Here is a 228,657-nt window from a genome sequence, read left to right as displayed (position 1 = left end):
ATACAATATAAGGAAAACCGAAAATTTTGTTTAGTTATCACCCTAAGAACGTATATATACCCTACAATAATTGAATAATAACTTTTGTTATTCTTCCCAATATTCATTATTAATTTAATATGAAATTATATAATTTGTTTTAATTGATGAAATAAGGATTTTAAATCATTTTTCTTTAATTAAAAAGTTTGCCTTTTAGATTCTTAAAACCCGTTTGGACCCCTTTTAAAAGTTTTTATATTTACTATTTTATGATATTAGAAAAAAGTAGTTTGCATTGTAATGGGATTGGCTTTGAGAAAATAAAAGTTAAATTTAATGTTTGGTAATAATAATTAAAAATCACTTTTGCTAGAATAAGTTCCTCTTTAACAACTTTTTAAAATCGATTTTATCCAAATATCATTATAATAATTACTTAAACCCATAACTATCCTTGTTCGACTTAGAAACGAAATCAATATTTCAATAAATTATCATTGTGTTTTTTTTTTCTTTTATTCATGTAATCTTCTGCCCTATTTCTTCTTCATATTTTCCATTCCATAAAAAAATTCTCTCTCTTACAACAACCATGGAGGTAAGATCACCAACAATATATGTGTTTCATTACCTTTTGATAAATTTTATGTATATTCAATGCAATTGATGGGGAAATTTTTAACAGTGGGTTCGAAGTTGTAGTTTAAGTTACAGCACCTTAGTACTAAACAAAATCTTAAAATAACATTGGAGAGGTGTCTATGGTCCAACTCTTAAAAAAAAATAGTTGAGAAAATAATAAAAGAAAATGGCACAATAACAATTTCTTTGGGCCCTGGCCCATATGGAGGTGTTCATACACATTTTGGAATCCAGTTCTGGTGAATGCAAATGGCTTCCCTTCGAGCGCAAAAGCATATTTCCAGCCCATAATACAAATTTATTTCCTTTCCTGGATTGGGCCAGCGATACATAGGTGTGACGAATTTACAAGTGCTCAAGTCATCAAATCCAAAGTGTTTTTCTTTTTTATTTATTTATACCACCCCCCCCCCCCCCCACCCCCCAAAAAAAAAAAAAGAAGAAAGAAAAGGGGTCAAACAAGTACGTGGTGTGATCAAATTATTGAAAAGAATACCCATGTGCACAAACATTCGCGTCTGACCAAGTTCAATGACAATTGTCAGTGTCACAACTCACATGGGTTTCAGCGATAGGTTTGTTGGCATTTAAGGATTTGGTTTTCTTGTCTGGTGTTCATTTGGGCTTATTTCAAGACATGCCTTGAGAATAAATGGTAAAAATTCTCTTTTATAAATCTCGACTGTAACAAACACACACACACACACACATATATATATATATAAAAGTAATCGTACTCGTGTTATTAGGAGCACCTACGAGGATGAAGATTAACGGTGTGCATGTTGCTTTTGGTTGCTCGATCTGAAAAGCACCTACCATTGATTTGACACTGTGCATTACATTTGACCTCATACTCGACTTACATGGTACAACTCTCTCTTCGTCTCATTTCATAACAATGGCCACAAAGCCACACTCACACGGGTTGATATATATATATATATACTTAATACCAACAGAAATAATCTATATATAAAACTCACCCTAAAAAATTGGCTAGTGATTTGGAAAAAAAAAAAAGAAAAAAAGAAAATTGCCCATGAACATATGTGAGTAAGGAGACAACAGATTAGTTTAAAAGTGATGATCAATTTGTTGGGAAAATATGCTCTTTAAAAGCATATGTGTTTATTTAATTGTAATAAATAATTTTTCTGATTAACAAAATAAATGAGGTATTTTATTTAAATATCTTAATTGCATTAATATTTTTATTAAAGTCCATTTAATCATATTATATGTATTTATGTGATCACCATGTGAATTCATAGAATACATAAATACAAGTTATCTCATGATTAAATAAATTTAGTTCACAGTTGATAAATAAAGTTGAGCACTTTATTTAGGTATAGACTGTAATAAATTCATTGAATGATTTGTCTTAATCATGTATGAATTTACTGATGTAGTACGACTATATTGAACAGGATCACATATGAGATTTAATTAACTTTGTAATAACTGTCAGACTTATTAAATCTCATAGGCATTGATTTTATTGTAATCTTAATCTTGAGTTAATTATGATTCCATGATTGTAATTGTTATTCCATTTGAGTTACCAATGGGCACGACACATACTTGTGGTCAAGATTACCCAGTATCTTGGTGGGAGCAATTATGAGTATTAGAGTTATGGATTAATAATATAGAATTTGTACAACACATCTCTTGATGGGTTTTCGGCACTTGATCATAGAATTCTCTGGCCAGAGTGTGTCAACATATTTAGTATGTTGAAAATGATCATTAGAGAAAACCAATAAGTATCAATGAACAATATGTAATTAAATTGATTGGACAGTTGAGATATCGATTTAATTAATGATGTGGTACAAATGATTGTGCAGTAAAGAAATCAATGTAGCTTGAGACGAATTATTATTCGAGCATACAATTATGGAAGTCAATTCCAATCTTTTAGTGGAGTAGATTTGGAATTAAATAAGTAGGCTAGTTTAATTACAGACCTAATTGTTATAGCTACTATTGTATGTTCCCAAATGATCCCTGGGTTAGCTCATTTAATTGACTACACCATTACTGGATTAATAAGCAAGATAACTAGTTATTTAGGTCAAAAGCCTAAATATATCATTTAGTGGGAGGCTCCATTTAATTAGTTTGTGTGTAAGGGGCCTTATGTTATTTTACAATGTGGGTCCCCTATAGAAAAAGTAAGTAACGTGAGTTTTGTTTTTCATTATTTGGAGCATAAGGTTTTCACTAAAGGGAGATATAAAAAGGCTTATTTTCTCTGAAGAAAAATAGAGCAGTCGGTTTATACAAATCAGAGAAAAAGATTTTTCTCTCTATTGTTGAGAAAAAAAAATGTTCTAGTGCTAGTTACTTTGGTAGTGATAAAGGCGCCCACATGTCAAGTACAGATCAAACCTGAGTCATAACCTGAAAGATCATCGGTGACAGTTCGTGATCTAACAGGCGTGGTGGTGACGGATCGTGATTTAGGAGCCTAAGTCACTTCAGCGGAAAAATCTAAATCAAATTTTTAAGGTACGATTTACAGATTACAAATTCTTATATATTATACGAGAGCGATCTTAAAAAGGTTTTATAAAAAATTTAAAAAACTGATCTTTCCCCAACACAACTATCGACCACGATAGAAGAATATCTTGTTTAATTAATGTATCAAAAGTATGATCGATCCAATCAAATAATTAATTAGCTTAATATTGTTGCCTTTGACTTGTAAATTAACCTTTTGTGAGCCAACAGATAATGCGTAAAAACCAAAAACCATGGCCCATGCTTGCCCGTGTGGCGAAAAAAGACCTGAAAAGCACAATTGAAGAAGCAAGCCACAAGCTTTCATCATCTTGGAAGTAATTGCACTTGTCACTTGCATGAACAAAATTCAGAAACAGTCAACGTTGTAACGTTGGGTACGTGAGGTCAAAATCAAATGGCACATGGGGATCATTGTGGGGGGTTGTGTGGGTCCCATTACAACCGGAATCGGACGCGTTGACGAATGAAGGGCCACAAAACTGATCGATGAGGATGAGGTGTAGGATGCCCCCACGTCAGGTGAAGAAGTGAAAATCCATGGCCTGGGGTTCTGATTTGGGCCCACTTTTTCGAAAATTGAATGACCAGTGTTGGCACTGGCCGATGTTGAGGCCCATCATTCCTACCACTTGGCCCACTTCGCGTCTTTTTTGGGTCTTGGTCACGGACACGTTTCTTTCTTATTTATATTTTCCTTTCTGATAGTGACTATGCTTTTCGGTCTTGATTGCTCAGGAGAAACAGGACAAATATGGCAAAATAATTCAGTATCATTTTCTTCCCATGGGGTCTTTACATAATATATTATTTACCAATATACATACATAATAGATGGTTAAAAATTTGATGAGATCAAGTTAAATTCACATCGTTACCACTTATGTTTTAGCCTAGATATTTGAACACGATAAATTAAAATGAGTCGAATCACCTCTCTTCTCCAAGTATAGTTGGCTCTTGAATGAAATGATATAGTTAGTTTATGATTTCTATTCAAGTATGTGGCTGCTCTAATGGTAACAAAAGACAGATTTATGATATGAAATATATGACGCACACTAAATTAATTTGTAAATTATTACCCAATTAATACTGTTTAACTATTTACTTATGAAAGAATAATTTCCAAACAATATAAATAATTGACATCGTATTGTTTCGTGGTCCTGGATTCTATGTTGATGTGACCTTATACCGGATAAAATACAAGAACACGATTAGAAGTTATTGAATAAAAATATAAAAATAAATAAATTTTAATCATACACTACTATAATGTACACATGACACAAAATCATAAGTTTAGAATGCAAAACTTTCAAAAGTTTTTATGAAATCATTAATCATTATTGCTAATGATTTACAATGTTAGCCATTTACAGGTACATAGTTTTATATGACATTATTAGTTGGGAGAAAGGGGATATAATCTAATCCACGCTTGATGTATAATTATGTCCACATTAATTTTTAAATGAAAGAAAACGACCGTTATATAAAGGAAGACACTAAACACTAAACAGACGACTCTATCATATGTTACTGTTATTATCTTGAATTTTACAATATGAGACTAACTTAATTAAGCATTTGTTTAACTTATATACTTGCTGTTTATTATTATTACGCGTTATCTAACTTCAATATTGAGAACAATGAAATGATAGGATAATGCTTGTTCGGAGTATCATAAACAAGCACACATAAATTACACAAATCACTCTCAAATTACATTATGGATATTTTCTCACCTCATATTAGGTAAAATTGATCTCGTTTGCATCAAATATTTGTAGGTAAAGTTGGTCCATTTTGAGATCAAATATTTAGACTACAACATCGTAAGATATCCCAAAAATATCCCGAGTTTTTTTTTTTTTTTTTGAGGATAACCCCTGCCGAAACAAGGAAAATAAGATTAATAAAAATTAAAATTCTCAGTGTAAATATGAATTAGTTAGAATGTAATTCAAGGTTACATAATTACATAAATATCAAATTAAAGTAGATGAAATGAGTACATATTTTGATATGGCAGTTCTTTACCGTTTATATTTTAATTATTTTGATGAATACTAAGATATTTTACAATGAATGAGCAAAGTAACAGGTTGACTTAAAAAAAAACAACATGAATGGAGCAGAATTATTGCAATCTAGCTAATACCATAGTCCATGTTTACCAACTTGTTAGTGGACCAGAAAGTTGGTTGCTGCTCCTTGGGTTGAAGGTTAAGATTCACACTATATTTTAGGGAATATTTCCGTAAAATAAAAGGTGGGGAGTAATTGCGCTGTGGCAATACAACTGCCCCAAACGCATGCTCAAACACTATATTTCCATAAATTTGTGCTGCTATTATTTCATGACTCAAAATCATGCCGGATGAACTAGATTTTTTCTTGTTTGAGATTGAGGTTGAAACCCAACAAATTACTTATTTCATAATTTTTGTCAAAAAAAATGTTATGTAAATTTTCTAAAAACGACTTATTTCATAAATTTCTTCATTTTAACCGTAAATTTTAAAAGTAAATGGGGGTTGCTTTTTATAAACGGCTTATTATACAAGTCACCATACGATTTTTAAAGTTGCTATTATAATCTTAGTATTTTAACAAAAGGACAATTATATCTTACCTTCTCATAAACCCTAATATATAAACTATTACATATCATATCTGTAGTAATCAAATTACAATCACAACTATTGTATGCTCTCATTAGTATCAAAATTTTGATGTAATAAGTTCATATTTTGAACTTATATCTATTTTAGTTATTATATAATAAAACAACAGTTTTGTAATAAAATTTATTAAATACATGTGCTCTACATTTTAAACTCATAGTAATCTCAGCAACACAATTTATTAAATACTACGTTATTTTTTACTCGATAATTTATTTCACCTATACAATAAAAACGACTTATCAATACATCCAAATTTACAAAACTTATAATCACAAGTAACAGAAAGAATAGAGAATGCAAAAAGTTTTCAGGAATCCTCAGTGATGATAATTTGGGAAATTTACACTCGTCCACCTGTTTGTTTTGCCTTTTTCAAAAATACACAAACACTTTTTTTTTTTTCAGCGCGCCACCTGAAGTTCACTTTTTGTTGCATTTTTCCACTTCCGTCTAATTTCCGTTAGTAGATTTAACGGAATGTTAACGAAATGACCTTTTTACCCCTCAAAATTACAATTTAACCCAAAATAAATGGAAATTGGAGATAAATTGGATGTATTTAAATTTTTTCAAAGGTGGATGCTAGAAATTGGAGGAAAATAGTGTTTGTTGCTTGCTAAATTTAGAAAATTTGTATTTATTTTTTTGAAAGAGAAAAAATAAATACAAATTTTCTAAATCTAGCAAGTAATAAACACTATTTTCCCCCAAAAAAATAAATACAAATTTTCTAAATTTAGCAAGCAACAAACATTATTTTCCTCCAATTTCTAGCATCCACCTTTGAAAAAAAATTAAATCCATCCAATTTATCTCCAATTTCTATTTATTTTGGGTTAAATTGTAATTTTGAGGGGTAAAAAGGTCATTCCGTTAAATTTGCTAACGGAAATTAGACGGAAGTGGAAGAATGCAACAAAAAGTGAACTTCAGGTGGCGCGCTGAAAAAAAATAAAGTGTTTGTGTATTTTTGAAAAAGACAAAACAAACAGGTGGACGGTTGTAAATTTCCCTGATAATTTTTGAAGCTAATAATGGCATGGTACAGGTCAGATTAAGCAGTGCAATAATTCAAAGTACCCCCACAGAAAAAGAAAGGGAAAGCTGTTTACATATATTTTTTTTTAAAAAAAAAACAGTAATAAATCCACCACCCACGTGAACCTCAATTATAGCTAGCATGCATATTATGTTAGTGGCTGTTATAAGAAAAAATGTGAGAGATATTTAAAGAAAGTTGTCAGTGCTGCAATAAATTTGCAGCGGACTCATTGTATTTTTCTTTCTTACTTTTGCATGGAAATAGGTTTAGAATGTGAAGCGTGAGGGTGTGGCTTTTGTAGGGGACAGAAGCAATCATGTTTACGAGCTGCAAAGCTTTTGACGTTAATAAAAATTTGCCGTGAATCGCGGTTCTTGCTTGCTTGAAGGGGGTTCTTGTTTAAGTTTTCTACTCAAATGTTTCATCATTTTGTGTAGCTGGGGATCCTTTAATTTCGGCTGGCGTACGAGCCATTAAGATTATTAGTTTAAATCCCCCACTAATGGGGCTTAGGGCGCTTATCGTGTGCTTATATTAACTTGTTTTCTCCTTCTCTTGTTTAGAAGTTAAAAGGAGCTGGATATTGATGAGATAATGATTGATAGGTCATTTTAGCCTTTCTAAGAGCACTATGGTCAAGTTCTTTTTTAGTCCCTAGAGGCTAGAGTTGGCATCAATTTGCAGCTCATTATTGCAACTTTTATTTTTGTTAGTAACTCATCCAGCGTTGATTACCATAATACCATTTATTAACAGTCAACTCTTTAATTTATTTCAGAATTATTAGTATTTAAGTCTATTTATTTTTCAGTAATTAGATTTATCCATTACACCCAAAAAAAAAATAAAAAATGCTATACATCATATACGTAGCTAGCCTTCCAAGCTTCTATATGTATTGGCCATGTGCATGATTAATTTTAAGCTAACTCTAAAGGTACGATTAAATGCTAATTGAAAATCAAAATTGATCTTACACACGCACATACAGAGATATGGTGGCAGCAATGCATCTAATCCTCTATATATCGTGCAAATTGGAGAAGGTGAAGTTGATTGATTGAGCCCCACCTTTTTCATAGTGCAGTAATATGCCTAGCTGAAATGGACCCACGAGAGGAAAATAAAATTGTGTTTTGTGGCTATTGATTTCTAAGTGGATAATGCAATTAAATAACTTTCAAAATCCTTTTGAGAGATATAGTTGAATCACCTGGATTGAGACATTAGTGGCCTCATTATCGTTATATCATATCGATATGTATCAACATATAAATATTTCTTTCTGGGAAAAAAGAAAAAAAAAAGAAGAAAAAACTTGAATTTATTTTCCTCTCTGTCTCTCTCTCGTGTTCTGTAGAAGAAACCCTTGTTAGGTGCCTGCTCTAGCTTCTTCCAATAGCCAAAATAAATATATCTCATGGTTGCGTGAAGCAGCTCCCATTATCCAGCCTGGTGTCTAAGCAAACAACTAGCTAGCTGCTTGCATTATTGTACTGTCACATTCATTAGGGTTAAGTTTCTTTAATGACGGTCTCCGACAAATTTCAAAATCAATGCGATATGAGTCATCAGGATGTAGAATCTGTATGTATTTTTGAACAAATGTTAATGGAGGTCAATAAAATGTTATCTGCATTCACAAATTTACAAAACCCTAATAAATTTATATATTATTTGAGCCGTTAGTAGCGTAGGGACCATGACTCGTGTTAAACGGTGGGTAGATCCATAATGGAGATATGTCACGTCATTGTCTTGAAATGTACTAACATCTCATGCATAAAAATTCCTTCGAAGTTGAAGCCATTAATTAAAAACCTTGATGCTGTTTATTAGTGGGGAATAACCCCATCATTAGCTTAAACAGCACCCGCAGCACTTCATTAAATGACGACAAGACCCAAATTGAAAAGCAAATAACTCTTAATTAATTGAGTGTGTGTCTCATTTTCTCAGCACGTTTATTCATTAAGCCATGTGCGCACACATGACACAAGCAAATCAATTAATGAGAATCAGATCCATGGATACATAACACATATATCATTCTATTAATTGGCATGTCGAGTGGCACGGGCAACGGCAATTTCAGAAACCGAATCATTCTGTTTATTATCGATTAGTTCTTAATGATATAATTAGTATTGCTCTGATCAAATGACTCATGATGGCATAGAATATGTATGGATGATCGCATGGTGCGGTACATGGCGGACACTCTTTCCATGCGTTAATTAACTTTTACAAACTCTTATTTCTTAGTGCTAAGAGCAAAATTAAAGTTGTATGTCCCATATGACACACGCATATAATTATTGTGTAACAAATCAATGGCGTTATTTTTAATTAAATCATAATTCATCACATGACTCAGCGTTAGTTGTGTCTTGTCCTGTCTCCTTGTTATCGCCCTTGGTACGTAGTGTTTTGGTAAATGTTTGTATCATGAAGAACTAATGAACTCTTATCTACCAGTACATACACGTGTACATATGTGCGTCTGTGTGTGTCAGCAAAGTCAATTCATGAATATGGGGATCCTAGTTAATATGGTTTCAGGAAATTAATGTGTAATGATGATCTATCCTGAGACTGATCGAGTATATTTTATGTTTTCTTTAGGAAGGGAAAAAAAAATGGAGTATATAGGGTATCGCATTGACAAGGGCACATGTGTGGGTGATATTAAAATTAAAAAAAAAAAATTAAAATTAAAGAGAAAAAAGGATGGGGAGTCCGTACAATTATGTTGAAGAGAGAATAGAGAGCAAGGAGGGTTGGCGAATGACGAATAGAGGAGAAAAGATATGAGCCATACGATTGAAAAATGAATGAGAAGGCAGGAAGCCCACTATCACAAAGTGGTCGGAGTGCTTGGAGGTTGTTGGCCAGACAAGAGCTGCAACACCTCACATGCATGCTCAATGCTAGCTTAATCGGCCGCCTTTTCCTTTCACTGTGGCTCTCTCTGCTTCGCTGCCCTTTATTTGATCACAATTAGACGCCTGTTCTCTCTTTTATGTTATACGAGCGCTGACCGGCCACATATTTAGCTCTTATTAGAAGTGTTGCAGGTTCTATTGCACAACTCTTTCGATGAGGTTGGGCATGTGATATGAGCCATACGATTGAAAAATGAATGAAGATGGGCATATGGATTCTCGCTCACCAAAAAGATGGGCATATAGATTGTCGCTCGCTATAAGGATGTGAGTGACAATTCCCTCTATATCCATTCTCTCATATTATATATATAATTAATGTAACTTACAGCTTATAAAACTAATTTAGTTTAACTTGTGACTCATTTGTTACTTTTTTTAATAAATTATTTCTCAACTGTTAGATTTTGATCATGAAATTGTTGATTATAAGTTACATTAAAAGTAACTTGGGAATTACTTATACATACATACATACATGTATGTGTGTATAAATGAGAGTACATAAATATAGTATTGGTCTAGAAACAACCACCTTGCTTGTTTGTTTGAGATTGAAAAGTTGAATCTTGGCGATATGAGAACCAGTTAAATAACTTGAACATAGATATGAAGAAGGATGGAGGTAAATATTTTTGGATAATAATTTATACTAACTCCAAATGAAACTCAACATGTTTTATGTTTGGCAGAATGTTTGAACAAGCAAGTACATGTGAAAAAAAAAAGGAGAAAAAAAATGGTGAAGGCATCAATTTTTTTTAAAAAACTTTTCTTCATAAAAGTAATCACAATTTTCATTTTTCACAAATCATTTCCCTAAACTTCCCTTTGACAATCTTGCAAACATGCATGCATTTGACATTCTCCTTAAAAAAAGAAAATAGTGGTTGAAAAACCGTACATCAAATGAGTCCAGCTATGTTACCACAGTGGTAACGTACTCCATTTTTTAATTGAATTTCATATAGCTATTGATTCTTTTTTTTTTTTTGACCTTTTCACAATTTATATCAACAAATAAAAATTTTAGGTGTTCCTGAACCACTCATACCATAATAACATGGTACGTAGTTTTACAGGTATATATATATATATATATATATATATATATATATTATTACACACACACATAAACCAAAAAGAAAAAGAAAATTACAAACTTAATTAAGTTAATTTTTAAAGAGTTGAATCAAACTAAAGCCGATGAATTTACGAACTTTTGAATAAAATTACTACCCTTTTTTTGTCATTTGATTGATCAGCTGGAGCAAAATACTCACCCCTACCCTTCCCTCCCTCAAAGTTTTGAAACCAACCGGCGGTTTGCGAAGAAAGAACAAAATAAAGAGTCTGCTTCTGGGCATTAATTTGTACTGGCTTCTCTTTGGCGAATTTTTCTTGTTAATTTGCATACAATGTTTAGAAGCAAATAATCATTCCACCAAATATTATTTTGTTATGTGATCGGTCACCTTTAATTTATACTTATTGCCGCATGCATCGCATAAAAGGTGGCTAAAGCAATTGAGATTTCAATCATGTCATTGCCTCTTAATCACCTTGTTTATTAAGTGCTCCTTTGAGTTGTTACCCCAGGGGGGTCCATCAAAAAGATAGTTAACATGGACTAAATTTCGAAATTAAGAATTTAAAAAAAAAAGTTTTTGTATTTTTCATTCCTTTTAAAAAGCCCCGAGTTTTTTTTTTCTTTATTTATTCAACACCTTGGATGGATGATTTAATATCAAAAGGTAAATAAAAACTATATATAAAAATAATTAAGAATTTAAATAATCAATTACCTTTATTTTATTTTATTTTATTTTATTTGGCGGTGATATAAGTGATCAATTAAAGTGAAAGGAATATGATGCAAGTAATCAAAGTTAGAGAGGTCCTACAGAATCATGCGATGCTCAATTTCAGGATCCCTCCGCATAGCTATATATATATATATATATATATATATATTGTAAAGGTACCTCAACTACCGCATAGATTAATTAACACCGAGAAGTTTGTAATTAATTAATTAATTAATTAACTAATCCCGTTTTAACTTTAATTGAAGTATAATGATGTCCGAAGTCGGATCCTTGAAGCTTGTGGCATGTGAAGATCTCCTGCTTTTGCGGCTAGTGGCCATTGTTCTTTCTGTATAAAATTATTTCTTGCCACTCTCTTTCAGTCAAGATTCAATAATCTATTTTTATATATATCTTTTTATTTTTTGTTTTTATTTTTACAATTGAAAAAGACGGTGATCTTTTCTTTCTTTGTATTTTCAGTTGCTTTACAATTTGCTTTCTCACCGCCATTACCCCTTTCATTTCATTTACAAAGATAACTACATGCACACTATTGTTTAACAAAATATTAAAAATTTGGAATCAACTTTGAAGGGTGACATTTTGGGCTTATTTTAGATTCAACGTAACAACAACTTACATTTGATCTTATTAAATATGGCCAGGTGTTGAAGAAGCTGTTTATTGAAGATGGAATTATACAGATAATCTTATCTGATCGGTGTTAAGTTTACTTAGAAAGCTATAATGTATTCTACAATTTCTCAGAAATGAGAGGTAATTTATACATGTAGGTGGAAACTAAGCTTAATACCAATAGAACTTACAATTTCCAAGTACAAATTTATTAGGATAAGAACTAAGCTTTAAGCATCAAATAAGAACTCGTTTTTGTAAAGAAATGAAAGTTAATTTGATATACTTATTTTTTAATATATTAATAAATAAAAAAAACAAATTACAATATAATACAAACACAAAAAAAAAATTATTGAAAAATAGAATAAAAGAATAAAGCTCAACAGTCAAACATCAAAGTGGTGTACTACCGTCAGCAGTCACAACAATAATTTCCAAATGAAGATCACAAATTCCAACTAAACATTACCCAAAAGAGTGAAAACAATGAAAGAAAAAAAAAAAGCATCCAACGGTCATTATCCAAAGAGAGGAGGAAAATCAACGCATGGTCCTTAAATAGACCCCGGCAAAGTCAGTTTTTATTTTCTTACACGAAATGTGAATCTGGTAAGAATGTCAAATGTGAGACTGTGGGGGTGAATTTGAGACGAATTTAATGACGCTCATAATAGCATTATTGTCCGCTAATAGCAAGCAAATACCACTAACACAACACTATGATGAACTAATTTATTATTATTACTGTCTTTTATTTTATGTTCTTAATTGAGACAGTCACAGTAGCAGTAACCTCTCTCTATCTTTTTTTAACAAAAAAATTATTAATTAATTCTTTTAACTCAGGCCTTGTTGCCAGAGTCTTATTATATGTCGGCTGGTTCACATAAAAAGGCTGTCTTTTTTCTTTTGCTTTTGTTCTTCTGATTCCCCGGCGACAAGTTAGTTTCTTTTCTTCATTCACCTTGATCCCAGTGTCATTTGAAACGCAACCACCCACCAAAAGGAAAAAAAAAAAAAAAAAACCAATTTGATGATTTGCTGTTTTGGGCACACATATGTCATTACCAAGTTCCTGTTTTGTCTAATCTGATTGAGTTTTGGTCTAAAGGAGGAAACTTTTTTTTTTTCTTCTTTTTGGGATTTTGGGTTTGAGCTTGATGGAGGTGTTTGTTGTTCGAGACTTAGTATTGGGTTTTGGTGAAAGAAGGCAAGTATTAGAAGCTGAGCTTGAGTTTGTGTTGGGGTTGTTGGATTAAATGTCAGTTTGAAAAAGTTGATTTTTTAAGGATGCTGCAACAGCTGACTTCGTTATTAAGGTGATAAAAGCGGGGAAAATTTTATTAAAAAAAAAAAGGGAGAAGGAAAGTTTGTATCTTTACTTTGCAATAAAGCGGGTGATTGGATTTGCTAAAGGCTTTTATCATTTCATCTATTGATAAGCATGAAGCCTCCAGCAAATGGGTTTCTGCCAAGTTCTGCGGAAGGTGTGTCAAGTGTTTTTAATTCTATTCAATTCATTAACTTTGGGCTGTTATTTGCTTATCTATTTGTTTGATTCTCTGTGAGCGCTTGCGCTTCAGATTACTCTTGCAATTATTTGTGAAGATTTAGTTCTTTTTCATGCTAAACAGAGCTCTTGGCTTCTAATGCTGACAGAAACTGGATTGTGTAAACTCCAGTTTTATGATTTATTTTTTGTTTTTGGTTCTGTGTTAATTAATTATTTTTCTTCCTCTTCTGTGCTGAAAATGTAAGCTTTCTGATATATCAAGTTGTTTGTCGTCCATACTTTAGAAGTAGATGCAAGAAGTGTATGGGTTTATTTATGTATACATTTGTATAGATTGTTTATAAAGTTATTTTGCAGATAAAAAGTTTATGTCTGGGTTGATCTATCAATTTTAATGGATGTTTCCCAGTTGCTGAATTGAGCAGATGGTGAATTGTCTTAACAGAAGTTTTCTCTACATGTACATGCAATCAACCTCCTTGATACTGGCATATGATGCTTATACTGATTTATATATGTCTATTTCTAATTTTAATGAAAGAGTTCCCCACTTAAGTAAGTTACAATGATTTGAACAATTATCTAAATGTAGTTGTGGCCAACTTGATGTGTTTTTAATTTCTGTGCTTGATGTTTGGGGATCACAAACTGTAAACACCGAAGAACTTTGTTTCAGTTCCAGCAGTCATATAGTCGTATACATACACGGTTATTGTCACTCTGAACTAACTTCTTTATTCTTCTCTATATATTCATTGTAACGCTGTGCTAAGGAGATATATAGATAAGTAACATTATCAACAGTCTTGTGTAGCTGAATAGTGACCTTTTTCACTTCAAAAGGTATGGCTTTAGTCATCTGGAATAGGGAAAAGGAAGCATTAACTAAAACAGATCAATAAAAGTCATGATTCCAGGTAGGATACATTTTATCTCGGTTTGTGTTTGGCTATGAAATTTGTTCAGTTTGTCACAATTTGGGTGACTGACATGCATCTGTATGCATATTTATCTCTAGAACTATAATCAATCAGGTGTTTTAATGGTAGACTTGCAACTTGTATTTATTTTTGCCTTCTAACACTTTAAGACCCTTAAGAGTATATGTTTAGGCCCATTTTTCTTAATAATTTTCTCTTCATTTGTTTCACATGACAAAAGAATTTGTTATTGGTCGTGGTGCCTCTAATCTATGTTTTTGGTGTTTCACAACATAAAACTGCTACTTAAACCCTGACCCTGGTAATAGTCTGTTTGTGAGTTTTTTTTTGCTATTCCAATCCTTAGTATATCTTTTTGGTTAGTACAGATTTTAAGATTGTTTGTAATATGTTACTTCTGCCCTTCAAATTTTGTTATCCTTAAAGAATTTGTAAAAGATCAAATAGTAGTATGAATTCAGTTGGTAGAGTATTCCATTATTTGTGTCTTTTAATCCATTCTGGTTGGTTCTGAACAGGGGAGAGGAAGACCATTAATTCTGAGTTATGGCATGCTTGTGCCGGGCCACTGGTTTCTTTGCCTCCAGTTGGAAGCCTGGTTGTTTACTTCCCTCAAGGCCACAGCGAGCAAGTATACTCTCTGTTCCATTAGTTTTTAGACAAGCAACTCTGTCTGGATTTGGGTTTCTGAAGGAATTTTCTGATGATTACTACATCTACAGGTTGCAGCATCAATGCAGAAGGAGAATGACTTCATACCCAACTACCCTAACCTACCTTCCAAGTTGATTTGCATGCTTCATAGTGTGACATTGCATGTATGAAATCCTCTAATGTTCCATTGCCTTTACTTTTCCTCCTCCGAAGCAAAATGTTGTTTTTGAATGAAATATAATTACATCTGTTTATTGTACATGACTCAACGGTTGAGTCTCAGTGTTGGATTGTCCTCATCCTTATCATATGAGTGGGTTTTCATTAGATTAATGCTGAGTTATACTGGTTTGGACAATTGGTATGAGCCTTTATTTCTTGGTAAATGTTTTTACGTGTTTGTGGTGTGCAATCTGGGAAGTTGTGGGGCGTTAGGTGTGAAAACGTAACTTTTATGATCAGAAAGTGAAATAGTAAATAAGGAAAAGATTCTGTTATTCTGTTTGAAGCAGTACATTTATTCGATTATTCCCTTTATGAAATCAGGCTGATCCTGAAACTGATGAGGTCTATGCTCAGATGACACTTCAACCCGTAAACAAAGTAGGTCAGCTGTTCAATTTGATAGTATGCAGCATTTTTTTTCCCCTTGAGAATCATGTTACTTATATGTACCAATTGTAAACATTGCTTGAAATCTGTTCCACAGTATGAAAAGGAAGCAATTTTGGCATCTGATATGGGCCTTAAGCAAAACAGACAACCGACTGAATTTTTCTGCAAAACTCTTACAGCAAGCGACACAAGCACTCACGGTGGATTTTCTGTTCCTCGTCGGGCAGCAGAGAAGATCTTTCCTCCTCTAGTGTGTAGACTATTTTCATGTTTTAAATATTGATCATAAAACTTGAATTCTATATGGTTCTGCATCTACCATTCTGGCACTTACTGTGGGAGGTACTTGATAGGATTACTCGATGCAACCACCTGCTCAGGAGATAGTCGCTAGAGATTTACATGACACTACTTGGACATTCAGACATATTTATCGAGGTATTGTCCAGAAAGTTAAATTCACACCATCTGGCATCACCTGACATATGTCCGGAAAATTGCTAGATTGATTGTTACTTTCGTTGGAACTGAGTAGAACAATATAATAAATCAGCATTATCCCTTGCAGGCCAACCCAAGAGGCACTTGCTGACTACAGGTTGGAGTGTCTTTGTTAGCACTAAAAGACTGTTTGCAGGGGATTCCGTTCTTTTTATAAGGTATGAGTTAGATTTGCAATTATGAGTCTTTCAGCTAAATTATCATTTTCCCTGCCACTGAAATGAAAGTATTTGGTTATTTGCAGAGATGAAAAGTCACAGCTTCTCCTGGGAATAAGGCGTGCTAATAGACAGCAGCCAGCCCTGTCTTCATCGGTCATATCCAGCGATAGCATGCATATAGGAATTCTTGCTGCTGCAGCTCATGCTGCTGCAAATAACAGCCCATTTACTATTTTCTATAATCCAAGGTTCTGCTATGACAATTTTAGCTTCAGCACAGTGCCGTAATTTAATAATGTCAGTGACTAATTTAAAATTTTATTGATAGGGCGAGCCCTTCGGAGTTTGTGATTCCCTTAGCCAAGTATAACAAAGCAATGTATACCCAAGTTTCACTTGGCATGCGATTTAGAATGATGTTTGAGACTGAGGAGTCAGGAGTGCGCAGATACATGGGTACAATTACCAGTATCAGTGATTTAGACCCTTTGAGATGGAAAAATTCACAGTGGCGCAACCTTCAGGTATTACCAAGCTGTTGTATTTATGCTAGTGAATTTAGATTGCGGAAATCTTAGGTGATGTTTTCAAGTCAAAAGTTGTGTCAACGTAAGTTAATGACATTCTCTATCAGCTTATCTTTCTATGATTTTCTCTTTTAATAGGTTGGATGGGATGAATCAACTGCTGGAGAACGGCCTAGCCGAGTTTCACTTTGGGAAACTGAGCCAGTTGTAACTCCTTTCTACATATGCCCTCCCCCTTTTTTCAGACCCAAGTTTCCCAAACAACCAGGGATGCCAGGTATATGATGTTCACCAAATCTAAAACTTTCTTAATGTACAAGATAGCCCCACTCTCTATAACACATTTTCTTCTTCTTTCAAAAAGGAAATAATCATAAATATGTCTTCTAATGCAAAAGCTAGTTTTTTGGATGACAGCATCTACGGACGTTATGAAAAATAATGTCAGTCAGAGTCTGATTCTTTTCCTCAAGATTCCGTTTGATGTGAAATTTTCATTTTCTTCTGGTATTCGAGTAAATTCAATTCAATCAACCAGAATCTCATATCAAGTCAAGAGTTTTAGAATAAAGGAACCTAAGCCATTTTGGGTGTTTACCGAAGATGGAATAAACCAATCCATTTATACCTCCACATGAATTTTATGTTTGCACTATATGACGTGCTAAATTTTGTCTCGTTGATGATCTCTAGGATTATGTTTGCAGATGATGAGTCCGACATAGAGAATGCTTTTAAGCGAGCAATGCCCTGGCTTGGAGATGACTTCGGTATGAAGGATGCCACAAGCTCAATATTCCCTGGCTTAAGTTTAGTTCAGTGGATGAGCATGCAACAGAACAATCAATTTCCAGCTGCTCAATCAGGATTCTTTCCTTCCATGGTTTCTTCCACTGGCCTGCATAGTAACTTTGGTACTGATGATCCATCTAAATTGCTGAATTTTCAAGCTTCTGCATTAGCTGCACCAAATCTCCAGTTTAGCAAAGCAAATCCACAAAACCAAGTCAACCAGTTGCCTCAGTCACCTATTGCGTGGACCCAACAGCAGCAGCTGCAGCATTTATTGCAGAACCCTCTAAACCAACAGCAGCAGCAGCACCCTCAACTGCATCAGCAGCGGCAGCATCAGCAGCAGCTTCTCCATCCGCAACAGTCACAGCAACAGCAACAGCAGCAGCAGCAAAATCACCATCACCACAATCAGCAACCACCACCACCACCACAACTGCAACCATCTCCAACTCCACCCCACTCACAATCACAGTCTCAATCACCAGTACCCCAACGACCACAGCAGCCGCCTCAACAGCAGCAACAGCAGCCACAACAACAAATATTCCTTCCAACTCATGTAAATAATGGTGTACTTGTCCCTAACGCAAATCAGAATGTGCAGCAGCCAACAGTTTACTCTCAGCTTCAGCAGCCACAATTGCTGACAAGCAATACCCAGGCCCCCCAAGGTATCCTCTCCAATAATAAGAATTCATACCTGTTGACATCCTTACCACAAGACTCACAGTTTCAGCAACAAATGGAGCAATCAACTGGCCCTTTACAGAGGCAGCAGCAACAGTCACAATTGCAACAATCTTCACTGCAGTTCTTGCAACAAAGCCTCGCTCAGAGAGCACAGCAGCAGCCACAAGTTCAGCAATTAGCACAGCAGAGCATGTCAGATCAACAGCTTCAGTCCCAGTTGCAACAGAAATTGCAGCAACAGCAACAGCAGCAATTACTCTCCCCAGCTGGCTCACTTTTGCAGCCTCAGCTGCTACAACAACAGCTGGCCCATCAACAAAACCAGCAATTGTCTCAGCTGCCCCCATCCCAGAATCACCAGCAGCAGCTCAGCAACAACTTGTCAGCATCAGTGCTTGTGCAACCTCAACAGTTGCCCATGAACCAGCCTCAGAACCAGAACAGACCACTTACAGGAACCAGAGCTCATTCTAATCATACAGATGGAGATGCTCCATCATGTTCAACCTCCCCTTCTTCTAATAATTGTCAAATATCCCCATCAAACTTCCTAAATAGAAACCAGCAAGGGCCAGCCATGCTCATGGGAGATTCAATGGTTGAGCCTTCAAGTAATTTGGTCCAAGAGATTCACAGCAAGTCTGATGCCAGGATCAAACATGAACCGCCTATCTCGAAAGGACCAGAACATCTCAAGTACAACGGTAGCATGACCGATCAAGTGGAAGCTTCCTCTTCTGGAACATCATATTGCCTTGATCCTGGCAACATCCAGCAGAATTTCTCACTCCCTACCTACTGTTTGGATGGTGATACCCAGTCACATCCGCGGAACAGCCTTCCATTTGTTGCTAATATCGATGGAATGGCACCTGATACTTTGCTGTCGAGGGGATATGACTCTCAAAAGGATCTCCACAATTTGCTGTCTAACTATGGCGGCACTCCTAGAGACATTGAAACAGAGTTGTCCACTGCTGCAATAAGTTCTCAGTCATTTGCAGTGCCAAATATACCTTTCAAGCCTGCTTGTTCGAATGAGGTTGGCATTAATGAAGCTGGGGTTCTGGGCAATGGATTGTGGGCCAATCAAACTCAGCGTATGAGGACATTTACTAAGGTTTGTTATGCAATTTATTCTCTTTAATTCAGAATTCCTTCTCAATTTCAAGACAACTTGTTATTTTTTTAGCACTTGGTGATATTGCTGGTCTTTTTGTCAATCCATTCTTTTAGGGTATAATTGCTTTAGTTTTATTTTTACCCTTAATCCCAACTCTTACACATATCTTTCTAATTCTTGAAGGTTCAAAAGCGTGGGTCTGTAGGAAGATCTATTGATGTTACCCGTTACAAAGGTTATGATGAGCTCAGGCATGATCTGGCCCGCATGTTTGGAATTGAAGGGCAACTGGAAGATCCGCAAAGTTCTGATTGGAAGCTAGTTTATGTGGACCATGAAAATGACATATTACTCGTTGGTGATGATCCGTGGGAGTAAGTCAAGTTCCCCATTGCTCAGTTGTTACCTGTAGCCTTCTGATTTGTGTTTTTTTCTTAACTTCTCATTGTGTAAATTCTTGCAGTGAGTTTGTAAGCTGTGTTCAGAGCATAAAGATACTTTCATCAGCTGAGGTGCAGCAGATGAGCTTAGATGGAGATTTGGGTAATCTACCGGTTCCCAATCAAGCTTGTAGTGGGTCCGACAGTGGGAATGCATGGAGACACTATGATGATAACTCAGCTGCCTCATTTAATCGATAATAGTTGTGCAATTGAGAGAGAATATGAACTGTTTATGCCTTCTGATAGTGCCTTTAAAGGAGCATGGTCAATCTAGTTCATGCCTGCAACTCCTCTGAAAACATTAGCCCTCAGCCAGTTACTAGTGGGAGGTAAGTCCTTCCAAAAGAGTGCTGCCGTAGGTGCTGATGGCTTAGAGCAAAGGTCAATTCTCACCAATACTGACATCTGCTATGCGGCTGTTGGTTGTTGCTGGCAGAAACTTAGAGATGTACAGCAAACACTAAGAGCACAGGGTAGAAGGGTGTATAATTAAATTTTACCTTAACTGAAAGCTGATCTGACTTCAGATTTTCTCTGTACATGTTGTGAGTAGGGTAAGGATGAACATGAACATCTTGCGACTGCAGGATGTTTACCTCGACAAGATAATTAGCATAATATTTGTTCATGTTTCAATTTGTTTCATCTTCTTTAACAGAGGCACTGAATTGATGATAGATCGGAAAGATTTTTTCAGAAATACGGTTGACACTGTAAAGTAAATGAGCGAATGGTAATTGCCTAGCAATTACCGGCAGCCACACCCTGCTCTTGAAAAATCACCTTCACGTCATGGTGATATCCAGTCAGTCCGAGAAGCATAACCGCTCTTAAACGGAGGTTTTTGCGGATGCAAATCATACATTTTCGAATCCATCTATTTTCAAATTTTGTTATTTTAATTCCCCATATTGGCATAATCAACTTTAAATTAGCAGTCCCAATAGGCAAAAAACTCGTAAGCAAAAAACAAGCAGCAATTCGATTGATCAAGCTGCAATTCTTTATGTTCAAATAAGATTACATTCAAAATCCGTATGCCTTGAGGCAACTCAACCATAAAATTCAATTCACTAATACATATAAAGCCTCGCTCAAGTAAACACAGACAACTAAGAGAGCACAGCCATCACTTCAGAAGCTCTTAAAGCAATGTAGTTGGTACCATCACTGCCCTTGAAGTCATTCCCTGCATACTTGGAATACATCACCGTGTTCCCTGGAGCAATGGATAGAGGTTTCCTATTACCTTCCTCATCTAGAGGACCGGGTCCAACAGCAATGACCTATACTCACAAGAGGCTTTATATTATTAATCTCACATCATGTTGTTTGTAATGCAAGTATTAGGAAACGCAGCAAAAAGTATTGGTCCACCAAATTTGCAAAAATTGACAACTCTTACCATTCCAATGGAAGGTTTCTCCTTGCTTGCCTCCGTCAACAACAAACCTCCAGCAGTTGTCTCCTCAGCCTCAGCAACCTGCACCCGTCATTTGAATAGACAAACCAGCCCATAATATGAGAATCTGATTATATCTACACAAGAAAAGGATGGAATTTTTTAAGGACACCAACCTTGATGAAAACTCTGTCATTAAGGGGCTTAAGATCCTTGATTTCATCTGTTTCAAGAATGCCAACTACGTCATCCTCCCTCAATATGAGATGATTTGCGCCATTGAACTCCAACTCAGTCCCTGCATACTTCGAATAGATGACCTGGGTCCCAGGCTACACAAACAAAGCAACAAGTAAATGAGTGAAAGTTGTAGATAAAAAGCACAGAAACAAGAAAACTTAATCCAATCTTGAAGACTACCTTCACAGATATGTCCAGTTTAGTCTTCCCAACTGTCTTCCCCTCGCCAACAGCTACCACCTCACCTGCTTGAGGCTTTGTTTGAGCTGTAGATGGCAGAAAAATACCACCATCAGTTTTCTCCTCTACAGTCTTGATTTTCACCAGCACTCTATCACCCAAAGGTTTAATTGAAGTGTACTGCACAGCCATAAAATCAAAATAATTGAATGACAAGCAAACAAGCCCAAATAATCTGATCATTTACTAACATTAACAGAAGAGATAGATGTGCAACATTCACACGGAATTGAAAATATAACACGCACAGTGAGAACAAAAATATAATGCACACTATCAGACTAAAGAAACAAATGCAAGACTCATTTAAAGTGAAATACAAACCAATTTATCAATGACTCAATTTGTCAGTGGGTTTTAGAGCCAAATTAGTCATGGAAGTGCCTTCAGTTAAAAACAAATCAAAATGCATTAAAAAATCATCTCCCAAAAATTCATGAAAAATCGATAATGCATCAATTCATCAAGCACTAAAAACATGAGGCCAGACATTCGAAAAAATAAGTAAATTTTAGAATTATCAATGCTGCTTTTATTAAAGGATAAAATTACCTTGGGAGCCACGACTGCAGCGGCTTTAACGACCAAGCGACGGAAAGAGCGTTGGCTGGGAGCACCTCCGACGGAAGCGAACTTGACGGAAGACGGTCTGAGACCATCGAATGAAGTCAAGCTCCTTGCTGGAACCTTAATTGATGACGCTGTTAGCTGAGCTGTCGCCATCTGCTGTTCGTTTCAATTCAACACACAGCACAGTCTCAGAGTTGACTTTTCAGTCATTTAAAAATAAAATAACCCATGGAAAAGAAACTGTACCTTGCAGATGCAGAGAGAGCGAGAGAGATTCTGATTGGAAATGATAAGCGAGAAGCGAGCGAGTAGTTTGATAAGGTTTCTAGTTGAAATTTGAAGAAGAGTCGAGAAGATAAAACCCTAGACACTTCTGTTTAAGTAGTAGAGAGGGTTTTTTAAGAGATAATAAGATGATTCTAGAATTTCGGCCGTTGAGCGATTGCCACTCACGCGCCTTTCACTCTCCGAGCCAAACAGTATTAGTTAAAACTTACCTTTTAAAACAGCAGGGGTTCGATTCTTATTGGACTACATGAAAGAGGGCCGAAGCCCAAATTAACTTGCATGATATTATTTTGCACAAGCAAATGAGGAGAATTTCCCGACATCAAGCGATTTAAATTCCTTCAACTCGCCGGTCAACACCAAAGCCAGAGCCAAATAGCCAATTGTGGTGACTGGTGAATTTATGGGAAAAAGATAGAAAGTTTGGAAGTAGATATTTGAATTGTGCTCGAGTTAGGACGTCCCAAAAATTTATAATCGCTCTTTTTACACAAAAAAAAAAGTGAAACCAATACGATATTTATTATTTGTTGTATTTTTTCTTTTAATATTAATGGTGCGTTTACTTCGCGAATTAGGAAATTGAAATATGAGATTATAATTATTGACGGTGTTTACCTCACAAAATGAAGACATGAATCTGAATCAAAATTATAGGGCCCACCCAAATTTAAGGATAAGGGATGGGAGATTGATTCCCGAGGGGGTGGTGGGAATCAATCTCCCACTCCCATAATTGACCATTTTATCCCCTCATAAAATAAAAATTACCTATTTTGTCTTCAATTAAATATTATTATAATTAATTAATTAATATTAGTTGTTGTTATTATTAATGATAAAAATTATTATAATTAATTAATATATTATTGTTTTTATTATTATTATTATTATTAGTGATAGATTTTAACAATTAATTAATGTATTAATATATTATTAACAATAATTATTAATAATAACAAATTTTTAATAAATTATCACTTTAATAAATTATCACAGTAATTAAAATAAAAATAATAATTATGACAATAGTTCCTTAAATACATTTTAGTAATTTATTATAATTTAAATCATTTTGATTTCGATTCTAAGATAAAGTAAACTGATTAATAGCAATTTAGTTCATTTCGATTTTGATTCTTATAGTTCAAGTAAACAACTTATTCTGATTTTCATTCTCCATTTCCATTCGAGGTTGTTCTCATTTTAAGTCATTTTCATTCCAGTCAATTCTTATTTCAATCCATTCTGATTTTAGTTTGGTAAATGGATCATAAAAGCCAGCATTGGAAGTTGAAATCACTAGAAGAAACGGGATCAAGAGAATTCGTTGAATGGCTGGTGAAGGTTATATGGACGATGGATTGGGGCCATTTTAATGGAAAAGGACCAGGAGGCCTTTTGTTTGTATCTTCGGCCCAGAATGTCCCAAAACAGTAAGGCCACAAGTCACAGCTCTAGTCATCACTTAAAATGAGGACATTCCCTTTCGCATAATTTAAATTGACACTTGTCGAATAATTAGAAGCAGGAATAATAATAATTCACCAAAAGTATGGTACCTTAGCTAAAGTATTGGCACCAATAAAAATTTAAAATTGGGTACGAGGATTCTTGCGGTAAGGGCCATTTGGTTAAGAATTTCTTAAGCGATCCTAAAATTGTTCCCAAATTAATACCAAATCAAGTTACTGGATGATGGAATAGTTGACTCATCAAAACTTTAGAGTCATTACTGTGTGGCTGACACATCTTCTCATTCTAGTCAAAAGAAGACAACCGTAATTTGTCAATGTTGGAAAAAAAATAATATTTAAAAAATGAAAGGTACCACAAAAATGTTATCCCCTTCTTAATTTTTTTTTTCTTTTTAGTTTAGTGAAAATGGAGATTTGCGGCATAGTAGTAATTTTTTCCCCGCTTAATATAAATTGCATGTACGAAAGAGGAAAAAATTCAAGTCCTGCGTGGCCTAATCTTAATTGAAGGTTGTTGAAAAATTTTCGTCAAAATTTTTTACTAGAAAAGTGAAAAAAAAAAAAACATGATTTTACCTCCTTGTATTTGTACAGCAACGAAATCCATGTTGATGAAACTGGGGCCAACCGAAATTGACAGTAGTAATACATAATAGTGAGTGACGGGGCCAATCGAAATTGACATTAGTAAACTAGTAATAGATATTAGATAATACTGAGTGAAGTGAGTCCCACAAGAACAGTTTATAATTCTAGAAGTGTAATAAAGCTGACGGAAGTCAGGGGACGCGTTACTTTGAATCCCGTTTTGAGCTGGGTTTGGGGTGGGTGACGATGGAGCGTGGCATGGGCCTTCCTTTGCGTTGCGTTCTTCAATTTTGTTTGAGGTGACGGCTAAGTGATAGCAACAATGGAGCTTTCCTCTCGTCCCTCTGGACTCTGGTCCGGTCATTTTTGTTTATGACATCAGCCCCCGGTCTTCTGTCCGTGTCTGCTCTATTTCTCTTTTTTTTTTTCCTAAAAAAAAAAACTCGGGTATGGATAAAATTTAAATTAATTTTGTCGTTTTATGTTTTTTTAAGATTTAAACTTGGATGATCATCTAAAAGAAACTGTTTGAATATCTCTCTTTTTTTTTTAAATAAAAAAAAACGAAACATTAAGAGAATATATTCAAAAAAATTCCTAACACTTTATTTGAAAGAAAAAGTTAGTCCTTAAAGTAAAATCAATGTTCGCATATTATTATTATAACAAAAGTAGTAATAATAGAATAATAATTTTTTTTTTTACAAATTAGTATAAATAAAAATACTACATAACCTACATGGTTATTTTTTAATCAATGAGTAATATTATCATAAGGGTCCGATTATATTGAAATCGTTCTAAAATAGATGACCCTTTCATACGATTAAAATTATAATTAATTTTTTATTATTTATTACTTTACGTGTGTGATTGTGATTCGTGCTCCACCTTAAATAAATTTCAACGTTATCATTTCACTGTCCCACAAATGGCACCCATTTCATAACCTCAGCCTTATCATAACTACATCTATTTAGACAAACAAATGTTGTAATCTTAAAAAAAATGATTTAATAAAAAGTTGGTGGCACAAAATAATGGAATTGGGCTGGAAATGGGGGCCATTTGTGGGACAGTGATTCATGGGACAGGGTTTTAAAATTTGAACTCTATGCGTTCTTTCATAGTGGAATTTTATTTACAGAATAAATTTAATTATAAAAATGTGTGCACGAGGAACAAAAGCCAAACGTGCTTGAAATCCAACACCCTCCCCCGCGTAATCCAGAAACAATCTTGTCCTACAGGCCACGTGTCCGCTGATTTACACTTTGCGGCATTCAAATCAACGCGCACTTTGAGTTTTGACCCTCGCGGTCAGAGTCTGAGACCTCCTTCACTTAACCAAGAGAGCTCACTCTCCAAGTCTCCCACGCATGCTCCTTATATATACATATGCCGAGCCGCCATAAAAATGAAAACATCTTCAGCAAAATAAAAGCAAACAGGAATACAAGAATCATCATCCAAATCACACTCAAAAGTTCCGAGTCAACTCGATACAGCACCACTCGTCTAAATCAAGAATACCCATAACCTGAAACCCTTTAAAAATGGTGAAGCACGTAGTCGAAAAGCCTGCTGAGAGAAGTGACTCTCGTTACAAGGGTGTCCGAAAGCGAAAGTGGGGGAAATATGTGTCTGAAATCAGACTACCCAACAGCCGTGCCCGTATCTGGCTGGGCTCCTACGACACAGCAGAAAAAGCAGCGCGTGCTTTCGACGCTGCTTTGTTTTGCTTACGTGGCCGATCAGCCAAGTTTAATTTCCCGGACAACCCACCCGACATATCAGGCGGGCGCTCACTTAAGCCATCTGAGATTCAAGCTGTGGCGGCTCAGTTCGCGAATTCGGAGCCGCTGAGGAGTCAATCGCCAGAACAGTCGGTGTCCGAATTGCAAACGGAGTACTTATCGCCGTCGATTTCTGAGGCAACGGTTCAGTTGGACAGCGATGGGGTTTTTGACGGGTCTTTATTGGATCTTTTAACGGCATCGAGTTCCAGTAACTACCCTTCCGAATATGGGATATTTCCTGGGTTTGATGACCTGTCTAATGACATTTTTGCTCCGCAACTCCCAGCTGTTGATTTTGCAGACGAGAATTTTGATGGGCTATTGTTGAATCAAGATTCGTTTCTTTGGAATTTTTAAATTAGTAATGTGAGGTCAGAATTCTGGACAGTTTTAGATTCCGGAGTATCTGATAATTTGGGTTTGGATAGACCATTTTTTGTACGGTCATCCTTCATTAGCAATCGAGTACAAGTAAACATATCATTCGATTGGAAAAAAAATTACGAAGTTGTAAATTTTTTGATTGATCGGAGAAAAATGAATTGTATTAGATTTTATTTCAAATAAATGAATAAATCATTTTTAAAAGTTAATCGCATGTTGTGAGTTTATTTTTATTATTAATTCGACATTTTATTATCTTTGTGCCACGCGTCCTTCCTCCGCCCACGTCACCCATCCAACAATTCCATCAATTTGACAAAACATATACAAACCGGAAGAAATTAAAAAAAAAATCCAGAAACACCAAACCCTAACTACTGCGTCAGCCATCATCCACGGCCGCCTGAGCGACATTCCGTCGTCGTTTCCATTAATTGACAACCCAGCCTGAAGCCGCCAACCATTTCCCACATATTTCCGCCACCGATAAGCCGTCGCGATCCACGAAAACCAGCAGCCAAACTCCCGCACACTGCCCTTCGATTCACCGTATTCCGCCACAGATTACCAGCAACCGCCACCGCCAGACTCTTCCTCATCATCCTTTCTATCCTTCTGGACCATCTCCTACAACAGCCAACGCCGTTCACCGAAATCGAAGTCAAACCTCCAACCACTTCTTTCTCTAGACTATTCCGTCCAATCCACGACGATCCGAGACAACGGCTGCCACCATCACACTTAACACCATCAAATCTTCCAGATCCCCATTCCTTACCCGATTTCCAATCACCATCGCCATACAACTATTGAAGTTTCAAAGAAGGTATTGGATACAATTAAACGTTCAAATTAATGCATTAAGCGTTTGGGGTGACATAATAAAACTTTTAAACTGTACTTACTGAAGTAAAAATCATAGTAGTAAAAGTGGAAAAAATGATCGTTGTCCGTTAAACTGTCAAAATCCAACTGTAAAGTATTACCAAATATCTTGATAGTTGGACTGCCACACATCACTCTTAAACGCACTCTAAAAAGGTCAATAAGAGAAATAAATAGAAAAATTACAATAAATATTTTAGAACTTCGCATCAAACAAGAAAATACATACAAGTAGGAGAAAATTATCGAAGACGCATCTAAACTTGCTAAAGATGAGATAATGTTTCATCTTAATTTGAGCATTAAATCGAATACTACAGTTGTAATTCTTCAATAACTCAAGTCGAGGAGGCCTCAATTGTTATGAAAGATAATATAATTGATATTTCACCAATACAAATTGATGATGAGGGAATTATCCATAATTGATATGATTTTGCCAATTGAAGTTATAGCTAATCTAATTGTTCTTCAAGACCACGAGATAATTAACATGGTTATGCGTATTTTTATCGAAAACAATAAATTAGTTCTTGAAGAAGATTAAGCTGAAAAAACAAAATTAAATGGAAAATGAATTGAGCAAAATAAAAAAAATGATAAATATTATTTTTAACGTTGCTCGTTCTTGGAAGTCTTTATCTTTTCAAAGTGTTACTAACAAATTTAAAAAGTAGATGGAGTATAGCTATTATTGAGTTTTAAGAAAAGTTGATGCAAGATGCTTTGTGTTTGTGATGGAAGATAATGTATTCCCTCACAAGTTTCATCCTCCAAATAGTCTTTTGTTTTCAGCAAAGTTCGAGAACAAGTTTTTCTCGAAGAGAAGAAGAGTGATGTGGGAAGTATAAGGTAGAATAAATTATAATTTCTAGAATGGAGTCAATTTTATCTTTAGTGTTTCATAATATTTTATCTTATTTTAGTATGCTTATTTTAGTCATATTTATAATTCTAGATAGTTAAGATTTAAGATTATTTGTCTTATTTAAAAAGAATTATGATTTAATCGCCACTAATATAAATAGGCTTGCTATCTTAATTTATTATCATACTTTTCAAAAACTACCAATAATAATATTATATGCTATTCCCTAGTGGATTTATCCTTTTCTCTCCTTGAGAGTTTTTTTTTTTTTCTTGTTATTCATGAAGGTACACTATAACGACATCTAATATTGCTTCTATGTTTCTCTAAGTTTTTTTTTTTTTTTTTACACTCTTTTTTAAGTTAGAGAATATCACACAAGTCATTTGAAGTAAGAGAGAAATATTAAGTTTTGATTAATAAATCTGGAGCTGTAATTTTAATAAAAAGGCAATATGCTAATCTCCTCGCTCTTCATATATGTAGTTTAAGGATATCTGTGTAAAACTATAAGAATTGCTTAAACGGCTTTAGTCAAATTCAAGCAATGGATGAGTTTTAATTTTTTTTAATTAATAATTCAAGCACTTATTAGAGCTCGAACCTAAGACCAAAACTTTAGGAAGACTGCTCAATTTATAGATAATTAATTACAATGTGATTTGAATATTTCTAATTTAGTGGTTATTTTAAGACAATCAGTAGATAAACAAGTTTAACACTAGTCAACACTAGTCATGACTGATAAACAAGTTGGACTGTATTCATATTTAACGTTGTAATATTTGACGTATGACAATCTATATTCATATTTAACGTTGAAATTCATTTATATTCACTATATTTTAAAATAGTAACCTCACTTATATCTTGAATCAAGCCTCTCTCATGGTAAAGAAGAATTAAAATAGTAACCACACTTGTATCTTGAATCAAGCCTCTCTAATGGTAAAGAAGAAGTTAGAACTTCTCACACCACAAGAAAAATGACCTACTATGACAAGTAAAAATTATCATTTTAAAGGGTGGATGACAATTCTCATTTCTATTATTGTAGCCAGCGTCAAGAAAAAATGATAGAACAATACTTGTTATGAAGTTATGATAGATACTACTGGTCATACATCCTGTTTGGGTGGTAAAGATGCTGCTACCATATATTCACCTGAGTATAATGTGCTCTCCTCGATATAGAATGATCCTTAAAGGGGAATGTCTCCTCGAGAGTGGGGATGGATGGTCGCGTACGTGTGGTTAGTTAGGGTGCTCACAAGGAGAGAACAAATCAGGTTAATTCAAAGACCTAGTCAAAGGGTGACCAAAATCTTCCCTTGAAGAATTCGGGTACGAGGCCAACTCACCAGTAATCATGGAGTCACTCCATTAGTGGTTGTGCCACCAACCCATTCACGGTGAGTAACTGATCCACTAATGTTTATGCACCAACCAGAGGCTACTAATTTCGGCTGATTATAAAAGCCTTTAGAAAATGAAAAAAAACGGGGGATAAGTAAGATACAGAGGTCGAATTCCTCTTTTCTTTTTTCTCTAAATTATAGATTTCTTGGATTTCTGAACCGTGTTTTGTTTTCAAGCCTACGGTAGTAAGCCACAGAGAGGGTGGCATAAGTTTTTCTAAAAAAAAGAAAGTTGACTTGAGCGTCAGAGAGTTTACGCTGGAGAAACCACCGGTGTCCACTAACTATTTGTTGTGAGCGCAGATGTCCTAGAAAGAGGTGCTCAAGATCACCAGTGCTTCGTCAACATTAAGACAACAACATAGAACCGTCTCCCCAATCACAACAATAGTGTTGAGGTAGCTATTTGGTTGCTACATACCTCAACCAAATTTCTACATCAACACATCGATCATAAAATTTTTTCAAAGGAAGTAGAACAATTTTGACTTTGGTGCGCTTGATATAATTGACCAAAAATATGAATTGTTGAAATCAACATATTTCTATAACAGGTATAGTCTATCACGAATTATTGAAATTAAAAAAAAGAATTATAATTATATTTCTATTTATCTTTTTTGAGAGTCCACTGTCATTAAAATTTATAAATCTTTTATCATCCACTATCCACAATTGAAGCTGCATTCGTAAATTTCAATTTAGATTACAAATTGATATAATTATTATTTATATATAAAGTACTCAAATACGTACAAGCTTCATTATAACAAACCAACTCTTACTAGTGAAAAAATGCGAATTCTCAAATTGAAATCATGTATCATGTAATTATCCCAAGCAAATATAAACCAAAAAGCAAATGGAGGCCAATTTTTTGTGCTTGCATAAGGTGGTATTGGCACTTTTAACATGTATACCCAGACATTAAGCTTGCCCTTCAAAAACTGAACCCTTAATGCTCACAATCATACATATAGCATGATTTGCAAAGCAGTTCTTGTTTTGCAGCCAGGCTTGCCAATGTAGTTCCTAATAAGTTAATGCTTATTGGAGCACAAGTATCGCCATTTTCACGGTTAGCAGTAAGAAACAAAAAGTTCAAATCAAAGATGAAGAAATTAGCTTTCAAAGTTAAATAATAATAAAAGAACTGCGCAATCTAAAACAATTCCCAAGTAGAATAAAACCTCGATAAATAAATGTTTGATAAATGAATAACTTAAGCAAAATTATTAACTTATTACACTGGCTCAAGTCGGTATCAGAGGATTTTATTATTTAATCTAAATGCATAAGATAATTTTTTTTATTTAATCTTTTGGGGCCCAATGAAAATATAGATAGTTAATTAATCAAATACAAAATTAATAACGAATAAAATATAAAATTCATAACATTAAAGATTTTTCCTTACAACTTTAATTATCTGAATTCAACTCTTTGCGAAATATGCAACTAAAGTAGTCATTTTGAAGAAGATGTTGCTGACTTGAGGAAGCATGATTTGGCTATTTTATAGATAAGTATGTACATTTACCAAAAAAACTCTTCTCAAAACAATAAATCTCTCTCTAAATTAATAAATATTCTTTCATAAAATTTTCATCTATTGATGAATAAATAATTTCGTTAAAAATTATTTTTTTCTTAATTCTAACAATATTATTTTATAGAGGTTTTACTGCATCACCATTTTCACTGGTTATCTTGCGATAAATGAAAAACACTAAATTACTTCATGGATAATATGTAAATAATAGAAATAATATAAATGACAAGGAGTTATATCATGTAAAGCTATAGAGCATTTGAGTTCATTCAACTTAGAACTATATACAAAATGGAAATTCACCCGTTATTTATAGAGTCTTAACTAATTAGGTTTGGCTCACGCCTAAATTTAGCCTGGCTTGCACTTGTTTTACCTTGGCTTTTTCACCTCCAAAGCGAATTGGCCAATGATTTTCATGAGCCATTTTGCTAACATGCTGCCACGTGGCTAACTAACCAATCAATTTAATCGGTGAGCATGCTTGCCTCTTGCTCCTCATCTAATTAACTTTAACCATGTGGTCAATTAACCTTGCAGTCCTTACCAGCCAGAAACAAAGAGGTAGAAGTGAAGAGACATCCACCAAATAGGTAGGCAATGGTATATTTCTTTTTTCTAAGTTGGCCATTTAGTAAAAAAGGAACATCATGGCTGTTGCTCTCTTTTGATGTGAATTTTCCCACGCTCTGACAGTAAAATTGATATACTAACTAGCAAAGTTGGTATCCAAAGTACGGTAAATTTTCTTCATTATTTCAAAGCCACAAATGTTCAATCTAAAGTTCTGCATTCAAGTGCTAATTTATTTAAATGGAATGATAATTGGTGACCTGTATCATTACTTAATGCTATTCACTCTCAAGAAGCATTAGTTTTAAGTCATTTTCGTAAGCGACAATCGCTTTGAAAACCTGTTGATTTGGCATCAAAAGCAAAGCATCATCTGAATCTAGAATCCACTGTAACTGGGACCACATGCAATCAATTCTATTGAACCAAATTTCATAGCAGTATCAGAATATTAGCTTTGCATGCTTTTAATTAATCATTAGATTATGATCTGATCAGTCAAAGGCTGATCTATAAACTGTTTATTCTGTGAAATGATCACTCAAATTAGTTTCTTATTTATGCATAAATTGAGATCATGATGCACTTATGAAATAAGAAAGTATAGAACCTGGGGCGAGGTTGTCAAAGCTTACTAACTTTGATGTTATTCTTATCCTCGTCTTGCTCTATTAAGCTGAGTCTGTCTCCCTTGTCAGGCTGCTTGCTAATCTGATTTTGCCTCCGCAATTGAAGCTGCTCAAACTGTTGCTGTTGCATTGTAATTGTAGCTTGCCCCTTTTTCCTATCTGTCATATTTTGTGTTGCTTCTTGCATCTTGTATTCCCTTGCAATTTTGCGAAGTTTCTCGAAACTCAAGCAATGTATGATTAATTAGTATTGCAATGCAAAATTAAACTGAAAAATTCAATCTATGAATTAAAACTGCAAGTCCTACTTCCTTTAGCACTCTATCAACAACTGTTGAGCATGATTTTGTATTTTCAGCTCATTTATTATTTCTTTCTAAATTGACCTGGTTCTTGCAAATTCAAGACTCTGAACCAGTTTAGTTCTGGTTCATGTCTTCTTTTAGGTCAAGGAGTTAGCTTTAATTTAGTAAAAACCAAAAGAAAGTGCAGTGGCATGCAATAAATGAATACGTGACCGCCTATTATTCACAATTTCAGATTGATCAATTAAGATCAATTAATGCAGAATGCTAAGCATGCAAGGATGGATGAATTCAAGCATAACCAGTCCATTCATACGTGAATATAACACAATTAAGCTAATTCAAAGTAATAGCACGATTTGATCAGAAAAGACTGAAGCAAAACTGAAACTGTGGTGAATATTTCCATGTCAGATAAGGAAAACAAAATTGGATCCATACTTTTTCACATACGTCAAACCATAATTATGTTCCGTGATCAAACAAATGCACTAATTCATATATCTAATATAAAAAAAAAATCTTAAGCGAGATTGAACTTGTGAGACCGATTTTACCGATATGATCATCGCGAATGTAATGTGAATTCTCAAATGAGCTTGTGACTAACTTTGAGGGATCGTTGGTAGCGGTACTGCATTCAATTTCTCAATTCTGATTTTCTAGTGCTGCTATTGTTGCTGCCACAGGCTAGGGTTTTAGTTTCAAGCAGCTAAAGGGTTGGGTTTTCTTTCACCGCAGCGATTTGGGTATCGTTCGGTCGGAGAGGGTTTAGTGGTGACTGTGACTCCGTGGCAAAGAGAGATGATGGCGAGAGTGAAGGTCTGGGTCTCGATTTGTGAATGTGCATGTTAGACACGTAAAAAAAAAAAGGAGGGGGGGGGGGGGGGGGGGGGGGATGAAGAAAGGAAAGGTGATAAGGGTTGCTTTGTTTTGTGCATGAAACGACGTGGTCTCAATAGGGTGTGAAACCACGTCGCTTAACTTTGCAATGTTTTAAGTTTTAATTTCATTCATTTTTCAAAAGATTATAAATGACTTTAAACGTTGAGGTTTCTTTGTTGTAACGGTTGGTATTCATCTCGACGGCAAGCTCGAGCAACAGTTTCCAGAGTCCACGTACAAGAAAAGATTTCGATTATTAATTAGACATAAGAGACTAAACAATGTATGTTACGATTTAACCTAAAAGATTTAAGAAAAGGAAAGGGTTCAAACAATTTATATTTAAGCTTTTTGAAATATTCCCCACGCAAGCCAGGCTTATTCAAATTTTATACGTGAATGGACAGCACATTGAATCTAACAAATGGGTGGTACATTCTAATTTGTGTAAATTGTCATGAGCCGTCTAGGACTTATTTGGCTTGACGCATATTTCCAACAAAATCCTTGAGAATTTTAATTAGTGTACAAAAAATTGGAATATAACACAGCCTACACAGGGATAGGGTGTGTGCCTTTATTAAGAAAAATGACTATCTAGAGTTATCTGTGTGGCGGCGATACACAAACTTGCCACTTTCACACAAAAAAGTAGTGGCAGGACAATCTCAAAATGCAAGCTTATTCACCGGAGATTGAAGTGCATTATATGTACTTTTCATTAATAACTGATAACCCTCGTAGTCGTGGATGATTAGAAAGCTTAATTTGTTTGATTACTCAGAAACTCGAAGACCGTCCGCCAAAAATTTGGTGCAAGCCCAGTAGCCCACAGTTAACGCAGAAAATACTCCACCACGTGTTCACATCATTGCATCTCTAATGCACGTGTCAGATCCCGACCCCAGATCCAACGGTCCACACCCAAGCCACCAATAAGCTCCACGTAGCCCCGAACCAGCAAATGTAAAAAAAAAAAAGCTGCGGGGTTACGTGTCACTCTTCCACAAAGCCCACGGGATTCCTTCATTCTGCTTCCGTCTCTTAATTCTCCATCTCCACGTCCGCTGACAAAATCGGTTTATTTTAAAGCCGAAAGCCGGTGCTTGCTTTGCATTAAAGGAAATAATTTCCAATTATGGTGAGGCCGAGCGGCGGAAGAGAAGGCAATAACGGGAGATACAAGGGAGTGAGGATGCGGAAGTGGGGCAAATGGGTGGCGGAAGTTCGGCAACCTAACAGCAGAGGCAGAATTTGGTTGGGTTCTTACAAGACGGCGGACGAAGCTGCTAGAGCGTACGATGCGGCTGTCGTTTGCTTACGTGGATCCTCCGCGACGCTCAATTTCCCCGATAACCCCCCGGAGATTCCGTTGGCGGATGAAATGACGCCAGTCCAGATTCAGGAATTTGCGTTTCGGCATGCCCGAAGGGCTCCGGCCCAATCGGTGGAGGATTTAGGATCTAATGAGGCGGCTGTCGTTTCCGCTTCAGGTTCTAGTAGCGGTTACGGAGTTGATGATGTGGGCGTCGATGGGGCATTCTATCAGTCACCTGGTCTGTGGACCTTTTGAGGTTGTTTATTTGTTTATTTTTTTTTTTTTAAATTAACAAAAAAAACTTGATAGATTACGGAGTAAAGGGTTGTTTTTGTAAAGTTTAAAGTGTTCTACTTGCAAATTCGACGAATGTTTGTATTTTAACTAAACTTTTGAGATGCCACCTGCTTTTGTCTGTAGGAATAAATTTTTGGGTAATGTTGAAACTCGTGATGTGACTTGATGTTTGCAATATAGTGCTTAATAATTGAGTGTGGTTTGTCGCGAGGAATGAGTTTTTGCTTTTTTCACCTCCAATGAAAATGTGCTAGGAATATAGTATACATTGCGTTTGATAAACAGGGATATAAGAAACTCTGAAAATGATATGAAAAGGGCAATTTTTATTTTTTTATTTTAAATTAAAGAAACCCTTCTTATTTATTTATCTGAAAATAATACAAATAAATTAAATAATTTGATTACATCTTTATATTATCCTCTCTTTGATCAACAACATTTTAGATTTGAAGTCCCATTCCTTCATTTACAAACAGCTTGAACAGCTAGCCTCGATGTAAAGTTGCCCCAGCTGCTAATTCCAAATGTCGACTGCGACACGTCAATCAAACAACTCGGCCTCCCAGCACAAAGCTGCAAGATAGATAGAATTAACTTTCAACAACAATTGCGTCATAGATGAATTTGTTTCAAGGGAGCATAATGTTTGATGTTCTCTTTTGATTACCTTTTCCACGACAGCAACGCTCTGAGTTGCCTGATAATTGCCTAAACTGAAGGAGCCGCATGTTCCCTGTGGATCACCGAAGCTAGCAAATTGGATTTCGGAGATTCTTCTGTCACCTTGGCAGTAGAGTTCGAGATTGTTTCCTTCGTAAGCATTTGCGCAAACAGTACCAACTGTGACGACCTGGAGTGTCACGTTCCAGGGAGCCCCGCCTACTTCCTCGAACAAAATCAATGTGTTATCGGCGTTGTTGTTCAGGAATGATCTGGGCACATGGTACCTGATTTGAAACACGGTTTTAAAAAGTTACATTTCTGTGCTTGATTACAAATTTGTTTGACAAAAGCTCGAGTGTTTTACCATCTTTGAGAAGGATTGCCGCAATTAGTCCTGCACTTGCCATCATTATACGATCCCTTGTAGTTGCAGTGAGCATCACATCCGGTGGTCTCAGCTATTTGTGTAGGCCAGTAACGCCCAATGCTCTTCCCATTCACCCAGGCATGCCCCTTCCCCATGCCTAGCAAATCTAACACCACTGGCTCTTCACCTGAAGGAGTCTTGAAGCTGGTCTGTAAACAGTAAACACCCAGTTACACCTACGTCAGAATTCATTCTTACAAGATGTAGAAATTATTCAATGAAAAAGTGTTGAGGGAATTGTTTTTTATAATACCTTGTACCATGTCATTGGTCTATTTTTGGGGACCTTTGTGGAGTTCCAGTTGGCATTGCGTGAATTTGGATCATGGAATTGTTGGGCCTCACCGTTCAACCCCACCTTCACCAGCAATGACAATCAGGTACATATTCCAAGTATTATTGATGATTGGATGGTAAAATCTTTGGTATGTTTCAGTAGTAAGTACCTTATAAGACCATTGGTATGTTGTTGCATTGATACTATTATTTCCTTTTCCGTTCAACAGAACGCCGCCATTAATTAAGCCAGTAGGTTTCAAGTCATAAAATGCACCATAGTTCTGCACCATTCATTCTACCATTAATGAGACCGATTATTAGTTTTGCAGTAAATTCTACAGAAAAAAACATACCGCCAATCCAACTGTGACACTGAGTAAACTTATGACATTGAGGCCTTTTTTCAGAGAAACAGCTTTGTCAAACCCAAAACTGTAATCATCTCCAGTGACCATTTGTTGCCCCTTAGCTTGCCTGGAGAATTGTGAGCCTGTTATCACGACAGAGTCAGTAACAATGACCGAAAAAAGGAAAATCTTTGTACAGAAATCAAATGCATCAAAATAGTACTACCAATGAGTTTGCCGTTAACATATGCATGAAGTCCATGGCCATTTGTGCTCACACGCAGAGTCATATTCTTCAAAGAAATGTTTCTAGTGTCCACACTGTAAGAACACATCAATATTATTTCTTCCTATTGGTTTCTGGTGCATTGAAGTCCAGGAAATTTTGAGGAAATTTACCTGGTCATATACCATAAGTAGTCACTAACATCACCAGATGCCTCCTTCTGGTCCAGAAGCTGTGCTGCTTCAAATCTTCCATTCCCTTTGAGGGTGTCTTGAATAGGTTCTGGTGCCCACATCCAGGAGAATTTAGCTGGTTTAACTTCATTCCCATATGCATCCTCTTCACTATGTTTCGTCACCATTACAGAGGTCTGAGTGTTAATCTGTGGATGAAAGCAATTCAACATGAATGAGCATTTTCTGTTTCAAGTCTTTAAGAGGGAATATAGAAAGATTTTATTGCTTGATCTATCCACCGTTACCTTTGCTGTGTTGTAAACCTCCTTGCTACAATTTTGAAGGAAAGTGACAGACCAAGCAGGCACAAAGAACTTCCCATCCTCTCCCAGGTCAGCGGTGTAATCACCTGTATTGTCACTGTTGCTCAACATGCAGAATCTTTCCCCGGTAGCATTAAGGGTGAATTTTGTGAGCTGATCAACACAATGAAATCACATCAATATACTATTTTAGCTAATGAATTTTTGTATGATATTAATGCCACTTACATCAACAAAATTCATAACACTCTTGGTTTCCACTGTGCCATTTGTGAGAAACTTTTCTGCCTGTTTAATAGAAGCATGAAGTTGCTTGAGATGTCCCCACTTGGGCTGGTTCAAGTTACCTGAAACTCACAATTTTAGTTCATAAAGTTCACAAATAATAATCAATATCAATGATCAGAAAGTCTAATATATCATATATGATCGATCTTCATTACCGTATTCATCAAGTGGTGCATTGTAATCATATGATGTTGCAATATAAGGTCCTCCTGCTGTACGGCCAAAGTTTGTTCCTCCATGATACTGATTTCAGGAAAAGAAACAAAGATTTTCATAATATTGAAGAAACTACACCCATTGGATGGAAATTCTCAGAAGAGTGGAATCTTAGCTTAGACCAACCATGTAATAATTGTTCAACACTCCTCCATTTTGGAAAAAGCGTGCAACTGAAAAAGCCAGATCCTCGGCAGTTCTCTGTGGATCTCTACCACCCCAAAGCTTGAACCTGGAAGCAAATAAATTTGATATTTATGACATGGGTGAAGATGATGAAAGTCGAAAGAGCTGCCCATTAATAAGACAATAATTAAACACACCATCCTGTCCAGTTTTCAGTCCACATTTTGGGGCTCTTGGGATTGTTTGGCTTGAATTGATCACAATAGAACCCATTGCATGTGTTGATCTGTAAATTAGATTATAGAAACTTTTGAGTTTGGTAACCCCATAATTAATTAAAAAAGTAAGAATTAGATTGAATTGGGCGCAGAAATACAGAACCATAGACTCTGGAGCGTCGCTTTGCTGGCACATGATCCATGGTTCACTAATATTTTGGGCCACGGCCATATTTGCACACCATTTAATGTATTGCTTCCCTGCATCTCCATACTTCTCCATGATATTTCCATATTCATTCTCAATCTGTAATGTTCAGAACCCAAAAACTCCAAACTCTTAATGAGACTAATACCTGGAACAACATCAATTGTAGCATTAACACGTTTGAGGCCGTGTACAAACCTGGGCCAAAATGATTGGACCTCCCTGTGAGGCAAATAGGTTTGCTTCTTTGCACATGTTGACAATCTTGGTGGTAAATACTTGCATTTCATTCTGTATGGAGAAGTAGGATTTAGAAATGCCATGCATAAAATAGAACGTCAACAAGTTTCAGGCATTTAGGAAAAATGAAATTTAACCTTGAAAATGTCGTTGTCTGTTCTTAGTTGGATCCCAGGAGTATTGTGCAGCCACATGGGGAATCCTCTGATAGAAAAGAAGCATACATGTGTCGGAACTTAGCGATGTTGTAAATCTCTTCTAGATAAATGATATATAAATTAAAACAGAAACATACCCATAATTCCATTCAGCACAGACGTATGGGCCAATTCGAAGAATGGCATGTAGTCCAGCATCTTGAACTAGCTTGAAGAACTTGACGAAGTCCAGATTTCCAGAAAAGTCATACTAATCCATTGCAAAACAAGTAACACAACAAACATCATTAAGCTAGGCATTTTAATTTCTTGAGCTTAAAGGTACTAGCATTAGAGGAACATTTTGCTTCAAACCTCGCGACGCCGAGGCTCGTGGACATTCCAGAAGATATACGTTTCAATAGCATCAAGCCCTCCATCCTTTGCCTTCTGAATCAGATCAGGCCACATCTGTATATCACATTTACATCACATTTGCGAATGAAGTCAGCACATGCACAAGTTTTGTTTAACCGTGCTCTAATAGGATATCTTAATTTGAGATACCTCAGGGGTGCTGCGGGGATAGTGGATTGAGCCAGAAATGATGACTTTACGCTGCCCATCAATGATAAGGGCATTTGCATCATATTCAACCTTGATTGCTAAGCATGAACACAGCATAGCCAAACCGGCTACAAGAACAAATTCTGTCCGAGAAGAAGCCATCACTTAAAACAATTTTTCGTTCGAATTCAAAAATTTCTACAAACGACGAGAGAAAAGCAGTAAAGCTTGGATTTTACAAGTAATTGCGGTTCATGGTTGTGTTGTCTGCTCAATTCGTGCTCAAGTTGATGCTTATATAGGCAAAGGTGTTATCTAACAAACACTGCAACTATCTAAATTTAGAAAACGTATAAGCTTTGACAGAAAAACTCCGTTTTGAGGGTTTGCATGCAGTTGATAACTGAATGAGAGCCATCAACAATTAAGCTTTGGATAAGATTGCACTACAACCTTCAATCCTTTCATTTACCCTTAACTGTCAAACGTGTATAGAATAGAACTGAACAGCAGTTCATGATTTGCAAATGCCTCGTTGGATTACAAAACTAAATTCTAACGAGATTAGTTATAATATTATTGTTATTATTATTCTACTTTAATTAATTTATTATTTATCTCCTAATTTCTTTCAGCTTCTTATCTTTAATTTACTTAGATTTTAAAATTTAAAAAGAATCTGATAGCTAGTTGTATAATCCATTTGTTCATGAGAATTTAATTTGGTGTTGGGTTGACTAGAAAATTTTTAGTAATACAGTTAAACCCAAACTGTTTCCGGCTCTTTTGTTCTCTTTGGAACCATTTAAATTGCCCGGAAACTAGAAGAATCTGATAGCTACAGGCCGGGCGGGAGGTAAGTTCTTGGCTTCGCTATGATTGTTAAAATCAAGTCTTACATGTGGAACTAAGATTTTAATTTATTACTGAATACACTTAGGATGTCTATTTATCCACTTCAAAAAATTAACTAGTGCAAGTAGCTCTCTAATACTATCTAATATTAGACACAACTCAACATAATCTTAAATGAGTAGTTTAGTTGGTTGGTCTCTTAATTCAACAGGACATTTTTTAAGAAAAAATCGAATTTGAAAGTATTTTAGGATACAATAATTTTTTAGGGGGTAAATAGGATCTAATATAATCTCATATATACGCTTGATAATATTAAATATTAGGGTTGTTATCGTTTAACTCCTTTAAGAGTTACAATATATCAAATGACTATAAGAAATATGATAATTTATTCGTTTACCTTATAAAACTTGTCATTTTATTATGTTTCCATTAGTATCATTAGTTGACTAGTTAGAGTGGTAAAATACCAATTTTATTCTTTATATGGTTTTTTTAATCAAAAAAAGTATCAAAGTATTACAAAATTATAAACTCAAAATATAAAGTAGTAAAAAATAATTTCTACAAGCCTATGAATATACTATTTGATACCTCTATTTGTATAGTTTTTTTAGGGTAAAATTAGTAATTTATTAGTTAAATAACTAGTCAACTAATAGTACTAACAGAAATATAGTAAAATAATAAGTTTTATGAAGATTTGGTGACAAAATGATAGACTACAATATTTCTTATAATCATTTGATATGTTATAAGTCTTAAACTAGTCAAACAATATTAATCCTCTAAAATTATTAATTTTGTATTTAAGGAGCTCACTAGTTCCATTCTCTTAAGAACTAGCTATTCAATTTGTTATTTTGATAAGCAAGTTATATTTCAGAAGAGTGGTTTGATCACTTTGAAAATGAGTTATATAACCTTTTTTTTTATAGTAATTTTAAAATTTAGGCATAATTGGATCACGGATAGCTAATATATAAGTTTACTATTAGAGCTTTGACCTTATCGGCTCATAAGTCACAATGATAAAAAAAAATTTAAGTGATGATTGTTGATTAATTAAAAAAAAAAAACTCTTATATATACACTACAACCCGAAGACGTGGTTATAAGATCACTAAAAGTTTAAGGGAGCCCAAATAGAAAGAGTTCCTAATCCTTAAACTTAAACAATACAAGTATAGCTATGGTTAAGATATCAATATACTAATTATTGTTTATTATCATCCAAATATTGATGGTCAAGAAAGTCGAGTAATGATGTGATTTGATGCTTACAACACATAGTTGGTGACTGTTTAATGCTTGTTGCAAGTATTATTACTTCTCATAAGATTTATTATGTCGTTTTAGAATGAAAATGCGCTGGGAATGTAATAATCCATTGCCGTTGATGAAACCACAGACATGAAAGAAAATTTCCTTTTCTTTCTTATTTATTCATACGAAAATTAAAAATACACAAATAATGAAGTACTGGTCTCTCGAGTCTCTTCCTCTATTTGTTCAACAAATTTTGAAGTCTTACGTACGCATATTAATAGCTTCATTTACAAACAGCTTGCACTGCCAGCCTTGACGTAAGATTGCCCAGGCTGCTATGTCCAAATGTCGATTGCGACACCTCAATCGAGCAACTCGGCTTCCCAAGGCAGAGCTGCGACACAAAATTAAATTAAAACTTTTAATTTTATCAAGAAAGAAGGACATGTAATTTTTTTTTTTTGCCTTTCCTCATTTTATTTTATTACCTTTTCCACGACAGAGACGGTCTGATCGGCCTGATGATTGCCTACACTGAAGGAGCCGCATGTTCCCCGTGGATCACCAAAGCTAGCGAATTGGATTTCGGAGATTTTACGATGACCTTGGCAGCGTAACTCGACTTTGTTTCCCTCCTGAGCATTTGCACAAACAGTACCGACCGTGACAACCTGGAATGTCACGTTCCAGGGAGCCCCGCCTACTTCCTCGAACAAAATCAATGTGTTGTCGGCGTTTTTGTTCAGGAATGATCTGGGCACATGGTACCTGATTTGGTGACACAGTTTTAAACTTGTTACATTTCTGGGGGATCATTCGAAATGTGTTCAACAGATTCTCTAGTGTTTTTCGTCTTACCATCTTTGAGAAGGATTGCCACAATTAGTCCTGCATTTGTCATCTTTGTACGTTCCTCGATAGTTACAATGAGGATCACACCCGGAGGTTTCAGCTATTTGTGTTGGCCAGTAACGCCCGATGCTTCTCCCATTCACCCAGGCGTGCCCTTTGCCCATGCCTAGCAAGTCCACCACCACTGCCTCTTTTCCTGGAGGTGTCTTGAAGCTGGTCTGTAAACAGTGACACCCAATTAGACCTAATTTGTCAGAATTCATGCTTACAAGATATGAAAACGAAGTGCAGAGTGTCGAGGGAAGTGTACTAATATAATATGATACCTTATACCATGTCATGGGTCTATCTTTGGGAACATCTGTGCAGCTCCAGTTGACATTTTTTGAATTTGGATCATAAAAATGTTGGGCCTCACCGTTCAACCCCACCTTCACCAGCAACAACAATCATGTATGGATGATTGGATAGTAAAATAATAATACCATGTTCTCAAAGTAGTATTGATGATTGGATTATAAAATTTTTGGTACGCTTTAGAAGCAGGTACCTTGTAAGACCATTCGTATCCTGTCGCATCTATTATATCTTTTCCTTTTTCTCTCAATAGAACCGAACCTTCAACTAGGCCAGTTGGATGCAAGTCATAAAATGCACCATAATTCTGAGAACATTCATTAGACCATTAATTAGAAAACGTGCCAACGTCAACTTTTTGCGGTAACTTCTGCATAAGAAAACAGTATACACACCGTCAATCCAACAGTAACGCTGAGTAAGCTTATAACATTGACGCCTTTTTTCAGGGAAGAAACAGCTTTGTCGAACCCAAAACTGTAATCGTCTCCAGTGACCATCTGCTGCCCGGTGGCTTGCCTGGAGAATTGTGTGCCTGTTATTGCAAACAGAACAGAAATGTTGAGGATAAGTGATAATCTTAATTCAGCGAAATCAAATGCATCAGAATGGTACTACCTATGAGCTGGCCGTTGACATAAGCGTGAAGTCCATGGCCTTTTGTGCTCACCCGCAGAGTCGCATTCTCCAAAGACATATCTTTGGTGTCCACTCTGTAGAAATGGACTTAATCACATATACCATCTATTGATCCCCAGTAAAATGAAGTTTTAAGAAACTATGAGGAAATTCTTAATTACCTGGTCATGTACCATAAGTAGTCACTACCATCACCAGATGCCTCTTTCTGATCAAGAAGCCGTGCTGCTTTAAATTTACCATTCCCATCCAGGGTATCTTGAATGGGTTCTGGTGTCCACGCCCAGGCGAGTTTAGCTGGTTTTTCATTTTCGTGGCTATGCTTATTAACCATTACAGATCTCTGAGTGTTAATCTGTAGATGAAAGTTATATCAACATACATGAGGATCACTGTTTCAAGTATTTTAGGAAGGAACTTATACCTTTGCAGTATTATAAACTTCCTCAGTGCAGCCCTGAAGAAAAGTGACAGACCAAGCCGGGACAAAAAACTTGCCATCCGGTCCTAGGTCAGCGGTGTAATCCCCTGTATTGTCACCATTGCTCAACATACAGAATCTTTCACCGGTAGCCTTAACAGTGAATTGCGTCAGCTGATCACCACAATGAGATTCACATCAATTTTCTTTCTTCTCTTTTTTTTTTCCCATAACCTATGAATACTATGAATTCATGAATTCTTATATGATTCTTATCGCCACTTACATTAACATATGTACTGATATTCTTGGTTTCCACTATGCCATCGGTGAAAAACTTTTCTGCCTGTTTAATAGCTTCGTGGAGTTGCTTGAGATGTCCCCATTTCGGCTGGTTCAAGTTGCCTGAAATTTACAACTTTTGTTCACGATGTTTATGATAATAATAATGAATATAAGTGATTAGAAAAATTAAATCTGTCTTATATGATTGATTTTGATTACCATACTCATCGAGTGGCGCATTGTAATCATATGATGTTGCAATATAAGGACCTCCTGCTGTGCGGCCGAAGTTTGTTCCTCCGTGATACTACTCAGGAGTACGGTATAAAGAAAAATATTGCATTATATTCAAGATATTACAGATGCTGAAAAATTAATATCAGAGATATTCCATATTAGCTTGGACCAACCATGTAGTAATTGTTCAACACTCCACCAGTCTGGAAAAAGCGTGCAACTGAAAACGCCAGATCCTCGGCAGTTCTCTGTGGGTCTCTGCCACCCCAAAGCTTGAACCTGGAAGCACGTAATTTTGATATTTATGACATGGGGGAAGATGATGAAAGTCGAAAGAGCTGCTCATTAATAAGACAAGAATTAAACACACCATCCTGTCCAGTTTTCAGTCCACATCTTAGGGCTCTTGGGATTGTTTGGCGTGAATTGATCACAGTAAAACCCATTGCATGTGTTGATCTGTAAATTAGATTATAGAAACTTTTGAGTTTGGTAACCCCATAATTAATTAAAAAAGCAAGAATTAGATTGAATTGGGCGCAGAAATAAAGAACCATAGGCTCCGGAGCGTCGCTTTGCTGGCACATAATCCATGGTTCGCTAATATTTTGGGCCACAGCCATATTTGCACACCATTTGATGTATTTCTTCCCTGCATCTCCATACTTTTCCATGATATTTCCATATTCATTCTCAATCTGTAATGTTCAGAACCCAAAAACTCCAAACTCTTAATGAGACTAATACCGGGAACAACATCAATTGTAGCATTAACACATTTGAGGCTGTGTACAAACCTGGGCCAAAATAATTGGACCTCCCTGTGAGGCAAATAGGTTTGCTTCTTTGCACATGTTGACAATCTTGGTGGTAAATACTTGCATTTCATTCTGTATGAAGAATTAAAAGATTGCTACACAATTAATGAGCATTGTCTGAAAACAGAACATTAACAAGTTTGCGGAAAAAATAAAATTGAAACCTTGAAGATGTCATTGTTTGTTCTTAGTTGGATCCCAGGAGTATTGTGCAGCCACATTGGGAATCCTCTGATACAAAAAAGGCATCACGTGTGTTAATATGTTTGTGTCAGAACTTATTAATTACGTCAATCATTTCTGGATATATATTAATTATACAAAACATACCCATAATTCCATTCTGCACAGACGTACGGGCCAATCCGAATAATGGCATAAAGTCCAGCGTCTTGGACAAGCTTGAAGAACTTCACGAAGTCCAGATTTCCAGAGAAATCATACTAATAATTAAGCCGTTGCAAAACAAATGACACAATAAAGATCATTAGGCTTAGGCAGTCTGGTTTCTTGAGCTGAAAGGTACTGGCATTACAGGAACATTTTGATTCAAACCTTGCGACGCTGAGGCTCATGGACATCCCAGAAGATGTATGTTTCAATCGCATCAACCCCTCCCTCCTTTGCCTTCCGAATCAAATCTGGCCACATCTGTTTATCACATTTACAAATGAAGTCAGCACATGCAGGGGTTAAAAAAAAAAGAAAGAAAGAAAAAACATATATTAATATTAATTAATAGGAGATACCTCAGGGGTGCTGCGGGGGTAATGGATTGAACCAGCGATGATGACTTTACGTTTCCCATCAATGATAATGGCATTTGCATCATATTCAACCTTGATTGCTAAGCACGAACACAACAAAGCCAAACTCGCAACGAGGACAAATTGGGTCCCAGAAGAAGCCATTTCAAGAACTAACTAGTTAAAAACAATGGGCATGTATGATGTATCAAATTCTTACTCTTTTCGTGCTCAAGATAATGCTTTATATAGACAAGTAAAATCTAAATTTGGAAAAATATCCTCTCTTTTTTAAAATTTTCTAAATACAGGAAACATCATGCAGAGTTTATCGAAAAAAAAAATCTTTATTTGGGCAAAGAATTTTTTTAATTTTGAGATTCTATGATTACTGAAATGGCAAATTTTAACGTGGGTTGGCAAGGAATGAAAATTAGCAGTTCATGTTTCAAATTGCCCGGTTGGAAAACGAAACTAAATTCTAGCAACAAGTAGCATTCAATGTGAATCGAGCTTGAATTTCATGTGGCTTGTAAGTATGATTTTATAGGTCCAACATTAGGAAATTAGCCTTCACGTATTTTGCACGTGTTAAGCATATTATATTGTCTAATTTTTTTTTGGCTTCTAAAATAGACAAAAGATGACTTTGTCTGTTAATTTGGGCCAATGTTTGGCGATATCTGCTCCCACAATATCTGAAGGATCAAGAAACATTCTGCCTCACTCATACGAGGAATTGAAATGCAACCATGTAATTTTATATTTTGTTAACCAGCAATTTGTATAATAGGGACAGAACCAGAATTGAAAATTTCTAAGAGGGCAAAATTTATAGGGGTCAAACATTTCAAGGTCAACAATTGAAAAAGAGTAATTGAGGATATTAACTATTATGGTACTTCTGGAGCATTGTTAAATGGTCGTTCATTACTTGTTTTATTATCATGATTGGTTCAAGCATATACATGGCAAACAATGAACAAAAAAGAAATAATGCTCCAAGAACACTCAGGACTTTTCCCTAACAACCAAAGTAAGAAGGCTCAGGCATAAAAATTTCTATTTTAATTTTTAAAAAACTAAATCGCAAATAGAAACGTTTCAGATTTGGCCTGCAAGGGCCAAATTTGTCTTGGAGGAAGAATAGCAATCTGAACAGTGCAGTAAAGATGGATTTATAAGGCAAGGCACAACAGAACTTGCCGTTGCAGAGAGAACAATTAATGAGCTGTGCTTTGTGTTTTGATTAGTATAATTTGTAGTGGTAGTATCAGTAGCATGAGTGGTAGCCAAATAACTCAAATTGAAAAATTCCAATGCACAAAAAAATTTCTAAAAGAAAAGTTCAATTAATTAAGATGATTGAAAAAAAAATGAATAGAGCAACTAATCAAACAGAAATAGCCTAATTTATTAATATAAGTAAAATGTTCTCATCTATTGCAAATTGAAAATAATGACTCCTAGATCCTAATCTACCAAAAAAACGAAACACTTGTATATTCCTAGCAAAGAGCTTCCACGACAAGCCTCTTGACAGTGCCTGCTGCACAGCTTGTAGCTCCAAGGTTTGTTTCAGAGGCTTCAATGGAACAGCTCTTCTTGCCAACACATTGCTTCTCAATCAGGGGCAACACATCGATTTCAGCTTCACAGCTTCCTTTCTTAAATGCCCCACAAGCTCCTTGTGGATCTCCAAAACTGGCATACTTAATTTCAGAGATTCGTCGACCGTGGCATGTAAGTTCCATTGTCTTGTTCTCATGTGCTTGCCCACATGCCGTTCCCACCACGACTGTTTGGAAATTAATTTGCGATGGATTGCCACCGAATTCTTCAAACAGAACCAATGTGTTCACACCATCTTTAATCCAGGATCGAGGAACATGATACCTATCACCATCAAATATTGAATTCGCTGAGTTAAAAAATTCGAAGCACGAAACTGAACAGAAAATGAAAAATTTATCAAACATTTGATAATCCTCACCATATCTGAGAAGGGTTGCCGCAATTGTAGGCACACTTGTTGCTGCCGTAAGGGCCGCGGTAGTCACAAGCCTCCGTGCTGCAACCATCCTCTTCAGCAAGATAAGTTGGCCAGTAACGGCCGAGGTTATAGCCATTAACCCAAGCAAAACCTTTGCCCATTCCTTGTAAATTTAGTACAACGGGATCATTTTCAAGAGGAGCTTCGAAGGTAGTCTTGTACCAAGTCATTCTCCTGTTTAATGGCACATTTTTGGATGACCAACCTCGTTCTGAATTAGCTGCCTTTGCATTGTAAAATTTCTTATCATCTAATCCATACAACCCAACTTTGTATGTCCATTTGTGAGATGATAAATCTTTTATTATAGTCTCATCTCCCGCTCTTCCTACCAGCAAAACGGGGCCAGGAATTCCATTCGGTACCATGTCAAATTTACTTCCGTAATTCTGCAAAAGGAAATCGGGTCATTTTTTTTTTTTTTAACCGTAACAAGGAGACTACACAAGCAAATTGCTGCTATAATTTGTTATATAAATACCTGTAAGCCAACTGTTGCACTGAGCAATGAAATTTGATTTTTCCCACGAGTTAACTTGACAGGTCTCTCAAATAAATCATTAGAGGCTCCATATTTGGTCCATTGTGAATCTGAATATTTAACAAGTGTTATGATCAAATTTGCATTACGAATATATAAGGGAAGAAAAGAAGGAATTCAGGGTCCATTACCAACATAATTTCCATTAACATAAGCATGAAGCACTTGACCACTGCTATTTATTCTGAGGGTCATATTGCTACTGCCACTCAAGATTGGGTCATCGTCCTTAAGGTCCGTACTGTTAACAATGCAATTAAAATATATTTAGTCATTAAATACACGAGAGAATGTTGTTTCAAGTGAAGATAAAGTAATTTGATTACTTACTTCGTCATGTACCAGAGGTAGTCACTAACATCATTGGTTGATTTTTGATCAATAAGTGTGTTTAAAGCAAAGTGACCCTTTCCTCTAACTACGAAGTCATTAATCATCTCAGGCCTCCATTTCCATTGAAGAGAAGCTTGATCGTTCCCAGCTTGGTTCGGCCTCTTCACCTTCACATTTGTCTGAGTATTCACCTTGGCAGTGTTGAATTCTTCGGTTTTGCAGTCCGGAAGGATACTAACAGACCATGCAGGAAGATTGTAAGAACTTCCCTGGAAAGTGATTGTTGAATCCTCCGACTGATTTTCGTTAGCAAGAAAGCAGCTTGATCCTTCCTCAGTTGCATACACGGTGGCCTAACAGGCAAATATTTAACGATAAAATCCCGAAATTCGTGATGTAAATTGTAAAAATAAAGTAAATTAATATATAAGTCTTACTGAGACCGAGTTTCCGTAATCAGTGTTGGTGACGTTTCCATACGTAAGAGTCTTCTCCATTGATTTCAAGAGTTTATGAAGTTCCCTCAGGTGTCCCCATTTGGGTTGATTCAAGTGTCCTGTCACAATTAATTTTATGAATTATAAACTGTGGACTTATTAAATAATAAAACATGAAAAAGCAATGATGGTGTTAATTTTAATTACCATATTCATCAATTGGTGCATCATAGTCATAGGAAGTAGTGAGATATGGACCCCCGGATGTCCTACCAAAATTGGTACCGCCATGGTACTGAATATCATAATTTTTAAAATTAAGAGTTAATCACCAAACTAATTTTTAATTAATCCAAATATTAAATATAAAAACTGACCATATAATAGTTTTGGAATGTGCCACCAAATTGGAAAAATCGAGCAACCGCAAAAGCAAGATCCTCAGCAGTTCTTTTTGGGTCTTTGCCTCCCCAACTCTTGAACCTATATATATGCACATTAATTATTTTTTTTCCGATTATGAATTTTCAATTAATGTGAAATACTAATGCGAAAAGAATTAATTAAGAAAAAATTATTAAATTAACTAACCAGCCAGTCCAATTTTCAGTCCACATTTTAGGACTATTGGGATTATTTGGTGTGAACTGATCACAATAGAAACCGTTGCATGTATTGATCTGAGAATAAAAATTTTTGGAAATTAAAATAAAAATAATAAAATACAAATGTTAAAAATATAATGGTGAAATACTAAAATAATAAATAATTAAAAAAGCAGTAGTACCATTGGAGAAGGGGCATCACTCTCTTGGCACATGATCCATGGAACTCCAATGTCTAAAGAAGTAGCCATTTTTGCGCACCAATTAATATATGATTTTCCAGCATCTCCATAGTCTGACATCACGTTTCCATATTCATTCTCAATCTGTGGATAAATATATATTCAACACGAAATATTAGCAAAATCTCGAATAATAGAGTAGCTAACTCAAGTGTGGAGATGTAATTGTAACAAGGGGATCAATTAATAAATTAACCTGAGCAAGAATAATAGGGCCTCCTTGAGATGCGAAAAGCTTCTCTTTCTTAGCCATGTCCACTATCAAAGTTGTGAAATTTTGCATTTCATTCTAACAAAAATTAAAAACAAAAAATGATTAGAAACTTGCCAATATAAATCACAAGAATGATATCTCCTGAAAGGGAAAAAAAAAAGCATTACGCTTATTTATGCTTACCATAAACACCTTATTTGTGGTGCGAAGCTCTTCGATACCAGGCATGTTGTGCAGCCAAACTGGGAATCCTCTGATCAATGGAAAATATAAAATATTTCAAGACTTCAATAAATTAAAAAAAAAAAAAAGAGGTTTAAATTAAATATGCTTGTTTTCATGTAAGTTTTATTATGCATGGCATCCGTTGAATCAAAAACCTAGCCAGCTAGCTCTTGTTAGAGAATCATTATGAATTGTTTGAGAAATGAACTCACCCATAGTTCCATTCGGCACAAACATAGGGACCAATGCGAAGAATGACGTACAATCCTTGATCTTGAATAGTTTTAATGAACCTTATAAGATCAAGATTGCCAGTAAAATCATACTGGCGACGTAATGGTTCGTGGGCATTCCAAAAGACGTATGTCTCTATAGCATCCAAGCCACCCTCCTTAGCTTTCTTAATCAAGTCTGGCCACATCTGTCAAACCAAATACCGTCTATATGTTAGCATTAAAAATTCAAAAAGAAATAATATTTCAACAAATAAAATATACATAGAGTCGTATACACATACTCCTGGGGTACTTCTAGGGTAATGAATGGAACCAGAGAGCAGAATTTTACGTTCACCATCAATGGTGATCGCCCTTCCATCATGTGAAACGCGATAAGCAAGGGACAGATTGAAAAGGGTTTGAAGAATTAAGCACAAAAGAATGGCTCGAGAGCAATGCTTTAGAGTGGCCATGATTGAAGTCGAGAAGCTCGAGGGAGTGTGTGTGAATGAACAATGTACGTGTTTATATATAAGTTTGATCGACTAAACGGATTAGATTTGTTTAGCTGGAATGGAAGATGATGAATCGATTTCAAAGTCTATCCGAAATCATTAAATTTGTATATTTTCTCATTAGGCAATATTATTCGTATAACTTTATATGAACGAAAATTCAGCGATGTACCTTGTGTGGATCTTTTTAAGATAAAAGTAATAAACATTTTTCAGATAGCGTGAAATATGATATTGTGAGATTGAGAATTGATTAGTTAAGTCTAATCCAAATCTTAAGTCAATCTTTTAAATAGTGTTCAAGTTATTAGCAAATTGCGAAACACGCATGCTAGTAAGAGTTTTAACAAAATTGGTTCCATCTTAATTATGGTAAGGTGTTTTTTTTTTAAAAAAAATGATCTATCATTTTGGGGAAGAATTTTTGTTCTTCTGGTTTTGCATCTTACCATGTATATGCTCCTATCAATTATGAAAAATTAATGCACACGTGACAAAATTTTACTGAATAACCTTTATTTATTTTTATTGAGTCCACCTATAAAGGAGGTTTCGACGTGTACTAACCAAATTATGAATCTATTTATTAGAGTACTCATTTGCTTAAAACTGTTGACAAATGAAAAAAAAAATTGATAAAAGCTTCATGATCCAAATCGTCAAAAGATCGAAAAATATTTACAAAATTATCTGAAAAAAGTGGATATCTCTATAATATTTAAGGTATTATCCTTTAATCTACGACATTTTCAAGGATGCCATTATATATGATCATTGTTAGGAATAAGATAATGCATAATTTATTTAACATATTCCTTTTATCATGACTTAGGTGGCGTTTTTTTTTTAACTGAATGACTTAAAGTGACTTAACTTAATTAATTAAGTTAATTAGAGGTGTTTGTTTTTATAACTTAATGAGATTTTTTAGATAATTTTGACTTAATAAAATAAGCTAATTTTTTTGGCTTTTTACTTAATGGAGAAATCTGAATTAAGTTAATTACTTGCTAATGTCAAAAATATCCTTGTTTTATAATTTATTTTTTATGTTTATCCCAAAACTCACCCATAGATATTTACCCCACATAAAAATATCCATGTTTTTTCTTTCTTATATTATATACGATAAAATTTGAAATTTATGGTATTTTATATATTAAAATTACAAAATAATTATGTATTCACTTGAATATAATTTTACTTATAAATGTTAAAATATTGTGGTATTTAATATATTATTTATTTGACATTCAAATTTAATAAGGATACAAATGTAAAAGTACATATTTTCAGCTTTTTAAGTTGAAAAAAACAAACAACTTAATACTTATTTTTTGAGATTCAGACGAAACAATAAACATATTATTCAGATTCAGACATTCAGATCTATTCAGAATTCAGACTAATTCATGTCTATTCAGATTTCAGATAAAAAAAAAACGCCACCTTAGTTTTAGTATTTAATATGTAGTAGATAAATAATCAAAATTAGAAGATAATATTTATTGACATTATATAATCTATATTGACGAGGGTTAGTCGGAGAAGTTAAAATATTACAAATATATGAATCTCAAAAAGAAAGATATCAAATATCTAAAGTTACTTTTTACATATTATATGGATGGTCAATTGACAAGGATCACGATTCTTAATTGTTTGATCATTTTTCGAGTAAGAAATGAAACATAATCTGAATTTACAATATCTATTGAAATCCTATAGTCGTAGTAATATTGAATCTCGTAATTTTAATACCTTGGTCTTAAAATTAAGTTAAATAAAGTTCAAAATTTAATGGGGTGTAATTATTATTATTATTATTATTGTTTTTTTAAAAAAGGAGGGTTTCCCGTTATCTCCATCCCTCCGTTTATAATAAGAGTTTTAAATTATTTTGGGCTATATTATCAGCAAAAGAAAATTCTTTTGGGCTATCGGTCCAAAAGAATTTGTAATAGCCCACTTCATTATGTGCGGTAAACGACATAGAGCCTAATGGGCCCAAAACTGCCCATGTTTCGTTTATAATAATATTGAACTGGTATTTAATTTTAAATTGGATTCTAATCGATTTTAATTCTCTAGAAATAAAATTTTATCAAATTGAATTTTCAAAAAAATTTTAAATTGATTAGTATCTTGCTTTAAATCCAAAATAAGAAAAAAATCATATTAAAAGTATTAAATTTGATTAACGTCAAACTCAATCTGATAATTTAACAAAAAAGTTCGATTCCGAACCAATGACAACCTAGCGATGCTTTTTGTCGTTTTATCTGCCTTTTGATTCCATACAAGATTTCTGTGAACACACATAATCTCGAATAATAAAAAAGGTAAATGAAGAATAAATAAAATCTTTTATTCCATTGGTTAGATTTTATTTAAATTGGAGTTGGTGATACTTCCCTTCGTGCTCCACGCAATAACATATATTCTCCACGATTTTTCTAATGGTGATGATTAATTGCTGATTGTTCTAAGAAATGAAATCTAATCATATCTCTCACGAGAATGATATGATGATTATTTTTAATTACTTTCTTACGACGATGATTTATTTCATAAACTTTTGTATCAATTTAAAATTAGTGGCAGCATTAAAGAAAATCACATGTAAATTGATCATATTCTTGTACGACCTAAGATTGGAGTCCTTTCAAATCAAACTTTACTCTCTTAACCGCCCCTGCATTATTTCTAAACAAGTTAACTGCTGACACAAATTATAAACACTTTTATATGCAAACATCTACATCTTTTAAATAAATTTGAGCTTAGACTAGGTCGTCCACTAATTGAAATTATACTTGATTCATAAAAATATTATTAAACTAATAGTATGAAATTGAGATCAAATTGAAACCGGACATAATTGTGAAATTGTCGAAACTACATACTTCTTATAATTACTCAAAGAAGGAAATGTTTAGTTTGTTTTAAGTACGAATATTAATAAAGCCACAAACTTATTTCGTAGAAGTTGATGAGACGTGATTAGATCAGTTGGATTAAATGCCTATCACTTTACATGATTTGTTTTTGTTATTTTATAATTTTATTCTACTAATGAACTTATGATATAAAATAAATTATAATTTTATTATCACTTATATAAAAATAATTAAAAGAAAGTTGAATTCAACTTTCAGGTCATTATCAGTTAAGAATTTTCTTCAACTCAGCAAAGATAATTACAAAAATCCAATTAAAAAGTAACTATGGTTTAAGTGACACCTCTAAAAGACAAAAGTGATTTCACTTTCAGCAAAAAAATTTTAAAAAACTATGAACATATCAAAGGTGCGTCAACATCTTGCCACCTCAAAAATGTAAAAACTTCCTTAATAAAAACTATATAAATTAAAATAATGAAAAATAAATATAATAAAATTAAAAGGGGCAGGTCAAGCACAGGCGTCAACAACTGGGGTCTTGACTCCCGAGCATAAATGATAAAAACGAACGAATTAGGTGTCAATGTCATATTGGGCTGGACTCGGCCTAAAAGTTAAAGTCCAGTTCACGTGGCCCTCATCAGATGGACGAATCATAGGACGACACGTATAGGCGCGCACATGTGAAGAGTTGCCTCGGTCGCTTTGCCTTGTTAATTATGTAACGTTATCCTGAGCCCATCGAGGGCCCCTTTTGTTTTGACAAAATTACACATCATTCCGTGGGCGGACGGAGACGGATCGACCCGCTACCTTTTTGCTCGAATTACCTAAATGCCCTTCATTCACTTTCTCTTTTCTTTTCCTCTTTCCCCTCTTTATCACAGTGAACAAGTCGTGTCCTTGAAAGGAAAAAGAGAGAAAATAAAGTGAAAAGGCGTTTATATTTGCTTTTTTCATTTGAGAATCTCCAAAACCTAGATTTTTCTATTCAGTTTGAAAAATATTCCATCTTTCAAAGAAAAAAAAAGATGATTATGTGGAGTAAATTACAACTTTAGACATATTTGGAAGTTACAAACAATTTTACTAAAATATAAGATTATAAATTTTATTGAGATGAAATTTGAGATAAAGAATTTAAAAGTGGTGACTTTCCATGTAAAAAGTTGGATGGACACAGATAAATTCTTTAATTTTAAAATATTGGAAAAATAAGGAAAAAAGAAGAGAAATAAGGAAAGAAGGATTTTAAGTACGGGTCAATGGAGTAATTGAGAACACAGGCAATCTTATATTAAGTGGGCCAGGGGAGGCACATCGCTTTCAATTGGGCCCATATTTTTCAGTGGGCTAACCCAAATTCATGGTGGTTTTAGTAATAATTGCAAATCACCATCTCTAATAGATCTTCGCCACGTACCCGAAAGCCAACGGTGGCAGAGCCAGAGCTAGTAGTGCTCATGGAATCTCTTTTATTATTATTATTATTATGCGCGAACAACACCGCACCAGTGGCGAAAGGTAGGCCAGATCCAAATACCGAGTCTCGATCATTGCAAAACGACAGTAATAAAAAAGGATGACCCCACGGACCCCACCATTTAGAAAATAGAAAAATCATCTTCTTGGCAATCCCATTTTAATAATTGAGTTTGATATGCATGTTGGTTTCTTATAGCAATCATCACCCATATGATATAATTCCAAACCAAAACCTATGGGCTAACTCCACCCACTCCATTATCATACATACATTATTGCTAGTGGTTCCGCCTTAATAATATATATCTCCAATCTCCAATCTCCAATCTCCAATTTGTTACTACTCAAATCTCCCAAGCTGCATAACACTATTACCAGTTGTAGTCATCATGTTGGGCAACAGACCTCGCCCGGTGATCGGAAAATTATCGGCTTTATTGGTTTCCGGCAACCGTGCCGGGTTTTCGGACGTGGGCACAAGCCCGAGAGGTCCACTGGACTTAAAAATTCAGTCACCGAGATGTGGTCTAAGATGTTATGATGCAGGTGGGGTTGGGTTGGGCATAGTGGCAGCACTAGAAAAGTCTAATACCGCTTGTGGGCACGAAATTTTGGCTAAATTTGCCGTATGTAGTAATAATAACAAATCAATCAGCCCTCCAATTCCTGTTAGCTCAGGCAAGAATTGTGAGAGATGTTGTCAGGATTTGGAGATTGAGAGCTTGGAGGATTACACTTATGTGACCTGTCATGGGCCTAATAACAAGTCTGTCACTCGAGTCTATTACGATGGCTCTGTTACCGCCGTTAAAGAATCATCTGCAAGATTTGCGGAAGCTGATGTGTCGGCTGCTTATTACTACCCCACTTCGGATTTTCTCAGTTCATGCCATTTGTGCCAGAAAAAGCTGCACGGCAGAGATATATACATGTACAGGTAATTGAATTGGTTTTCTCTTTTCGAAATAAAAAGCTGGGTCTGGTCGTTAATTTGTTTGGTTGCACAAAATTTTGATGATGAATCTCGTGTTATTTGATATATTACAGAGGGGAGAAGGCGTTTTGCAGTAACGAGTGTCGGTCCACGCAAATAATGATGGACGAGAGGAAAGAACAATGCAGAGCTGATGCTCCAAGAACTGCAGATGTTGCAAGTTCGCCTTACACAAGGGATCACATATTTTCAACTGGTATTCTTGCAATTTAATTCATTAAAGACTCTTTTCGAGTTTTCGGTAGAGTTAGTTTATAGAGTACACGTTTTGGTGGCAGCAAGCTAGGGTTCCCCAGATTCCGGATGGTGTGATATCGTCTACTTATATATATATATATATATATATATATATATATAGACATACACATACAAGGCTGCTTCCACTTATCTATACGAGGAGGTTTTGCGATACTTACGTAATGAGAATTTTGAGTCAAGAATTGGGAAAAAAAAAAGGGTAAATAAAACGAAGAGTTTCGGATTTCGGAGGGTGTAGGTGTAAAGCTTACGCTGTAATGGGATTACCATGTGTGATATCTCTTTTTTTGGTTGTACTTGGAGGCCATCTGATGGCCGGAGATTAGAGGCGAAGGAATTGTTTAGTGAGAGTTGCGTACAAGGATACTCTATACATGTTATTTGCTTTAAATTCGGAAGGAAAAAAAATATATATATCTGATTGTGTATGTTTTAACTGGACCATCATCAGGTTCAAAGAGCTCATGGCATGTCCGATGTCCTTCAACGTTGTGTATCAAAAACTTATTAAAGTTCAGAATCCTTCCTTCAGAAGAATTAACAACGTGTTATGGGAAATGGAATATATTAATAATTTATTATTGTCGAAAATCTTTCATTTACGTATTCAATAGTCAATGGTGTTGATATGCCCTTCTTCAGGTCTTATTTGGCGACAGAATATGCTCACTGCACTGAGTCTGATAACTAATTACATACCGACACTTAAAAGCTTGGTTGGATTTGTTTGGACCAAAGCACAAATAAAAATCTCCTGTGTCTTCAGTGAATTCGTGGAAGTCTCCAATTTTATTCACAACTTCCATGTGTGAGTGAACCGGTAAAAATGGAATTAACCAACGTATAGCGCACGGGAATTTCCGAAAGCCACAAAAATAAGTGACATATACGAAATTTAAGCCAAAAACGCACGATTACAAGCATATGGCAGGCAGAAGAAAACACAACATCCCACTCGTTAGAAATCCTGTCTATTCTCTCTATAGGACCACTTAATCCATCACGGTTTATGCCAAAGAAAGAACAGTTACAGGCATTTGGCTACAGCTGGTAAAATGGGTATTGGTTGTGTTCGTGTCGTGCCAAATTTAGGTCGATTCAAATTTGACCCATTTAATAATCGTGTCAAAATATTAAGATTCAAATCCGCCACAAAAAATAATCGGGTTACCTAATAACTCGTTTAATGTCTATATATTAAACAAAAGTTATATTAAATATTTACACGATGTTATACATACATACATAATTTATCGATATTATAAAATATACATATCTACTAAAAATTACACATTTATACTATTGCAGTTTTAATTATACACATTTACACTATTGGGGTTTTAATTATATAAATGTAAATAATATTATATATCAATATTATAAAATATACATATATACCAATATTTTACACATTTACACTATTGAAGCTCCAAATGTATTTAAAATTTTATAAATAAAACATTGTATTTATATTCATCCTTTAAAAAAAATCATCTCTAATATTTGAGTTTTGATGACAAGAATCTATAAATTATTTTAAAATAGAAAATATAATTAGACCATTGATTGGGTAAATGAATCAAAAATTTTAAGTCTAACCTGACACGAAAAAAAAATTGTGTTAACCCAAACTCAATTTATTTAATAATCGTGTTAAATTCGACGACCCATACCCATTTATTTATGTCGTGTTCTTATTAGATAATCGGATCGTATCAAATTTTACTGGCTCTTCATTTGGCAGCAAATAACACAAAATCGCCACCCCACATATCTGACAACTCTCTATTGGACCAATAATCAGTCACAGGCTTACAGCTTTGCTTAAAACTTGAAGGGCCAAATTCATCCTCCGATTTTTCTATAGACAAATAACAAAAATTATTTGAGTTAGAGATTTACCCAGTAACTTGCCCCATATTTTCCAACCATTCATGTCTTTCAGATGGGGTGGCAAGCAAGCATTACGCTGTTGGCTATCAATTCGAGAAACGAGCAAAACATCAGATGTAGGAAATATTATATGCCGAGATGATAAATGTTGAAAACCAAAACCAATTCCAATTACGTTAAGATACACAGTTTATTTGATAAAATTACTAAACAGAAACAGAACACTACCCCTACATACAACAAATATGCAACAGAAATACATCCATCTTACAAAAGCATAAGTAAGAAATTAGAAAAACAAAATGGTAGCATCATCCTACGATTCTCTAAAGACTTATTACTCCCTCTAATGTGTCATAGCGAGTTCCCATCTCATGATTTCTAATAGTACATAAGCTGCTGGGTTGTTGCGACGTTCTGGAACCCACTACTGTCATAGATTGCTTGACTAGCCCCAGCAGCACCCATTCCCAGCTTAAGGGCATGCTGTGCCTGCGGATGCATTAGGGCCTGTGCCCCAGCTATTTTGCTTAATGCTATCTGTCGCTCATAGGCAGCAAGGTCTGTGGCTGAGAAACCTGGCAAATGTGGTGCAGGAGGTGGAGGAAGAGGAGTAGAGCTTGTTCCTGGGGGAGTTGGTTTACTTCCCCACGAACACTGCAATACAGATATATTGAATGATTATGCCATGGTATACATCAGGACCATATAAGATGTACTGCAATCGTTTGCATTTTCTTGAAAATAACCATGTCTACTCGAGTATAAAATAACGGCAAATGTTTGCATTCGCTTGAAAATGATTCCCTTGCTTCTACACTTTTTAAAAATTGATTTAAAAAACATGATGTTAAACCACATGCAGTAAAACAACAAAAATTGTGGAATGATACATTAAATAAATGCCACATGCAATATGATTTAAGCCTATAATTTCACCAAGTACAATATCAGTAGAACCATGTTCAGAGGCAAAATCAAATCTTAAACATGAGCAATTGAAACATCACTTGTTTGTTTAAAAGCCACCCTTCTAACATCCTACCATTAATGAAGACCATTAAGCATTTTTCAAAATTTCAAAATTACAGCACACTATTAAAAAAACTCCAAACTTAGTTAAGCAACGTGTTATTTGTTATTTCAGCACTAACTGCCCTACATAACAGAAATTTGATATTCCCTCAATAAGATTCTGACAAGATTGACAACAGGCAAGATTAGAGATAAAACATCTAGGAATGCCATTTCACTGGTGTTCATCACTACTAAAGTAGCATAACACACACCAAAATCAGCTGAAACTACAATCTGCAATGAGGCTTACACCATGTCATTCAATTAGATTACACTTCTACAACTATTTGAACAGTTAAACTAAACACCACATTTTTATATTAAGAAATAAAATAATTCCATAAGAAAGTACCTTAATTGGTTTGCCGCAGAGAATCCGAGCATTACCCATCTGAATAGCCAGGGCAGCTTCAGGATGTGTAGAGTATCTCACAAACCCGAAACCCTTGTCTCGCTGTACCCGAACATCTTCAATTGTTCCAACACAAAGAGCATGAAAATGTCGGTGGAGATCAACTGAGGTAACCTGCAAATTACTGAATAATCAGAAGCAGAAACTCTCTGTGTTTCTGAACTATTGAACTGACAGAATAATGATTCAATTTTATTATCTCCAGTGCATTAGGAAATACTATAAACGGATAGAGCTTTTCTAGATCTCATTTTACAAAAGGTCAAATTAATCAAGCTAAATGAAAAATATAATTGAAGTGAATAAATTATAATAGAACAAAAAGGGCACCATTCTATTACAAGCAATACTAGGTCAATTTCAGCCATTTAACATGCCATATCACCCACAGCTTCATACACAGGATAGGCTTCCTATTAATCTGATGTCTCCAGAGTCAAATCTAATCTAAACCACCGAAAGAACAATCCAGCACGTAACAGATGTTATTTTAATGTGACTAACTTATTCAGTAATCTAATGGCTCTGGTAAATTTGAACTAATCATCTGAGAGCAAAGCCAAACAATTCTGTTGACGAAATCTGTGCTAGTTTCTGGATGCATCGGTGTGACATGCCCGTGAGATGAAATCTAATAGGTAGGTACAGCCAGCAAGACCAACTTATCCGAATGTCCCACCACATGCAGACATTGGAAGCTTCTGTGCAGATAAGCAAGATCAAGGAAGAAACTGACAGTCATGACTACGAGTTAGCTCAAGGAATAAGTTCTTGCCTCTGAAGAAAGATTGCCAACATAAACAGTTGTATACTGAGGATTGTTCTCCGGAGCGTCCTCATTGCTCTTCTCTTGACCATCTTCTGCAAATAGAACTAAAAGATTTAGAAATATTAACAACACATAAGATTTAACATGGTAATAAGATATGCAAAGTCCAAATCTCTAGGATTCAATTTAAAGAGGAAACCTAATTTAAGCCAGAGAATTAAATATCACAACAATAGCAGTAATGGGTTTAAAGTACGATCAAATAAAGATATTAGCTCCAGGATTCACATCAACTCCATGAAAAAATGCTGATTCTTGCAAAATGTAATGTAAGCTTAATGTGAAAGTATATAAATATATAAGAGATCACATCTCAAAATCCATATAGGGAGATAATGCTTAGACAGAAAACATGCTGCATGACTTCTTTTTATTTATACATAAATAAAAATTACTTTTAAAAATTACATAAAGCAAAACTCTTCTCAATCATGGCTTGCACGGGATTTGAACCCCACACCTCTTGTACTGCCAAAATGGGTTTTACCAGTTTAACCGACCAGCATTTACAATATGTTGTATGACTTAAAATTAATTGCGCAAGAAAAATCAAAGAAAATGCACCGAATTACGTGGTTTAGATAATAACAAAAAAGTTTCAGGATCACCTTATTAGGCCATCAGGGGACCAATTTGACTTGCCACAACAGAACGCTCTTGATTTTAGAAAACAATAAATCAGAAAAAAATATATATGTTTTCCAAAAAAGGGGAGAAATTAGAAGAATGACATCTTATTTCCAAATTCCGATCAAAATAATTTAACTTCATGCCCAGAAAATCCTTGAAAATAGATGCCAAAGAACATTTTACAACTTCTAAAAACATGTAACCACATCGTATAACCATAAAACTTAGAAATAAACTCACCAGATGTTCCATTTGTAAGCTCTACAACACTTTTGAAATCTGAACTTTGCTTTTCATCACCAGAGGTAGCACCTTTTGCAGCCCAGTTGCACCGAATCTGTCTATTACCAAGCCACTTCCCTGAAATATTAGGAAAGTACAAAGTTATTAGAATTCAAACTGATTAGGATGAAAAGTTTTTAATGATACCTGCCGAATAAATCTAATTTCTTGTTTGGACAAGGGGATACATGTGTATTCTGTTTTCATGTTAGAAAAAGGCATTCCAAGATTTCAATTTTCAATGCATGATCCAAGCACTCATTTAACCTGTAAAACTATGGTCCAACCAAGTCACCCCCTCCTGCCATACCATCCTAACAACTATTTTATCACATTGTCCAAAAGGGGAAAAAACAATTTATATCAGTGCTTTGTCTCAAAACTTTTCCTGTGAATTTGTGAAGATATTTCTTTCGATCAGTTTATCATCAACTCAATCACTAACAACACAAGTCATGTTATGCATATCTCCCACCTTACAACGCCACTTTTCTTTTTTATTTTACAACCTTAACCCTAATCTCCTTCAAGAGTAAACCAAACCCCACCCTAATACTAAAATAAATGGAATTTGATTTGAAGCCCTCTTGTACCACACCAAAAGATCTCACTAGTTCCCAAACACTTTCTTCCAACGCTATTTTTCATTACATTCCTTAGTGCAGCTGAACTACTATAAAACAAGTGATTACCCAACCCCCCCCCCCCCCCCCCCAACGACAACAAAAAAAAGATTCATTTGAAAGGTAATTTAAATTTTAAAGGCAAAAAAATAAAGAATGAAACTGCATCAAAGCGACAAAAAATCCCATACCATTTAAGTCATTTATTGCACTTTGGGCATCCTGGACAAGAAGGAGATTGTTACCATCAGATGACAAAGAAAGAAAGGCCAAACCAGAAACACTTGAGTCAAGCATTTAAGGTACCTCCTGATTCCGAAAAGAAACAAACCCAAAACCCCTTGAACGCCCAGTCTTTTGGTCCCACATAACCCTTGCATCCCTATAATCAACTTGACCAAATCAATCTTCCAATCTTTAAGTAAGCAACTAAAACAACAAGAATCAAAGATCAATACCAATAGCAAGGATGGCATGAGTAAGCTAATGAAGAAATCAGAACTTACGAACAAGTAGGAAACACAGAGAAGCACGCAAACAAAGTAGCATCTGTTACTTCAGGGCTAAGATCACCAACAAAAACGTTGAAATGACCTGAACCACATAGAGAAACTAACATAAGTTTTTGGGGATAATCTGCACACAACAATCGATTAACAAACATGGGTTACATGTGGAGGATACCTGATGTGTCCTCTCTCTGGCTGCTAGCATAAGCCCAGTTTACTTTAATAGGTTGTCCAAATCTGCCCCCCAAAATAATTAGAGAAAAAAAAGTCCAGATTAAGACATAGAACAGGGCAAAATCCAGCCGTAACTCCGAAGAAATGTTACTTACATGTGCCTTCCATTAAGAGTCACAATTGCAAGGGCAGCTGATCTGCGATCAAAGTAGTCCACAAAGCCATAGGATGACTGCACAAAAAAGAAATGTGACACCGTCACATTAATAATAAGATTTAAAAAAATAACACAGAAGCTAAGATATCAAGTAAAGCAATAAGCATGGTGCACAATTGCCTAAACTTGAAATAGTCTACAAAACCCTCTCATAGCAATCAAAAGATGGCAAAAGGTCCCAGTATTGCCACACAGAAAATACCTTATCTTTTTTAATGAGCTTGCATCCTTCAAGGGGACCGGTACTTGAAAAAACCTCTTGAAGCAGGGCATTTGTAACCTGAGGATGAATGTTTCCAACATACCTGCATATCTCATAAATGGGGAATAATTATTTTTACCAGTAGACATGGACATGAAAAAAAAAAATTAAAAGAAAAAGAGGTACTGAGCATACAAGAGCAAATTATTGAACAAAGCAAGAATACATAAAAAATAGATAAAGAAATAATAATAAATCTACAGAAACGCAATCTCATAGGTGAAACAGTTGGAATTTCCCCAAAAGGAAAAAGAAATGCCAAGTTAAAAAAACTCACACGCTGCGGCATGTACTTGCATCAAATCGCGGAGGCAGATTTCCACTCAAGATAGGCTCTATCTGCAAAATATAAATATGTAAATAAACAAATAAATAAAATTTCCCAAATCTCTCTTTGTAGTGACAAATACACAAACAAAAGCCACAGAATAACCTAGGCTTACAACATTACATAATCACAACAAACACCATCCTTCACCCTCAACCAAAATAATAATAATAATAATAATAATAATAAACAACCAGAAACTAATTCTAGTCTAAATTACGGTTAAAAGTACCTCTAATACATAATCGTTCAAATTATAGTCAAACGTATATATTAAATATATCCCGCCACAAATATCAGTCCTTTCGAAGTATTCATCATCATACAGTCTACTAAATTTTAATAATTAATCAGATAAATTATTAAGGAAAACAAAAATAAATTGTAAACGGAAGTGAAAAATAAATAAATAAATCGAAAGAACCTGAGGAGCAGCTAAGAGACTGGGATGGTATTGGTATAAAGACTGCTGCTGCATCATTGTTTGTTGCTTCAGCCTATGCTGCTGCATCGACTTCTAATTGTGATTGTGAAGGAAATATTAAAAAGGATCAAATAAATCAAAATAAGACCCAAAAAAAAAAAGAAAAAAAGAAAAAAAAAAGAAAAAGAAAAAAGAAAGCCCTCGAAGGAGAGGGAGAGAATCAAAACCAAGAGGATAAAAATAAATTGACGGTGACTGAATTAAAGGATATTGATTCAGGCTTCTCTCCCGGATTTTATTGTCTTTGCTTCTAAATATATTCTTTTAATTCATAAAACTGAATGCAAAATTATGATTTTGGGCCTACATTTTATTGGGCCGGCTCGTAAGCTCTTTGTGCAAAACCCGTGCGTACTTCTTTTGTATACCTGGTTTATTTAATTACGTACGAAGTGGAGAGGGATCAAATATGGGCAGCGCTTATGTTACATTTGCTGTAAATAACAGCCCGACAAAATGGATAGTTGGATTTGTTAACTTTTAGATCCAACGGCTGTAAAGAAATTTAACACAAAATCAGTTACAGGTATAGGTGGTAAAATGATTATTATAATAAGGATCTCTCTAAGTTACATGCATGTACCTTACAACCCTCTCACATGAATAATGAGTGGACCCACATCATTCACTATTTATGTGAGAGGGGTGTAAGGTACATGCATGTAACTTAGCATTAGCCTTATAATAAAGGATGGGCAACTTGCCAATACAGTTATGGAATAATGTAGTTAAGGGGTTACTCGGTAATGAAATTATAGAGGGAAAAGAAGAGTGATGAGCGGGTACTGGGTATGCAAAAAATTCAAGAGGCAAAAAGTACAGTAATTAAGTTTTCAAAGAGGGGAAAATAAGAGCAGCACCAAACGATGTTATCAATTTTCTCATTTAATTTTGCAGATTCACAAATTGATTGCGAGATTACTACTTAAATATTTAACTTGTCTCGTTTCACTGGAGGATAGGAAGGTGAGGCTCCTGCCACTGATGAGGCAAAGAAGAGCAACCATGTCTTGAGAAAGCTTGAGAAGCGTAAAAAAGATCGCACGCTTGACCCACATATTGAGGAGCAGTTTGGTAGTGGTCGTTTGTTAGCTTGTGTCTCATCTCCGCCTGGCCACTGTGGACGTGCTGATGGGTATGTGACCCCTTTTATTGCTTTTTAGTTTTCAAGATTTGTTGAAGGCCCCAAAAATGGAAGTATTCAACATACACCATCATGCCTGGACTTTCATGTTGTTGAAGCTGGATATATATATCCGTTCCTTTCCTTTGCCTCGTAATGGGTATTGGACAATTGCTAGAAGTCTTTTTTTTAAGACATTAAACACCTTAAGATTTGCTTTGGAGACCATCAAAGTTGTTCCTTGTTTTTGTTTATTTCCATGGTAGTTATTGGATAGATACAGGAGAACAAGACAGTATAAGAGTATAATGGTAATATTTGCTTTCTTTTTTCTTGCATTGATGGGCTTTTTCATTTCCGACAGATATCTTGGAGAAAGAGCTGGAATTCTACATGAAGAAGATACAGGGGAAGAAGGGCAGGGGTGCTGGTGCTGCTTAAATTTTTGTTTATTGAAACTCCATACTGGAATTTCTAGTTTTGCCTTGTGTTCTTATTTTTAGTCTTAATTAAGTTAAGAGAGTTGAGATGATATCAGCAGTTGAACCTGGATTTCTCACTTGTGTTATTGCTACGTTTCGTTTTTGAATGTTACCAGTGCCTGTCTTAGAATTTCTTCCGTTCCTCTACATTTTTCATGATTCTTTTTCTTGATTCTGTTTGCGTGATCAATGAATTTGGTAGTTAATGCCTTAATGGTTATTGCTTAAAGTTGATGTATTAATTCCATACCGAATATGAACCTGATATACCTACGCCTACGCAATATAATAACACAACCATTTTAGGTACTAGTTATGGGCAAGGCCATCCCCAGATATACAAATAACTGGGTTAATGTATTTTGTTTGGAATTAGTTTCATGTAAAAATTGTTTTCTAACATCTTTTCTATAACATTATTTTTGTTGGTCTGAAGTTTGTGTGAAAGGATTCTCTCTACATGGAATCTAGTTTCTTGACCTTTTCCCATGTGTGCACCATATGTTGTGGTAATAGATGAGCAAAAATCACGATCCGCGAATTTGCTATCACAAGAACAATCAAAGTATGTATCGAGGAAGCTCATCGGGATGATAAAAAAGCAAGCTGTTGCAGCTTATTGAAATAACAAGCAACAGTAATTGGTTACTGAAACAAGAACATGTATTTCATAATTAATACATCAGCGTTAAAACAAAACCAAAAAGGAAAAAAAAAAAAACGCGAACGTGTAAATGCCATTTTATTCGAGTTCATTTCTTAGACGTAGGAATGGGGGAAGAGTAACATAGGAATTTGTTACTGAAACAAGGGCATGATGAGCTTCTTGTAGTTTTAGGGCTTGCCATACTTTTTTCTTAACCGTTCTTTAACAAAATCATTGCAAGTCTTAATTCTTGCTTGTTGAGGAGCAACATTGACATAAGACAAATGCATGCCAACAACAAAAAGGGCAGCCCCGGCAATGAAGTATCCCACAGTCATTGCCAACTTCTTCGGCATTGAAGGAAAGCACGATACCATTTCTCTCTTAAAGGAAGCGCAATTGCAATTGCGATCATATTTCTGTAACAAGAACCAAACCATGCATAATAAGCATATGATAAAAAGCAGAGAAACAGGGGCAGCTGCTATGTCTAAGAGGCATTTCATCATATACACATGGAAGGCGATTTAACTGCAACCTGAGGTATCCGGTACAGTCAAGAAATCAAACATGGGTAATCAAGTTTTATAACATATGTATACACTACGCTCACATAAATTATATTTCATTACTCCAAAAAAAAAAAATTAATAATAATAATAATAAAATCGAATAACGAAACAAATTATAAAATTTTCGAAACACTCCCTCACCTCTGAAACCGCAGCTCCCCGTCATTTCTCTATGTAGTAATAATAGACAGAACTCCGAAATAATTTGTCCCCCCCCCCCCTTTTTAGCCTTTATTCAATAATTTCCATTATAAAATTGTTTGGATATTTCACAGATTAAGTTTCAGAGGAGAGCTGTTGCTTCCTTCAATAAACGGATAATGAGATTATGGATTCTGAATTGTTGAAAGCCATATAAAATTTTTTAATTCCAAATTTTATTTTCTTTTCGAAATTTTCAGTGATATGCTTACCTAATCTTCAACCGGCTATTATAAGGAATGGATAGGATTGACTCTACCGTTGACACATTTTACTACTGGTTTGCAACCGATTTCAACATGTTTTTCATGGAGCCCCTTACTGCCGCGTGCTGCTCTTGTGTGAGTTAATTGGTCACCTCACTTATGTTACTTACACCAAATGTAACATAAGCTTACCCTCAAATATGAGCCATGAATCCATGATATTTGACCCTTCGAGTTAACACCATCCCACAATAATTATTTTTAAATTAATATATATATTTCACCTTTATTGGAAATTACTAAAAAGGATAAATAGCTTTTTTTAAGTTTTTGCACAATTTCTTGTCCTCGCACTTCAAACAAATCAATGGTTGAGATTTTACAGATCAAATGAAATGGTTTATACTATAAATTCTTTTTTTTTAACTCCTCTTTTCTCTTTCCGCCATCATCTCCCATCTCTTCCCTGTTAGTACCTGTATGGAGTCTCTTTTAATTGCAAATCTTATCTAATCCTCTACGTCGTTCTTTCATCTATTATGTCCAAATTGTTATATAGCAAAAGGTCATTTAAACAAATGCAGAAACAAAATGGATGAATTTTCATTAATGTTTGAGGGAAATTTTTTTTTTAAATTATCCACCGTCTACTTATTTTTTCTAATTTTTTTAAAATACACAATTCTTTTTTTCTGGAATCCGCCTGAAATTATATTTTTCTCACTTTTCTACTTTCGTTTGGAGACCGTTAAGAAAAGTAACGAAATATTATTTAAATAATTTTTTTACCCTCAAATGTAAAAGATAAATTATCCATCAACCACCTGTTTTTTCGTATTTTTTCAAAAATACATAATTCTTAATTTGTTTTTGCTGAACTCCACTTGAAATTATATTATTTTGCACTTATCCACCACTATGTCGTTGTGAAATGACAATTTTACCCTTATGATGTCAGTAAAGTTCTAACGGCGTTATTACAAGAGTGGACCAATGAAAAAAATATTTAACTTCAGTGGAGCCTGCAAAAAAAAAAAGATTTGTATATTTTTAAAAAATAATGAAAAAATGGGTGGACGGTAGATAATTTTCCTTTTTTTAATCTATTTTAGTATGCAGCAGCCAAAGCAAATGGATACGATGTATTCATCAACTAACTAACTATATGAACAAGATTTTCAATAACAATTTATTCTCTATGGTGGTTTGTTTCCATTTTTCCATTGGCAATAAGCGTACCCGAAAATTTTATTTGCTATCTATTTGTTCTTTTTTTTTAGGGTCCCTTTATGATGCCGTAATTTTTTTTACGGTATCAATAGTGTAAGAAATATAGACCGTTAGATCTAATCAACGGTACATATTATTTTTATTAATCAAAATTTTTAATTATTTGAAAATTGTGTTAGCCGGTTAATAAACCCATAAAATAGGTAATTTAAAATTTAAAATAAAAAAGAAATAGAGATACAGTAAAATACAATCTCTCTTTATCTCTCACGTTCATATTTTTATAATTGGATTCTTTAATATTATCTTTATCTCCTAATGATTAGATGAAAGAGATTTGATAAATTTCTCTTAATAAATATTTCGGTAAGTTATTCTTGAATCCATTTTATAGTTTTAATCGTATTTTCAAATTAGAATTTTTTAATAACGTAACAACTCTATTTTTATTGTATTGCCAATTTATTGCCTTGAGTATTTGCAACCATGGTTTAAGGTATGTCCTACGCTGCTTACAATCATTCTATAACGTGCCTTTACAGGCGGTTTAGAGGCTCGTGCGGCTCACAAATTGCCAGCCATAGAGAAAAAGTAAAAGGGAAGAGAACCATGAGGCAACGCAAGGTGCAATGCGAGTAAGATACAGAATCTTTTATGTCATGTGCTGTTTTCTTTCATATATCTTTTGGTAATGAAAAATTGGTTGGTCGGCCATGTTGCAATTTTGCTTTAGTTTGGATTTTTTCAAGTTTCATGATGTGTAGATAAAATTAGAGTTTCATATTTATGCCAGCTGCGAATTCCTTTAATCATTTAGCTTTAAAATTAATAGGGAAAAGACCACCCACACCTCTAAATTTTACTTAAATTATCATATATAACTCCTTAAATTAAAAAATATAATATATTAAATAAGTATAAAATATTTTCAATACTAAACAAATTATTTTAACATTATTTATTTTTCATATTCTTTTATTATTAGTTTGTCATATTCATTTTACTAATATTAAAATATATTTGACATACTACTAAAATTAAATAATTATACCTAACATTCACAATAAGTTCACAATGATTTATAAAATTTATATTATTTTTTACAAAATCTTATTTAATTATGTCTACATTAATATCAAACTTAAAATCAATTTTTGAATTAATAGATTTTAGTTAATCCGTCAAGATAGACTAATAATAACTTAATATTAGCAAAATTTTCATTGTACACGTTATTTTATCAACTATACTTATTATAACATTTTATTTGTATCATATGATATTTATTTATTATTTTTATCTTATTACTATATTTATATTTATTTAGATTATTTTAATCAATCATTAAAAAAATTATTTTAATCAAAAGGTATAATAATCATTTATGAAACTAAGAAAATATGTGTGATCATTTATGAAACTAAAGGGATCTGTATGATTATTTAAGCAAACCTTAGGGGTGGGAGTGACTTTTTCCTAAATTAATATTAATTTAAAATTAACAAATTAATGTTTACCCGCAACCTGTAAGTTACATGTTACATTTTAATTAATTATCTAATTATTTATTATATTAAATGAACGATTCAAATTAAAACTCTTACATCTAAGGGTCCATATTAATCCCAATATCAATGCTGTAAAAATTCATACGGCATCATAGAGAAATCTTTTTTTTTAATATTCCTAAACATCCGATCAAGTATAGAAGTTCATAAACATTAACTTTGAAGATGTTATTTTAAATGATTTTAAACGCTTTAAAGTAGGGATTAGAGGGGTATATCAAGGGAGAACAATAGTTTTAAAATTTTTAATGCGGTTAATTGAGCAGTCGGAGTTGGTGAGATATTTTAAGGGATTAAATATTACTATCCCATCAATATTTGCTCAATGGGCTTATGACAATTCAGGCCTGCTCACCGTTGTGGATCTGACTGGTGCTACTGAAAACATATCTCCAACAGGCTTGGTGTAAACTGTTTTCAGCAGAGGGGTAGTACTATTGTCACCCTGCAAAACTACTTATAAACACCCCATTTTTAAAAACTAAAAGTCTAAAACAGAGCTCATTAAAAAAATTAAAATTATTAAACAGCCTTTCATTCCAAAAATAACCCTCCGTACCGTTTTTTTTCTGAATAAACACCCCCCTCTCATTAACGGATTAGCACATGTCCTCGCTCATCTAACTGCTCAATTTGCATAAGAAATTTTTAATCTAATTTCTAAGCATTCATTATAATTTTTTAGAAACAATTATTTTTACGGGTATTGCTAAGTTACAGTTATTGTAACTTATAGTCCCTTCAAAAATCATGCGGATCCCATCATCTATTACAACTGTTTATATTATTTTGAAGTGGTCGCAAATTACAGCAGTTGTAACTTAACAAAATGCTTATTTTCACTCTCTTCTATTTTGTATTCGACGTGGGCGAGCTCCAATCTCGCATTCTCGGTTACTACTGCTTCTCTGCAATTATGAAGTCTTGTGCATCTTCAATCTTCTTTTCAAAATTGTGCTCCAATTCCTCCTCGATAAAAGGCAACGGGAGTGTGAATGCACCTTATCTTTTGTAACACATTCATTAAACATGTAATTTTTCAGTTCAAAATTTTGTGGTGTTGTCTGAAAGTCTTTTGGATTAATGTTTTGTCTTTCCATAGTTTTTTACTTTCCAACCAAGACCATATGCAATCAAATTTTAACTCCCACATTGACTTGAATAATTACTGGGTCTATTAAGAAGCAAAAAAAGTAGAAATATTTGTGAAGGGTAATTTGTGGAATATAAGTGGGTGTAGATAATCTTAAATTTTTTATTGGAGACTATTTGGAGGAGGGGTTATAGCCCAATTTTATTACTTACTGAGTAATGTTAGTGTGTTTGGTATTGTTGTTGGTGGCTCTATCTCAAAGTTATAATTTTAAAATGTTTATTAAATGTTTTTTAGCTGTATTTTTTAAGTCAAGGTGATTTTATTCAAACTTGTTTGATATTGAAAAAATAATAATATCTATGAAATTTATTAAAAATCTTAATACGTACATTTATAATATGGCCTACAAACCTATTGAGTGTAACTTGAAAATATCCTTGACTAGCCAAGCCTTTGAAAGCTTACTAATGAGTGAGAAAGAAAATAACAGCACATTAGGTACGTGTAATACTTATTGTTGATTCAAATATTTGTTCGAGTTATGAAGCGACCAGATGATCATGCCAACACTTAAATTTGTGGTTAGGGTGGTGGATTTGACTTGCAATTTCACACCCAGGCAGAAGCAAACGACCTTGAACTCTTCCAAGTAGAGCATCTGCACTCACAAAAACAATTAAGGAGATGCTAAAGGTTTTTCCAGTTTTAACTTTTCAATGTTTAGGTCAGTTATTTGGGTTTTCTATGAAAAACATATACCACAATCATGTGGCTTCAACATAATTGCCTTTTTAGAACGAAAACTTTGGAAAAATTCAATAAAAAGGAAAAGAGGCGAAAGAATAATTAGAGAGGAAATAAGAGTTCAAGGGTAGAAAGAGACAAGATTCCTCACTTGATTCGAATTTTTGGAGGTTTTATAATGGCGGCCAAACCTATAACCCTTTGATTGAGGGAATAGCTGATAGTGGATCGTATCCGTGATCTTATTGTTTAGAAAAAAAATATGAGAGTTGACTTGGTTTAAGTCTCTTGTCCAAAGTCCCTCAACCAATCACACATGTAAAGTCACTTGCTCGCCCTTCACAATTCAAAGAAGCCACCTTTTGAGGAGGTTTTATGTTGTTCTCGGTATCTTACATTGAGGAGAGCACGATTTATGTAAAAGAGTATTTAATATCGATCCCCTTTTTATTCCCCAAATAGATATCACCACCCAACGTGCATATTATGCATCAGAAATCTTAACAAAAAATAGTCATTTGATTTCTTAACAATTTTTCCCTTAATGTAGGTTGTACCAACCAAAATTATATTAGTTCTTGTGCAATAGATGTGAAATTTGTATTTCTCTAGACATTTATATGCTAATTTAATAAGTTTTATTTATAATTGTCAAATCTTCTGGATTGTATAAATGAATTATGAATCATGCTTATGATTTTATTCTCATTCAAGCATACTAAAAGATGATAGTAATTTGGACCGTCCTTCCTATGTTCTAGCACGCCAATGTTGAAACTTATCCCATGATAGAACGTCTATACTTTTCAATTAGAACAAATTTTGAGTTGAATGAGTTTTAAAATGTAATCGCTCATGATACATACATATGATACCAAATATTAAATTAGATTAGGACCACTTATTTTGATTTCATGTTCAATGATAAAAATAATGATAGTGTAATACCAACATATGTATAATGAGTTATAATCTACGTAATGGTGGTGACATCATCAATAAAAGGAGACGTATTGCCGGCACATAAATCACTAAAAAATTTGCAGGCATTGGACTTATGTTATAGCACTACAAGTATCAGATTTTTAATGTTATACATGTATTATTATTATTATATAGATTCTTCAAAATTTGAATATGATTAGTCAATCAAATAAAGTTGCTAAGGTCCGGAAGGTTGTAGGCATACTTTGTCATAATTATGGATTACTTTGTTACTCGTCTATAATTTGGAAAAATAATCTTTAACTCGAAACATAAATCACAACAGAAATTAAGTTTGTCCTTGTATTATTATTTGGTATATATCTCTACTTACTCTATTCTAACTCATAATTATGGTGGGCTGCTGCCCTCACAAGCATTGTGAGGGCAGCGGTTCTAGCCCCCACAATGCTTTTGTGGGGGCTAAATGTTCTTTATATCCTTCTCCCTTGCGAAATGCAAGTGGAGTATGGACATCCTCTCCTGTGAGGGGTTATTTGTATTGGGCATGTACTTCATAGAATTCATTGTAATAATGTAAGTCCCAATCATGTATATCTGATTATAAATATCAGTGTAATATCTCTGCTACAATAAGCAGTTATTGTAAATATCTGTGTAATGCAGTAATCTGATGATTAATCAGTCTAAAAAAAAAAAAAACTCTGCTTTACTTTTTTGTGTCATTATATTTTAATTGTACCCACCACACCATGAAGACAAACTTGACGCGTTCCCATGGGCCATGGATTAGAAAATTTAGGAAGAAAACGCGTGATAAACTGATAATATATTTTATTTACTTTTTTTTTTTTTTGAAAAAGATAATATAATAGAAATTCATTAATAATATAAAATTTAAAAAAAAAAATCACATTAGCTATGAAAGAGTCAAAAAGAAATCGACCCTACCACGTTCAACATGACATGTGATCATATTACACATACTAATATTGAATGTAATTGACACATATTATTATACTTTTATCCACCACACGACCTGCCTTCTCCTTGCTTTAAGTAAAATATGTTTTGAAAGCCAGACACGAGGAACGTGATTAAATGGATTTATCTTTGTCATTTATTATTATTATTATTATCGTTTGCTTGCAAAAGTTGCCAACCCGAACACGACACCTACCCTCCTCCTACTTCTTGACTCGCCTTTGAATCATTCAAAAAACAATTGGGCACCATTCAATTTTGTCCACGTTGGTTGGTGTTCAAATTTCAAACATGCTTTTTTTATAATAATAAAAAAAAAAACATACCCCTTTGTTTAGGGATCAAAACAGCCGTGGCTTTTGTCGTTTGAGCAGCAAATAAAATATCTGCATCTTTGTTTAAAACGAGTAACTTTTTTTTATAGAATCCGGGATAAATCAAAGGGCAAATTTTACTGATCTCAACAGTTAAATTTCAATCAACTTAAAAATTCAATTGATGTAACATTCATCTAATTAATAGTAAAATATTATTATTTATAAAATTCATTATTTAATAGATGAATAACGCATAAAAATTGAGATTCGAATTGAGTTAAAAACCATTTAAAATTATAAATTAAAAGATAAAAAATAAGTTTTCTTATTATAAAGTTACTTTGCTAAAAAATAATAAAAAATAATAAGTTTTTTTATGACACAGTTGACATTAGATACACATCCCAAATAATATCACAGCTCAAGATTTCCTCGCCTTGTTTTGGTTTACGGGATTTTTCAAATTTCACGAGGTTGCCGACAAGTAAAATGTGAAAAAGACGGGGCAGTCTTTGGCTGCCATATTCTTGCTTAATGACAAAAATGGATCATTATGAACGCCAAAATACCAGCATGATTACGATTAAATTGAATAATTGACGATGGGTTTGGTTGAGTTGGCCAGAATGGGGATAAGACTTCTTGACCAATTGAACTAATAAGTTATCTTATCTTTTTCCATCAATGTTAATTTACATGATTGTCAAATAGAGGTAACAAGATCACACACTCTAATGAAGATTCAAATATTGACTGAAGAAAGAGTCAACACTTAGAATTATTCATTGGGATAACATTAACTAAATTTTCAATAAAGAAGTTAATTACATAAACTATTGGTAAGAAGAATGATCGTCAGATCTATGGTGGGCTCATCAAAACCCAACCTAAAAGAAGATGGAAGATGAAGAAAAACAAAGCAAGGTTTATGTTTGCCAAAAAGACGATGACCGGCCAATAATCAGTCCCTAAAACTGGATGCAATTTGCACAAACTACTGTGAAGTTTGAGCGGCCAGGCCAAGCCATGACTTACTATCAGCAGGCTTGTCTGGAGCCCCTGCTGAGCCATTCACTTGGTACGGTGCTCTTGCAACAATCCTGTAAAAGATGCAATAACAGAACATCAGAAATCAATCATTCCAAAGAAACGTTTCCCTATTATTTACTACAATCTCTGATTTGCCTCGTCATACGGTAGATTCCAACTTATAAGACAAGAACATCGACTTGATTTGCATACATGTAATAATACTTGGAAAAAGCAAAATTCGAAGTTTCAAACTCCAGTGGACCTAGGTGATTCATAACTAATTCAACACTTGGGTACATCTGCAGCAAAACATACTTAAAAGAATGATGCAAAAAGAATCTCTAAATTTGATTTTGCAATTATATACATTAGTCTCTGCATGCCTACCTGTCTTTTCTCTTCTCCAAGAACCTGTGGAGTGAATTTCTCCTTGCAATTGGTAGATCTGCATTCAAGGGCAACAAAACATTATAAGAAACACAGTTCCCAAGATAGAATAACAGATTTCTTTTTACACAAAAATGGAAAAATGAAGGCTTACCACAAGGTCTCGAGGGAGGTTGAGCGCGTTCTGGAATTAGATTGTTGCCAAAGTTAGGAATGCTATTTGATCGAGGAGGAACCGAGCAACTAGGCTCTGTTGGAATTTTTGGGGGGCCAGGAGAAACCGGGGGAGTTGATTCAACTGGACTTTTGGGTAAACTAGCAGCAAAAGAGTTGTAACCCTGGGCCGGCAGTTGCATAGGAGGATAAGCGGTACCATGGCTCAGTGAGCTCCCGTTGCTTGCTAATTGCATGATTTCATTTGCTTTATCAGCAGGAAAATCATTGAACACAATCACTTGTCCGCCATAAAATATAGTCATTTGAGCAGTTTGCGGAGCGGGCTTGTTTAAACTAACACATAACAGAAACCAGTCACACACAGTGAAGGCCCAAAACTGAAATTTCATCACTAATATAGCAAGCAGTGTACCCTGCAATGAGAACGTGTGCGCTAACGACTAATCTACTATTAAATCCTCACCTTGAATCTATCATGTTAGGGGTATCATTCTTAGGAGCAAAACCAGCTTGTTGAGGGAACAAATTCATTGATTCCCAGTTTCGAGGAGCTGCCATGTTTCGAGCTGAAACATCTTGTCCAGAGTTGTCACTTACTGGAAACAAATTCATAGTTGTAGCTGCTGGCCGCCGCGGGATCTCGGGTACCCCTGCAAAATTTCGATAAATCACTCGCATCATTTTGTCTCAATCTTCCCTCCAACACAAATTATACATTCGAGCAGCATGTTTGTTGCCTTATAATGAAACTAAAAGCTCACGTGGGTAAATTTGAAAAGGGAACCAGATCGAGGACCGGGTTGTTATCCCCAAAAATAGAGATTCTATAAACTGATTTTTTATTATTGTTCATAAAATAAATGAATAGAACAGAAGTATGGAACAGCCCTTGAGCACATGGGGCTGCCGTCTGTCTCTTGAATTAAGGGAAATTTTAAAAATGAAAAAAAAAATAAAATTGGAGTAGTTTGAGGGGAGTCCGAGGAAATAGGGAACATGTTCTATTGACCGTTGAATGGTTAAACAGGAAGAATATGTCAATTACAGAAAATGAGATGAGATTAGTTTGGATCTGGGAGTGGGGAGATTCCAAAGACAAGATAAGAATTACAAATTATAAAAAGCACATGCTATAATTCACAAACGGGATTACAATCATTTACATAAACAGATCTAAGCGTCGAGGTAATCCGTATTAGAGCTTAAGCTAGGATTTTAATCCCAAGTAAAGAAAAAGCGTAATTGGTTTTTCTCCCAAATAAGAAGGCAACCCAGAAGAACATATATATGATGACAAGAATGAATTTAAATTTCTTTTTGACTTTCTCAGCAGCCAAACAAATATATAATTGAACACTTTACCATTAGCTTCAATGTTGCTTGATATCCCGAGGCTAAGATCTCCAAAGCTACCTCCCTCTTTCAAGTACTGACTCAAAAGACTACACGTCTGAGAGAAACTTGATTTCTCCGGCAAGTTAACCGACATCTCCGACGAGCTCGCCATACTTGTTGTGTTTAACCAACTCAGAAGCGGAAACCCACAAGCAAAAATAAATTTTAAAAATAAAACTAGTGCGCTGCAACTGACGCTGCAGAATTGAATTGGTGAAGTTGTTCTGTTGGATGATCAATCTGTATTTGTAAGGAGAAAAAGGCTTATCTGTTGATTGGACACGAGGAATAATAACATATTTGGGGTGCTTTTTAAGCCTGTTCTTGGGCTTGCGGCTTCGGAAGGGGGCTGTGCCTTTTATATTTTATTGCCTCTCTCTCTTTTTTTTTTGGGGATTTCAAACACGTGTTCTTTGCATTTCTGAACGGCGATGTTTCCGCTCTTTTTCGTCATGTCCAAATATCCAACATCATTACTCATGTTTTTACCGTTTTACGTTTTTGCCCTCCGCTCACACCAAAATGGCGGTGTTTGTTTGTATTCATATTTGTATCCCAGTCCCATATAAGAATAAAAATTTACCAAGTTTTAATTTTATGCAACTTAAAATTAATGAATAAATAAATATAATTCTTTAACTTATCGTACATATCATATCCAGTGGAATGGTCCAAACGATTTGAACCTTGGAGTAGAAGCAAGAGGTCATATCGATTTTTCTTTCTACTAATATTAAAGGGAGAAATTATTTTAATTTATATTTGTATGTGATAAGAGTGTGTAAAATTAAAAAAAAAAAACAAATTAAAATCATCGAAAGATAATTGATTGATCTTTTGCAACAAAAATTAAAACTAAAAAATTTTAAGTACAACTGAAAATTCTTTGATTGAGTTCATTGGCCTTCAATTGAAAAAAAAAAGTTTTAAATGTAAAATATATAATTAATTTGAGGTTATAACGGTATTCCTGGGCTGTCCGAAGACGGAGTGCAACGCGTCCCAGATGCCAAACGGTCTCGCCCATGTGATAAATAGCGGATGGATATTTTGGTAAAATCAGTTGATTAATTAAATTGTTTTTTAATAGTCGTTGATTAATTATCGTGATTAAACATGACAACCTCCCACTAAGTTAAACGGCGCACGACCGGGCCCACATCTAACTCTCTCTTACGTTTTTGATAGATTTTACTATAACCAAAAAAAAAAAGACAAGCAAGCGGCGAGGGCACGTTCTCCCCACCAATCTACCGAAGACACGTATGAAAAACTCATGTCGATGGAAATTCCGCGTGAGAGATCCCTCCATTTTCCAATTGGTGAGGCGAGTTGATAAGAGCAGTGGCGCTATTCATTAAAAGAATTAAGAAATGTGCGCCCTTGTTTATGACAATTAATCACATGATGTTGATATTTTACCACAAAAACTTTCGGTCGAGCTAGTTGCGAGGGCAGTAGGTTGGACTTTTCATGCTTTCGTTCTCACATGCCTTTTCTTCTAATTTCATGTGCGTCTTCAATTATTTAAGATATTCGAGGCAAAATGTGACGATTTGACGCTATTTAGGCAATCAAAACATAACAATTTTTTAATAAATATTATTATTATTATTCTTTAAGGATGATCGACCCCGCGGCGCTCACTTAAGTGAATAATTAACTAAAACTTAAACAAAATCATTGTACGTATCTTGAATCCATAAAATTTTCCCTTTGCCGATAAAATTGTTGGTATTGAAAAATCTGTGGGTGTAAAATTCATATAAATAAGTATTTAGCTGGATAATCATAACGTAGGGAACATAGAGATAATTAAATAAAGAAAGCAGTGCCCTCGTGAAAGAAAAGTGGCATCTTTAGAATAGCCATATGTAATTTATAATTTAAATAGACCATTCTCCATATGGGAAACGCGGAGAGAGAAAAGGGGAAGAGATGGGGAAGGGAACTTTTGGTGGGTGGCAACGCACATGCATCGCACATCGGATAGAGTAACACGTGGCGTAAAATAACAGCATGAGGAGGGAGAACGTTGTTTTTTGTGAGGGTGACGTGTTGGTCCCCGCATGCATGTGATTGTGCGAATGTGAAGTGACCGTAGTAGTAGTCTCTAGAAAAGCGTATTGCATTCCAGCATAATGTATTTTTTGTACGAAAGTGCGGGCCCCACTTTGGTATTTTCAAAAAATAATAAATATTCACCAAAAAAAAAAGAAAAAGAAAAAGATAAGTCACGGAGACACGGAGTGACGGATGATGTGTTTTAAAGTGGATTTCTTTTTTCGGTATATTCTGAATGTATTTATACGATCATCCAGTTATTGAGCACGTGATGTTCGTGTTTTCCTTTTAGACTGGGGATGGCAAAATGCGGGTTCCGGTTTGGGTTTAGCCTTCTCGGTTTCGGATTTGGATATCATTTTCTTATTTCCGAACCCGGGTTAAAACCTAATTTTTTCTCATGCGGGTTCGGGCCGGGTTCAACCTAGAAAAATCCAGATTTTCAAATTTCGGGTTTTGAACCCGGATCAATAACTCAAAAAATTACAAGTCCTAAAATACAATTCAAGAATGCTAGATCACGTGCAATGTTATCGCGATTTGTGATAGAAACTAGAAAGAATGAAAGATAGAAAAAATTCCGAATCCCAATTTTTTTACACTCTGATACGGGTTCAACCCGGCCTGAATTATCCGGGTTCGTCTAGGTCCGGATTATTTTGCCATCCCTATTTTAGATTGTCTCGCCCGAAACAACCATCTTTCCATTTGTGTAAAGTTACAGCACTACCCAAAACTTGTTTTCTTCGTGATGCCGATAAATAGAATTGGTGTAGATCCCGTTTGATATTGAGGAGTGGTGAAAAAAAACTATAATTATAAAATAAAAGTTAATAATATATAGTAAATATAAAATTTAAATAATAGTTTTAACAAAATTATTAAAAATATAATAAATTTTTTATTATATAAGTAAAAAATCATATTAATATAACTTCTAAGTTACAACAGGTAGTGTTTATCAAACACTTTAATGCTGTAACTTTTAAGCTATATCTACTCAATTTCAATTTCAAACGCACTCTTGGAGGCGTAAATTAGAAAACTCACGTATTCATGATTTATTTATGTCATGTCCTAGTGTCATTTTAATAAATAAATAACGCCGCAAAAAAATATTAATGTACACATTAAAAAAAAATATCTCGATGGTTACTTTTTTTTATATATAAAAGATAGAGGTTTGGAGTCCATTAATATGTATATTATCACTAAATTATTCCCAATTTAGACTTCATTCGAGATTTCGGTTGAAATACTATAAATAATTTATTTATTAAGTTACTTTTAAATTTTTAAAAATTGTGTTTGTTAAACTTAAAACCTACTTATTTTATAAAAAAAAATCATTTTGACAATAAATTTTAGGAACAGGTATGAAATTAATTTTTATAGGCAGTTTATTAAAAAAATTATTACATCCTTTTAAAGTTCTTATTATGACCTTAACTTTTTAATAAAAAGATAATTATGTCTTATTTTTCCATAATCGTACAATAAAGATCATCTAAACTTATATTTATTTTGATCATTATATAATAAAATAATTACTTTAGTAATAAAATTCATCAAACGCATATACTTTGTTTTTCAAGCTTACAACAATCATAATAATATGATTTATTAAATACCGAATTATTTTCTTAATCAGTAATCCCAAACTGACCCTTAACTTCTATAGAAAATTTTTATAAAAATTTATATCTCTATCATTATTTATTTATTTTTTTTTTTGTTTCTAATATGACATACTTGAGGCCGTTAATATTGGTAATATTACTAAATTATACACAGACTAGTCGTGATAAAACTATTCGAAGGGTGTAAAACTAAAAAAATACAATATTTTAATATTTAACGTGTTTTCGTACAAAGAAATGAATTGCTTGTTCACACAAAACACGAACATCTTAGTATCTGACGTTTTAATTATTTTTAAGATTTTTCTCAACTGCACCAAATATTCAACTCCGAGGCGCAAAAGGCTACAAGCCTAGCCTACAGGCTGACATAAGCGAGCCTGTCTGGTCAAAATGAGTGTGTGACGACTTTAATAGTGGCTCTGTGGCTGCAACTGCAAGAGAAGCAATTTGGAATAATGATCTCGTGTTCGTGTTCATGCCAAGTAAAAAGTACTGCCGTTTCTGATTTCTGAAATTGGACTCCCACATGTGACTGACCATCCTTTCCTTTTGGTCGTAATATAAATTTGGACCCACCAGGTGTGGTCCCCTTAATAAGTGTTACAAGTACAAAGAACGGCAGTGTCTTTAATGAAAAAGAAAATTCCGTATCGATGGAAAACACTTGTCGCAGAAAACTAAGAGAGAAAGACGAGAGAAACAATGAATAAAGAGGTAGAGAGAGATAGTGAATGGATAGAGAGAAAGAGTAAAATTTTATAGTCTGTTTTTTCGTGTTTCTCTCTCTCTCTAACACAACTCTACGTAGATGCCGTTTTACTTTTTTTCTTTCCTAAATTATATAAAAGAAAAAAAACTTGATTTTGTGTTGGCCATGATGTAGAACTTTTTCTTTTTTTTCATGTGATCGGTGGTGACTGGTGGTTGTAATTTGGATCGTGTCATTTTTATCACCCTAAAATAATTTATGCATAGTTTCCTTCATTTTCCTTTTAAACAAATCAATATCAATTGGTGCTCGACTACTTTACAACTGTAGCTGTTGCATACAGAAGAGCCAGGGTGTGAATGTGATACAAAAATTATTATTCGTTGTGTTTCTCGTGCAAAAGATAAGTTCTTATGAAGTGATTTTGGTCCATTTCTTTACATCCTTATAATTTGTAACCAAAAAAAAAAAAAAAAAATCATTGTCTTTTAACTTTTTGCATAATTCGATAGTTCCACTCATGATGGTTTTAATTATCTATTGTATTCATTTATAGAATTTCATTTAATTAGTTTTTATTAGTGTATTGGCAATTCAATCTTTTTTTTTTTTTTTATCCATGTGAATGGGGGTTTGGAATCCAAAACTATTGTACCATCCCAATAGATTTCACCCGTTAACAAACATAATATATATATATATATATATGTATGTATTTATAATAATAAATAAAATTACACAATAAATTAGACTTCAACATAGTTTGGCGGTATGCTATGTCGCTTTTTTATTCTTGAGCTAATGATTCGATTCAAGTATTCCTAACACAATTTGCTGAAATCACTCTCACAAATGAGATTCAAATTGGGTCAATATGCAAAATTTATTAGAATATAAACTATAAGATGAAATAAGTTATTATACCAAGCTATAGGGATGTCAAGGAAATATTCTGAGCTCAACCTTATATATTACTTAGTAAAAGCAAAACTGCAGGAAACTTGTAAATGCATTATTTTTCATTTTTGGTACATCTCTTATTTGTCAACCATTATAACTTCTCTTAAATGAAAGGTCACGGGTTAGCTGACTGAACATTACTCTGCTGGCCATTTTAAATTTAATGCGGTCACTGCTCAATAAATATAAAGGAGAATCAAATTCGGGCACTCAGTTCCGGTTTCGTATTAAGGTGTCGTAATTTAAAAATTACAGTTATAGTGAGAAAAAGTTATAATTATGCATATGTTATATGAGATAAAAATTAATAATGTTAGAGATTAAGTTGGTATTTCAAAATGTCAATATCCCACACTACTTACGTAACAGAGTTTTAATTAGTTTATTATATATAGAAACTAAATATGGTGTGTTAACAAGCTCATAAAGAGAAGGCCCACGTGAACAAAACTAAGGCCAAAAGAGGACCACATTTCAGGAATCTATTAACTGAGCGCAAGCCCCAAAAGAGGACAACATTTCGGGAATCTATTAACTGAGCGCGAGCCCAATAACTCACATGCAGAGGGGCTAGGGCATATCTATTTAAAGAGCCAATTGTGCACCACACAATTGCTATCCTAAAAATTGTTTCGCTCTTCTTTTTTTTTAATGTTTCTAATCTTCTTCGTCGTTGCCAGTTTTGTTGTTTTAAATTATTGTGTTTAGTGCAGCATCGTGATAGTAGTTGTTATATCTTGGAGATCAAACTGCCTTCGTTCATTTGTCAATTTTGCTGTTTTAAACTATCGTGTTTAGTGCAACATCGCGATAGTAGTCATTATATCCTAGAGATCAAACTGTCTTCGTTCGTCTTTATTGCACCGAGATATTGTATCTTGAGGTGCGGAATTTGGTCTTAAGGACAGTGTTCACGTACGCCTTGACTGTTTCTTTATATCTATCCAATTTCCGTTGGTTTACTACCATTCTTTTTTTAACAAATAATATGTAGTAAATATATTTTTTAAATAATAATTTTAGATAAAATTAGCAAAGATATAATAAAATTTATCTCTTTTCAGTTTTCTGCCTTTTCGTAAGAGCCAAGAACGTATAACCCAGATAAAAAATCATTGAAATCAGCAACTTCACAATGAAAGTTTTCACTCCAATACTTGGTTCCTTGTTACTCAAAGACCATAAAAACTTTTGAGCACAAGATGAATTTGGAAAACTCAACAGGTAACTCATTGGCCAAAGAAAAATGAACGCACGGATAACATGTATGATTAAATTGTCATGCTCATAAAATTGATAGTAATTTTCTTTTTACCCCCAACTCTCTATGATGATGATAAGAGAGAAAAAAAAAATAGTGAAAATGACTCCTCATATTTGCATAAAGGAAAAAAAAAAAAAAAGGTCATGGGTTTGAGTCCTAGGAAAAATCGATTGAAAAGGCGCAACATCTTTTTCTCTTAACAAGTAGAATTCTTTAAGGAGAGATGCCATATCCTTGTACTGCCCCCTAATGATGCCAAGAAAATGAGGAGTTTTATTTATTAGGGAAGAGGATGGAAATGGAAGCAAGGGTTTTTAAGGAGTTTAGGTGGGTGTAAACAAATATAATAATCTATCTTCATTATTTAATGGGGTTTTGTTGGGAAACGTGTTTAAAAAGGATTCTAGAGGGGTGCCGGTGGTTCAAACTCTTGTTATTATTATTATTGTGTTGTCTAATGTGATGGATGGTCCACCATATTAGTTATTAATTAACATCTGTAACGCAATATGGCATGTCAAAACAGGAGTATTTTCTCTAAATATTTAAAACATTTGTTTGGAACATTTACATATATCATATAAAATATATACATGGGACAATTTTGCTCTAAGTTTGGTGGTTATGAAAACATTTTCTTGAAGATTAAGGTTAGTAGGTCTGAATACAGTTCGTTATTGTTATGATCGGCAATTATCTATCATTAATTTCGTTGATATCTTCTTCTAAGCAACTTCAGCAACAGCTAATTAAGTTTTTGTAGTTTTTTTTTTTATTTTTTTATTTTTTTTTAGGTTATTTAGTTTTATATTTGAAGAGTTAGTATAAATGTGCAACGATTGAATGTTTGAAATTACAACTTAAATAATAGTTATTAATAGGTCCCATCATTTGATGTATAAGCCACGTGATCAATAAAAACATGATAATAAATGGTGCTTTTAATATTAAGGCTCCGACTATCGTGACCCCTCGGGCACGGATCCTCTCCCACGTGAGCTCTACTTAATTTTTGAAGGTATTTTTTTTATGTATTTTTTAATTGTAATGTATAAATAAAATTTAATTTTTTAATTATTTATTTATTAACAACCAATCAATAATTAAGTTATTTACTTAGGATATGATCAGTTGTTGTTGAACGAGCAGTAATATCTTGCAGGTGAGAAGTAGCCACACGGCACGTGAAGCAAACAACGAATGCAGGTTATTAGATGGGAATTGTTAGTGTTGCAATTTTTTTTGTTTAAGGGAATAAGAAAATGTTACTGTATGTAACAATAAATTAGTCAGCTAAAACAAGTATTCGTGGAAGCAAATAGTTGGTGAGGAACAATACAATGTAGATTATTTGCAATTTTGTTGTTGCAATTGGCATAAAATGTAGGTGACTGTAACGTTAATGAAAGAAAAAAATGAATTAAGAATGAAATGATAGGAAGTAGATGTAGGGATTTAGGGGTGTTCAAAATGCAGTCTAATCTGCTGTAAAGTAAGCACATATAAAATATTGGGGAATTCTGTTTGTGACAAGAAAACTGTTTTTTATGGCAAGAAAATTGTTATTTGAAGAAAGACACACGATTGAATTATCTTTACAATAAATTTGTGTGTGGAAACAAAAATTAGTTGAAGCAATTAATGGTTGAGAAGCGTAAACATGATAATAAGTAACTATTTATGTTAAAATCTCATTGAATTAATTCTCAATAAATTGATAATCTGAATTAAATAATAATTTTTGTGATGGACGAATTGAAAAGTTAATAATTTCATAAATTTTGTAAAACATAGCTTTTTTATCTCCCAAGTGGTTCACAATCGTGACAGTTAATGCCAAAATTTTCAGCTTTTTTTTCCCCTTCTACTAAAAGTTAATTGCCTTGCACATGCATGCTCTACATCTTCCACATGCATTTCGGTATTCTATCGCTGTCAAGGCCAAACAACTTTGCTTTGAATTTTGGTATATTATCTACCCAAAAAACAAAATCATTTAGCTCTAACGCCAAATTTGCCGGTGAGTGAGCTAAGGAATTACACCCTCGTGGAGTGTGCTGTATTTGTCCAATTGAATGAATGAAAGTTGAATGAATGAAAGTTATACTTTCTCTCAAAAAAAAAAAAAAAAACTTTGCTTTGAATTTGTCCAATTTTTAATAATAATGGTATATACATATTTGTGGAAGCTTTATTTTCATCGGATCAAATTGTTCATCGTAAAAAATTGTACATGGTTCACTTGTTCTTCTGTAATTTTAATTGATATTTATAGGGAAGCGGTGGCTTTTTCGTCATTTTAACAGCTCTCTATTAATGTTCTCATCTCAAGAAAGGGTTGAATATAAACGGACAAAAATATGAAGATAAAACAATGGAAAAAAAATATTATAAAAGAGTGTTAATAATGTAATAAGAATGTGCCAAAAAGGCACAAGAATCTTATCAGCTCTAGTAACTTAATTTCTCATTTCTTTAACGTTTTCATTTCAAAAAGTGCATGCATAAATGAGGAAAAAAATGAAAATAAATTGATGAAATTTAATTTAAAAAAAAAGAAAAAAATGCAACGAAAAGTGGTAGAAAATAATAAGAATATCGTCACTTCTGATGATTCTGTCATTTTAGTCGCTTTCTCTTAATATTTTCATCTCAATAAAATAAAGAGAAGAGATTAATATATGTATATATATTAATATATATACATATATGTTAAGCTAAAATAAGTATAAAATGATATATGAAAAAATGAAAAGTATGTAATAAAAAAGTGACAAAATAGCCGTCTATCATATTATAACACAGACCAACCGTATATTCTAACACACGTTTGCTAAACACAAAACATACTAATTAATCAAAGTTTAAAATATAATTTCAGTGGGCCCATTCACTGAATACGTGTCCCATTAGGTAATTGGGAATTCCTTTGATGATAACATTATTATATGAAAAAAAATCAAAACGCTTTATATGGTAATAAAAAAATATTGCGTTAACTCCTTTTTAATTGGTAAGTTAATTTGCACAAAATGCACGACGTGCCAGCTAGGGACATTATTAAAATCAATTTATTTTGCTGCTTTGTTAAGAATGATTGTGAAAGAAACAACGAGGAATAGGCTTCAATTTGTAACTCTGTCGTGTTAATTAAACCATCACTTTATTCAGATAACATTATTGAACCAACATGGTGAATGGTGATGATCTTTTTCAACGTTTTAAGTTACATGATCACTCCTTTTTCAATTTTTTTTTTTAATTTCAAAAGATAAAAAAATAAAATTTAAATCAACTTTTTTATTTTTTATAATTTTTTAATTCAAATGACCAACCAAATTAAATTACTTAAAAATCACATTCAATCTCGAGATAAATTATATAATCACTCATCACAGGTGTTACATAAATAAAATATTTTTGGTCTCTTTTTATTTTACTTTCGATAATCTGTAAGTTATATTTAGGGCAATTTATAATTGCTAAGGCCCCATTTGGTCTAGTTTTTAAATGGAGCTCCTTAAGGAGCTTTTGTTAATAAAAATTTTACTTAAAAATTTTTAGTTGGCAATGAGAGTTTATATCAAAAATTATAAAATCAATTTAATAGAGATTTTTTTTTAAAATTATGTTATAAAAAATAAACAACGCCATCAAATAAGTAAGTAATATTTTAGATATTTTAATAATTTAAAAAACTTTTTAATCTCGACTCTACAAAATTTAAAATTTGAGTTTTTACTAGTAGAGATATAATAGCTTATTTAATCTTTAAAAGTTTTACTAAAAAATAATCAAACAACCAAAAAAAAATGTTGATAAAAATTTATCAAATTAAATAAGTACTTAAAACTATAAGATAAGTTATATCAAATAGGTATTTCCCATTTCCATCACCTTGCGTTGGGGCCTCTTTCTCTCCCCTCTAGCACCCGTGGAAGTTTCCCATTGGCTGCTGTTACTTACAGAAGCTGTAACATAGACTTCTCCCTTCTCTGTCATTGATTAGGTAATCTACAAAGCATATTACGAGAATATGTCCATAATAATTACAGGTGTAAAACCAAATTGAGGAAACACTGGACCCCGCACGCAGCCCACTCGCTGTTTTCAGATTCGGTACTAAAAGATTCAACGTCCTTATACCCATATCTATTTGACACCTGTCTTTTTCTCCTATTATTAAACAATTCACAATAACATCTCTTAAATTTCTTTTTCACACGATTTTCCTAATTTGTTAAAATCTCTCTAGTGAGGAAACTCTAGTGAGGACATAGTGTGCCCTTTTGTATTAAAGATTCAAACTGATACTAGTTTTGTTTCTATTTGTGCAGTCAAGTGTTCAATAGCCACTCAATACGACGACTTTAAAAAAAAAAAAAGAAAAAGCCAAAAGTGATCAACCGCCAGCCCCAAGCGACGCGACCTTAGCCTACCTCCATGGTTATATAAGCGACAAGCTAGTTGTACGGTAAGTGCCCAATATTTTTCTTCCTTTTTTTTTCTTTTGTTATTTTGTAAAACAAATTGATGATACGGCAAATGAACCTAAAAAATTTAATGCATTACTCTTACCAATTCAGCGTTGAGTTGCTGACAATAATGGTTAAGATTTGTATTGACACACTTTTAAAATTTTTTTTTTTTTAAAAAAAAGCTTCTGGTTGTGGTGAGATAGATTTTTTATTTTTTTGGAAGTTCATGAAACTGGACCCTACTGCTACCGTGAACGTTTTTGTCTCCTCATCCGCATTGCCGAGCAGCAAATAATTCTTTTCATTTTCAACACAAGAGCTAATGAAGGTGCTGCCAGCAATTCAACCATTACTTCTGCAGAATTTTATCGGATTTTCAGAAATCAAGATTTAAGAACAATTCACCATTCGGTAGCCCCGTTTGGTTCAAGAGAAATGGATGGTGCGGTACAAATTATGCATTTCAATAAACCTCGTGAATGTATTAACAACTGAAGATTCTCTGTACATACAACTCCTTCAAGTAAGAAAAGATGAAACGGAGCCCCAAAAGAAGGGGTAAAAAGATAAAAAAATAAAAAATAAAAACAACTGCTGCTCTAATTTCGCCCATTATGGTTATATCTAATACCAACAATACATTTGGCCTCCCAAAAGACAGGCACCGGAAGTTGAGGACCTGACACCTCAAAAATCGTAATCTATATCTGTTACATTCTGGGACATAGAGCGCTTGAGGAGCCTTTTCTGCTCATCATACAGGTCAAGGTTCTCACAAGGAGCAGGGAAGATGGTCCCTATTACACGGCCTTGAATGAAGGCGCACTGAAAAATATGCTTCTTCTTGTATGTTAATCCCACTGACATATCTTGGAAAGTGATATTTCTTACCGGAATTTCTTCACTTCCATGGATACGAACAGGCACGCGTACTCCCTGACCATGGACTCCAATGAAGCTTATATCTTTAAGTATTGGAAGTGCCTTTGGATCATAACCTTCATCTGGGTGTTCATTGTAATCTGTCTTGATTACAATCCCAACTCGGACATTGTCAAATGTCAGATTCCGATAGTTTATATTTTGAACATATCCGCCCCTTCCAGGGGCGGTCTTGATCCGAACTGCACGCCTTGAACTCCACACAAGGAGGTTCTCAACCGTCACATTTGACACACCACCAGACATCTCACTACCTATGGATACACCTGCACTGTTCCACAGTACCGGCAAGGTGGATCTCAGTTACCATCTAAAGAGAGAAGACATGCAATTACTCCTACATAAGACCGACAGCTAATTTTTGCCTCTCTACATACATATGTATAAGTATAAGGGTAAAAGCTTATTTAGTCCCTATATTTTAAGATTACTGTCCGTTTAGTCCCTATATTTTTTAAAATACCTCAAAATATTCATGCCGTTAAAGTATTGATACTCCTATCGTTACTTTTTATTTCTTTTGGCTTACTTTTACAATATTACCCTTTTATAATAATTTTGTTATTTCGACATTAATAAAAAAAATAATTAAATTACCAATTTCACCCTAGAAAATAAAAAAAAATTATATTAATTTTTTTTCAAGCACCATTTGCACACTTGGTAGTTTGCATACAACTTTTGACAATTAAAAATTAATATATATATATTTATTTATTTTTTAGCATTAAATTAGCAATTTAATTATATTTTTTTATTAATGTCCAAACAAAAAATCATTATAAAAGGGTAATATTGTAAAAGTAAGCCCAAAGAAATAAAAAGTAATAATTTAATTTTTGACAATTAAAAATTAATATAATTTTTAGGGTTAAATTGGTAATTTAATTATTTTATTTTTATTAATGTCCAAATAAAAAATTATTATAAAAGGATAATATTGTAAAAGTAAGCTAAAAGAAATAAAAAGTAACGGTAGGGGTATCAATACTTTAACGGTAGGGATATTTCGAGGTATTTTTAAAAATATAGGGACTAAATAAATACTAATCTTAAAATATAGGGACTAAATGAGCTTTTACCCACAAATATAATTACATGTATCTAACAACTTTTATCCTCGCGAACTGTAGAGAGATACGCGTTGCTTTTTTAAAAACTGACCAAACCAATTCACTGAAACAATTATAACATCATCAAGAATAATGATAAGATCTTCCTTTTTATTTTGCCCATAATTTACTAAAACAGAATAAAATCAAGAGTATAAAATACATGAAAAGTTGGGCGAAAGAATTTTGGACTTGAAACTAGCTTATCATACTTGGAATATAAACCAAGCATTTATGCTAACTTTTATAGAGGATGACTCAAAAACTAGCAATAAGGTAACTACAAAAGAGGATATTACTTAGGCACGGGCTCCGCTCTTGGGGACAATTATTCATAATTTAGACCATAAACATAAAGGCACACACTACCCATGCTAAAGTTCACAGGCACAATCAAGCATGAAGAGAGACTTCTGAAAGATTCAATTATGCGCACTATTCAAGCACACATATGAATAGAGCTTATGCATACACATGTAATCATAGAACATACTTTGCGAGAACATCAAAGCAACTAGCATAAAATGAAAGCAAAATATACAAGAAATTTCACCTGACCATAGATCGAACAACAAGGTTACGGATGAGAATGTTCATTGAAGGTCGTCCATAAGCAATTCCATACTGATCCCATCCACTCTTTATTGCAATTGCATCATCCCCAACACTTATGTAACAATCCTCAATCACCATATCCTCGCATGAATCTGTTTATGCATAAAAAATTAGGAGTTAGTCACATTCAGAATGAAACAAGAAAATGGAAAATAAAATTCACAGATGAGAATTACTGTAGTAAACCAAATAGCTGTATCTTGGAAATGAAAGCCTAGATTTTGAGGCATCCAATGTGATGTATTCATATTTACCTTATTACAAGGTTGCAATTTATAATATCCTTAAATGGTTCACAGCCAGTGCACAAATCAAGTTCATTTGGTTTATAATATAAAACCTCTGCAGTGGAATATTTTCCCATCCTTCATCACGATCACTTAAATGCCTTTTAGATCATTTTTCTCTCCTATTTCACTTTCTCTGTCTTGAATTCAAAATAATTAACATTATACAATTGTGTAATTTGTGGCCCACATTAGTTTTAATCTATGATTGGCTAAATGTGTTCACTTAAAGCTGTGTTAGGCTGTTAGCCAATTGCCAAAACAAAAAATAAAGATCAGACTACTACTACTTACCGGGATCAATTCCATCAGTGTTTGGAGCTTCAACTATGGGAGCCAAAATTGTAACATTCCTGATTGTTACATTCTTGCAGTCATATGGGTGAAGGGTCCAAAATGGAGAATCACGCAAAGTTATATTAGAGATGAGAATGTCACTAGACCACATTATCTGCACAAGTGGGCCCCTAGTGTTATTAAGAAGCTTTTGGCGATATTTCTTCCACCATGCTTGTCCTTGTCCATTGATAGTACCATTATGCCCTGTTGCTCAGCAGATACATAAACCAAATCAAACCAAGTCAGGAGATCAACATTTACAACAAAGAAAGGTGCAAGGATTGATTTTAACCAGAATTACAGTCATATCAGTATTCAGTGCAAACCTTTATGGTCAACTAATAAGGAGTTAATTTTCAACTAAACAAATTCATATTGCACAAGTCAGTGATGGCTATAATCCCCGGAGTAGCTAAGAATCTTCTCCTTCCTTTTTGATTACTCCTCTGTTACTGTAACATAGATTGTAATTTCTAGTAAGAAAGTTATGTTTTGAGTATACTTAAGGGAGGCATACCACTGTGGAGTAGCCCGGCCAGTGACATTTTAAGGTCAAAAGGCAAAGGCAGTCAGGAACTAGCTATCCCACAATCCGGATTCTCCTAAAATGACCTTAATATCTGAAAAGGGTCTCCTGATTACACTCCTTTGCTATATGTAGATAGATTCTATTATATTTGTACAACATTTACCAATCAAAACAATAGTGTGTTCAATGGTTAATCAGACTTGTTTCGAAACCTGCAATTTCAGTTGGTACAGATCCAGTCAGATTTGATGCTTTTTATTATGAAGGAAGGACACCAAAAGCAAAACCTCTTTTTAATTCCATTTTAGTTCTTTAAGCAAGCCAAACTACGATAAAGAAAAGACATGCTTCCGAGTTGGGGCATTCCACAGAACACCATTTTGGTGTTAGATAACATAATATAGCCTTCTTATGAGATCGGCCCCTTTTTTTTTAAATTATATATTTTTCCTTTTCATTAGAGCATTATTAAACAGAAGTTATAATATGAGTTATGGGCAATTCCTAGCGGGATGCTAGTATGAGTCACGGGCAATACTGAGCAGGATGATAGGGCCAAGGCAAGTTTACCTATAAAAAAGATTCTCAATAGATATACTAGACTAAGTTTATATGACAGTTAACCATAAATTTTCAACAAAAAACTCTGAATCTTATATCAAAACACAAGGATGTGTAAATAAAATGTTGAATTAGTTTAAGATTAATAGAAGTCTTGAGAACTTAAAAAAAAAGGAATTCCTTTTACTAGTGCCTCTAGTGTTGGGCATTTTATATCAGTCAAGTTTCCAAAAAAAGGCCTTTCTACTTGATCAGTATGACAAATTATTTAGCAGAAGAAAAATGGACAAAGAAAAAGTCAAAGGCATTGAAGAATAAATATAAAAAAGCCATAAAACTGAACTGAGAAAGATGAACCAACCTGTTATTACAACATCTTTGAGGTTTTGACCATGGATGAAACTCCCAAACCGAGGGCCAGGATGTTCTCTCCCATAACCATATGAAGGCAATGGAGGCATTAGTGGCCAGTACTTCTCATTCTGTTAAAATATTACATAAGAATGAGAGATCCAATATAACCAATATCTTTCGATGATTAGAGATTGAAAGAGGTAAAATAATAAATGAAATCGTTGAGGTAAAGAAGTTTGAAAAACAAGATCTACTTCCACAACTATAATGTCAAAATTTCAATAGTGATGACAGTCTGTTAAACTAGATATGCATAGGAAAATATTTCAATCAAGAAAGGAAATAAATAGCAGTATACAACAATGCAAACTATTTAGAAAGAAGATTTTTATGACTTAAAAATTGAGGAAACCAACAGCGAAATTTAACTATATAAAGAATACAGTTCCTACTTCCTAGTAGATCAAAGTCTTAACATCTCACAATGCACATTCACACAGATAGCACGCTCTTGATGTATGATGAACTTGAGGAAATGATTGCAACAAGGAATCAGAGCGAAATCAGCCACCTTCCAACTAATTACGTTGAGAAGAGCTAATGTGATCTAATCAGAATGAATGTTATAAACAAGGATTGAGCAAGTTGACAAGGCAGTATATAGCCACCGTCTAAATCATAATATAATACAAGCTTACAATTGCCAAAAAAAAAAGAAACCATCCATTCTATCAACAAAATAATATTTCCCAAAAAAGAAACAGAACGCCAGAATTGCACAACTAAAACGAATCCACATCAACCTTTATATAAATTACTGGAATTCCAGAGAGCCATGATCTCATTACTATAAAAAATCCTAAACGTAATGGCGCAATGCCAATTAATCATTTCCAATCCAACACATATAATAATAACAATAATAAAACAGTCACACTGACCTCAATAGCTAGAATCTCAGCATCCTCTGCAAGAAACAGAGTCATGTGACTAGTTAAATTAAAAGGAGCAGTAAGCCACCTTCCAGGCGGCACATTAAGCTGGCCACCGCCTTTCTTTCCAAGCTTCGAAATCGCGTAAACCGCCCTCTGAAAGGCCTCCGTATTGAGAGTAACGCCGTCGCCGACTCCGCCGAAATCCGTCAAGTTGAACGCCGCGGGTCTCAACCTTGGGATCGGCCTCGAAGCCACGCCCCATCTGAGAAACAAGAAGCCCCCAACGACGGCGTTTCGCTGCCAGATGAAGACAGAAGCGAAGGCGGCCAGCCATAGCACGGTGAAGAGGGTCTTGTGCGAGGAGAGGAATGCCGGGACCCACCGGCGCAGGTCCGGGCGGTTTTGGTGCAAGTGAAACCGCCCTAACGATAATATCTCCACCATTTGTTTTTTTATTTTTTTAGGATTTAGTTTTGAGAGTCATCAATTTTGCGAGAGGGGACGAGATCTAATAGTTTGAAGAGGGGATGGGGTGAGATGTTAGTGATCAGAGACAGGAGTACATTTGAAGGAAAGAGTGTGAAAAGCTGCAACTGAGCAGCAGAGGAAGTCGATTCTGGTTCTGTTATTCCGACACTTAAGGTTTCATAGACTGTCTATGCAACTGCTGTCAAATTAGGACACGTATCGACTTAGAAACATCATTCTACTCGACCTCTGTACACTATGGATTAGATTAGACACTGGTTTTCAACTACCACAATTTTGAATTAGGATTTTTTTTTTTATACGGCACCTGCACCTGCCCGGCTGCCCCTGATAATTAAATTCTTAATGTTCAGAAGAGATTATGTTTTTCTAATTCTTTTTAAACTTTCAAAATTTTAAACTAATGTAGTGGCGGTTTGATCATTAGAATTTAGAAGGACTACTCACATGTTGCATGTTGCATTTTTTTTAACGTACGTTTAAAACTTTTTATAATGCACACAAAGCTAAAATGAAAAATACACGACTCTAATGCTCTAAAAGCATGCATCAACCTATCAATATCATGCAATTTCTAAATATGTGGTACAAGAACCAACGGCTAATAATATTGCCCTTTCATTTGGTATATGATCAGAAGTTTTATTTCTTTTTCTTAATGAAAGTGAGATTAAACAAGAAGAAATGGTCACGGGACTGTAGTACGAGCAGTAGCGGTGACGTATTCACCAATCAAGATTCCAGAAGGTGGATACCCAGTAGGTGAACAAGTAAACAGTTGCAATCAGTCGCTGAAAATTGAAAAGCACAAGTATTGTGATGATCTACGCCCCGTACGCACCAAAAACCTCATTTCTGCGAGTGATTTTCCATGTACGCAATGAATGTAATATTTTGTCCTTTTCCATTTAGACTGGGTTCATGCTAATGGGCCTGTTCCAATTAGGCCCAGAGGAAATCCAACCAGCCTTTGGTTACTTATAACTGAGAAAGTTGTTCGTTAACGGTTATAATAAACTTACAATCGCTTTTCCATCTCTTCCACGTGTCAGGTTATGATAGCATGTTATTCCACTTTTTCCTCTCCCAAGTCATCCGGTTTTATCTTGACACGAGTAACCTATGCTTGCATATATATATATATGTATGTATATGTAGAGTCGAATAGTGGATAAGCTCCCGACTGAGCAAAGCTTTGTCATCTTCATTCTCATCCATGGCCCTAGCCATTGCTTCTACAGCACTTTCGACCCTCCCATTCAGGTCACATACACAACAATTTCTTTAATTATGAAGAATTATTATTATTACATTGAATGGATATAGATTTATTGTCTTTCATGCATTGAAACAATTCTCCTGCTATTTTCCTGTTCAATCGTGAACAGCAGCAGGTGCAGGGACATACCTCAGAAACGTTTTACAGAGAAGATTACAAAATGCCTAGTGGGAAGAGGTGGTGTGATAGTGAATGCAACAAAAGGAGTGTCAAGTGTTTGTGAACCGCTCCCTCCGGACAGACCATTGTGGTTCCCTGGCAGCACACCGCCCTCTTGGCTTGATGGCAGGCATTCTCTCTTCTTAATTCCGTTTGTAACCGATGACTGTGTAATTAGAATTGGCATTTTCTTTTTTTCTGGGTATCATGGTAATATGACTTCTTATCTCTGTGTTGAACAGCCTTCCGGGAGATTATGGCTTCGATCCTCTTGGATTAGGTATGAATTCTAAATGTGTTTAGAATTAATTAAGCATCTTTCCGGAATATTATGCTGAACTTTTGGTTATAATGATGATCAAACCTTTTTTTTTTAATTTTTTTGAACCTTGTTTTTCCTGCTACATTTGATAGATTTAACTCTTCTCAATTGTAAGTTATTCCTCAGATAATTAATTGTGTTGTAAGTGAAAAGAATTAATGGCGGGTGAGTCGGTTCTGTCATCTGGGTATAAGATTAGTCTTAAGTAGGACAGGCATCTCATAAGACAGGTACATTATGTCATTTTGTATGTCCTTCCTATAGAATCTTACCACAGTCCACATACTCATTGATTTTGAAATATCTCGATTATTGATAGTGATTATAGTAACAAGGAAGAACATTTGAAAGTTGAAACACCGAGCATAATTTTATTGGATTGTCCCATGTGACCCTGTCCTGCCTAAATATTTTTTTCCAGGGAAAGGCAAGCAGGACGCTTAATTAGCTTGTATGGTTAAGGTCATTAACCTTGTCTTTATTTCTTGGAGGGGTACTTGGAGTACCTTTCAGAAGTAGCTCATCCTTCATTTTGCTACAAGAACTTCTAATATGATATAAGTTGCTGACAATTGACATCCAACATGGTAGATTTGTACACATGGCTCATCCCTAAATTAAATCTTATTTTCCAGGGTCTGATCCAGAGTTGCTTAAATGGTTTGCTCAAGCTGAGCTAATTCACGGCAGGTGGGCAATGCTGGCTGTGGCTGGAATCCTCATACCAGAATGGCTTGAAAGCATTGGCCTCATTGAGAACTTCTCATGGTACGATGCTGGTTCTCGTGAATACTTTGCAGACCCCACAACTTTATTTGTGGTTCAGTTGGCCCTGATGGGATGGGTAGAAGGCAGAAGATGGGCTGATATAATTAATCCAGGATGTGTTGACATTCAACCAGATCTCCCAAACAAGACAAAGCCGAAGCCAGATGTTGGCTACCCTGGTGGGATATGGTTTGATCCCATGATGTGGGGAAGAGGGTCCCCAGAGCCTGTGATGGTGTTGAGGACTAAGGAAATAAAGAATGGGCGTCTTGCTATGCTAGCTTTCGTTGGCTTCTGCTTCCAAGCCATTTATACAGGGCAGGGTCCCCTTGAAAACTTGGCTTGCCATGTTGCAGATCCTGGTCATTGCAACGTATTCTCGGTGAGGTTTATTCCAAATTCTCCAAAAAAAATTATATTTTTAAACATCTTTGATCTGAAAAAGAGTTGCATTTCTTATATTTTCAATGCATAATTTTTTTTTTCAGGCTTTCACATCACAATGATGCTTGGATTGGTACTGAGAAGAATCCCAAAATTTGAGCTGTAGAATCAACAACGAGGGATACATGCATTTACAGTGTATGGTCTTTTGTCATGGGCAGAACAATTGTACGTACAAAAAAGAGTAGTTCTAGAATTTGATCTGATTCTTGATTCTTAAGATAAATCAACCAAATTTCTATATTCAGGCGATCCAAAGCAAAATAACGCGTAGTTATGAAATTTTTGAAAATTTTGTTTTAATAGAAAAATAAGGCCTATCTATTTTAAGATTGTTTATGAAGTAACAAAAGAACATGGGGACGTGTGTTGTGGTAAAGATTAATTACATCATGGAATTTCATTGCGGAAAAAGGGGGCATTGTGACATGTTTTATTAAATTAGGCTGACGACGTCAACAAAGTTGCTACGCTGCCTCTCAATGATTTGCTTGTCAATCCTCAACTCCAGTCCTATTCTTAGAATCTCTGGTAACACGCCAGCTCCGTTTCCAAGCCCCACAATGCACAAGGAAAAACAGCAACCCAAACAAGTAATTACCAGAGACAACCACACAATCTCTCCGAACAGCGCGGCTCGTAATTTCTATCCGGAGCTGTCCCCTTCCCGGCTCAGGCTAATTCAGCCTTGGCAATGGTCGTTGTTCGCCTCCACCAACTCCTTCTCCTCCTCCTCCTCCTCCTCATCCTGTATCCATCCAAGCTCACCTTCTCCTTACCCGATAACCAGGCTCTTATTCTATTCAAGAAATCTTTGGTCCATAATGGAGTCTTGGATTCTTGGGATCCAAAACCAATCTCCAATCCTTGTACTGACAAGTGGCAAGGCGTCATGTGCATCAATGGAGTTGTTTCAAGCCTCTTCTTACAGAACATGTCTCTCTCTGGAACCATCGATGTCGAAGCATTAGGTCAGATTGCCGGACTTACAAGTATTGCTCTTCAGAACAATTTTTTCACAGGTGCGATCCCAGAATTTAATAAACTCGGTGCTTTGAATGCTCTGTACTTGTCTAGCAACAACTTCTCGGAGGAAATACCGGATGATTTTTTTGCACCCATGACGCCTCTGCAGAAACTTTGGTTTGATAACAACAAATTCACCGGGAAAATACCTGACTCTCTAATGAATCTGCAAAATCTCACAGAATTACATCTCCATGGCAATGGATTCTCAGGGCTAATACCAGAACCAATACAGCCCACATCTATAGTTTCCCTGGACTTCTCAAACAATAACCTGGAAGGAGAAATCCCCAAGGGCTTATCCAAATTCGGTCCCAAACCATTTGCCGATAATGATAAACTTTGTGGTAAGCCCCTTCGGAAACAGTGCAGCAAACCTACACCGCCGCCTACAGAGCCACCAGCTTCAGAGCCACCAGCCACAGAGCCACCAGCCACAGAGCCACCTTTACCGCCATACAATGAACCACCAATGCCATATAGTCCCGGTGGCGCCGGCCAAGACTACAAGTTGGTGATTGCTGGGGTTATTATTGGTTTCCTAATTATTTTCATAGTGGTAGCAGTCTTTTTCGCAAGGCGTAAGGAACGTGCTCATTTTAGCATGTTAGAAAAGGACCATGATCGTAATAACCGAGTAGTGGAAGTTCACGTACCTGAATCCACCAGCAGCAGCAGCCAGAAGTACACGGAGACATCGAGCCGAAAAAGCAATTTAAGTCGGAAATCATCGAAAAGGGGCGGTGGAATGGGTGACCTGTCGATGATAAATGATGACAAAGATCCGTTCGGGTTAGCGGATTTGATGAAGGCAGCGGCTGAGGTTCTAGGAAACGGCGGCTTGGGCTCCTCGTATAAGGCTGCAATGGCCAATGGATTAACCGTGGTAGTGAAAAGGATTAGGGAGATGAACCAACTAGGAAGGGATACTTTCGATGCTGAAATGAGAAGGTTAGGAAGAATCAAGCACCCAAATATTTTGGCACCTTTGGCTTATCATTTTCGGAGGGACGAGAAGCTCGTGGTTTCTGAATACATGCCTAAAGGCAGCCTTTTATTCCTCCTTCATGGTATGTGATTGTCTGATAATATATTAGACTGGATACGTATATATCTATTTTTATAGTAGCTGGCATTTATTAATCTAAATATTAATCTTAACTCTTCAGGTGAAAAAGGGATTTCTCATGCTGAGCTGAATTGGCCTACTCGATTAAACATAATCAAGGGAGTGGCGAATGGTTTGAGTTTCATTCATTCAGAATTCGCATCGTATGAACTGCCTCATGGGAATCTCAAGTCTAGCAACGTTCTTCTGAGCCAAGACTACGTGCCATTACTCGGTGACTTTGCTTTTCATCCGTTAACAAACCCAAACCACGTAGCACAAACAATGTTTGCTTATATATCTCCGGAGTACATCCAACACCAGCAACTTTCTCCAAAGTCGGATGTTTATTGTCTCGGGATTCTCATACTTGAAGTCATCACAGGAAAGTTTCCGTCTCAGTATCTGAGCAATGCCAAAGGGGGAATTGATGTTGTGGAATTGGTGAGTTCGCTGATAGGGGATCAGGATAGAGTGGCAGAATTGATCGATCCCGAGATATCGGCCAATGCAGAAAATTCGATTGGTATGATGGTACAACTCCTGAAAATTGGGCTTGCTTGTACCGAGAGCGAACCTGCGAAACGGCTAGACTTGGAGGAAGCCTTAAAGATGATAGAAGAAATACACGATTAAAGGGAATTTCAATCTCAGAGCGATCAGCCGTAGATCAAATGCTAGTGGATTATCTATTAGACAAACCATAGGAGAGGTGGTCGTCCTTATGTGCGTGCAAGCATGTGCCCTCACGTTTTCAATAATTCGTAAGAGATCGGAAATTGTAATTGCATGCTTTTGCAATGGGGATGCCGGCGCGTAAATCGTTCGGAACGAGGGAATTATACATGGAAACATGAAATGGTAAACAGTTTTGTTTTTGACACTTCAAATTACTGCCAGACGAGAAACGCCTGTACATGGAATTCAAGAGGAATTTTAAAGCTTCACTGCTTAAAATTAGGACGAGAAAAAAAAAAAGAATTTAATACTGGATTATATATCTCAATTTTAGATATAGAATGAGTCCAATTGATCAATGTGGAGAAAATCTCAAACACATATGGGGAATTACGTCGCATACGTACCAAGATTCAATGGAGGCACAAAAGAATTTCTCCACAAGAATGACGTATACATTTATTTCAAAACTATTTTCTCCAGGTTGCATGCAGGGCTTGAATATTGCTTTTCTGCCGTTAATGAATGTATCGATCTCCCTCTTCTCTTTTTAGTTGCAATTTAACTTTTAAAGATTTAATCGTTGTTATATGTACATATCTATTATCCATGGTTAAAATTTATTCTTTTATTACTCCTCTTTATCTCACTACCCAATGCATACCACATGTAAGAAAAAAAAGTTAAAATAAGAAGAGAATCATACTCCTAAATCTAAAGAATAATGAATTTATTACGTCATCTTATGCATGCTCAATTTGCCTTTCATTAAGTGATGAATAGACTATTCGGTAGTATTATTAAGCATCAGCGGATGGTGAAAGAAAATTAAACGAAATCAGGTAACACACTAATTCAGTTCTAGTGTTTGAAATGGTCAATTATAGATCTAATTGAACTAGCTTTAAAACTCGGTCAACAGACTAAAAGTAGTCTGGGCGGCAGACGCAAAGACACGTGGAAGCACATAACAACAGCTACGTGGAACCCGGAAACCTGTTTGGATTTCCCCAACAAGAAAAATATACCGAACTATCCGTGGCGTCACTTCACTTCAGTGAAGCAAATTATCGAACACAAAACGAACAAGATGTACAGAACGGCAGCGAAACGCCTACTCTCGCACCGTGTGCCGTCGATTAACGTTAGCAGCGGCCGTACGCGATTACTCCCTAATCTCCGTCAAATCACTTGCTCTTCTCGATTTTCCACTTCCACCGTAAATCCCCAATCAGGCCCTAATCATCAAGTCAACAATGAAGCCCCTAATTTCACGGATTCCAAGACGACGTCGTCTTCGTCTGCTGCAGAGGAAGCTCGTGATGCTCGCAGCCATAAGAGGGAGAGACCGAGAGTTGTGGAGTACCGAGACGAGCAGGCGCGAGTGCTCGAGGCGTCTCTGCGCCACGTGGCGAAGCACGGATGGGGCGAGGCGGCTATGATTGCAGGCGCAAGGGACGTTGGCTTGTCTCCTTCCATCATTGGATCTTTCCCCAGAAAGGACGCCGCTCTCGTTGAGGTAAGTAATTACTCACTCCTTCGATTCTTATTAATTTGATCTAATTGCTGATTGATTCTTTTTAATCATTTTGTTCAGTTTTTTATGGATGATTGCTTACAAAGGCTAATTGATAGAATTGACTCGGGGGAGGATTTAAAGGACTTGATTCCGAGTCAGCGCATCTCGAAGCTGGTTCGAATTCGTCTGGAAATGCAAGCGCCTTACATTTCTAAGTGGCCTCAGGCTCTTAGCATCCAAGTACCAATCTTTTTTCCTTTTCTTTTTGTTGGACTGCTAAGTTCTGATTGGAATTTAAACTGTTTATGTAACTTCTTTTGGTAGGCTCAGCCATTGAATGTACCCACTAGTTTTAAACAGAGGGCAATGCTGGTTGATGAGATTTGGCATGCTGTTGGGGATGAGGCTTCAGATATAGATTGGTATGTGAAGCGCACCGTCCTTGGAGGAATTTATTCCACAACTGAGATTTACATGCTGACTGATAGTTCCCCAGGTTTGTTTTTCTTTATTATATGTGGGGCATGGCATTCCTAGATTTTGACATACATTTACCTTTGCCCGCTTTTTTATTTCTTCCCCTTAACGTTATTCTCGGCCAATGAAAATCCAGAGGATGATTTTGATGTAATGTGGTTAGATACAGCATATTTGGATTTCTAGCTAGTATAGCATAATTTAAGTTTCCTTATAAAATCATTATCGGATAGAATGCTGCCAAAAGGGAAGGATCAGCCTATATTTGTCATCATGGAATTACAAATATATGGTGCTGCCATTCACGTGGAGATGAAATCTTGTGGATAATTTCTCATCTGATAATCTGTGTCATTCTCTGGCAGATTTTTGTGACACATCGAGGTTCTTGGATGATCGAGTAAGAGATGCTTTTGATTTGAAGAAAACCTTTCAAGAGGTAGGCTGTTTGCATTTTGAGTTATCTTTTTTTCTTCCTTTGATGGTTCTGTAAGAGTCAAAACCTAATGGAGTGATGTTTATGCAGGCAACGTATTTGGCTGAAGCTGTTGGTGCTGGAATGGGGAGTTCTCTGCAGGGGTTTGTTAGTAAAGTATTTAAAAGATGACCGGTCATGATTGGATGTTTCATGAGATATCTGTCAAACATCAATTTGCAGCTCAACTTGGTTAGGACTTGGTGACTATTGTGCCTTCTCAATGGGATTGCTTCTATGGGGGTTCAAACTGGGAGTTCTTATGTTTATGTTGGTTGTATTGAATGACCTTATCTGTTTCTTCTGTCCATATTCTGCCATTTGGCAATGAAAGTTGAGAGTGCAATTTGAAGGTCTCGTTATCTTGTTGTATCGTTGTTGATTGTTGAACCTACTTTTTTCTTGTCAGTCACTCATAATAATGTTTGCATTCATTTTCAGCATTAAATGGAATATGTGATAATGATTGAGCTTAAAGATAATGTTGAATGTAGATTATGTTTACATCATTTTCATTATATGAATAATGGTAGCATGGAACCTAAAATCATATGCACTGCACAAGAGAACATATATCTGCTGTGATGTAAAAAAATTTCTACCATTTGCCTCTGATTTAACCAAGGGGTTGTGGTTACTTATTGACCTCCCCCATTTTTTGGGTTTATGACATTACTGTCGACGTTTTCAACATTCAGTTTGGTTTCTGTATTTGGTTGGATCGACTCCATAAAAAAGTATAAATTACATGTGGTTCTTTGGAAGTCACAGGAAGTTTGGGCCAATAATGCATCTTCTGACAGGCAGCGGGAGCGGGAAGATGTTCAAAATGTTGGTACAAGTATCAACTTTTCCTGTTACCGATATTGGAGGCATAATAAATCCATAACCTAGATGATAAGAAATAGATGGATAAATGATACATTGATATAGGCAAAAATGATTCTTTGGGATGGGCAAAGTCAGAGTAGAAAAGACTCTTTTCCCTTGGCCTTTTAAATATGCTCTGACATCCTCCCAAAGCAAACGAAAAGTAATTCTAAGATTCATCTCAAAGTGAAACGTGCGCGATTATTCCCCTCAGTCTTTCTTCTTTCTATTAAATATCTTCTAATCTTCTACCCTCCGACTGCTCTTCCCTCTCAACATCAACTTGATAAGCTTTCAGGACATGGGCGTGGAGGACCTTTATGAATTCCGGTCAATTGTTTGTGATAGTGGCTCAGGGTCGGTGAAGGTAAATGAATTCATTATCTTCTAAATACTTCTTGTTTGAACTTTACAGACATTTGCTGAAAAAAAAAATCCTTAATGCAGACTGGGTTTGCTGGTGACGATGCTCCATGCGTTGTATTTCCTAGCCTTATAGGCCAACCAAGAAACAAGAATTCCATGATTGGCATTGGACAAAAGGATATGTATTTTGGAGATGAAGCACAAGCCAAGCGCGGAGTCCTCAGATTAAGTCATCCTGTTAATCGTGGAATGGTTCGAGATTGGGATGCAATGGAGAGACTCTGGGAACATATATTTGATAAGGAGCTCAGAGTCACCATAGAAGAACACCCTGTTCTATTAACAGAGCCGCCGCTGAATCCAAAAATTAACAGAGAGAAGATGGTTGAAATCATGTTTGAAGGTTTTGAAATTCCTGCCACCTATGTAGCTATTCAAGCCGTGCTTTCCCTCTATGCTAGTGGTCGAACAACAGGTAAAAAATTTTGTTACTAATGATTCTTTCATGAATGAAACTCCAACGATATCAAGAAGCAGTGACTTGACCCCAAAAAAAAAAAATGCATCGTACGCAGGAATTGTGATGGATTCTGGGGAAGGTGTCACACACGTAGTTCCAATCTACGAGGGCTATGCATTACCGCACGCAATCCAACGGCTTGAACTAGCTGGCAAGGACCTCACAGATTACCTCACCATGAACTTAACAAAAGACGGCTACATCTTCACCACATCAGCCGAAAGAGAAATTGTGAGGGACATAAAAGAGCGACTGTCATACGTAGCAATGGATTTCGAGAAGGAACTTGCGATGTCAAAGGAGAGCTCACAGCTGGACAAGCAATACGAATTGCCAGATGGGCAAGTCATAACTATTGGAGCCGCACAGTTCAAAGCCCCGGAAGTTCTGTTTGATCCAAGCAGAATGGGATTAGAGACGGAAGGTGCGCATGAGATTTTGGTGAGGGCAATCATGAGGAGTGATATGGATGTTAGAAGGGAAATGTATGGGAATGTGGTGCTCAGCGGTGGCACCAGTTTGATACCAGGCTTGCCTGATAGATTGGCCAAAGAACTCTGCAATCTTGCATCTCCTGGTGTGGGAGTGAGAGTTGTTGCACCACCACAGAGGCTGCACAGTGTGTGGATTGGTGGCTCCATTTTGGCCTCCTTAAGCACTTTTCAACAGGTTAATTAACTCAATTAGAGGGCATCTTTTTATATTATTTAGTGTTTAACATAACTTGATAATTAATCTGATTACTCATGCAGTTGTGGGTGAAATTAACTGTTTTTTTTTTCTTCTGTTCTGCAGATGTGGATTACAAAGGAAGATTACATGGAATCTGGTCCTTCTGTAGTGCATATGAAATGCTTCTAATTACTCTCTTCTTCACCACTATGTTAATTGTTCATTTTTACGAAATGAAATAAATAAATTCAATGACAAAGACAAGTGTGTCATTCAAAATACCTACACATTCAGGGAGTGTTTTCTTCTTGTAACAGGAAAATCTAAGATGTAGATTTTCCAATCTTCCACAAAAGTAAAAGCCAAACTCTGTTACAAACGGAAATTTGAACAGGCATGCAAGCAATTTTCTTTTCTTTTTTTTCTTTAAAAGGAAAAGCGAGAAATCCCTTTACAAAATAAATTATAATACATTATTTACAGATTAATTTACAAATTAGAATTCATTGTTGAGTTTTTATGGGATAATGAATTAATTAATAGAATTTATTTTTTTACGAACAAACATTAATTCAATACTAAAAAAACTTATGCCAAACTATCCCATGTAAATGTGAATTATTGGTAGTAAATGACATCCTTAGAGGTAATTTACCCTGTACGGCTGTATTTATTATTGTTAAACAATAAAGTGGGGAAATTATTAAAACTAAATAACAAAAAGTTTACAATAATCCAATCCAAAGTCAAACACATGGCCGGAGGATTTGAATCTACTGTTGGGGTTATATTAAAATAAAATTTATGCACGACAATTTAAGTGCTGCAGAAGTTGTTGATGAGTCCTGCGGCAGAAGTTGAAACGAAACATCAAGATGGTTACTGCATCGGAGATATCAGCTAAATTGAATCTAAAGCCACACGTAGAGGGTGGCTTTTACACAGAAACTTTCAGAGACGCTTCTGTTTTTCTCTCCAAGTCTCAACTTCCCTCTGAATGTAAAGTCTTCACTTGCCTTTCCTCTATCTTTCCACTGTTGTTTCCTTTTTTGGTTTAGTTGATACTTGATAATGATTGCATTGTTTTTGGATTTATTATGCTGTAAATCCAGCTAAAGGATCTTGTTTGCTAATCTGGGTATGCATAATTCTTTTTTTTAGATTGCATCTTATGGTTAGATTCTAAGACTGTATATGCATATACTTTGTGTCTGCGGTCTTTGTACTTTGAAGTCGGTACTATACTACTTTTCTGAGGGGACCACTTTGTGGACTGCTTTTAGAGATTGCCTTATTTAAAGTGTCAAAGCTGTTTTTTGGCTGCACGAATTTGAAATCCCAAATGATTTTTAAGATTCAGTGAATTCATATCCGTACTATTATGCTATTGCCTTCTGAATTTCACAGACCTTTCATATTAAAAGCTGAATAGAAAGCCGATTATCCTATCCAATCCTTTAGGTTGAAATTAAGAGGTATTAAAAGTTAATTATCTAGTTCTCTATCTTCAAGTTGACAGATATGTTTGCAAACATGGAATGGTGTAGCATCTGATCTGAATGAACCTTTATTTGTAGTTCAGTGAACAGTGATCTCATAGTTGAATAAATTTGTGTGATGCAGTTCATAAATTTCAGATAAAATAATTTCATTTTGATTCTGAGGTCTCTACTGAGTGTAGGGACAATTATGTAGATTGAACATATTCCGCTAAATAAATCCAATTTAACCTAGAAATTGTTGACAGCCATCTCTTTATGTAGGACCTTGTAATGTCTGTGACTTCCAAGTTTTGAAACTTAAGTTATTTTTCTTCCAGATTATTGCCTGACTACCATTTTCTTCCTAAAGCAATTTAGGTGTGTTTGGGATTGAGGTGATAGATTTTGGGATTTATGATCATAAATAATTTATCTAAATTCATGATCAAGTTTTTTTTCCTTTACTACACAGCTACAGCTTCCATTTCGTATCACCTTTTTAGCAAATAGAGCAAAAGTCTTTTCATTGCTGATCATCTCAATAATATGATTGCTTTTCTTTGCAGACAAAGTTGATCGTGCTGTCAGCACAGCTATATACTTCTTGCTACCATCGGGTAGTGTGTCACGCCTCCATCGATTACCATGTGCAGAAACCTGGCATTTTTACACAGGAGAACCTATTACGGTATGAGTGATCCTTGCTCAACTCTGATTGATAGTAGTGTGCATTCATTGGGATTCTCAAGATAGTTGTTTGATGGGTTTTCCACCATTGCTAGGATGGTTGAGCCATCCTATGAATTTTAGGATTCTTTTCCATATAGTTTAGCCATCAACCAGTGATATTATTTAATAGTGAATGAGTTGTAATGCCTCATTTATTAAATAGTGTGGCCATGGGAACCAAATAAAGTATCATTGGTTTTGACCTATTTTTGTCGATGGTTTGTCCAGAACAGTTTGTATCAAGTTGGGTGTCCAGCTAGCCTTATGAAGCCATAAACAACGTGGACTGGCCATGTGTTTCTCATGTGTTTTAGCTGTAGGCTTTTATTCTCAATTCTGCCTTTGGGCCATCTCTCGTCTGCAACCTGAGTGAATACGCCATCATCTTGATTATGTCAAGCTCAACTAGACCTCCACCTCTTCTGTCGAAGAAAAAAGGGTTGTCTTCTCTGTTATATGATATCCCAAATTTCGGCTGCCATGATTATTGTTATTCTGCCGGTTCTCCACCCTTGTTGCACCCATTAATTAAAATTGCCTTGCCCATGCATTTATTGGTTTCTTCTAGTTAATGATTGAACTATTTAAACCAGTTACCTCTAGATTTCAATCAAATGATTTTGCTATGATTGACAGTATATGTTTCATGTTAATGCTCTTATCATGAGTTCTCTCTGGCTAACCCCCCCTCCCGGTCTTGGGTATGGTTTTATAAAAGAGAAAACACTTTACAGAAAGTGAGGCATTATTAAAGTTGATTACTGTGGCAGTTTCTTTAATGGCTCTGAGATTCCAGTATACTTTGGTGGCCACCATTGAAACCCCCTTTAATACACACACACACACACACACACATATATATCCTCAAAATCTGAATGTATTTTATGTTATATGTTATTTATTTTTAAAGTCTATGAATATAGTCAAAAAACATAAAAACACTGATCACAGGTTTTGCTTACATCTGTCTCCACAAATTAATTATGAATCCAAAATAACCTTTTCTTAAGAAAGTTTCTCCGATCTACAGAATCATCAGTCTCTCTTGCCAGTTTGCCCTTCTTTCTCCTTTTTTGCTATTTTAACACAACATGTTTTCTTTCAGATATTTGAACTGAATGACAAAGATGGGAAAATCAAATTAACATGTCTGGGCAATGATCTTGGAAACAATCAGCAACCACAGTACACGGTGCCCCCAAATGTGTGGTTTGGTTCATTTCCAACCAATGACTTTCACATTTCCCCAGATGGGGCAGTGAGCAAGGTTGAATCAAGGGATGCTGAGAGTCACTACTCCCTCGTGGGATGCACTTGTGCACCTGCTTTTCAGTTTGAAGACTTTGAGTTGGCAAAACGCTCTGACCTTGTTTCAAGCTTTCCCAATCATGCGCCCCTCATCTCTTTACTCACCTTTCCTGAGTAAAAAGAAGCTTCGTCTGCAATCTTCAGGTTCAGATCTTTTTCTTTCGTAAAGGCTTTCGCAGGCAAATCATGTAATGCATTGATCAATAATGAAAGCCCCTTGTGTGTCAAACTAAACACGATGGAAAGGTTGGAACCTTTCCTTAAGTATGAAAAGGATTTCGTATGGTTTTTTATTTTAGTGGCTTGATGATCTCAGCTACAATGTTATGTGCTTTCTATTGCTCATTCTATACACTGCTACCGTTCAACAGGATGAACATGAAATTTTGATTTGTTGTTATATTAGAGCAGAGTCGAAAAATGAGTAGCAAATGAGGCAGTTGACGTTCTAACTCATTGTAAATTTTACTTCGAGCGACAGATAACTTCGCATGCTGTATTTTGACCATCATGTTCAATTATACAAGGTGGTTTTACATGAATAACAATAGCGTGAATAAAATTCCAGTTTAAAGAGTTGAGGCAAACAAAAGATTGTATTGTACGCATGCCACAGTAGCCCGTGGCTGAACTACGGACAATAAAAGAACTTTTGAATGCTATTAAGTAATCAACATAAACACATTACAAATGAATTGAAAGAGACTGTGCCATTACAAAATGCGGCACCAAAGCGACCACCCATAGCAATTTCAACAAAGCAAAAGCCAGAAAAAAAGTGGGAGCAAAGAGAGAAAAAGAGAACATCATTTCTTGTGAAGTTAAAAAATATCTAAAACCTGACTGAAACTAAAGAAACCCAGTATGTGTATATTGAACATATAAATTGACCCACATATCATCGTTGCTCTAAGAGATGAAAGCCCACATCCTCCACCAAGTTTTTGCAAACAAGGTCTTCAGACCTGTTACTATCTCTTTTTTGTCTCCCTCTTGACTTCCTCATCCAGCACGACAGGAAGGATGGATAACCTTTGCCTTTCCCCAGTCTTTTCTGTCTTTTTGGACACCGTTGCACTAATATTTGCAAATACGGCATGAACTTGTAACAATATGGCAGAAACTGTTAATCAAAATCAAGGAACTCCATTCTTTTTCTCATGGAACCCTTCAAAACTGTGGCATCCTTTTCCGCTTTCTGAGCCTGAAGAAAGGAAAGGAGTAAATGGACATAAGCAAATCATAATGTGCCAAAGCAATAGAAGTGCATAACTTTTTGTAACAACAATCATATTGATTTAGTAGAAGGATTGCATTTTTTAACCCATTATTGAAAGAAAACTGGTATCTACAACCCTAGAAAAGATGAGATAATCTAATCAGGAAAGTTATCAAGAGGAGATCATAATAAGAGAAGGATTTTCACACATCAATCTGATAAGGGGAACTTGGTACATGACCCAAGAAAGACTATAATCATTATGAATATCTGGCAACAAGTATAACTAGAAACGTTCCAATCAGGGATCCCTAACCATATTAATTATTAAAGTCAGGGACAAGCTGAAAGACAAAAAAGACATAAGAGTAATGTAGTATATTTTGTCCTGTTGTATTGAAATCTGTATTTTTTTGTACATTAGTTTATCCCTAACTTCAATATGATTAGGGATCACTGATTGAAAATCCACTATAAGTACAACCACTGCTTTAAAATCCCTTGCAGAAGACAGCAATAATAAAAACTTCCACAACAAAGAGGTACAGTCTCATGGTGGGACAGAATCCTAGGACACTGACCTACCTCCACCTAAACCAAACCACAAAGGAGATTATAAGTTATAACACTTCATGTGTGAAGCAGAAGGGAGTTCTAAATAATATAAGCCAGCAGACAATCCAAACAAAACCTAACATATTAGTTCATGGCATTAAGAATTCTAATCAGTTGCCACCTTGTAGAGGGACAGTATCCTGGGACATCAGCGTACTTTGATCTAAAATATGCGTCATGTTACTTACCCTCTTTATCTCAGCTGTTGATACACGAGTCATATGTGCAGGTAGCTCCTCCTTCTCTAAATCCTATGTTATGAGTAGCCAAAACAAAGAAACATAAAATATTTGCAAAAATAATTATAAGGAATCAAGCCGCACAGAGCAGTAGACAAAACAATGTACCAGCTCTCCAATTAAGACAACATTCTCCCCACGGATTACGTATAGACCTAAGGGGATATCACAGTAAAGATCACCCACAATGATTCGCTCACAAGCACCTTCAAGAACAACATTAGCTGCACATCGGAAGAAATTTTCCGTCAGCAACTACAGTTCAAAAAATTCAAGGGCATATTAAACTTAGCAAACATTATGTAACGGCATTTTACCAAATTGATCAAATGAACGGAGCAAACCCAAGAGCTTCCGCCCATCTCGCAACAGGACGAGAATTTTTTCTGCGAAAAAAATAACAGCATAAGGAGCCGAATATATTGTAATGAACCAATTATCCTACATTTACTTGAGACCTATAATACACAATGAGCAATTAAATAGGCTAATGAGATTTTTTATATGCTCTAGCTAATACATGGTATTAGAAATTTGTATCCAGTTTTAAAGACTCCAAAGAAACACAGAAAAGAAAGTTCAGAACACGTGAAATAATTTTCATGCACCGGCAAAGAAGTGCAAACAAAATAAACCCAGTGCCCCTGCTGCCATTCTAAGGAAAAAAAAAAAAAGTAAGAGAAAGACCCCCAATCATTTACGATTACTATGGGAGACGTGGTTTTTCATAAGATTAAGAAAGTAGGAAATTCAAAGCTTGTATGCAAGTAAAGCATGGAGCTATAATGTTGGGAGACTAGTTTAGCAACTGGACGCCTGATGTTACCTATCACTTTCTATATTTTGTCTGCCAGTGCATCAACGGCTGTTTTACATGGTACTCAATTTATATTGACACTCCCTTTTTCTTTGAGGAATTATCCTCCATTCTACCCATCTTCAATACTACCAATCCAGCACGCATTTGATCCTAAGAGTATATGACCATTGCTTAAAAGCTTAAAACATTACCATGAATATACAAAAACAATAATTAAACACTCCAAGAATTAAAAAAAAAAAGAAAAAAAAAATCAAATCAGACTCAAGAGGCAGAAATTGTTTTGGGATCTCTTGTAGTAGTACAACTGTACAAGAAGTCTGGGGTATGAACCTCCTTCACATAGGCGGAGAAAGGATTCAGTTACTGTCATGCCACAAAAAAGAAAGGGGAAAAAAAAAGTTGCAATACAGGAGTATTTAATCCAAATCAGCTTAATTAGTAACAACATTGGCGTCAACCAAATACAAGCAAAGTTCTTTTCTTGACTCAGAATCAAGAAGGCAGCAAGAGCAACAAGAAAAGAAATTTAACAGATGAAAAGCCCTCTAAATCAAACAGTAACATGAACACAACAATACATCATGCAACTCAAAAACAGAGAACGAGCAACTGGGAAAACCACAAACAAGAACAAATTAAACACAACCCAATTGCACAGACTTTACATCCCAATGCATCAAATACATACATCTATAAATTCATGAATATATATAGTTACAGAGAACCAGACACAGAGAGAGAGAGATAGATTTTACTGTCGAGATAGGTGGCGAGAGAAGTGGAGAGAAAGACATCATCAGGGCCAGCCCACGACATTGAGGAATTCAGAGATGTTATTGACTTTTACAAATAATAATTCTCCTTCCTCTAATGCTGCTAATGGCATTTGCTTTTCAACAAAAGCAACCCCCCACCCCTCGTTTTATTATTTAATGTACCCCCACCCACCAAATCTTTCTTCTTTTCTTCTACCCAATTCTAGATTACAAAGCAACCAAAACCCTAATTTAGTTCCAAAGCAAAGCTCTCTCACCTTTATTCAATCAAACATAAAAGATAAAAGGGAAAAATCTGGGAGCTAATTATATAGAACGGTGTTATTGTGGTAGGTTAAACTTTTACAGCCCTTTTTGACAAAAACTATCGCCATTCATCTCTCTGTTTCCTTTTCTTATTAATTATTTTTTATTATTCATTTATTTTTCTACATGATTGGACTTTATATAGTTACCGAGTAAAAATAAAGTTAAGACGGCTTCTGAAGCTTTGACCATGGGCCAAGTTAATAAAGTGACTTCAGTAGTTCAGTTCACATTTTAATTTAATATTTTGTTTTTTTTTTAAATATATGCACCACGCAGCCGAAAAAAAAAAAAAAGATAAAAAGTAAACAATTCAAGGCCAAGGTTAAGTTACATTATCATTTACTAAACATTATGTGAATACGGGTCGTTGGATTTGTATAGTAAAATCAGATGGATGAAAATGAAATGAGCAATTTCATATTATAAAACTGTCTTAATAGAAGTTAATTTTCTTTCTTCTCTTTCTTTTATCGTCTTCTGCTCTAAATAAATGTCACCTCTTCTGTAATTTTTTTCCCCTTTTACTTCTTTAATTACAAATTTTAATTTGGTAATAAACTTAAAGAAAGAAAAGAAAAAGAGACAAAATTAAAAAGAAATTGGGTAAGACTAGATTTTTTTAGGTTTTCAAAATTCCATATTGTTATGTATCAAGAAAAAAAAAAAAAAGCCCTTCGTCATAGGCATAAACATGAATTTTGGTAATAAATTATTTAAAAAAATAATGGCCGATCCGACCACCTCATCTATGACCATCGCACTAACAAAATTAAAGTATGTAACGAAGGAAAGAAAAAATAAATAAATAAGAAGAAGGAGAAGGAGGCAAGAAGTGGTGGCTGGTGGAATTTCCAAAGTACTCTTAATAATTTTTATGCAACGTAAAATATTTCACCAAGTATAGTCAGTCAAATATTGATCGCGAGGAAATGAAAAAAAGGAAAAAACAAAAAATCAAAAATTCAGAAATTCACTGCTCCAACAATAACCGCATACGATATATAGTTTTTTAAGGGTTTTGGTTTTCCCTTCCTAAAACAGCATCTTAAAGGTGCGGTTCGCCAGAGCCGGTAAGGGACAGATACGATTGCTTATTTCATTTCCATTCGTTCGATTTTACCATTTGAATCCAACGAAACTTTATTCGTTTAATGTTTGTTACATGATAATGTAATTTAATATTGCCCTAAATTCAATAATAACATAATCGTAGTTAGTTTTTGTACATATTAATGTAGTATGAAGTGATTCGTTGAAAAGTAATACTATTTTTTCTTATTATGTGGGTCTATGATGATTTTATACAATTAATATTTTTATACTACATCAGTTTGTAAAAAATGGTTGTGACTCTATTATTACTAAATAAAATTTAACGTCAGTCAAAATTCTAATGCCCTTAGGCGAGGTGAATCCTTTAATAAGGGTGGATTTTGTTGAATTTATTGTCTTTATTTTTCATTTATCTATATTTGTTGTTAGAATTTTGTTGTGTTGTACGCTAGAAGAAGATTTTCACTTATAACATGTAAAGTGAGTAGACTACACCAATCTCATACACTCGAACTTTCAATTATTTGATATTTATGGTGTACGTAATTATGTATTTGTATTTATTGTTAGGCATCGCCCTAATTTTATGTTTGAGTTTTAAGTATCGTCTTATGTATTATATTTTAGCATATTTCCATTTGTATGGCGATGCATTATTGATCATCATTAGTCTTTTCAATATATTTACCATTAAAAATTTTGAAATACATTTAAAAAAAATCAAAATTTCAATGTATCTTGTATTAAAATCTTTTAACGAATTTCTTTAATCATTGACCAAAAAATTTTTACTCAAAAATACTTTTTATAGAAATATTTTTTATCCTTTACTTCTTGTAAATTTGAAATGATCAGTTAAAGAAACTTGCTTAAAAGTATATTGATTAAATAGAAATTCTTTTAACAATTTTAAAGATGTATTTTATATATTTTGAATTGAAAATAACATTAAATAAAAAAATAAAAGAGATGTTGATATTTGTATATTTTTTACTTTTCAAACAAACATTTTACATTTCCGGAAATTTTTTTATGTAAATTAAGTATGTCAAAAATATCCGCTCAGTTCAAACTTGGCTTGGACCACAGTGATGCGGGATTGGTAATATTGACAGGTGATCGGGTCAGGCTGGTCCCCGGCATCACTTGATAAGCTTGGGGGCCCAACCCAAAACCTAAATTTTATTAAAAATATAATAAAATATATATTATTTTAAATAATTATATTTAGTTGACCTAGTTATTACATATATTTAAAATTTATATTTTCATGTATGATTTTTCTTAAAATATTAAAAATCATAAAATTATAAAATAAACTAGAAATATACATATATAATATTATAAAATATAAAATTCGGGTTTAAAAAGCCCAAACTAAAAAACCCGGTCCGATGGCAGGCATTTTAAACTCGGTCTGAGTAGCCAAAAAAAATGCTCGGAATGGGTCTGGCCATTGCCATACCCATACCTGGCCTCGAGCCTTGCCATCCCTAGGATGAGCCCATTAACACCTAAAATGCACCAAAACTTCTAATTTGTGAGAAGTGACCGCATTGGAACGGTGGCGGTGGTTTGGTCTTAACGATATTCAATCATTGGAGTCTGCGCTTAGATGAGATCGCATTAGTATTATTTTCATTTAGTTTATTTCAACCTTCTGATGATCAATTCGAATCCTGATACGTGGCAGATTACGAACTATATAATATGATTTATCTTTTGAGACTGTTTTCTTGCTGTCTCTTGGCTCTAAATAACGGTACTCAAATCCTGGTAACTCTTTCATTGAACCCCCTTATTTTATTATTTTTATTATTATTAATTTAACACATCAAAAATATTACATTCCGCTACTTAAAGCTAATGAAACATCCATGCATCAAAAGTATAGGAAACACTCAGAACTAATGACACATCAATGCATCACAAACTTGGTGATTATATTTTCACTTTTACTTATTATGAAACAAAGCCTCAATCTGATTAACTTCACATATGCATCAACGCCACCAGCTCCCTTCGAGCACGGCTGAAATTCGTTGCAATGAGTTTGTTATTATTATTATTTTCCTGAGGTAGGCATCACAGAATTAACATTTGGCATTTGGCCAAAGAAAAAGGCAAAATGAGTGATCATTGATCAGGAAGCAATGGGACATCATCTTAATCACTACAAGTGTGCCACATTTAACAGAAATTGACTCCAATAATCCAAGCAATAAAACTGGAACAATTCCCGAATATCTGCATCGTTAAATCAACATAAATTGAACAATTAACACGCATGCAAAATAGGCCGCTGTGTAATGCGAGGATAAAAGACAAAAACAATTATGAAAGAAACAGTTTGAAGTAACCTTCTTACCGTGTAATTAATCCTTGGATATGGCCTAAAGATAAAGGCAAGTTATATCTCTAATACAATATCTGCAATCAAGACCAAAAATAAAAAATAAAAAAAAATCAAAACAATGCATCTAAATTAACCTGTCATTTTGAATATTGCAAATAAAACATACAGAAACTTACATTCAGAATCTGTTATTTTGATTGCAAATGAAACATACAGAAACTTACATTCAGAATCTGTCTTAACCCATTTGCTTCCGTTCTCTGCGTCTTCATTGAAATCATCCTCATTAGCAGACTCTGGCGTATTCACTGTTCTGCTCTTCAGGTATTTTTTACTAGACAATGCTGTACCAGAACTCTGGGGATATATTTTCATTTTCTTGTGAAGTATAGCCCTCATTATCTGTACCCAATTCATTATAAAAATATAAAACAACCATGTAGTTGATGTAGAATAATAATTATTCTCAGAGTGGACGTTCAAACGTTTTAAAATGCAAATTAAACCTTACGTACCTTTTCCATTTGGGATTCTGAGACTGGATCTTTTAAACTTGGGGCAGGGGCAAACCCACTTCTGCAAGCAATCATCTTTTTGAGAAGAAAAGACAATGATTTGCTGCTAATGACACCAGGGCTTTTAGTACTATCGAAGCTAATATCTTTCCCAGAGCTACTAAAGGCTGCAGCTGTTGTGGTCCTGGGGTTTGAATCATTGATGGTTGTTTCATCATCAACTTCTGAATCTTCCGGTTCATGCAATATTAAGTTTACTTCATTTTGAAGTGTTGCCACTTCTTCATCAGGGGTAGGATCTTGTACAGAATCATGATCCAGGTCCTTCAAGTTAACATTTCCAATTGTCCCAATTGCTAGCAACCCGTGAGTCCACTCCACGAATTCTTCTTTACAAGATTCTTTCTGCACACAATCTGCATCTTCACAAAAATATTCATTAATCACAAGTTCATTAAGATATTAAACCAGACGTGTGGTATATGATGATTTGATATTATGATTTATGAATTGTAAATTGGAAGTACCTCTACTATTAGCTGATAATGAGGAAAGCAAGTCCGGTTTCTTGCTTGAATGTATCCCACCGAGCTTGTTTTGCATCCAATTGAAAATCTGAAATGAAACCAGAACAAGAATTAAACTTCTCTTAATAAACATTAACTAATATATACATCATCCCATAAGCCTATACAGGTAATTGGTCATACCCTCATTATTTGTTGATAAATGAATATAAATGTGGAGCTAGCTGGGGTTGAGTTAATGACGAGTGTGGATGTGCAATGAGGTTTATATACAGAGACAAAGATCTCGTGGGGAGTAAAAGCTGAGCTGCATGTGGCAGAGTTAAATAGTTAAAGGGGCCGGGGAGTGGGGGTGTGAGAAATTCCATATACAAGCTGTTAGGAGGCAGCAGCTGCTGGTTTAAGTTCCCAACAGTGACTTTTGCCGCCTCTTTGTCATTTCTCTCTCTTCTATTTGTCACCTTTTTTTAACTACTAGTCTAAGTTGTGGTACGGGCTTAAAGGTGCCTCCTACAATTGGGGCCCTCCCCAGAATACCTTGTGGTCAAAAATCAAAAAAAAAAAAAATCAAATCAACATAATCTAATTTAGATAATTCATTATCATATGGGAGCACTAAGATTAATAAGACACCATCAAAATAGAAACATGAATACTGTACACACTATAACACTACTGCAATGCATAAAATATTACTGTTGTTCATACTACAACTGTCGTTTCTATCTTAGTGACTTAATATAATTTTTCATCATATATCTCGAGCATTAATTGGTCTTGCCGATGCTGCCCTTCGGTCTAGCATATATAACCATGACATTATGACAATAACGCTAAATATTTTAGTTTTATTAACGAAGGTGTGTTTACACACATTCCATTAATTATTTGACACACACACACACACACATGCATGTATATATGAAAGAGAGTACGTGGAATAATCAGTCCAATCCCTTATAATGATGAGATGATTCGGGTCATATATATATATATATATATATATATATATATATATATTCAATCATAATCAGTCCCACATTTTAAATTATAACTAAAAGTTTGCATGGCAAAAGATTTAACGCACGTCATTTTTGATGAGGTTGATTTAGTGTATAAATTACCAAGCCAATCACACCAAGACTTGATCCGACTCAAAGCCTGATTAATGATGTGAAAAATCAAAGTGTTTAATCACAAACAAACACAAAAGAAGCAAAGCAGCAAAGATCAGACATAACGATTTATAGTTGTTCAGCTGATTAACCAGTCTACATCCACTTGAATACCATTGCAAGGGTTTTATTGATTTCTAGAGAACAAGTTACAGAGAGAGATTCTTTTACTGTGCTGTGTTAAATAAACCACAACACTATTGGCTTTATATAGAGACTCAAAGGGATATGTGAAGTTCCTAATTCGACTGGGATAAAGTTTTTTAGTTTTAAGAAGAAATCATTCAACCACCTTCCATGTGTATGACATGTGTCCTAATTAATTAATCTTCTTCTAATATGGCATACGTCCATGTCATTTGAGCTTTGAAGTTTAAGTGAGATTACTTGTAAAAAACTTGTGATCGATTTTACTAAATCAGATCGATCTACTTTGTACGCTTTTGATTCTGCATCAACCGAAATGTCATACGCCTTTATTTTCTAGATGAGTTTAGTTTTCAATGATTTTCTTACTAGATCTAATTTCTAAAAACTTCAATCCTAAATAACTTTGAAAATTTTTCATCCAAACTAAGTATTATCAGAAGATAACAAATGGCACACATCCCAAAAGAAAAAAGTCAAGAAAGTAAAAGGAAGAATGAGCTATCCCAACCAACTAGATGATGGACCAAGCCAAAAGGGGAAAATGATGAGCAAGTAGAAAGGCCATGATCCCGTGAGTGGGATTGTCCCTTACTAACCCAACCAATTAGACACCCCTCCTGCCACCTCATGATATCATATCGCCACTCGGTCGCCACCACTACCCTCATTCTAAACGCACGCCCTGCAAAATCATCGATACCCTGCTTTTAATTTAAATCTTATTCATACATTAGTCAACCGCCCAGCGTCTTTGAGCCCCATTTTTGTTGTGATAAAAAGATTTGATCAGTGAGTGGCTCATAGTAATGGCTTTGAGTTTACCGTATACATCGTCTACATTCTTTTGCCACCATTCAATTTTGAAAAGAGATGATGTAACATTTTTGCGATACATCAATGTCAAGGACCTCGATTCATTTGGTGGATATTGCATACTTTCTTTCCTAGATGCATGTTCAATGGCTAACATTAATTTTTATAATATAATCCAAGCTGCAGGATAAATATTCAACTGTACCATATATGCAAATAAGCAGTTAATTCGTCTGTGTAGCCGATTGATGGTGATGATGATCATGATCAGATTAAACGAAATCCATTGACTAGGATCTGTTTGTCACTTCGAGGTGTTATAGAATAGATGTGAAGTGAGGCACTCAAAGTCATCGAAATATAAGTTACTTTGAACAAATTTAACTTGCGTTGAAAGGGTAACCAAAAAAAGGAAGGATTTTTTTTCTAATAACTTTAGGATTTCATATGGCAGTATCAATTCTTGCAAATCCCTACTTTTGGGATCATATTCGTACATACAATGCATTCCTTTATCCCTAATAGCAGCAAACGATCAATTATTTATTTTTTATTTAGTAAATATAATTAGTTCTTATGAATAATGATCTAACGGTTAATAGTTCATCTTATAGTAAGCGAGAATATCTCGTAATATTATCTAAATAGTTATGAGATTTTATCCCATTTTTAAATGTTCATCGTGGAAGTCACTTGGGTTTGTAGCCCAGTGGTAAATCATTACCCTTAAAGTCGAGCATGGCTATGAGGGCAAAGATTCGAGTCCCTACGGACTCAATCTCCCTCAATTAAACATAATTACGTGTAGACTACTTATAATATCTTTTTTTCTTACAAAATACGAGTAGAGTAAAGACATCCCTCCTCTGTGAGGGGTATTTGGCAGATGACCTACTGTCATAGTAGCTACTTATAACGTCTTTCTTCCCTTACAAAATGCGAGTAGAGTAGAGACATCTCTCCTCTGTGAGGGATATTTGGCAGATGATATGTTGTCATAGCAGTTACTTATAACGTTTTTCTCCTTTGCGAAATGCGAGTAGAGTAGAGACATCCCTCCTCCGTGAGGGATATTTGACAGATGACCTGTTAAATACGAGTAAAGTAGAGATATCATTCCTCTGTGAGAAATATTTGACAGATGACTTACTGTTATAGCAATTGTATATATCTCTGTAATCTGATGGTTAATCAGTTAAAAAAAAAAAATTGTTCACCGTGGAAGATAGTGGCACTCGCTAGATCATCGTCCTAATTCTTAGATGACATGGGCTAGACCAGGGAGCATCTTGAATTGGCGGACGAAATAGCACAGGGGGGCACGTGATAGTGTCCATTCACACAATCACATCCACATGGCTGCAGGATGACAAGTCACTCTTCGGCGCTAAGTGCGCACCACACGTCGACTGACAGTTTGATGAAGGTTTTCCGACCAACACGTGTCTCTAAGGCACCGGTCTGATTTATTCCCGGAATTCGATGCTCTCATATCTCCATGTTTTGCATTGGCCCCCTTTGATTTTGATCCAAGTCATTTCTTGAACTATTTAATTCCCCTGCATAGAACTTTGCTCATGATCATCATCACATTTATTCAAATATGTGCAGCTGTCTCTCACGTTACTGTTTTAACTCTTCCAATTGGGGAATAAGGACATGATCAGGTTACAGTAACCTGGTTTGTTTTATTAAATTACCCCTCTATTAATGTAATACTCGTTCTTAATCAGGGAAGCAGTCATTTTATTCAATTACCCATTGCACTCCAGCCATTGGATCGAAAAATCATGACTCCATGCATACGTGATTGAGAATCCTTCATCAGCATGTCATATGTGAGTGTGGTCCATATAACTTTCCTGTTCAAGTTTAATTCATGCAGGGGACTTGATCCTGTTTAATTAATCTTGTAACCACTTGAGGAAAATGTAATTATGAATACATAATATGCATTATAAGGAAAACAGGAGAGCCTCTTTCCACCCAAAAAGAGATAATTGAAGAAGAAACCATGTGCATTTAGTATATATTTATAGTACCCAGAATAATTATTTGGTTTAATTTATAGAACAACACTAGAATTGAACTCAGGACGCCTAAAGCAAGAATTGTTGAGGAAAAGAGGAAAAATATGATGGACCAATGAATTTAAGGAGTGTATATAACACTTTTTTAGGGTTTTATCTGCATATGTTCGAAAGAATTTGCTGATGATCGAGCTCTTATGTAAATTATCTCCAGAATACAAAAAATCCAGAATATTGCAATTAGCAATACTAAAATAAAGCATTCCTTAAACACTTTGATTCGAAATCGTATGATTGTGAGATATATAAACAAAGAAATGCTTTTAGATATGGAGGAATGATTTCTTTTTCTCTTTCTTGGTACTAATGAAGTGAAATTAAAGTCCTACTTGTAGTGTTTCAATCAACACGTACGGTAACTCTTCAACTTTAAATTAACTTATGAAAAATCAATTACAAATTAATTGATTCCTTAAGTAAAAATTCATTGCATCAGTTGATTTGATTCACTTGTAATGCTTTTAATTCAAATTCATAGTATTATTCATTTATCCGTATTTCACTTTATTATAAATTCTTTGTTATCCTTGTCATCAATAATATTACAATTTAATATCAATAATCATACAACTAGACTAAACATCTGTAATTAATTCTAACAGTAATTGAAAGCTATAAAACAACAAAAATAAATATTAATTTCAATATAATATTTGTATGTAGATACACACAATTGATGTGTATAACGCAAATTAAAAACTAAAAGTACATAGTGTACATAAGAGATATTACACTTAATTAATGCATATATGACTTGTGTATAGTTCAATTAAATATAACTACTAATTATATGGTGATTTTTTTTTAAAAAAAATATACACATAGTATACATACATTAATTGAATATGGTACCTTTGATGTAGAAGTAGAAAATCTCTTAGAAAGTAGAAGTAGAAAATTGATCCAAAACAACCACTCAGGCTTTGGCCGAGTTGCTACAACCACTCTCTCACAACTGTGAGGGTGTGAGGGTAGTAGTTCTTTAAAACCTCACAAAAAGCATTGTGGGGGTTTAATTTCCTTCTTTAAATTTAAGTGAAGACAATTTTCTCCCTTTAAAAATGTGAGTAGAGTTGACGTCCCTCGAATATTTATAAACTATTAGTCTCTATAATTATTTGATTGTAAATATCAGTTATAATATCATATAATATGAAAAAAAAAATTGATCCAAAACGTCGTTACTTTTATGGCACAATTTGGTTTATCTTGATAAACTTTAAAAAGAAAAGCCTATAGGGAATAGGAGACCCTTCTTAGTTTTTCCAGGTAATGATAGATCAAACGCTCATAACTAGGGCCTAGGGGTTCCCCAAGTTTCCCTCGAGATGCAAGTCTAAAGACTTTGAAGCAAGGCAGTGGCCAATTGAGGAGGGTTTCTACCCATTAGAACAGGCTTTAACCATTAAACATCTCTTATATATTCTAAATTTTCAAAGTTTGCGACTTTTTTTATCACTATTTGTTCGACATCTATACTTGGAAATTTTTCGAGTTTCCATGAGACTTTCCCAAAATGGAAAATTGAAGTCAAAATTTCTCACACTTGACGTGAAAAATCTCTCGTCAGTAATGATTTGTTTTCAGGGCTTCACTGGCCTGGCTCTTCTTTTATTAGTCCCATTGAAAAAGTTTCTATTCATGCGATGAGTTCAAGAATATATATCGAGAAATCAGGAATATCTTCAAGAAGATTTATAAGTATCGAATTTGGAAACTGATTCGTCAAAGTATTATACGGTAATTTTCTGCATGTGTATAAAAGTCAGCAGAAATCAAATTGGAATGATAGAGAAACGGAGTTCTCAGTTATTTTTCATATTGCTTTCTTAAGGTGAGATATTATAAGCCGAATCTTTAAGTGGGTGGTAGATAACTTCTCGTTTATTACTTAGATCAAAAGATTTTTAATTTTTCCATGAACTGTCAAAGCAAATTTTCTTAATCTTTGAAAGTTGATGTCTGAGTTGGATTTTTAGGCTAAGCTTCAACTATAATATGTTAAGTTAGGTCTTAATAATTTAACTGTAATAATACATCAAAAATAAGTTTTAACAAATTTTGCATGCATGTATTAGGTCATATTTAGTAATGAGATATTGTAGTTTTAAGTCATATTACTGAAAAAAAAACTGTAATTATAAAATAAAAATTGATAAAAAAACAATAAACATAACCTTTAAATAATAATTTTTACAAAAAATAGTAAAAAAACTATAGGTATCTCATCATAAAAGTATCGTGTTAAATTAACTTAATTTTAAAGTACAACAATTAATGCTTATTAAATACTTATAATACTGCAACTTCTAAGTTATAATTATCAAATTTTAATAATAATCAAGGCGTTAGTACATTTGAACCGTACTACCTATTATTATACCGTAGAGAAATTGTGTAGGACTTAAATGGACAAAGCAGGGAACGTGTTAGAGACGTGGATGCCCTTGTACCCATGAAGGAAAATCATGGCATACTTTAATTAGTAAATGAGTCGCAACCGAACTTTGCTCGAGTATTTTGGATTTTCTTTTATTTCCTAATTAGATGTCTCCTATCACAGCCATTGATTGAATTATCCGTTTATAACTTATAAAGTTGTTTATCAGTCCGGTCCATTCCTGTTGAAAAATAGACTACAAAATTCATATAAAAATGTGAAACCATCCTCCCGGGCTCAACGTGGCATCCTTACAGCAAGTAAGCAAACGTGTCAGCTTCAGACCCAAACTTATATAGCCTATTAAAAAGTCTCAAAGCTTATCTTATCCTAAATCATGCGAAGCGGCCGTTTAAACGTCATCTTCGAATTCGATTCTGTTTCTTTAAAACGTGAACACCAATTCAACTAGGAAATAATTTTTAATTGAAAAAGTACTGAATTCTCTCTGGTGCGTTTTTAATAAATGGGGTGTTTTTCTAATAATGAATTGATAACATATATCACGTGACTGAATTAATTAATGTTGGGAGTGGAAGATATGCATGCAACGGGAATGAGATTGGCGCCAAGTAATATTGCATCAGCCTTCAGTGGAAACACATATAAAGATCTTCACCAACCGGCTTTTGTTATTGGCGGATGCTTTGCACTTGCAGCGGTGGTGCTCTCCTTGTTTCTCATTTTGCAACATCTCAGATCATACACCAATCCTGCTGTTAGTTTTTCTCCTTTCCTTTCCTTTTCTTTTTTTCAAACTTACACCTATTTTTCCTATGAATTTTTTGCAATTTTAGCTATTATGTGTATGTACTCTGTCAGCTTCTATAGTGATAATTGTTTAAAAGCACAATGTATTGTATTAATATTAAAGCACAATGTTTCTTGCAATGACATTGTCTAAGGGAACTTCTATTAACGGCTGAATGGAAAATGGGACAATTACTCAATATTGAGTTGATTTTATTCTCATTTTTTTCAGGAACAAAAATGGATTGTTGCTGTTCTGTTCATGGTTCCTGTCTATGCCAGTGAGTCAGTAAGATCCTCTCTCTCTCTCTCTCTCTCTCTCTTTTAATCTGTGGCATGCCACACATGCCCTGCCCATGGCACCAAAATAACGCTATGCTCTCTGATGTTCGACGAAATGCCAGGGCATGACAATGTGGCTGCCTTTTGTTTGATACGCAGTGTGTTAAAGAATATAACTGTAAACTTCATACTTTAGTTTTCTTGGACAGAACTAAAGGTTTAATCAAATGGCATAAATTTGGCGCCCCCCTCCCCCCCAAAAAAAAAGAAAAAGAAACTCAGCAAATGATCCTTTATAACTGTTGTTGTTACATGTTTAGCAAAAGTTGAAGCAGGATTTGTAATTTGTGTCTTGTGATGATTTAATACACAAATTCGTTTGTCACTAGGAACGGAAAATTTTGTAGAGAATGTTTTGTAACATGTCTGTTTTTACCAGTAATTCAGATGGATTTGATTTACCATATATACATAAATAATGATTACCTTGTTTATTGGCTCCGCAGATTTTATCATTATGGAATCCACGGTTGTCTCTTGCATGCGACATTTTAAGGAATTGCTATGAAGCTTTTGCCTTGTATTCTTTCGGGAGTTATTTGGTTGCTTGTCTAGGTATGTTACCCTATCAATTTGTCTTGAAGATCGTTGCTTATTCTGTCTGCTTTAATTCCACGGCATCATTTTGGGTGAAATTTAATTTCTTTCAGTTCAGTGTCTTTGTACCAATTAACATAATTTTTCCAGTGGAGCAATAACATTGTTTGCTTTATATGGCTCAAAGTTTCTTTCCAAAGTTCACAACTGTAATATTTTTTTGCAGACATTCCCGTAAAAAAGATTAGTCTCATGAGTCGTGAATTTATGTTCTAAAATATTAATCTAGGAGGGGAAAGAAGAGTCATAGAACTCCTTGAAAATAAATTGAGAAAGCAGCTCGATAAGCCATTGTTAGAAGAAACTGATGAGAATCGAGGGGAAGAACAAAGGTCATATATCAACTTCTTCTTCCGACCATGTGTTCTTGGGAAAGATCTACTCTCAATAGAAAAGTTTGGTCTTGTGCAATATGTAAGCCATTACCTTTCCTCCATATGATTTGACTATGATTTGACTGAGTTCTGATATCTTCTGGTTATCCCAGATGATCTTGAAGACAGTTTGTGCATTCTTGGCATTCTTGTTGGAGCTCTTTGGGGTTTATGGTGATGGGGAATTCAAGTGGTACTATGGGTATGTGTAATCCTATACATCAATACATGCTTTAACATTGCACTGCGGGCTGATAACAAAGTGATAAATTCCTGTATGCTAAATGGTTAGTTCTATTCTTTTGTACAGAGAAATTCTTTTATTATTTTTATTTTTATATTCTCACGACATTAATAGTTTTGCAGTCAAAGACAAATGAGCACTGATATTGGTGTCTCTACTTTTCCGTAAATGTACCAATGACAGTATGCCCCAACAATCTGAGTTTTGAGAGGAAATCCTTATTTTATCACTTAAATTGCGGGTTTTAATATTTTTGGAAAGACACAACAATTTTATTTCGCCTTATTTTTTCAACTGTTAAACATCAATCTCTTGCAGGTATCCTTATCTAGCCGTAGTACTGAACTTCAGCCAGATGTGGGCACTATATTGCCTTGTGAAGTTCTATAATGTGACTCATGAAGGACTTGAACCAATTAAGCCATTAGCAAAGTTCATCAGCTTCAAGGCCATTGTGTTTGCTACCTGGTGGCAGGGTGTTGGTATTGCTCTATTATGTGCAATAGGAGTTCTGGCCAAGGAAGAAAAACTACAAACTGGATTGCAGGACTTTTTGATTTGTATTGAAGTAAGTGGCTTAATATTCTATGTTTTGGAAATCACTGATATGTAGTACATGTGTCTTAGTCTTCTAGAAAAAGATATTAAGGACAGAGCAAGAAGGAGTGGAGCTCAAATATGCGGAATGCACAAACCATTCTTGTGAACGAAGAATGCTCTCCCATGAGCAGAGTGAAATCTTACTATTTTCCTTTAACTGTGGCTTGGTGGATGAAGTTTGTCCTAGGAATTATTCTTTATATCTGCTTAAATGCAATCTATGTGCAGACTTTTCTCTTGTTACTATTGTGATTTTAAAAAGAGGTCAATTACTTTTTATTTTTATTAGACCTGATCTAACATATAAAATTCTATGACAAACAGTATTCATAGTGGTCACCGAGATTCTATTCTTTTATATTGATGAATATCTTATGAACTACAGTTGTTGAACAATGATGGCTAGAAATGCTAGTGGTGGCATGTATTTTTTGTTTTATGTTATTTGCCATAACTGTTAGATGTTTCTGTCTTTGGCATTGCAGATGGCGATTGCAGCGGTTGCGCATATGTTTGTCTTTTCGGCTAAACCCTACCATTACCTTCCACCCTCTGAACATGGGAAGGTCGTTGCTGAAAAGACGGAAGAAATAGTTACAGTGGAGGAGGGTTTCAAGGAGAAACCAGCCGTGCTTGAAAATTCGGAAATGCAAATTCAGGGGCCAGGAACAAGCATCACCAAAAGTGTTCAAGACATTGTCGTTGAAGGTGGCCAACACGTAAGTTCAGTCTCCTGTACACGTGTTGTAAATGTTCTTCAACATTTTTCTTTTCAAGATTACACACATGTTGACACTTCATAAGCAGGTTGTCAAGGATGTCGTATTAACCATCAATCAGGCAATGGGACCTGTAGAGAAGGGCGTGACGAAGATCCAAGAGAGGTTTCACCGTCAATCAGTGAATTCTGATGACAAGGGAGAAGGGTCAGAGTTGGAAGTTGAGGAAGAAAGTATTACCGCAACTAATATTTCTGCTGAGGTTGAGAGAGAGATGTAGTCATCGTAAGATTGTGATGGAAATGAACTATGAAGACATTAGGTTTATACAATTCTACAACATTTAATTCATGATTGTGTGTCAAATTTGGCCAATTCTGTTGAATAGTCAGAAGTATTTCTATCTAGCATACAAGAGGAGAGAATGAAGTCTAAGCAATACAGTGAATGCCAATGCCCAACATTTGATGAAATGAATGAGGTTCTGAACTTGCAGAGTTCTGCTAGCATGAATGACAATTTACAATTTGACAAGCCGATCCAAGTAAGGCGATGTACTAAAGTCTAAAGAGGATCATGATGCTGTAAAAGATCAACATTTGTATACTAAATAGGGCAACAATCATACAATAGCAGGTAGGAAATATTTAGATAGTAGTGTCATTGTCCATCCTGTCCACAGCAACATAAATTTGAACAACATTCAAAGCAGCCGAAACATGCGAGGGCGGTACACAGTTGCGTCAATACAATGACGCATTGGTCATTTAGCTTGTTACAACACTCGATACAACACAAGCAACAGCACTTATTGCCCAAGGTGCTGCAACAGTTGGAAGCTGCCTTTACAAAGATTTCAGCAACCTCAGGCAATTTTGGTATTTCAGATCCTGGAGGGAAGTTTTCAGCTGTTGCAGTCAAGTCGCCAAAGCCAATGCCCAGGTTCTGTAACATTATTGTTTTGGGGACTTCGGAGTCCAATATCTTTTGATGATCGCTCTTCTTTGATCCCTGTTTGCATAAACATTCAGTGGAACTATTAGTGACCTGTGACTACAAGTGCTTTATGATGATCGAAAACACCAAGGACCTGTTTGGTATTGTGGTTGAGAAGTGTTTGGTAAACGCTTGCTATTGTGGTTTGGAAACTAAGTTACTTTTATCCCACATTAGTATGATGAAAAACCTATATCTCTTATATTTTTGTCAAAAATATTATTTAAAAAATCCAATAAGGGCAATATTACCACCTTCTTTGTTCCAGGTGATTCTGAAGCGTTATTCCTTTCATCAGTCTCCACTATGATCATTCGGGTATACTCACAGAGAACACCAATCTGTACACTCATTTTAGAAACCTGCCAATGAAACAGAAACAACATCAACTCCCCTTAATACTGGAAAATGGGTATGAGGATCAGGACACCAGAAAGTAACTGGCTAAATACCAATGCGGTTAACAGAAGATTTCCACCCCCCCCTCCCCTCCCCCCCCCCCTCTCTCTGGATGGGCTGTGTGTGTGTGTGTGAGAGAGAGAGAGAGCGTCCAAACATGAGGTTTAACTTTTCCAAACTGACCTAAACGAGCATGCACATAAAAGTAACTGGCTAAATACCAATGCGGTTAACAGAAGATTTCCCCCCCCCCCCCCCCCCCCTCTCTGGATGGGCTCTGTGTGTGTGTGTGAGAGAGAGAGAGAAAGTCCGAACATGAGGTTTAACTTTTCCAAACTGACCTAAACGGTAAAAGCATGCACATAATTAATTTTATAAATAAATGGCCAGGATCATCAGACCATGAATCTACAACCAAAGAAATTAGGTCAAGTCCTTTCTGTTCAGAGTTGAACTTGGTATAAACCTTTGGCATTTTTGAGTCAATATAGATGGTACCCAAACCTACTGTCTCCATAAGTTTCGGAAAAGAATTATTAGATTGCAGAGCAGCGAACCTTCTCCTCAAGACGTTTATCTTCTGAAAACCATGCTTGAGCTGTGAGTAGATCGATTTGTTGCTTTGCACATATCTGTCACCAGAAAATATAAATAATCATAACATAAGGTAAAAAATTTAATAGTTCTGCATGTAAAAGAGAGCCAGGGTCGGGACTAACATGAAGAGATGAACTATAACTAATTTTGGTAACTTAGGAAAACTGTATAGGGAGGAGGGTGGGTGGTTGGTAAAGGGCCATTTCTTGGCACAAACAAAAAAATATTAACAAACAAAGAAGAAAGAAAATCGATCCCCTTGTGTCCCCACCATGAAAGAAAAGGAAGAGGGAAAATGCCCAAAAGAAAACACTGGATCAACCACATGAGCAAACTTGAATAAAAGCAAGATGACAAGTTAGTGCCTTACCCTGTCAAGAGGTATGTCCTTCGCAAGTTGCAGCTTCAACTCTACAACAAAATTACTCAAATCTCCCAAGAAACCTTTAGCTTTAAGGGTGTCAGGAAATTTTCCCTGGTACCTCCCAGATACAATTAATGGGCTTTCGGATGAAAGGTCTGGGATACGAGAAGGGTACATCTAATCACAAAAACATTGCAGAAAATTCTTAATGAGTCGAGGAATGGGCAAAACAAAGAACCCGTAACAATGTCGCAGAGATAATTGAACTCTAAAGCTGGTTCGGTGTCAAAGAAAGAATATCCTATTCTGTAGATCACCCAAAAAAGTATGATGACATGAAATAGATAAAACACATTACACATATAATGCTAAGGTACATAATATGTATCAACACGTGTTACCATAGAGCAAAAATAAGCAAGAGATGAAGAGAAAGCAACCGGACTTGCCAAATTACTCAGAAGAGCCTAAACAAAGGTAATGCAAAAGAAAGAAAGAGTAGGTAGACATATGAAACATCTTCTCTATCTTCAAAAAGCTAATAAAACAAAATAGAAAATCAGAGTTAGAATAAGCATACCTCAAACTCATCAAGATCTTTCAATGTGTCAATTGCTATATTTGCAAGAACAGATGAGAAACCTCTGGTAAATAATTTTTGCATTTGGATCTCAATTGAATCTGATCAGTAGAAATAGTTTGAAAAGTCAGAAGATCAGCAATGTGAAAGGGAAAGCTCAAATTGGCATATAATCTTGTTATCTAAGAAAAAATCATAAACTACGTAACGCAACGAGTTCTGGAAGCTAACAGTAAAAGGTTTTACAGCAGAAAAGACACAGTAATCAGCATACGATGCGCTATAGCCGAAGGGCACAGGGATCAATTGCTCAATTCATTAACCATTGGATTCTACAGAAAAGTATAATTAAGAAAATAACAGCACAAATTAACATTCATTTTTAAAGAAATGAGGAATAACAGTTCAGAAGTTTGTATCTTGTTTAGTTTCTTATTAAAAAACAACAAAAACTCCTTGTCTTTTTTAGGGATACTGTAATTCCCAGATCGCCTGCAGCTGGGTTTCTGGACTAGTTATAAGTCATGGGCTCTCCTAACTGAGTAGATGCGTTTTGGTTTGCAAAGCCCAATAACAAAACAGCGATAGGCTATGTGCCCAAAGCAGACAATATCTGCATGGTTTGTGGGCCTGGGATGTTACAAGTGGAATTAGGGCTCGTGACCCAATGTGTGGATGGATATGCCTACATGTTTATGATATGATTTCGTTCCGTTCTGTTTTCAATGACCCTCGAGAGAAAGCCAAGTCCTCTAGAGGGAAGTATGTAATATCCCACAACATTAGCGAGGGAGTTCCTAGACTGGTTTATAAGTCATGGGCTCTACCTTCCTAAGTAGATGTGTTTTGGTTGCAAAGCCCAATAACAAAATCGTGATGGCTGTGTGCCTAAAGCAAACAATATCAACTCGGTTTGTGGGCCTAGGCTGTTACAGATATCATATGGAAGAATGAAACCTAACAAGTAGGAGTATATCCCTATAAGACTAGTGGAACTTGGAACCTTTCTGACAAATATCGGACATCTTATAAAATTATAAAGACTTTTAATGAATAACTCCAGAAAGGAGAAGGAAACTATGTCATTTTTTCTTATTATAGATTTAAAGTAGAGAACTGACCTAAATCATAAGCTGCACCATAATACCCCCTGCTAATCATTGCTAGCATTCGCAGGAAATAGTGATTACAGTATGAACCTGTAAAAAGATAGCCAAAACAAAATATATGTCTCAAAGGATCTGAATTCCTGAAAAAGAATTTATATAACTACCAGCAACAGTGCTCTTCCAACTTTCGTTTTTATATGAAAAAGGAAAAGTGGTTTGCAGAGCAATCAGCGTGCTACTACCCAATTCAAAGCTGGAGAAAATATTACCAATGCCAAAGGTGTATATACGCGGACAGATAGATCCTCCATTTGTTAGACGACTTTTCATAGCATCACAGATCTGTCTCTCATCTTCAACAGCCCCATCAGTAACAAGAAAGATGATAGGAATGGAACCACGAGAATTTGTTAGCATCTCTACTGCCTGAAAGAAAAGAGGAATTCAATATTTCTCAATTTCCATATAAAAATTATCAATGACCATAGGTAATAGAAACAACATAAAAGCTGAATAATATGAGGAAACTAAAGATATTCTGGGAATAAACTTTCAGTGTGTGTCAATGCTAGGTGTCAAATCCTACATAATTTGGAAGGAGGTTTCTGACGAACTTTATAAAACCCCAGAAGCGGTCTCTAACATTTTGGTCAACATCTGATGATTTTCAAAATGTCACAGGAGATGCTGAAAAATATCAAAACCAATGCTTCTCTATATTAATTAAACTTCAAGGGAGGTTATGAAATAGTCCTAAATCTCTTTTCTGTAGAAGTGGTGTTTTCACATTTAGTGGCTATAAATTTTTAGATGCATGGTACAACACAAATTACACTTGCACCTGAAATAAAAAATAAATTAAAACTGCCAAACTGTAGAGGACAAGATCGACTATAAACAAATATGAATAAGAAGAGACCTTAGTTAGGGGAGCACATATATTTGTGCTGCCCCCTGCAATAAAATTTATGCCAATCCACTGATGAGCCCTTTCAACTGCTTCCTTTGTGGCCAACTCCATTGATGTTGAAAATAGATAAGTTTCTCCATTAAATGCTACGATGTTAAATGAATCTCCGGGATCAAGCTTAGAGAGGGCTACAGCTAATGCGTTCTTTGTATCCTCAAGTGGTTTTCCTTGCATGCTTCCACTTATGTCAACAATAAAAATTACATCTTTTTTGAACACCTAAAAAATCAAGTAAGATGAAAATTGTTATAACAAAATAAAGAAAAACTGAATGAAGACAGATAAATCTAATGGACACATATCAACTGAAAAATCTGTAGACCAACCTTCCTACTTTTTGCAGTTCCCGGTAGAAGATACATGCAGAACATCTCCCTTTGATCAACATCATGCAGAGACGGAGATTGCAAGAGCACACCACCAAAAATATGACTTGGAGACACCTAAAAAATCAAGTGGCACATTAGAGTGAAAAAGATATTGTGCATAGATATAAAAAGACATCTTCCGGAGATACAAACCATTAGAACAATCATTCAAGGAGAATTTATGTCCTATAAGTTCACAGAGAGTAAGAATGCATTAGTCTCTTACAGTGTACGAGAAATCAAAGTCAATATTTGACCATTTAAGAACTTCTGATTCATATGAGTAGCCAAGCTTTCCCACGTCGCGTCTTAATTGCTGGAAAGTTATACAAGAAAGGAAAAAAAGGAACACAGAAATAACACTTAGAAAGATAGCAAACACAAAAACAAAACCCAGGAGTAGGACGATTACGATGAAAGAGGTACCTTTAAATGATGACTTGATGTATTGCACAAAACTTCAGTTCCAGTACCAGCATTGACATTCAAATGAATCTTTTCTCTCTTAGGAATTTTCTTTATGGCAGGAGTGACATACTCTGGAAACTTAAATGGTACATTTACGGAGAATTCTCCATCACGATAAGACAATTTCTGGGACCAACGTAGTCTTATTGAAAGATATGAACCCCCGTCGATCTGAGAACATGTTAAACTTAAACAACTTGAGATTAAAAAAAAAAATAATAAACTTTGCAAATGCAACCCAGAAATGATTACCTGCGGCAACGTTAAGGTAAATATATTAGGCTTCAAAAAGCTCCCAGTTTCAACACTGGCTGACTTGCCCGCACCATCATTTTCTCCCAGTGCAATCAACTGAGTATGATATGACTTCCCAGAAATCTCTGCCTCTACACCTAAGATTGAACCCTGTTAGCCAAATAATATATTTCAAAATCATTAATCAAATAATCAATATTCATTAATTTGAAATAAAAAATAAAAAATAGAAAGCGCACCTGGTCGCCCATGGGGACGGCGATGCGACAATCGCAACTCTTGCTTCCCATAACGCAATGGACTCTCCAGGTTCCGGAAACTCTAACAAACGCGGTGTCCAGATAACAGTCGACGTCCAATTCGACGGCGTTCATTTGTAACGGAATCAGAGACGGAGGATCGCACCTGCCGTGCACATAAGGCTGGTAGCTAGGTATATCGGGATTGTCCACGATCTTCGGGTCAGTTATCACCGCGTACACCATCGGCGACTTCGGTAGTAACATATCCACCGCGCCTGATTTGTCCATCGACGACGGCACCTTCGGCGGCGTCGCCGGCCGGTCCTTCCCGAAGTATAAACGCTTTGAAAGCTTCAGGCCATCTTCTACGGCTTTCACAAAATCATCCGCCATTCAGATCCAAATGTTCTTGAGATTTTTTGTTCTTCTTCCTTTTATGAATTTCAGCGTTTTTGATTTCGGGGAAAACAACGGGAGAAGAAAGAATCGGGGATCACTTTCAAGTTGGAATTCTTTTAATAATAAAACATCTTTTTTCTTGTTTCTTTTTGTTTATATATTTTGTTAATTTTTCTAGTTTTGCCCGTTACGTTCTAGCTGAGTCAGCCAAGTGGTGAAGGAATGACAGTCTGTTTTGATCGGTGATTATCATGTTAAGTCGCCGGCTTTGGCAGTTAAATTAGTTTAATGTGGACCCCCAATGGTCCACTTTTGTAAGGCATCTGTTTTCAGCGGAACTTCTCTTCGCACTTGTCAGCGGTAAATTGTCTTAACGTTATGAGATGCTGCCGCTGCGCCGCGTGGGTCTCTGCGCCACGTGTCGGAATATTAAATGACGAGATCAGATGACTATCCGTTGTTTTGTTGCTATCTGTGACACGAAAATACAATTTAATATTTCTTTTTTTGAAATGGACTCGAAACATGGGGCCTGTTTTTTGTCATTTTCCATTCACTGTAGTTTTGACTTGGGACGATAAGCAGATGATGCGATGAAAGGAGAAAAGCACAGCTGAGGCCCTTGAGTTCAGAAAAATTCCCGACCTCATGTTTCTAAGATTTTGTTTGATTCTGTAGTCGACCAGTAGTAAATTAAAAGATAGGACAAGTGTTTAGTAAATATTTATTATTTTTTTTATACACTTATATATTATAATTTAGGTATTTATAATTAAAAATCCGTCAAAATTTATCTGAGTAATTGTATTACAGCACAGTTCGAATATCAATTCTCACTAAATTAAAAGGGGATTTACCTTTACTATTATTGGAAGAAAATTGAACATACCTCAATGTGGGGAGCCAATTAACTCCCATTATACAGAGAGATGAGTTATTCCATATGATTAAAATTTATAATATTTTTTATGTTTATTAAAATTATTATTTAAAAATTATATTTATAACTTTTTTCTATAATCACAGTACCTTAATTTCTAATCGTGCCTAAAGTACCAACACAATAAAACTTAAAAAGAGTGATTCTGAAAAATAATGCGCCTAAATCAGCTGCACGGGGGATACCGTTCCTTTTTCTAAAAGTGGAAGGAAATCATCACATGATATGATATGAATCATGATTAATGCAAAACTCAAGAACTCAATCAGATAATATCATATCGCTCGCTTAATCACATATAAATTTACTTCTCAATTATTGTAGGTGCAAGCAATTACTAAATTGGTTATTAAGTAATCAATTATTCGTTAACTATTATACACCTCTTTATGAGTCATTTATTTTATTGAGATTATGGTTTGATTAAATAAAAGCAGTGGGCCGTAGTCATTGAAAAAGTTTCGGATAAAGATAAGAGGTCGGTAAGAAGTGACTTATAATCAGAAAACACGCAATCGTGATCTGGGAAATGTCGGCGTTAAAAACAAAAATGTTATGCTAGCGTCAGATCCACATTTCCAGTGCGTTTACACTGTGGAATGAACATAACGGATTTGAATAAAAATAAGGAATGAGGATTATGGCCCCAGCAACTATTAAAAAATATTCTGATAAATCAGATAAATATAACCCTAAAGGGCGCCTCTAAGTTACGTTAACCGTAACTTACATTTTTTGTCTTTTTTCTTCTGGCGAATTTCACACGAGTCCTTGTATTCTTTATGTTTATGGATGTATTTGCCTTCTTTTATCAATTATACATCTATTTTTCATTCTTTCCAATGTTCTTTTTATTTTTTTAAATAATAACATACGATTATCAAATGGCCAAACCTAGGTTACGTGTAACGCAACATACATTCAAGAAGTGAAATATCTATTGGCACCCTTGAATTTTATGGAAACTACATTAATTGAATTAAAATGGTAAATTAAAATATCAAATGGTATCTATTAATCAGAATTAATCAGAGTATATGTTGATAATGCCCTTTAATCAGAATTAATTCTTAGGAATGATTTTAACGGTAATTCTGAAAGCTATTGCATGTTAATTTTGAAGTCTGTCATGTATATTTTTTATATTTTTTATATAATTTCTCTTTAATTTAATTATATAATTAAATTACATGCAATAAACCTACAATTCAAGACTAGGATTAATAAATTTAGGACCAGAAGTTTATTCTGAATTTATAGATTTGTATGAATTTGATAATCATTTAATAATGTTTAAAGAAATAAATAAAACTTTAGAGAAAATAAAAAAATCGATAGGAGGGATGGAAGAATAATCAGAATTAATTCTTAGGAATGATTTTAACGGTAATTCTGAAAGCTATTGCATGTTAATTTTGAAGTCTGTCATGTATATTTTTTATATTTTTTATATAATTTCTCTTTAATTTAATTATATAATTAAATTACATGCAATAAACCTACAATTCAAGACTAGGATTAATAAATTTAGGACCAGAAGTTTATTCTGAATTTATAGATTTGTATGAATTTGATAATCATTTAATAATGTTTAAAGAAATAAATAAAACTTTAGAGAAAATAAAAAAATCGATAGGAGGGATGGAAGAAGACAAATACATCCACAGCTGTAAAAATTGAAAATAAAAAGAATTAGGAGGGCTCATATGATATTTGTCAAAAAGAAAAAGACAAAGAACGTAAGGTACCCTAAATATATTTTGGCAAATGCTAAGTTACATGCATGTATCTTACAACCCTCTCACATGAATAGTAAATGAACACTATTTATGTGAGAGGGTTGTAAGGTACATGCATGTAACTTAGAGGGATCCATATATCTTTGGTCGTTAAAGTTACCCAATGTTCCAAAAAGTACGTCAAAGATATAATAACATTACTTCAAATTATGAAGTACAATTCCTTCCGGCCCACAATTTCAATTCCATGTCCCAATCCCAAATTCACCTCGGTGCCTGCCCTGTAGTCATCCCGCCAAGTCACATTACATTTGCTGTAGCAATCTGCGGAAACGCTATCATAAAACATGTAACAATTTGCTTTCTCCGGCAACCTTCAATCCCGATAAGGAGCAGGTCAGCTAAGATAGGAATTCAAGCTAGGAAATGTAGAGACTGATGTAATCGAATGTGAATAGACGGAAGAAACCTATCCATAAGATATCAGTATTGCTACTTTACCACAGTGAAGTTCATAACATAAACTCCAATGTGGAACTCTTTGGAATAATAATATATCCCCATCTTATGTTGGGGCAATCCTATGCGAGTGTGTGGCTTTTATATAGTGCCCTCACCCCAGGCAACAAGAAGGTGGATCTTTTACCAATTCAATGAATATTGTAAGAAGACTATTCGTGTGAAGAATTCAGAACTATAGTTGGGCAAAAAGGATTTCATTCCATGTATCAGGAACACCAGGCAGACACCAATGCAAGCAATCTTGAACTCCACGCGAAGCTGTAATACTGTACTGGGATATGTGACCCTCATCTCTCACTTGGGATAACGCTGTTATGTCCAACAGCTTAACTCCAGTTCCTTTCACTGCACTGCCAGCACTATAATCACCGGACTCATCTTGTAAAACTTCCTTCCCTATGGACATAGGGGTTGTGTTGTCACAGCTTCCTCCTGTATTCCAGTCTCCATTTACAAAATGCCTAGGGGAGATGCTTCGGTAGAAGGCTTTTAAACGTGGATGTTCCGGGAGCTGTGAGTTCACCCAACTAACAATACTGTGGATTGTGAAGTTCTTGGCTCCAGCAATATCTGCTATCTTCCTGTTTGTGTTGGGCATACCACCCACATGCATGACCCACCGATTAGCCTTAAGCTTCCCACGATTCCAGTGGTGTCCGGTGTTGAGCACTAGAACATCAAATTTGTGAAGATACTGACGCAAGAAGGCTGGCGGCCGATCAAGATGCATGGCATACTCCGTGGCTGGGTTTGTGATATTAAGAGGATCAAGGTCACAGAGGCATGCTGACCAGTAATAGAGGATTGTAGTGTTAGTGCTAGGAAACCGATAAGCCCACCCATTTGGGCGAATAGCCCCGCGAGGTTTGACAAGCCCATATTCCTTTCCCACATCTTCGACATCAGGCCTCTCCTTGCCACCTGTGACCATGCACATCAGAGATTGAAACTGCTGTCGACCTAGTGAATCTCCAATAAAAGCTAGAGTTCTGTCTTGCATCCTGGAATGGATCAACACAATCATCATACACAGAAAAAACTAAAATTTCAAGGAAAAGAATAAGTAAAAATTTGAAAAAATAAATTAGGAAAGAAAAAGGCACAACAACAAAGTTGGCATTATCAAGAATCCTTGCATGCCCATACCAAAATCACATCCAACTCAGACTGACTACTGGGACATCCCAAAGCAACATATCATGTCAGCAGCATGACAAAGACCGCAACCTACATTATCAAACTACCACTCAACCCTGCTGTCCAGGGCCAGAGTTGCAATAGGAATTAATTATTCAGTTGCCAGGGTGGTACTTGGATTGTATAAAAAATAAATTAAAAAAAATTAAAGCAGACGTTCACATCTTTAACCAAGGGATTACTAAAAGCTTTCACAGCAACCACCTTACTGTTGCCAGCTTATAGTATTTTTGCATGTTAGGTTTTGGATGATGTTTCGCTATGCCTAACTGACAGTCTGTCTGCACTTTAAATAGAGACTAATAAACAGGTAACTTATCTTCAGATCATTTGAGGTATAGATTTATGAAGAGAAACTAAAGTTTTTTGAAAAAGTCACTTAGAGAAAGTACTAGACTAGCATCAACAGGAAATGGACGGAATGTGATCCAGGTTCTTTTTCCCAGATTTAGATGAGGTAGGATTCATGGAAGAGACATGCCATATCCATTTTCGGGCAGAAAAAAAGTCTGAGCAATAAATTATGAAAAATGTTTGCCAGCACAATTACAGTAATACCTCGTTAAGAACTGGGACCCTTCAAATTCTTCCATTTGACAATCCTTCGGCTGCCACCGTAATCTCTCATAGGCAAAATCTGTTCGCTGCATCAACTGGCAAGCCCACATTTGCGACAGCCATTGCTTACAATGGGCCCCAGAATAGAGTGGTCGGCTATCATCTACAACCCATTTTCCTTTTGCATAATTACAGGCTGGATTAAGGATCAGACAAATTACAGTGTTAATTAACAAAAAAAGAAGTATTTCAGTAAGCAACACACATACTTATCCATTACTCCTCAACAAGACAAACAAAAAAGTGTATGTAAAGCCAGGAAACTAAGGATTTATGATATTGATACTTCAATAGTAAATCCTGACAACAACGTTGCTATGTGACACATACAGAAAAAGCCAATACCCATTTTGCCTATGAACTGTTACACATTATTTTCTTCTGTAAAGTCACACAAAAAGAAAATGAAGGGGTGCCCATCAGAAATGTAAGACCAAAAGAAATATAAATCTAATTCATGATTCCCAATATTTGGATACCAACCAATCAATGAAGGATGCAAGAATTAGAACTCATGAACATAAATGATTCTGCATGCAAGGAATACTCTACCTTGATTTTGTTCAAGCATTGTCGAATTCTCATCAGCTTTTATCCTCTCTGAGGAGCTTAAGTTTGCAGAATCTGCAGATGATCTTCCATCTACACTTTCTTTTTCTAGCTTTGAATTTTTTTCTCCTAAATTTTTCTTCCCATTTTCTTTGGTTTTGGTCAAAATAGTGGAATTCTCAGCACTGCTGTTTTTTTCTGCTTCCACAACGTGCTTGTCTTTTGCTTGACCTTCTGCCAAACTTTCGGTATTTTCTGCACCACCATGGTAAAGGTAAAGTCTCAGAACAGAATACAGAGACACTTCAAAGATCCCAGTGCATTCAACATAAATAGAAGATATTGGGTGGTAGAAAATCAGTGAGAATTACCATAAGAATAATTCAGAATACTGTTTGGGCAATTCTTTAGCCATGTGATCTTCTCAACAACAAGATAACTGAAAATTTCATATGAAAGGCAAAATTCTACCTTTTCTTTTAGCAGGAATTGTTTCTGCCACAGGACCCGCAGGAGCCAGTATATTAGAAAGTTGTCCCTCTTGATAGTTTACAGTTTTATTCTCTGCAGATGTTGATATATCTTTGTTCATGTGTATTTGTGACTCTGGAGATACTGAATTTGTAAAAGCATCTGCACCACACAAGAAAAGTCAGAGGAACAATTCTGAGCCTAATTGAACTAAGGTCATCACTGCATTCCTTGTAAGTTCCTCAATAAAAGCGCTCTATCCAAGAACATCATATTTTGGCCAAATACATATCAAGTAATACTGCATTTATACAGCTGGGAGGTGAGCTCGTGTGTATATTGATACAATCGACTCAGATCAGCACTCTTCAACTCCTTCAAAAATTAAACTAAATGCAATGTGCATATTCTATTGACAGGAAACAGAAAATGAAATTGCAAAACTGACGTTAAAAGAGATATATCTCAGAAGACACACCTGAAGAAAGCCACAAAAACCGACTTTTAGGCGGAAGGAAAGTAGCAAGAAATGGAGTTCTATCCCATGTCCACACAAATATAGTTGTGCACACTAGAACAATGAGAATGAGAGACAGCTCTTTACCCCTCAATCTGAAAAAAGTTCTTTTCATCCTCTAAACATTAAACTTGCTGAAATCTCATCAAAATAACCCGGATTCCTTCTGATTAAGGCCTATAAAAATTTCAGAAAACAACACTCAGCTTTTTAAAAAAATAAAAATGAATCAAACCTCAAGAAACAACACTTAAATCAATTCAAAATTTTCATTGGACATATATCAAAGGTTGCTTGAAAAAGCACTTCAATTAATTATTCATATTCACAGCCCAGGCTCGCTGACAGTAACTTTCTAAAACTTCATTTTCCTGCACCAAACTATGAATTTAATCAAATTCAGAGGCTGCTTAATTTCTCCAACATTATGGTCCAGATTACTATTAAGTTGATTACAGCAGTTTCTGGATCAAGTTTATTGAAGCTATAGTGAAGATCTCGCAGTCGAAAGCAACAATAAGTTCCTGAATTGATGATGCAAATGCAAGCCATTTCCACCGCCGACACAGTCATGAATAAATGAAGCGAAAAATACTCTCGTATTAAAAAGTTTTGGAGATCTTCGTCTCAAGGCAAAACGGATCAGAGATAAATCTAATGCAAGTGGTTAATAAAAAAATAAAATTAAGCTTTAGATTACGAGATGCATCTGGGGGAGAAACGTACCTGATTGAGTATCAATTTCAAGTTATTTTTTAAAAGAGATATTCTGCAGAATATATTAAACGCGTTTTCCAAGCAAAGAGAACAATTGAAAGAGGTGAATACAGAGTCAATTGGGATTGATTTATTTATTTATACGACGACGGGACTGTTTCTTTTTGTGTATTTAATTTTAATTTAATTTTTTTTTTCAAATTATAGTTGTGTTTGTGTCTTTAGAATGATTGCTCGCTGAATGAAAATTAAGCTAGTTAAAAATTTGCTGACACATTGATTACGTGGGTAAATTTGAGGCCGCGTTGGCATCATACGTGTGATCATGAAAAAACAAAAATACATTAATTAAGAGACAGTCAATTGAAGTTGAAGAAATGATGGCTTAAGGTTTCAATTTGATGATGGGATAAGCTCCTTAAATAGAGGTTGATAACTTCTCCCTTGCGAAATGCAAGTCGAGTATGGACATCCTCTCATGTGAGGAGTTATTTGTATTGGGCATGTACTTCATAAAATTTATTGTAATAATGTAAGTCCCAATCATGTATATTTGATTGTAAATATCAGTGTAATACCTCTGCTACAATAAGCAGTTGTTGTAAATATCTGTGTAATGCAGTAATCTGATGATTAATCAGTCTCAAAAAAAAAAAAAATAGAGGTTGATTCCACTGCAATGGTTTAATCCACACGCTGTTAGCGTCAAATGAGTAAAATTAGAGGCAGAATAATAAAATAATGATTTAAATGCTAATAATTAAATTCATAGATGACCTCTGTATTATATATATAGTAGTACGGATCTCATACCAACATTTCTAAATCAAGCAGATCAAGAATAAATAATAGTACAGCAATTTATATTACAGTAATTAACAATTATGATTCTTAAAACAGATTAGTATTAAATATAAAATAAATAAAAGGTTAGGTATATAAACCACATTGTTTAGGTTGAAATCAAGTTGACTGTGTTCTATAATTAGCCAATGAGTTTATATTGATGCCTAATCTCAGATTGGCTTGCTAACTGAACTCATCTCACATGTTTAGATGCCGTTCATTAAACATATCATAACGCATATCAAAAGTAAGAGACATGACGACAATTGCTCCCCTTGAAGTCATCAACATTTTAATATGTTCAGTGAAACTGATTAATATAAATAAACGATTGTAAAAAAATAATAATAATCAAATATTAACATGACGCTTATAATGATTAGGAAAATTGGACCCACACTTTTTTTTTTTTTCCATTGTGATGCGCGATCAAAATTTCATATTTCATCAAATTTTTATTGCATTTAGGACCTATCTATCCACACTTCTTTATAAGAACATGTCTGCTCTATATGTTCACTAAAGAAAATGAGAGGAGAAGGAAATAAGTGAAGAAAAGTGAATTGTATACTCGATTAAGCAATGAAAAATGAGATTGACTCATTTTTTTTCACTCATTTCTTCCTCTTTCCTTTTCATTCTTCTGCTCTCCTATCATTTCTTCCAACTAAATATGAGCTTAAATATGAATTCTGACGTAATAACTAATTGTGACCTTTAATAAACTTTTACTAGCAAGTTAAGGCTTTGTAACCTTAAAAGGTTTTTATAGTGCTATTACTTATCAAGGTATAAAACTCTTTGTATAAAAAAAAAAAATGAATAAAATATTAACACGACCTTTAGGACCAGTTTAGTAATGTGTAACTTTTAAAATAATTATTTCTAACTGTGTTGTATAAATAATTAGTTGTAAAGATAATCAATTAAATATTTGATAAAATTTATTATGAAAAATACTATAATTTTTAAAATTAATTGTATGTGTTTGATAAATCTTATTGTTAGATTACTGTAAAAATATAAATGACTCAATTAGACTCAATATTGATTAAAATTTATTTACACAGTTATAAACATGTATATAAATATTTTTTTATTGTGTATATACAATAATTGATAACTAAAATAAACATCTTTATTATTAATTTTAATTTTATTTTGTTATTGCAATATAATTTATAATAATAATAATCTCTTAAAAATTAGTGCTTTTATTTCTTAATTAATAAGGATTATTTTAGATTTTTGTAGTATATATAGAGATTAAGTACAAAATTGATTTTCAAAGTTGCTGTAGGATAGGATGATTTTACAAAAAATAATTATAAAAAAATTTACTATACACTAAAATTAATTTTTAATTTTTTAAAATTATTTTTAATCTTCCAAAAATCATCCCAAACAGACCCTAATTAACGTTGGTGTGACGAAATAGTAGTTAGTACACAAGGACCTATGTAAAGATTAAAGAACTTGTATATTTTAAAGAAACGATTGTTCGTTTGTAATCTTTGTAATCTTTTCTCTCTGTTAATAAAATCCTGCCTCATTCCCCCCTCAACCCCACAACAAAAAAAAATAAAAATAAAAAATAGGATAACACTTTTATAAATACAATACCGAAAGTGTTGTAATTTAATTCAAAAATCAGAATTATATTTATGTAATTTTTCATACATAAAAGAAAAAAAACTTAAAAAAAATATAAAAGGCGTCGGCCTGATTCACGCCGCCTCGGTTGGTGGCGCAGTGTGTAACAGACATACACTCACTTATATACTGTTTTTCAGCGAATCATTGGTAATATTTGCGTCAGCTTCTGGTAAGATGTCGTTCAGCTCTACTATTTGATTTTCTTCTTTTTAATCAATGAATTATATGAATATTGATTGTGTGTGTGCGTGTGTGTTGTTGCTTATAAATTTCAGCGAAGCGAGATCGTAAAGCAGCCGCAAGAGAGTGAAAACAGATGGCTCTTGATTCCGTTTCGACCGACAACAACTCTCTTCAGTCCATTTGCTACAGGCGTGGCTCCCTTCAGCTTCTCGACCAGGTCACTATCACATTTAATATCATCCATCTCCGTTCTCATCAATCATAATTACTTACTTTGTGTTCCTCAACAGAGAAAGCTTCCTCTGGAAACTATTTATTTGGAAATTCGCGATTCTGCCGATGGATGGTAAATTTTTTTGGTAGTGTTTTCTATAAAATTATATCCAAAATTGTTTTCCAATATTTCATATTGTGTCTTGCTTCTTTTATTATTATTATTATTATTTTTCTTGCTTGGATATGACTAATTCAATCTCCTTTATGTTTACTATGTTCAGGTCTGCAATACGGGAAATGGTGGTGCGGGGGGCGCCTGCCATTGCTATGGCAGCGGCACTTTCCCTGGCAGTGGAGGTGTTTAATTTGAATGCATTTAGTGGGACTGCTGCCGATGCAGCTTCATTTCTTGGCAATAAGTTGGAATATCTTGTCTCTAGGTAGTATTTGTTGGTCACTGAACCTGATGCGTATTTGTCTTCTGTATGCTTCATGATTCTTAAGCAACTGGAATTGTGGTTCTTTTTGATTTTTTATATCCTGTGTGAGATCTTTGGCTTGTAATTATCGTGTCTGATTGCGTTTATTGAATGGTAGCTGATGATATGAAATTTTTTCTATTTCTTTAGTCGACCGACTGCAGTGAATCTTTCAGATGCTGCCGCAAAACTCAAAGAAATCATATCAAAGGCTGCCGCTACTGCTTCAGAAGCCAATAGTGTATTTCAGGTAATATTAATTCAATTTCCTTCAATTAATCATACTGATTAATCTTATTTAGTTCTTGCTTTTTGTCTTACATTTATAGGCCTACATAGAAGCTGCTGAAATTATGCTCAAAGATGATGTTGCTACAAACAAAGCTATTGGTTCTTATGGGGCAAGTTTTCTTCAGAACCAGCTCAAAAATTCTAAATTCTCTGTTCTTACTCATTGCAACACTGGCAGGTACCTCCAGTTATTTTTCATTTTCTTAAGAATATAAACTCTCTCTATCTGAGTCTTTTGTGTGTACTTTTGGTTGGCAAGATAGAGTGGAGCTATTTCAACTTAGATTTGTAATGATATGTCATTTGATGTTTCCCATATTTCAAACTGTGTTCCTTTCCTTTTGCCAGTCTTGCAACAGCTGGATATGGTACCGCCCTTGGTGTGATCCGTGCACTTCATTCTGAGGGAGTGTTAGAAAGAGCTTATTGCTCTGAAACACGTCCATTCAACCAAGTAAGTCTTGAGTATTCAACTTTGGTTCGTATGCCGGGGCGAGGCCATTTGTTGTAGCCCATCCAAAATTTGGGAAAATTTTCAGTTTTATTTACAGAAATACCATTATATACATAACTGCCACTGTTCTACTGTTATCTTTACAAGTTTATCAGTCTAGTAATTTATAAGTTTGTCATTCCACGTGTGCTTAAAAACAGGCCATAAATTTTTTTTCCAAAACCCAATAACTCATTATTCCCACTGAAGGTGCCTTTCTGTTAACATTAAAATTTGAAACTCAAAACTTGGCCACTTGTTAAAGTAGGAGAGGCTATGAGAGTAAAAAAAAAAAAACTAGGAAAGGGTTCTTGTCTAACCAAAGTCAAATAGTAATTCAAACAGATTTAAAATAAATTAGCTTAGAAAATAAAGTACACATTTTATTTATTAATTATTTACATAAGTATAACAACTAAGAAATTGAAAGGAAAAAACTGTACCAATTCCTAATCTATTGAAATCCCTACCAACTTCATATGGTAATATACTAATATACAATACCAATTAAAAAGAAAATTTACCGTACCCTCAAAAAAAAAAAAAAAGAGCTTCACCCCTATTGGTACATACTTGTTCCTACAAACTTGAAGATACCACACTTCAAGTTGGCTATTTTGACTGCTTTAGCAACCCAATTGATAAGTAGGTTTACAATATGTTTTTTGATTTAGTTCTGTGGAAAAAACTGCCATGCATCTGATTTTGTGATGGAGTCGTCCCTGGTTAAACTTTTAAGTGGTTTGAAATATTCAAGTTTATTTGAAATAATTAGTGTTATTTATAAAGTCATCAACATTTAACTACTTCTTATTCTTTTATCAATTAATTATATATGGAACTCTAACCACAGGGATCTAGACTCACTGCTTTTGAGTTGGTACATGATCGCATACCAGCTACTCTTATAGCCGACTCTGCTGCGGCTGCATTGATGAAAGATGGTCGTGTGAGTGCTGTCATTGTCGGAGCAGATCGAGTGGCTGCAAATGGTACTTCATTGCAGTTTATAGTTCATCTATGTTTGTGTTGTAGTCAAGGAAGTATATCTAACTATGGGTTGATTGAATTCTAGGTGACACTGCTAACAAGATTGGAACCTACAGCCTTGCATTATGTGCAAAGTTTCATAATATTCTGTTTTATGTGGCTGCTCCACTGACGTCAATTGATTTAACCCTTTCTTCTGGACAAGAGATTGTCATAGAGGAGAGGTCTGCTAAAGAATTGTTGTGCTCTCGAGGAGGACTTGGTGAACAAGTAGCTGCATCTGGAATCTCTGTCTGGAATCCGGCTTTTGATGTTACCCCAGCTAATTTGATCACTGGAATTATAACAGAAAAGGTTTCTGTTTCCCTGACCCTCTAGTGCATATACACTCTGAACGTTAATCGCTTTTTAGTTTGACCTCTGTGTTCACTGAGCAGGGTGTCGTTACAAAGGCAGGTGCTGATGATGCTTTTGACATAAAGGATTTCATACAAAAGACAGCCTGAGGCTCTGATGCAAAAGAAGGTGATTTTTAACCGGATGAAGTGTACCCTTGTAAATTTAAACAAGAAATGAAGTTCTCCAGCCTGGGCGAAGATCTGTGGGAAGGAACATTGTATCTCGCTGCTTTAGAGTCCCTTTTGTTGTGATGATTGCAGGCATGTATTTTTTGGTTAATCTGGCAGCTAAGGGCAAATATTATAATTATTTGACGTAAAAATAGAACTCATATAGGACAAGTTCAAATTAGAAAGTGGATCGGAGAGTACCAGTCGTGTGTATTTAATCCTCGCTTTTTTATTTCTTCTAGGGATATTATTGTTTGAGTACTTTAAAAATTATAATATATCTAATAATTATAAAAATCATTATAGTCTATCAGGACTATATTTATTACATTTTCATTATTATCATTAGTTGGTCAATAAGTTAATCAATAAAATATTAATTTTATTCTCAAAAAAATTACACAAATAGATATATCAAATATTAAATTTTTACACTTATAAGAATTACTTTTAGTCAGTTTATATTTTAGACTTATAATATTGTAATGCTTTGCATTATTGGATATTATTTACTTTTTTTTGGGACAAAAAAGATAAAATTAATATTTTATTAATCAATTAAGGCAGATATTATACTTGTAATCTCTTTCCCTAAGATCCTACCAGTTCGATGACTTTTGAACAAGTGATTGCTGATAACGAAGTAGCTAAATACCTAAAATCATATTTTAAAACTTCGGCTTTGTCAGCTGCTGAAGCTGGATGCCCGAAATACCGAGATGCCACCTGCCGCCGATGGTGGGCATTGGTAGTAATTTTTTCTTGATAAAACGGGCATAAATTTCCCACAGATCGGGTATCATTTAACATGTTAATACTCCAAAAGCAAGAGAAAACTATAAGACACTCTTGCGCTCCATACATAAGAGAACATTAAAGTAATAAGATTGGCAGTCATATTAAGACTGCAAAGAAATCCATCTACAAAGTTCAAGCTCTAATTGATTCGCAAGCTTTATGCTACTTGCGAAAAACTAAAAAGAAATCACATGAAAACTGAAAATTTCTCCATTCCTAGGTATGCTCCACAGTCCACTGCAAAGCCTTGACAGCCATCTTCTTCAGCGGTACTGGAAAATGCCAAAAAGAATACATAAGGGTAAAATCTATCATATATGAAATGGAGATCAAAATTTACCAAATAGCACCTCAAATTTGCAATTTATAACAAAAAAATAATTAGCATTTTATTAAATCAAAAGACAACCTGCAACATGATCTTAAAAGAAGAAATAGAAGGAAGATTTGTTTGAACCTCAGTCAAATTATTATTATTTTTTTAATATTAACAAATTAAAAAGATACATCCAAAAGTAATTAGCACTTCAATTGACTGGATTACAAACCCAAAAAGGAAAAAAGAACGACTAAAATAAATTCTGGGGTAGAGTACGGCCAGCTAAAGAGTTCAAGAGGAAGACTGATATTCCTCATTGAATAAGAAATAGGTCACGACTTCACCATATTGTCAATAAAATTAATATCTAAGCCAACTTTCACTTTTCCATTTCCCATTTTATAACCATCCATCACCAGAACATGGATATAAATACGACAGATCTTTTGTAATTTTGTTTTGGGCTTTACCAATAAATTATAAATTCTAGAAGTGTAAGGGGAAGGAAAAAAACAATTTAACCAACCAATAAATTTAAACTGTACGAGGGGAATGAATTGGTATTCTTAACCATTGAGTGAGGAATCCCGATCCCTCAAAAAGATTGAACCCTATTTCCTTCTCCCTTTAACTGCCAACTAAACACAGGGATATTAGGGGTAAGCTAATGTACTGAGGACTTTTCAACGCAGGGCAAAGAAATAAAAAGAACTAGGAAACATACAATTTATAAATACTATGCACACTTGAGCAATGGCCAGTATTGAGACATGTTGGATGTTGAATAGATTGGACTAAATATAAGTAGAAGCAAAGGTCCAATAGGTTCTGTAGTGACGACATTCTAATTCAACATAAGCTAAAGACACAAATCATCCTTAACACAAAAAAACCACATCCAATATAAGCAGAACGTGATCAATTATTTAGAATCATTGGATTCCATGTCGACAGCCAGGCCCAATCTTATCATGCTCTGGTAAAAAATAAAAAAACAAAAACAGAAGATTGAACAGACCTTGACGAAACCGATCTCCTTGGCGTTGCTGCGGAAGCACTGCCTGCAGCACATGAGGCCGTACTTTCTGATAATCGCATGAGGGTTCCCGCAAACGCGGCTGATCAATCCAAATGCAAATTAACAATTATACATCAAATACTGCTATTAATGAAGCAATCACCACACTTAATTCAGGATAAAAAATAAATAAATTTCAATCAAGTAGTTGACGCCATAAGATGATAGAACAGAACTTAAAAAGAACAGAAAAATAGAAACTGACCAAGCACGAGATCCAGGGCCGTAGGTCTTGGGATGCGAATTCCATACGTTTGAGTGACCCATCTCTTCTCTCCTGTCCTGTCCTGCTCTGCTCTGCTGCCGCACTCTTCTCCGCAATGCAAATGCTAATTGTGACTGTTAGGGGGATAAAACCCTAGCGACTTATAATCGCCTCTCTCCCAAGCTACGACGTCGTTTCGCTTACCCACTTTCATTTTGTATGATCTGTCATCTACTTTAAAAAGATACAAACGAATAGTCATACAAGTGTTACCCTGGAGTAAAAATCTCAGGACATGTCATCTGGGTTCCGAACTTGTAAACATGTTCCATCAATTGTTTACGATTTGTCGTACTTAAAATTTAAATTAATTCTTATTTATTTATCCAATAAAACAAAGCCGTACTCTATAGTCGTGTTCTTTACAGTATTAGATTAGACTCAAATAATTCAATTAATATAGAATAAAAAAGGCTATTAGTATAATCAAGTTAATCACTATTTGCTAAACATATTCAAGTTAATATAATCCGATCAATCCGATCTAATAAATCAAGTATGTCCAAATTGTAACTTGTATTTCATATTTCTTGAATTGAATCATGCCGTGTGTTTGATTGATATTCCATCTGAAATCCTATTAAAAGCCACCGTAAATTTCCCCCTAATCTGTTCCAAAAACTATTTTTGCAAATTTATTTCCCATTTTTCTGTCTATTTTCTCGTGAATCCCTAATCGTTTGCTTATTATATTTTATGATTGAATAGTTTGGATACTTTTCTTTTAGATCCACAAATGAAAGCATTTTTTAAGCATCGGGCTGTCTTGGTGAAAAAGCTATCTTCCGCTTATTTATTTATTTATAGTTCGTTCTCGCTGCTTCACTGAACAAAAAGTAAAAACACAAATCTGCAAATAGAAGAAAGAGAAAAAAAAAATCGAGAATGAGTAGAGGAAGCGGAGCCGGCTACGATCGCCACATCACCATCTTCTCTCCCGAGGGTCGTCTCTTCCAAGTTGGTAAATTCTCCACATTACCTCTTTTATTTATTACTTCTCACTTTTTTTTTTCACTAATTATTAACAATTTGACCAGAGTATGCGTTTAAGGCTGTAAAGGCCACTGCCATCACTTCCATTGGTGTTCGCGGCAAGGACTCTGTCTGTGTTGTCACTCAGAAGAAGGTCCCTGTAAGTTATTTCCATCTGGGTTGTTTCATTTTTGTTAGATAATTTTTTTGTATGTTTCTTTTCCTGTTGGGTTGCTGTTAAATTTTTTGTTGCATAATGAGCAGGACAAGCTTTTGGATCAGACTTGTGTCACCCATCTTTTCCCTATTACCAAGTACCTTGGATTGTTGGCCACCGGCAACACAGGTTTCGGCCATTGATTTGTATCTATAAATTCAATTTCAGTCTATTATATATGTTTGTTTATTAATTTGGTATGCGATTAAAAATTTCGATAATGTTTAATGTCTGCTTTATTATGAAGTATGAAGAGACATTGGTTACATAATTTGGATATTCTTTGCTTTTGGTTGAAAATCATTAGATTATGAGGGGATTGTCTAATAATGATAGCCATGTTAATTTCCAGCTGATGCTAGGTCCTTGGTTCACCAAGCAAGGAATGAAGCTGCTGAATATCGGTTCAAATTTGGATATGAAATGCCAGTAGATGTTTTGTCCAGATGGTATGATGCTATTCTCATATTGTATACAATAGAAGTTAATACCATTTATTTGTGCTTCATGTGGTGATTATTTTATTGTGTGCTTGGGAGTTTGTTTTGATTGTTATGAATCATATACTTTAGAGGTTCTTCCAATATATAGTTTGAGAAACTTTGTAGAAGGTTTAAGTGAGCGGGATAAAAGCAAATGATTTGAATTTTTTTTTTTAATGTATAGTTAGGGTTACAAATCAGCTGGAGTTGTTCAAAAATATCTTGAGGCTGACTCAATAAAATTGGGAACATGGCTCATGAACAAAATTTGGTAATAATTTATTTATGCTGAAAAAGGCTTGTGTACAGGTAATAAAAATGTAGATCTCGATTGTTTATAAGTAACAATTTAAACCTTCAAAAAGGACTGAGGTCTGTTTGTTTGTTTAGCTAACCTAAACTAAAGCTCATTAGATATTTCTCGACTAAATTGGAAGACATTTGCTTAGACCATTATCTGGGCTTGAAAATCTGCAAATGTGTGCCTAAACAATCCACTTATCAGCTTATTTGAGCTATGTATTGAAGAAATTGGACATTTTCCTGATGTATGAATGAAAAACCTTAACAATGGCCTGCTTCTCTGTTTAATTTCTGAACATATGATGATTACTTGGGTTCTAATGAGGCAACTGACCATAGTTTTGTTTGTATATGTTTGCTTTGAACCATCATAATCAAAATTTTCAATTTTAGTTTTGTTGATAATTTATATCTTGTTGCTTAGTCTAATATGATCCTAACATCATATTTTATGCATGTAGGATTGCAGACAAGTCACAGGTTTATACCCAGCATGCTTATATGAGACCTCTTGGAGTTGGTAAGTGTGTACTCTCTTTAATTTATTGTGGTTGTTATTATCTTGTATTTTAGTGATTCATACGAGGAATTGTAGTAGTTCATTTCACACTTGCAGATGCACATGTATGCTCCTGTTGGTGTCTTGCTAATCTAGCCTAATCAGCTAATCTTTAACATCCTTAATGTTTTCTGCTGTGAAGTTGCTATGGTTTTGGGTATCGATGAAGAGAAAGGGCCTCAACTTTACAAATGTGATCCTGCTGGACATTTTTTTGGTCACAAGGTAGTTGGCAAATTATTTATTTACAAATTTGATTTGATCTCTTGTTATTCTTTTAAAGCATTTTATTCTTGAATTTTGTCAAGACTACGATTTTTTTCGTCTTTTCCATAAAGAGACTACTCTACCAGTTTATTACATTTTAGTTGATGTTGTAAGCATTAGTGCAAGTCCGCATGAATACCTTACACTGGTTATTCCTGGAGTTCAGAAATAGAATTCACCTTACACTGGCATGAAAATGATCAGATAGTTCTTGAATACCTTACCACCTTACATCATCTTCTCACTGAGGATGGAACTTTCTGATTCCTTGGAAATTTTTCTTTGGACATAATTTTCATTTCATTCATGTAATGTTGAAACATTGTGAATAAACTTACTTCAGAAAACTGTGTTATTCAAGTTGGAACATTTTTTCTAAAGTAAAAGCTATGTATTGCAGGCAACGAGTGCTGGACTGAAAGAGCAAGAGGCAATCAATTTCTTGGAAAAGAAAATGAAAAATGATCCTGCCTTTTCTTATGAGGAAACAGTTCAGGTACGTGTCTTATTTTTTCAAAATATTTTCAGTCGCTGAAAGACATAGCATGATTATTCTTATCAAATATACAAAAAGGAAGAGAGGGAGGGGTTCACATCTGTAGTGGGTGGCACAGATTTAATAAAATTTCTAAAATAAACATATTTTTGAATTTAAACATATAAAATAAATTGAAAGAAGGTGATAAGAGGAGATTAAATGGAAAAGGCAACAGGTTCTTTTGTATTTTTGGATAATTGCATCTACCAATGAGTTACAAAATTGATAGTTAGTACTTATGTTACAGTGGCAAATGCAATAAATCAAACTTCTAGCTGCTAATTGGTTACAACAACATTTGCGAGTGATATATTGCATTTTAAATTCTGGGTGAATGGTTGACTAAAAGCTTCTGCTTTAGTATTGTTGAGACTATTTCTGGGATTCGCATCTTTCTCTTCAATATCCAATGCTATCTTGTCAATGAACAAATTCTTTTCAATTTCTGCCCCTTTTTTTTGGATGGGGTTAGAAAAGGTTGAAATATGCAAGTGAAATTACGAGCTTAATTAGAGGTCGTTAAACTATGGATCCAAGGTTTTTGTTTTTTACACCAGCCACACAGTAACTCTATTATTCTGACTGGTGGAAATACTTATTAACCGGTTTTATTTGGTTTTCTTGGAATAATGATGATCTTACACGTAGGAAAAGGAATTGTTGTTATTTGGTCTATCGCCTTACTATTCATATAAACTAAATTGGATGGATTAGGGTGGTTTTTTGTCTTTTTGGAACTAAATATAATAGCATTGTTTGAAGGCCTAATATTGCAAATTTCTAATATTATGTAGACTGCTGTCTCTGCTCTGCAATCTGTTCTCCAAGAAGATTTCAAGGCTACAGAGATTGAGGTATTTATATTGCCATTGATGTTGATGTTGCATAGGATAAATTAGCCTTTGAACTGTTGGAATAGGTGCCTGGTGTTTTTTTTTTTTTTTAAATTATCTGTACAATTAAGAGGCTTTTCAACAGTTGCTGATGTGAATCATTTGATTTTTGGGTAGGTTGGAGTTGTGAGATCAGATGATCGAGTTTTCCGAGTGTTATCATCTGAAGAAATTGATGAACATTTAACAGCCATTAGTGAGCGCGACTGAATGAATTAAGTAGCTGCTGCTTGAAAAACATTTTGCTAGTATTTGAATTCATGTTCTCTAATTGATCTTGTAAGGTTCCAGATATAATGGGGGAGAGAGAGGAATTCTGTTAGCATTTCGAGGTCTATTGTTTCGTATTATGTTGTCTTGTGTTACATTTCAAATTTTCAAGCTATCAAGTCATGTTACAACATCTACAGCCTGCCAGTCATCGTATATCTTATTCTTATAAGAATTAATCTCTATTCTACCGAAATCTTGTATGGATGCCGTCTTCAGGCAACTGCCCCGTTGAGGCCAAGAGTTCTCGAGATAAACATAAACCGCCAGACTAGCTAGTTCTCTCTTATTCAAAACACACATGAAATTACTGTTTTAATCCTTCTGAACTTGTTAAAACACAAATATTTTATGAACAGATTGTTTCCCCTTTTGTCTGTGGAGAAAACCATTTTCCTTGACGACTCGGACAATTATGTAGCTTTCAGAGGCAGTTTCCCGATGAAGTTGGTGTTGAGGCTGCCCAAGTAGAGATGATCATCAAACTCCAAAGCAGAAGTCACAAAGGACATCACCTTTCCATTAGGATCTTCAAACTTTCTGATTACAATGCCATTTGCCGCAACGTTTACTACTGCCGCTTTCTTGTGCAAGGGGGCAGCCAGCTTCATTAGTTTTGGAAATGCTGCTAGCAGATGTTTGGTTGCCTTGGAAGTGTGCACAAACTCTAGCCCTGGAGAACTCAACTGCAGCAGCATATGCAAGTTTGTTTAGAAAGTACCGGAAATCTTAAGTATCTTGCTCTATTGGTTAGAAATAAATACCTGCAGTATTGCGATCCAGAAAGAGCCATCTGGGGCGAGTTTGATGTTATCAGGTCCGCCTGGAAGGTTTTCGACAAAAATTTCTGTTTGTTCTTTACTCTCGCCCTTCAGCCAATACTTAAGGCACCTGAATCTGATGAATCCCGAAAATTGGGGGGGAAATAATGCTATGAACTGTAGGTACCAAATATATATAATATCTGTGACTTGGTGCAAATTAATTCAACTTACTTAAACGTTTCACAGACAACTAAATAGTCTTCATCTTTCGAGAGTGCAACGCCATTAGCGAAGAACAAACTATCAAGCAGAATCGATGTTTCATTCAATGAAGGATCATATTTGAGCAGCTTTCCGTGTGGTTTCGCCTCGAGAAGGTCTAGGCCCCAGTTATGAAGCCCAAACTTGGTGCTTGCCACACTGAAATAAATACTCCCATCTGTTGCCGCGATCAGATCGTCTGCCAAACTGATTAAATCATGCACAAGATAAGTAAACATGAACATGGCCAATCAAATGCATTAAATTCAAAGACACTAGAAAAAAAAATTAAAAAGAAGATTGTTACTTTATTCTGGATCCATTGACATGTGATGCAAGAACTGTTACTCCCTCTTCTGTAACCTTAAGCAAACCCTTATCTGCGTCGCATACAATTATCTCATTTTCCTGTGTTGTTGTGATTCCAAGTAAAGTATCACCGCCAATCAGCTTCCAATTCTCCCAGGTTCCATTTTTATGCAATCTTTTAATCCAACCATCTCTTGTGGCCGTATAAAGGACACCGTTTCTGTCCACACAAACATCTTCTGGGCCGTTCAAAATTCCTTCTCCAAGTCTAGTCACACTCTACAACATGAAATCATGCACAAATGTCATTGAAACAAATTTGACCAAGAATATTTACCCGATTCAACAATTACACACAACTCAAAATGATTGATAATTAAAGAAGAAGAAATCTAAGAGGTTTGGCTAAACGTTACGTGGTTCGGCACTAGGTCTATTATATCCACACGGTGATAAACGATCTGAGATGGCTTCATTCATCAACTGAAGGATTACAGGTCTATTCATGAGATTACAAAGTACCCCTTAGGATCAATTATCACTTCAAAAGACTCACTGTACACACAGTGGCGGAACCATAAACTAAAATAAGAGGAGGTTTAGTTCAAAATTTTTTATTTAATTTAAATTTTTTTAATATTCACTTAAATATATTTTAAGTATTATAAACTCAAAATTTATTATTTTATTTTAAATTTTAAATAATAATAATAATAAATTATTTATTTTAAATGCGTGAAAATATTATTTTTTGAAGTAATTTTCATAAAATATTTAAAAAAATAAAATAAGCCGGTTATCCCTGTGTTAACTTTTCTGACACCTCTAGCTTCAAATTCTAAAGGTCTAAAGGATCGATAGGCCACGCTTTCACGGTTCGTATTCGTACTGAAAATCAGAATCAAACGAGCTTTTACCCTTTTGTTCCACACGAGATTTCTGTTCTCGTTGAGCTCATCTTAGGACACCTACGTTATCTTTTAACAGATGTGCCGCCCCAGCCAAACTCCCCACCTGACAATGTCTTCCGCCCGGATCGGCCCCCGTGAGAACTAATGCTGTATATATATATATTTATATATTATATACATGCTAGAACTAATGCTGTAAGTAACCAATTTTAACGACCTGTTGATGTGGCAGCCACATCACCTTGCGTCATAATTATATTGACACCAAAGGATTGGAGATTGGTGTGGAGCTAGCTACTAGCTACTTACCTGTATATCGCTGGTTGTGGGAATGAGAGAAGCTGAAGATGCCGGGGGCAGTAAAAGCAAGTCTGGGGATATTGGTGAGAAGAAGAAGATTTGAAGTGTAAAAGCAAGCAAACATGAGAGCACGATGCCCGCGCACACCGGAACGCAGCGTTTTGATGATGAACCAGTGGTCGGTGGTGGGTTACTGCTTGGAGCCATAATTAAGCATGTGGCAATGATCCGTTCCAGTTTGGTGTGGTATGGCGATAAACTTTTAATTTTTGCAGAGGATAGATTATTTCCGAGTGAAAGAATATCGAGTGCGTTTAGGATAATAAAGTCTGTGAATGTAAGGCTGTGCTCATTGATATGGGTGGGATTAGCAAAAGGAATATGATAACTGAACTAAAGGACGATAAAATGAGGATAGAAACGGCTTGTTGCTGTTTAGTGACTAATAATTTGTTTTTCCTTGGGCCCACGGAAAGGCCAAGAGAGAGAATCTTTCCGCCAATTTCCTCTCTTCTCGGAATGGACCTCAAGTGTAATTATCCTCACTTAATCTCCACAAATATAAGTCAATGTAGATAGGAGTTATTTTTTTGCTATATTTGATGCTTTTGGATTAATTTTAATGTTTGTACCATTAAGGACTGGCTGATAATTGCATTTGGGAGGTTCAAAAGTGATTTTAAAAAATTAAAACTAATTTTAGTATTCGATAAATTTTTTTAGAAATTATTTTTGACAAAATCATTCCATTTTATAGTAGATTTTAAAAAGTAAAGAAGGAATAACTTTTTAAAATTTTATTTTGAGAAATATTTATATATTTAATATAATTTCATATATATCTTCATATATTACAAAAATCTAAAATTATCCTTGTTAGCTAGAAAATAAAATCATTAACTTTAAATAGATTATTATTATTACCAATTATATTGAGATAACAAAATAAAAAATAAAATTAATAATATAAAATATTTACTTCAGTTATCAATTGTTATACGTTCACAATAAAAAAATAATTTTATATACATGTTTACAAATGTTTAAATAAATTTTATTCGACATTATATCTAATTCAATCATTTATTTATTTTTAGTAATTTAACAGTAAAATTTACTAAAGACATACAACTGTTTTTAAATCTCATAACACTTTTAAAAATAAAATTTACCAAACGTTGAACTAATTCTCTTTCCAATTAATTATTTCTATAATACACCTAACAACAATTATTTTATAAGGTACAACATTCCCAAACTAACTCTAAGTAAATTTTACTAACCTTTAAGGAATCCAAATATAGTATAAATACTACATATTATAAAATGTTAAACAATAAAACTACTAATTTCTTAATAACATACATGTTCCTAGATTGAATGGTAGGGCAATAACCCTATCAAAGAAATAGTACATTTTTTAACAATAATGTTAGAAATTTCAACATTTGAGTCCTAACTTAACTCCTAAATGTCATGTGTCACTCATTTATTGAATGATGAATTTTATAACTTGTAAATTACTTAACCATCATCCAATAAACGAATGTCACATTAATTGAGATTCAAATTGGTACCTAAATGTTGGATGCCTAACATTGTTATTTCTTTTTTAATTAATAATTCAACACATAATTGGTGTCCTAAGAAAGCCACTCTGCGACACTGGAGCTAAACCTTAGCTTCAACAATATAAAAAAAGAAAAAGAAAAAAAAAGCGGTAAATAAATAAATATAACGGAGATTTATGCGAAGTCTTAAAATGCTATATAAAACAAGTTTCTATGGCAAAGTGTGGAATGCCAAACCAATAAAAGAAATATTACTTAAACTAGTGTATCCAATTTTCATTAATAATATGCGCCAAAACCTTTTCAATAAACTTTTTTCGTTCTTTTATGAATAAACATCAATATGGAAGAAATGTGGTATTACGTTAATAAAAACATTTTGAGTACAAGTATACCACATTTACACAAATTTAATCCTGTTATTAAATAAAATAAATATTCATATTTCGTTTGCTGACAATTTACAACTCATTAATTGGATGGTGACAGTGACGTAGCGAGGATTTTATTATACGGTGGGCTAAAATGATTTTAGTGAAGGTATTAATTACTAGATTTTTTTAGTGTGGGCTATATTGAAATTATTATTTAAAAAATGTTATATGTATGTATTTTGTTGAAAGATTTATCATTGAAAATAAAATAAGAGTGAAAAAAAATTATATTTAATTATATTTTAAGAAATTGAAAAATAGAAATTGAGTTGGCTCGCAAATTGTTAAGTACTTGATTAAGAAAATTATGAAAAAAAAATTATAAATTATTCCTATGAATCAAGGGATATATTGAAGTAAATCATAGTATCGAATATAAATTGAACTTGACATGTTTTTATTGTAAATCAAATTCTTTATTTTTAGGATAAAAATAAAATTAAAGCATTTAATACTTTTTTTTTAATCATCAAAGTTAGAGGTAAAGAATGAGTGAGGCTCGGATAGAGAGATATGAGTTGAGGTTGAGATGGATAAATTTAAAGAAAAATTAAATATTATAGAAATTAATAGTATAACATTATAAATTAATATATTTAGAAGGATTTATTTAAACATTTTCCTAAATTTTGAATGGAATATATAACCCATCTTAGGGTGTGTTTGGGATTGAGGTTGGACAATTGTAGTATAAAAGCTACAACAGTAAAGTATTTGGTAAACATTAACTGCTGTAACTTAAAATGTATGTTGATATGATTTTTCACTTGTATAATAAAAAATCTATTATATCTTTAATAATTTTATAATTTTATCAAAATTATTATTTAAAATTTATATTTACTATATATTATCAATTTTTATTTTATAATTACGGCTTTTTTTCCATAACAGTTGCGGCTTAAAATGTATAATACCTCAATCCCAAACGCACCCTTAGTCTCCTGGCTTCACCACTGGATAGTGAGATAAAATAATTTATTCACTTTATTCTTGTAAAAAATTATCGACTATTTAATAAATGATACATCGTATGTCGCATCATTTAAAATAAAATTTAAGATAAAATTTTGAAAATTATATTATTATTGAAATAAAATATATTACATCATTTGGGTAATTAAAATATAGTAAAATTTCAATTCATATATATATATGTATGTATGTATATTGTAAAATTCTTCATACACAAAAAGAATAATTAACGGTCTATTCATGCCACAAGGTTGCGGATGCATTATGATTTCAGGCACCTTCCACATTATAAAATTGAGCAGGGGTGGACCTATTTGCAATATAGGCTTGAGAAAAAAAAATTCAATTTACTAATTATCTTTCTACATCCTCTTTTTAATTAAAAAATTTATTATTTAAATAATTTTTAAAAAAATACTTAATTAACTTTTTTCTATTTTTCTTCCCAATTTCATTAATTCTCATCAATTCGTCCATATATATTATTTTAGCTGCAATTAATATCACTAACTAAGAAAAATAAAACTCACCATTTAAAAGTAAATATTAACAAATTTTATCAGCCATGAAAATTAATGAATATCAAAAAAATTATTTTTTACCAATCACAAACACTAATGAATTTAAAAACAAAATTATTTTATATAGAAAACTTAAAATATAGATCATGATATACTAAGAAATTAAGTGTTTAATTTATAAAATGTAAAAGTAGAGAGAATATGTAATTGTATGATAGAGAGTGAAAGTGAATAGTGAAAGACAATTCTGATATTTTAATTTTTAATAATAAATTTATTTTTTTAAAATGGATGTAGAAAAAAATTTGGCGGATTCTAACTAATCCCACCCTTTGCAGAACTGCCATCATTACTTAATTACAAAACTGCCATCGCAGCGTAATTACAAAACTGCCGCACTCCCCAATTATGTGTTTTGACTTTTGACCCCCCCTTTTCATCTTCATTCCACGATCAAGAGAACAGTCTTCCAGCCAGTTCCATCCTTTTCACGAGTTTAATTTTTTCCAGTGATTCTTCCAGGTAAAACTTGTACTTTATTATTAATTTATTAAAATTACTCATCTTATTATGATTTTTTTTTTATTTGTCATACTTGTTTAGGATTTATTTTCGATAGATAATTAGGGATTGAAATATATATAATTGACACAATTAAATTTCTTAGCCTCTTGGACAGTAAATTTATAGCAGATATAGTATTATATAATTGGCACAATTAATTAATTGTTGTTTTTTTTTGTTACTTATAATATTTTTTAAAATTTAAAAAAAAATGAAGAACTTTCAGTTATCTAATTTATTTAAGTAATTAAATAATGGATTCAAATTTATTAAATAATTGATTCAAATAGGGACGATTCGTGAGTGAGGCGGGGGAATAACCCATAACGAAGAAAGGCAGCAAACAGAGGAAGCGGTTGAGGAGAGAAGTATCATTAGCCGCATGGGATAATCTTTCTGGTTTTCCGCCCTTTCACCTTTCCAACTCCTTAAAGGCTTTGATTCTTAACCTAATTTCTTCGATTCGTCTCCATTTGGCATTTGGCTGGTGATTCAACGTATTTAGATTGTCCTTTTATTTTTCTACCTTCTGTATCTAATCGTCTTGCTTAGTGTAAATAGTTTTAAGGATAAGAGTACTGATGTCCCCTTATTAGATATATATTTTATTTTTTTGCCTAAAATGAAATTTCATATTCACTTTTGACTGCACTATATCACTTTTTCTGGAAAAAAAAAAAAAACGCAGGTAAATAATGATTGGTTCTAGATCCGCCCTTAAAATTCAGATTATCCATCCTCATTCCTAAGTCCTAACATCAACCAACGCCCCATTGCAAAAATTAACCCAGTTATGCTTATATGTAATATTCCAAGATTAATAGTATTTAGCGAGTCTATTTGAAACCCTAATGAGTAGGATGAACACACAATCATATTTATATGAAATTTTATGTTACTAAAACACCCACGATTGAGTTCACTATTTATTATTAAGGGCAATCCTCCGCTATTATCAAGATTAGTCACTACACCCATGACCCATTCAACAGGGTTATAAGAACAAAACACACCTTAATAATGATTTAATCATTCGGGAACAGAGTTTTCCCTGAGGAAACCATTTTCTCTCGACACAAGTTATGCAGCTTAACTCAGTTGCACTTTCCCTATGAAGTTAGAGGTGAGGCTAATCACGTAGAGATGATTATCAACCTGCAAGCCTGAGGTCACAAACGACATCAACTGTCCGGTAGGATCAACAAGATTTCTGATTATAGTGCCATCTTCTGCAACGTGTATTAGGTGTGCTCCGCCGCCTAAGGTGATGAATTGAGAGAACAGTTTCGGATATGCTGCTAGAACATGTTTGATTAGCTTGGAACTGTTTAAAATCTTCATCCTCCTAGCATCCAACTGCAGCAGCATTGTGCAAATTATTAAACAAAAATCTCAATTACGTACTTTTGCTTTGAAAGATTCTTTGGCCTTTTTTTTTTTAAACAATATTTTTAATACAACTATAGAATTTTAATACCTTTATTATGGCAATCCAAAATGTGCCATCTGGGGCAAGGTTGATGTTATCAGGTGCACCTGGAAGGTTTTCAGCGAAAGTTTCTAATTTCCCTTTACGCTCGCCCTTCAGCCAATACTTACGGCACCTGAATCTGAACCCAAAAGAGATGAATGATATTACATATACATAGAGATGAATGATATTACATATACATAGTTGGGATACGTAATTTGTATTCCAAATGGTGGGGAATATGATATGTCATCATTGATATGTGGTGTAATATTATCACAGTTATGATGAAAAAATAAAGTCAACCAACGTCCAACACATGTCAAATAAAGATTCTATGCATGCAAAGTTTTACTCAATAGAGAATCAATTTACAACAGACACTAGATGGATATAATTATAAGTCAAATTTGAACAATTAATTCTACTTACTTCCATGATTCACAAACAACAACATAATCTTCATCTCTTGAGAGTGCAACGCCATTAGCAAAGTAGAAACCATCAGCCACAAGTGTTGTTATATTGGATGAAGGATCATACTTGAGTAGCTGACCATGAGGTTTCCCCTCAAGAATATCCAGGTAATACTCGCGGGGTAAATATTTGGAGCTTGATACAGTAAAATATAAACTACCATCTGATGCTTCAACTACATCATTTGCACACCTGTTCAAATTGTGCTACAAATGATAAGTAAATGTTACAAATTAAACGTCCTCTGTTTCTCCAGTTATCAACAAACAACAGGATGCTCATAAGAGGGACCTCCGATCTCACAAAAGCAAAAGATGTCTTGATTTGTCTATAAAACTACACAAGTGCATAAAGAACATCAGAATAAGCAGCATGTTTTATCTTGCACAGATGGCTCATCTAAATTGATCAAACGTTTGTTCACATGTCGTTTCTCGAAGATAAATCTAGTAAGAGATCACCAGCAACTCTCGCAAGATTGATTTCTTCTGAGTCATCATGACGAGGCAGTAGCTAGTGATGCACTGCCAATTGCAAACGGTAAGATTGCACATGCAGGAAGAGCGGAGGAATTAAAATGTTCTGTTCTCAGTATGAGTACAGTTACCTCAGTTTAGAACCATTGACGTATGATAAAAAGTTCTCTACGCCGTCTTCGCTGACCTTGTGCAAACCCTGAAACAAGAATAACAGTTAACAAAGGCCATGACTTTAATCTAATAAACTTAATTAACTAGGAGTGACGAGATAAGGCTCACGTTTGCGTTGTCGCATATAATTAGATGGCCTTCTTTGGTCGATGTAAGTCCAAGTAGAGTTTGACTGTCAATAAATTTCCAATTGACCCAAGTTCCATCTTGCAATCTCTTGATCCAACCATCTCTTGTAGCTGTATATATCACGCCATTTTTATCCACAGAAGCATCCTCCGGGTGATTCACACTTCCCTCTCCAACTTTAATAAAATCCTAAGCAATAATTAAGAAAACATTAATCAATTAAAAATTAACACAACCTAGCAGGAGGCAGCAGCTAGCCGATGAAATAAAAAAATCCCCGTAAAAAAGCAAACGACAACAACAAGCAGATTTAAGGAGCACGGCACCTGTAACTGAGTGGCTGACAACACAGCGGGCTGGGGCACCTCATCCAAGACTGGAGATATTGGCGAGAAGTAGACTATTTGAAGTAAAAAAGCAATCAAACAGACGAGCAAGAACCCAAACGAATAACAAGCCGGCACAAAGAGTTTTGATGAGGTCCTCCCTTTCTTGCTGGTTTCTGGTTCTGTCTTCCTGGTCGGAGCCATTGCTCATTACCTGCTTTGCTACCTACTAACGCCAAGCTCAAATTTATTTCCTCTGCTCGCGGTTCCTTCTACAATCTTCCCTTAGTCTATTATGTCCCATCAACCCACTCACTGGATTCTTATACACCACGTTGACGGATGATGTCTGAGATCACGCGGGAGGCATTTGTCGGTTCGGTTGGTTTTTAATCCATCCGGACCGAACCGAGCGGCTCGGGTTTTGAAGCGTCCTAACTAATCCTATAGATAAATCGTAAATAGTAGGTAAGAGCCTTTTCATAATGGCAGAAAGCTAACATCTGCAGCTGCAACCATGGGATGCGTACATCCACGCGATGCTGCCGGCTACTAACGTGACGCGACTCGCGAGTATGGCGTTGGCGAAAGTGCACAAAGGTAAAACTCATAACTCAAAAGGCACTTTTGTCGAGGCGATTTTGTTCTGCGATTGGCACTAAGTAGAAAGGTGCTTTCTAGAGGCGATTTTGTTTTAGCTTTGTGGTGCACATTAAAATACTCATTTTTCATATAAGATTAGACAAAAGAATAGAATAGAACAGAATAGTTTGAATAATGTGTTGTTTTTTTTACCACAGGAAATGTGGCTCGCTAAAGTTAATTGGTGGGCTTTATCACCCACGGGCCACGGCCTCCACTTTGCCCAATTGAGGGCACTGATTCCAACCTCATCTCCTTCTGGATTCAATTTCAAATGTTCCCTTTTTTTTTCATTTATGGGTGGGAATAGAACTAGAATATATCGTATTACAGAAGTCAAGATCTGGTTAATTACGTGCATTATTTAAATATGTTCTAGATCCTTTGGCTTTCACACTCTCTATCAGTCCCATAGTGTGTGTGTGTATAAACCATTTGAAAAATCTATTCACTCCACACTGTTGGCATCATTTTATCACATGGCCGGCTACCCAACAGCCCCTCAATCATCATGCTCCTTTGAACTTTATCATCATTTTAGTTACATCCACGTATTTCTTCCAACAAATAAATGTTCACTTTTTTTTTTCTTTTTTCTTTTTTGTTCTTTGTTCTTTTGCTGGTTGATCTTTTTATTTATTTATATTAAATGCTGTTTTAAAATATTTTCTAGCTTATTTGCATTTTGTTTTAACCAACCAAATGCATTTTAAATTTTTTTTAGACAAACAATTAAACACATTTTCACTATTTTCATTTTTGAATACTTTTATAAAAAAAAAACTATCAAATACGTTTAAAAATTTGGGACAATTTTATTTTTCAAAACACGTATTGAATAGAATTATAAAACTGAGCAATTAGATAAATATACAACTTTAAATACCGTTTGTATTTTGTTTTATCTCAAACATATTTTAAACTTATATAATAAATAAGTTTTAAAAAAATTATGTCATGAAACAAATAAAATAAAATTGTCAATTTCAATACACATATCCTAGATAATAAAATTCTTTTTAAAAAAGAAAAAGAAAAAGAAAATCTACATACCTCTACTCTTAAAAAATTCCAAATTTAACCTTCTAGAAGACTTAGCTAAATTTAAAAAATTCCAAATTTCTTAGCTAAAAGAGATTCGTTTTGGCCAATATAGATGTCACGTCAAACACTAAAATATTGCAAAGTAGAAGCATTTTTGCTTGCATCTAGGTCTGTGCTGTTGAAACCATTTATGCAGCTTTCACTTCAGTGGCAATTTCCCAATGAAGTTGGAGTTGATGCTGGCCAAGTAGAGATTTCCATGGAACTCCAAAGCTGAAGTCACAAATGAGATATTCTTTGCATTAGGGTCGTTAAACTCCCTGATTATACTGCCATTTGCGGAAACCTTCACTACTTTTGCTGCCGCTCCCTTGCCTGTGCTCATGAGTTGATTTATCAGTTCTGGATGTTCTTCCAACAGTTGCTTTCTGTTCTTGGAGCTGTGCACAGTCTCCACCGCACTAGAATTCACCTGCACTGCTTGATTAGCATCATATGGTTTAGTGTTCAAGTGCAAATAATAGAAATATACTGTTAAGTGTGAATAACGGGAACATATAAGACTTATGTGTTAAAATTTTAAAGCTTTTAACTTTTTTCACTTTTCAGCAAAATAGGAGGGAACACGAAGTAATTTGTCAAAGATGGGGTACGGTGCATCCGGGGTATCATGTCTTTGTCCCAGAATAAATGGCTTTTTTTTTTCTTTTTTTTTTCAGCTAATCAATTAGTGTTAGTTACTGCTGAAAATGTAAATGCCAGTGAATTCTGTATATCAACTAATTTAAAATCCCACCAAATCAACAGCGAGGAATCGTTTATTTGTGGCTATTTTGATTGCACTGGTAAAAATTCCCAGCAAAAAGTAAATTCAGTTGACTTTAAGAACTTAATTTTTTTTTCTTTTTTTGTTAAAGGTAACAGCTTATGATGAAGTAAAGGAAAAATAATACTAAAAAGTTGAAAGATAAAATCTAGAATAATTAATTATCATCAAGAAATATCAAAAGTCGGCTTCCTTTTTTTTAAAAGTTTTTTTAATATATCTTCAATCGAAATCTTTCAATGTGGTATATTCTCTCCATTTTGAATTCAAAAACGTTAAGTTTCACTTTACTTTTTGAAGCATCATCAGTCATCAATAATCATCAGCGACTCTCTTATCGCCTTTTTCTGATTTTTATTCCTTTTGATAGTAGCCCACCACATTTCTTTATGTACGTCACTGTTATAATTTCGGTGTTTGAAAAAAAGAATGAAATAAAGCAAGTACAGGAATAAATTCTCAGTAAAATGGAGGGAGACTAAAGCAAATACAGCCCTGCAGCCTGCAGGGATCAATTCTTAGTGACTGATTTTTTACTTTTCAAGTCTCATATTCTCTTATTCTTAACTTTAACTTGCTAGACTTTATTTGTTGTTTGTTGTTTTTTTAACTTTAAATATAAACACCAACTAAATAAGGTCTATTCCGATTTTATCACCAGATGCCATTCCTAAAGTCAATTATTATTATTAAGCAATGGCGCTTAGTAATCTAATTTTGTTACCTTAGATTGGATCCCTTGACATGTGATGCAAGAACCGTTACGCCATTTTCGGTAACCTTGAGCAAACCCTAATCATTTTTTAATAACAAAGATTAATTTTCAATTTACGAATAAGTACACACATATACATTTAATCAGCTGTGTACTTATGAGGAATTATTGATGCATGCCATCATTTTCTTGGAATGTTCAATTTACGCAACAAAGCTTGAGAGCTGTCTCACCTTGTCAGAGTCGCAAACAATTAGATTATTTTTTTCCTTTGTTGCAGTGATTCCAAGTAAAGTTTGACTCCGTATCAGTTTCCAGTTCTCCCAGGTTCCATTATTTTGCAATCTCATGATCCAACCGTCTCTAGCAGCTGTATAAACCACACCGTTTCTATCTACAGCAACATCCTCTGGGTAGTTCACAACTCCTTCTCCAAGTTTAATCAATCCCTACAGGAATTTATGAACAAAAAACTAGTAGTAGTAATTCACAGTGGCCACAAATATAGGGCATTGCAAAATAAGTGAACTAAACACAAACGTAACAGGTACCTCAAAAGCAAACAAAACCAACGCATAAAAAGGATAGCTCTTAAAGTACCTGAAAAGTGCTGATCATGGGGAGAAGAGAATCTGAAGATACTGGAGGCAAGGAGAAGAAGATTTGAAGCGTAAATGCAAGTAAGCAAGCTAGCATGAAGCCAGAAGGCATCCAGAATTTTGATGAGGTCCTCTCGGTGGTTTGTGGGGTACTCTTCGGAGGCATGAGCTTCAAATCTGCTTTAGTTTGGTATGCGGCCGGGAAGATTTGTAGAGAAGTAATTGCGGGGAAAATTTACGCCATCCCACGTAATTTGACATAATTGATAAAGAAGCCCTTTCATTACATAAATACCCCGCCGGACCCAAATTGAGGTGTCATTTGGTGTGATATTCATTGACCGGATGATTTTGTAAATTTTTTAATTCTCCATTTTACTCTTCATGTGATGAAAGTCAGATAATTTGGGATGCAATATATATATTTTTAATTAAGGACGACATGCTTCCAAAGTTTGATATAAAATTCATATTAAAAAAATTATTAGCATTAGGAATCCTAACATTTGAGTCTTAATTGATGTGATATTAAATATTCATTCATCAAGGTAAATTTAAGAGCACTCATATGTAATGTAATGAATAATCAATGCAAATATTACTAAAAGGATAAAAATATAGATATTTTACAATTCATATACCCTAAATAGGAAAGTCCTAATTTTAAAAAATGGTCAAGGATTGAACAGAAGACTAATTTAATTTTCGTAGAATAGATTGCAGATCGTAAATCTCATTCGTATGTTGTTACGGATTACCCTTTTGCATCCATTTTCATACAAAACGAAACTGGTTCTAACCGAGCATTTGGGCTTGACTTCTTGCAAAACCGGTGGTCAAATGGTGTTCGCATAATTAGCGTTACTGTCGATTTGCTTAAAAAGAAAAAGCAAATTTGGGTCCATTGTTGCCGAAATTGCCTGCCATTATCATTGTAACAGGAAGGGGGAGCAAATCACGTTTTTCACATGTTTGTTTAATTAATTTATAAAAAAAAAAAATTAGAATGAGACAGCCAATGTTACTCGTTAGTGCACTTTCTTTTGGGCCTCCTGGTCATCATTACTCTTACAATATTATTGCAATTTTCAAAAATTTGTGGGGGTATGTTTTTGAGGTGGGATTTTAAATATTATCATATCTCAGATTATTAATATTCAGAATGCGTATATTGCGAAGTTCAACAAATAGGCCGCAATTGGCACAGTGATTTCATTTCGTTGGCGGTGAAACTCTGTTTTAATCTGCATTTTTTTCCCTTAATCTTCTCCGCATAAAATTCAATAGCAATAAAGTACTGATACCGAATCCATGACCTTCTCCAGTAGAAGCGATCCACTACCGAGTCGGCCGTGGCCAAGAATTCAATAGAAAAAAAAAAAAAAAAAAAAAACCATACCAGACTAGCCGACTAGGTCTCTTATTCCATATAAAATAGTACGGTTTTTATTTTTCTGTACCTGATCAGACGGAAACACTTAGAAACATTGGGTTCCCGTCTTTTAAACATCAAACAAGCTTATCCTCTATTATTACTTATTATCCAGGTGTCCACGGACTCAAAACCGCATTTAACGACTAGCTAAGCTGTGCCCCGTTTACAAAGGTCTCAGTGGAAGTTTCCCAATGAAGTCGGAGTTAATGCTAGCCAAATATAAATTGTTATCATGCCCCTGAGCTGAAGTCACAAAGGATATATCCGTTGCATTAGGGTCGCTGATTTCCCTGTTCAAACGGCCATCTGCTTTAACATTTACTACTGCTGCTGCCGCTTGCTTGCCCAAGGGGATTAGTAACTTAATCAGTTCTGGATATGCTTCCAACAGCTGTTTTCTTTCCTTGCAACTTTGCAAAGCCTGAATTCCTTTAGGATCCATCTGCAGCAGCATATGCAAGTTATTCAGATTAGCTGCGTAGTTTTTTCTATCCAGAATTCTCAAGTATACATCTGTCTTTGCTTTGAATGATTTTTCGTTGGACCCTCCTTTTCTTTTCAAAAGAACCAATGAGATAAATTTAAGTACCTTGATTATAGAGATCCAAAAAGAGCCATCACGAGCAAGATTGACATTATCAGGTCCACCAGGAAGGTTGTCAATGAATATCTCTCTGTCCGTACGTCCGCTGACCTTCAGAAAATGCTTAACGCACCTAAATCTGAACCCCAGTAGAGATTTCAATGTACAGCAAGTACTAAATAGAAATAATAAGTCTGACTTTGTGCAATTGATTCAACTTACTTCCATGATTCACAGACGACCAAAAAGCGTTCATCTTCGGAGAGTGCAACCCCATTAGCAAAATACAAACCATCAAGCACGAGAGATGTTTGATTGGTTGAAGGATCGTATTTCAGCAGCACTCCATGAGGTTCTCCGGAAACCAGGTCTAGATAATACTCTGCGGGTGTGAATTTCGTGCTCGATACAGTAAAATATAAACTGCCATCTGATGCTTCGATCACATCATTTGCAAACCTGATCAAATTATGTAAATGATAATAAATGTTCTTGTCAGTGGCCGTGGCTAGGAGGAAATTATATTATAGCTTGGCCTAAACTAATATGATCTTTAAATGAACTTTTTCATCTAAAGTCTGAATTTGGATTTTTCAAAGGTATTTTGGAGAATCTAGTTTGTTTGTTTGTTAACTTATAGCTAATTATGAGACATTTCTATTTAAATAAAAAAAAATTCCAACTCTCATATGAATAAAAAAGGTCCAAATAGAAAGTTAATATTGTATCTAGACTACACCACTAATAAATATTCTACACAACCTTAGTTCTATTATTTTAATTATGTTTCATTCCTTTTAATAATATGTTTTGTAATTTACTTATAAACCAAAAAACAAACCAGAAAGGGCGTATATTGCATTTTGGTTTTGACTATAAATCAAAGAAAACGAGAAATAAAATACTGCACTTTACTTATAAACAAGAAAATTTTAAATTTAAAGAAGAATAAAAGTAATCTTTTAAGTTTTAGCTTTATATACTTTATTTTTTAAAAAAAAAATTGGATTATTATCATTAAAATGATCTATTTATATTAATAATTTTTTAATTAGTACTTAAGTTATAAAATCCATAACAAGTACATATATATATGTCATATGTAATAGAGAATAACTGACTAAGGGGCCATCATATCGAAGACATGCAATCACTGTCCACTGATGACAACTTGTTCAAAAATTGTCTCGTTCTTGGTCGTGAATCGGCAGTGTTTGTTAACCTACGCCTTAGCTTGCACATGTCGAGATTCCCCAGCACAGTTTTAGAACAAGATGCTTACTATAGTTCCACGAGTTTGACACTTCTTAGCTATTTCGCAGACATGTGCATGTGCAAAATGTTATTTTAGTTATTAGATGATATAATTACCCTGTGAATCCATGTTCTTAAAAAAATTACCCAAAATCTTCCAGTTCATGATTACTTTTTACGTATTGTAAGTTAGATTCATATGAATTTTAAGTTATATTAGGCAAAATATTATTTTACACTTGAAAAATTAGATCTAATAACTATGAAATTAACATCAAACACGTTTTAGTAGTTAAATTTTAAGATTATTAAAAAAAAATAATTCTCTCAAGTTAGCGAAATCCTAGTGACCAAAAGAGAATTTACTTTGAATAAAATTTTAGACCGAAGACTCCTAACAAAGCGTCAGAAATCAAAAGTGATCCATCCTCTGAATAATAAAACATGGCGTAGCAAATAAGCATGCACTTGTTGAGACAAAACGAACCAGAATTTGTACCTTAATTGGGAACCGTTGAATTGTGATACAAGAACGGTTACGCCTTCTTCGCTGACCTTGAGCAAACCCTGATGATCAAATTGGAATAACAAAGTTGATCTTCAAATTTTATGAATTAGTGCACATATACAGGCTTAAACAGCAGTGTATTTCTGACGAATTATAATGTTGCATTGCCATTATATTTAAAAAAAATTTCAACTAACACAAAGAAACCTGAGAGTAGTTGTCTCACCTGTTGAGAGTCGCATACAATTATTACGTTATTTTCCTTTGTTGTTGTGAGTCCGAGTAATGATTGACTGCCTACCTGATGCCAATCTTCCCAGGTTCCGTTTGGGTGCATTCTCTTGATCCAACCATCTCCAGTAGCTGTATATAGCACACCGTTTCCATCTACAGAAACATCCTCAGGGTGGTTCACAATTCCTTCTCCAAGTTTAATCATACCCTTCAGGAATTCATGAAACAAATCAGTGGTGTGTATTCACGCCGGCCACAACAATAATAAATAAGTGAACTTTTCAACACAAACGTAACAGCTAGCTATAGACAAAACGTAAAGCAAACAATTACAGGTTTAAAGGAATTTATGCACAGCTCTTAAATATACACCTTAAAGGAGCTGTTAGTGGGTACAAAGGTAGCTGAAGATACTGGAGACGAGAAGAAGAAGATTTGAAGTGCAAAAGCAAGTAAACAACCAAGCAGGAAGCCAGAACATTCTGGCACCCAGAGTTCCGATGATGTCTTGCAGGTGGTTGGTGGGTTTCTCTTAGCCATTTTTAACTAGATGTAAATATGCTTCAATCTGATGCCCCGGGTGGACAATTTATAGGGGAATAATCTTCACTGTGCTCCAGTGTGCAGGCTTAATTTCGTTGTAGCATTTTTTTTTTCCATGTGTGAAAGTAATAATAACACATACATATATCAATTATTAAAATAAACATTAGAAAATTTTAATATATGATTCTAATATTTAATATAATCAAAACATATCATCAAATCAAGAGCTAATATGCATGTGTCATTGGTGAGGAGGGCTGTCACTGTTAAAGCTTACATAGCATAATCACTATATCGCTACATTCTAATTTTGTGATCTATGCAGTTAATAATGAGCTCATTCTTAGAAATAAAGTTTTACGATTTTTAATGTTGTCATTATGGTCGGACCAACAATTTTATAATAATAGACCAGGCTAAACCTAATTTGTAGTGTGTACGTAATTTGAGAGGGGAATTAAATTCACACGAAAATTTTTGTTCTATGTGAAGTGACGATTGAAATGAGAGAAATTTTTAAAGAAAGAGACAAATTGACAGAGTTGATCTTCAAGAGTGAGAGTTCATAAGAAATTGGGGACCGTTACGTAATTTTAATGATAAATAAGTATTTAAATATTTAAATATTAAAAATACTGTTATAACTTGAGCTAATTAAACAATCCCATATCATTTAATACATCACTCGATGTACAGACTAAATATCCCAACTGTAGGCATAGCATTATTGTAATATTAATTAAGAAGATAAACACTTTCAGAAATAATCTGAAACCTATTTAATACATAGTAATTATTATTATTACCACTGTTGGCATTGTATATCAATATTTTTACATCTTAATTATTGTATTTATTATTTTCATTTTACAAATAATAATAATTATTATTATTATTGTTGTTGTTGTTGTTGCAAAAAAAAAATTACAATTATGAAATAAAAGTTCATAGTGTATAATAAATATAATTTTTAAATGATATTTTTTATAAAAATAATAAAAATATTATAATACATCATCTTTATATATAACTAGTAGTGTTTACTAGATACTTTTATAACTTAAAAAGTAAAAACTATAAGGGTCCAATTTCGATACTAAATAATCTATGAGCAAAGGCTCCAGCAATGTAGGATTGTTGGAGCATATTGAACACAGAGCCAATTCATTTGGACCAATGGATCCGTAACCACCAAATGAGCGGTTAAGACGAAGGCATCCATTCTTTAACTTTTGACTTTTGTCAAAGTGGAGAGAACACTTCGAAGAAAGCTGACGGGATCAGTACCCCCTTTCTTATCATTTTCAGTTCACCGAATATTTCAAAACGAATCATCATTCTCTCCTTCCAAAACTCACCATCACCAAAGTCAAACTAGCCTTAATTAACTTTGCAGAGATTTCATTTGTATAAACAACCATTGGAGATCGATCCGTATATTGATGCTGCGGCACTGCCGTTCAGTGGCACAGAGCCCATCTTTTGATATAATTACAGACTAAGACACCTTCGTTGGTCGGAATTGTGCAACTTGTTCAATTATGGAGAGAGGCAATAACAGTATTTTAAAGTTTTAAATTTTGAACCTCTTGTTTCTAGTGGGCTTAACTGTTTTATTCATCTCATTCTACCCGTATAATGACTTTCAATATAATTACAATTTCATCTTTGTGTATAATTACTAGAAGGAAAAAGAAAACTCTAAAAACAACCCCATATTAGAAGTCAACGGTATCACAAACCCTAATTTTTGTTATGTTCAAGTCCATAGAATTTCTTTTCGCAACCTCTCTCTCTCTCTCTTTTTTCCCCTTCTCTCTCTTCTCCCTAACAAACTGGAAGTATAAACCTTAAAAACACTGAGCACAATCAGTGGTTCGTGTATGTTGTTTATTGTGGTGTAAAATCAAGCTTTTAAAACAACCACATGCGTGAGAAATAAAAATCATCAAGGCTGAGATCATCAGAAAGTATGTGGAGAGATTTAATCCCAAGTCATCATGTACAGACTGAGAGCATGCTTTACTATTTGATTCCACCAGTAGAAATTATCCGTTACTTTAAAAAAAATGTAACTAAAAATAGTATCATTTTTAATTTTTAATTTCATTTCCTTTTCTCTCGCATGTTGTAATGGGATGTTGTTACTTGATGAAGGGAACCAGTTTTCTGGCGTGATTAAGCTAGGATGGGTCACGGTTGATATGAATATTTTTGTTGCTAATGCGCTTTAGTGGACTTCTATTCTGCTTGACGCGAAGAAGTCATTTGATTTCATTCGGACAGATGATGATGTTATTTCAATGCTGCCTGGTGCTATCCAATTATTTTCCAGGATGCACTTCTTGGTGCAGAGGATAATGAAAAGTATGCAACAAAAGAAAAAAAAAAATTGGTGGTCGTGGTGATAGTGATGAAGACAAGTTGTACGTCGTGGTGGTGGTGATGATGGTGGTGATGATGATGAGCTTGGTGGTGATGGTCGTGACAGTGATGGTGAATGGATGTGTGCTGATGATGATGCCTGAGAGGGCGAGTGCCCGCGCGCGTTCCGATGCAGAATTGAAAAAAATAAAATAAAATTTATCTTTAATTATTTTCTTAATTAGTGTATTTTTGAAAATCGTGAGGCTATCTGCACTTTAGATAAATAGAGACGTTTGAACTCACTAAACTATTTTATAAACCCATTTAATAAATAAACTCGTGCATTTTACTTAATAAACTCACCAATATACCCAATATACTCTTACTAAACCCAAATGTTATAATAAGGGTGAGGCTATTTAAATCCACCAATCAACTTATTGAACTCATTTACTAAATAAACTCACCCTTTACTTTTGAAATTTTAAATTTTACTCAATAATCCTACTTAAATGCTCAATATACTCTTAATGAACCCTATTATCATAATAAATTAATAATACATTTTTACTCACTAAATCCATTATATTCGTTTAAAAACCCTTACTAAATGCTTTAGATTATTAAATTGAAAGCTACAATATTGTTCAAATATTTTATACCGAAAATAAACAAGATTTTCAACTATATATTTTGGAGCAAAACTGCTGGAGGGGTTAATAATGGTAAAAGTTAGAGTCCTTAGTCGAGCGGTACCACTATCTGATTCTGGAGAAGAAATCAAATCCAATATTCAGTAGTTCAATCTGGAAAGAGTCTCTAGTAGTTCCTGCACTTGATTCTTCCTTTGTCTTCTCCAACTCCACAGAGATTTAATGTTGATGAGAAGAAAAGAGGACTAAATAAAGAATATCAATTAAGAACAATAACATAACGTGGAATGGACAAAAATGTCCAAAGAGTTAAAAAAAAAAATTAACTACCTCTTAGCGTCTAAGATTATAATTTACTTTAGGGATATTTTAATAATTAAAATTTACTTTCAAATGCGAGTTTAGTAAGTAGTTTGGTGGATTCAAATAGTCTCACCCTTATATTTTATTGCGTTACTAATTAAACCCATTAAATTCATTTACAAACAAATTACTTAGTAAATTATTTACGAACAAACCAATTAGGTTTAAAATTTTTTTGTTCAAATGCAATTTTAAAAAAGCTGGAAAATCAATATCAACTACAAAGCTCACCAGTGAATCGTAGTATTGTACAAATTCTTGAACAATTTCGACTTAAGTGGCAAGATCCACTGGATTTTTGATAATATCGTAATAATCAGGTAAAGCCATACCATCAGTATCAACAGGAGAATTAATGATGTAACCAAAGTTTATGTTTAGTTAATTTCGATTCGGACATCACATTAATTTTCTCCTCCGTAAAACTAATATGTATTACTTTAAATGCTTTATAAGATTAATGTAAATAAAAAATATCAAGTTATGGTTTAAGAAAAATATCATAATATTGAATATAAAGATGGTTCAAAGAGTAAAGATTTTTTTTTTGTTTTAAACCATATTTAGTGTCCAAAGCTATAATTTATTTTAGGAGGATTTTAATAATTAAAAATTATTTTCAAAGGTGAGTTTAATGAGCAGTTTGGTGGGTTCAAATAAGCCCACCTCTCTAAATAATATTTTATACACTTTAATTGTAATAAATTAATATTACTAGAATATCTTTAGAGTAACATACTACAAAGGACAACTTAGTTTAATTAAATCAAAATAAATTATTTTTAGTAGATAATACTCTTTTAACATAAACCGTGGCTTCTATGTCTTGATAAAATGGAGATATTAAAAGCAACTGACTCAATAATTTACCTATAAATCTAAAAGATTTAAGCTGGTTTCCTACATTAAAAAAAATAAAATAAAAACAAAACACAAATATTATGAAACAATCATCCATGAAGCCCAACCAAATGAGAAACACAGTTATTTGGCAAAAGAAAGAGAACCATTTACATAGTGAACAGAGTTCTTGAAGTGTTAGATTAGTTTGAGTATAAAAATCTAGAAAGCAATGAAATATCTTTTATCAGACATTTTCATGTTATACATGCACGGTGTGCAATATTAAAAAAAAAAAAAGAGAGAGATAAAGGAAAAAGATATATTGAGAGTACATGGTAAAAATTTATAATTTAAATTTAATAAATGAGTGTACTAAATATTAAAGTGTTAATAATACTTTTTAGGCAATATCTATCTTATATTTAATGTAAAATATATCCTCACACATAAACAGTGCATATCGTAGGAGGATCCTAGTCATTAAAGTGTAGATAACACCATTCCTTAAAAAATATATATATTATTTAAAAATACAGAAATAAATATCACTAATTTTGTTTTTGAATGCCCAAGCATCTTTCAAGGAAACCCAGCCCATATCAAAACTTAATTTACTTCTACTAGTAAGAAAAGGGCATGATTTTGTGGACGCAAAAAACTCGACAACTCCGTCGGCTATACGAGATGTAGAAAATACCGAGTAAACATAAGATGAAAAAAATATATAAATATGATAATGGTTAAGAATAAAATTGATTAAAAGTATGTACAGATAAAAATAATTGATCAGTGTCTCACATCATTTGCAAGAATTATAACTAAAAAATGAATGGGATGATAGACTTCCACTATACTCTCATTCAAAGGTAAGAAAAACGACTCTTTGTTTGATCTTCAATTCGAGGTTGAAATAGGATAAAAAAAAAGAGCCTATAATAATTAAAGAGCTTTTGCTTTAATTTGAGGGTCGAAGTGTTCAGGTCGGTAATATTAGCAAGTATCCTCTAGCCTAGCTAATGTGATTTTATAAGAGATGATGAGTAGGTTTATAAGTTCTATTAATAATTGTAATTTGCTTCTTCACTGTATTAAAGGCATAGGATGGGCTAAATGGACTTAGATTCAGTGCTGAGATACAATTAGTAATTATTAGATAAGAATATAAAAATATAAAAGTAATTAAATTTTAACTTTATATTATTATGCACATACGGTACATTATTAGAAAGAGTTGATCACAACTCAATTCTGTGTTGGATCCATCTCTAGGCTAAACACGCTTCGTTTCATATAACGTGTTTTCTGCCCACTTGCAATTACGCCCCATGGGTGGAGTCCCAGTCTTGTGTTGGTTTCCTCCTCCCCTAAGAGTTGATATCATTCTTATAAATTTGTGGGTAAAACAAATATATTCCTTTTAATTATTGAGAGTAGAAATCAGAAATGTATTTTGGTAAATTAATTGAATTGAGTGCCAATAGATATTTGATTGTAAATATATCATCACAATTTTGACGTAATATATCGGCATTTGAAGGGGGGAAAATAAAGAATATAGCATGCTTTCTTAAGTAAAATAAATAAAAATAAATAAAATATTTAAACTACATAGTATAATCTAGCTTGATAAATGCGATATCCCTTGTATATAATTATTTTAATAAAAGGAAAAATTTAAGTCTCTTATAGAATGACCTCGACCCTACCCCAACCATATTATTAAATTACATAAATCATTGTAATATCATCCTCTAATATTTTCCCCAACCTGTACAAAAGCGGAAAAATAGAAGGTACTAAAACAAATCCAAAAGGAAAAAGAATGAATGCTAGATGTTATTTTGAGATTCGGAGAATGAGCCTTAGGGCTTTAATTCTTTTCTTTTCTTTTCTTTTTTTATCACTTAGTGCCTGATTTTATTTAATCCCTCGTTATGTCTTCAATATTGTAACTTTATTGTTCAAACTTTACTATTAAAGGATAAATATTGTTCAAACTTTAATATGCAAACCCTTGTTTATCTTTTGACAAAAGAACTCAAAAACTTTGTTAGTTTTGTATCAAAGATACAATGTGTGATTTGAAAAATTCAGGGACTGTGTGGTAAAAATGAGAAATATTGAGGAACCAAGAACTCTTTGGACCTTCTTCCTCTTATATTTGTCTACTTTTAATATAGAAGATGACTTGTGTAGACCGGTCCTTTGAAATTTGTCTATTTTTAATGCCTTGTCTTCCTTCTTAAGGTGGTAGGACCAGTCATTAATATTTTGTCATTTAACAGCCTAATAGGTCCTATAAATTTTTAATGTTAAATTTTGGTAGGTCTCGTGATCTTATATTTAGGGATGGCAGTAGGGAGGGGAAAGGATAAAAATAATCGTACTCATCCCTAATCTTTTGCATATGTCTCTATCCATGTCAGAATTGAGATTCTCATTCCCTCCTCGAATGATAATAGGGATACCAGAGGGATCCCTAAATAATTGATATCTTTTTAAACGTAATTTAATCACATTAGTCTAAAAATATATAAAATAAAATGATCATGATCATGAATGGGTATTATTTCATTCTACTCCATCAATTTATATATATATATGATATTCAAATAATGATTTTCAAAACAAAATTCAAATAATGTGATTTTTATACAATATTGACGTGCGCACTATCCATAAGGAATGATACCCCTTGACCATTAATTATGTTGCAACGAATGTCGCGAGAAGGGTTGTTGGCTAATGTTGCAATAAGTTGAGTTACTCAGCCATCAACAACGTGACGTGCTGCTATGTTATGATAAGACGAGGATGAACTAGGTGCTTAGATAGGGCGTGAATAAGTGAGACAATGAGAAAGTGGCTTAGAATTTGATTTGTGGATTGTGAGCTTGTGAGATTGTGGGCTTTAGGTTGTGGTTAAGTCTAAATTACATTAAAGTTTTTATTTTAACTAATAATTGTATTATTTTATAAATATTTTGATATTTGTTATTTACACCAATATTTAATATTTTACAATTTAAGTTTTTATTTTACTCACTAATAATTATAGAAAAATAAGATAAAAATTGAAATGAGAAAATGAGGAGAGGAAGGAGATTCCAGCTCATCTTCATCCCTTCCCCGAATAAAAAGTTAGGTAAAAAATCGTCTTAATCCCTTTCATGAATAAGAAATTGGGTATAAAATCTCTTCGTACCCTCTCCAATTAGTGAAAATCTCCAAAGACCACTTCATGAGAATTTTTGCCATCCATTATATTGTAACCCACTATCTTGCCAAATGACAAAGCACCAACGACTGATTCTACCACGTTGGGATCCACTGAAGTAGGAGGATCGGTCTACATAAGTTCTTTCTTTAAATATGAGAGCATTAAATGGAATTTATTAAAATAAGACAGAACAAAATCAGCGATGATCGCATTTGTTATATTATTGTTTCAATAAGAAAATAAGATAAAACCTACAAAAGCCTTCCTCAAAATAAGATTTAACTTGCAAAATCCTTCCTCAAAGCGCGACATGCATTAGCATACTGCATACGCGCATCACTGAGACTGAGAGTGCATGTAATTAAAATTATTAATAGATTTTGTCTTCTGGCCACGTCATATACTTGTTATAAATATATTATCCGTCACGTGAATGGAACACGTTCGTCCTCGAGTGTAATGTGTTGAGCATCTCTGTGACGATGTCTTTTGCAGCATATATCCCAGTTACTTAATTTGCCCTCGCCACACGTTGCTTTCATTCGATCGGTTTAGAGACTTTTGGTCATGCGCTGGCTTGACGAGTAGAACGAATGAAATTTGCATGAACAATTAACCTGCAGCGTCCTGCAAAGGCGTAGTGTAATGTGCACTTGTGGTGGCATTCTGGCCAAAACGAGAACTTAAGAAAAAACTGAAATCCTATCAGCCGCAGGTTTTGCATATGCCAAACCCCTCTGGCCGTCGCACAACTCCACAACGTAAATCATTCATTAGGCTGCGGGTGCTCTACAGATACAGCTCGAGGTACTAGCCTAAATAGAATTGACCCCTCTGCATCCCAACCACAACCAACGTCGCATTCTTCGTATTTGTAAAATATATTTTAGTATAGAATAATTTTTAAATTTCTGAAATTCATTAATCTGATTCATTCTATGAAAATTTTGTAAAAACACCAACGTTATACTTGCACGGTTAATATCACAAGTGACACAATTTTTACAGCAAGTATCGTCTAACATTAGAATCAGTGGTCTATTGAGAGTATTCGTACAATTATAACATGATTTATAGTATCTGTAAATCTACTACACTCAGGGGAGCCTCAATTCATTCGATTATGGAAGATAAGAGTCTTTGCCATGCCCATATAATAAACCTTTTGTTAAGTTTGTCGAAAGCCAATCATACATGGAACATTTGGGGAAATTTTAAATCTGCAAGGGTGAAAGGTTTGAAAATTTGACCATGTTTCGTAACCTCCCCCGTAAGAAAATATTTAATAAATAAGAGAGTTTCATGACAAAACCACTAACATGGAAGCATTTTGTAATTTAGGAAAGGACAAGTCACACTCACACACCCCTTCTATTATAAAACCCTCTACCTTCCTTCCTTCCTCCGCCTTCCATAGCAGCAGCTACAGTTTCAGCCACATATTATAACAAGGAGGCAACGGAAAAACAAAACAAAAGAAGAACACAAAGAGGCAGAGAAATTAAGTTCAAGTTCAATGCTCAGCTACAAAAGAAGTAATGGCAATTTCAGGTTCAGATACAGCAAAACAGAGTCCTCAAGTGGAAGTGGAGGCAGTGAAATGTGACTCATGTGGGTTCACAGAGGATTGCACCCCTGCGTATATTGTGCGGGTGAGGGACCGCTACAAGGGGCGCTGGATATGCGGGCTATGTGCCGAGGCTGTGAAGGACGAGGTGCTGAGATCAGATAGGCTCATATCCACCGAAGAAGCTCTGGACCGTCACATCAGCTTCTGCAAGGACTTCAGATCATCGTCGACTCCTCCGACCCTGAGTGAAACGGAGCACCCCATCTCTGTGATGGGAAGAATCTTGAGAAGAAGCTTGGATTCTCATTCTCCGAGAGCCCTCCGCTCCAACTCCAGCGGTGTGTTGCCTCATATTGAAAAGGTTAAGGCTGCTTCCCCGCTGGTTCGATCCGGGAGTTGCTTTTCGGCTCTGTCTCGCTGAATCATTTTCATTTCCTTTCTTTTTCTTTTTTTCTTATTGCAAAATCACAGGTAAATATTATTAATTTTTAGCACAACAAAATATGGAACAGGGGAATTCTGTTTTTGTTGTTTAGATTATAAGCATGCAGTAATTATATGGTGCCGGAACTGATGGGAATTTGGTTATATGAACGTCTCAATTTTTTTAAGTTTAATGTATTGTGTTGTAAATCAGAAAATTTGATTGACTGACGAAAATATCTCATCTTTGATGTTCTTATTGATTTTGCTTGTGCTGCAAATTATGCATCTGTGGAAGCCAGTGGAGAAAATTTTATTTTTCATTAACGGGTCTACAAAACTTGTTTCTTGATTGTTTAAGGTGCATTTATGGAAGGGGGAGGATAAAAGGGATCTCACAACCAGTGATGTATGTGAAAAATGTGTTATTTTGCCATTTGGAGTATATTATTATCAGCTTTGCCAGCTGTGTAAAATGGCTTATTAGAAAAGGTACTTGATATGGAAATGACTCGTACATAAAAGAGTAAGCACAGAATAGAGATCTGATGAGATAATTCCCAGAAACAAAAAGACTGCTTTTTTGAGGCACTAATGCACTGGTGAGTAGACCACGTCAAGTCTGTCCTTCCTCAAACAACTTTTTCCTGTTTACGGGCGAGAGGCTGAGGCTGAGGCTGAGGCTGAAGCCGCATTAAGAATTAGGAATGTGTTTGATATTGATGTTGTCCAGCTATAATTTAAAAGTTATAGTATTAAAATATTTAGTAAATATTAATTATTATAGTTTAAAAATTATGTTGATATAATTTTTTATTTATATAATGAAAAATTTATTATATCTCAAAATTATTATTTAAAATTTATATTTATTATATATTATTAAATTTTATTTTATAATTATAATATTTTTTTTATAATAATTATAGTTTAAAATCTACAACACTTCAATTCTAAACGCACCCTAAATCATCGTCCAAAATGTTAGTGTACTAGAGATTTTTGACGAATTGGATCAACTCATTTATGACCAATTTAAGACGGGCAATTTCTTTTTTTTTTTTTTTCGGTTCTCCTTTAAATTTTTGTTCTGGATAAGTCCTTGATTTTCTTTTGGTCCATACGAATGAAGGTGAGCAATTCACTTACGCAATCCCCTCGTTTGTGGAGTGACGAAGAAGAGTTTTGAGAGGCCATGTGCCAATTGAACAAGCAAGACAAGGGGCCTGGGCCAGGGCGCCGGGGGCCCTGTGGTAAATTTTTTGGAGTCTTGAGAGAAGGTTCTGGATGTGTGTGGTGTGGCCCGTTATCTCATCAATTCTGCAACTTTCAGAAGTATCGGATCTGACAAAAGGGCGCATCGGCCATAGCCAATTTTACATTTTATTGATTACGATTGGGTTAGGTCCATGGTTCTATCAGGTCTCGTGTATTTTTTCTAATGCAAATTGTTGTTGCCAGCTGGCACTACAGTACTAATGTCCGTTATGTTGCTACTGATATTTTCCGTCTTCGTATCATCATACTCATATTAAAGATAGACATAAGGACCATTCTGATTAGGGATGGCAATTTTTCTCAATGGGATGGAATTTTGTAGGACCCCATTTCATTTGGGACAGGATTCTGTGGGATTTTATCTCATTTAAGACGGGATTAAGACATATTTTTGTCTCATAAAAAAATTTAAGGACAGAATTGAGACATTTTTTTATCCCAATTACATATGCAGGACGGGAGTGGGATTAATAAATTTCGTCCCATCTCGTCTCATTACCAATTAAGAATGAAAATTTTTCTAATTTGGATGGGATCCCGCAGGATCTCATCTCTTTTGGAATGGGATTTAGACATATTTTTGTCCTAAAAAAAATATAAGGACGGAATTAAGACGTTTTTTCATCATATTTTTATATACGGGATGGGACTGGGATTGGTAAATCACATCCCATCCCGTCCCATTACCAACCCTAATTCTGACCAAACCAAGAAGAAACATAAAAAATATAATGCAAACGAAAAAAATAAAAGAATAAAAAATCTGAATCTCAAGCAGATAGAGAGTGAAAAGTGAAAACGCCTGTTAGTCCACCACGTCGAAATCAGTTTTGACTTTAAAAGAGTCAAGAAGACAGAAAGCTTATTTTATTTTATTTTTTTGTATTGTTGTATGGGTGGGGGGCCGCCACATTGTTGAGGCAGCTTCACCTGCCAATTTTTACTCTTTCTTAGCCGATGCATCTCTAATTTGTATATAAACTAAAGTTTGGATTTTTTTTTTTTTGGCTAAAGTATCTAAACTATGGTAATGATATGCAATTACCCAAAAAGCTATTCGACTCCACTTTCACATTCTATGGACAGTATCATAAGATATCCGATATGTATCGATTTTAAGGATATTACCTGTTAATATATCTAAAGAAATCCGTGTATGTTTAGTATAATTTTACATGAAAATTTGTCATACTCTAAATGTAACAGTATAAAAGAATCAAATCAGCCAATAAAAAAAAAATTTACTTAGTCATTAAAATCAGGTTTTATAATTTAAATTTGAAAATGTTACAAATTACATGCATGTAGATTATTAAGCCATATAACGCAGTCATCAAACATTTAGATGGTCTTTTTTCATTAATTTAGTAAAGGAAGCACTTTATTTTCATTGTAAGATAAATGTTAACAGTCTTTTAAACTGACTTAAAATAATAGATAGTCAGCCATTGGGCACGTACTGGGGATTGGATCTTTTATTTTTGTTGGAACCTATGATGTAGAGAATTGAAACTAAAGGTTTAAGGTTAATGGAGGAACCTTGACCTCAGCAACTCAAGTGAGTTAAATATCAAATAACTGCATAATCCTTATTCATGTATTACATGGCTTATAAATAATAATCAAGTACAAACTGCAACTAATTTATTGATCAAATCCCAAAGAAAAAGGAAAAATTAAGTCTTCCCACAAGACTCGGTCCACCCCCAACAACCCTTGACTCGCACTTGCCCAACTCATAGACTCGTAATTGAAAATAAATAAATAAATAAAGCATTGAAATGAATAATAAAAGACCCATAACAGCCATCAATTTATTTACGTACAGATAACATGTAAATTAATAACTTAGTGCAGAAACAAGCTGATTACATTGGGAATTCTCTGCATGTGTCAATAAAAATAAAAGAAATGCCAAAATAATAATAATAATAATAATAATAATAAAAGAAGTTAAGGTAAATGTTACCTTTGCAAAATATGTATCCACACTCTACGAGCGTACCCAATAGAGTAGCGATAAAAGCAACCAGCTACCAATAGTTAAGGAAGACAAATGGAAAAGAAGAGACAGCATATCGCACTTAAAGTACAAAGCTTATGCTACAAATTTTCTCTAGCGTAAAATTAATAACTAAAAATCGCAAGAAGCCATAACATGAGCTCCTCGGCATTTGCGGAGGGACTTTTTATTCCGAATACTCAGATTAAGCATAAAAATAATAATAATAGCACTGAAGTGAAAACAAATGAAAACGAAATATTAATAAATGATGTCAAGAGAAACTGAATTAAGGAGGGGAGTGTAGTAGAACTTGTTTGAAGGAGGAGAAGAGAATAATCGACCCGTTGGGTCTCGGTTAATATTGGGTCGGGTCACGAGCTACGTTTATCAAATATACCCCCCTATAATTTGTTAAAATACGAAGATCTACAAAACTCGGACATTTAACCACTTGGGCTTAACCCGACTGCCCGAGTGGCTAGAGCCACTCCCTCACAATTGTGAGGGAAGTGGTTCGAGCCCCCGCAGACGCATTGCGGGGGTTTAATTTAAATGTTCTTCTTTAGAGTTTCAAAGCTTGAGTGAAGACATTCTTTCTCTTAGAATGAGAGTTGGGCGTTCCTCAAATATTTGAGAGGGTTAAAAATCTGAGCGTTACCATATTAGAATTGATGTAAACAGATCTCAGTAATTTATATGGTGTAAATATTATAAACAATAGTTCTCTTAAAAAAAAACAAACAAAACTCGGACATTTTTACTTAAATAAAACATTACTCATTATTATTATTATTATTTTCATTTGACACATGGACTGAACTTCAGTGACTGAACATTTCAATGGGGTGCTGCTGTCCTGAGTGGTCCAGTGGCATGAATTCTTTTGGAAAATTAATTTTTTAATTTTTATTGTTTTGGACCAGTGGACTGGGTTTCGTTAAGGATCCCTTCACGGAAATGGTCCATCCTTCGTTTTCTCGTCTACATGAAAAGTTATGTTTCCTGTTCAAAAAGCGAAAGCCACTGTGATGAATTTGACTTTCAATTCATCATCTGGCAATGAGGATGGTAAAATGTCGGGTCGGGCTCGGGTTTGGCCAAGCTCTATCCGACCCGATCAAAAAAAATTTAAAACCCAACCCCCTAAAAAGGCCTGAATACTATTTAGTTAGGGTCGGGCTGAGCCCGGCCCGAATTGGGCTAACATCGGGTCGGGCTCAACCCAACCCTACCGAAATAATTAACCCCAAAATTTAATTCTTATTTTCCATCACCATTTCAATCAATTCGGTAATTACTCAACCATTTCAAACACAATCTAATCCACTTTCCACAACTATTTCAGCCAATTCCACAACTATTTCAATCCCACACACAAATCAATTTCAAAATCCAATATGAAAAACACACAATGTAATTTCACAACTATTTTACCCATACATAATTTAATTCAAGAACCCAACATAAAAAATAAAAAATAAAAAACTCATGTCTTATATAAATAAAAATACAATGCAATTAAATTAAAAACACACAATATAATTTCACAACCATTTTAGTCATATACAATTCAATTCAACAACACAACATAAAAAAAAAAAAACTCATGTCTTATACAAATAAAAATACAATGCAATTAAATTAAAAATACACAATGTGTGATATTGTGTGCGTGTGTTAATTTGTGTTAGTTTTTTTTTTTTTTAAATAGGGTCGGGTCGGGTCGGTCCGGCATTAAGCCCTACCCTAACCCTAAATTTGTTCGGGCCTTAAAATCTTAGCCCTAACCCGACCTTAAACTTGAAAATTCGGGCCAAAGCCCTAAACATTAGAGTCGGGTCAATCGAGCCAAAAATCAAGTCGGGCTAAATTGCCAAGCTCATCTGGCAACTTGTAGAACTTCCCTAAAGAAGACTGAATCTATCTCACTGTGCCATTGTTTTAATTTGTCCCTTATTTCGATTTTAAGAAAAACGATGCGTTTTTATCTTTTTTGGTTTTTATCAAAATTTTGTAAGATTTTTTATTTTTTTATTTTGTCAAACTAGCATTGGTCCTAACAAAATAAATTTTGAAACGCATTACTTTTGTTAGATTCATAATTTGAAAGGGAACCAATCACCATTCCCCAAAAATATCTAATCAATTTTAGTGCCAATGTAGTGTAGTTTATCTAATGATCATAAGTGCTTATTTAATCTGATAATCTCTTTTCAATTTTTTTTTTATTTGGTTGTTTTCTTAGTAGAGCTTTTAAAAATTAAATAAGTTATTTTGTCTTTACAACTCTATTAACAAAAACTCAAATTTTAGATTTTTGAGAGATTGAAAAGGGTTTTTAAAATGTTAAAATATTTAAAATATTCTTTTTACTTACGTGACAATCTTATTTCATTCTTTGCATAATATAATTTTAACTTGCTTATTCAATTAATTTTATAATTTTTATAAAAGATTTCATTGACAACCAAACAATTAATTTTTTTTTTTTGTTAAAAGATCTATTAACAAAAAGTCTGCATAAATAATTGTTTTTTTTTTTTTAAAAAGACTAAACTAAGGAAAGCGTTTAATATTATTGCTTATATAAATGGTTAATTGCAGCTAATTCGATCCTCTTTGCCATTTGAGTATTGTTGCGCGGCAAGAAGAGAGCCCATAAAAGTTTAAAAGAGAGGTCAGCCCAACCCGTTCACCCATATGCTAAATCCATAATCCAGGTCAATACAGAAAAAGACTTAAAAGTGTAGCGGTTAGGATTTAGAGCAAATCTAAGTTTCTTATATAGTATTTTATAATATTGAAACCGATAGTTATTTAAAAAAATAATATTTATCATGAAATCTTAATTTTAATAATCCAAATTCAAAATGAGTAAGGTGGCCTTTTTTTTTCTCTCTAAAATCTGAATAAACCTAAATTAGTCTGAATTCTGAATAAAATTAAATATTTGAATATGAATGATATGTTTTTTTTTTTGGGTCTAAATCGCTAAAAATAAATACTTATACTCGCTAAAAATAAATATTAAGTTGTTTTTTTAGCTTAAAAAATCTAAAAACTAATATTTTTACATTTATGCCCTTACAAATTATAAATGTTAAATAAATAATAAACATCTTAAATAATATAAATAAAATAATATATTATCATAACATAAATAATATTCGATTAAATACAACTCTTTAATATTCTATATTATATATGTTAACCAATTTTATTATACTTTATGGTGTTTTTATATGAAAAATATTCATAAAAAGTTTTGAAGATAAATAATGTTAATTTGAAGAAAATAAAAAGATGAAAATAATAATAATATAATAGTTTACCATATACATTATCACAAGTTATATAGAGATGGGTAATAGTGCTAATTATTAAATTTTATTTAAATAAAGATGGAAATTAATTAATTAGATATGGATATTTTAGAGAATATATTTTAATGATATCATTTAGACTTTTTAGATTAAGTAAAAAGTTAAAAAAAAATTAGTTTAATAACTTAATGATTTAATGGCTGAAATTTTTTATTAAATTAAAAAAATAAATAAATTTATGATTTAACTGATTAAAATTAAATCAATTTAATGATTAAGTAAAAAAAAAAAAAAAAAACAAATGGCCCCTAAGTCATGCAAGGGGAAGTCTTAGCTAATGATTCAGCTAGACGAAAGCATTTCATCATTAATTCCAGGCTGATTTGTCAGCAAAATACAAAGAGTGTAATCAGTTGTAAAAGGAACAAACAATTAAATTTTAAAAATATATAATTGCACAGGCAAAAAGATGTCTTTAAAATTTCGACACACTCTTGTTACACGAAGCGATCAACGGCAGAGACCATTCATTGGGCGTCACTCAAGACTTGCACAAAATTTATCATTCTCGAGCTTTCACTGCTTCAATTCATTGACAGTATATAATACATGTACAAAAGAGATACAATACATCATCAAGCTTGACACATATATAAACAACGGAAGAAGAAAAAAAAACCCATAATTAAATTTAACACAGCTTGAAGGGGACGCAATTTTCCCATGATTTTACATAGTTTCAATGACATTAGTTGGTAAAAGTTCTGATTGATCAGCACCTAGTAGATTCGCCATAAATATAGTCGAGAGTGGCAATGACCCCAACAACAAAGGCCTGATCTATCCCCGGTTTCACCACTATGTGATACAGATCCTTGCTTTCCATCAAGTCTTGTATTTCTTTCTTCACTCCAATCTATCATATTTAAACGGAATCATCACTATGTGATCAAAAGCAAAACGAACACTGCAGCTTTAGCATACTTTTGCTTTCTTTTTAAACGAATAAAAATAAAGCAATTTCTACAACTTTTAGAACGTGGACTTGATTGTATACCTGAGCTACAATGTTGCCACTGGGATCAACAATGATGCAGTCTCTATCTGGGAAGTAACCTTTGACCTCAAAGTTGCTGCTTCTGGCTGTAGTTTCAGTGGAGATTCTTATGGAACTGTTCCTCACTAAACATGAACTGCTGGGTGGTTCTTTTAAGGTAAACACTAACTTCTTAGATCCTTGATAGTCAAAAGCGTAACCCTTCCATTTTTTATGAATGCTGAGGGCCTCAACCACCCCTCCCTGAAATTGAAATTCAACCAGCGAATTAAGTTGTCTAATTGATACGGACGAAATTCATATGTTATATATTTATATTTTATCAACGTACGTGGTAATCGAAAGTTATTTGCTTGAAGTAATAATTAATTGTAGATTGATTCTGTCACGTAATAACTTTGCAAGAAATTCCTTGCGCATGTACATATTTACCCGGTGACGTGCATTAACGAATAAAGCATATCCAAAATCCAGTCAGCCGTGAATATGAATGAAGCTTTTGAAAGATAATTAATCAGCACAAAACCTCTATTCACCGATATTAATTTAACTAAATGCATCTACGATCAAAATCCGAATTACGTAGAGCATGCAAAGATAGAAGACTTTTAATGAAATTCTAGAAATATTTACGTTTATTTTGTACATGTTTTGGCCCCGCCCCCCAATGTTTCAGTTGTATGTCATTCCTCGTCAAGTTTCTGCATGGTTTCTCCATTATGAACCCAAATTATGGCCTCGCCACTGTCTATAGTATGATATGATTATAATAATAAGAGTAGACGATTACCTTGCGACGGATGAGAACGACGGCATCTCCATCAGCATGTCTAACAACCAGCTCCCCTTTTGTACCAAGAACACCGCAGCCGTCAACCCTGAAAATGATCTTTTGGCTGCAATCTGTTACCACAAATCCTCCTCCATTGACTACGTGTGGCCTCCTCCTAACCACAAGCAACGTCTGAGATGAAGAGCAGTATATCTTACTTATGATCGGCGTCATAATCACATTCGCCTTTGTACTCATTTGATGATATGATCTGATCAAACCGTAATTCGTGTATATGTAATAGAATGAACTCTCTTTTAAGTTGGCTTCAATGAAACTACCCATCCACATGCCACACACACACACACACACACGTATATATATACACATACACAATAATACAAAGAAGTAAAGTTAGCCCAAGCAACAATATGGAGAAAACAAATTGAAGTTTGATGAATTATAAGATGGGTTTGCTTACATGCTATGCATTGTGGTTCAAAGTTTGGCCGACTTTTGACTATGTAAATATGCTGGAATAAGGTGGAAGAATATGTTGCGTTTACTTGTTGAAGATGATGATTTCCATTTTCACACGCTCCAATCTTAACCAATTAAATGATAGCGTGGAGATGCATGGGCAAAGCTTCGAGCTTCATCACGTTTCTTTTCTTTGAGCGACCATGGGTTATTTTCAAAAAGAGCTTTTGTGATTGTGAGCTTTTTTGAAAAATTGGGCAGCTGTATGACCAGAAAGAGAATATTTTGGATACAAAATAAGGTTGCATTATTGAAAAGAGGAGTCTCAGCACGATTTCAAATTTTCAATAGCCGTGGAATATTACTAGCTATATCTTCAACTTCATCACGACTAACGTTTGGGAAACTCCAAAGTTCATGTACACCAGTACACGTATCTGTGATCCCATTTTTTATTGTAATAGATGTTAATCAAGCCACGTGGCAAACAGTAAAGCTAGTTAAGCAGACATTGCTTGTTGATGCAATAATAATACTCTTTGAAATACCCGTTGTGTAAGGTGTAAAGTGTAAACTATATATAGCACGAAGGTTTTACATTTCTGATACTGGATTTGGGCCATGAGCGGTAATCTGTGACCCAAAGTCCTAGAATCGAACCATCAGATACTTGGGCCAAAGTCGATCCATTTGTAATGATGGGGCCGGAAAGAATCAGCTGATTCGGATTCAGGACATTACCGAATAAGCGTCACTGCAGCACAGGGCACGTGTAACTTTGTACACGTAAAGTCATCATGGCCGATTGGAAAGCGAGGATGATTGCCCATACCTCTCGACTTCGCAACTTAGATATTATATAGTACGCACACCGGCTCACGTTAACCTTTCCTCCCATTTAATTTCTAACCTGCTCCACGGACTTGACACGTCACTTTCCTACGCTCGTGTTTTACCTTCCTCATTTTTATTTTATTTTTTGCAGTTTGTACGTTGGAAAGAGCGGGAATACATCGAAGTTGCGATGACTTGTCCTCTCAACGTGGGGCCCTTGGGGGAAAATTGGGACCCAAAAAACACATAGAGATCCGAGCTCACGCCGCTCGAGTGCGCGTGGATTTCAATCTGACTCTGATTTTCTCAGTTTCTGCCTGCTCGAGACCCGTACGTAAACACAATTATTGTGTGTTTTACATTCATAACACAATCCTTTCCTTCCTGCTTAAGTAAAAATTTTAGATTATACCCACAAGTTCCGTGCGGTAATGAGATAATTATCATTCTTTAATCCCAACAGACAGTTTCTATTAAGCAGTAAATTTGGTCATTACATCGTATGCTCAAGCGTCTAAAATAATAATTAATATGTCCAACGAGTCAAGTGGCAGAACAGTAACCCCGATTCTCGACGACGATTTTTTTTGCCTTTTGTTCCCTCACCGGTTCAAATTCAAAGGCAGATATGGGGCATGTAATCATGCAAATCTTTTGAAAAGGGGTTCAGCACAACTTAGAATTTACCCAGTAGGTGAATAGAGGCCATTTTTTTTTTCTTTTTTTTCAACGTTCTCAAAGTCAGGGCTTGTTTGATTCTTATGTATGCTGTTGTAGTTGAGAAAATCAAAGACACACAAATCTTTTATCTTTCCTACGCAGCCGTCACGTGCCCATCTGAGTTACTGCATCGTGCTTTTCGCGTCTCTTGCCTCTGCCACCCACCCACAATTAACCAAAACCAAATGCAAGAACAGAATCTACAGTTTATGCGTTGTGTGTGAAACAAAGCTGATGAAAACTCGGATCAATCTCTTTGCTTATTTTAGCTGAACAGGGTGTTCGTACAAAGAGAACATACTGCAGGCTTTTTCCAGCCGTCTTTACCAATATTATTACTATCATCATTATTACCATGCACAAAGGTTGTGTCTAGAAAAAGATCAGATCTCTCTTCACCACGCACGGTCTGTGACACAATAATGACACTCTTTTTATCCTCATTATTACTATTTAATCACCTATTTAATCCCTGCACCAACAATTAACCACGCACTATAAATGTCATCTTAATATCATTACGTTACATTTGCTCTGCCCTGTTTTTTTTTTTTAAGAAATTATATAATATATTAGAGATAATATAGTTAATTAATTAAATATCTATATTTAGTTAATTTAGAAAAAAAAAACCACCAATTATATGTTGGTCGTTTAATGTAAATAAACATATTATAATATTATTTATTTATTATGTAATTGACGTATCTAAGAGGGATTTTAAAATTTTTTCTACTCTAGTGTTTCATCTCCTGCAGAGGCAGAGGCCTACCCCGAGCCCCTCTTCCATTATTTTCTCAGTCAGTAATTATCCTTGTCAGAAGCACTAATTACTGCCTCTGCCACTGCCCAGTGCAACAATCTTTTCGTATTAGCATCACACCTAACATTACTTGCCCGCTTCTCCTTTGTCCAGTACCGCATTGCTGCAAGTCTACTTGTGCTATTTTTGCCTATATACCAGTATTGTTTCTCAGTCTTATTTTGGTTTTGCGGTTCCTTTCCCCCCCCACTTTTTTTTTCTTTTCCTGAAACAAGTGTGTGTTTTTGAGTGAATACTCAACGTTTTTCACTGCCATCGACCGGAAAAGTTCAAGTTTCTGGTAATGGCTGCTCATTCTGGGTCCTCTTCTTCAGTGCCTTCACTTCCGCCGCCGTGTCCCAAATCCCCGCCTGAGTATCCGGATTTGTATGGCAAGCGCCGGGAACTGGCCAAGGTTCAGGTGCTTGAGAGAGAGATTAGTTTTCTTGAGGTGGGTTGTTATTTTTTTATTATTATATTTTTTTATCAACAGAAATAGTTACACACACTCTTGTGATTACTGAGCAGTCAGAAGTTGTAGGAGTTAAAAATGGTAATCTGAATTCTGAAGTGTTGCAAGTGGAAAGTTTTCTTTTCCTTTTCAACTTATTTTTACTCTGTTTTAACTTTTTGTATCATGATTAGTTGATACTCGATAAGAGTTTCGAGGCATGAATTTTGAGTGATATATTCTTACGAACATCACGGAGTGCAGAAGAGTAGCTATAGCACAAATATTTTCATTTAGTTTAATTGTTCATTTATGGATTGGTAGCCTTTGCCTGAAAAAGGCATAACCGATAATTGACATATATTGGCGAGGAATTTAAATTGTTAGATGATAGTTATTTGTCATTGGTACTGACCGCTCAAGTCCAACTAACTAGCAACTTCAGGTCTGTGCGGCGTATTAATTGATTCCACTGTTTGGACGGTGGGAAAAATTTGGAGAATGGGTTTTGGGAAATTTAGAATGATTGATGCAGGCATAGTGTATGAAGTATGAACAACTCTATTAACCATTGTTCATATGATGCGCATAAATGTGTTAGAAATTAGAGCAACCTGATGGACAAAACTCAGTGGCTCTACACAATTTATGTTTTTTTTTTATTTTTTTACAGAACGGTTGATTCAATAGTTAGTTCAGATTGGTCTTTTGAAAGCATAGTTTGGAATGGTAAGATATCAATAACAATTTTTGCTTTGTGCAGGAGGAACTGAAAACAGTTGATCGCTTTCATCCTGCTTCCAGAAGCTGCAAAGAGTATGTTAAGTCCTGCAATTGCCTAGCAGAGCATCATATTTACAGTTCTTTTCATTCTGAACTGAAGTATTCTTGCAATTTTATCAGAGTTATAATATACCAAATTGAAAATTTTCAGGGTTGCTGATTTTGTGGTGGCAAAGTCAGATCCTCTAATACCTGTGTAAGAAAGCAGCCACCCACTTGTCATTTTTTTTTTGGTCTAGTTTTAGAGGGAGGTTAGAATCCTTACATTTTCTCTCTTGTAAGCAGAAATCGGAAGAATCGAAGGTCATGCCGCTTTTGGAAGTGGCTATGGTATCATTTATTTCTTCTACTGTCATGTATTTCGTATCGAATTGAAATGCACTAGTAAAGGACTAGTCATTCAATGACAAAAGACTTGATATCTAACGTTTCCTTTGTTGTGCAGTGGAACACCCTGTTTTAACTTCTCTTGGCTTTCTTGGATTTGCTGTTGCTGTTATTCTAAATGCTCGATTCATATAGAATTACCACGCTGCTGTGACTGTAGTGACTGCAGTATATGTTGTTGCCGTCCGTGTACTTGCTGTTCAATACCCAAGTGCTGGTGTTGGTCGTGTCCAAAATCGTGCCCACGATCACGGTGCTGTAGAAAAGTTTCGTGCAGCAGAGATTGTTGTTGCATTTTCCGGCTTCCATCTTGCCTGGATTGCTCTTGTTGTTGCCAATGGAAATGCCCTAGTCTTAAATGTCCAAAAGTGCCCCTTCATTGCAGCTGTAAAAGTAACTGCCTTAACTGCAGCTGTAAAAGGAACTGTTGCACCTGTAACCCATGCTCTCTATTCTTCTAGTAGTTAAACCCTAGCTTCATCTGGAAGCTTTGTCAACATGCCATTTTACCAGTATATACCGGAGTATATGTGTTGCAAATTTTGGAATAATTTTAACCTTTTTTTTTTCTTTCTTGGATCTAATGTCAAATTGTCAACCTTAATTTGATTTATGGAGGAATCGATAATGCTAGGCCGGATACAACCAAACATTTATTTTCAATAATCGCACTGCATCCCTATCCTTGATGCTGCAACCCTTCAACATCGATAATTCAAATCAGCGGACCGACAACTAATTAATTATTGGGGATGTGAATAATGGAATTGGCAGGCCGTATTTTCAAAAAAAAATCTGCAACCACAGAGCGACGTCTTTTCTTTCAGCTTTTCCGTAAATAATTCCCATCGTGGCCATCCACATTCTAATTATTTGCTCAATCAATAAAAATGATTTTGCTGAACAATGTTAAAACAAAATTTAAACTAACCACCAACAGCAAATTCTAAAGTTAACTCAATTGCACAATTTTGAAAGCAAATATCTTAAAACTGGTAATGCCATTCTATTCCATTAATTTTACAAGCACATAAATATATCTCGCTTCATTGGCCAGTGGCCACTCCAAATTCTGGACTGCCTTCATAAAATTCACAACCATTCACCAAGTTTGTTCAACTCCCAGTTTTCCAAGATGGACCAGGGCCTTTAGCAATAATTTCTAACCCGTTGCAGGGGGCCATAACCCGAAAACCCAGAACGCGAACCGAAAAAACACCATTTCTAGCTCATTAACTGTGTCCATGAAAACGCAACTGGGCTCCTAACTTGATGTTGAGCATTTCCCCAAACAATTGAACCAAATGCAGCTCCACCCATCTTCTGGTCACCGTTCTTTGCAACAAATGTTACTGTGTATCGCTTCTTCTCTCCTACAGTCCTGAACAGAAGCCTTTTAGGCCTCACTGAGATGCCAACGGTAGATGGGCCATCCACGGTCACATTGTACAATGATCTTGCAGGCCCAACATTTGTCAACTCCCGAGTGTACCGGACAACCCTCTGGTCCCCAAACAGGACTGAGAATGATGGGTAGTTCAGTTCACCAGGGGTGTTGAATTTTCTCGTACATGTGATGTTGGGTCGCTTGACAATGGCCTTAACATGTTCAATGGTGTAGCCCAAAGAGCACAAGAATGCTATGTAGTCTTCTGTTGAAGCATCGTATACAAGGCCTGGAGAGATGGCTTTCTGCGGGTTAACATGGCCCGAACCATGAGCCCACGGGGTTGAGAGCCTACCATCTGCGGCATCGTGGAGAGGAGATTTGGTGTTGTCCACAACATAAGCAGTCGTCATCAGAGCAGATTTGATAGCACTTGGGCTCCAGTCTGGGTGGGCTGCTTTGAGCAAGGCAGCAACACCGCTGAGGTGTGGGCATGACATAGATGTACCTACATTTTCATCACAAAATGAAAACTGTTAGATTTCAACTCAATTTTAATATTGCAACTTGCAAAGGTGCTTGTTGATCTACCTGGAAATCAAAGAAAACAACAAATCAAGTAGGGATTTCCCCCCCCCCCCCCCCCCCCCCCTCCTTTTCTATTAGGTTCTTAATCACATTCCTAATGCTCTTTAAAAAAAAAAAAAAATCACGAGCCTAACAGCTAATCCTATTATTAAACTAAAAATTCATAAAGGTTGGTCGGTTACAACACACACCACTAGTCCACAATGTGAAAAGGAAGTGGCATACAGCGTTTGCTCACTATATTGTCAGGTCAGGCTAATTAATTGCATACTTTTTCAACGGCATGATCAATTTTGTAGTGGAGAATCCTCTATCGACACCCAAATCTTGCAGTGGAGAATCCTCACGAGTGCTTTTGCTTTTGTCCGGGCAAAGCAGCATTTTTGTATCACTACACTACTAATTACAAAAGCTATTTACCGTTACATTTGAAAATGGATCATTTTTTTTTTCAGTTTTCCACGAATTAAAATGTCAGCATCACTTCTCTTAATCAGAAACTTTTGACCAAGCATTAACATCACAATCCCATTCCATCAAATAACATGGACTGGTCCAACCAAATGCGAAGTGATCTTTTACCAATAACTTAACTCTTCGTTTTAGTTGAAAAAAACGTTTCTATCAATTCTTTTGGAAAAGAATGTTAACAACATAATCCAAGCCATCAGGAGTCAACTCATAAGAAGAACATGCAAAACCTAACGATATATGAAATTCAAAACCATGGGAAGCAGAAAATAACCGTTGGGGGTGCAATTTCATACCTGACATTATATTGAACTTTGTTCTCCTAGTGTCCTTCTCCAACTCAGTGGGCCCACTAGCTTCGGTCCACGCGGCCAAGATGTTAACCCCAGGCCCAATGACATCCGGCTTCAAGATTTGCGGAGTCACCATGTTGGGCCCACGAGAACTAAACGCCGCCACAACCGGAGAGGGCCGCACGTTCAGTACGGTCCCGCCGAACGTAAGCAGAGCCGTTGGATTTGGAACCGTCTTGGCATACTCCCTGACTATATCACCCATCCTCCTCCCAATGGCCACCGCCGGCAACAAGTGACTGTCAGCCACCAATTCCTCACCACTGGCTGCGGTGTTCGCGAGTATCATCCCAACACCACCAGCGTCACGTACTACAGCTCCTTTCTCCACACGTGCGTTGATTCCCCTGTCGCAGATAACTACTTTCCCACGCACAAGTTCCGGTTGGAGTGAACCGGGCAAACACAGATTGGAAGAAGAAGAACCGTTTGAACCTTTATTGTAAACCAAACTGACCGGTTTATTTCCCATCCCATTTCCGCTATAGAGTGAGACACCAGTGGCTTTCTTTTTGTTTCCAAGAAACACGTAAGCCGGGAAGTCGCGATCTAAAGTGCCGGCACCAACGGTCAGGATCCACGGAGCCACGTTGGCAAGCGAGGCCTTAGTTGGCCCACTGTTTCCGGCAGAGCAAGAGACCACAATGCCCTTCTCCATTGCCGCAAACGCACCGACAGCAATGGTGTCTCTGTAATACGGTGCGGATCCACCACCGAGGGACATAGAGAGGACATCCACACCGTCCTGAATGGCCCGATCTATGCCCGCAAGAATGTCGGATCCGAAACATCCAGTTTTCCAGCAAACTTTGTAGGTGGCCACACGCGCGTGCGTGGCCATTCCACGAGCGACGCCGCTGGCGTAACCGAGGAGACTGGCATTGGCGACGGGTACGCCGGCCGCCGTACTGGCCGTGTGGGTACCGTGTCCGTCATAATCACGAGGCGACTCGGGTTCGTTTGGCTTCTTAGAGAAACTTCCACCAGCCATGTGGTAGCCTTTGGAGAAAAAACGAGCGCCAATGAGCTTTTTGTTACAAAGTTTGGGACTAAAATCAGGACCGGACTCGCACTGGCCGCGCCACTTGGTTGGAACCTCAGGCATGGCGGAGTCATCGAAACTTTTAGACTCGGGCCAAACCCCAGTGTCGAGAACACCAATGATAACATCAAGGGAGGCCTTGTCGAAGTCGAGCTTGCTGTAGCCTGCCAACAAGCCGAAGTCAGAGCTGATGCCGAGGAACTGAGGGGACCGAGTAGTGTGGAGGGTGTAGAGAGTGTCCTCGTAGACTCCGAGAACGGCGTCGGATTGGCGGAGAGCCTGGGCTTGATCTGGGTCAAGTGAGGCAGCGAAGCCGTTGTATGCGGTGTTGTAGGTGTACAGAAGAGAATCTGTGGAAGATGAGAGAGACTGAACGCTCGATGCGTACCAATCGTTGTGGGTGGAGAAAGTTGATGGCTTTGCTTGGTGTTTCATGTGAACTATGTAGGTTTGCTTGGCCGCCGTCACTGAGAGTGACAAGCATGGTAGGAGAAGAAGAAGTCCGGTGAAGAAGAAGAAAGACGCCATGGCAATGCTGAGAAGATGAAGCTTTTTTTTATTTCAAAGTTTGAAAGTACAAACTATTACAGTCGCTATAGGTCTGCGACTGTCAGAGAGGATAAAAGAGACGCTGCACTTATGTCGGGTTTTTAAACACATACAGAATCACACAAGCCTCCTTATTGCCTTTATTTACCATTATGCCATCATTGGTCTCCCCTGTCGAGTCATGCAATGCTTTTACATTTTGTTATAATTATTTACTTGTATTATATAAGACAAATTACGATCGTGTGGATAAGAGAAGAGAGACTCTGTTGCTTTAAGGCTGGCAAAAGAAAAATTAATGATGATAATCAATGATGGCAGTGTGAATCGTGAATATTCGTGATGGTTGTTTGTCGTGTTCCGAGGATGTAATTTTGGGTGGATTTTCGGGCGTTAATACTAGAGATTAACCCATGCCGAGTCCGACCCGACCCACCAAAATAAAACCAAAAGTTTAAAATTTAAATTTATATTAAATAATAATAAACTAATAATAATAACTTAATATAATATTAACTACTAAATTAGACTTTGTAGTATTAAAATTCTTTTTTAATAATTAACAACAATAATAATAATACTAATAATATTTTTTTAAGTGTTAAGTTAACCATTAACTTAAACTTACATAGAATCATAGATTATAATGTATAATAACATTAATATATACATTTTATAAAATCATGATATTTATAATTTTATTTATTAAAATAATGATATCATCTATTTATTTAATAAATATGATATCATCTATTTATTTAATAAATAAACATAAAATGATTAGAGTATTTTTTAAAACTAAGAATTAAATAAATTTAAAAAATTTACGATAATAAAATATATTAAAAGATTTAATTTTTAGTTATTTTAAAATTAAAAAAATAAATAAATTTTACTTTCATTAAAAAATAAAAAATACTTACTAAAGGCTTTTTCACATGTTGTGCCGTACTTTTAAGGGTCACATGCTTAAAATTTCAACCAAATCCAATCCAGTTCGCGTACGTGTCATGTTGCACCCATGTATTCTATCAAAACATACTCATGCCATACTATATTATACGAACACGTACTGACGTACTGTGTCCGTCTCGTGTCATGTATCGCCCGACCCGTTGGCCATCTCTAATTAATACCAAGATATCGAACGCGGTGTGTAGGTATCCACTAATCATCCATCTTAATCCTTTGATCGTTGATTGAATCTTTTTCCCATTTGTTGTCGTTGATGCAATAGTTAGTTTCTTTAGTCCACAACTCTGCCAACGCAGTGAATCATCCCTCATCGTCAGTTCCTTTGGGCACACATTTTCATGCCACTCTAGTGAATTATTGAGTATTGGCTAGCCACTTTTTTAATTCGAAAAGTTAATAAATTGCACTCACAAGCACTCGCAATGGTCTAGATACATAAATTATTTCTTAGTCTGGTGGTAAAGCCATCTGACTCTAATCTACAAAATGATAGTTTTGAAACTCATGTATATCATGTTGATTGATTTTTCAAAAAAATATTTAGGAGTACACATCTCATTCCCCTTCTGACCATTGGGTTGATTATTATTTTTTAAAATATTTAAAATACATCTACTTTATTCCATCATCTGACTAAAACATGAGTTTATGTAGATTTATAATGTTAAATATTAGTAAATTGTAATATAACTTAAAAAGAATGTGTCATAGAAAATTAAGCTACATCATTCAATCTCTAAGCACACAAAAAAGAGGAATTAATTAATCAATAAATTAATAATTTATTAATTTATAGAGTGTATATATAATTCAATGAATATACGTTTATGTTTTAATCATCTAAAAATTCATTGTATGTTACCAATCTAACTTATTTGGGGAATAAAATAAGGTTACCATGATCTCCTCTAAGTAAACAGTGAACAAATGGTTGATAGGCTATGAAGAGAAAAGTTTTGGCGATCTTAGCAAACCACCTCGACCAAGTGATAATTTTGATAACTTGAAACAGATTACTTCGACCAGGATGTTATTTTGTGATCTCGAGCAAATTATCTCGAATATGATGTTATTTGATGATCTCGAACAAATCACCTCGATCAAGATGTTATTTGGTGACCTCGAACACATCACCTCGGCCAGAAAAGTATTTGGTCAATTTGAGAAATTCAACTTGATCAGGGGATTATTTCGTGACCTCAAGCAGATCATCTCACCCAAGAGATTACTAGGAAACAAGACTCAGTCAAAATGAACCACCACAAATTGCCTCAGAAAAATCAAGGCATGAATTTGATCAATTAATGGTTATTCTCACGCTCTAAGGTCGTAGATTTTGGGGTATATATAAAAACCCCAAGAAATCACGCTAAGGGGGGTTCAACTTTTCTCTCTATGAGTTTTTTACTATTTTTCACTATGAGAGAGTCTTCACTCATCTTTACAAAGAAATCAGAAACTATTCATTTATATATTTTAATTTTCGGTAAAACCCATACACTGACTTACGCGTCGGAAGGTTAACTTTGGAAAAACTTTCAGCGCCTCTTACTATCTTTTGTGGTTTTAGGTGCTTGTAGATTATCAGCTCGCAGATTATCTGCTCATGGTCGTATGATGTTCTTGGAGATTAACAAGCCGCTTCCCCCAACAAATAAATTTAATGCTGGTGCAAAGGTTTGGTATCAAGCTACTAACCAACTCGACCAGATTTCGGCGTCAACGTAACTAACTAAATTAAATTATTCCACTAAATATAAATTACATTAAAAAATTAAAATTCTTATAATTTCAAAATTCAATCCTATAACTTTTAGAAGTAATAAGATAATATAACAATTATATTTATAATTTTAACAATCATTAATTTATGATAAGAATAGGACCACAAAATTATTTAAAGATTTCGACACAAAGTATTATTACCTTATTTTGAATTTTGCCCTTTCTTCTAAGTTAGAATTATAAAAAGTTATTATATAATAGTGGTTATTAATGTATTAAAGTATTAAATTATGAATATTTTATTGTGTATATTTATTTAAATTTGGCTGCAATACAGTACAACGTACTCTTGAGATATTGAATGAATTTTTTAAGAATCAACATTTGACCTTATTGTTTTCCCTTTTTACTGATTCACTTATAACTCCAGCAGTTAATTATTATTATTATTTTCTGAATCTCTTACTCAATATGCTGATAATTTTTAAAATAATAATCAGGTGTGGCACGCGCATCAATAAGTGAGAAAGAAGAGAGGGGCAGTTGAGGGATTAAAAAAAAAGGGTAACAATAATCAAAAGTGAAAAAGCGTAGCGTCAGTGGGAAGCATTGCATTTGCAACCAAAGGGTAACGGCTAGATTTTTATGACGCGTTCATCTTCCTCTGCACTGCGTGCTTTTGACTGTCGAAACAAAGCAGAGCACAGCTCAGCAAAAAAGCCGTATTCTCTTCTCAATCATCATGCTACCACTATTCGACAATGTACCGTCACTCAAAGTCCCGTCTGACTGCGACATTTCATTGATGATTTTTTTTAGGGTTTCGGTTACGTTAGAATTACTCTACAGCGAGCATAATCATCCTATCAAATTACGTTCTATCTTATAATTATGACATTTTTCAAAAGATTTTATTGATTGGTGATATATTTAACCTTTTTTCTAAAATTCGGACAACCAAATTTATGTGGGAGCTCTTTTTTGTTATTAAAATTTATCTACGTTAACGGAGATTTAATATTATGAACTAAACGAGCATTTAAGTAGGTGGAATTTACGCATGGACAGAAAATTTTTATGCTCAATTTCAAACTATTAAAGGTCCGACCAACTGCTTCTTTCCAAATTAACTACGCAGTTGTTTACTTGAATTTTACGTTTCAAAAGAGGGGGATGGGGCAATAGTGCGCGGACCAGGATGCGGTGCTCAGCTGAGCTTGTGCGAGGACAGTTCTCCATAGTGCACACTGCACGTGAGTGTTCGTAGACGAAGGAGGTGGCCCACCACGCGAAAAACCGCATTTAATGGCGCCAATTGAGCCAACAAAAACTGTCCTCGCATATAGTCTGATAAATCTGGCCCAAGCGCCGCACGCTTCCGGTGCTTTTTATTTCATCATTTTTTTTTGATAAATCATAATTGCGCACGCGGTTTCTGCTATTTATATTCTGAACTTAATTCTTCATTTATTTAAGGAAAAATATCTACTAATAGTTAAATATTTCACACTTTATTAAAAATACATCAAAATTTTTATCTTATTCAAAAAGTGTATTATTTATTCATTTTTTTTCTATTAACACCAACAGAAGATTTAACAAAATATTTCATAAAATGATTATTTTACTCTGAATGTAAGAAGACTTGTTGATGCTGAAATATGCTCGCCTTTTAGCCGACCAGATTCTTTCACCAACGCTTGTGTTATCTACTGTTACTCGTTCGCTAAGATTGGAATCGCCCTCCTTTCTCTAAATAAGCCTGCGCTCACAAAAAACGGATCAGAGACGCCGGTGGTTTTGCCGACGTAAACCCTTCGATGCCTAAGTTAGCTCAAGGTATTTACGGGAAAACAAATCAATTTGGGTTCAAGAAGTTTATCTGAAATTTGTAAGAAAATGATCTGGATGCAATTTGGCAGCGTTTTCCCTCTCTCCCCCCTTTTTTCTTCTTTTCCCCGTCGAGTTCCTTTTCTTTTATAGCCGCTGTCCCCACGTTTCCGTTTGCCCTTCCTCCCACCTTTTTCGGGTAATGGCAGCCCTCATGGGACTCTAACCGTTGCATCGTGGCAAACGTGGGAGCTTACGTGTCCTTCAACGGTTCTGGGAAAAGCGTAACGGCCGCGATTCTGTGTTATGGGAAAAGCATAACGGCCGCGATTCTGTGTTCTGGGAAAAGCGTAACGGCCGCGATTCTGTGCTCTGGGAAAAGCGTAACGGCCGCGGTTCTGTGGGATCGTGTTCCCGCTTTCCTGGGGATGAGTATCGGCTCGGCATACACTTCTGGTCGGTATGTTTCCCTGGTTGCATCCATCTCTGCTCGGATAATGTTTACCCCCGTGTTCTGCTCGTACCACAGTAGTATGGCTGACCTGGTGCCTTTATGTACTCAACACCATTTATTTTTTATATTTTTAGAAAGTGTTTATTATTTTACACTGACGGGAACAAATAGTAAATTCTAAGTTTTGTGTAATTGATTTTTTGTTATCATTTTTTAATTGCCAAAATAAATTACAATATTCGTATTAGTAGATAATCATGACATTTCTACTGGTGATTTATTGCTCTTAAAATTTGTTATTGTTGTTAAAGATACGTTCTTCAAATAGATTATATAAGAACGGGATTTCCAATTCATGTTCTAAATGACTTATATATTAGTTGGGGTGTTTATTTTGGTGATTTTATATATTTAAATTATCAAGTTTGAAGAGTTTGCTAATTTTGTAGCTGTCATTGGTCCCAATGACCACCTTTTTATGTTTGTGTGTAAAATAAGATTCTAAGTCCTCTAATTGTGCTACCAAAAAAAAAAATAAAAAAGTGCTACACTTCGTAAATTTTACGTGAATAAGTTAAAAAAGAATTAACGTATTTATAAGGAAGTACAAAATATCAAGTGATTCGTGGACACTTGTCTTTTGCTTAATTCCTTCACCGACCCATTGTCGAATCTTCCAATTGTATATAGACAGCATTCAATTATCTTCCCGAATCCCCATCTCAATTTATACGTATACTATTTATTCAGACGCGATTCCAGCTATTACAGAGGAAATGAATTAGGGTTTTTTTTTTTTTTTTTCCCTCTGACCAAAAAGCACGAGAGCCTCGATTATTGCACATGAAAAAAGGCGATGGCCTTTGAAAATTGAAGACTGGGAGTAACACTTGAGTGTGAGCTAATCAAATGCACCAACTCATGATGTTGTCAAAAGATTTTAGCAAAATGATCCATGAGAATATATAACCTAACAACTATATCCATCGTCGTTTTAAACGTGGATATCGGTTACAGGTGGCCGTAAGTATATATAATTGTAGTGACAAACGTGGAAGCGACTGTAGATGATTTAGAGTACAAGGTAGGTGACGGCGGTCCAAATGCACCAGCTGTAGTTTTAATTTTTTTTTTTTTTTTAATGTAGTCATACTAATTGGTGGAGCAATACTAAAAAAATATTTACAGTTACGCATGAACTTTTAATAAAATATGATGATCAACTCAAATGAACCGAAGTTTTCATACCATGCGAAACTAAACTGTCTAGACGAGAGATTGAGATCTTCACTAACGACTTTTGAAGCTAATTAAAGAATCTGTATGTCGTTTGGCCGAATATTTCCCTAGTTAGACTAATTCCTAAGCACCATAAGACTGCCATCAAAATTAACGAAAATGGCGATCATTTAATAAGTGATTTAACTTGTACTACAATGGCTGTTATATATATATATATATATATATTGATTTATACAAGGTCAAAGGTTAGGTGAAGGAGTGGGTGGTCCATTAATCCTGTTTCTATGAGGCCGTAGAAAGCATCGTCGATCGAAAAGGATGATAGCATTACTTGATGAGGAAGAAGCCCATCTCCTCTTCAACTTATTTCTTGTAACTATTAAATTAACTCCATTAGTTTTAAAAGGGTATTCTCATATAAGTGACAAATTGTCATATTACAAGGAGGGCACTACCCCCTAGCTAGTTTTTAATGCTCATGTGCACTACTTTGTGCCTTATAGCACTTTATACTGGTTGGATTTGTTATGCGTGTGCTCATGTGCACTACTTTGTGCCTCATAGCACTTTATACTAGTTGGATTTGTTATGCGCGTGCAAAGTTGATGCAGAGGCAGCAATGCAACACAGCAACCTGTTAGTTGAATGATTCTCATAATTCTTATATAGTTGTAAATATTGGTAGAATCTTTTTTTTTTTTTTTCATAATTTATGAAGATAAAACATGCGTTATTGTTTATCAATAATATTTTTTTTTTCAGCTTAGTGATGCCGAGACACATTTAGATGGAGGTACTCTACTCATTAGTAGTTGTAGGACTATGACATATATTCATTCCTTTTCCCGTGATTATTATTTTCTCTGCTTATCAACATTGTCATTATACGAGCAGGCAATAAGGATCCCTCAAGGGAAAAAACGAGAAATCTTGGATCAAGGCTACGGTCAAAACCACTTAGCCAACAAGGTGTAAATATAAGGATAAGACTTAGCAATAAAAAGAACGATTAAAACACGATCAAGATAGCTGAAGAAGTTAAATACAAAATAACCACGAGGACAAAAATAGGAACATGACCCCTACTCCATTATTTTTCTCAAAAGGTGCTTGAAAGGGAAATAAGGGTGGAGAGAGTTATGAGAACCCATCATCCCAGAGGTCGGATTATAACAGCTGCGCCACCACACCACGACCTCCTAAAATAAAGAAGATGGAGTTATATCCACCACACATCACTTCATCCCTACGAAGGAAGAAGTCAATCGCAAGTCAATAACTCCATACATTCATCAAAATAAAAGAACCCATTCACCTAAAGACGTGGTATAGTATAAATATTAATTTTACTCTCTCAAAGAGAGATGAGTTCACTAAAACTTTAATATTTTATAATTCAACTCGGATTTTTCAATCATTTACTTAAGCATCAAAGTAAGATCACCATTTTATGACCCTATTTCACCTTTTTTTTTTTTTGTTACTATTTATACATGTATACTTCCATTTGTTACACTTGATTCAACCCAAGCGAAAAAAAATAAGGTATTAACTTACTAGAAAATATCTTAGACACATTTGTAATTTTGTGCCATTTCATATTATGCTTTCGTGATGTCACAATGATCACTTATATTCAAGAACTGATAAAGATGAAAATTTTAATTTGTTTACATTTCAATAATAATACACATAATATATTGATTATGGAGTGAGATTATATTGATTAGAAATGTGCAATTCTAGGTGGGGTATTATAAAAACATAAAAATGATAATGAATCCCTAAATGAGTGTGCATTCTTAAAAGGGGTGAAGGTTTTTTACTTTCTCTTGTAGAAGATTGTGTACAAATCAGAAAGTTCCCTTTGTTTCCCATTTGTTTCCTTGTGAGTTGCGCAAATGGGGTATCATTTCCCTCCCCCAACAAAAAAAACCATTGATTGTTTAAAGCTACCTTCAAATTAATCAAAATTTTCTTAATTACTTTGTACTTTGCACCTTATTTTATAAACACTGATGCTTCTGTTTTTGAAATTTTTTTAAATATAATATGAATTGTATAATAAGAGGTGGGTTAATATTTATATTAGATATTTATATGGATTAACTATACTTATTTTATTATAGCACAATCTAAATATTTATCCGTTGGAGAAACATCTTTTTGACCCACTAATTGAAGAAATATTTACTCCAACCATAAATTAATGGAGGAAATATTTATTTTCAAATACTTAGTTACATTGTATATATTTTTTGGCTTGTACTTAAAGAAAGAGATAGAGAGAGACTTATTATTCTACCTACTGAATTATGGGACTTGAGAAGTAATGAGATCTCTATTGAATTTCAGAGGGAGTGATCAGAAGAATATCAAAGCACACGTGATGTGCTAACAAATCCCTACATAGAAAATATTTTTTCTTATCATTCCTTTTCAACTCTTTCAAGCGAAAATTTGACGGCCACACTAGTTGTTTTCACACGATGCAATTAATTAACAACTAGACACTCACCATTTCTGATAAAATGGTCAAAAAGACAAGTTGATTAGGAATAGTGACTTTGGTGATGCTAAAATTGCCGTGGTACTAAATTTCGGGATTTTTTTCTTTATATTTTGTTATTAAGGTTAACTTGGGCCGAAGGTATTAGTCCAGAAATCAGAATGTAAAGGATTAATAAAATAAATTTTCCGTGTTAACCATTAGCGTCGCTTTGGCCGAGTGGTTAAGGCGTGTGCCTGCTAAGTACATGGGGTTTCCCCGCGAGAGTTCGAATCTCTCAGGCGACGATTAACGTTTTCAAATATCTCACATGCCAGACGACATGTCGTCGTGCGGAGTACACCCATGACGACACGCCATCTTTCGAAAACTTGCTAGTTGCGACTCCCCCTCTCATTCTCACTTGAACTTCGGAGAGTCTATAAACAATTTTGTGACTTCAACTTGAATGGAGCAAAAGGTGGTGCCTCCGCTTAGCTTAAAGATGCCATTCATGACCGACCTAATTACTGATGACTATGAAGACAAAATTGAATAGTGTACCCAGTACCGAGTTATATGATCAATCGCCAAAATTTCAGTGATGACATTTATTTTGCTTCTGAACACGTTGGTTGGTAGGTTCATGCTGTAATTATAGAAGATACCCTTTCTCTATGAATTGGTAGCAATTGATCAATTCTTGGCTACGGGTGGCATTTCTGCATGTCTTTTCGCCGTTTCGTTCGAGGTCTTATGAAGATTATAGATGGGATTCGCCTTAAACTTCACTGATGACACATCAAAGGCACGGCACCTATTGACGATTTAATTAGAGAACTATTCACATTCGACTTAGAATTCTACGAATTGTTAGTTTACTTGAGTTAATTAGATTGAGATACCCCATAATCACATGGTCAGTATTGGTAAGGTAATCAGAACTCAATGTTAGGAGAAGAAAATTGAAGGCCAAATCCTTGAACACAAATAAATTTTGGGAAAGGAACAATTTCCGGTTCCTAAAGGGGAAGTAGGTAGAAGACATGCTGATTGCCGAAGGATTGCACGTAGGTTGCAGAAGTGAAAGCATGCATTTTCAGTATTAGCCAAACATAAGTTTAATGGCGGTCTGATAGAGTGAGATGACAAGAAGAGAATTTGGACGACGTCTTGACCCCACTAACAAGTGTGTGTTGTTGTTTGCGGTGGTGGTGGTTTTGTTTTGTTCTGATTTTATTTATTTATTTATTTTTTTTGTGTTTAATCAAGTAAGTTTTTATCCTAAAACTAGATTATATGCCTTTCAATTAATTTTTTTATCCTAAAACAAATTTTTAACTTCTAAAAATATTACGTAAATCAAGCTACTCCGCCTCAAGAAACCAACTAATGTGCGACTCCGAGGCCAAAACATCTTCCAGTCTACAAGCTTGCAAAGAAATCAAAAGAGGTACAGCTTGCTGTACACCAACTTTTATGGTCTTTGCTCTTGATATCTAATTACCATGTAAAGAGATCAAGAAAAATTAAGTGCTTATGTGTTGTTTATTCTACTACAATTATTTGCGTGAGTGCCAAAAATGATTGGCATTATAACACACAAGGGCGATTGTTCTATTTTCACCTGTACGTATACAGCTAGTTTCTGTTATGCCTGAGTTAAACCCAAAACCATGACTAATCAGAAAGCAGTTGGAACAAATCAGCACGCACAAATTGATTTAATAATGCATGCGAACAACCCATTGCCCAATTTTAAAGTAAATAAAAAGACGTATAGGAAGAATACCACAAACCCAGCATGGCATAATAAAAAATAAAAAAGGAAAAAGAAACTTGCCAAGAAAAAGTGGGCTCAGTTAAACAGAAATTATGGCTTAATTTTCACAAACATATATAGGATTTAGAATCCAAGTCATAACCAACTGAATTTTAGATAACAAAGAGCATCAAATAGAATTGACAGAAAGTCCAGGGTCTTCCATAATATCTACTTGAAATCTGCAATACATAGCAGACAGAATCCAAAACTCAACTGGCTCAAAGGCTCTAGTGACCATACTTCTGGAACTCCCACTCACTGTTATCTGGAGGAACAATACAGTAAAATATGAAATAAGAACTCATAAAATACAACAGATAATTGAGTAAACAGAAAAAGGTAAACAATAGAATGAGAGAGGATATGTGATATGGAAAATACCCAATGGACAAACTTGACGAGTCTTCAGCCATCGACTGATGCAGTGAAAGTGAAATGCATGGTTGCAAACCCCTACAATTACAAAACCAAAGTTCTCAAAATGTTCAAAGTCCGTCTATCACATACAGACAAGTGCACTACCAGCAATCAGTAAGTTTACTTGTCAACAATGAAAGTAAAATAAATACAAGGACTGAAATCTCAGTTGAGTTCAAAATGACCTGCGATCTAGTTTGACATTGAGAAACAAAATCTAAGAAGAAGTAAGTAATGTAGTAGAATAAGATTGTGAAGTGTACCATTTAAATTACCGACATGTGGAAGAAAAAGATGCAGTGTATATGATTTTGAGTGGATGAGGACTACATATGAGTACGATGCCTTTTCACTGTCTAAAATATATTTTAAAAAATAGGATATCTATTTAAAAGATTGAGAATGAGAAACTTATATTATTCCCCATAGAATAGCCAAGAGGGCAACCAAATACTAATGCCAGCATCTAGATTATCCAACTAGCAGAAGGAAGAGTAAGGTATTAGAAAATCACATATTAAATCTACGACCAGACAACCATAAGACAGCAGCAATAAACTTGTAAATTAATGTTCAAATTTCTTTTATCTCAATGGTTCTATGAAGTGTAAGACAGCATGTCAGCAACATAATAGCGTAGAGAGGAGGTATAAGCAATCTACGACTCAATTACGAAATTCTCACAACACGACCATTAAAGACTGAACAGACCCAAAAAGTTTACATCATCAGACCATAATCTAAATTCTGAAAGCCTAATCAAGAATGTTTATACAGCTATTCTAAAATTCAAGACTATATATTACGATGCGGAGATCCACTTTATATTTAAAACATGCAATATCGTAATTTATTTACATTTTTCCAATGTACTTGCCTGTTTCACAATAAAATTATCAGCACTCAGCATTTAACTTACAGTTTGTATAGTTATGTCTCAATCACAATGATGATTAACTCCAGTGCCCCAATCAATTTATACAGAATGGTACACCTAAACAATTTAATTCTATGCTTCAGAAATATTCATTTCCAATTAGCAGCTGTAAAACAATGCTTTTTTCTTTCTTCTTCCTCTTTGTTTTTTTCCCCCTTTTTTCTTTCCGTGATAAACCAAATTCTAAATCTGTAGCTATCCAACAATTATTATGTAATCAAAGCCAAACTGAAAAAGGCACAATCACAATAGGTAAACCTAAAGAGAGGGTTTAAAAAAATAAAAATAAAAATAAAAAGCATACCCCAAGCTACAGTGCATTCCTCGCTTGTAGCGCTAGCTTGGTTAGCCTGGCACTCGATGCCTAACAAAAAAATAAGAATTCAAAACGTAACCCAAAAGTCAAAATAAGAATACACAAAATCAAAAAAAAAGAAGAAGAAAGAAAGGAAGTCACTCACAGAGATCCATGATGTGGTTCCTGCAAATCGCACAATTATCGACAACAATATCTGCATTCATCAAGCAACACAAAATTTAAAACTAGCTAAATTTTCAATTACAGAAAACAAAAGGCAAAAAGAAGACAATTAGGGTTAGGTTTACACCCCAAGCCCAGAGGGCGACGGCGCTCCACTTTTTGATCTCGAAACGTTTAGGCTTCTTGGAGGAAGATGAAGGGCCTGCACTGCTTGATGCCTCTCCGACTGGAACCATCGGTACGTCTGAGTCCAAGGTCGCCATTTTTTTCTCGATTCTTGTGGAAACCCAACAACGAACGCTTGTTTAGGTCTCTACAGAAAGAAAAGATGGCAAAACAAACGAATGATTCCCAATTTTTGCAACTGTGTGTTGAATTAACACTATCACATTCACTACTTTGGGCTTTGGGCTTTGGGCTTTGGGCTTTTATAAACACTTATAGCCTTCGTTTTGTTTTTATTCAGCAGTTTTAATATGAAATTATGAAAATTCTAAAATTTAATTTATATTATATCAGCCTTTTTTTTTTTTTTTTTTTTAAGCCTGGTGTGATATTTACGTATTAGTTTAATGATTCTCAAATTATGATGCAAATTTTTACAAAATAAATTAAAAGAGAATGTCAGTATGGTCGACAAAAATGATTAATAATTACATGGGAATAAATTAATTAATTTAAGAAAAAAATTAATTATGATTAATATATTCATGGATGGTGAACCGATGATTACTCTGTATCACCATAAGTTATTTGTAAATTTGCCCGTACCAAATGGGTAAAAAATAGAAGCTGCCAAAGACTCTCTCCCTCTTCCTCGCTTCTCCACTCTCCGAAATCCAAATAATGTACGAATGAATATATTTAGGATTTCTAATTAGACGCCAGATATTATTTAGTTAGGTAATCGTGTTCGGCTTCCCTATGCTCGAGACTAAATTCTGACCGGTGTGCTAGTAATTATATACAATTTTACTTACGTAATCAGATAGCGGCTTCTGCTTTTTGGGTCAAACCCAATTTGCCAATGGGCTTCTCCAATGAAGCCCAGGACGCAAAAACAATTGTGTGGGCCCTGTACTCGAACTCAGAAGACGAGTCGAATAAATAAAATTGTGGGGTTCGAATATTTCCGTGGTTCCATCCCTCGATTAAACCACCATAATTTTATATATGGCAAGGATAGCTTCGCCTAATTTGGTAGATACCCATTAACGTAAACACCGAAAGTGGGGAGCAGTAGACCATTGATTTCAAAAGTCTCTTCTCTTTAGAAGGAATTCAACCTCAAAATTCAAAGGCAAAAGACTCATTCTTTGGTTAGCAAGTACAGTCCATTCATCCGCAAAAAGAACAATAATAATTGACCAATAATATTGTTGTTCACGGTAGAGATGGTCCGAGTTTCATGTCTCTTGAAAATTCAAACCCAATTAATATATGAACTGAAAACGATAATAGAACCGAAGATAGAAATTACCAATCTCTCTATATGGTACTTAGATACAAATGAAAAAGATAACAATTCTGAATCTCTTTACATCTTCTAAAACCTATCCGAAAGAAAGTAAGGAGCTGACACGAGGGAACTCAATCGGCGGAGTCATGGGCACGTCCTATATAATAATAATAATAGTAATTACAATTATCATTCACGAACTTCACTTCAAAAGTGAAAATCAGGTCCCAAAAAATAATGGACAAAACAGATCACGACCAAAGCTAAAAGGAAGAGAACAAGTATGATCAAACAAAGACGGAGGATAGGTTCGTCATTCGGGCGGCCAACGTCGCGACGACCGCGGTCACCGTTTCTCCTTCTTTCTTGCCGCCGCTGTGGACGTGGCTTAAGGGGCTTGTCTATGCTTTTGTCTCTTGCCATATTTTACCTTTTTATTTATTAACCAGTCAAAGCAACGAGAGTGCCCTGCCGACCACAGAAGAGAGGCTGCCGGTAGCTGGTAAGGCTGTTGCAAGTAGATATGACGGAAGAAATTAAATAGTTTTTTAGGATTGAAATTGAAATTAGAAGTTTATTGTATTTATTATGTAGAGTGATACGCGCTCTCTCGGAGTTTTGTTTTTTTTTTTTTTTTTTTTACATTAAGATTTACGTTTCGAAGGTAGGAGCCGAGCAACTTCCTGGTGTTTTACTGATGGTTGCGTTCCATCGGCTAATTCACGTAGGCAATCCGGCGTGAGTTTCATTTTACGTGTGGGACAACGTCGAGTAAGGAATCTATTGACCATATTTATTATTATTATTATTATTATTATTATTTATACATGCAACGTGCTATTAAACTTGAACTACTCACCTATACTGCTGGAACTTCGAACTTGGCAGATGATGATATGAGATATATACGGTACCGGCCCATCCACACAAACACGCCCAATGCTTTCCCATTTGAATTTTTTAAATGAAAATCCAATTAGGCCATTTATTCTGGATCGATTCTCTCCGCACCCCTTTTATTTCCAAATAAGCACCGTCTCTTTGTTTTTTTAAATTTTGTTTTACTTTATTTTGTTACGCAGGAGTCATTTTTAATATATATTTTTTAATTCTTTATACGTGTTGTATGGATTTCAGTGCACATAAACATAGTGATTCAGAAAAGTGTTTCTTGTTTATTAAAAAATAACTAAATACATGAATATAGGAATTATTACATACATACCCCTTCCTTTTTTCATAAAAACAATTTAATCCAACACTCAAAGTAGCCGCCAAGTCATTATACATATATAATGTAACTTACGGTTAATCCAAAAATAGTTCTTAATAATCTCCTGGTTGTTTGACAAACAACAATTGAGTCATAAAAAAAAAAAAAATTGATTATCAGTTGATGTAATAGTTACAGCTAATGTAACTTAACAAGACCCCTCACTCAAATAATGCTGAGTATGGACCGGCTTCTAGGTAGTTAGTATGTAGCTAAAAGGGATGATAATTGTGAATACTCTTTTGGTCCCTATTTTAGATTTTAAGTACTCGTTTTATTTATATATTTTAAAAATATCTCAAAGCACCTTTGCAACTAAGTATGTTGCATTATTACCCTTACTTTTTATTTGTTTTTATAATAATAAATTAATAATATACCCTTACAACAATACTATTGACATTAATTATTAGCAAATTAACCAATAAATATCAGTGTAAAAAGAACTAGTAATTTTTTTATCCACGCACAATATTGCTAATGATTATTTATAAATAAATTAATAGCAACAAACTTAAGGCAACGTTTAATATATATCTTCGCTATGATCTTACTAATAATTATTGTATAAAAATCTATTGTATGAAATTAATCCTAAAAGTAAAACAAAAACTTTGTGTTGTTTTTAAATCTAATTTGATAAATTAATATTTTTTTTCTTTTCATTTATATTCTCAAAAATATTGTTGCAAGGGTGTTATAAAAAGAAAGAAAAAGCAAATGTAAGTGTTACATATTCTATAATAGGGGTGTCTTAAGGGTTTTTTTTTTAATATAGGGATTAAACGAGTATTTAATTTAAAATATTATTATAGTGAATTGCTGACAAGCAAAGAGAGAGAGAGAGAGAGAGAGAGAGAGAGAGAGAGAGAGAGAGAGAGAGAGAGTATTTCAAGTAATCAAAGGATAATAAATCTTTTTCAATTGATTTTTCTTTCTTTCCATCACTTTTGTTGCAATATTTATCTACTATGTCTATTCAGCTTAATTTTAACTAAAGAATTGGTTAACAATCAAGTGAAAATTAATTCAACACTTCAACCATAAAAATATTACAAGGACCATTTATAGCATCAGAGTTAAAGGATTAGCTGTTGCAATCAACATAAAGATTAATTTTAGATTACTTCATTATCATTTTATTTTTGAAAATCTCAATTTACCCCTATTTTTGTTAAAAAGATTAAAAAAAAAATCATCCATCTTAATTTTCTCCTATACTTTGAACAAAAATGAGATAACTTGAGATTTAAAAAAATAAGAAGTGTTTTGAAAATAGTCAATTCACAAGAGAAAATCTAAAATTTACCCTTAACGTAACTGTTTAATTAAGAGATGTAAACAACCACTAGACTTGAACCTAGTGGTTAGAACCCAAACCTCATAATTGTGAGGTCATGGGTTTGAGTCCCCACAATGCATTGTGGGGATTTAATTTCCTTTATCAATTTGTCTGAAGACAATCTTCTCCCTTTCGAAATATGAGTGGCGGTGCTTTATAAGAATTTACTCTTGAGCAAGAACAATTGTCTCATGTAACTCAAAAAAAAAAAAAATTTAAGAGGTGCTGAATATTAAATAGGCTAAAAATTTAGGCGGCGCTTTATAAGAATTTATATAAACTAATGATAGTAATAGTCTTGTTTATAAATATCAGTTGTAATCTCATATAATATGATTTGTACTCTTGAGCAATCGCTTCATGTAATCCAAACAAAACAAAAAAAAATTTAAGAGGTACTTTATAAAAATTGTTGTAAACTAATTCAATTAATAATATGATTTGTAAATATCAGTTAATATCATATAATATAATTTAGGCGGCGCTTTATAAGAATTTATATAAACTAATGATAGTAATAGTCTTGTTTATAAATATCAGTTGTAATCTCATATAATATGACTTGTACTCTTGAGCAATCGTTTCATGTAATCCAAACAAAAAAAAAAAATTAAGAGGTACTTTATAAAAATTGATGTAAACTAATTTAATTAATAGTATGATTTATAAATATCAGTTAATATCATATAATATGAGTTGTACTCTTGAGCAATCGTCTCATGTAATAAAAAAATAACAATAAAAATAAGAGATGTAAACTTTAATTAAAGAGTGCGAACTAAATAGCTGACGACACATAGCACTTCTTAAATATTGCAAAAACACAAAGCAAAGTGTCGTACAAATTAAAAAGTTGGATTCCACTCTTATTAAACAATTTGTAAACGATGCTATTGAGAGCTTTTTATTTTTCATTTATTACTATTACGATGGTAATGCAGTTTTCCATTCCATGGGCGAGGATGTTATTGCATTTAACATGTAATATGATCTGTTCGAACTATGAAGAAGTTATTAAGGATAAACCTCAATGAGAGATCTAACGCCTAATACGTCGGTGATCTTGTAGTCACTAAAACCAGCCTCGAAAAAAAGTTTAGCCCATTCTTTCTCATTTCGCTCTTCTCCTTTGACCAAGACCATCATCAACATGTCCATAAAGAGTTGTGTTTCTGTAGTCTTGTAATCTGCCTTTTCACTCTCCATCTTAATGTCTATTATGATTACTTTCCCTGCCTTCCCATTGATTGCAATCGCTTTCTTACAATTCTTTAGAATCTTAACACATTCTTCATCATTCCAATTGTGTAGTACACACTGTTTGTCACCGCCAACACCAGAATTAGTTAATCAAGAATATTACAAGATATTGTAGTCCACTAAAAAAAAAAACAAAGCTTATTACCTTTATCAGGACAGCATCTGCAGGGGGAATTGCCTCGAACATGTTGCCTCCAACATATTTCAGATTTCCATTGCTTTTTAGATCAGCAACCACATGCGGCTGATCAAACACAGTGCACTCTATGTGGGGAAACTTTTTGGCTATGGCGCTGGCCAGAGTTCCGGTGCCGCCTCCAACATCAACCAACGTGTTCAACCCCTCAAACACGTCTTTACACTTATGAATCAACGCGCTTGATGTTAATCGAGTATCACTGGCCATGCCTTCATTGAAAAAATGGTTAAGCCTTGTTTCGCGGACAGCATAGTCCCAAAAGTTCATCCCATGGGGCAAGGCGAATGTAGTAGCAGCATCATCGTCGTCGTCGTTTTGAATCCACGTGCTGACTTGGTGCCATGGTTTTGTCAAAATGGGATCCAACATGGCTAGTAGGAAAGGTGCTAAGCTCAAAGGGTGATCTTTAAGGAGAAGCTTAGAAGCACTGGTGAGAATGTAGCCTTCTTCTTGTTCATTTTCGCTTGTTTTTTGTAGCGCAAAGAAGCCAGAGTGAACTAAAATGCGCATGAGGCGGTAGACACATTGGGTTTTTGTTGGATGAATTTGCAGTGCCGTAAGAAGCTGATTAAGGGTCATGGGTTTTGCATGGTTGTGGATGATGTCTGGTATGCCTAATTGAATTGCACATTTGAGAGACATGGAGTTTACGAAGCTAAAAATGTTATTCCAAACATGGGCTTGAGATTGAAGAAGCTCATCACTAATATTATCATTATTCTTCCCTTTCGTTAAATCCATTTTACCTTACATCCAAAACTTTGCTGCGTACCCTGAAACCCTTATCATTCAAGTCCCCTTTGTATATATATATAGAGTATCCGTCTTTATCCAATGCTTGATATAAGAACCACCAACTACATAAATTCATAATTTATTAGCATGCTAAATTTGTGAAATTCAACTATGAACAACAATAGTAAAAAAAATAAAAATAAATGGATTCTACCTAATTAAAGCTATGTATTATTAAAATATTTTACATATGAACGTATAAAGATGTATATAGTCAATATTTTAATGCTAATAATAGAAAGATAAAGAGTCAAAAATCATGTATGCGCTGATAATATAATGAAATATAGTCATTATTTGACAAGTCAATATATGGAGAAATTAATTCTGCATTTCTTGCAAGCCAATAATATAGAGTCAAAAATGATTTACACGCAGATAGGTGAGATAATGATAATCAAAATTTACTCTTTCAAAAAAAGTACAAATTATTTTTTTTTAAATTTATTTTCATATTAGTTTGAAACTCATGCACAAGTGACCAACTCTACATGACAATGAAATGTCGTCTTGTAAATTAAATAATCTATCTCATACAAATTGTATATTACTTGTATTAATTATTAGATGTAACTACTGACGGCCGATATAAAAGGACGCCTAAAATACGTTAGGCAGACACTTACACTGGAAAAAGTTGGGTGCAGATATATATATATATATGTATGTATGTATGTATGTATGTATGTATGTATGTGGTCTACTAAAGTTGAGTGGCAGCACAAATAGGTCTTTGGTCCAATGGGAGAAGTCTCGCACTTACAATGTTGAGTGCAATGGTTCGGGCCTCCATAAGAGCTTTATGAGGGTTAATTTCAGTACTCCCTCAATTATCAACATAATTTAGTGCAGACAGTCTCTTCCTTACGAAATGTGAGTGGAGTAGTCATCCTTCGAATATTAGAGAGGGTTTAAAATATATGGGCAAGTGTTTCAATGTGTCAATGTATAATGGTGGTCCTAGTTATATAATATGAATATAAATATTAGGGATAATTTTGTCCTGCACCCAACTGTTTCAACATATTTCACCACACACCCATATGTTTCGAAAATACTCACTCCACACCCAATTCCGTTAATTTGACCGTTTATTCTAACGGTCAAAGGGCAAATTTGGAAATTCATATCCTAAATATTATTTAATGATGATAAATTAAATTTATTTGATAATTTAATTGATGAAATTATTATTAATTACCTTTAAATAAATTTTTTTAATGTAAACATTAATTATTAAATTAATATTTTATCTCATTTTATTTTTCTCTAATTCAAGATAAGGGGTATTTTGGACATTTACTTAAATTTCAAATAGCTCCGTTAAACATAACGGTCAAATTAACGGAATTGGGTGTGGAGTGAGTATTTTCGAAACATATGGGTGTGTGCCAAAAAATGTTGAAACAGTTGGGGGCAGGACAAAATTAACCCTAAATATTAAGTGTGTCAATGTATAATGGTGGTCCCTGTTATATAATATGATTGTAAATATTAATTGTAATATCTGATGTAATATCAATATAATTGTAAATATTAATTGTAATATCTGATATAATATCAGTAACTTAATTCAAAAAAAAAAAAATTGAGTGGCAGCGGGGTTGCAAGATGCCACATGTATATGACCAAAGAGTCTCCGTCTACACGAAATAGACTAGCCAGCTTTTTGCAATATTATTGAGTTGTAGATGAGAAGCAGTGATGTGAAACAATTATAAAATTGAACGGCTGCAGCATATACATACATGCATGCCCCGCCTTGTTAACCTACTGTGTAATTTAGTAGCTGGCTATTGATGATCATGGCGTGCAGGCTAGCTAGTCCAAAACACTATTGCTGTAATGTTGTAATCGACAAGAACTGACCACTCAACACTTGACTAGACCAGACTCCATCATTTGCTTTACTGCCAAATCCAAAGAACATGATTTAGTGCTTCAGTTTGATTTATATATTGCCTCCGCAATGAATCAACGATCAAGTTTTTTCAAATAAAATTTATGTTTATCTCTTGTGTTTGTTAAGACTATTCGGATATAGAAAAAAAAAATATTTCGAGTTAAAGAATCCCTATGAAATGATTATTGACAAGCTTATGCTCTTAGTAATCCAGACCTCCTTTTGCTTTTTTATTTTTTATTTTTAATTTTTTTCCCTCAATACCATTGGGTTTGACGTGCAAAATTCAGACGCGCAATTGGTAGAGAATTTTTTTTTTTAGCTAAAAGTTGGCAATTGTGTCAAGAAATCAATTATGAATTTAATAGATACCATGCGAAATTATGATATATAGTTGTGGAATATGCATGCAACAAGGCAAAACTTTCATGAGTATTTTGAAGATTTATTAAAATAATTTTAATAAAATTCATATGTAAGAAGGAAATGCATGCAACGCCAGATAACGTACCAGAGAACCTATAAAAGTTTAAGCAAATAAATAAGACTCTAACCAAAATACTAAAGACAAGTTTTTAATTTAAAGTAAATTTTCTTATCTTTTTTGTGAACTTTTCTACCTGTTAGAAAATAATTAACCTTTAGTGCATATTATCATCTAAATTTTAGGAATATTCATGTGGTGTCACCAATAATTAATAAATAAATATATAGAAGTGTACTTCAATCTATAATGTTCAATATACAATCTTTTAAGGCTACATTTGGAAGTTTGGATTAAACGTAGAATTGGACTAGTCCCTAAGGACGTGGTCGGGTTAGTAACAGTATGAAGCTTGTAGTACCTAACCACCCGGGTTCGAGCCTCATGGCAGGTAAGGGGAAAATAAAAATTATTTGGGTTTGCCCCACCCCCTTACCTTTAAAAGAAAAAAGTGTAGAATTGAACTAATTTTTAGAACAAAATATTAATCCAATGTTTGGCATCCACACATGGATTGGATTAATGGACTAAATTCAAATTTTAATCCAAAATTCATGGGATTATTAATCCCAATTTTCATGTGGGTTTATTTAGGATCAGATAATGTGAAAAAAAATATTTGTCCATTTATGATATCTTCCATAATTTATTACACTATTTTAATTTATAAGTTAAAATTTATTTATTGTTTTTAATTAAGCAATTTATTTTTTGTTATTCATGATTGGGTTAAACATTATTAATTAGTTTATTATTTGAATAATTTTATTTAATGAAATGATACATCTCATATGAAATAACCTATAATTTAAATAATTTATATTTCTTTATTATGATTATGCCTACTCAATAACTAATTGAATATCTCTATGTGTGTGTATATAATTTTGTTATTAGTTTTATTTTTAATTAAATATAATATTTCTTATTAAATATATATAAATAGTTGATATTTAAATTCAAATATTAACTTAAATACTATTAACTTCATTTAAATTTAGTTTAACATAATCTAATCTCATATTGTACCAAACATAACTCACCACTATATATAATCCAAACTAATCTAATTGAATCTATTCTAGTCCAATGCTAATAGTTAGTCTATTCCAATTCTGCATGCCGAACGTATCCTAAGCTTTTTAAGCTATCATAAAAATAGAAATTATACTTTAAATCTCTACACTTCGAAGGTTTACACCCTATCAGATACACTAAAGTTCAAATTATCAAAAATATTAATAAATCACTTTTAATTAAGTTTAACCTTATATAATAGTGTGGAACATATAATTAGTTGCATATAAGCGCAGCACTATCATCATCTTAATTATTAAATTGTACTTTTTACGTGGATTCTCTTCATTGGTTGAACCATAGATCGTGCCCCACCTTTCTTCAATAATTCAAATTTGAACATTTTTCCCAAATCACCATCTATAAAAAGACCTCCATAACCAAGCTAAAGCATCACCAACACAACATAATGGAGGCAGCTTATTCTTGGGTTGTTATAGCCTTGACTTTGCTAGCTGCTCTAGCCTTCCTCTCAACTTTCCGACGCCGGGCACTAAAATTTCCGGCAGGTCCAAAGCCATGGCCTATCATTGGCAATCTAAACCTCATTGGCCCACTCCCTCACCAATCTCTTCACAAACTTTCCCAAAAATACGGACAGATAATGCAGCTGAAGTTTGGCTCCTTCCCTGTTGTGGTTGCTGCTTCGGCAGAAATGGCAAAACAATTTCTCCAAACACATGATCACATATTTTCCTCCAGGCCCCAAACTGCAGCGGGCAAGCACACAACATATAACTATTTGAATCTCACATGGGCTCCTTATGGACCATATTGGCGCCAAGGCCGTAAACTTTACCTTTCGGAGCTGTTTAGCTCGAAAAGACTCGAGTCCTATCAATACATTCGTGTCGAGGAATATCGTGCATTTATTTCTCGTCTATATGCTTTATCTGGGAAGCCGATTGTGCTCAAAGAACATCTCTCACGCGTTACCCTCAGCATTATAAGCAGAACAGTACTGGGAAAAAAGTACTTTAGTGAGTCGAAAGCTGAAGATTCAATTGTAACCCTCGAAGAATTTCAAGAGATGTTAGATGAGCTGTTTTTGCTTAATGGGGTGCTAAATATTGGGGATTGGATTCCATGGCTAGATTTCTTGGACCTCCAAGGGTACGTTAAGCGGATGAAGGCCTTGAAGAAAAAATTTGATCGGTTTCATGACCATGTATTTGATGAACACAAGGCTAACAGGAAAGGTAACTTAAAGGATTTTGTGCCCAAGGATATGGTGGACTTATTGTTGCAGATGGCTGATGATCCAAATCTTGATGTTAAGCTCAACTATGACAGCGTGAGAGGGTTCACACAGGTAATTAATGTTTCCTTCAAATATATATATATATATATATATATATATATATATATATATAATCATTTTTTAGTAAATATATCTTCACTTTAATTTTATAATATATATAACATCATCACACTATTAAACCACGATGATATATATGTTGAAGTACGGAAAAGCTACTAAATCTCATGTTTTAATAATGTGACGACGTTGTATATATATTTCAATTTGTTAAAAATAAGGATGTCAAAAAATATATATTTCAATACATTAATATACAAGAAATATAATTTCTAATATATTGAAATTTGTGTTTTTTAATATTTTAACGACATTCCCATATATATATATATATATATATATATATATATATATATAACATATTATAAAGCGTTTAGTACACCTCGTTTCAGCATAATTGGATCTGATATTCAAATTGTACAAACAAACATGTAAGTACAAGTTGTAATTGAAAAAAAAAAAATTCTTGGTTTTGTTCATTCATTAATTTACAGGATCTAATTGCTGGAGGCACGGATACTTCGGCTACTACAGTAGAATGGGCTATGTCCGAGCTAATGAAACGGCCAGACTTAATTAAAAAGGCAACAGAAGAAATCGACAGAGTGGTTGGGAGACAGAGATGGGTGGAAGAGAAAGACATCCCACAACTTCCTTACATCGATGCAATCATGAAAGAAACAATGAGAAAACACCCAGTTGCTGTACTGCTAGCTCCGCACTTGGCCTTGGAAGATTGCACTGTCGCCAGCTTCGACATCCGTAAAGGAACCAGAGTCTTCATAAACACATGGAGTATAGGCAGAGACCCTTCAGTCTGGGACAAACCTGAAGAGTTTCGGCCTGAGAGGTTTCTGGATAAGGCGTTTGATGTGAAGGGACAACATTTTGAGCTGCTGCCGTTTGGGTCCGGAAGGAGGATGTGCCCTGGTTATAGCCTTGGAGTGAAGATGATAAAGTCTAGTTTGGCTAACATGTTGCATGGGTTTAATTGGAAGTTACCAGCCCATATGAAACCAGAACATATTAGCATGGACGAAGTTTATGGATTGGCAACCATAAGAAAGTTTCCACTTGTTGCAGTCGTGGAACCGCGACTCCCACTCCATCTTTATGATTAATGATTTTCAATTACATGTGTAAGACGTTATCTGTGTATGTGTGTGTGTGTGTATAGTGTCTCTGTGTGTATGTGTGTCGTTGAGATTTTAAATATGTCTGTTTTGTTTTCTTAGCAACTTCTTTCTAGATTTGAAGTCTAACGTTTCAAAATTAGAATGTCACAAGCTATGGATGGAACTTTTACAAAGAATTTGTTATCATATCAGTCGGTAAAACTTACTCCGAATGGCGTGGAAGGTGAGTTAAAATAGCTTTGTACCTCTATTATTCTGCACTGATAGTAGTGGTGCGATCATGATTGAAAGGTTTATCCAATTAAATACTGTAATATATAGATTGCTTCTCTAATGGAGGCATCTTTTTTTTTTAGATATATATATACATATGTAAAGATATTGTTAAACCATTCGGTTTAATAGAGGTAATATATATATATATTATTAATTAAATTGCATGGTTTTGTAGCGCATTGAAAAAAAGACTTTATTAAATTACATGATTTAATAATATGTCTATATTAAAAAAAAAGTGGTCGCATCTAAAAATAATTTTATATAAATAATGTTTGCGTATAAATTTTTTTTTGTCTTGATATTGGTGAGCTAGTAATTGATGAAATAGATAATTTTTTGAAGGAGAAAAATCAAATTCCTTTAAAAAAAAAAAGAGTCACTATTATTAAATTTCTTTTGCATTATTATTATTTCTTTTCCTTTTTCGTTTTTGTCATGAAGTGTCATATCAATCTTTTGCCTGCCTCCACTAAACGTGGTGTATGCATAATATAGTGCACACTGCATGTCGGCTTTCTGTTGTATGACAATTACCATGTTAGAGTCTAGCTCAATTATCATGATAACATTCCCACGTGGCTATACAAGTTTAGATAATTGATTCTCCGGTGGACTAAGTAAGGATTTGATTGTTATTGGCGGATTAATTTATTTTGCTTAATTTAAATCCGTCTATTGCCGAAATTTATGTGTTCCAAGTTGAACCCCTTGAATTTTTAGTCAGGCCCAATCGATAGTCTGGATATCAATTCACTTCTTTTTTCTTTTTTTTTTGCTCTCTTAGAAATTAATTTAGGTCCAGATGAACTTGCCCTGTTTGTCTATCCCTTGACATCGACACATACATGTGCATAGCCAACCAGAACATAAATTTAAAATAATAATAATAATTAAGGTATTGTTTTTTCGTCTAAAATCTAAATGAGTTTGAATTGAGGTCAAATCTGAATAGATTTGAATACATATATCTGAGTGACATATTTGTTTTTTTTTCAATATTTGAATATAAGTACTAACTTGGTTGTTTTTTAAAAAGAAAACATCTGAAATATGATATGTTGACGTATATAACCTCATAAATATTAACAATACGTATATTTATTGATTAAACACATGACAAGTTATAAATAAATTATTTGATTAGTTAAAAAAAATTGATAACTTTTACCTTAACAAACATGAAAAGTAAAATATATATCAAACACACGTAGTTTTTTACATTGATATATGATACTTATAATGTTATTTTTAGTAAATTATATTGATATGTTTTCTTGTCAATCATATAAGTCAATCAATAATTGTTTAATTATTAGAATTAAAATTAATGTATTAAATAAAATTCAAAATCTATTATAAAAATAGTAAATATAAATACAAAGAGATAGACCTATTAACAAAATACATTCACCTAAAGTTCTATTATATTTAAAATTCTCATTCACAAAAAAAAAAAAAATAATAGTTGAATACATGTACAAAAAAAGGGATAAATAAAAAATGATAAAAGGATAGTTCATATAATAGAAAATAAATTTTATTTAATGTGGGTATTAATAAGAAAAAAATATTAAAGTTATATTCAGATGTTTTGCCATTTAGATAAAAGTCGTAATATTTAACTTTTTTCATTCAGATCTAAACATTTTTATAATGAGATGTAAGTGATAAAAAAATAAAAAATAAAAACTGTAAATGTTTGCAAATAATTAAGATTTAGACTTCAACTAAAAAACAAACAATCCCTCAGATAGAACATCATCAAACATACCTCTTGAGCTCTAATTACCGTCCACTTTCACTCTCGTGATTTTGGATCTTTTGATCAATATTAGTAGAAAAATATTTTTGATAGGAAAAATAATGTAAGTAGTAAAACTAATGGAAAATGATAGACATATAAAAATTAGAACAAAAAGCAGGGATAAAAACACAACTGACAAAATTTCTTTGATTTTTTTTTTAAATTATTACATCCACACATTTGTAGTGCACTCAAGAAATCTACCAAGGAATAACTTAAAAATCTACTCCCACCATTATTGGGGAGATATCAACCCTTTGTATAACTGATTTGAGGACTTGAATTCATACACTCGATGTTGTTGATAAGACAAATCACTTGCATGAATTAATTTTATCTTTCTTTTTTTATTAAAAGGGGCTCAAAAGAACGAGCTAAATTAGAACAAAACGGGGTTGAGTAACCCCAAACATGTCTTGCAGCATAATTGAATAAATACACACAGGTGGACTTGTAAATAAATGCAATCCATGAGGAACTGAATGAGCCAGGTTAGCCATGAAATCCGCAGCTGAGTTTGCTTCACGAAAGATGTGTGTGATAGAAATTTGCCAATTTCTGGTTAAAAGATCCTGGATAGCAGCCACTATAGCATAGAAATTAGGCACGACCACCTGCTTAGAGATCATCTGTGAAACACAAAGACTGTCCACTTCCACCAAAAAGCGTTTTATACTAGCATCCCACGCCAGGACTAAGCCTTGGTAAAGACCCCATAGCTCAGCCATAAGCACCGAGCACTCCCCAATATTCATACAAAATCTAGAAATCCAGTGCCCAATAGAATCACGAATAACACCACCGGTCCATGCGTCCCCAGAATTTCTACAAGATCCATCCATATTTAATTTGCACCAAGGCCATGGGGGAGGTTGCCAGCCGATAAACATTTCTTTTCTCCTCGATTGCTGACTCATGTGAGACTTATTCACTCTATGAATTTCATTTGCTTTAGCCATAATATCCATATTAATTGTTGAGCTATCCACCAACTTCCCATCCACCATGAAATGGTTTCTCCAGAACCATAATCGCCAAACAGCCACACCGAAAACACACTCCCAAGGGATATGGTTCACGAACCTTCTCTTATTCTAGAGGTTAACCATTAATTTCATCTTTAGGTGCATGTTTCATTATTTTATTTGTTTTGTCTAGTTTTTTTGTCTCTATTTTTGTGCATGTATTATTACTTCAAGAATTTTAGAATATATCAGAAATAATACAACTAATTAATGCATGCATTATATATTATATATGTAATTAAAATTAATATAATTGTAATTTGTATGATGATTTTCAACACAAATGCATATACGAAAGAATATTATTTATTTGTTGTATAATTAAAATAATTAATCTCATGTATTCTAGAATTTCTCCGCTACTCCAAGGATAATATCATATTTAAAAATGGGTTCGCTTTCACCCGTTTGAAAATGTTTTACGAGGGTAGTTGGCTGTCGGAAACAAAAGTTGATTTCAACGAGCCGTCACTAACGTACACTAGTTGTCACACAAACG

At 34.5% G+C, this 228,657-nt stretch overlaps 35 protein-coding genes, 2 long non-coding RNA genes and 1 other non-coding gene across 46 annotated transcripts; 17 read left to right on the top strand and 21 right to left on the bottom strand.

Moving 5' to 3' along the window:
- Window positions 1-13,105: 13,105 nt before the first annotated feature.
- On the top strand, window positions 13,106-20,894 carry LOC102628827 (auxin response factor 19-like). The gene is made up of 13 exons (XM_006474628.4): window positions 13,106-13,782; window positions 15,268-15,380; window positions 15,472-15,567; window positions 15,950-16,006; window positions 16,113-16,268; window positions 16,372-16,456; window positions 16,587-16,677; window positions 16,764-16,928; window positions 17,009-17,204; window positions 17,346-17,484; window positions 17,915-19,812; window positions 19,999-20,189; window positions 20,279-20,894. Exons 1-13 carry the CDS (start codon window positions 13,740-13,742, stop codon window positions 20,454-20,456), a joined length of 3,408 nt encoding a protein of 1,135 aa, XP_006474691.1. The 5' UTR covers window positions 13,106-13,739; the 3' UTR covers window positions 20,457-20,894.
- Window positions 20,895-21,217: 323 nt separating this feature from the next.
- LOC102629283 (20 kDa chaperonin, chloroplastic) lies at window positions 21,218-23,125 on the bottom strand. 2 transcript variants are annotated; one of them, XM_006474630.2, is made up of 6 exons: window positions 22,957-23,125; window positions 22,693-22,866; window positions 22,081-22,260; window positions 21,837-21,992; window positions 21,664-21,741; window positions 21,218-21,544 (listed from the first exon to the last, which is right to left on the bottom strand). In XM_006474630.2, the coding sequence occupies exons 2-6, from the start codon at window positions 22,861-22,863 to the stop codon at window positions 21,371-21,373; spliced, it is 759 nt and encodes a 252-aa protein (XP_006474693.1). In that variant the 5' UTR covers window positions 22,864-22,866; window positions 22,957-23,125; the 3' UTR covers window positions 21,218-21,370. The 2 variants fall into 2 exon arrangements, with proteins under 2 accessions (XP_006474693.1, XP_006474694.1); XM_006474631.2 differs by having other exon boundaries at window positions 22,693-22,863; window positions 22,957-23,120.
- Window positions 23,126-26,467: 3,342 nt separating this feature from the next.
- Window positions 26,468-27,456, top strand: LOC102629753 (ethylene-responsive transcription factor ERF017). The gene has a single exon (XM_006474632.4). It carries the CDS (start codon window positions 26,621-26,623, stop codon window positions 27,218-27,220), a length of 600 nt encoding a protein of 199 aa, XP_006474695.1. The 5' UTR covers window positions 26,468-26,620; the 3' UTR covers window positions 27,221-27,456.
- A 7,148-nt stretch (window positions 27,457-34,604) lies between these two features.
- Window positions 34,605-36,187, top strand: LOC102630037 (ethylene-responsive transcription factor ERF016). Its single transcript, XM_006474633.4, has one exon. It carries the CDS (start codon window positions 35,501-35,503, stop codon window positions 35,933-35,935), a length of 435 nt encoding a protein of 144 aa, XP_006474696.1. The 5' UTR covers window positions 34,605-35,500; the 3' UTR covers window positions 35,936-36,187.
- A 157-nt stretch (window positions 36,188-36,344) lies between these two features.
- On the bottom strand, window positions 36,345-40,583 carry LOC102613554 (beta-galactosidase 7-like). The gene is made up of 19 exons (XM_052434146.1): window positions 40,422-40,583; window positions 40,230-40,325; window positions 40,013-40,125; window positions 39,855-39,921; window positions 39,676-39,768; window positions 39,433-39,576; window positions 39,249-39,337; window positions 39,052-39,157; window positions 38,865-38,952; window positions 38,650-38,768; window positions 38,404-38,574; window positions 38,108-38,304; window positions 37,923-38,017; window positions 37,703-37,839; window positions 37,517-37,630; window positions 37,324-37,428; window positions 37,008-37,240; window positions 36,648-36,927; window positions 36,345-36,553 (listed from the first exon to the last, which is right to left on the bottom strand). Exons 1-19 carry the CDS (start codon window positions 40,581-40,583, stop codon window positions 36,443-36,445), a joined length of 2,520 nt encoding a protein of 839 aa, XP_052290106.1. The 3' UTR covers window positions 36,345-36,442.
- A 2,098-nt stretch (window positions 40,584-42,681) lies between these two features.
- Window positions 42,682-47,083, bottom strand: LOC102613853 (beta-galactosidase 7-like). Its single transcript, XM_006475033.4, has 19 exons — window positions 46,907-47,083; window positions 46,713-46,808; window positions 46,488-46,600; window positions 46,322-46,388; window positions 46,137-46,229; window positions 45,894-46,037; window positions 45,710-45,798; window positions 45,513-45,618; window positions 45,322-45,409; window positions 45,104-45,222; window positions 44,821-44,991; window positions 44,558-44,751; window positions 44,376-44,470; window positions 44,153-44,292; window positions 43,951-44,064; window positions 43,727-43,831; window positions 43,407-43,618; window positions 43,037-43,316; window positions 42,682-42,942 (listed from the first exon to the last, which is right to left on the bottom strand). The coding sequence occupies exons 1-19, from the start codon at window positions 47,066-47,068 to the stop codon at window positions 42,832-42,834; spliced, it is 2,499 nt and encodes an 832-aa protein (XP_006475096.1). The 5' UTR covers window positions 47,069-47,083; the 3' UTR covers window positions 42,682-42,831.
- A 1,194-nt stretch (window positions 47,084-48,277) lies between these two features.
- Window positions 48,278-52,251, bottom strand: LOC102614153 (beta-galactosidase 15-like). Its single transcript, XM_025097409.2, has 14 exons — window positions 52,071-52,251; window positions 51,766-51,974; window positions 51,512-51,581; window positions 51,311-51,403; window positions 51,055-51,198; window positions 50,859-50,947; window positions 50,645-50,750; window positions 50,475-50,562; window positions 50,268-50,386; window positions 49,828-50,183; window positions 49,629-49,738; window positions 49,438-49,547; window positions 48,897-49,345; window positions 48,278-48,799 (listed from the first exon to the last, which is right to left on the bottom strand). The coding sequence occupies exons 1-14, from the start codon at window positions 52,242-52,244 to the stop codon at window positions 48,412-48,414; spliced, it is 2,505 nt and encodes an 834-aa protein (XP_024953177.2). The 5' UTR covers window positions 52,245-52,251; the 3' UTR covers window positions 48,278-48,411.
- Window positions 52,252-56,856: 4,605 nt separating this feature from the next.
- LOC102630338 (FCS-Like Zinc finger 14-like) lies at window positions 56,857-58,517 on the top strand. 2 transcript variants are annotated; one of them, XM_052433518.1, is made up of 3 exons: window positions 56,857-57,611; window positions 57,722-57,864; window positions 57,947-58,517. In XM_052433518.1, exons 1-3 carry the CDS (start codon window positions 57,064-57,066, stop codon window positions 57,952-57,954), a joined length of 699 nt encoding a protein of 232 aa, XP_052289478.1. In that variant the 5' UTR covers window positions 56,857-57,063; the 3' UTR covers window positions 57,955-58,517. The 2 variants fall into 2 exon arrangements, with proteins under 2 accessions (XP_052289478.1, XP_006474697.1); XM_006474634.4 differs by having other exon boundaries at window positions 57,722-58,517.
- A 1,448-nt stretch (window positions 58,518-59,965) lies between these two features.
- LOC102630644 (oligouridylate-binding protein 1-like) lies at window positions 59,966-65,864 on the bottom strand. 3 transcript variants are annotated; one of them, XM_015529181.3, is made up of 12 exons: window positions 65,587-65,864; window positions 65,112-65,173; window positions 64,775-64,877; window positions 64,511-64,587; window positions 64,357-64,418; window positions 64,179-64,266; window positions 63,979-64,054; window positions 63,864-63,894; window positions 63,008-63,127; window positions 62,084-62,181; window positions 61,249-61,422; window positions 59,966-60,476 (listed from the first exon to the last, which is right to left on the bottom strand). In XM_015529181.3, exons 1-12 carry the CDS (start codon window positions 65,671-65,673, stop codon window positions 60,201-60,203), a joined length of 1,254 nt encoding a protein of 417 aa, XP_015384667.1. In that variant the 5' UTR covers window positions 65,674-65,864; the 3' UTR covers window positions 59,966-60,200. The 3 variants fall into 3 exon arrangements, with proteins under 3 accessions (XP_015384667.1, XP_006474699.1, XP_006474698.1); XM_006474636.4 differs by having other exon boundaries at window positions 62,084-62,166; XM_006474635.4 differs by having other exon boundaries at window positions 62,084-62,169; window positions 65,587-65,862.
- Window positions 65,865-66,380: 516 nt separating this feature from the next.
- Window positions 66,381-67,386, top strand: LOC102631147 (uncharacterized). Its single transcript, XR_370295.4, has 2 exons — window positions 66,381-66,781; window positions 67,134-67,386. It is a non-coding gene; the product is annotated as an uncharacterized LOC102631147 (long non-coding RNA).
- Window positions 67,387-67,977: 591 nt separating this feature from the next.
- On the bottom strand, window positions 67,978-68,919 carry LOC102621932 (uncharacterized). Its single transcript, XR_008051814.1, has 2 exons — window positions 68,611-68,919; window positions 67,978-68,316 (listed from the first exon to the last, which is right to left on the bottom strand). It is a non-coding gene; the product is annotated as an uncharacterized LOC102621932 (long non-coding RNA).
- A 7,576-nt stretch (window positions 68,920-76,495) lies between these two features.
- On the bottom strand, window positions 76,496-79,097 carry LOC102631355 (protein TIFY 10A). The gene is made up of 5 exons (XM_006474637.4): window positions 78,719-79,097; window positions 77,820-78,006; window positions 77,334-77,689; window positions 77,180-77,237; window positions 76,496-76,860 (listed from the first exon to the last, which is right to left on the bottom strand). The coding sequence occupies exons 1-5, from the start codon at window positions 78,861-78,863 to the stop codon at window positions 76,755-76,757; spliced, it is 852 nt and encodes a 283-aa protein (XP_006474700.1). The 5' UTR covers window positions 78,864-79,097; the 3' UTR covers window positions 76,496-76,754.
- Window positions 79,098-90,309: 11,212 nt separating this feature from the next.
- LOC102606758 (probable polygalacturonase) lies at window positions 90,310-96,275 on the bottom strand. Its single transcript, XM_006474638.4, has 5 exons — window positions 95,550-96,275; window positions 94,616-94,736; window positions 93,120-93,368; window positions 92,477-92,630; window positions 90,310-91,082 (listed from the first exon to the last, which is right to left on the bottom strand). The coding sequence occupies exons 1-5, from the start codon at window positions 95,985-95,987 to the stop codon at window positions 90,557-90,559; spliced, it is 1,488 nt and encodes a 495-aa protein (XP_006474701.1). The 5' UTR covers window positions 95,988-96,275; the 3' UTR covers window positions 90,310-90,556.
- An 869-nt stretch (window positions 96,276-97,144) lies between these two features.
- LOC102607051 (photosystem I chlorophyll a/b-binding protein 6, chloroplastic) lies at window positions 97,145-99,247 on the top strand. 2 transcript variants are annotated; one of them, XM_006474641.4, is made up of 5 exons: window positions 97,145-97,295; window positions 97,421-97,600; window positions 97,713-97,750; window positions 98,428-98,942; window positions 99,049-99,247. In XM_006474641.4, exons 1-5 carry the CDS (start codon window positions 97,249-97,251, stop codon window positions 99,064-99,066), a joined length of 798 nt encoding a protein of 265 aa, XP_006474704.1. In that variant the 5' UTR covers window positions 97,145-97,248; the 3' UTR covers window positions 99,067-99,247. The 2 variants fall into 2 exon arrangements, with proteins under 2 accessions (XP_006474704.1, XP_015384594.1); XM_015529108.3 differs by having other exon boundaries at window positions 97,167-97,295; window positions 97,424-97,600.
- A 137-nt stretch (window positions 99,248-99,384) lies between these two features.
- On the top strand, window positions 99,385-101,923 carry LOC102607724 (pollen receptor-like kinase 3). Its single transcript, XM_015529107.3, has 2 exons — window positions 99,385-101,100; window positions 101,200-101,923. Exons 1-2 carry the CDS (start codon window positions 99,699-99,701, stop codon window positions 101,772-101,774), a joined length of 1,977 nt encoding a protein of 658 aa, XP_015384593.1. The 5' UTR covers window positions 99,385-99,698; the 3' UTR covers window positions 101,775-101,923.
- A 750-nt stretch (window positions 101,924-102,673) lies between these two features.
- Window positions 102,674-104,659, top strand: LOC102608027 (uncharacterized). The gene is made up of 5 exons (XM_006474643.4): window positions 102,674-103,335; window positions 103,414-103,575; window positions 103,660-103,831; window positions 104,178-104,251; window positions 104,339-104,659. Exons 1-5 carry the CDS (start codon window positions 102,907-102,909, stop codon window positions 104,417-104,419), a joined length of 918 nt encoding a protein of 305 aa, XP_006474706.1. The 5' UTR covers window positions 102,674-102,906; the 3' UTR covers window positions 104,420-104,659.
- Window positions 104,660-104,795: 136 nt separating this feature from the next.
- Window positions 104,796-107,069, top strand: LOC102608317 (actin-104-like). Its single transcript, XM_006474644.4, has 4 exons — window positions 104,796-105,524; window positions 105,605-105,998; window positions 106,099-106,712; window positions 106,839-107,069. Exons 1-4 carry the CDS (start codon window positions 105,459-105,461, stop codon window positions 106,902-106,904), a joined length of 1,140 nt encoding a protein of 379 aa, XP_006474707.1. The 5' UTR covers window positions 104,796-105,458; the 3' UTR covers window positions 106,905-107,069.
- A 398-nt stretch (window positions 107,070-107,467) lies between these two features.
- Window positions 107,468-110,526, top strand: LOC102608607 (uncharacterized). Its single transcript, XM_006474645.4, has 3 exons — window positions 107,468-107,714; window positions 108,763-108,884; window positions 110,031-110,526. Exons 1-3 carry the CDS (start codon window positions 107,591-107,593, stop codon window positions 110,349-110,351), a joined length of 567 nt encoding a protein of 188 aa, XP_006474708.1. The 5' UTR covers window positions 107,468-107,590; the 3' UTR covers window positions 110,352-110,526.
- Window positions 110,527-110,874: 348 nt separating this feature from the next.
- Window positions 110,875-114,321, bottom strand: LOC102608898 (sm-like protein LSM1A). Its single transcript, XM_006474646.4, has 5 exons — window positions 113,885-114,321; window positions 112,624-112,692; window positions 112,415-112,530; window positions 112,256-112,318; window positions 110,875-111,437 (listed from the first exon to the last, which is right to left on the bottom strand). Exons 1-5 carry the CDS (start codon window positions 113,943-113,945, stop codon window positions 111,360-111,362), a joined length of 387 nt encoding a protein of 128 aa, XP_006474709.1. The 5' UTR covers window positions 113,946-114,321; the 3' UTR covers window positions 110,875-111,359.
- A 2,753-nt stretch (window positions 114,322-117,074) lies between these two features.
- LOC112497919 (protein DEEPER ROOTING 1) lies at window positions 117,075-119,559 on the bottom strand. The gene is made up of 6 exons (XM_052434291.1): window positions 118,849-119,559; window positions 118,666-118,753; window positions 118,139-118,554; window positions 117,848-118,025; window positions 117,636-117,697; window positions 117,075-117,514 (listed from the first exon to the last, which is right to left on the bottom strand). The coding sequence occupies exons 1-5, from the start codon at window positions 118,852-118,854 to the stop codon at window positions 117,678-117,680; spliced, it is 708 nt and encodes a 235-aa protein (XP_052290251.1). The 5' UTR covers window positions 118,855-119,559; the 3' UTR covers window positions 117,075-117,514; window positions 117,636-117,677.
- A 6,123-nt stretch (window positions 119,560-125,682) lies between these two features.
- On the top strand, window positions 125,683-129,310 carry LOC102609470 (protein LAZ1 homolog 2). Of its 2 annotated transcripts, none has more exons than XM_052433503.1 (8): window positions 125,683-126,051; window positions 126,316-126,364; window positions 126,872-126,980; window positions 127,252-127,436; window positions 127,510-127,598; window positions 127,959-128,208; window positions 128,726-128,959; window positions 129,048-129,310. In XM_052433503.1, exons 2-8 carry the CDS (start codon window positions 126,359-126,361, stop codon window positions 129,237-129,239), a joined length of 1,065 nt encoding a protein of 354 aa, XP_052289463.1. In that variant the 5' UTR covers window positions 125,683-126,051; window positions 126,316-126,358; the 3' UTR covers window positions 129,240-129,310. The 2 variants fall into 2 exon arrangements, with proteins under 2 accessions (XP_052289463.1, XP_006474711.1); XM_006474648.4 differs by having other exon boundaries at window positions 125,685-126,051; window positions 126,316-126,372.
- A 229-nt stretch (window positions 129,311-129,539) lies between these two features.
- On the bottom strand, window positions 129,540-135,922 carry LOC102609180 (uncharacterized). Its single transcript, XM_006474647.4, has 13 exons — window positions 135,305-135,922; window positions 135,063-135,215; window positions 134,769-134,981; window positions 134,569-134,658; window positions 134,301-134,417; window positions 133,924-134,193; window positions 133,274-133,430; window positions 133,017-133,094; window positions 131,896-131,996; window positions 131,322-131,492; window positions 130,912-130,986; window positions 130,210-130,317; window positions 129,540-129,970 (listed from the first exon to the last, which is right to left on the bottom strand). The coding sequence occupies exons 1-13, from the start codon at window positions 135,698-135,700 to the stop codon at window positions 129,620-129,622; spliced, it is 2,280 nt and encodes a 759-aa protein (XP_006474710.1). The 5' UTR covers window positions 135,701-135,922; the 3' UTR covers window positions 129,540-129,619.
- A 2,639-nt stretch (window positions 135,923-138,561) lies between these two features.
- Window positions 138,562-143,153, bottom strand: LOC102609748 (protein trichome birefringence-like 16). 3 transcript variants are annotated; one of them, XM_006474649.3, is made up of 6 exons: window positions 142,986-143,152; window positions 142,221-142,436; window positions 141,743-141,904; window positions 141,275-141,526; window positions 140,663-140,858; window positions 138,562-139,908 (listed from the first exon to the last, which is right to left on the bottom strand). In XM_006474649.3, exons 2-6 carry the CDS (start codon window positions 142,372-142,374, stop codon window positions 139,080-139,082), a joined length of 1,593 nt encoding a protein of 530 aa, XP_006474712.1. In that variant the 5' UTR covers window positions 142,375-142,436; window positions 142,986-143,152; the 3' UTR covers window positions 138,562-139,079. The 3 variants fall into 3 exon arrangements, with proteins under 3 accessions (XP_006474712.1, XP_024953367.1, XP_052289830.1); XM_025097599.2 differs by lacking the exon at window positions 142,986-143,152 and adding an exon at window positions 142,045-142,117 and having other exon boundaries at window positions 142,221-142,366; XM_052433870.1 differs by lacking the exon at window positions 142,221-142,436 and having other exon boundaries at window positions 142,986-143,153.
- Window positions 143,154-145,394: 2,241 nt separating this feature from the next.
- On the top strand, window positions 145,395-149,029 carry LOC102610062 (methylthioribose-1-phosphate isomerase). The gene is made up of 10 exons (XM_006474650.3): window positions 145,395-145,647; window positions 145,754-145,878; window positions 145,952-146,007; window positions 146,159-146,317; window positions 146,507-146,606; window positions 146,686-146,825; window positions 146,996-147,101; window positions 147,994-148,132; window positions 148,216-148,484; window positions 148,568-149,029. Exons 2-10 carry the CDS (start codon window positions 145,795-145,797, stop codon window positions 148,634-148,636), a joined length of 1,122 nt encoding a protein of 373 aa, XP_006474713.1. The 5' UTR covers window positions 145,395-145,647; window positions 145,754-145,794; the 3' UTR covers window positions 148,637-149,029.
- A 533-nt stretch (window positions 149,030-149,562) lies between these two features.
- LOC102610382 (40S ribosomal protein S29) lies at window positions 149,563-151,262 on the bottom strand. Its single transcript, XM_006474651.4, has 3 exons — window positions 151,100-151,262; window positions 150,835-150,934; window positions 149,563-149,769 (listed from the first exon to the last, which is right to left on the bottom strand). The coding sequence occupies exons 1-3, from the start codon at window positions 151,159-151,161 to the stop codon at window positions 149,761-149,763; spliced, it is 171 nt and encodes a 56-aa protein (XP_006474714.1). The 5' UTR covers window positions 151,162-151,262; the 3' UTR covers window positions 149,563-149,760.
- Window positions 151,263-151,948: 686 nt separating this feature from the next.
- Window positions 151,949-155,793, top strand: LOC102610983 (proteasome subunit alpha type-6). Its single transcript, XM_006474653.4, has 9 exons — window positions 151,949-152,120; window positions 152,197-152,291; window positions 152,396-152,477; window positions 152,701-152,797; window positions 153,595-153,653; window positions 153,835-153,917; window positions 154,360-154,455; window positions 155,292-155,351; window positions 155,508-155,793. Exons 1-9 carry the CDS (start codon window positions 152,045-152,047, stop codon window positions 155,598-155,600), a joined length of 741 nt encoding a protein of 246 aa, XP_006474716.1. The 5' UTR covers window positions 151,949-152,044; the 3' UTR covers window positions 155,601-155,793.
- Window positions 155,794-155,913: 120 nt separating this feature from the next.
- LOC102610681 (protein STRICTOSIDINE SYNTHASE-LIKE 4-like) lies at window positions 155,914-158,599 on the bottom strand. The gene is made up of 5 exons (XM_006474652.4): window positions 158,215-158,599; window positions 156,993-157,273; window positions 156,656-156,892; window positions 156,425-156,557; window positions 155,914-156,346 (listed from the first exon to the last, which is right to left on the bottom strand). Exons 1-5 carry the CDS (start codon window positions 158,410-158,412, stop codon window positions 156,074-156,076), a joined length of 1,122 nt encoding a protein of 373 aa, XP_006474715.1. The 5' UTR covers window positions 158,413-158,599; the 3' UTR covers window positions 155,914-156,073.
- Window positions 158,600-163,183: 4,584 nt separating this feature from the next.
- LOC102611474 (protein STRICTOSIDINE SYNTHASE-LIKE 4-like) lies at window positions 163,184-165,628 on the bottom strand. Its single transcript, XM_006474655.4, has 6 exons — window positions 165,324-165,628; window positions 164,977-165,186; window positions 164,826-164,893; window positions 164,174-164,410; window positions 163,748-163,880; window positions 163,184-163,626 (listed from the first exon to the last, which is right to left on the bottom strand). Exons 1-6 carry the CDS (start codon window positions 165,525-165,527, stop codon window positions 163,360-163,362), a joined length of 1,119 nt encoding a protein of 372 aa, XP_006474718.1. The 5' UTR covers window positions 165,528-165,628; the 3' UTR covers window positions 163,184-163,359.
- A 1,438-nt stretch (window positions 165,629-167,066) lies between these two features.
- Window positions 167,067-169,471, bottom strand: LOC107176522 (uncharacterized). Its single transcript, XM_052434285.1, has 4 exons — window positions 169,151-169,471; window positions 168,784-168,999; window positions 168,560-168,627; window positions 167,067-167,486 (listed from the first exon to the last, which is right to left on the bottom strand). The coding sequence occupies exons 1-4, from the start codon at window positions 169,313-169,315 to the stop codon at window positions 167,471-167,473; spliced, it is 465 nt and encodes a 154-aa protein (XP_052290245.1). The 5' UTR covers window positions 169,316-169,471; the 3' UTR covers window positions 167,067-167,470.
- Window positions 169,472-170,553: 1,082 nt separating this feature from the next.
- On the bottom strand, window positions 170,554-173,739 carry LOC102611764 (protein STRICTOSIDINE SYNTHASE-LIKE 4-like). The gene is made up of 6 exons (XM_006474656.4): window positions 173,536-173,739; window positions 173,156-173,371; window positions 172,921-172,988; window positions 171,390-171,626; window positions 171,174-171,306; window positions 170,554-171,026 (listed from the first exon to the last, which is right to left on the bottom strand). The coding sequence occupies exons 1-6, from the start codon at window positions 173,701-173,703 to the stop codon at window positions 170,748-170,750; spliced, it is 1,101 nt and encodes a 366-aa protein (XP_006474719.1). The 5' UTR covers window positions 173,704-173,739; the 3' UTR covers window positions 170,554-170,747.
- An 8,741-nt stretch (window positions 173,740-182,480) lies between these two features.
- On the top strand, window positions 182,481-183,392 carry LOC102612051 (uncharacterized). The gene has a single exon (XM_006474657.4). The coding sequence runs from the start codon at window positions 182,694-182,696 to the stop codon at window positions 183,144-183,146; it is 453 nt and encodes a 150-aa protein (XP_006474720.1). The 5' UTR covers window positions 182,481-182,693; the 3' UTR covers window positions 183,147-183,392.
- A 6,794-nt stretch (window positions 183,393-190,186) lies between these two features.
- LOC102612353 (protein LURP-one-related 6) lies at window positions 190,187-192,040 on the bottom strand. Its single transcript, XM_025097193.2, has 3 exons — window positions 191,602-192,040; window positions 190,812-191,054; window positions 190,187-190,670 (listed from the first exon to the last, which is right to left on the bottom strand). Exons 1-3 carry the CDS (start codon window positions 191,971-191,973, stop codon window positions 190,527-190,529), a joined length of 759 nt encoding a protein of 252 aa, XP_024952961.1. The 5' UTR covers window positions 191,974-192,040; the 3' UTR covers window positions 190,187-190,526.
- A 2,337-nt stretch (window positions 192,041-194,377) lies between these two features.
- LOC102614723 (guanine nucleotide-binding protein subunit gamma 3) lies at window positions 194,378-197,005 on the top strand. Its single transcript, XM_006475036.3, has 5 exons — window positions 194,378-194,870; window positions 195,634-195,686; window positions 195,805-195,849; window positions 195,939-195,983; window positions 196,099-197,005. Exons 1-5 carry the CDS (start codon window positions 194,724-194,726, stop codon window positions 196,499-196,501), a joined length of 693 nt encoding a protein of 230 aa, XP_006475099.1. The 5' UTR covers window positions 194,378-194,723; the 3' UTR covers window positions 196,502-197,005.
- A 19-nt stretch (window positions 197,006-197,024) lies between these two features.
- LOC102612660 (subtilisin-like protease SBT1.8) lies at window positions 197,025-200,509 on the bottom strand. Its single transcript, XM_006474659.4, has 2 exons — window positions 198,783-200,509; window positions 197,025-197,935 (listed from the first exon to the last, which is right to left on the bottom strand). The coding sequence occupies exons 1-2, from the start codon at window positions 200,407-200,409 to the stop codon at window positions 197,265-197,267; spliced, it is 2,298 nt and encodes a 765-aa protein (XP_006474722.1). The 5' UTR covers window positions 200,410-200,509; the 3' UTR covers window positions 197,025-197,264.
- An 8,861-nt stretch (window positions 200,510-209,370) lies between these two features.
- TRNAS-GCU (transfer RNA serine (anticodon GCU)) lies at window positions 209,371-209,452 on the top strand. The gene has a single exon. It is a non-coding gene; the product is annotated as a tRNA-Ser (tRNA).
- Window positions 209,453-211,006: 1,554 nt separating this feature from the next.
- On the bottom strand, window positions 211,007-213,171 carry LOC102613162 (RING-box protein 1a). The gene is made up of 5 exons (XM_006474661.3): window positions 212,932-213,171; window positions 212,785-212,835; window positions 212,628-212,687; window positions 211,351-211,422; window positions 211,007-211,234 (listed from the first exon to the last, which is right to left on the bottom strand). Exons 1-5 carry the CDS (start codon window positions 213,065-213,067, stop codon window positions 211,197-211,199), a joined length of 357 nt encoding a protein of 118 aa, XP_006474724.1. The 5' UTR covers window positions 213,068-213,171; the 3' UTR covers window positions 211,007-211,196.
- Window positions 213,172-217,619: 4,448 nt separating this feature from the next.
- On the bottom strand, window positions 217,620-219,115 carry LOC102613447 (probable O-methyltransferase 3). Its single transcript, XM_006474662.4, has 2 exons — window positions 218,284-219,115; window positions 217,620-218,195 (listed from the first exon to the last, which is right to left on the bottom strand). The coding sequence occupies exons 1-2, from the start codon at window positions 219,076-219,078 to the stop codon at window positions 217,893-217,895; spliced, it is 1,098 nt and encodes a 365-aa protein (XP_006474725.1). The 5' UTR covers window positions 219,079-219,115; the 3' UTR covers window positions 217,620-217,892.
- Window positions 219,116-223,005: 3,890 nt separating this feature from the next.
- On the top strand, window positions 223,006-225,226 carry LOC102615025 (trimethyltridecatetraene synthase-like). Its single transcript, XM_006475037.3, has 2 exons — window positions 223,006-223,908; window positions 224,409-225,226. Exons 1-2 carry the CDS (start codon window positions 223,006-223,008, stop codon window positions 225,033-225,035), a joined length of 1,530 nt encoding a protein of 509 aa, XP_006475100.1. The 3' UTR covers window positions 225,036-225,226.
- Window positions 225,227-228,657: the final 3,431 nt, after the last annotated feature.

Source organism: Citrus sinensis, chromosome 9 (genome assembly GCF_022201045.2).
Source record: "Citrus sinensis cultivar Valencia sweet orange chromosome 9, DVS_A1.0, whole genome shotgun sequence".
Lineage (NCBI taxonomy): Eukaryota > Viridiplantae > Streptophyta > Magnoliopsida > Sapindales > Rutaceae > Citrus > Citrus sinensis.
Note: the sequence above shows the minus strand (reverse complement) of the source record. Positions and strands in the feature narration are given on the sequence as shown.

Bases quoted from the DNA above. Each gene is read 5' to 3' on its own strand.
- LOC102631355 (XM_006474637.4), bottom strand. From the start codon at position 78,863: ATGGCGAGCTCGTCGGAGATGTCGGTTAACTTGCCGGAGAAATCAAGT. The intron at 77,690-77,819 runs GTGAGGATTTAA...GTTATGTGTTAG, and splicing joins CCTAACATGATAGATTCAAG to TTTAAACAAGCCCGCTCCGC. The intron at 76,861-77,179 runs GTAGGCATGCAG...CATCTTTTACAG, and splicing joins TTGGAGAAGAGAAAAGACAG to GATTGTTGCAAGAGCACCGT.
- LOC102609180 (XM_006474647.4), bottom strand. From the start codon at position 135,700: ATGGCGGATGATTTTGTGAAAGCCGTAGAAGATGGCCTGAAGCTTTCA. The intron at 134,418-134,568 runs GTAAGAGACTAA...TTGATTTTTTAG, and splicing joins ACTTTGATTTCTCGTACACT to GTGTCTCCAAGTCATATTTT. The intron at 134,194-134,300 runs GTTGGTCTACAG...TTGATTTTTTAG, and splicing joins GAACTGCAAAAAGTAGGAAG to GTGTTCAAAAAAGATGTAAT.
- LOC102610983 (XM_006474653.4), top strand. From the start codon at position 152,045: ATGAGTAGAGGAAGCGGAGCCGGCTACGATCGCCACATCACCATCTTC. The intron at 152,292-152,395 runs GTAAGTTATTTC...CATAATGAGCAG, and splicing joins TCACTCAGAAGAAGGTCCCT to GACAAGCTTTTGGATCAGAC. The intron at 154,456-155,291 runs GTACGTGTCTTA...AATATTATGTAG, and splicing joins CTTATGAGGAAACAGTTCAG to ACTGCTGTCTCTGCTCTGCA.
- LOC102608898 (XM_006474646.4), bottom strand. From the start codon at position 113,945: ATGTCGTGGGCTGGCCCTGATGATGTCTTTCTCTCCACTTCTCTCGCC. The intron at 112,693-113,884 runs GTAAAATCTATC...TTTTTTTCGCAG, and splicing joins TCTCGCCACCTATCTCGACA to AAAAAATTCTCGTCCTGTTG. The intron at 112,531-112,623 runs GTAAAATGCCGT...TCCGATGTGCAG, and splicing joins CCGTTCATTTGATCAATTTG to CTAATGTTGTTCTTGAAGGT.
- LOC102614723 (XM_006475036.3), top strand. From the start codon at position 194,724: ATGGCTGCTCATTCTGGGTCCTCTTCTTCAGTGCCTTCACTTCCGCCG. The intron at 194,871-195,633 runs GTGGGTTGTTAT...TGCTTTGTGCAG, and splicing joins GAGAGATTAGTTTTCTTGAG to GAGGAACTGAAAACAGTTGA. The intron at 195,850-195,938 runs GTAAGAAAGCAG...TCTTGTAAGCAG, and splicing joins TCAGATCCTCTAATACCTGT to AAATCGGAAGAATCGAAGGT.
- LOC102612660 (XM_006474659.4), bottom strand. From the start codon at position 200,409: ATGGCGTCTTTCTTCTTCTTCACCGGACTTCTTCTTCTCCTACCATGC. The intron at 197,936-198,782 runs GTATGAAATTGC...ATGAAAATGTAG, and splicing joins AAAGTTCAATATAATGTCAG to GTACATCTATGTCATGCCCA.
- LOC102614153 (XM_025097409.2), bottom strand. From the start codon at position 52,244: ATGGCCACTCTAAAGCATTGCTCTCGAGCCATTCTTTTGTGCTTAATT. The intron at 51,199-51,310 runs GTTAATTTATTA...ATTTATCCACAG, and splicing joins GCCCTATTATTCTTGCTCAG to ATTGAGAATGAATATGGAAA. The intron at 49,548-49,628 runs GTAATGGACCCT...TTAAATATTCAG, and splicing joins TGTTAATGGAAATTATGTTG to ATTCACAATGGACCAAATAT.
- LOC102609748 (XM_006474649.3), bottom strand. From the start codon at position 142,374: ATGAAAAGAACTTTTTTCAGATTGAGGGGTAAAGAGCTGTCTCTCATT. The intron at 141,905-142,220 runs GTGTGTCTTCTG...TGTGTGGTGCAG, and splicing joins GTTTTTGTGGCTTTCTTCAG to ATGCTTTTACAAATTCAGTA. The intron at 141,527-141,742 runs GTAGAATTTTGC...ATGGTGGTGCAG, and splicing joins AATTCCTGCTAAAAGAAAAG to AAAATACCGAAAGTTTGGCA.
- LOC102611764 (XM_006474656.4), bottom strand. From the start codon at position 173,703: ATGGCTAAGAGAAACCCACCAACCACCTGCAAGACATCATCGGAACTC. The intron at 171,307-171,389 runs GTAAGTTGAATC...ACTGGGGTTCAG, and splicing joins GTCGTCTGTGAATCATGGAA to ATTTAGGTGCGTTAAGCATT. The intron at 171,027-171,173 runs GTACTTAAATTT...ATGCTGCTGCAG, and splicing joins TTTGGATCTCTATAATCAAG to ATGGATCCTAAAGGAATTCA.
- LOC102606758 (XM_006474638.4), bottom strand. From the start codon at position 95,987: ATGGTGGAGATATTATCGTTAGGGCGGTTTCACTTGCACCAAAACCGC. The intron at 94,737-95,549 runs GTCAGTGTGACT...ATATTTTAACAG, and splicing joins CTGAGATTCTAGCTATTGAG to AATGAGAAGTACTGGCCACT. The intron at 93,369-94,615 runs GTTGGTTCATCT...GCTGAGCAACAG, and splicing joins CAAAGATGTTGTAATAACAG to GGCATAATGGTACTATCAAT.
- LOC102608317 (XM_006474644.4), top strand. From the start codon at position 105,459: ATGGGCGTGGAGGACCTTTATGAATTCCGGTCAATTGTTTGTGATAGT. The intron at 105,999-106,098 runs GTAAAAAATTTT...CATCGTACGCAG, and splicing joins TGCTAGTGGTCGAACAACAG to GAATTGTGATGGATTCTGGG. The intron at 106,713-106,838 runs GTTAATTAACTC...TCTGTTCTGCAG, and splicing joins CCTTAAGCACTTTTCAACAG to ATGTGGATTACAAAGGAAGA.
- LOC102610681 (XM_006474652.4), bottom strand. From the start codon at position 158,412: ATGGCTCCAAGCAGTAACCCACCACCGACCACTGGTTCATCATCAAAA. The intron at 156,893-156,992 runs GTAACAATCTTC...TGATTTAATCAG, and splicing joins GTCAATGGATCCAGAATAAA to TTTGGCAGACGATCTGATCG. The intron at 156,558-156,655 runs GTAAGTTGAATT...GGGATTCATCAG, and splicing joins GTTGTCTGTGAAACGTTTAA to ATTCAGGTGCCTTAAGTATT.
- LOC102611474 (XM_006474655.4), bottom strand. From the start codon at position 165,527: ATGGCTCCGACCAGGAAGACAGAACCAGAAACCAGCAAGAAAGGGAGG. The intron at 163,881-164,173 runs GTAAGTAGAATT...TTTTGGGTTCAG, and splicing joins GTTGTTTGTGAATCATGGAA to ATTCAGGTGCCGTAAGTATT. The intron at 163,627-163,747 runs GTATTAAAATTC...ATGCTGCTGCAG, and splicing joins TTTGGATTGCCATAATAAAG to TTGGATGCTAGGAGGATGAA.
- LOC102609470 (XM_006474648.4), top strand. From the start codon at position 125,857: ATGTTGGGAGTGGAAGATATGCATGCAACGGGAATGAGATTGGCGCCA. The intron at 126,981-127,251 runs GTATGTTACCCT...ATATTAATCTAG, and splicing joins TTATTTGGTTGCTTGTCTAG to GAGGGGAAAGAAGAGTCATA. The intron at 128,960-129,047 runs GTAAGTTCAGTC...CTTCATAAGCAG, and splicing joins TCGTTGAAGGTGGCCAACAC to GTTGTCAAGGATGTCGTATT.
- LOC102630338 (XM_006474634.4), top strand. From the start codon at position 57,064: ATGTTGGGCAACAGACCTCGCCCGGTGATCGGAAAATTATCGGCTTTA. The intron at 57,612-57,721 runs GTAATTGAATTG...GATATATTACAG, and splicing joins AGAGATATATACATGTACAG to AGGGGAGAAGGCGTTTTGCA.
- LOC102608607 (XM_006474645.4), top strand. From the start codon at position 107,591: ATGGTTACTGCATCGGAGATATCAGCTAAATTGAATCTAAAGCCACAC. The intron at 107,715-108,762 runs GTAAAGTCTTCA...TTTTCTTTGCAG, and splicing joins GTCTCAACTTCCCTCTGAAT to ACAAAGTTGATCGTGCTGTC. The intron at 108,885-110,030 runs GTATGAGTGATC...GTTTTCTTTCAG, and splicing joins ACACAGGAGAACCTATTACG to ATATTTGAACTGAATGACAA.
- LOC102612051 (XM_006474657.4), top strand. From the start codon at position 182,694: ATGGCAATTTCAGGTTCAGATACAGCAAAACAGAGTCCTCAAGTGGAA.
- LOC107176522 (XM_052434285.1), bottom strand. From the start codon at position 169,315: ATGCCTCCGAAGAGTACCCCACAAACCACCGAGAGGACCTCATCAAAA. The intron at 169,000-169,150 runs GTACTTTAAGAG...AAATTCCTGTAG, and splicing joins CCATGATCAGCACTTTTCAG to GGATTGATTAAACTTGGAGA. The intron at 168,628-168,783 runs GTGAGACAGCTC...AAAAATGATTAG, and splicing joins TTGTTTGCGACTCTGACAAG to GGTTTGCTCAAGGTTACCGA.
- LOC102628827 (XM_006474628.4), top strand. From the start codon at position 13,740: ATGAAGCCTCCAGCAAATGGGTTTCTGCCAAGTTCTGCGGAAG. The intron at 16,007-16,112 runs GTAGGTCAGCTG...TCTGTTCCACAG, and splicing joins CACTTCAACCCGTAAACAAA to TATGAAAAGGAAGCAATTTT. The intron at 17,485-17,914 runs GTATATGATGTT...TTATGTTTGCAG, and splicing joins CAAACAACCAGGGATGCCAG to ATGATGAGTCCGACATAGAG.
- LOC102630644 (XM_015529181.3), bottom strand. From the start codon at position 65,673: ATGCAGCAGCATAGGCTGAAGCAACAAACAATGATGCAGCAGCAGTCT. The intron at 64,419-64,510 runs GTAAGTAACATT...TTTGGGGGGCAG, and splicing joins ACTCTTAATGGAAGGCACAT to ATTTGGACAACCTATTAAAG. The intron at 64,055-64,178 runs GTAAGTTCTGAT...AGTTGATTATAG, and splicing joins TCTGTGTTTCCTACTTGTTC to GGATGCAAGGGTTATGTGGG.
- LOC102613447 (XM_006474662.4), bottom strand. From the start codon at position 219,078: ATGGATTTAACGAAAGGGAAGAATAATGATAATATTAGTGATGAGCTT. The intron at 218,196-218,283 runs GTAATAAGCTTT...GGTGACAAACAG, and splicing joins CAGATGCTGTCCTGATAAAG to TGTGTACTACACAATTGGAA.
- LOC102613853 (XM_006475033.4), bottom strand. From the start codon at position 47,068: ATGGCTTCTTCTGGGACCCAATTTGTCCTCGTTGCGAGTTTGGCTTTG. The intron at 45,410-45,512 runs GTTGGTCCAAGC...ACTCCTGAGTAG, and splicing joins TGTTGAACAATTACTACATG to TATCACGGAGGAACAAACTT. The intron at 44,992-45,103 runs GTAAGTGGCGAT...TGTGGTGATCAG, and splicing joins ATATCAGTACATATGTTAAT to CTGACGCAATTCACTGTTAA.
- LOC102629283 (XM_006474630.2), bottom strand. From the start codon at position 22,863: ATGGCGACAGCTCAGCTAACAGCGTCATCAATTAAGGTTCCAGCAAGG. The intron at 22,261-22,692 runs GTAATTTTATCC...ATGGCTGTGCAG, and splicing joins CTGCAGTCGTGGCTCCCAAG to TACACTTCAATTAAACCTTT. The intron at 21,993-22,080 runs GTAGTCTTCAAG...TTGTTTGTGTAG, and splicing joins AACTGGACATATCTGTGAAG to CCTGGGACCCAGGTCATCTA.
- LOC102630037 (XM_006474633.4), top strand. From the start codon at position 35,501: ATGGTGAGGCCGAGCGGCGGAAGAGAAGGCAATAACGGGAGATACAAG.
- LOC102610382 (XM_006474651.4), bottom strand. From the start codon at position 151,161: ATGGGTCACTCAAACGTATGGAATTCGCATCCCAAGACCTACGGCCCT. The intron at 150,935-151,099 runs GTCAGTTTCTAT...TGGATTGATCAG, and splicing joins GGCCCTGGATCTCGTGCTTG to CCGCGTTTGCGGGAACCCTC.
- LOC102612353 (XM_025097193.2), bottom strand. From the start codon at position 191,973: ATGTGTATATATATACGTGTGTGTGTGTGTGTGTGTGGCATGTGGATG. The intron at 191,055-191,601 runs GTAATCGTCTAC...TTTCAATTTCAG, and splicing joins TCGTTCTCATCCGTCGCAAG to GGAGGGGTGGTTGAGGCCCT. The intron at 190,671-190,811 runs GTATACAATCAA...TAAATATGATAG, and splicing joins GTGGCAACATTGTAGCTCAG to ATTGGAGTGAAGAAAGAAAT.
- LOC102613554 (XM_052434146.1), bottom strand. From the start codon at position 40,583: ATGGCTTCTTCTCGGACAGAATTTGTTCTTGTAGCCGGTTTGGCTATG. The intron at 39,577-39,675 runs GTTTGTACACGG...TGAACATTACAG, and splicing joins GTCCAATCATTTTGGCCCAG to ATTGAGAATGAATATGGAAA. The intron at 36,928-37,007 runs GTAAAACACTCG...GTTTCAAATCAG, and splicing joins GGCAATCCTTCTCAAAGATG to GTACCATGTGCCCAGATCAT.
- LOC102613162 (XM_006474661.3), bottom strand. From the start codon at position 213,067: ATGGCGACCTTGGACTCAGACGTACCGATGGTTCCAGTCGGAGAGGCA. The intron at 211,423-212,627 runs GTATGCTTTTTA...TTGTAATTGTAG, and splicing joins GGAATGCACTGTAGCTTGGG to GGGTTTGCAACCATGCATTT. The intron at 211,235-211,350 runs GTATTTTCCATA...TTGTTCCTCCAG, and splicing joins TCGTCAAGTTTGTCCATTGG to ATAACAGTGAGTGGGAGTTC.
- LOC102629753 (XM_006474632.4), top strand. From the start codon at position 26,621: ATGGTGAAGCACGTAGTCGAAAAGCCTGCTGAGAGAAGTGACTCTCGT.
- LOC112497919 (XM_052434291.1), bottom strand. The intron at 118,555-118,665 runs GTACTTCCAATT...GTGAAGATGCAG, and splicing joins ATTATCAGCTAATAGTAGAG to ATTGTGTGCAGAAAGAATCT. The intron at 117,698-117,847 runs GTAAGTTTCTGT...TCTTGATTGCAG, and splicing joins GGTTAAGACAGATTCTGAAT to ATATTGTATTAGAGATATAA.
- LOC102607051 (XM_006474641.4), top strand. From the start codon at position 97,249: ATGGCCCTAGCCATTGCTTCTACAGCACTTTCGACCCTCCCATTCAG. The intron at 97,296-97,420 runs GTCACATACACA...AATCGTGAACAG, and splicing joins CTTTCGACCCTCCCATTCAG to CAGCAGGTGCAGGGACATAC. The intron at 97,601-97,712 runs GCATTCTCTCTT...TGTGTTGAACAG, and splicing joins CCCTCTTGGCTTGATGGCAG to CCTTCCGGGAGATTATGGCT.
- LOC102607724 (XM_015529107.3), top strand. From the start codon at position 99,699: ATGGTCGTTGTTCGCCTCCACCAACTCCTTCTCCTCCTCCTCCTCCTC. The intron at 101,101-101,199 runs GTATGTGATTGT...TTAACTCTTCAG, and splicing joins CCTTTTATTCCTCCTTCATG to GTGAAAAAGGGATTTCTCAT.
- LOC102608027 (XM_006474643.4), top strand. From the start codon at position 102,907: ATGTACAGAACGGCAGCGAAACGCCTACTCTCGCACCGTGTGCCGTCG. The intron at 103,336-103,413 runs GTAAGTAATTAC...CATTTTGTTCAG, and splicing joins AGGACGCCGCTCTCGTTGAG to TTTTTTATGGATGATTGCTT. The intron at 103,576-103,659 runs GTACCAATCTTT...TTCTTTTGGTAG, and splicing joins CTCAGGCTCTTAGCATCCAA to GCTCAGCCATTGAATGTACC.
- LOC102610062 (XM_006474650.3), top strand. From the start codon at position 145,795: ATGGCTCTTGATTCCGTTTCGACCGACAACAACTCTCTTCAGTCCATT. The intron at 147,102-147,993 runs GTAAGTCTTGAG...CTCTAACCACAG, and splicing joins AAACACGTCCATTCAACCAA to GGATCTAGACTCACTGCTTT. The intron at 148,133-148,215 runs GTACTTCATTGC...ATTGAATTCTAG, and splicing joins AGATCGAGTGGCTGCAAATG to GTGACACTGCTAACAAGATT.
- LOC102615025 (XM_006475037.3), top strand. From the start codon at position 223,006: ATGGAGGCAGCTTATTCTTGGGTTGTTATAGCCTTGACTTTGCTAGCT. The intron at 223,909-224,408 runs GTAATTAATGTT...ATTAATTTACAG, and splicing joins GCGTGAGAGGGTTCACACAG to GATCTAATTGCTGGAGGCAC.